Here is a 238,094-nt window from a genome sequence, read left to right on the forward strand (position 1 = left end):
AGAATCAGATCTTCGGCCAGTGCATAGACTTTATAAATGGGCACCACGGGATCCAGGAAGCGGGCGAGTATGAAAAATATATCAACCTATGTCCCTTCTTGTCACTTGCCTTAACAGCACCATAAACTAGCTTATGGCGTTTTAGCTAGGTGACAGATTCCCTTTAAAGAGTACCTGCGCTTTCCCATTTGGAGAACTTTTGCTCCTTCGGCTGTTTTTGGCCCCGTATAACACTTATATAATGCAATATGGGCAGTCTTCAGCTGCAGGTAGGACCCAAAAACAGCCGAAAGAGTGTAAGTGCTCCAAAGGATAAAGTGCAAGTACTCTTTATATGCCTATTTAATTTTTTTTTTAAATTACATTTTTTTTGTGACTGTTTAAAAAGAAAAAAATCTTGAACCGCTGCAGTTTTTACATTAGGCACTACAGCAGAAACAATAAGTTGATGCTTCCAGTTTTCAGCGGCTCACTTTGCATCTCAACAAGAAATGTACTATCAGATAACAAATCTACTGTAGTGTTGGAGGCCTAAATAAACGTCCACTTAGACAACAATTATTGCTCAAAAGAAGTTGCTCAAGCGAGTTTTGAGCGATAATCGTTGCGTGCATTTAAGTGCAAGGTGATCGCTCAAATGTTCAGCGATCACTTTACGCTCCGAGCGAGGGATGCAGAAGACAAGCAGGGCCGCTTGTCTTCTGCATCCAGCTGTTCTCTGCTCAGAGCGCTCGGCTGTTATATACCTGCTGTGTTCTTCATACTCCTGTTGTTCATGGAGTGCTCAGCTGGTATACAGCTGTGAGCTCCGTGCGGAATATGAAGAACACAGCTGGACCGCTCTGTTCTTCATACCCAGCCTGTGTTCAGGCAGCGGGATACAGCTGACACAATAGTATCAGCTGTGTCCCGCTGTGAATCCCTGATAAGGCTCATCGTCGTCTTTCAGCATAAAAGGCAACGATCTGCGACTGGTTAACGAAAACTGCATGCTCTCAGTGCAGTTACATATAATGATTATCGCTCAAAAGATGGCTTCTGAGCAAATTTTGAGCAATAATCATTGTGTCTAAATGGGCCTTTAGGCAGTATTACAACATTAGATTTATAGGCAAAGCACTGTATTATTTTTCTTTTTCGTTCATTGGTTTCTGGCAGAAAGGATGTAATAATCACTGATGTTGATCATATTGGTGGGGGTTTAACAGATAGAACACCCACTGAACAGCTGCGTGAAGAGCCCATAGCACTCAGGTGAGCGTCTGTGTCTCTCCTCATGTCTGTGACGTCACGTTTATCAATCACATGGCCTAAGAGCAGCTCAGTCCCATTCAATTGGATGCAACTGAGCTGCTATACCAGGCACAGCCACTATGAAATGTATGGTGCTGTGTCTAGTATTCAACAGCGCTTGGACCTCCCCTGATCTGATAGGGACGACCTATCGTTAGTGCTAATGCCCACGTACGGATTTCTGCCGTGTTTCACACGGCAGAATTTTGCTGCGTTATTCCGCAGCTATTAGGTTCTATTGAACCTAATGGCTTTCTGCCTTTCAATGTTCACGCTGTGGAATTCTACCTCGGCCGGCTTCCATTGTAGTCACTGGAAGCAGTCTGTGAGCAGAGCGGAAGCATCATGTGATTACGCGTCGCCGCCCACCGTGTCATGCGCCCCACTGCACTACGCATGCATGCTGGCTCGCCAGACGGGACTCGCGAGGCAGCGAGACGCGTATGGGGTCTTTGGAGGGGGGGAGGCATGTCGAATGGAGAAATGAAGAGAAAATAATATAAGGGTTGACTGGATGGACAGCTTGACCTTTTTCTGCGGTCAGACTTTTATGTTTCTAACAATATAGAAGCACACAGTTTACATCAATATGAAGAATATATAAGAGGACATTTCTCCACCATTAACTGCCATAAAGACGACCTCCTCCTGCATTGTCGACACACAGCACGTAATACTGCTAATTGCCGCGCCTGTACCTTGCAGGCGCAGCCCGGCAATCGCTGGGAAAAAGCGAGCACTAGCGCTTGTTTAATAGCAGCCTTAAGAAAAAGCATGTGCATTTCCAAAATGGTTATTCTCATATTCTCAAGAAAGTTTTAAGAATATCTATAAGTTTAGAAGAAAAAAACCCAAACATTTTTCTTATACCCAAATCCTTGCTGGTTAGAAAATTGTAGACTATAGCAGCACCCACGTGATCTGATTATTAGCATTTTTATTCTTAAAGTCACTAACTATGGCAGAGAATGCATATGTTTCTACGTCATTGTGGCCACTCGTCTATATCTCAGCCCTGTAGTTTACGTAGGCTATGTACACGCACAAGTCAGAGCATGTATAGGGATAGTCAGAGCAAAGAGCCGATTACTGATACAGAAAGGATTAAAGTATCAGAATCAATTAAACATGAAGATTCTAACAGAAGGGGTCCTGCTTAATGTGGGTCAAGATCTGAATGCATCTCGTAAGCTTAAAGAAAAGAACGGGGAAAAAAAGCTTCCTTTTCTAAATAACGTTCCATTTTTTGATAATCTTCACTTTTATTACTTCCTAGTGGATTAAAATAAAACTCTAGGAGTCATGGACAATTTCACGGAAATTAATGACTCGCTCCCTGGCTAAAAACACAAGAACCTTTATAGTGACTGATTCTAGCTTATGCAGAAATATCTATTAAGAAGCTGCTTTCTTTAATCAGTCTTCGCAGTTATGACTGTTCCGCTCATTAGTTAGTGCAAACAGCTGAAGGCAAGATGGAAAATGAGCCGTATCCTTACAGGCAGAACTTAGTAAAGGAACAGCATAGTGAGAAGAGCGGGAATCCACTGTGTCACCTGCGGATACTATAATAGACGGGACATATCACTAGCCGTGAAAGGCTGCATTGCTCACACAGATATGGTGACCCAAGGAAAACCGCAGGCATCTGGGATCTGTCAGCAATGATTGTGCACTGCTCAGAAGTCCGGCCCCGAACAGCTGCAGCGTGTGCCTGACCAGATATGAAGAAACATCTAGAGTTGGTTAATGAGAGGTGCACACGGTTCATATAGGCTGTGCAATATGAAGGGGAAGCTTGGCAATGCTGTATGCAGACTACTGGCAGAGGCGCCAAGCTGCACGGGTAAATATAATTATGGAGAGGAAGGGGGGGGGGGGGTAACCACAAGATAACCCTGAAGATGGAAACAGCTCTGTGCTTTACGAGCAGTAGAAATGCCTCAAGTGACTTCATCTTTAAAGCAACGGCTAGAAGAAGTGTTTGTAAAATTTTATCAAGAAGCTGCTTGTAGTTAAAGCAACACCGACTATAAAAGGTAAATTTATAATACTACAATTAACCAGCGAAAGCACGTTAAAAGCGAACGGCGCAGTAATAAATACATTCCCAGTTCTGTATGCTGCTGGACTAATCTGGTCTCGCCTGACTTCAGGGATAATGGTCTATGGTGCACGAACATTTTAATTGAATGTTACAGCATGTATTGTAATGGATGAATATTTTTGTCTGCTGGAAAGAATTGATAAGAAAGGTAAGAAACAGGAATAAAGCACCCAAAATAGCAGTAAATAGATATTGTATTCCCAGGGAAACCGTTCCGCCTGCTGTGGCTTGTCTCTATGGTACAGAGTACCTGAATCCTGCAACAATTGGAAAGTATTTACAAAACAAACAATGCGGGATCAACGGCTCTATTCACGTCTGATGTAGCGTGCCCTTCCATCAACACCACATTGTCCTGAAAGTGAAGGGAGCACCGGAAGAGGGTGCAGGTATAAGGTGTGCCCGCTGGATAATAGAATCATAGAATGGTAGAGTTGGAAGGGACCTCCAGGGTCATCTGGTCCAACCCCCTGCTCAGTGCATGATCACTAAATCATCCCAGACAGATATTTGTCCAGCCTTTGTTTGAAGACTTCCATTGAAGGAGAACTCACCACCTCCCATGGAAACCTGTTCCACTCATTGATCAACCTCACTGTCAGAAAGTGTTTTCTAATATCTTATCTGTGTCTCCTCCCTTTCAGTTTCATCACATTGTTTCTAGTCTTTCCTTGTACAAATGGGAATAGGGCTGATCCCTCTGCACTGTGACAGCCTTTCAGATACTTGTAGACCGCTATTAAGTCTCCTCTCAGCCTTCTTTTATGCAAGCTAAACATTCCCAGATCCTTTAAACTGTTCCTCATCGGACATGATTTTCAGACCGCTTACCATCTTGATAACTCTTCTCTGAACTTGCTCCAGTTTATCGAGGTCTTTTCTTAAATTTGGGTGCCCAAAACTGGACACAGTATTCCAGATGAGGTCTGATTAAGGCTAATTTCACATGAGCGAGTTCTAGATTGGGTTATGAAACTCGATCTAATATCACGCTGTGGAATGTGCAATTTCCCCACGGATGTGAGGCATTTTTGTGTCAAAAACGCTTCACATCACTTCAGGGAAGTAGGATCGTGGAGTGTTTACCATAGTTTCCAAAGGGAAACCTCACATCACATTCGTGTGCACCTTACACGCTGTGCAATACTTTGCCGGCCCCATTACAAATAATGGGCGATGTGTTCCAAGGGAACGCCGAAAGATAGGACATGCCGTGACTTTTTCTTGCACTACGATATGTGGGGGGAAAAAAAATAAATATCGCTCATGGATATAACCCCATTCAAAAAGAATGGTGTTCATATTTGTGAGATTTTCTCGTCCGGGTGAAAGCGGCCTAATGAAGAGTAGAGGGGGATAATTACCTCACGTGATCTTGACTCTATGCTTATCTTAATACGTCCCAGAATTGTATTTGCCTTTTTCTGCCTAGATGTAGGACTTGGAATTTTTCCCTATTAAATACCATTCTGTTAGCTGCCGTCCATTCTTCAAGCTTGTCTAGATCTTCCTGAATCCTCTCTTCCTTCTCTAGTGTTAGCCATCCCTGTTGTGTAGGATTATGTGGACTGCTTAACCTCAGTAAAATAACCACCACAATAATGGCGGTTTGTGGACAAATAGTTATTTTAAAGTGGATTTTAAGTAAAACTGGTTTGCCAGAATGGAAGGCCACTCCAAAGTGCAGCTCCTGCTCCGTAAGGCTCAACACAACCACACTGGATGTTGCTTCTGGTTTTGTGCAACCAATTGTGTTTAGTTGAGTTTTGATACCAATTCATTATTAGGTGGGAATTGTTATTTTTTTGGTTGGCATAATACAAAGGCGAGTCAAAAACCCTCACTTCGCTTATATTAAAACGTCAGTTGGCCACACTGCCTTATCAACGCTTTCCGTGGTAGGTCTCCCCAGTCACTGCTATGCAGGTTTGAAACTGTTACATCAGAAAAGGACTGCCCAGCTTGTGATTTGCACAAAAAAAGAGCAGCATGCAGCGATCAGTTTGTGACCCGAGGTTGTCTCGTGCGATACCTATTGAAGACCTTGTGCACAGTATGGGAAAAGTGTTTTGTCATGAAAAAGCGTGTATGAATGAATAAAGAAGTCCAAGGAAGGTTGCATAAGTGTCAACCAGTAAGGAGGAGCCGGAAGCCGGTCCACGTCCGATACATTGAGCATGCACATGAATGGATTTTAGATCATCTCGTTTTAAGGTGTTAAAGCATCCTCCTTGTAATCTTGTTCTTGCCCCATTGGATTATTGCCTGTTTGGTCCCCTTAAAGAAGCCCTAAAGCTACGAAGATTCACATCTAATGAAGAGGTGAAGATGGTGGTGCATTTGTGGCTCGCAGCTCAGCCTAAAACATTTTTAATGACGGAATATGAAAGCTTGTTGACAGATGGACCAAGTGTATTGAAAAGCAGGGAGATTACGTTGAAAAATAATGTATTTGGTAGAATTTATTTTAATCAACTTTCAGAAAAGAACAAACATTTTCACTCACCCTCATATATTTAGCAGTTGAAGGTTCAGAGACAAAACAGGGTAATGCCAACTAAAATACTCAACAATGTTTCAATGTAAAGGTCTACATATATGCATATATATATATATATATATATATATATATATACATACATACATACATATATATATACACACACACACACACACACACACACACAAGGTGGGCAACAATGGCCCCTCATACAGCAGTCATCTGTGGCAGTGTTGCAACATGCTCCTAGGGTAAAAGCCTTATACAAATATCTCAGATATGTTGACCAGAAAAATGGATCTGTGTGTACGAGCGAATTGAGAGTGACGGAGAGAAAGTACAAAAAGGAGCGGTCGTGTCAGTTTTCATTTAGTTTATAATTGTGATCTGTTGTATTTGGTCACCTGCAGGTGTCACTGTTGATGTTAAATTCTTTAAGACATTTCATGACTGTGAACATAATATACATTGAATAGGCACTTTATTACAGACACGTGCCCTTTCACAATTGCAGCTTCCTTGTATGGAAGACTGAAGCATAAAAGGAAGGGAGCAAGTTTTCTGTGGATCAGTTTCAGTGTGAAAAATAAATTGACTGATCTGAGTGACTTCGAATGAGGTATGGTCATCGGGGCTAGACTAGCCAAGGGCCAGTATTTCAAAAACGGCCTACTTTGTGGCATTTTTCTCATGTAACAATGTCAAGAGCATACTAAAAATGATGTGATAAAGTAATAAGATCATAGAATGGTAGAGTTGGAAGGGACCTGCAGGGTCATCGGGTCCAAGCCTCTGCTCAGTGCAGGATTCATTAAATCATCCCAGACTGATGTCTGTCCAGCCCCTTTTTGAAGACTACCATCGAAGGAGAACTCACAACCTCCTGTTGCAACCTGTTCCCCTCAATGATCACCCACACTATCAAAAAGAATTTTTAATCTGTGTCTCTTCTCTTTCACTTTCATCCCATTGTTCCTAATCATTACTTGTGCAAATGAGAATAGGGCTGATCCCTCTGCAGTGTCCACTTTGCACACAAGTCTACAGCATTCATTGTATGGCTAAGGTTCCTTTCACCCTTCTTTTTTGCAGCTAAACATTCTCAGCTCCTTTTACTGTTACTCATAGGACATGGTTTGTAGACCACACACCACCCTGGTAACTCTTCTCGGAGCTTACTCCAGTCTATCGAGGTTTTTTTTTTTTTTTTTAATTGGGGTGCCCAGAACTGGACACGGTATTCCAGATGAGGTCTGACTAAGGAAAAGTAGAGGGGGATAATGACCTAACGTGATCTAGACTCTATGCTTCTCTTAATACATCACAGAATTGTGCCTGCCTTTTTTTGCTGCTGCATCACACTGTTGACTCATGTTCAGTCTGTGAGCTATTAGTATACTGAGTCTTTTTCACATGTGCTTTAACCCAATTTCTCTCAGTCTGTATTTGTTTTTCACTTTTCTTGCCCAGGTACATACCATTCTCCTTGCTACATACCATTCCATTGCTTGCAGTCTACTGTTCAAGCTTGTCTCGATATTTTTGAATTCTCTCTTCTCTAATGTTAGCCATCTCTAGCTTAGTATTGTCTGCAAATTTGATCCGTTTCTGCTCAATTCCCTCATCTAAAATTATTTATAAAAATGTTGACCACCACTGGGCCTAGAACAGAGCCTTGTGGTACCCCACTTGAGACATTCCTTCCACTTGGATGTGCAGCCATTTATGACCACTCTGAGTATGATCACTGAGCCAGTTGTGAATCCACCTAACAGTTGCCTTGTCCCATATTTGGTCATTTTTTCAATCAGTATAGTATAAGATACTTTGTCAAATGGTTTACTAAAGTCAAGATATACTGTATCCACTGCATTTCTATGATTAATCCAGTCCATGATTCTGTCCTAGAAGGATATTAGATTAGTCTGGCATGACTTGTCTGTTACAAACCCATGCTGGCTCTGACTAATTACCACATTATCATCCAAGTTTTTGTATACATACTGGTAATTTGTTCAAAGGCCTTTCCTGGTATAGAAGTCAGGCTCACAGGCCTGTCGTTGCTGGGATTCACCTTATTCCCTTTTTTTGAAGATAGGGACATTTGCCCTTCTTCAATCTTCTGGGATTTCTCATCTCCAGGAATTTTCAAAGATTATGTTTAGTAGTTCCGCAATTACCTTTGCCATCTCTTTTAATACACTAGGATGTAATTCATCTGGACCTGCAGACTTGAGTTAATTTGTTGGCCAAGTGTAAAGATGCATTCTTTTATTCTTTCAAAAGCACAGGGCAGATCAGTTTGTTAGATTTACTTTCTGAGAGAACAAATAGAAAATAGGAATTTAAAACTTCAACCTTCTTATCATTAATTTTGACCAATTCATCTGTAAAAATCCTATAGCATCTTTGACTTTTCTTTTGCTTTTGACATACTCCCACAATCCTTTCGTATTGCTTTTGGCCTCTCTTGCAAACCTCAATTCATTAGCTTTAGCTATTCTGACACTTGCCCTCCAGTTTCTGCAGACTGCATTATATTCTTCTTCAGATATGCCAACTCTTTCTATTTAATAGACATTTTCCCCTCCTTTTTAGCATGTGTGTAAGTTCTGTGTTCATTCATTCATTCTGGTCTCTTTAAATGCTTCTCATTCTTTCTTCTTTAAGGGATTGTTAGCTATTGTACTTTGAGAAATCCCATTTAGCAAAATATCCCATCCTTCTTGGACATTTCTGTCCTTAACATCCAGCCATTGGATCCTTCTTATGCTCAGAGTCTGTTAAAATCTACCTTTCTGAAATCCCACCTTGAAGTTTGACAAATACCCTTTTGCCTGTCTTCCTCCCCTTGTTATCCAAAATTCAAGGATGGCATGAGCGCTGCCTGCTAAGGTCCCAGCCATCCTTACTTCCTTAACCATTTCCTCCCGTGTTGGTAAGAATTAGGTCTAAGATCACAGATTCCCTTGTTTTCTCTTCTACCTTTTGGAAGATAAAGTTGTCAGTAAGAGCAGATAAGTATTTGTTGGATCCATTACTTTCACCTGAGAGAGATTCACAACAAATGTCTGGATAGGTAAAATCTCCCATGATCACTAAAGGCCCATTTAGACAATGATTATCGCTCAAAAGAGGTCTTTTAAGCAACTTTTGAGCGATAATCGTTGGGTCATTTAAATCGCAAGATGATCGCTCAAACATTGAGCGATCACTTTGAACTCCGGAGGATGCAGAACACAAGCGGGGGGCCGCTTGTTCTCTGCATCCAGCTGTTCTCCGTTGGGAGCGCCTGCCTGTCATGCAGCCGAGCACTCCGGCATGCTGAAAGACAATGATGAGCGACGGCTTAACGAGAACTGCACGATGTCAGTGCAGTTAGACACAACGATTATCGCTCAAAAGACTGCATTTGAGCGAATTTTAAGCGATAATCGTTGTGTCTAAATAGGCCTTAAGACTTTCATTTTTTGAGAACTTAGAAATCTGATGTAGAAACAGTTCATCAATATCTTCTGCTTGTCCAGGCGGCCTATAGTAAATGCCTACAATGGTGTCCTTTCTGTTGTTCTCTCCTTGTATTCTTAGCCAAACAGTTTCTTACATAACTACCATTCTTTGAAGATTCAATCTCTGTGGAGTTGTATGCTTTCCTAAAATATACTGCAACACCTCCTCCAACTTTATTAAGTCTATTTTTTATTTTAAAAAAAAAGTTATATCCTTCAACTTTTGTGTTCCAATCAGGTGTATCATCCCAAGTTTCCGTGATGCCTATGACATCATATTTCTCTTCCTGTGTTAGGAGCTCCAATTCCCCTTGCATGTTTCCCTTGCTTTGTGCATCTGTGTAGAAACATTTGTTTGTGATCTGTGTCTCTTTCTCCTACTTTCCTTCTGAATTTCATGTCTTCGTTCTTTCTTTTCTCTTCCAGCAGCACGGTTCTTCATTGTATTTATTAGCTGTATATTTTTGCCTGGCCTTTCACTTGCCTTCCCATATTGGTTTAGTTTAATGTGAAAGGGACATAAACTCCTCGCCAGGCCCTGCAGATTGCAACCAAATACATCACTGCTGCTTCAACAAACTTGCCTGAATGCACAACTTGTTGTTCCTTAGTACAAATTGACAAAAGCAGACAGCAGTTTGAGTGACATTGCTTCCTAGAAGAAACAGGAAGGCAAGACTTCTGCGGGTCAAAGAGCACAAAAATGTATCAATAACCTGTAAGAAAGACTGCACCTGGTCAGATGAATCTAGATTTATGTTGCACCATACTGATGGGAGAGACAGAATTTAGCCTAAAGACAATGACCCTTGTCAGATATCAACAGTTCAGACTGGTTGAGGTGGAGTAATGGTGTGGGGAAAGTTTAATTGACACACACTGGGTCCTCTGATACTAGTAGACAAACATAATAAATTACGGCATTTTTGAATGTCAAAAGAGGTCCAACGCACTACTAGATAGTAGTCTACAGTAAAATGGACATTAACCCTTTGCAGTCCAATTTTGGATTCAGGGTTTCCTATGAGGCTTTCTCTTTCTGCCATTATACAATGGTGCCATCTGCTGGGACATGTATGGGACATGCTGGAGAGGCCCCCTACAACAGAGTGGCCAGTAATATACAGTAAGAATACCCTGCTGGAGGTCTTTCAACATCGGAGCTGTACAGCCTTCAATCAGAATGTCTTCAGACGTCAGACAGTGGATTGGAAAGGGTTAAGTGTACATTATATAACCGTTTTGCAATATTTCATAACTGTTTAAATAAAGGGTTAAAACATATGGAAACCTTGATTAATCTTTATGTAAAGAGGTAAATTATGTATAATTCTTATATTTAAATCCTGCAATTTGATCCAGTTAAAAGAAAAGGAAATACAAAAGCATTTGGAAAATTAGGAGTGGAAACATTAAAATATACAGTTAATTAAAGAAAATGGTAATTGGATTTATTAATTTAGCAAGGCTCTAGCAAAGATCAGTGCCTGAATTACTAAATTTATCTTATGCAGACAGTCATGGCTTTTAAGAGAGGGTGATCGCTATGGGCTATCTTCAGCTAATGAAAATCTTTAAAATGTGAGGTTTTGCTGAAGAATATTCATAAACTGATCTTGCATAGCCTTGCTGTAGTTGTAATCTTTTGGATTGAAAAACTAATAATGTAAAAATGTTGCAAAATATTTACCATCATGAAGTGAATTTTGTAATTATGCTAATTTTCCCTCTAAAAATGGAATGGAACAGGTACACAGACAAAAGTTGAGCAGGAGGCTCCTAAAGTGAACTATAAACTTCAAAGTTTCAAACAGGTGGATGCCTGGGAAATGCCGGAGTGCGTTGTGCCAACTGTAAAGTATGGCGGAGGTTCTGTTATGGTCTGGGGATTTTTTACGTGACATGGTCTCACAGTCCATTGGTTGTAGTGACAAGAACCATGAACACAAAAATGTACCATGACATTCTAGGCAATGTGCTGCTGACAATGCGGCAATACTTCCATCAAGATTACCCGCCTTGTCACAAATCCAATGTGGTTTTACATAGGTTTGAGAATTTGGGTGTGCCACAATTAGAGTAGCCTGCCAGAGTTCCAGCCTGAACATCTTTGGGATGAACAGGAACATTGGGCCAGGTAATATGAACAGCATTCATCTTCTTTTAAGAAAATGTGCCAGATATTTGCAGGATGAATGGAGGGAAATACCAGCTAAAGTATATTAGTATAGGTATAAAAAAGTATACCATGTGAGTATCTGATGTCATTAGGACCAAAGGAGGCCCACTAAACTATTACTTTTCATTCCTGTTCAGCTGTCTAATAACTTTTGGTAGGATAGTTGTTAGGTTGTGCTGCTTGGACCGGTAGTACTATGGTTTCTAGCAGCACAGCCCCACAGGTGTGTAATGATTTGAGCTGGCTGGGTGTGGTGATCTCCTGCTAGCCAATTCCCCGGGTCTTTGCTCACATATATACCTAGCTCCTGCCAGTTTCTGTTTGGTGTCCAGGGTGAGCAGTCATGTACCCTAGTCCATTGCAGCTTGCTGTGTGTTTGGTGTCTTGCTAGTTCATGTCCGTTTTTACGTCTTTCTGTCAGTTTGCCTCTGCTTTGTCCTGCTGAGTTTGTTGGCCATATCTGGGCTAGTGTGTCCCTTAGGGTCCTCTAGTAGATGTTTCTTGCTAGTGTACGGACCGCAAGACACAGGGAAACTTGTCGTCGCCTTACAGCTTAAGTTCATTGGCCAATGTACGAACCAATACCTCGTACTTTTATAGCTATAACATCTGCTTATGTGCACAGGTATGCAGGGTGAGTTTTGGTAATTTGCTGGTCCCTATCTTATGTCTGCCCGTCAGTCCAGTCTGCAGTATGCAGTTCTCTGTCCAGTTTGTGTTTCCGTCAGCACGTCCAGTCTGAATTCCGTCTTAGGTCCCTGTGATATCCCCGCCTTTTGGGCACGTTCATATGGGCCCTGTGCTTATTTGCCCACATGAACGTAACAATAGTATATGCTGTAAAGTACAGAAATCTGTTCTTGGCACATATTCTACTTAAGGCTCTAGGAAAAATGTTCATTGATAAAAAAAATAAAAAAAATGGACTTTATTTAGCTACACTGGCAGGACCACTTTTAAATGACTATTTTTATTGCATTTTGAATGAACATATAGGAAAGCGTAAAAAATACAACAAAAGAATAGCTGCTTTGCATATAGGCATAAATTGGTACGTCGCAGGAAACTTCATAGCAAAACTTTACTTGTGAACACCAATTTACATATAGAATTAATCTACATACGAAGTTGATTAGGTTTATAAAACAGGGTCCTTTTACACAGGTCAATTTCATACCCATAACACATCCGGACAACAATATAACTAGTTGATCGGCGCTCGTTTAAAAAGGGCCTTCCCACAGGCTGATGAAAACTCTATAGGGAATGAACGATCGTTCAATCCACATACACTTTCATTATTGCCGGCAGCACATCCTGTTTACCCAGACATATGTTGCCATGAATGAGGATTTTTATGGCTGCACTTACTCAACTTGCACTGACATGGATATAAAAGGGCACTATAGTTCCAACAAGCTTTATGTACGTCAATAGCACCAGGAATAAGAATTCGACATACACTACCGTTCAAAAGTTTGGGGTCACATTGAAATGTCCTTATTTTTGAAGGAAAAGCACTGTACTTTTCAATGAAGATAACTTTAAACTAGTCCTAACTTTAAACAAATGCACTCTATACATTGCTAATGTGGTAAATGACTATTCTAGCTGCAAATGCCTGGTTTTTTGTGCAAAATCTACAAAGGTGAATAGAGGCCCATTTCCAGCAACTATCACTCCAGTGTTCTAATGGTACAATGTGTTTGCTCATTGGCTCAGAAGGCTAATTGATGATTAGAAAACCCTTGTGCAATCATGTTCACACATCTGAAAACAGTCTAGCTCGTTACAGAAGCTACAAAACTGACCTTCCTGTGAGCAGATTGAGTTTCTGGAGCATCACATTTGTGGGGTCAATTAAACGCTCAAAATGGCCAGAAAAAGAGAACTTTCATCTGAAACTCGACAGTCTATTTTTGTTCTTAGAAATGAAGGCTATTCCATGCGAGAAATTGCTAAGAAATTGAAGATTTCCTACAACGGTGTGTACTACTCCCTTCAGAGGACAGCACAAACAGGCTCTAACCAGAGTAGAAAAAGAAGTGGGAGGTAGCGTTGCACAACTAAGCAAGAAGATAAGCACATTAGAGTCTCTAGTTTGAGAAACAGACGCCTCACAGGTACCCAACTGGCATCTTCATTAAATAGTACCCGCAAAACACCAGTGTCAACATCTACAGTGAAGAGGCGGCTGCGGGATTTTGGGCTTCAGGGCAGAGTGGCAAAGAAAAAGCCATATCTGAGACTGGCCAATATAAGAAAAAGATTAAGATGGGCAAAAGAACACAGACATTGGGCAGAGGAAGACTGGAAAAAAGTGTTGTGGACGGATGAATCCAAGTTTGAGGTGTTTGGATCACAAAGTAGAACGTTTGTGAGACGCAGAACAAATGAAAAGATGCTGGAAGAATGCCTGACGCCATCTGTTAAGCATGGTGGAGGTAATGTGATGGTCTGGGGTTGCTTTGGTGCTGGTAAGGTGGGAGATTTGTACAGGGTAAAAGGGATTCTGAATAAGGAAGGCTATCATTCCATTTTGCAACGCCATGCCATACCCAGTGGACAGCGCTTGATTGGAACCAATTTCATCCTACAACAGGACAATGACCCTAAACACACCTCCAAATTGTGCAAGAACTATTTACAGCAGAAGCAGGCAGCTGGTATTCTATCGGTAATGGAGTGGCCAGCGCAGTCACCAGATCTGAACCCCATTGAGCTGTTGTGGGAGCAGCTTGACCGTATGGTACGCCAGAAGTGCCCATCCAACCAATCCAACTTGTGGGAGATGCTTCTAGAAGCGTGGGGTGCAATTTCACAAGCTTACCTCAACAAATTAACAGCTAGAATGTCAAAGGTGTGGAATCCTGTAATTGCTGCAAAAGGAGGATTCTTTGACGAGAGCAAAGTTTGATGTAAAAACAATGTTATTTCAAATACAAATCATTATTTCTAACCTTGTCAATGTCTTGACTCTATTTTCTATTCATTTCACAACGCATGGTGGTGAATAAGTGTGACTTTTCATGGAAAACACAAAATTGTTTGGGTGACCCCAAACTTTTGAACGGTAGTGTATCTTACTAGAAAAATAAATGCCTTTTTCTATTTATAAGTCATTTCTTCTCTAATCCCCAGCATCCATCCTTCACTCTGAAATACTGATCAAATTCATATCAAGACACTTCATTTTACTGAGAAATCAGATTACGTGCTGCCCATAGACATCTATGGAGGAAGCAAATGCAGAGTGAGAGAGAAACAAAGAGATACTGCTGCTGAAGGCTCTACTACGTATTCTCTCTCACCCTAGTGCTTGATTGACTCCTAAACTGCTCAGTATTGCTGTATAATGTCTCCCATGCTGCTTCTGGAGGTGTGCTACAGAAAAATATGGGAGAAAGATCTCCTCTTCTTCATGTGTACTTTGTATGGGAGATGATATAGCATCTAGTCTCCATCTACTGGCTGAGGGAAAACGGACAATTAGAGGTGGAGTCTAAGTCACACAATACACAAGTTATAACATGAACAGAAGTAGTGGTACTCCCCATGTACACAGGGCAGCTCATTCTTCAAAAAAAAAAAAAAAAAAAGGCATGCCTGAAAAAAAACACTAAAATCTGCCAACATCCACTTTTGATTCAATACCCATATAAAGTTTGTTCTGATGTAATGCTAAATAATAACATTTTTATTGGGGATGTTAGGACAAACTCTTCTCTTATGTTATTGTGAATGTGTCATGCCCTCTAACTGTGTGGTTACTCATAAGATTTCTGAGTTACTGCAATATTCACTGGCAACGGACATTGTTGTAGTCATTGTATGACCACTGAACAGCACCAATTTAATAGTATATTACTAGAGATGAGCGAGTATACTCGCTAAGGCACATTACTCGAGCGAGTAGTGCCTTAGCCGAGTATCTCCCCGCTCGTCTCTAAAGATTCGGGGGCCGGTGGGGGAGAGCGGGGAGGAACGGAGGGGAGACCTCCCTCTCCCGCTCCCCCCCGCAACTCACCTGTCACCCACCCCAGCCCTTGAATCTTTAGAGACGAGCGGGGAGATACTCGGCTAAGGCACTACTCGCTCGAGTAATGTGTCTTAGCGAGTATACTCGCTCATTTCTATATATTACCAGTCTCAAATTTACAGGACACGTATCAGCAAATTTGTGATTTCCCATTTCTCCATTTTTAATATCTCTCTCCAACACAGGGAAGATTTACTACTCAAAATACAAGAGTCTTACATGGTTTGTGTAAATTTACTGTACTTTCAGACACTTTTCTCTACTCGTCCAAAGTTGTGCTAAACAATTTTGACACCATCTTTGACGTAAACTAAGCCAACTAATAGGTGGTATAAAAACAGTCTTAAAAAAAGTTTTAAATAATGGCACATGAACTCTTTTCTGCAATATGATATTTTCCAAGTCAGGGCTGTAAAACAGGACTATAATTAAAAATTACAGAAAAAAAAGAAAACTGCAAAATAATGGACCATCCATTGCAGTGTGGTCTGTGGATCAGGCATCTCATAAAGAGACTGGCTTCATTTATCATAAAATGCAGCTTTCATTGGCAGGTCACACAGACAAGCCAGCTTCCAGTAGCATATGCTTTGCCCAAAATAACAGTTAGGATCATCTAAATTGAAAGGTGGGTGCAACTATGCAGATTCTAAGATTAAATTCTGCCATTCAACACACAGCTCTCTCTGACAACTATAATCTCTATGCTTGTCAATCACACAAGGCTCAAATCTTTGCTGAAGGTACCCAGCCATGAAAATCCTAAAATCAGCTATCAGTTAAATTGAATCAAGTCAAAAGAGTTCAAACTGATATGTGTATGTGGACTCAGGGCGCAGGATAATAGCCAGGAAGGAGACGAGCAAGAAAGCAGGAACCGTGCACTGGCATCTTCACCGACCCTACGTGACGACTGGAAGGTTGGTACCCACGTACAGGCAACCGCAAGTTGGTCTTAGCGTAAAAAAGCAACAAATACATATTTTGTTTAAAAAAAGGTTTCCTGGTTTTATACATGCCAGTTTTATGTTTCTTGGTTTTCGCCCGGACTGTGGAGGCGGAGTTGGTGGAAATGTACCAACTCCAGCTTATCTTTTATTTATTTTTTAATTTATAATATATAATTAAAGGGGTTGTCTCGCGGCAGCAAGTGGGGTTATACACTTCTGTATGGCCATATTAATGCACTTTGAAATATACATCGTGCATTAAATATGAGCCATACAGAAGTTATTCACTTACCTGCTCCATTGCTGGCGTCCCCGTCGCCATGGATCCGTCTAATTCTGATGTCTTCTGGTGTTTTTAGACGCGCTTGCGCTGTGCGGTCTTCTGCCTGGTGAATGGGGCCGCTCACCGGTCACCGCGTCGTCATCGTAGCTCCGCCCCGTCACGTGTGCCGATTCCAGCCAATCAGGAGGCTGGAATCGGCAATGGAACGCACATTTCCCAGGGTGCACCATGGGAGAAAACCGCGGTGCATCCCTGGGAAAGGACCGGCGGCCATCTTAGGGAGAAGATTTTTATCACTCCATATTTCGTCGGATCGGTGAGTAGCAAGCGGTTTAAAATGCTTTAAATTGCTATTTTATGCCAGGGGGGTAACAGGGGGAATGGGGTAATGTAAAATTTTGATGTTTGCCGCGAGACAACCCCTTTAATTCAATGCAGAATTTGTTGCAGATTTCCTTCCATAGAAATTTAGGAAATTTTTGAAGTGTCCTATATGCTCTATTTAGCTAAACCCAAATTTATCAAAAGCACTGATAACTAGGATGTGAAATGCAAGATGTAGCTTGATTAATATATCATAATGGTGATGAAAAGCCTAATGTTACCATTTTAATACATCAGTTTATCGCTTAACATGGGTCGTAAATGAAGGAGTCAGAATCTGGAAATATTGAGGAGTCTGAGGTTTGGCTTATCGACTCCACAGCCATCGTCTTTGCACAACAGACATTTATCGCCTATCCAAAGGAACACTGGAATGGGGTCCTGAGCCCTCTGTTCCTCCTCACTGCATAATCACAATAGGGTGTTTGGAGGGAGTGATGGTCAAATATTCACTCTGCCAGTCCATTCAAAGTCTATGGGCTGAAGGAAACAGGTGGGTATTGTGCTCGGCTGTCTCAGTCAGTCCCATAGATTATGAATGGAGTGGCAATGTGCTGTATTCAAACACCACCTCACAGCCGTCATGTGAAAAGGAGGAACAGAGCCTGAGAACCCCCACCTCTTCCCGTTCAAGTGGTCAGTGGGCATCCCATCATTTATGTGTCCCCTTGACCAGTGTTAAAAGTAAGTTGTGGGAAAATTCCTTTCATGAAAACAAAACCTGATCCAGAATATAAGATAAGACCGATTAATATTATATATATATATATATATATATATATATATATATACATACATACATACATACACACACACACATACATACACACACATATATACACATATACATACATACATACACACACACACACACACACACACACGCACTCTATATCTATCTATCTATCTACACACATATACACACACACACACACACTTTAAATACTAGATATTTCTGTCAGTTATACATACAAAACTGAATTAGTGCAAAAACATTTTTTCTTGCATTAGAGTGCAATCACATGAAGCCGATTTGGTGGAGATTTTGGTGCAGATTAGCAGCAGATTATACTACATTCAGCCCTGAATGACATTAATTGAATGGCTGTGATTGGACGTATCCAGCGCTGGCTGTGATTGGCTGAGTGGGCCGTCACTCAGTCAATCTTATTTCAAATCCCCTTCACCAAAGAAAAAGTTCCCCTGCAAGCTGACAAGTCCCGAGAGAGCCGCGCGGGGACAGCAAGGTGAGTATTGTTTTTTTTGACTCAGGCAGTGTAGCTAGGGCGTTTCGCACTGCCAAAAGCACAGTACCAAATTGTGCCGTGTTTTTGGCAGCACTGAAACCGCTGCCCATGCATTCCAATGGGCAACACAGGGCTGAAATCTGCCAAAAATAGAACATGCAACGCTGTCGAGGTGCAGCGCTGAAGACACAGCGTTTTCAGCCCTGTGTGAGCAGCCCCATTGAAATGAATGGGAGCGTTGTACAGCGTTTGGCGTAGCGCTAAATGCTGTACAAAAACGCCTGTGTGAGGGAGACCTTAAGAGAGGTGGATACAGTCCTTATAAATGCAGTCAATATGGTGTAGATCGATGCTGCTGAGAAAGATAATCATTGCAATACAAGGAGAAAACTGTTCAAATCAAATAAAGTTCTCAAACAGTCCCTTCTCTCCTGGGAGTGTGTTGTTCACGCCCGCTGTTCCTAGTACCATGTGCACCGGTCATTCCTCTCATGCCAAGTAGAAAGACAGGAACTAGCCAAAACTGATTGTGAATTATCAGAATAGCCCCTCAGTGTGAACGAGACCTTAAAAGCAGCAAAATCCATATCGCTGTATTTGAGGTGTGCCAGCACCCACTTGACATGTATTAGTTCTTTTACAGAAAGCATTCTTTAAACCTTTGTTCAAAACCACTTTTTCTGTGTCAGTAAGTGAATAGGAGCCTTCTTTTTTTTTTTTTTTTTTTAAATCCCCTTTACTTCTGCTTCGTTTTTTGGAACAAGTGCTGCCATTAGTTTCCCCTCTACTGCCCCTGGCAGGAATATTTTTTGTGGGGTTTGTGCTGTAGCGTTCATTACTCCCTGATTTCTGGTTCATCACCGGTTCTTCTGCAGGGTGTAATTGGGGGACCTTTGATTCCCTTATGGGGAAAATTTTCCTTATGTACCATTTCTTGTGATAGAGATGAAAAGCAGTTATCAGCCAGTAAATTACAATTCCTATTGGCCTCTGATCTGGAGTCTGGAGGATTACCAGCAGTGATCCCGCAGATGTCAAACAGAAATAATAAAGGTCAATAATGATTTGAACATAAGTAGTATGTCAGAATGTTAGAGGATTATAAAATGAATACAAGAGAGAGGGAATGATGAAGACATAATGAGGAACCACAGCAGGGTATTTTACTACATAATGGAGAACTGGCCTTAAAGGGTTTCTCGACATACAGAAATTATACTTTTGGAGAGGGGAGGAATAGACCTTATTAAAAGAAGGGAGCCGGGTGGATACATCCTGGACAAAGGAATGCTTCCTAACTATATAATCATTATAATAGGGATTGGTCTTCTAATATAGGTTATGCTAAACCATTCTAACCATTACCAGTTATTTCCCATACAGTTTTAGGAGAGGCCCCTATCCTCCACAGTCCAATAGGAATTAGACCTTACTGGTTGATAACAGATTTCGATCTCCGTCACAAGAAATCATATGTAAGGAAAATTTTCTTTAAATCAGGGAATCAAAGTTTCTTAATTACCATAAAATCTGGTTATAAAATAGACAAAAATCATTAAGGCATAATGTACACTACAGCACATACTCCACAAACAAAGAAACTTACCAGAGGTAGAAGAGGAGAAGAGAAAAGCCCATGCTCCAAAAAGATGAAGTAGAAATAAAAAGGGATTTTCACTTTAAGCTCCTATTCGCTTACAGGACACAAAAAAGTGGTTTGGAACAAAGGATTAATAGTATACAAGGAGTGAGAGAAATCATAAACGTTCAAGTGGGCACTGGCACATCTCAAAGGCGTTGTGATATGAGGTTTTGCTGCTTTTATTATTGCCTGTTGTGAGTATATTACACAAGTGCGGATTGCCCAAGGCTATTGTGACATTTCGCCATGATTGGTTTTGGTTTGGCTCCTGTCTTTCTATTTAGCATAAGGTGAGGAATGACCGGAGCACAAGGTAGTTCCCACTAGAAACAGTAGGCCCGAACACCACTTTGCCGGATGAGAAGGGATCATTTCAGAACTTTACTTCACTTGAATAGTTTTCTCGTATTCTACACGGTTATCTTAGCTGAACACACCGCACCCTCCAGATGTTTCAGAAACCGGGTAGGTATTCAGCACGGGTAATGAAGCAGCTTATTGCCAATAGGTTATATAAACATATACACTTATGGTCCACGGCTCCCACCCCTAAAAGCTTGTTACATTTATATTTGGGAATTTTAACATATTGCAGTATTAGAGGATATGAGCGTGCCTTCCTTGTTATCTGACAAATTGGGACCAAGAGTCAAGTTAATCACTGAAACACTCCTAGTGGGAGGCCAGGACAGACCATGGCTTCTCCATTGGTACCATCCAGTCAAGAGGTATGTAAGGCAGACATGGCTTGTTGGCGCGGTAGTTTGCCCTCTATCTAGGGCAATAACATCACACCAGCCGAGTCCCTTAATTTCACCATACAAATAATATTGACAGGTTCACTGGAGCACTGGCATGTGTGTGTCAGTTCCTGCTATGTCCTGGGGTATTTTCCTGGACAAATTTTTGCTGCATGCAGTGCTATTTTATCCTGGATTTTTATGAAAATCTGTGATAGAGAATTCAAACGGGAGCTGCGATGCAGACGTGGACAAATCCTTGGGCACCAATACAATTCTTAAAATCATCATTTTACATGTATTTTTCACATATCAGCAATTTTCTAAAATACAAAACATTGAGTGAAGAAAATATACAAGGCAGTCTGAACGGAAGAGCGAGAGCAAAGGCAGGAGAGGAAGCAAAGCCTGAATGAAGACAATCTAGGATATTTCAAACAAACAAAAAAAAGGATTACTAAATCTCCCAGGTAATATTCCTGGTAAAGTGTAGAGATGGAGAAGATACAAAGGTTATTGGTGTTTCTTATTACTTCACACCAAGCCTTAGGCCAGTCCTACACAGGCACTTGTAAAAATGCTGCATTTTACAGAGTTCTAGAAAACATTTTTAAACGCACCCCATCTTTGCAACGGGTGATTTAGAGCATCAAAAACGCGCTGAAAGCACAAAAGTAGAACATACAGAGTTAGTTTTCGTGCGCGTTTTTAAACGCTGTAATAGACGCATGTGTGAGGGGGGCCTTAGGGCTCCTGTCCACTGGTATATGCGCAAAAGGCTGAAGGTCTTTCTGCAGCATTTTGCCGATTTTGTACATGTCAGCTCGGCCAGCAGAGACCGCGTATGGCACTGTGTATGGCCGCTTATCAGATGCACATGGACACGTGCACTGTGACTTTTTACTTTTAATTCTCTGTTTCAGCGTGGGGATGCGTATGGAACCGCTGTCCATACCAATGTATAGGGCTCACGTTGGGTGGTACGCAGAGAGATAGAGCATGCTGCGCTCTATTTCCCAGGTGTATCGATACGCAGTGCCTACACACTCATGTGCATGGATCAATGAAAGTCCATTGACTCCATTCATCGCATATCATGCAATGCACACGTAGTGAAAATGCTTATGTGGACAAAGCCTTTAGGGGATGGTTACATCGGGCATAAATGCTGTGGAATTTCAGCATGGAAAATCCACAAACCTGTCCACACAGCACCATATCCTAAGTATTTGTTTTTACTCACCCGTTCCCACGATGCAGCGGTGCGTCCTTTTGAAGTTCACGCTAGTACTGCAAATCTAACTCTTTTTAAAGCCTTGTGCACACACTCTCCTATTCAAGTCTATGGGAGCGTGAATGCGTGGGCTTTATGAAAAAAATAGTCAGATTTGCAGTGCCAACACCGCTGGATCGCGAGAGTCTAATATATACTGTCAGTGTAGAAGTCGTCAACAGAGGCCAAAGTCGGAAGTCTGAGCGCTGGCTACACTCCCATTGATATCAGGTCGAGCGCTCCACTCTTCCAACAATTCCTGTCTCAGGCCTAGATGTGAGGTCCCGAGCAGGACGTGTAGGAGTAGCGTGGCGCTCCCACGGATTTCAACAGGAGTAAAGCCAGCACTTTGATTTCTTCCTAGGACCATTGATGACAATGGGCCAGAGGATCAGCTGATGGACAGAGGGTCAGAGTTGCAGATTCCCGTTTATCAGCTACTGATGATCCATCCAGAGGACAGATCATTGTTTAAAGACTCCCGGAATACCCCTTTAAATATTTTTTGGTGTGAGCAGCTATGGTCAGAGTAAAGCAAGTCCCATCAATGGCCAAATTCTACGGTCATCTGGATAAACCACATCTCAAGGACTCGACAGAACACTAAAAAGTTGTTTTTATTCTTAACTATGCAAGTTCTGGCAAAAGCAAGATATATATCTCATCCCTGCCAGCTTTTTCTAGGTGCCAGCTGTTCTTTCCTATGCCTCCTTGATGTAATTCTTGCTTCATCACTGTGAGAGCGGAAGTTAAGAAATACATCAAGAAATATTTTATGCTAGAATATTTTTTTATAGTTTGAATTTTTTAACACCAGAGTTTATTTTTTTGCTGAAATGCATGGCACAAATATAGCAATAGTCCTGATTAAGCAATATCCTATGGTTCTCTGCATGCCACATATATGTAAGGGCTCCTACCCATTTGCGTTTTTTTTTTTTAAACGCAAATGTCAATGGGACTTTCTAATGTTAAAAACGCAGGGCACAAACTCATGATGCGTTAACATTAAAAAAAGCCCACTGACATTCGAAGAACACAAAAAAAAGCAAAAAAAAACACACAAGTGGGTAGGAGCCCTAAGACCTGTGTGTTAACGGCATGTGTAGTCTGATCTAGCAGTCAGTCATACTTCCTTGCAGGTTTTTTTTCTCCAACCTACCAAATGTAGTTGCTTAATTGTTTTGTTCCGATGCCCTGAAGCAATAAAAATAGTTGTAAAACTGCATATTTTAAAGTGCCTTTCTGATTTTAGCACAAAATTCTATCCCAGGACCGGTGGGGGAAGGGGTCTATTACCTGGAGTAGTTGCTCTCTGCGGCCCTCCAATTTGCCCATTCTGATAGTCCAGCAATTTTCTAACTACATAATGCCCATTGTGCACTGCTCTCTGACTGGCTGATCAAGTAGGCAGCTGTGGCCAATCAGAGAGCTGGTACAACCAATGCATTGTGGTGACTAGGTAGTCTGAAGGTTGTGCTGGCTCATCTTATACGGCTGAAAGAAGAACTAGGAATTGGCAGATCAGATGGATGGCAGTAAAAAGAAAAAACTGAGGTCATATTTGATTTTTTTTCTCCTTTGGTTCATTGCGAATGTTGTATGCAGATAGTGCTGTATCAATATTGGAAGCTGTAACAGAACATCACTTTCCACCAATGAGGAGACGGGAAGGGCAGTACTAAGCGATAATAACTACAAAGATAAACAGTGGGAAAAGATAGAAAATTGTGGCTTAAAATATTTACCGACAGAATTAAGGTGATTGTAACATCTTGTAGATGTTCATTTTAGACATTAAATCTAGGATTAATGTACTGTATATAAAAAGTTGAGTCACTTTCTAAAAACACTTTTTCTTCTCTTATACTTGTTCTGGGTAACATCCTGGACTTCTACTTCAGAGCTATATTCAGAACTCTGCTAGAGAGATGTATATGAAGGCAGTGTAGGGGTATGTCCACACCATTTGCTGAAAATTTTGACACTGAATTCACCCCCTCGCTTGAAAAGATGGAATCCACACCGACAATCTAATCTATTGCTACAATAATTGACATGCTATGGATTTAAACGTCACTCACCGGCCGCCGCTTCCGGTCTGTGCATGCGCCGCTGCCCGGCAGCCTGCACATGAAAGATCCGGAGCTGCGGGGCGCGGGTGAGTACGCGCTGCTCTCTGCAGGCGCTCGGGTCGGGTCTCGCGGCGAGAATTCTCGCTGCCGGATCCGACCCGGCCGTCTGCAGACGGCCTTACCTGGAAGCAGCACATACCTCCCTTATCCTGTTATAAAATGCTCGCTCAGACAACCCCAGACAGGGTGTTTGAACAGAGGTGTGTCGGGAAGGGTATGGGTTCTCCTTAGACCTCCCGCAGACAGGTGGAAATTCCGCGGCACAATTTCCCGCAGAATTTCCGCCCGTGCACGCTGCCATAGGATTGTATTACATAATGCAATCCTATACAGACGCTGCGATTTGTCTGCGTAAAAAACACGCGGAAAACAAATCGCGGCATGTTTTATTTCTGTATGGGTCTCGCAGAGTCCTGCACGGAAATGTCACTGGTGACACACCGGCTCCGCTCATTTGCCGGCTGGGAGGCAGCCGACACAGAGCAGAGCGAGACGCCGGGAGCGGGTGAGCACCGGGTTGGATTCCACTGTGAGAATTCTTGCAGCGGGATCGGACCCAGCCACCTGCAGGCGGCCTTAAGGAGAGCACCTAGAAGGGGAGTGAGGAGATTTATAAGGTCATCCAAGCTCCCCTGGGAAATATGCAAATAGGGAAGATGGAATAACTCTGCAGTGCCACCAATAGGATGACAGCATTCCTACATGTAAATGTCAGACTCTTTAGACAAGCCTTATAACAATGACTGGGAATTAAAAATAAAGCCAGAAGACAGAAACCTACTGTCCATTACTAAGGGGCAAAAAATTCCAAAACAGGAGTCTGTGTATAGATTCTGGCATTGTTTTCAATTCCCAATCATGGTTAAAAAGATCTATATAAAGAGTTTGACATTGACTTGCAGGAATGCTGCCTTCCAATAGGTGGCACTGCAGAGGTATTGTTTCATCTTCCCTATGAAGAAAGGTCTAACTTCACCATTATCTGTTCAAAAATTTGTTTGACAGCTATCCCAGCCAGATTACTGTATAATTAATTGTATGAAAACTATGGTTCTCAGAATGCAAATCACCAAATCAAGCTATGTAAAAGCACAGAGCTTGGACACTTTAGCTCTGAAGCCTGTATAGTGTGAATGCAGCTCTAGCATACAGCACAGAAAGTAATTTAGGATGATCAGCACAAGGTAAGTCATGTATTGAGTTTTGAAAAGAACGCTTACATGGGCATGCAACCTGTAAAACAGTACACCAAGGCTATATACTGCTCCTTAGTACTGAGCCACGTGGCTTTTGTGCACTCCAGAAAGACTTTGTATGTACTAAGGCATTCTTCCAGAGAAGACCGCCAGCATCTTTAGGAACATGCTACATGTCTGCTGCACTCAGACCAGAGGTACTGCAGAGATCAGTGAATGGTCGCAGCAATGCCAGGCTTAGAGGGCAGGTGATCGTGCTACTCAGGAGTAGGCTGGAGGGGACCAGAGGTACTGCAGAGATCAGTGAATGGTTGCAGCAATGCCCGGCTTAGAGGGCAGGTGATCGTGCTACTCAGGAGTAGGCTGGAGGGGACCAGAGGTACTGCGGAGATCAGTGAATGGTCGCAGCAATGCCCTGCTTAGAGGGCAGGTGATCGTGCTACTCAGGAGTAGGCTGGAGGGTACCAGAGGTACTGCAGAGATCAGTGAATGGTCGCAGCAATGCCAGGCTTAGAGGGCAGGTGATCGTGCTACTCAGGAGTAGGCTGGAGGGGACCAGAGGTACTGCAGAGATCAGTGAATGGTCGCAGCAATGCCAGGCTTAGAGGGCAGGTGATCGTGCTACTCAGGAGTAGGCTGGAGGGGACCAGAGGTACTGCAGAGATCAGTGAATGGTTGCAGCAATGCCCGGCTTAGAGGGCAGGTGATCGTGCTACTCAGGAGTAGGCTGGAGGGGACCAGAGGTACTGCGGAGATCAGTGAATGGTCGCAGCAATGCCCTGCTTAGAGGGCAGGTGATCGTGCTACTCAGGAGTAGGCTGGAGGGTACCAGAGGTACTGCAGAGATCAGTGAATGGTCGCAGCAATGCCAGGCTTAGAGGGCAGGTGATCGTGCTACTCAGGAGTAGGCTGGAGGGGACCAGAGGTACTGCGGAGATCAGTGAATGGTCGCAGCAATGCCAGGCTTAGAGGGCAGGTGATCGTGCTACTCAGGAGTAGGCTGGAGGGGACCAGAGGTACTGCGGAGATCAGTGAATGGTCACAGCAATGCCAGGCTTAGAGGGCAGGTGATCGTGCTACTCAGGAGTAGGCTGGAGGGGACCAGAGGTACTGCGGAGATCAGTGAATGGTCACAGGAATGCCAGGCTTAGAGGGCAGGTGATCGTGCTACTCAGGAGTAGGCTGGAGGGGACCAGAGGTACTGCGGAGATCAGTGAATGGTCGCAGCAATGCCCTGCTTAGAGGGCAGGTGATCGTGCTACTCAGGAGTAGGCTGGAGGGGACCAGAGGTACTGCAGAGATCAGTGAATGGTCACAGCAATGCCAGGCTTAGAGGGCAGGTGATCGTGCTACTCAGGAGTAGGCTGGAGGGGACCAGAGGTACTGCGGAGATCAGTGAATGGTCACAGGAATGCCAGGCTTAGAGGGCAGGTGATCGTGCTACTCAGGAGTAGGCTGGAGGGGACCAGAGGTACTGCGGAGATCAGTGAATGGTCGCAGCAATGCCCTGCTTAGAGGGCAGGTGATCGTGCTACTCAGGAGTAGGCTGGAGGGGACCAGAGGTACTGCAGAGATCAGTGAATGGTCACAGCAATGCCAGGCTTAGAGGGCAGGTGATCGTGCTACTCAGGAGTAGGCTGGAGGGGACCAGAGGTACTGCAGAGATCAGTGAATGGTGCAGCAATGCCAGGCTTAGAGGGCAGGTGATCGTGCTACTCAGGAGTAGGCTGGAGGGGACCAGAGGTACTGCGGAGATCAGTGAATGGTCACAGCAATGCCAGGCTTAGAGGGCAGGTGATCGTGCTACTCAGGAGTAGGCTGGAGGGGACCAGAGGTACTGCAGAGATCAGTGAATGGTCGCAGCAATGCCCTGCTTAGAGGGCAGGTGATCGTGCTACTCAGGAGTAGGCTGGAGGGGACCAGAGGTACTGCGGAGATCAGTGAATGGTCGCAGCAATGCCCTGCTTAGAGGGCAGGTGATCGTGCTACTCAGGAGTAGGCTGGAGGGGACCAGAGGTACTGCAGAGATCAGTGAATGGTCGCAGCAATGCCCTGCTTAGAGGGCAGGTGATCGTGCTACTCAGGAGTAGGCTGGAGGGGACCAGAGGTACTGCAGAGATCAGTGAATGGTCGCAGCAATGCCCTGCTTAGAGGGCAGGTGATCGTGCTACTCAGGAGTAGGCTGGAGGGGACCAGAGGTACTGCAGAGATCAGTGAATGGTCACAGCAATGCCAGGCTTAGAGGGCAGGTGATCGTGCTACTCAGGAGTAGGCTGGAGGGGACCAGAGGTACTGCAGAGATCAGTGAATGGTGCAGCAATGCCAGGCTTAGAGGGCAGGTGATCGTGCTACTCAGGAGTAGGCTGGAGGGGACCAGAGGTACTGCGGAGATCAGTGAATGGTCACAGCAATGCCAGGCTTAGAGGGCAGGTGATCGTGCTACTCAGGAGTAGGCTGGAGGGGACCAGAGGTACTGCGGAGATCAGTGAATGGTCGCAGCAATGCCCTGCTTAGAGGGCAGGTGATCGTGCTACTCAGGAGTAGGCTGGAGGGGACCAGAGGTACTGCGGAGATCAGTGAATGGTCACAGCAATGCCAGGCTTAGAGGGCAGGTGATCGTGCTACTCAGGAGTAGGCTGGAGGGGACCAGAGGTACTGCGGAGATCAGTGAATGGTCACAGCAATGCCAGGCTTAGAGGGCAGGTGATCGTGCTACTCAGGAGTAGGCTGGAGGGGACCAGAGGTACTGCGGAGATCAGTGAATGGTCGCAGCAATGCCCTGCTTAGAGGGCAGGTGATCGTGCTACTCAGGAGTAGGCTGGAGGGGACCAGAGGTACTGCAGAGATCAGTGAATGGTCGCAGCAATGCCCTGCTTAGAGGGCAGGTGATCGTGCTACTCAGGAGTAGGCTGGAGGGGACCAGAGGTACTGCAGAGATCAGTGAATGGTCGCAGCAATGCCCTGCTTAGAGGGCAGGTGATCGTGCTACTCAGGAGTAGGCTGGAGGGGACCAGAGGTACTGCAGAGATCAGTGAATGGTCACAGCAATGCCAGGCTTAGAGGGCAGGTGATCGTGCTACTCAGGAGTAGGCTGGAGGGGACCAGAGGTACTGCAGAGATCAGTGAATGGTGCAGCAATGCCAGGCTTAGAGGGCAGGTGATCGTGCTACTCAGGAGTAGGCTGGAGGGGACCAGAGGTACTGCGGAGATCAGTGAATGGTCACAGCAATGCCAGGCTTAGAGGGCAGGTGATCGTGCTACTCAGGAGTAGGCTGGAGGGGACCAGAGGTACTGCAGAGATCAGTGAATGGTGCAGCAATGCCAGGCTTAGAGGGCAGGTGATCGTGCTACTCAGGAGTAGGCTGGAGGGGACCAGAGGTACTGCGGAGATCAGTGAATGGTCGCAGCAATGCCCTGCTTAGAGGGCAGGTGATCGTGCTACTCAGGAGTAGGCTGGAGGGGACCAGAGGTACTGCGGAGATCAGTGAATGGTCGCAGCAATGCCAGGCTTAGAGGGCAGGTGATCGTGCTACTCAGGAGTAGGCTGGAGGGGACCAGAGTGCCCGGGTCATCAATAAGGTATGTAGAAGTTATTTTAATGCAGTCCACTCTTTGTATATTTTTCCCTAGACAACCCCTTTAAGAAAAACATTTCCACTAACGGCCTCATAGATTTTAACAGGATTTTCCTGATAAATATTAGGCGGCATCAGCTTCTGTTCAGTAAGGAAACTGTTCCAAAGCTACTTTGTCTCTACTTTGTTACTAAACAATTGGTTGCATTTGAAAGCAAGTAATGACCAAGTAATGTATAGGTCTATAAATATATAATGTCCAATACACTAACAAAGCCTGAACAAGCAGCTCATTGGTCCTACAGATAACACCAGGCATCCTGATAACATACAATGCTTGTCAACATCAACTAGACTGGACATTAGTAGAAGGAGACAGACAGCGCTGCATTATTTATAACAGTCTCCCTCGTCTCTTCTCATACTGGCTCACAATCTCCTTGGACAGCTGCTATCGATGCCAACCGTCTCCGTTTTCATAGAAGAACTATACACCCGGTGCCAGGCTTGCAATGTACTGCGAATAAAACATTTAGTTTTACATGTCAGACAGTTCTTCCTTTCCATGGAACTTGTCCGCAGCGTTGATTAAAACGTAGAAATTTGCACAATCAGGAACAGTCACAGCCGTCGGCAGCAACAGCCTACAGAACAAGAGAACTCACAAACATAGGTGTAAAATAATTCACATACCTCAGGAAGGAGATACACCAGTGATATCAGAAGGGGATTTCTACAGGCATCATGCCCAGTTACCCTCAGAATACTAACACATGCATTTCATCGAAGGGCCGCGCTTCCCAGGGTTTGGAAGCATCCATTTACTTGCACGCCCGAGAGTCTTATTTCAGAGCTTTTGGCCCAAAGTTATTGTTCATTTCATGGACAATAAAATACATTGTAATGAACGTAGTTGTCAAGCAGCACGAAAACAGCAATCTATACTAAACCCAACTTCTTGTAAGATGCTACACATCCAGTCAGCATATGCACATAGGTAACAAGAGGTTTAAATGCTGCTGAAAAGCATGCTATAGAATTGTATATATTGTAATGTTATAATAATAATAATCTTTATTTGTATAGCGCCAACTTATTCCGCAGCGCTTTCAGGCATGGATAAATGCAAAACAATACAACAATTACAATGTGAGGTACATTCAGTTTGAAACTAATGGGTTGGGGGTGGTATAGGAGGTGCAAGGGGGGAGGGGGGAGGAGAGAGACATAGGGAACACAGGCAATCGGAGATTTCATGTGGAAATCAGTTATTAGAAGGCAAACGGGGTGGGGTGCCATTGGGGGGGGGACACGGGACTAGGTCAGGAGATTTGGTATGCTTCCCTGAAGAGCTGCGTTTTTAAGGCACGTCTGAAATTTCGTGCATCGGGAATTGTCCGGATGCCTTGGGGTAGAGCATGCCAGAGGATGGGTGCTGCTCTGGTGAAGTCCTGTAGGCGAGCATGAGAGGTTCGTATTACAGGTGTGCTTAGTCTGAGTGTGTTAGCCGATCGGAGTGAGCGGGCTGGGTGGTGTACTGACAGGAGGGAGGCGATGTATGGTGGTGCAGCGCCTTTGTGGGTGAGGTAGAGAAGTTTAAATTTAGTTCTGCAGTGGATGGGCAGCCAATGCAGCGACTGGCATAATGCAGAGGTGTCTGAGTAACAGCTAGATAGAAAAATGAGTCTAGCTGCTGCATTTAGTATGGATTGGAGTGGAGCGAGTCTAGTGCGGGGGAGGCCGATGAGTAGCGGCTTGCAGTAGTCAAGCCGGGAGTGGATGAGGGCAACCACGAGCGTCTTTAGCGTGTCCGTGGTTAGGAACGTCCATATTTTAGCAATATTTCTGAGGTACATGTGGCATGTTTGGGCCAAAGACTGGATATGGGGGGCAAAGGAGAGGTCAGAGACCCGTGTGACCCCAAGGCAGCGAGCATGCCGTCTGGGGGTTATGATGGTGCCAGACACTGGAATGGAGATGTTGAGAGAGGTCGGTTGGAAGGTGGAAAGACAAGGTGGTCGGTTTAGTGTGAGAAAAAGGGAGGACATCGTGTTAGAGACAGCAGACAGTCAGTGATATTTTGGAGGAATAGTCCAGAGATCTCACGAGAGGAGGTGTATAGTTGAGTGTTGTCAGCATAGAGATGGTATTGGAAGCCGAATATGTGGATGGTTTATCCAATTGGGGCCTTATAGGTAGTTACAATATCAGAGCAAAATTATTATTTATTGTGAAAAACTGATCCCTTGAAGGGAGGCTCTAGTATCCTGTTGTACTGCCTCTAGCTTGGATACAAGATGTGATACAGACGGGCATGGAGGCTCTAGTACCCAGTTGTACCGCCTCTAGCTTGGATACAAGATGTGATATGGGGGGCATGGAGGCTCTAGTACCCAGTTGTACCGCCTCTAGCTTGGATACAAGATGTCATACAGGCGAGCATTAACGCTCTAGTACCCTGTTGTACTGCCTCTAGCTTGGATAAAAGATGTGATACTGGCGAGCATTGAGGCTCTAGTGCCCTGTTGTATCGCCTCTAGCTTGGATACAAGATGTGATACGGGCGGGGATGGAGGCTCTAGTACCATGTTATACCGCCCCTAGCTTGGATACAAGATGTGATATGGGTAGGCATGGAGGCTCTAGTACCATGTTGTACCGCCCCTAGCTTGGACACAAGATGTGATACAGGCAGGCATGGAGGCTCTAGTACCATGTTGTACCGCCTCTAGCTTGGATACAAGATGTGATACGGGTAGGCATAGAGGCTCTAGTAGCCTGTTGTACCTCCTCTAGCTTGGATACAAGATGTGATACTGGTGAGAATAAAGGCAAACTCCTAGACTGTCAAAATTGGTGTCCCAGATGGTCCTATACATGTTGTACCGCCTCTAGCTTGGAAAATGTCTCTTAGAAGGCCCTGCCATGAAAGGAACACATGTGGCTGTAGGATGTCCTTAACATATCGCTGAGCTGTCATTCTCCCTCGTACCACTACTGGGGGTGACCGACTGTTGTATACGGTGGGCCTCCCAGACCATCACACCAGCAGTGGGGGCAGTGTGCTGCTCCACAGCATTGGCAGCATTGAGGCGCTCATAACTAGGTCTCCAGACACCAACACGTTTTTTTTGTTTGTTTTTTTAAACAAAAAAAAGTGTATTAATTATGCCACATTATCTTTTCCATTTTCCCTCGTTTAAAACTTGTTACATTTACAATCTCCTCTTTGTAATGGTGACAGCACCCAGTCACTAAAAGACGTCTTGTACCAGACTGTACAGAGCTATAGCGAGATGACATCTGGAATACTGTGTTCAGATCTGGAGACCTCCACTACAAAAATACATTTCTTGTAAAATCCGGCAGTCTGGCTGACTGTCCTGCTTTGATCCTAATGACAATGGGGACGGGGTGGCCTCCTGATTGGTTGGAATCGGCACATGTGATGGGGGCGGAGCTATGCGATGACGCGTACAGGGGGCGGGGCCAGAATGCCGCTCGTGCCGGGCCGAAGAGATGGGAGAAGACCCTTCTGCGCAAGCGCGTCTAATCAGGAGATTAGACGCTGAAATTAGACGGAGCCATGGAGACGGGGACGCCAGCGCAGGGAAGGTAAGTGAATAACTTCTGTATGGCTCATATTTAATGCACGATGTATATTACAAAGTGCATTAATATGGCCATACAGAAGTACTTAAAGGGGTTGTCCCGCGCCGAAACGGGTTTTTTTTTTTTTCAAACCCCTCCCCCCCACCCCACCCCGTTCGGCGCGAGACAACCCCGATGCAGGGACTTAAAAAAAAAAAACGCACAGCGCTTACCTGAATCCCCGCGCTCCGGTGACTTCTTACTTACCGGTTGAAGATGGCCGCCGGATTCTTCTCCCTCGGTGGACCGCAGGGCTTCTGTGCGGTCCATTGCCGATTCCAGCCTTCTGATTGGCTGGAATCGGCACGTGACGGGGCGGAGCTACACGGAGCCGGCATCCTGCACGAGCGGCTCCATTGAGAAAAGAAGAAGACCGGGACTGCGCAAGCGCGGCTAATTTGGCCATTAGACGCCGAAAATTAGTCGGCTCCATCGAAACGAGGACGCTAGCAACGGAGCAGGTAAGTGAAAAACTTCTTATAACTTCTGTATGGCTCATAATTAATGCACAATGTACATTACAAAGTGCATTAATATGGCCATACAGAAGTGTATAGACCCACTTGCTGCCGCGGGACAACCCCTTTAACCCCACTTGATTTCGCGAGACAACCCCTTTAAGTAAGGCCAGGTTCACATGGGCACAATTTAATTGCGTATTATGCACGCATAATATGCGGTGGGTGGAGTCAATGAAAGTACATCACTTTTCATTGATCCATTCACACTTGCGTATATTCATTCTGTATAACACTCGTGTAAAAAAAAAAAACAAGCATGTTCCATTTTACCGCATATTATGTGCGACAGAGCCCTATTGTTCTCTATGGGTACGTATAAAATGGCTGTACATATGCAACTACATTGCATATGTATGAAAGATTTTACCCGTGTGGACATGAGTTAAAAGTTAAAAAAATAAAAATGAAACCAGGAAGCCAGTGCATGACAACGTGTATGAGTTACACAGTCATACGTAGGCATAAGTGATCACAAACGTGGTGATACGCAGCACCACATGCTAGTATAAAGCACAGCGTTTTACCATACGGACATGTGAGCCTTAGTAATTGTGATCATGTCATCTGAAATTAGACGAGTGATGTAGGTTACGCATCTCCTGCCCCCTGCTGTACATCTCAATCCCATCCCTTCCACCTGCTTCTCCTACTAATTCTTCAGTAAAACGGTCAGTGCGCCAGACAGATGGATTTTGTAGGAAATCTAGTCCTCCAGCTTATAGAATACGCTGCAAGAACAGAAAAAGAACAGTATTGAATTTCTAAACCTACTACTACAAACAAAAACACATCATAAATGAAGGTGTCCAAAGTTTTTAAAATATGTTAGAAGGTCCAAATAAGATTCAGAGGGTTGTGAGAGGAGTAATTAGAGACAATGGCCCAATATCCACGTGCGGATCTGATTTGTTGAATCTGCATATCAAGCCACCCACAGGGATACATGGGCGTCCGCAAGTGAAATAAAGCATGCAGATTTGATTTGCGGACCTTTTGGTCTGGGAGGGGGAATTCGCAGCATGCTCCATTTCACTGCGAATCCTGCACAGACTGCTTCCGTTGAAGTCAATGGTGCCACCTGTCCGAAATTGAATTGCGGACAGGCCGCGGATTCTGTGGGAAAGCAGAGGTTTTTTTAAAAAAAAACTCAACTGTGCATGTGCGGCAGTGAGCTGGCTGGCGCTTTTGCACACATCCACAGTGAAGAGAGAAGACCTGGACGGGTAGTAGAAGTGCTGCAGTGTCCTCGGCCACAGGCAGGGTTGGATTCCACTGCAAACTCTCGCATGCAGAATTCGATCTCCCATTGAACATGAGGCCTAAAACACAAGCACAAGGAGGAACAGTCTACAACTGGAGAGAGGTGTAGAAGGTGCTTGTAACAAATTTCCAATAGATTGTGGTTGAAAAATCTACAGTGAATGAATGCAAAAATGTCTGGAATAAGCGTATATCTATCCTAAGAGGAAAATAAACGATAAAATGGGGTAGAATACATAGGCCACGTCGTCTTTTTCTATTGTCAATCTTCTTTATTTCTGTGCTTCTACTAAAGGTCATTCTCACACAGCGGGATTGTGGTTAGTATTATATATCAGCATTTGTAAGCTAAAACCAGGAGTGGAAACTACACAGCAAAAAAAAAAAATGATTTGCACCCCTTCCATGTTTTGGGGTACAACACTGCTGATCGAACACTGCTGTGTGCAAGTGGCCTCAAAGAGCAGCTGCATGAAAGCACCTTGCAGATCTCAGGTCAAATACATATTATGCAGGCCAATGAGTATTCACGGCGTACCCCTTTAAGAGATTACCCTCAACAGCATATATTTATTTTTTGGACTGTAATATAGCAGCGCAGTGAAAATGGCAATGACAGCTAAAATACCAATAGAGGGAAATGCGGTAGTCTTAGCACTGATATAGAAGTGACATTCAGGGCACCTTGAGCAAGAATAACTAGCCGCAGCAGCTGGGTCAGGCCCAAGCAGCTAAAACAATTGAAGGACAATGAAGGACTCGCTATGCATTGAGAAATGCCTCTTTACGCTTCATTTACCATACTTCCTGCTGTCAAAACTCCGGATTCTCGCTCAGCACCTTGTCTAAGCCGCATAGTGCATGCAGCTTGGCATCCTGACAGCAGATCTGAAAACAACGCCTTAGTCCGCTCACCCTCCCTCGCACAAATGGCTTTAAGAAATTTTCTAGGGAAAAAAACTAAAAAATACTGAAATCCTGAATAATATAGAATATAGAAAATCGCAGTGAAAAAAGTAAAACCATGAAAACACGTAACGCTGCAATTATAAACATCACCGTTCTGCTTTGGAGCAACTTTAATAAGTAAATCAGGGATGGCGGCATGTGGAATTCATTGATGATAATCCTTCAGGACCCTGGAAATTTTACATTGCTTGCAAACAGTCATACATCACTATCTCAATATGAATGCCACAAAGGTGACATCCAAGATGGCACTTTATGCAACCAAGTAGAAAGATGTCAATGTCATTAAAATAAGCGCAATGATGTTTACACACACACAAACATTTGTGTTTTATCTGGAGTGTAAAATGCGCGGGACTATATTTTTTATTAAGAAAGCACTTTTTGGGGTGGTATTTTTCCTCCCATGGGATATTTTTATTCCACTTTTTTTTTTTTATATGGAAACCCGTGAAAACGATACAATGTAACCTCCTTCTATGGTAAAACCACATTCCAAAAAAGTATCAGGTACTTCCAAAGAATAAAACTAACCCCAACATACAGTGATGTAAAAGTGTAAAGGGGCTTTCAGATGGAATGATTTCATTCAAAAAAAAAAAAAAATTGGTTCCAACAAGCGAAAGTGAATGATCATTCAATCTAAATGTGAACCGATGATTGAATGATAATAGTTAGCTTTTCATTCGTCCATTTTATGCAGGCATAAAAATCATTGTCGGCTCATTCACTTATTGGTTAGTTTAAAGAGTCCTCGTTCAGTCCTCCTCATTCACTTTACAGCGAATGTGAAAGACTGAATGATTCTCGTTTGAACGAGCCAACAATGTATCTGCCTGTCTAATCAGGCTGCATGAGAGAACGAGCCAACGGCGACGTCATTCGCTCATTCAAACGATAAATCGCCTCATCTAAAAGTGCTTGAAGTACACAAGAAAACATGTCAAGTTAAAAATCTCAGTTGAACTATGAATACTTAGATTAGGTTATCTTCGTATTATCAGCTACTTCGCTCAAACCCCAGTAACACTTCTGACAGCGCCACCAATAGAAAACCATTTACTGATTATTTCAAAGAAAACAACAAGGAAAAGGTTCGATTTTACAAAGTGATAGCTTACCTTTAAAGGGGTTGTCCAGTTATAAACTACTGGTGGCTTAACTTTAGGCCTCTCACATGGGCTACAAAATCATCACTACAATGTGAAGCCCATGGTTTCCAGAAAGTTCTTTCACATGAGAGAGTTTTTGTAGCCCGAGCGGATGCAGCCTTCGCATAACCTTTAGTTGGGTGGGGGTTTGTCTCCCAGGACCCCTGACAATTAGCTGTTCACTGGGCTGGTGAGCTCACACATGGAGCAGATATATGCAGGAAACAGAAAGCTCCATTCCCACTGTAATGGCCATGGTTGCTATTGCAGACCATTCACATATACATGAGCTTTGGCTGCAATACGAAGCCTGGCCACTGCAATAGGAATGGAGTTGTCTGCTTTCTAGGGAAATCCGTTCACTGCACAAGCATAATGGCCTGTTTAACAGCTGTATGCCTTGGTTCCTTTGGTGGCAGGCCCATGTTGATCTACTATTGCTGTCCTATCCTGTTGATAGGACATTGATAGTTATAAGACTGGACAACCCCTTTAATACTGACCAAGCAATCTGCAGAGACGGTCATTTCCCATTTTCCAAAACCAGTCTCCGTACAATTTCCACCGGCGCACGATGGGGCTAATATATGAAGAGGCACACGCCTCTTCATTTATTATGCGCATCTTGGCTGCCCTGTGCGCTGGCAAAAATCTATGCCAGCTAGGAACTAGTGTAGATTTCTAGTATAATTTACGGCATTTTGTATTATACATTAAGGTGCAGGTCTGAGTTAGCCATTCACGCCTCTAAGAAGTCTCGCCCACTTTAAAAAAAACAAAAAAAAAAAAACACTTTTTTTTCCTTCTTTTTTAAAGTAAGAGACGAGGCAGACACAAAGATGCAAACATTTTTGCATCAATTAGGAGCCACATGGCAACCCACATGGTGCCTATGTGTTTGTGGCTTCTGTTCTACCATACACGTGGCATTACCATGGACATGAATACTTAAAGTACAGTTCTACATGATCTAGATCAGTGGTTCTCAACGTGGGCGTTATTGCCCCCTAGGGGCGAGTTTACTTCTCAAAAGGGGCAGTGGAAACAAAAAGGGGCGGCAGGGGGCATTGAAACATAAAGGGGGCAGTAGGGGGGTGTTCTGAGTTTGCTTTGTTGATTTTTCTTTTTTTTAACTCTTTTATTACCATTTTAAGAAAGCATATATATGTGGATTACAATTATTACATTAAATCTTGACAGTTCCTGTATATAGCACAGTATTCATCTCACACATATATCTTCCCTTTGGCTTTTATTCGTTCCCTTTTATTCCCCCTCCCCTAAAGTCCCAAAATCGTATATTTAGAGATGAGCGTACGTACTCGGTAAAGATAGATACTCGCCCGCAAAGATTCGGGTGCCGACGGGGGTGAGAGCTGTGTTGCGGGAGTGAGCAGGAGGGTGTGTGTGTGGGAGTGAGTGAGAGAGAGATTTCTCTCTTCCCCCCCCCCCCGGCACCCAAATCTTTGCAGGCAAGTACTCGGTAAGGACGATACTCACTGGCCTCTACTTATATTTTGTTATTGGAACAAAAATGAAACATATAGCTAATAACTTGCTAAGCTAAACTAACCCACAGGGCGTACCCCAGTAATCACCTCCCCTCCGTGACTTGTCATGTGATCTTTAGAATTCCCAGCTCGTTCATATCATATTGTTTGTCGTACCATGTCATATCAGTGAATTGTTGCATACATTCCTTAATCTCGTTAGAGTCAAGAAATTTTACTATAAACTCTCTACACTTTTTGAAGAAAATTTTGGGCTTGGGTCTCCGCACATCTCTCTATCTCCACTCTCTCCATTTTCATCAGGGATTTTAATTGTTGGATAATATCTTTTACTTCCGGAGGTTTGGCTAGCAACCAGTTGATTAATCCCTTGAGTGGCACGCCCGGAAAATTTCCGGGGACGAGCTCCACTGCTCATAGCAACATAGCCCGGAAGATTTCCGGGCTATGTATCACTATGGGAGCTGCAGAGCACAATGCCACAAGCTGTGACAGTGTGCTCTGCCTGCACAGACCCACACAGAGCAGTGCAAGGGCTTTGAAAAACCAGCAGAAGATATTGCCGATATGTCGGCAATGTCCTGCTTTGTTTACAAGTTGCCATAGAGACCATCGGCTTGTCAGAAGCAAGCCGATGGTCTCTGTGGCAGGGAGAGCCTGGTGCTTGGCTGTCAGAGGACAGCTAGGTACCAGCTCTTACAGCAGAGATCAGAGAAAACCTCCGATCTCTGCTGTGTTAACCCTTTACATGCTGCAGTCTATGTGACTGCAGCATGTAAAGGGTTGTCACTGCAGCATGTAAAGGGCTGTCACCATCGGACCCCCGGAATGTGATCAGGGGTCCTGATGGGTCCCTGTGGAAGTCCCCTAAAGGGACAAAAAAAAAATAATTTTTTTTAATTAAAAAAAAAAAAAGTAAAAAAATTATTAAAAAAATTAAAAAACCACTTGTCTCCCTTTACTTTGTAAAAAAATCTAAAATACAATCACACATGTGGTATCCATGTGCGTCGTAATGACCCAGAGAAGGAAGTTAATACATTATTTAACCCCTTAATGACATGGCCCCTTTTTTTCTTTTTTCCCCATTTCTTTTTTTCCTCCCCCCTGTTTGAAAAAATCACAAACAAGCCCTCATATGGCCATGTCAATGGAAAAATGAAAAAGTTATGGCTCTTGAGACGCAACTGCAAAACTAGTTGAAATTCAATGATTAGACCATTTTAAAAAACCTGCCCTGGTGGGCACGACAGGGTGGTAGGAAACCTGCCACTCAAGGGGTTAAAAGACACCTATTGCTAATTAGTAGAATAGTATGGATCATTTTGGCCTTTCTTGTGTTATCTGGTATTTGGTGGAGTATGAAATTTTGCGGGGTCAGTTGCAAGGCCTGGTCCTCTATATCCTGAATCAGTTTATGGGTCCCTTCCCAGTATTTCTTAATTTTTGGGCATTGCCACATGCCATGGAGAAAGTCAGAGTTTGGTAAAGAGCATCTGGGTCAAGCTTGAAGTCTAACTGGGCCATTAGGGTTCTGGGGTTTATTGAACCCATATACTGCCCTGTGGATTATTTTGAAATATGTTTCTCGCCAACTGATTTTTCTTTTTTGTCTAGTAAGTACATTTTTCTAAAAATTAGTAGCGACACCTTGGTTTTCATTGAGAATACGTCCGAAAATAATCAGTGAAATCCGAAATCGACAAAAACCAAGACAATTGTTTCCATATGAATCACTTGCATGTAATGGTAGTTGTGTGCAGCCGGCGCGCCTCTATCATATAATGTATGAATTTTATAACTCCATGACTGTGTTACAGACCCATCACACTTCATAACACTAGATAACCTACAGCATAACCTAACCCGCTCTATTACATAATGCCGCTGATTGGCTTGAACCGCTTCAAACTGTCACTTGTGTGGGTCTATGGGAGTTGTAGTCTTCGTGGACACAAAGTGTCTTTTCAGAACACCAATATAAACTACAACTTCCAGAGACCCACACAATTGAAAGCTCCAGCCAATCGGTGGCATTATGGAATACAGCGAGTTAGGTTGTTCTTTAGGCTATCCAGTGTGATTGATCTGTAGTCATGGAGTTATAAAAGTCATACATCATTATATGATAGAGCGACATAAGCAGTGCATTCTTGCAGCATACTTTATAAAAATGGCTGAGAAGAAACATCGTCAATATTCAACTGAATACTTGAAATACGGATTCATCCCTTCTCCTACGATGGGACAGCTTCCCTTATGCCTCGTTTTTGTGAAAAGGCATTTTCGAATGAAGCTGTGAAGCCTTTGAGAGTGATCATTTTGCAAAAATGCATTCAGACACAGTGGGTAAGCCCATTTCATTTTTCCAAGGTTTAAAGTCAAAGTTTTAAAACCGCGATGCTGTAGGCAAGCTATTTGGAAAATCTGCTCTCAACAAAGGCCTCCCTGCTTCCTATAAAGTCTCTTTATTAATAGTGCAATGTGGCAAATCACATACTATTGGGGAAACACTTGTGTTACCTGCAGTTAAAGAGATCGTCAGTACTATGCTGGGGCCCGACGATGTGTCATGGTGAAATTGATTCCTTTGAGTAATGACCGTTTCAAGAAGAATTGACGACATGGCTGCTGATGTCAAAGCAATGCTTTTGGACGTGTTAAGGCCGCCTGCAGATGGGCGGAAATTCCGCCGCTGGAAGCCTGCATAGGATTGCGTTAACAAACGCAATCCTATGCAGACGGCCGCGGTATGGCCGCACGAAATCTCGCGCGGCAAACAAACCGCAGCATGCTCTAGTTGCCCCGCACAGAAACGCCACTCACCCGCCGCCAGCTCCGGTCTGCGCATGCGCCGGCTGCCCGGCAGCCGGCACATGAAAGAGCCGGGGCCACGGGTGAGAACGCGCTGCTCTCTGCAGGCGCTCGGGTCGGTTCCCGCGGCGAGAATTCTCGCTGTCGGATCCGAGCCGGCCGTCTGCAGGTGGCCTAAAGAACACATTTGTAATGCCAATTGACAAGTCAACGGATAGAGAAAATGAAGCACTGCTGCTAGCTTACGTTTGTTTCATTAAATCGGAATAAAGAGGTAGTGGAGGAACTGTTTACCAGAAATTTAACCTCCGACACGAAAGGCTCCTCTATATACAAAAGAGTGGAAGAATTTTTCCAAGAAAAAAAAACCCATCCCTTTAACAAATGTACTTGCTTGTGCAACCAACGGAGTTGCATCCATGATTGGTCGATATCGCGGATTAATAGCCCATTTAAAAACCGTTATACCTGGCATAATGGCAGTCCACTGTATGATCCATCGGCAGCACCTTGTTGCTAAACCTTTATGTGGGAGATTGCATGATTCTCTGCACTATGTAATTAATGCTGTTAACAAGATAAAAGCGCACTCTTTGAACGAACGTCTTTTCTTTGACGAAGAATTCAAACGTCTACTCATACACACTGGTTGTCAAGAGGAAAGTGCTAACGACGCTTCTACAAGCTTTTTGACACAATAGTCGAGTTTCTTCGGCCGATTGACCCAAGCCTTTGTGATGCAATTGAACTACGACGTCTTGACATTTCCTATCTCGCAGACATAATTGACAAACTCAACGAGGTCAACACAAAGCTACAAGGAGACAAAATGAATTTCATTAAAGGCTAAAGATATAATCTCTTCCTTCATTGCCAAGCTGGACTTTCATACCAATAACCTGAGTCGGCGTGTGCTCCGTCAGTTTCGGAGTCTTCAAGAAATTGCACGTGAAGACTGAGACAAACGTCAAGATGCAGACTTAGACGTTTTTTGCTCACACCTCAAACAAGCCAAAGACAACATGCAAACTAGGTTTCATGATCTATGTACCCTTGAAATACCAAAGTGGGTACTCAATGCATTTTCAGCAGACGCAAAAGAATTTCATCCCAGATTAAAAGACTAGTTGATAGACTTGAAATACGATAGTGAAGCCTAAGCACTTTTCCAACAATATGGCTATGAATGTTTTTGGGTTAAAGTAAAGAATTTCTATCCTATCCTGTGGTAGGAAGTTACGTTGCTCGTTTTAGCTTTTTCATTTATGTACTTAGTGGAGAGGGGCTTCAGTGCAATTCAGCAGCTCCTGACAAAAGCGAGAAACAAACTTCAGATATGTGTAACGGGTGACGTGAGACTGCGTTGACGATAGAACCAGATATCACAAAATTGGTGTCCACTCATCAGGCTCAAGGCAGCCATTAATGACACAGATTGATTGTCGCCTTTAAGGGGTATTCCCATCTACGCTTTACATAGCCAAGATGGAAAACCGCTGCCGTGGCTACGGGCCACAGTGACTATGGAAGGAGACCAGTGCTAAGCACAGTGCTGTTTCCAAAGCCCTCATTGAAGTAAATTGGAGCTATGGAAACACTGTGCTAAGCACTCTGCTCTTTTTAAAAGGGAGTTGGAACCTGGTCCTGGTTTCACAGAGTTTTATGCAGCAAACATCGAAATGAAGCACGTGATGCAATTTTTTTTTTGCACGCCTCTAATTTCCACCCCCATCAGTCTTTTATACTGGATAGAAAAGTAGGTCTTGTATATTCTCCCCTATGGTGCTGTCTGGGCCGTGTCCTGGTTTCGTCCCTAAGCAGTTTTCAACATGAAGGATTGCTGCTTTCACAAAACAGTGTGAAGCCGGCCCTCAAAAAGTGTTTGTATAAAGGTTTTAGCACACAAAGCATTTCAATCAGCATTGTATAGCTAGTAATGTGTACCGCACTGCTTTCTAAGGGTGCATTTACTTACAGAGGCGAGTAGTGTGCTACTTAGTTAATAACACCAGTTCTACCAATATAAAAAAATATAAAAATATTTCGCCCAAAACTGTGCCAGAATTGGCAGAGTTTTGACAATGTCTGCTCTTATAACTATACCCTTTGTCCACAATTATTTCCAGTTTTACAACACTTCAACATACACACAATACATACCATGACATTACATACAACGAGTACGTGGAGGGAGATAGCAAGCACACGGGCCTGTCCTGCACTTTTGTAATCTTTGCACTGAAACTAAGCAGATGTTCTGCACTAAACAGAAGAGCAAAACACAAAGCTGATCTTTTATGAAACCTTAAATTTCGGCAATGTCATTAAACACCCTACTGATAAAAGACAGGAGGACCCTACTGTAAATGCATTGGGCGCCAGAGTCTTCTAAACAAAACATTTAATCTGGAAATAAAAGAGGGATTTGTACAATGGCATGTAATACACTGGAGAAACATTACATGCTTAAAGGGGTTGTCCAGGATTAGAAAAACATGGCTGTTTTCTCTCAAGCACAGTGCCCCTCTTGTCTATTGGGTTGTGTGTGGTATTTGAGCTCAGCCTAATTGAAGCAAATGGGAGCTGAGCTGCAATACGTTACCCAACCCACAGACAGACAGATCCCGTGGGATAGCAGGAGGACTTAAAAAAAGAAACCCCACTATGCCGGCGCTTCCACCCACATGCGCAGTGGAGAAGATGGGAAGGTTGGGTGACAACCTTCACAAATATCCCATACATCTATGCTATTACTTGCGAGTTACCGTAACCAACACCATAAGGCCTTATTCACACAAACGTTTTATTGCGGCTATTTTACCATCTGTGACCATCTGAAGCAATGGATTTCAATGCATCTGTTCAGATGGGAGATGTTTAGCCACGTAAAATGGGCCGGCTGGAAAAGTTAGCACATACGCTGCTGATTCCGGCGGCTGATTTAACATGCAGTCGGAAAAGAGAGGTCTTAACGTATCTTTTGGCTGCAAATCAGCCAGCAGCTTTCATAGAAGCCTATGGAAGCTGACAGGAAAGAGGGGGCGGGGGGGAGTTTAGCAGCGGCTCCCCCTCCCACCACCTTCCTTTGCCAGCAACTCTCATAGGCTTCTATGGGAGCTTCTATTGCCGGGAGCTGCCAGCAAACGGAGGGTGAGGGAGTTTAGCAGCCCTACCGCTAGCGCTGCTTAACTAATGTTAGCTGGCTTAATAGAGCCGGTTGAAGGATTACTCTCTGGCCAACGAATATGGGCATGAAAATGCGAGACTTATCCGCGACTTGGTCGCGGCTTCCTACCCTCCATGAGTTTTTCGGGCGCGATGCATCTGGCCGAAAAAACGCAACATTGGTGTGAAAAAGGTCTTAAGATGTTAAAACACATTCAACAACTGTCGGATAAACAATTGGCATTGGGCGTTGAAATTCAGTCTCTCTTCCCCAAATATTATTTGCTGGGGAATAGTTGAGTCACTTCCCACCCCTTCCATGTTAGAGTCATTCGACCCAGTTATCAGCAAGTTCAGACAACTTGTGGTCCTTTTAGATAGTACGAGTTATCCAGCAAACAATGCCCAACACTTGTCCCTGTACCATCGTCATAGCACTGCCGAAATGGAGATGGAGCGGGCCAGAGAGCACTCTTCCCTTGACCGCCTCTATTCACAGTAAGCAGACAATCGTTCAAAAGTGAGCAACTGCTGTTTACACTGAAGGATAGTCGTTCAGTTTTCTACATGCATTTACACGGGATGATTATCGTTCAGAATACCGTTGGAGCGTGGGTACTTTTAATAATAAGTGTCCCGTGTAAAGGGCCAATAAGTCTAATGTGTATGGGAAACTTTAGTTCATCCTGCATATAGATGGTGCTGAATGCCCTGGAAAAAAAGCCAAAAAGCTCAAACATGTACCGTATATACCGGCGTATAAGGCGACGGGGCGTATAAGACGACCCCCCAACTGTCACCTTATACGCCGGTATACAGTGGAGAAAAAAAAATAAATTCATTACTCACCTCCCATGGCGTTCTGTCGCGCTCCGGCAGGATGTCGCTCGCTCCGGCAGGCTGTCGCTCGCTCCTCGTCCCCGGCGCAGCATAGCTTTCTGAATGCGGGGCTTGAAATCCCCGCTTCCAGAAAGCTAATACACACGCCGGCAGCCATGACATCATTGAATGGCTGTGATTGGCTAAAGCACACGTGGCTTCAGCCAATCACACTATTCAATGACATCATTGAATGGGTGTGATTGCTAACACGTGCGCCTTCAGCCAATCACAGCCATTCAATGATGTCATTGAATAGTGTGATTGGCTGAAGCCACGTGTGCTTTAGCCAATCACAGCCATTCAATGCTGTCATGGCTGCCGGCGTGTGTATTAGCTTTCTGGAAGCGGGGATTTCAAGCCCCGCATTCAGAAAGCTATGCTGCGCCGGGGACGAGGAGCGAGCGACATCCTGCCGGAGCGCGACAGAACGCCGGGGAAGGTGAGTAATAAATTTTTTTTTTTTTACACTTTTTTTTTTTTGTATTACCGGCGCATAAGACGACCCCCGACTGCAGAGCAGATTTTTCGGGGTTCAAAAGTCGTCTTATACGCCGGTATATACGGTACTCAAATGTTGGACACTAAGGACTCCTGCAAATTGGCGAGCGCGATATCGGACCGTAATTCATGGCCCGATATCGCTCTCACGCTGCATAGGGAATCCCTGGATGTGAGGAGTTTTCATGCGAAAACAGCCTCGCATCACTGCAGGGGTTCCTTTCATCAAAATGCTTTCAATGGGGCAGCAGCAGCACCAGCACCATTGAAAGCAATAGGAGAACATTGCGATCTCCTGTCTCTGCTGTGACAACAGCGGCAGGGAATTCCTTTATCCCAACGGGGAGTCCCCTTATCACTTAACACCCTGCCGTGGCTGTCAGTGTTTAGTGATGAGGGGAGTCCCTGCGGGGATGAAGGAATCCCCTACTTCTGCTGTCACAGCAGAGGTAGCAGATCACGATGTTCTGTTATTGCTTTCAATGGGGTCAGCGCTGCTGCCTCGGGTGCCATTAAAAACCAGGTGAAACCCCTGGATGAGGGAATTGCCTGCTGCAGCTGTCACAGCTCCAGCAGGGGATCGTGATCTTCTCCCATTGCTTTCGATCGTGCTGCTGCTGCCGCCAGCTTCTTTTGAGAGTAATGGGCGATATTGCAGAAAGAAAGGAGATGCTGCACTTTTTTTTTGTTTATTAATAGGTTGCTTGTTTGCATGGTGCACTACATGTATCAGAATGGTCTGATACTTTGTATCTACTCTGTGCAGGAGTATACACCAAGCAGCCACCCCCTATATATGGGAGGTTGTGTGAGTGGCTGTCTCATCGTTATCCTCCACAGGTGTAATTGGCTCCCTCATTTGGCAGTATGGCTGCCTGCATGCTGAGGTTAGTGCACGTTTGCCCTTCTGTGTCAGTAAGTATATGACCGTTTTCGGTGATTGTTCTCGCCAATGTGAAGGAGCCCTGAATGTAATTATAGATTCCTATTAAATGGCACAGCTGGGGGGAGGATTGAAGAGGTTAAATCGTGTATTCCATGACTAACATCAATTATCACATTATTAAAATTACCAACATACTTGGCAGAGCAACTAAAAGAACAAGTGAGATTACCCAAGTAAAACACTGCTAACAAACGCATTCCAAAGGAAAAAACACGAGATTATGCAATACCTTTATTGGAAAAATACTGCTGATTAAAAAAAGCTAACAGATATTAAGGCTGAATGCTCATGGCCGGGTTAGATTCTGCACGCGTGATCCCATAGCAGAATCCGACCAGGTGCCTGCCAGTGACCCCCACTTACCTCTCCGGATATTTTCTCCTCTGTGCTGCGGACATGCCAGCCAGCGCGCGGCGCACTGCAAAGCATGCAATGCCGGCGATGGTGCAAATCCGCCACAATTTTAAAACAGACATTTCGGAATCGCCATGGGTCGGATGGCTTCCATTGACTGCAATGGAAGCTGACCATGTGAGTCCCACATGAAAATAGAGCATGTTGCGATTTTTCCTTTGCGAACGGAAAGCACAAGTAATTTTCACTGGTGTGTGTGTAAGAATCATTTTACATTGCATGCTATGGACGGACGTTGCTGCAGAATCCGCGGCCAGATGCCTGCCACGGATTCTGCAGCAAAAATCTATCAGTGTGGATTAGGTCTTAGTAACACAGGTCTGCCTCTAGAAAGCAATTATTCAAGTATAGTAAAATGTAGTTTAATAGAACTCATACCACTTTAACCCTTGAGTGGCACGCCCGGAAATTTTCCAGGACGAGCTCCACTGCCAAAGCGATATAGCCCGGAAGATTTCCGGGCTATGTTTCACTATGGGAGCTGCATAGCACAATGCCACAAGCTATGGCAGTGTGCTCTGCCTGCACAGACCCACACAGAGCAGTGCAGGACATAATAATAATAATCTTTATTTGTATAGCGCCAACTTATTCTGCAGCGCTTACAGGACTTTGAAAAATAGAAGCAGGAAGATATTGCCAATCTGCCAGCAATCTCCTGCTTCTATTTTCAAAGTCCTGCACTGCTTTGTTTACAGGTTGCCACAGAGACCATCAGCTTGTCAGAATCCAGTCGATGGTCTCTGCAGCAGGGAGAGCTGGTGCTTGGCTGTCAGAGGATAGCCAGGCACCAGTTATTACAACAGAGAAGGGAGAAAACCTCCGATCTCTGCTGTGTTAACCCTTTACATGCCGTGGTCTATAGGACCACAGCATGTAAAGGGCTGACAGAAGGAGGGGGCTCCTCCTGTCAGAAAATAGCTGGGCACCAGCTCTTACACAGCAGAGAATGGTGAAAACCTCTGATCTCTGCTGTGTTAACCCTTTAAATGCTGCGGTCTATGCGACTGCAGCATGTAAAGGGCTGTCACCATTGGAACCCCGGAATGTGATCAGGGGGTCCTGATGGGTCTCTGTGGGAGTCCCCTAAAGGGACAAAAATAAAAAAATAAAGTTAAAAAATAATTTTTTTCCCCTTTTCTTTTTTTCCTCCCCCTGTTTAAAAAATCATAACTCCTTTATTTATCCATCGACGTCGCTGTATGAGAGCTTGTTTTTTGCGGGACAAGTTGTATTTTTTAATGGTGCTATTTAGAATACCATAAAATGTACTGAAAAACTTTTACAAAATTCTAAGTGGAGTAAAATGAAAAAAAAAAAAAAAAGACATTCCGCCATCTTTGAGTGCGTTTTGTTTCTACAGCACACAAACTGCAACAAAAACGACCTGATAACTTTATTCTATGGGTCAGTATGATTACTACGATACCAAACGTGCATGGTTTTTTGTTTTGTTTTTTTTGCTGTAGTACTTGTATTTTTTTTTTCAAAGACATTTAATTTTTTTAAAATAAATTTTCTGCTGCATCTTCTGCGCGCGATAACTTTATTTTTCTGTCGACGTACTTGAGCAAGGCCTTATTTTTTGCGAGATGTCCTGTAGTTTACGTTAGTGCTAATTCGGAATACACACGACTTTTTGACCGCTTTTTATAGCATTTTTTCTGGGAGAAAGGGTGACTGAAAAAGTGCATTTGTGGCATTCTTTATTTTTTTTTCGGACTACGTTCCCCATGTGGTGTAAATAATGCACTGCTTTGATAGACCAGACATTTACGGACGCAGCGATACCAATTATGTATTTTCCTTTTAGGATTTGGATTTTTTATTATAGATATGGCAAAAGGAGGGTGATTTAAACTAAGCCCCTCGGGCTGTGGACGTGACAGCTCCATGCTGTCGGTGTCCGCAGGTAGCCGACAGCATGGAGCTGTCATCCCGGGCTGTGGGGACCCCACCCCCCCCCACCCCGGCATTGCGATCGCAAAAAAGTAAATAGAAGTGCCCAAAAAGTTAAAGTTTCAGCTGCTCTGATGGATCGGATCCACCAGGGCAGCTGAAAATTCTTACCTGGCTTGTCGGCGGTGTCCCCCGGAGATCTGGTCCTCCCGGACCCGCCGCCGCTCTTCTGCGCATGCGCGCCAGATGATGACGTCACGCGCACACGCAGAAGCCCGGGAGCCCCCGGCAACTTCTAAAACTTCTGGCTCCCGGCTCCTGAAGGTAGCCGGGAACCAGGAGGTGTCCCCGGGCCCGCGATCGCCGCTATCGCGAAAAGTTTAAAAAGTTTTTAAAAAGTGCTAGTTTCACCTCGGGTCCTCTGCGATGTCCCGGGACCCAAAGTGCCCGTCTGCGCATGCCAATCATCGGGCGCGTGCACAGAGGGGCTCGAGCCCCAGGAAATTCAAAATCCCTTTGCTCCTGGCTGCCATGTGTAGCCAAGAGCAGAGGGATGTCACTGGGGACATGATCACTGTCATCCAATGGATGACAGTGATCATGTAAAGTTAAAAAAAAAGTGTAAAAAAAAAAAAGTTAAAAAAAGTTTTAAAAAAAAGTTCTAAAAAAGTTTAAAAAGCGTACGTTTCATCTTCCCTCATGGATCATATCCGTAAGGGAGGATGAAAGAACGTACATAAGGCCCCCAGATTTATTTGCGGACCTTACCCCAGCTTCTGTGCACACGCCCGTCGCCAAAATGGCGGACGCATGCGCAAAAGCTGTGGATTGCCAGGATAATTGAAATTCTCCCTGCTCCTGGCTACAAAACGTAGCCTAGAGCCTGGAGATTTCACGGGGGGCCGCGTTGAGCGGTTCCTGATCATGGGTTCGCCATTATACAATGGATAATGGCGATCACGTAAAAAAGTTCTTTAAAAAAATTGAAGTTTCATCTCCCCTCACCGATGCGATCGGTGAGAGGAGATGAAACTTTTTACCGGAGGCCTGCGTATTTGCACCCCGACGCGATCCTCATCCGTGAACTTACCCGGATTCTGCATATGTGACCGCCGGCAAAATACCGGACACATGCGCAGAAGTCGGGGAGCTCAGGAAATTTAAAATCTCCTTGCTCCCATGCGACCGACGGTCGCCGAGAGCCTGGAGCAGTGACGGGTGGCCTCGTTCAGCGGTCCCTGGTCACGTGATAAAAAGGTAACGATCTACCTTAGGTCGGTCTCACATGACCGGATAGGAATTCCGGATTCCGCATGCGTCTGATCCGCGGTAATACGCAGATCAATCGCATTCGATTACATAATTCCGCTCACATTTGCGGGTTTGAATTGTGTAATCCACTCGCAGAAAAGAGAACGCAGTAGGTTCTATTTTACCGCGGATATCGGCAACATAGAGCCCATTGTGCTCCATGGTCGTGGATATACCCGCTGCCCATACGCAACTACGTTGTATACGGGCTACGGGTACCCACGTCATCGCTAAGCGACGGTGCAGGAAATACAAACAAAAAAAAAGGTGTACTGCGCATGACCGCCCGTGTAAGTACGCAGTTATGCGCAGTACATTACGCGGCCGTACGCAGGGTCACAGCCGGGCTCACAGCTGGGATCCGCTGCGGGCCTCCACAAGCGGATTCCGCCTACGGCTGCGAGAGCACGGCGTTATTCAGACCGCTACCTGTAATACGTATTTTACAAGAAGCCCCAGGAACATTCGCCTTCATGCAATTCCAGGAGAAGCTTGTTGAGCGCCTTCTGTGCGAGACCGCCGCACCTCATCAAGCTTATGGAGACTCACGGAACGCCACTTCACACCCCGTCCCTGCCACTAAGGTCACGAAATACCCCCAAAAAGCATGAGAGGAGGGGGGGGGGGATACCGGTTTTATTGCCCCATGGGCCCATTCCAACCAGCCTCCGTAATTACCCCTGTCTTCAGAAATACCACACAGTTCACATTATTACTTTTATCTAAGATTTGCGAACACCAAAAAGGGCGCGGAGTGTGTGTAGGGCGGGGAATTTTAAGGGAGTTCATTTTTATTCCGTACAAATAAGCAATGGGGCCTGGGATTTTTTCAGTTGTGCCCCGAAATCCAACGGTTGTTCCCTCCTTTATAGGCCTAGCCATGGGTCCTGTAAGTAAATTAGGGCCACAATGGGTATGTTTCTGAACTCGGGACAAACGGGGGTATCCATTTTGGGGTGAACGTCTTCATTCCTATGTGCACTGTACAAAAAAACTGTTTTTAATTTTAAAAAATTGCCCAAAAAATTGAAAATCGTAACTTTTTCCTTCTGCTTTGCTTAGATTCATTCAAATACTGTGGGGTCAAAATACGCAGTACACCCCTAGATGAAATTGTTAAGGGGTCTAGTTTTCAAAATGGGGTCCTTTATAGTTTTGGCCGCTCAATGGCTCTATAAGTGGACAATTGGGCCTGGAATTTATTCAGTTGTACCCTGAAATCCAACGAGTATTCCTTTCATTGTAGGCCTAGCCATGTGTCCTGTAAGTCTATTAGGGCCACAATGGGTATGTTTCTGAACACGGGAAAACCAGGGGTATCCATTTTGGGGTGAAAGTCTTCATGTATATGTGTGCTGTACAAAAAAACCTGTTTTTAAAGTCACGCAATAGCCCAAAAAATGAAAATCGTAAATTTTTTCTTACTGCTTCGCTTAGATCTATTCAAAAATTGTAGGGTTAACCCATTCCCGCTGCAGGGCGTAAGTTTACGTCCTGGGAGCGGGGTACTTCCCGCAACAGGGCGTAAACTTACGTCCTGGAGATAGCGCTGGATCATATGTGATCCAGCGCTATCCCGCAGCGGGAGCCGGCTGTCAGTCACAGCCGGCGTTTCGCTGCAGCAGCGGGGGGACATCGGAGATGCGCCCGCCACTTTTAACCCCTTCCCTGCCGCGATCTAAGTAGATCGCGGCAGGGGGAGAGTTCACAGCGGGAGCGCGGCTCCCTCTGTGCCTCCGGCCGGAACTCGCGATGTCATCGCGAGAGCCCGGCCTGTCACCATGGCAACAGGACGCCAGACACTGGCGTCCTGTATTGCCTATGCCTGAGATCGCTGTATGAGCGATAAGGCATGGGAGAGCAGTAGCTCTGCCATGCCTTATGACAGCGATCATCAGGGCAGTGATTAAAGTCCCTCAGAGGGACACAAACAGTGTAAAAAAAAGAAAGATTTAAAAAATGAATTTAAAAAAATGTAAAAAAAAAAAAGAGTAAAAAAACCATTTTTTATGCTTTTTCTCAGATTAGCATAAAAAAAGGTAAAAAAAAAATAAAACCCCACATATTTGGTATTGTCGCGTCCGTAACGATGCGTACAATAAGTTGCACATGCTTTTGACTGTGCACCGAAAAAAACGCTAAAAAAAAATAAAATCTACAGCTCGTCTCGCAAAAAATAAGCCCTCATAGAGCTCTGTACATCAAAAAATAAAAAAAAGTTACGTGACTTTGAATGCAGCAATTTAGAATAGAAAAAAGATTTCCAAAAAAAAGGGTTTTTATTGCAGAAAAGTGGGAAAACCTAAAAAAAAATGTTAGAATTTTGGTATCGTTGTAACCGTACCGGTCTGCAGAAAAAATGGAAAGTCTCATTTATGCTGCATGATTAACGGTGTAAAAAAAAAAATAAAAAAATCTATGGCAGAATTGATGCGTTTTCTCTCTCTGCTATCATTAAAAAAATTAAAAAAAATTTACAATATAGTCTATGTACCCAAAATTGGCATCAATAAAAACTACAGTTCGCCACGCAAAAAACAAGCCCTTATACGGCCGCGTCCACGGAAAAATAAAAAAGTTATGGCTTTTGAAAAATGGAGATGGAAAAATACCAAAAAAATCGCTTGGTCCTCAACGCCAAAATAGGCCATGTCATGAAGGGGTTAAAATACACAGTACACCCCTAGATAAATTCGTTAAGGGGTCTAGTTTTCAAAATGGGGTAATTTGTGGGGGTTCTCTATAGTTTTGGGCGCTCAACAACTCTACAAGTGGGCAATGGGGCCTAAAAGGACTTCAAGCAAAATCTATGTTCTGAAAGCCACCGACTACTCCTTTCATTTTGGGCCCCGTTGTGCATGCGAACATAAGATTAGAACCACAATGGGTATATTTCTGAAAACAGCACAAATAGGGGTATCCATTTTGGGGTGCAAGTCTTCCTTCATATGTGTGCTGTACAAAAAAAGCTGTTTTAAAATGACAGAATTGCCAAAAAAACTAAAATCCTAATTTATTCCTTTTGCTTTGCTTGAATTTATTCAAAAACTGTGGGGTCAAAATACACAGTACACCCCTAGATAAATTCGTTAAGGAGTCTAGTTTTCAAAATGGGGTCATTTGTGGGAGTTTCTCTATGGTTTTGGGCGCTCAAGAACTCTACAAGTGGGCAATGGGTCCTAAAAGGACCTCAAGCAAAATCTATGTTCTGAAAGCCACTGACTACTCCTTTCATTTTGGGCCCCGTTGTGCATCCAGACATAAGATTAGGGCCACAATGGGTATGTCTCTGAACACGGGACAAACAGGGGTAACCATTTTTGGGTGCAAGTCTTCATTCATATGTGTGCTGTACAAAAAAAGCTGTTTTTAAAATGACAGAATTGCCAAAAAAAAAACGAAAATCACAATTTTTTCCTTCTGATTGGCTTGAATTCATTCAAAAACTGTGGGGTCAAAATATGCAGTACACCCCTAGATAAATTCCTTAAGGGGTCTAGTTTTTCAAAATGGGGTCATTTGTGGGGGTTTTCTATGGTTTTGGGCGCTCAAGAACTCTACATGTGTGCTATGGGGCCTAAAACGCCTTCAAGCAAAATTTCTGTTTTGAAAGACACTGACTACTCCTTTCATTTTGGGCTCCGTTGTGGACTCAGATATAATATGAGGGCCACAATGGGTATATTTCTGAACACGGGAGAAACAGGGGTATCCATTTTGGGGTGTAAATCCTCATTTTCATGTAAACTATAGGAAAAAAATATGTCTTTAAAATGACAGATTTGCAAAAATATGAAATTTTACTTTTTCTCCTCTAAATTGAATTAATTCCTGAAAAAAAAGCGGTGGGGTCAAAATACTCATGACACCCCTCAGTGGATACATTAAGGGGTGTAGTTTTTAAAATGGGGTCATTTGTGGGCGTATCTATTATTCTGACACTCATGAGCCTTTCCAATCTTGGCTTGGTGTAGGAAAATCAAAGTGTTCCTCAAAATGCTAAAAAGTTATGTTAACTTTGTACGTCTCCTAAATGGTTTAAAAAAAAACGAAAGTTTTTCCAATGTGCGCCCAAAATAAAGTAAACGTGTGGAAATATAAATCTTAGCAAAAAATTTTATATTATGTTTGCACATATTTAAGATATTGCAGTTGGAGATGTGAAAAAATGACGATTTTTTCAAAATTTTCCCAATTTTGGCGCTTTTAAAAAATATACACAAATTCTATCGGTCTAATTTTTCCGCCTAAATGAAGTACAACATGTGGCGAAAAAACAATGTCAGAATCGCTTGGATATGCAAAATCTTTCTGGTGTTTTTCCATGTTAACCACTTAGTGACAGCCCTATCGTAAAACTACGTCCTGCTGTTGCAGGACGTGTATGGAGGGAGGTAGCAGCGCCATCTCCCTCCATACAGCGCGGGCATCAGCTGTTTATTACAGCTGACACCCGCGGGCAATAGCTGCGCTCGGCCGTTCGCGGCTATTAACCCTTTAAATGCCGGTCACTTCTGACAGCGGCATTTAAATCCCCCGAATGCTGTTCGGGGGTCCCGCACGGCCCCCCCGCGGTGAGATCGGGGGATCCGTGCAGGTGTCATGGCAGCCGGGGGCCTAATGAATTGCCCCAGGGCTGCCTTAGCAGACTGCCTATCAAGCCATCCACACAGGGTGGCTTGAAGGACTGCCTGTAAAAAAGCAGTATGACATAATGCTATAGCATTACATCATACTGCAGGAGCGATCAAAGCATCGCATGTTAAAGTTCCCCAGGGGGACTTCAAAGTAATGTAAAAAAAATAATCAATAAAGTTTTTTTAATTGTTAAAAAAAAAAAAAATAAGTTAAAAAAAAGGTTAAATCACCCCCCTTTTGCCATATCCATTATTAAAAAAATCAAAATCATAAAATAAAAATATGTATTTGATATCGCCACATCCGTAAAAGTCCGATCTATCAAAGTAGTGCATTATTTTTCCCGCACGGTGAAAAATAAAGAACGCCAGAAATACACTTTTTTTTAGTTACCCTGTCTCCCAGAAAAAACGCAATAAAAAGCGATCAAAAAGTCGTATGTATTCCAAATTGATACTACCAGAAACTTCAGGACATCCCGCAAAAAATGAGTCCTTGCTCAACTACGTCGACGAAAAAATTAAAAAGGTATTGCGCGCACAAAATGACCGCAGAAAATAATTGAAAAAAATTAAATATCTTTAAAAAATAAAATTTAAGTACTACAGCAAAAAAAATACTATACAAGTTTGGTATCGTAGCAATCGTACTGACCCATAGAATAAAAATATCAGGTCGTTTTTGTTGCAATTTGTGTGCTGTAGAAACAGAACGCACCGAAAGATGGTGGAATGTCGTTTTTTTTCCATTTCTCTCCGCTAAGAATTTTTTAAAATGTTTTTCAGTAAATTATATGGTACAATAAATAGTGCCATTGAAAAATACAACTCATCCTGCAAAAAACAAGCCCTCATACAGCGACGCCGATGGATAAATTAAGGAGCTACGATTTATTAAAAGGGAGTAGGAAAAAACAAAAATGGAAAAAAGCAAAAAAGCTCCGTCACTAAGGGGTTAAAGTGACACATGTCAGATTTGCAAAATTAATAATAAGGTAATAAATAATTTACCTTCACTCTACTGTACGCAGTCATCCAGCCTTGTCCGAAAGGCTCCATTTCCATTATCCTATTTAAGGGCACATTCACATGTAGTGGAACTAGTGTGGATTCACATCAGACTTCACCTCTTCTATTGAAAGGATGAAGTCAGCTGTGGTTCGGAACCAAAATTCGTGTCAAAATCTGCTGATTTGGGTGTTTGTGCGGTCCGTGTTCATTCACGGATAGAACATGGACCCACTATAGCTTATGGGGCTATACACACTACCGTTTCTTCTTTCACGCGGACAGATGGTCCACGTGAAAAAAAACTCATTGTGTGTCCTATTCTTGTCTGCATCACGGATGAGAATTAGGAAATGCAAATCTCAATGTGTGGGCTGTCTGTGCATCGGAAAGCGCGTGGACCGGTGGTTCTTTTTCTCCTATTGTGCACTTTTAGAACATGCAGGGTTTTGTTTTTTTACAAACTACTCTGGTTAATGTGTTTGAGTCCCTCATTGCCCTCACTGCTGTTATTGGACCACACCATTACTGATCTGATGCCCTCATTGTCAGGTGACAAATTGGTAGATATGGAAGTCTGTGATGAGAAGATTTTGCTAGCAATCATCCGTCAATAGCATGAAATCACTCCATGTTATGTCAAGACACTTCTCCATGAGAACTCAATGAATTCTGTTTAAGAACATTGCCAACTCTTATACACCAAGGAAGAAGGTGTTCTTATACATAGGTTACTGTTACATAGGTTATAAAGCTTATTGATCATAAGGCTTACTGACATCTACCAAATAGTCTCAAAGCTCTTAAGGCTTGTCTAGTAGATGGAAATCATTGCAGTCAGGGTATTGTTAACGCATTATACACTATTTCTGCTAGTTTTGTGTGTCTATGTTAACAAAGCTCAACTTTTTTCTGTTGACTCCTTATCTTAGAATCCAAGTTAGTGGAACTACAAAGCATAGGTTTTAGTCTTCTATTTAAGGGCCAATAGCCACTTGTACAGTTTGTAAATGTAATACTGCACACTGCGTACCGTCAGACGGCACTAGGAACATTTACTACCACGCTCTGTCTTTCTTTGGCCTGTGTGCAAGTGAGCTGTTATATGATAACCCAGTATTGCTTACCTGATGCACTTTACGAGTCAGAAAAAAAACGCAAACCTTTGTTTCTTTACACTTGAATGACTTGATAATTTGGAACTTATTATCTTTGTTGAAGCAAGGATCTTTTACATCAGCAATGAAACCTACCAATAGTAGATGGAGTAGCTCTGTCCAGTGCATGCATAATGCAGACCAGGCATCGGCCTTTCCTACTCCTGCACCCAGTGATCAGCTGTTTGACAGTAATTGATTGCCAATTTTCCTCTAATGAATTACAGATTTACTGCACCGCTGAAGCAAGATTAATTTCAGATAGGGATAAAACAAGAAGGATGTGGCAGGAGGAAGGAGAGGACCACTGAGCAGCAAAGTGTGGAAAGCCTACGTTCCTATGATAATATTTAAAGGTTGCTATGACAACTGAGCACTGAAGACCCCCGGAGAGTAGTGAGTCATGCTCCTACACTACAACCAATACACTACATACCTCCTGAATCAACTCCTCGCCTCTGAAAGCCCAAATATCTTGTTAAATCCCTCTTCTCACTCATACTGTCAGTTTTATTCTGGTGGGATTTGGGGAAAGTTATGACTAATTGCTTTATTCAGTCAATGGCATCAGTCAAAGTGAAAATTGCCCTCAAGGTGTACTTTTCCAGACAAGAAATATTATAGATGTTGTCTGCACTTCTCAGCATCTCTGAAATGGTACAGAAACATTTCCGATAGACGGTCTGTAGGGAAGCATGTAGTGATCTGCGGAGTCCGTTTAATGCAGCTTCCCATATGTACTCTACGTATTAAATAACATTGTTAGTCCAAATAAAATCCAGCACCTAGGAGGAGTTGTCGCTTTGTTGCAAAACTTGGCACGCAGTTACATCTCAGGCACATATGCAAATTATTAGAGTTGTGGCGGGATTAGATCAACGGTCTTGCCATCTGAGGCTTTAAAAATGGTTCCGCCCTTGTCCTATAGAAAGGCTCTCAGAAACTCCTTGTGGGTGGCGGAACTCTTTTTTTCCGCTTGCATAGAGCTGGTTGTCCACTAGACGCCTCTAAAATACAATCTAAGGCCTCATGTCCACGGGCAAAAGAAGAATTAAAATCCACAGCGGATTTTAACTCTTCTCCTGCCCGCGGATCCGCACCCCATAGGGATGCATTGACCACCCGCGGGTAGATAAATACCCGCGGATGGTCAATAAAAGGGATTTTTTTTTAAATGGAGCATGAAAAAATCTGGACCATGCTCCATTTTCGTGCGGGTCTCCCGCGGGGACGGCTCCCGCAGGCTTCTATTGAAGCCTATGGAAGCCGTCCGGATCCGCGGGAGACCTAAAATAGGAATTTAAAAGAATTAACTCACCCGCGGCGGACCGGGAAGGTCTTCTCTTCCTCACGGCCGGATCTTTCTTGCTTCAGCTCGGCGGATGTGCCCGGCGCTTGCGCGCGGCACGCCGGCGTGACGAGTTCATCCGCCGGCCGAAAAAGAAGATGCGGCCGTGAGGAAGAGAAGACCTTCCCGGTCCGCTGCGGGTGAGTTAATTCTTTTAAATTCCTATTTTAAGCGCTCATGTCCGCGGGGCAGGAGGGACCCGCTGCAGATTCTACATGGAGAATCCGTAGCGGGCCTGATTTTCCCCGTGGACATGAGGCCTTAGACAGTGGCTTTCTTACTGATTCTATATCTGTGAAAATGATAGTGGATACATGGGAATACGGACACATCAGATGATTTTTCTTTGCTTTATTCTTTCCTTATGCTTGTACAATCAGGCCTGATTTTCCCCGTGGACATGAGGCCTAAGAGATTTCAACCAAATTGACAGAGTCTTATTAGAATGTGAGACACTGGATGGTCGCATTGATGAAATTTCCCATCCACCGTTCTGACCAGGAGGTGTTGGGACCAGTGGATGTGTGAGGCCACACAAGGTGACCGGGCTCAGGACGCCCTCGACAGACAACCGGTAGAGTGGATCGTGTAATGGTCTGACAAACAAGAGCAGCTCCTGTTTCATCGCCCGCCATCCGAATAGCACCATTGTTGAAAGACATTTGGTCTCACAGCGCCCATTACATGTACTGCCTTTGACACTTGCCCACCGTCGCCTCCGTTTGCAGTGGTGTCATGAACGATGAAACTAGACTGCTACAGAGTGGAACTGGATTGTCTCCAGCAACAAATCCAGATTTAAGTTTGGGCACCAACGACTACTGTTTGTATCTGGAGACCTAGAAGCAAGCATCTCAATCCTGACATTTTGTGGAGTAAATCTGTAATTCATACAATAGTCGGGGTCACCCCCAGTAGTGGTACGAGGGACAATGACAGCTCAGAGATATGCTCAGGACATCCTGCAGCCACATGTGTTCCTCTCATGGCAGCTTCCAAGAGGCATTTTCCAGTAGGATAATGCGCGGCCGAACACAACAAAGGTGTCAAAGAAATGCCTCCACAACATTGTTCCACTTCTATGGCCTGCCTAGTCGCCATATTTATTGCCAATAGAACATATGAGATCATCTGGGACATCAACTTCGACAGCCTACAAGCCATCATGATCTAGAGACTCCGTTACAACAAATGTGGAGTGAAGTTGTTTTCTTCCATGCTCGCCCATATCATGTCTTTTATCCAAACTCTGTTATAATTGACTGTAGTTCCTTCTTATGGCTGAAGAGTCTGGCTAACGAGTCTGGCTCAAGCTCTCAGTTCAGATTTGCCACTAGCACATACATTGTGTGGGCACAGTGATGCCCCCATAACTACGTTGACAGTCAGCTTATATAGCCATATACTTTTGCAGAGCCCGTACAGGCCAAATAGAACTTGTGAGCAGCCAATACCAAGACACACTGCAATACTACAGCCTTTTATATTATTTATAAGCCCCTTCTACTAACAGGAAGCTGAGCCTGATAAATTCTACCTATACAATCCTGAACACAATTTATCAAGCTCATGCTGAAATTCTGACCTGCCATGGCTCCTGCCAATTGGTATTCACGGCACCTCAAGGATAAAAGACAAGAAATGCAAAGACATAAGAGGTAAACTGCACAAATTCCAGAAAGCTGCTACACAAGAGAACCACCAGAACCTTTCCAAGCCTTAAGCCTGATTCCAAGCAGACTATCAACGAGAGCCTGCAACTCACCTTCATATAGCCAACCCATAGTGGAGAGCTGTAGGTATCTCAGGTGCTACGGACAAGGTTAACGTAGACATCTAATCAGACAGGACATGCAGGAACTCAGAGACAGGTGTATGCAGTTTTCGGTCTGTGACAGACACTGTATATTCCCTGTATATCTAGCCCTGCTTGCTTTGTTTTTTTTTTGGCGTGCAATAACAGCGTTTTAACACGCGCGGAAAGAAAAAAGTACGTATATTCACTGCATATTTGCGCAATGACTTCAATGGTCTATTTAAATTCATAATATGGACCAAAATAGGACAAGCTGCGATTTTTTTTTAAATGTAAATCTACGCAGATCTAAGTACCGCAAGGCAAATCAATGGGAATTGACCACTCTTACCCATGTAAAAAATGCACACGTAAAAAGGCACACATATAGGCCCGTGTGAATGAGCTTGTAAGGTCACAGTCTAAAACATGCGTGTCATCGAGGATACAATCTCTCCACTATCACAAGACTGTGTTCTATTTTGCGCTTATGGATTACGCAATTCTGACATGCTAATGTGAGCGGAACTGTGTATGGCAACGTAATTGATTGCCCGCAAGCTTTAGAGGTAGAGGTTGTTTAATATGCAATTCCTATACAGTTGGGAGAGCCCAGCCTTCGGCCGCCTACGCACGGCAGAGCCAGATTCAGATTCAGCTTACGGAAGCCCGCAGTGGAATCGGACCCTGACAGTAGCGGCGCCCACGCGTACCTGTCATTTCTGTTCCTTATTTGTACTGCGGATGGACACGGCAGCTCGCCGTCGGACATGCACAGGATAGATTTTTTTCCCAGCGTTGTTGCTCGGCAATGACGCAGAATTCATTACCTGTCCGCAATGTGAATTGCGGATGGGCCGCGGGTCAGAAGGCTTCCACTGACTTCAAGGAAGCAGTCTGTGCAAAAATGGAGCATGCTGAGATTTTTTCCTCTGCTAGTGTGCTGGAAGAATCAATTTCCTATAGCATGCTATGGACGTAATTTGCTGTGGATGCCTACTGTGGATTTCACAGCAAAAATTTGCTTGTGTGCAGGCGGCCTTTGCAAAAAAAAAATCTCAGTAGTGTTAAAGAGAATCTGTCACTATCTTTTTACAGCCCTCACTAAGAGCTAGTGCCTGTTACATTGATATGTCTGCATCTGTGCAGTAGTTTGGGAGAAACTTGCATTTGTTGATAGAAGCCAGATACAGAACTGCATATTCAGGAGTTGCATGTTAGCCACACCCACCCATGTCCTCCAGCCAATGATTCGCAGCTCTCCATCTATGCACAGTAATAGGCAGATAGCAGTCAATCAATGGCTGGGAGGCAGGGTGGGAGTAGCTAACCGGCAGCTCATGAATATCCAGGACTACTTCAAGTAGTCCTCTATGCATGTGCCACTACTGATAAAATGCAAGTTTCTTCAAAACTACTGCACAGATACATACAGCAGACATATCACTGCAATCAGTGTGACAGGCACTACATTATGCTGGCCTCAGAAAGGGGTGAAAAAAGATGGTGACCGGGTCTCTTTAAATACTCTTGTATTAAAAAAAGAAGAAAAAAAGAAAAAGCATTATAAAAGGTGATACCTTTACTGGCTATCCAGAAAAATGATACAAGCAAGATTTCGGGGCTACTTAATGCCTATTCATCAGGCTGTAGTCCGATTATAACTTTAAACCATGCAGGTAGGCAATAATGGTATAACCTCTAATATTTTTGTAATTTTTTTTTTTTTTAATACAAAATCATTTAACATTACTGAAATGACAGAAAAATAAATTTTCAACTTCTTGCTAAAATAGATGACTCAAAGAATCACAAATGGGATGCAAAACCAGGCTTTGTGGAACTTCCAGGAGTGGAAGGGCGCTTTCTTAAGTATTCCTAGAAAACTGGCTTGGACACTTTTGCACATGTCAAGTTTTCCACATCTGCTGTGAAATGCAGCCCCCAAAACTTTACTGCACTTTATTGTCAAACGCCTCAACTACAGAGATCACAATACTGCAGGAAACTTGACCATGCAAACCTGCCTGTGTACTCAGACTTATCAGTCACCATCCAAAAGGAGAGGGCAAAAATATACAGTAACCAAAAGCAAGCCTTGAGATACCAATATAAAGTGCACCGCTCTCTTCCCTCCAAGCGGAGTGCCTCATGACAATACGGTACACCTCTTCCCCAAACACCTGGAGAGCTCTTTTCACTGGATTGACCTACAAGACCTCGATGGAACTGCTTAACTAACTGGTCGGCACCAAGCCCACCCATGAACTGTGCCGATGCTGGTGAGAGACTTGCCTTACCACCGATTACGGAAATGTCTGTATCCTGTTCATACCACATGATCAAAATGTTGCTGTATTCTTTTAATGCTCCTGCCCAAAGTGGGGATTCTTCTCACACTGCTACGTGTCATACCCATTAATAGTTACCGCACTAGTGCAGGTAATATTTTACCTCGTATTACAGACCATGCTGAAGGTTGTTACATAAGGGGGTTGTTCTACTTTGGTTTGTGAAGCTCCTATGTCCTGGCCTACTAGACAGGTAGCACTGTGGTGAGGAGTTAAAATGCCTTAATGCACGTGTCAAACACAAGGCCCGCTGCCTCATGTTATGTGGCCCGCGGCGTGCCGACACCGCTCACCACTGCAGCGATTACCAGCTGTGGTGCCGCAGCTCCCCACTGGTAATCGCGCTATTACCGCTGATCCCGGCGCACACTAATGTCAGTGTGCAGCCGGGATCCTCCTCCCCTGAGTCCCATGCTCTTCAGTTCTGTAGGAGAGGACTCGGGAAGGAAGCGTGCCGGGCTACACACTGATGTCAGTGTGCATCCGGGCTTAGCGCGAGCAGAGAGGGAGTGGCGCTGACAGCAAGAAAGAGGTAAGTATATGGGTTGGGGGGGGGGGAGAACTATTATTACTGTGAGGGGGGCTTATTATTACTACTGAAGGGGGCTTATTACTATTACTGAGGGAGGGCTTACTATTACTGGAGGGGGCGTATTACTATTACTGAGGGGGGGTTAATATTGCTATGGGGGTATTGCTACTGAGGGGGTTAATATTACTAGTTGGGCCACTGTGGGGGTCGTTATTTTTTACTGGGCCCACTATCAGGGTCACTATTAGGGCTCGTTCAGGTGAGTGCCGCGCTGGTCCCTGCAGGGGCTCAGGTCGGGATCCGACCCGGCCGTTTGCAGGCGGCCTTACAATCGGCCCTTTGAAGGTCACCATAAGCCTGATGTGGCCCTCGGTGAAAATTAGTTTGACACCCCTGCCTTAATGCTTTGCTTATTTTTTGCTCACAACGTAGCTGTACTGTATAGATATTTTCATTCCACTGCCTACAAATATTTATTATGCCTTCAATATGATAGGACACATAGTATGATGCATGATGTGGAAGATTAAGGGCCAGGGTTGACCAAGATAGACAGGCTGTAGTCTTCCAACTTCTCAAACACCATTCCCCAAGATGCAGTAGGTCTTAAGAAACCCAAACCATGTTGATATAGTTCATATGCCTCTCCCCTTGTTAGATATCCTTATCCACAAGGTTCACATGCTGGTCTCAAAAGATCTTGTGCCTTATTGGTCATTACATCATAGGTCTTCAGATTTCATCTTGAATATCTCCGTGGGGTTTGTGGCTAAATCCATTCTGGCTTAACACAGTCAATTTAATCAGACTTTAAACATTAGCGTCAATATCGTTGATGGCGATTTTGAAGAGGTTTACAGCATTTATATATGGATGTGTAAACTTCTGCAGTTAATACCCTTAAGAGATACTCCATCAGAGTGATCACTGAGTTGGAGGAAACATCAGCAGAAAACATGTACAGAAATGCCACTAGTGATGAAAAGCGAACTCGTCAGCTATGAGCGTAATCTGCTTGAGAAGCAGGGTAACACAATTTTCAACAATCACACAATCGCTCAAAATTCATTCTAACTTGTCTTTTGAGTGATAATCGTTGCATGTAAATGCTACCATCGTTAGCTTGTCGGCCAAATTCAGACGGCCAGCTGATAGCAAGGACCTCAGGCTGTGATTCTTTGTGGGAGCGCTGATAACATTGTTTTCAGCTGCTGTATGCAGATACAGACCACCTACTGTTATTTGCATACAGTAAAGGGAGCCTAATTTAAAAGCAAATGAAGCTAATAGGCTACTAATAGGCATTTGATTTGTTCAAAATGGTCACTCAACCTGTCTTTTGAGCGAATTTTGAGCAATCATCTTTGCGTGTAAATAGGGCTTTACTCTCTCCACTGTTTCAGTGCAAATCCACATTAAAATGGGGGAAGCAGATATCAAAGGGTAAAGGAGAATAAATGTGGATAATGAGGATATAGGTATTAGTGTATCTTGACGCCACCAGGAAGTCCTGGTGGAGTCAAGATTGAGAGGGGGTGACTCCCCCTCATGCTGATTGGTTTGAAAACATAGGTTGGCTGCAGGTCCTGCGAGTCCAGAAAAAGTATGATCTCCCATATGCCAGTGCGTAATCTTTGCTGGCCGGTCCTCTGCTCCCAGTTTCATTACTTTGGGCCCCGCCGATGTGTTCCATAGCTCTGCTGTTGCGTTGCCTGCCCTCTGCTCCCATTTAGTATATTTTAGTCCACAGCCGCTGTGGTGAGCCCTGTTGCTGTAGCGTCCCCGGGGCCGCTGTTCGCTGGTGTTGTAGCTGTATTGTCCCCCTGCTGTGCTCCCTGCTCCTGTACTTGTGTCCCAGGCTCTCTGGTCTGAGGTGGTGTACCATACTTTCCGCTGATCTGTGCTGCTCCCTGCTGCTGCAGCATTGTCTAACCCAGCGCTAAAATACGCCCTGCTGTCTACTCACCTGATGTTCAGCGCTGCAGCTCGTCCTCTCAGCTGGCAGGCAAGTAGACACATCTGCTCCCTGCTCCTCTCACCACACGACGCCACTGCGGAATGGCATACCCGGACACAGTGTCCCCTATGCCATGTGTGCCGCCGACAGCAGCTCCACGGCACTGATACATCTCACCCTGCTTAGTGTCTATTGACTGTTGGCTACCGTGTACGCTTATGGATATTTCACTGGTTTGCCTTACATTGCTAACTGTAAATGCTTCCATATGACACTTTGAACACGCAAGCATGTACAACTTACAATCTAAGACAAACAGGGGAAACATCCCTATCCCTAAGCGTCCACAGCAACCAACAGTGTCAACACTCCGTCTTGCAAGGACCGTGGAGTCCTCAACCTATCAATAGCTAGGGGTGTGACAGGGGCTTTTCTCCTGTCAAACCCCTAGCTTCATGGTGGCGTCAAGATACACTAATACCGAGGATATATGCATGCAAATGATGACCTCTCTCTACAGACCTCCACATGCCTCTAGTTCTCACTAGACTCCACAGATATGGGGTCCCCACAGGTATTCAAGCGAGCTCTCCAGATATCTTGGCTCGCTCTGCAAACCACTTTATAAAACGTAACGCAATCATTTTCTTACTGGGAGATTTTTCCTACTCTCTCATTGATTCAGAGCACATCCACATTAGAATGGGAGGAATGAAAATATCACGTAAACTGAACAACTCTAAACAAGGCATGATCATTGGTGCCAGAATACACCAGGTCAGTATTTTAACAACAGACAATAGTGCGGGTTTATCCTTACAACGGTGTTGAGTATACCGAGAAAAGTTTGACTGAGGAAAACCGTTCAGCTAAAAAGGCTCTTGTGGATGTAAACAACTTGTTACCAAAAAGGGTCAGAGGAAAATATGAAGAATCATTCTGATGAACGGGCAATCAAATTGCATCGAATATAGTGCTGATGGTCTACCGATCACGGATGGCCTATAACAGAAGACAACTAGTTCAAGGGCTATTGCAGTCTAAGAGAAAAAGTAAGCCAAGACTCCAACAGGTGAGGGAGCAAGAATGGGATCATTGAGTAGTGGGAAAATATCAACGGTTAGATGAATCCAGATCTATGGTGCATCATGCTGATGGAAAGGCCAAAATTTGGGAAAAGCAAAATGAATTGATGAACCCTTCCCCATCAGCTGTTCATTACATATTAGTAGTGCCATCTAATTTGCAGTAACTGCAAAAAGCTATCCCGTCTGTATGGGCCAATATTCCTGCAAAATTCAACACCTTGTGGAATCGATAAATTGCTGCAGTTCTTGTGCCACTAGATGGCGGTCTAGTGGTCATTCAGCATGGTTCGATCAATCTATTGCAAAAGGAAGAAATACTCGATATGGTGACTTTATTCAAAATTAGAAAAGACATGGACCTGGAAGGCCTCCTAATACAATTTACACAAACACTGGACTCTTGTAATTTCCCAGTTACGCAACATATTCACAGAGTCGGGTAAAGACTCAAGATACTGGCACTCATACAAACCACCTGCCTTTTGTAAACCAATATTAAAATCCTGCCCAAGATCCTCATCAAGTAAGGACCTAAAAGGCCCCCATCCATATACATTAAAGGGGTTGTCTCGCGGCAGCAAGTGGGGTTATACACTTCTGTATGGCCATTAGAGATGAGCGAACGTGCTCGGCCCCGCCCCTTTTTCGCCCGAATACCGCGATTTTCGAGTACTTCACTACTCGGGTGAAAAGTACTCGGGTGCGCCGGGGGGCGGGGAGAGGCGTGGCGGCGTGGGGGGTAGCAGCGGGGAACAGGGGGGAGCCCTCTCTCTCTCCCTCTCCCCCCCACTCCCCGCTGCAACCCCCCGCGCCGCCACGGCGACCCCCGAATTTTTTCGCCCGAGTACGGAAGTACTCGAAAATCGCGGTATTCGGCCGAAAAAGGGGCGTGGCCGAGCACGTTCGCTCATCTCTACTGGCCATATTAATGCACTTTGTAATATACATCGTGCATTAATTATGAGCCATACAGAAGTTATTTACTTACCTGCTCCGTTGCTAGCGTCCCCGTCGCCATGGATCCGTCTAATTCTGATGTCTTCTTGCTTTTTTAGACGCGCTTGCGCTGTGCGGTCTTCTCCCCTTCTGCTCGGTCCAGGCACTAGCGGCGTTCTGGCTCCACCCCCTTCTACGCGTCATCGCGTAGCTCCGCCCCGTCACCTGTGCCAATTCCAGCCAATCAGGAGGCTAGAATCGGCAATGGAACGCACAGAGCCCATGGTGCACCATGGGAGAAGACCCGCGGTGCACCATGGGAGAAAACCGCAGTGCATCCCTGGGAAAGGACCGGCGGCCATCTTGGGAGAAGATTTTTTAAAGTCCTTATTTCGTCGGATCGGTAAGTAGCAAGCGGCTTAAAAACCGCTTTACTTTGCTATTTTATGCCAGGGGGGTGACGGGGAATGGGGTAAGGTAAAATTTTGAGGTTTGCCGTGAGACAACCCCTTTAAGGAAAAGTTGCCCCAACTCTCCAAGAGAAAATCTTTGACTGACCACCTACATGGGATTAAAACTTTTTTCCAAAACTGTTCAATCATCACCCATTCCATCAAGAGTTCGTTTTCCAGGACCCAGAACATGCAGCATGCTAAATGTATGCATCTTGTAAAACACGACCCAAAATGGACTTAAAAAACTAATACTACAATCTAAAACCTTTATCTACATCAATTCTCTGGCCAGTCCAACTGGAATGCTCTTCTGCTGACTACGAAATAACAGTTTAAAAGTAAGTAACAGAATTTACAGGGCCCAATGCTCCAAAATATATCCTGTGCAGGAGAGGTAGAAAGACACCACTAACTCAAAAAGTTAAATGCATTCCAGTAGGTTACACCCTCATACAAGGTCTTTTGATTAGTAGGTCGTGTTGCCCCAGCCGTGTGCATTCCTGTCTATGCTGATAAGCTTCAAAACACTCTCCGGGCATCGTGACAGCACACACAATCTATGATTATGCTGCAGACCACCAAGCTATGACAGTCAGCAAATATATAGATTAATTCAGAAAACCGCAGGATGAGCGTATGCCCCCACCATTCTATACATCGTCACACGCTCAGCTTCCTTTGCCAACTGAGGGTCTTTGAGAAGGTGCTTACATGCAGCTGACTTGGTGCAGATTTTAGTGCAGATTTGCAGCCGATTTCATTTTTTCTTTTAAACAGAATTGTATTAATTTTTTTTAACAAAATATAATGCAGAGAACATTACGAAGAATATAAATTGTATGATATAGATAACGAAATGTCACAATTAGACGGGACGACCGTTGTCTAAACGCCTGCATGAAAGCTGACATCACCGCTAAGGTCATTGGCGATCGTGCAGTGGGTTTAGACAGGCAGAGATCACCGCTAGATGTGAAGCTCTGAGTGGGGAGCGTTTACACCCAACGACAAGTCCGCAATCCAGCAATGGTTTTTATGCTGCCTGAAAGTCAGTGGTAACGAGTAGTAAACAATTTTTTGGCATTTACACTGGATGATCGCTTACATTGTTTCGCTTGAATGAAGCAGAAAACACAACGAACAGGAGATCTGATCATAAAACAATAAGTTACAGATAATCTAACTGCAGTGTTATAGCCCAAAAATATAATTAAAAAAAAAAAAGTTCACCACTGAATGGCCGCTGTTTGAATGATGATCTCATCGCTGAGCTTTTATGCTGCATAAACGATGAGCTCATCGCTCACATTGTTCAGTTTAAACAGCGGCTGTTCAGTAGTGAACCGCCGCTGTGTATCTCAATGGGGAGGGGTGGGGGAGTGAGAGGAGGAAATCTCCTGCAGTGCCCCGCCCCCCAGCCAATCCATGAGCGAGACAGGGCCCGGTGTTCTTACTGTAGATTACTGACTGCTCTGAGGGGGCCTCTCCAGCATGTCACATACCGCAGTACTGGCTCTAGCCAGCAGATGGCGCCATTGTATGATGGCAGAAAGAGAAAGCCCCCTAGAAAACCCTGAATCTAAAATTGGATTGCAAAGGGTTAAACATGTTTTCTGGATGCTCGATTTTTGTCTTTTCCTTCCCCTCAAGATTCACACCAGAATTTTCTATATTTTAGGATTGCAGTAATTGTAAAAATACGCTTAATATTGTATCTGTTTCATGTATTATACTCATTGTAAACATAATATATTGTAACGGCATTTGTTTTTCTTTGTGGAATAGGTTATTAAAATGAGTTAAATAAAAAAAATAATTTCTGTTCTCTGCTTTTTTTTTTTTTTTTTTTTTTTATGTATGGCTAAACGACTGGACCAATCTGCACCAAATTTGTCATGTAGCCTTTAGGATCTACTGATCAACAGATTTGCAAAAACTTGGAATATAAAAAGCAAATATTAAAAGGGGTTGTCCAGTTACTGGACAACCTCGCTTCAACAGTGCAATATGTATTAAATATTAAACTTTAGTATACTTACCCCTCTGTGGGTGCCGGTACCAAGCGCTGCAGCCATCCACTGATTTCAAATGACATCATCTGTCACAGCAATCACTGGGACCACAGTGGGGGACCACAGTAATGGATCCTAGTGGCTGTGCAGGGGTAATAGCTTACTTTACGGATTTTAATAAAGGCGGTCCTATTGAAGCAGGGCTGTCCAGTAACCGGACAACCCCTTTAATTAAAATCTCTTTGAGATCTCCCATTCTCCATGCTGGGTCTGTTCACACGCTACAGTCAGTCTGTATACAGAAGGCCTAAGACATCTGCAGCCACAGTCCTCAGCGGTGCAAGAAAGCAATGTGCAAGACGGAAAGATAGAAGCTTGAAAGAATATCTTGAATAGATCTATTTACAAGTAAGCATATGAGACCAGCTCACCGCTAATGTTTAATGCGCCAGCCCCCTGCTATTACATCTCTCTGGTGCTTGTAGTGTTCTCAAGAATCCCGAACGCCCTAGTGATGCTGCAAGACAGCTCTAATAGGAAGGCTCCTGCACATTAGAGAACGCTGCCAAAGGTGCATTTACACCCAACGATTATCCTTCAGAAAATCATTCAAAAACGAGCAAAACCATAATCATTCAGTTTAATTGCAGGCAACGACTGACTGAAGAACAAAAATCGAGAAGTTGTCACTAGCCTTTCAGTTTCAGCGCCGGCTCGTTCACTTGTCACGGCTCATTTAGTGTGAAAAATAGGAATGTGAAACACGGAACGACAAGTGAGCGAGAGCTGCATGATTCTAAGTGAGAATAGTGCAGTCCAAACCGCAGGCTCGAGCGCGGACAAGCCAGTGATGTCACCCGCTCGTCAAGTAAAAAGGGACATCAGCACGTGTTGCTTACCTCCCTGGCTTGCACCTCAGGAGCAGAGACAAGAGACCCATGAGAGCTGTATGGCGCTTGCACTAATACACATACTCCCAACCTTTTATATACACTTCCCATATCAATTATAGTGTTACGGTAGCTAAAGGAGATGAGGCATATATCACTTAGGAAACATTTGCCTGAGCAAGTTTGGAAAGGCCGTGCATCGTTTGGATTAAATAAGCCCCTCTAAACTCCCTATACGTTTTCTTCATGCAGGGGCCAATATTTCTTCAGTACTATAAGTTACAGTGTGTTTGGACTATTAACTAGGTGCTGCTTCAAACTTGCATTTCTCTATAAATGAAAAACGGATGAATAGTTTTTTGGTTTTTTTTCATGGTTAAACACTGTTGAAGGAATTTTCCATGCAAAAACTGCTGACGACTACCCTCAGGATAGATCATCAATGGTTAAAGCACCAGGATCCCGTAGTTTGGTATCCCCAGTGATGAGCTTATCGCCAGGCCCGCTGTTAGTGCAAAAGGATTGGGACTGCAAGGGCTATAGTCAGTTTCACTGCCATTGAAATCAATGGAAGCTGAAGTGGCTGTTACACTTTCGTATCTGACCCAGGTATCAAAGGCGGACGCGTTATAACCGGCCTCAGCTCCCATTGATTTCAATGGGAGTGAAGCCGACTATGTGCGGCCCGCTCGCGACCCCCTAGGACCGTGTGCGGCCCGCTCGCGACCCCCTAGGACCGTGTGCGGCCCGCTCGCGACCCCCTAGGACCGTGTGCGGCCCAGCCTCGAACCCCTAGGACCGTGTGCGGCCCAGCCTCGAACCCCTAGGACCGTGTGCGGCCCAGCCTCGAACCCCTAGGACCGTGTGCGGCCCAGCCTCGAACCCCTAGGACCGTGTGCGGCCCAGCCTCGAACCCCTAGGACCGTGTGCGGCCCAGCCTCGAACCCCTAGGACCGTGTGCGGCCCAGCCTCGAACCCCTAGGACCGTGTGCGGCCCAGCCTCGAACCCCTAGGACCGTGTGCGGCCCAGCCTCGAACCCCTAGGACCGTGTGCGGCCCAGCCTCGAACCCCTAGGACCGTGTGCGGCCCAGCCTCGAACCCCTATGACCATGTTCGGCCTAGCCTCGAACCCCTATGACCATGTGCGGCCCTGCTTCACTGACAATAGGCCTGGCAATCAGATTATCACCAGGGATCCAGAGCAGCAGGTACCCAGCAATTATTGATGATCTATCCTGAGGATAGGTCATTAGTAGTTTTTGTCTGGCCAACTTCTTTAAGATATTAACAGAAGAGAATGAAATAAGGACAACCATTTGCGGATTCTGTTTAAAGTTTTATTTTCAATTACAGGAACCTTACAGTTTTATATTTCGGTCATCTAAATTCTAAATGCAAAAACAAATCAAAAACTTTAAGAAAAGACTTCTCTAATTGCTCATAGTATGACTTCTAAAGCAACATACCAGCGAGACTCTGAATCATGAAATTCTCATTAGACACTCGTCTACTAAACTGTACATTTTAGATTTGTTCATTTGTGTGGGAGAAAGGCTAATCTGATGATGTACCCAATGGTACAATGACGAATAGGAACTATACATTGCACAAACACGTCTTCAGGAAGGTCAAGAACAAAGAGGAACTAGAACTCAAAATAGGAAGAAAAAAAAAACACCCAAAGGGCTAAATAAGTAATTTCAGATCTTCCAGCAGTGACCAAGTCAACTAATTTGGAATTCCCCCCCCCCCCCCCCCAACCCAAATTGCTCATCATGAGTAAAGCCAGTCATATATATGAAAAACTACAAAATCATTGTTTCCGTTTTGTGGTATATAGTGCTTCAGACTTGGAAAAAAAAAAAATTTACTTACGCTTACGGGCTCACGTGTTTTACAGCGTTTTATAACTGTGAAGTCAACCGTGGCCCTGCGTACTGCTTCGTATAGCAGCAAAATTGTACTGCGCATGACCGTGCACCTCACACATGCTGTCATGTGCAGTACACTTTTTTAAAAAATATTTCCCGCGTGGTTGCTTAGCGATTATGCGTAAACCCAGTGCTCATACGCAATATAATTGCGAATGGGACCTGTGTGCATACACGCGCCCAGAGAGAACAATGGGTTCTATTTGGTGTATATACACGGCAAAATAGAACATGTTGCGCTCGCATATCACGCAATTCTGACACGATCAAGTGATCGGAACTGCACAAGGCAATGTTATTAATTGCCTGCGAGTTACCGCATATCACACAGGCATATAGAGGCTGCGTAATATGTAGAGATGAGCGAACGTACTCGGTAAGGGCGATTTCGCAATCGAGCACCGCGATTTTCGAGTACTGCACTGCTGGGGTGAAAAGTACTTGGTTGCGCTGTGGGTGAGCGGGGGGTTGCAGCGGGGAGTGGGGGGGGGGGGAGAGGGAGAGAGAGAGGGCTCCCCCCTGTTCCCCGCTGCTACCCCCGCCCCACAGCGCACCCGAGTACTTTTCACCCAAGTAGTGAAGTACTCGAAAATTGCGGTGCTCGATTGCGAAATCGCCCTTACCGAGTACGTTCGCTCATCTCTAGTAATATGCTTTAAACATATGGTCGTGTGAGCCAGACCCTAATCTGTGACAGGCAAAGGCTTATGAAGAAAAAGCAGCATGAAGTGTGGATGATCATCTGGGCAGCATGGCCATGCATCCGGGGCAGGTCCTTGATCTCAGCCAGATATGCAAAAAATTAGAGTTGTGCAGTAATTAGATGAATGGTCTTGCCACCCATTACCCTAAAAGTGGTTCCACCCTTGGCCTATAAAAAGACTGTCAGAGGCTCCTTGTGTGTAGTGACCTCTTCTTCTGCTTGTGTAGATCTTGTTGACCACTAGACGCCTCTACGACGTAGAGAAGAGATTTCGAAGAAGAGCGTTTTAGAGGAGGTGAATTATTGGAATGTGAGAAGTTGGATGGTCGTATAGACTAATTGCCCGCTACTTGGGCCGTTCTGACCAGACTGTTAAGGAGATGTTGAAACCAGTGGATGCATGAGGGCAAGCACAAAAGGCAACTGGGCTCAGGATGCCCTTGACGGACCACTAGTAGAATCCGATTGTCTTCCGTGACAGATGCAGGTTTAGTTTGGGCACGGACGACAGCTCTGTAAATGTCTGGAGACCTAGGGGTGAGCGCCTCAATCCTATCTTTACTCTGAAGCCCCGACTGCTGGTGTGATGGTCTGGGGGGCATTGCATACATCAGCTGGTCACACCTAGTAGTACAAGGGACAATGACAGCTCAGCGATATCTTGGGGACATCCTGTAGCCACATCGCAGGGCTTCCAAAAGGCATTTTCCAGCAGGATAATGCTCGGCCGCACACACAAGGGTGTCACAGGAATGTCTCCACAACATTGGCACAATTCCGTAACTGCCCGTTCGCAGATTTATCACCAACAGAGCATGTATGGGACCACCTGGGATGCCAACTTCAAGAGCACACAAGACTATAGACTGCTATGAATATAATCTTTGGAGCAGGTACAGATTTTAAGGGGCAGATCAGGTCACTCCTGGGAAAAATATAATGTAGTGATTAACGAGGACTTCAAAATAACTCAGACTCATAAGACTTGCCCAGCCCTGCTTTATAGCCAATTCAGAACAAAATATTAGAATCCTTCTGGTGTACAGGACATATGAGGAGTCATTAGAGGACATGCTTAAATGGAAAGCTGCAATACTTGTTGTCTGATGGTGCCATGGGCAAAATACATACATAATCAATTCCATATTGATTTGTCCTGTTAAATGACAACAAGAAAAAAAAAATATGTATTTAAAAACCCAGCACTGGGACCGAGAACAAAGCTAAATGGTACAGAGTGTCAGGATACGGCAGCCTGAGAAGCTCCAGGGAAAACTGATCATTACACAGATGCAGGCGTAATAATACCAGTTGGTAAAGTGACCCCAGAGCAAGCTTAGAGAATGCATAGTTAGAAATAGAAGGGTCCTGTTGGCCTGTGTTGAACTGTAAGATTACACGGTCCTTTACATGTAAATATACTTTAGTGCAGTCGGGGATTTAAAAAGTTGGAAATTGTGGGTTTTTAATTGTATCATTTTTAATAAAATAAATGGTGGTAGACTCCTCATGACATGCTCCTCCAATAAAAACAGTGCAGTGATGTAGTCAGATACATTGCGGCAAAACGACAATGTTCTGTTGACATGAGAACACAATACTTTCCTACTGTAAAACAAGCCAATAAATTATAGGAAGTTCTAAAAATACAGAAAATGTAGTGAGGACTCAGCAAGACCTATTTATGATCAGTCTACAAGTGCAGTAGACTCTCCAGTGAAGCTCTAGTCTTCTCATCTCACCCAACCATCCTCAACAGTGGCCAAAATCTAATATAAAAAAAGCCTACCGGCTTTTTCTTGCACCACACTTTGACCCCTTTGCGTGACCTTTGGAAGACGATTTTGGTGTCATTAGATTTGTGGCATCCTCACCGCTGCCGTAAAATCATGAAATGCGAGCTTGTTACATTGAGTGACCCGTCAGGGAAGGTCAAAGTTCCTATGTTAAGGCCCCCAGTCCACGGCCATGGCGGAATATCGCTATCGATATTCCGCCGCAGGGTAGGAGGTGGGAGAGCGGACAGGTCTCAGGCATGAGCCTATCTTACAGACAGGCTCACCGCGGAGAATCGTGGCAACCGCAGAATGCTGCGATTTAAATCCCGCAAGCGGAGAATCGCTATAATTCTCTGCTCATGGACGCAGGTGTTGTGATATCGCTATCGATATTCCGTCACGGGGCAGGAGAGCTGATAGGTTTCCACCCTGGACAGTGAAGAGTTCATGCCGAATCCTCGGCTCGACAGTTCTTAAAACACTTACAACCATTCTTCCAAACATTTTAGGTTTACGTAGCGAACAGCAGGTCAATTTAGTAATAGAATCTAGTCAATCTGTCCGCGGACAGACTCCATTGGCACCAATGTGGGCCGTCCGACCCGGAGCCCAAACGCAATAAAAATTGTGTATGGGCAGCGGAAACCATTGTCATCACTTTGCTACGGCGTGGGAAATGCAAACATTGAAGACATTGAATTTGGACTGAGCTTCGAGTCAGAGGCTGGCTGTGACTGGGAACTCAAGGATACAATTTGATATAAGAGTGAACTCCTCTGAGCCCTGATGTAAATTTTTTATTCGGTTTTCGAATGATCTTACAGACAGGCTCACCGCGGAGAATCGCGGAAATCACAGCATGCTACAATTTAAATCCCGCGAGCGGGGAATCGCTATGATTCTCAGCTCGTGGATGCCGGCGCTGCGCTTTCCACAGCAACGTGATGGAAAGCTTCACAGAGCATGATCGCCCACATCATCGCCCATGGACAAGCAACCCATGTCTAGCGGCGCTGTTGTGCTTCAGCCAACAGTGCTGCTAGGAAGAGTCAAGCGTTGCTGAGCGACGTTCATATCAAGCGCTTACTAGTTGGACTGGAAGACCGAGCCGTGGACGGCGAACAGTTCAAGCCACATCCTCGGCTCGACAGTTCTTAAAACACTTACAACTAGAGATGAGCAAGTATACTCGCTAAGGCACATTACTCGAGCGAGTAGTGCCTTAGCCGATTATCTCCCCGCTCGTCTCTAAAGAGTCGGGGGTGACAGGTGAGTTGCGGCGGGGAGCGGGGGAGAGAGAGGGAGAGAGAGAGATCTCCCCGCTCTCCCCTGCTGCTCCCCGCACCCCGCCGGCCCCCGAATCTTTTTTTTTTTGATTGAAAGTATTTTTTATTTAACTTTTCATCTTTTACATATCTTTATAACATTTTTATATATATAACTGTTTCCCCTATCCCCCCCCCCCCACCCCCCTTGAGGTCTCTCTCTCAACAATCAGTCCTTTAAGTGACAGGTCTCTGTATGTCTTCAGTCCTCTGTCATGAACGGTAGTAACAGTTTCTGGAATCAACGTTTATTCTTCAATCTTCATGTTGTTTGTCTTCCTTTGTTTTCTTTTATTGCCGTCTTATTAGCGCATGGGTGGTTGTTCTTGCTGCTTACAAGGGGCAGCTATATACCTTTGCCCGTTGTCTGATCTCTCTCTCTCCCCTCCATCCTAGCTTATCCTGCCCTCTCAATCCTTTCTGGTTTATTTCTCAACGTACCAATCTTGTAAGTGGCTCTATTTTATTTAATAAACTTTATATATGACAAATACTTGCTTTACTGTGTCTTATTTACTTCTACTCCTCTCCCGGGTCGGGTCCCCAACCCGTTGGTACCAATCCACACGGCTCACCCCCTACATATTGGTTCCGCCATTCCTTGTCTGGCTCTGGGCGTGTATCCATCTCAGCCATATGTCATAATATTTTTGGCTGGTCTTGCGTTTAGTATATATACTTTTTTCCCCATGGTAAAATTTGGTTTACCTTGTTCTTGAATTCCCCTAGCGTGGGCGGTTCTTCATCTAGCCAGTGCTGGGCTATTGTCTTTCTAGCTATATACAAAAGTCTGGATACCGCCAGTTTTTCATTATCATCTAACGCCAGATCATGCGTATATCCTAGAATGCATACGTATGGTGTAAAGTCCATACTTATGCCAAATGCTGCATTTATTGTATCTCGTATTTCCGCCCAGTATCTGTGCAGTTTCGGGCATCTCCATAGCATGTGGATTAGGTCCGCCGTGTGGGTTTTGCACCTTACACATATCGGAGAGGTTCTTATGCCTATGTTATGCAGGAAAGCCGGAGTACGGTACACTCTATGTATTAGGAATATTTGTGATATTCTGTGTGCTTTGCTTAGAGATAGTTTGGGTGTCATTTGTAGGATCTCCTCCCAGTGCGACTCCTCAATGGGCCCTATGTCTGCCTCCCATTTTGCTTTTGTTGGTATCGGGTTGTGTGCATTGATCGTGTCTTGTATATAAGAATATAATCTAGATATTTTCCCGGTTGTGGTGGTAGCATTCCCTATTATATCCGCCACTGTGTTTGCTGATACTGTTATCTCTGCAGTGTTTTTTTCCGCTTGTATAGCATGCATAAGCTGTAGGTATTTGTAAAAGTCACTGTTAGGAATGTCGTAGTTCTGTCTTAATTGTTCGAGGGTTTTCAGCTCTCCCCCCTCCAGTATCTGACCCATCCGTCTGACTCCCCTGTTTTTCCATCCCTGGAAGCCTTGTAGCTTGCTAATTTCTGGTAAGTGCGGGTTATTCCATATGGGGGTGTGCTGTGTGCAGCCTGTTATGACGAGCATATTTCTGGTCCTCCACCATACTCTATGTATTAGTAGTAGTGTGGGGGCGTTCTGGCCATCCCTTTTAAACTCTCCACGTTCCAGAGTTTCAAACAAATGCGACCCGTCAAAGAAGCCTTTAAGGATTCTGAAGCTGGCATCCTGTGTCTCCTCCGTCTCCCATCCCCTGAGGTGTTGCAGCTGAGATGCCATGAAATACAAAAACGGGTTGGGGAGAGCCAGTCCGCCCTTTTCCTTGGGATTATATAACAGTTCCAATTTGATCCTAGGCGTCTTCCCCCCCCCCCCCCCCCCATATGAGTTCCTTAAATAGTCCCCTGGCTTTATGAAAAAATTTTTGTGTTATCCAGTGGGGGGCATTATGTGTTAGATATAGCAGTTGCAGCATCCATATCATTTTTATGAGATTCGCTCTTCCTATAATTGGCATAGGCAGTTTGCGCCATATGTGGAGTTTTTGTTTCCATTTTTCCATGAGCGGTTCTAGATTTATTTTTACGTACTCGCTAACTTTTCTGGTGATTTTGACTCCTAGATATTTAATTGTTGGTGTACATTTCAGGGTTATTTCTCTGTTAGTAATTTGCATCTCAGGGTTATCTATTGGTAGTATTTCCGATTGATTCCAGTTGATGGAAAGTCCCGAGAAAGTTCCAAATTCTTTAATTATTTGCATGGTGGTTTATAGGGACCCCTCACCATCTCCTAGGAACAGCAGCATGTCATCTGCGTACAGGGCAATTTTTTCCTCTGTTTTCCCTTTGAAACCCCGTTATTCCCTGGTGTGTTATTTTACACGCTAGGGGCTCTATTGCTAGTGCAAACAAGAGAGGTGATAGTGGGCACCCCTGTCTTGTCCCTCTGTATAATGGAAATGTCTCTGAGGACCCCCCGTTAATGAGCACATCCGCCTCCACTCCGGTATATAGGAGTTTTACCCGTCTCACAAATATTGGGCCACATCCCATTTTTTCTAATACTTTCCATAAATATTGCCACTCGACGCTATCAAACGCCTTAGCTGCGTCTAATGAACACAGGATTCTATCTCCGGCGTTGTCTACTGGTATTTGTAAGTTTAGGAATACTCTGCGGATATTTGTTGCTGTTGATCTTGCTGGTATGAACCCGCTCTGATCCGGGTGCACCAGAGCGGGGGCCACTCTAGATAGCCGATTAGCTAGGACTTTAGCTATTATTTTAACGTCTGCGTTCAGCAGCGATATCGGCCTGTACGAGTCCATCAACAGGGGGTCCTTCTCTGGTTTTAATATAATTGTTATCTTTTCCTTTCTCATTGTTTATGGTAGTTCCCCTTTCTGTTCTGCCTCGTCCATTGTCTCTAACAGATGTGGCAATAGGATATCTGCATACTGTTTGTAGAATTCTATTGGGAACCCATCCTCCCCTGGGGCCTTGTTGCTTTGCATATCTTTCACTGCCTCCTGTAATTCCTCCAGATCTATTGGTGCATCTAAGAATTCTCTCTGTTCTTCCGTCAGCCTCCGTGTTGCTATCCCCACCAGGTATTCCTCAATTTGTTCTGTCGTTTTGTCCAATCTTGAGGAGTACAGGGAGGAGTAGTATTCCCTTGCAGTCTCTCTTATGGATGCTGTGTCCCTAACAGTCTCGCCTTGTGCATCTTTTAATTCAATAATATATGTGGGGCTAGTTTGTGCTCGTGCTATAACTGCCAGCATGTGTCCCGTTCTTTCTCCTCCTTCATAGTATGCCTGCTTCCTGAACCCATTTTTGGTGGCAGCTGCTTCTAGCGTATACTTATTAAGGGCCTCTTGGGCCTTTTTCCATGAGTTAAGTGTTATTATAGTGTTCTCTTTTATGTGATTTTCTTCCGTTTCCTTCAGTTTTTCCTGTAGTTTCTGCCCTCTTTCTCTATGTCTAGAGATGAGCGAACGTACTCGGATAAGCACTACTCGTCCGAGTAATGTGCTTTATCCGAGTATCTCTCCGCTCGTCCTGAAAGATTCGGGGCGCTCCGCTGCTGACAGGTGAGTCGCAGCGGGGAGCAGGGGAGAGCGGGCGGGAGAGGAGAGAAAGATCTTACCTCCGTTCCTCCCCGCTCTCCCCTGCAGCTCCCCGCTCCGCAGGACGAGCAGAGAGGTACTCGGATAAAGCACATTACTCGGACGAGTAGTGCTTTACCGAGTACGTTCGCTCATCTCTATCCATGTCCCTTTTTTGCCTGAGTGATTTGTTGTATATATACCCCCCTCATATATGCTTTCATGGCCTCCCAGCTGACTGCCACACTTGTAGTGCCTTTATTTAGTTCAAAATATTCCGCTAGGGTTGTTTTCCTGTTTTCTTTGTTTAATAAGTTTAGCCAATGCGGGTTTAATTGCCACCTCCTCTGGGTGTAGTTACTGGCGTTGCTGTGTTGTAGATCTAGGCGTAGTATGCAATGGTCAGAAATAACTCTCGGCAAATATTCTATTGCAGTTATGTCGCTGTATATCTTAGTGTTCCCTATTGCTAGGTCTATTCTGGATAAGGATTGATGCGTGGTCGAGTAGCATGAGTATTGTTTGTTTGTAGGGTGTCGTGTTCGCCATATGTCTATTAGTGATATTTCATTTAATAATCGACCCAGTGATGTCAGGTTCCTTTCCTCACTTATATTTTCTGTCCTTAATCTGTCTTGTGCAGGGTTAATTACCGCGTTAAAGTCGCCTATTATTAGGATTGGGGTGTCCGGAATATCCGTCATAAACCCTACTATTTGCCGCATTACTGTATTGTTATATGGGGGCGGGATGTACACTGAAGCTAAGATACATGTGTAATTGTAGATTCTACAGTGTAAACATATGAATCGGCCTTCTGGGTCAATTCTTCGCGCCAGGCATTTGAACGGTATGTTTTTATGCACCACTATGCTGACCCCTCTGGAGTATCTTGTGTGTGTAGAATGGAAGCTTTGTCCCATTCCCCCCACCTTGAGTGTATCTGTGGTTTCTTTTGTCAAAGGTGTCTCCTGCAGGCATGTAATAGCCGGGCCCTGTTCCTTGATTACCTGTAATATTGCCGAGCGTTTTGTCTGGTCACTCGCATCGCACATTCCATGAAATAATCCTGACCTTTCTACTCATTTTCCTTACTCTTTACCTTTCTCAGGGTTTCTATTTTCTGTAAGTTGTTGTCCTCTTTTATTTTTATGAGTGAGTCGCACTGGGAGGGTCCAGATCTCTGTATCAGCGTCGCACCTGCACCACTCCCTGCATATGTACATACAGTTTTACCCATTCTCCGTCTCAACCACCAGTCTTTACATTTATCTTCCTTTACCTTATATATTTCCATTATTTCCAGTATTCTTATCTTCTGCACATTTATGCTAGCATTCTTTCCCCTTACCCCACCCCCCTTGCACCATGTTTCTACCGCATAACCTTACCTCCTCTACCTGTAAATTATTTAACATTTCCCCAACATACGAGAGAGAGACCAAACAACAGACATCCCCAACATTTAACTCACTGATCCGTTGCCTTCCACTCGGATCAGGGTACCAGTCCTTCATTCTCCCGAACGATGTGTCCTGTCGTCCCAGGAGCTCCTCTCAGAAGTTTTGGGTCCCTTTAATTAAGCATTTCTTTGGATGTTGTCCCTTCATGGTGACTTGCGAGGTGATCTTCCTTTCCGGATTTCCATTTCGTTATGATCTATCCAGGTGACGGCTTCTTTTGGGTTTTCAAAGAAGTGTGTTGCACCCAGCGCCGCCACCCTCAATTTGGCGGGGTATAGCATTGCGTATGGCACTTGCAGGTTTCGCAGCCGTCTTTTTATTTCTATGAATGTTGCGCATTTCTTTTGTATTTCCGTAGAAAAATCTGGAAAAAAAAGAGACTTTAGCGCCATTAAATTGGATTTCACCCTTCTCGCGGGCTTTTTGGAGTATGGTGTCTCGATCGATCTCTGTAGTGCAATAATTTTAATAATCATTGGTCTAGCGGGAGCCCCCGGGTGGAGGGGTCGTCTAGGGACACGATGAGCTCTTTCGATTGCGAACATCGTGGTGAGGGTATTTCTTCCGAATAGTTCTGTCGGCCATGTTTCCATGAATTCTGCTGGGTTTCTTCCTTCTGCTTTTTCTGGGAGGCCCACAATCCGCACGTTATTTCTTCTTGACCTATTTTTTAGGTCGTCTACTTTGTTCTATAGATATTGTATATCATGTAGGTTTTTCTCCACATCTCGTTGTATTGGTTGTATTGCGTCTTCCACGTCGCTTATGCGTTGTTCGGTTTCTGTCAGACGCGCTGATATTTTTTGCACGTCGTGTCGTAGCAGGTTTACATTCGTTTGCATTGCACCTATTTGCGTGTTAAGGTTATTCAGCGATGCATTACATTTGGTGATTTCTCCAAAGATGTCTTTCAGCGTGGGTTCTCTGGTGCCTCTTGCATCTTTTTGTCCTCGATCATTTGTATCAGGGTCACCTGCACTGTTAATAGCATCTCGTGCAGAGCTGTCAGATGTCCTTGCATAATTTGCGCTATTTTGCATGCGGTTGTCAGTAATACTTATATTATTTGTCTTGTACACGGTTACCACATGCTCTTGCGTCTTTTGTGCCTTCTTGTACCGTTTCCAGGTGCGCTTGCAATACGCATGTCGTCCTGTGTGTGATCGTCAGGTTCACTTGTGGTGCTTACGCCATCTTGCAGACAGTAATCATCTGTGTTTGCACTATTTGTATCTGTGCACTTAGGGTTGCTTGTATTAGGCATAACATCTTGCCTTTTATTTTCATATCTTTGTGTAGTGCTGTCTTGTTTGCCTTTGTCTTTGTTAGGGTCTATTGCTTTGTTTGCTTTATCCCTTCTCTCCTCTGCTCTGCTTTCTGGGTATGTGGCTTCTTCCTCCCCTCCTATTCCCGCCATTTTTTGCCCGTTCTGGGTCCCGCTGACAGGATATTATACAGGTTATTTCCGGAGCTGCTCTGAGTTGCGGCCGTCTACATCGCCGGTCAGGCTCCGCCCCCGGCCCCCAAATCTTTAGAGACGAGCGGGGAGATACTCGGCTAAGGCACTACTCGCTCGAGTAATGTTGCTTAGTGAGTATACTTGCTCATCTCTACTTACAACCATTGTTCCAAAAATGTTATGTCCGTGCAGCGAACAGCAGCTCAATCTAGTGATACACAAAGCCAGGATTTGTAAATCTGCCACAATCTGGAGATTCATGTAGTCCTTGGCCAGCATGACATAGCATTGACCAATTTTCAGATTCCATTGCACAGAGACTACTTGTCATCACACATGGTGAAATCACACCACACCTACTTCCCTTTTTTTTTTTACATTTTTTGCTTTAGTCATTGTGGCATGTTACGTGAAGATTTTCCTTAGTATGTAAATGACATCTGTCAATCTAATGTGACCACTGAAAAATATGAGCTGCAGAGCATGTGAATAATTAATGAATGGTTTTGCCCCATTAACCTAATGTAATTTATCGCCCTGATTCCAAATCACAGAAGCTTGACTTTTCACAGAGGCAATTGACCTTCAAACATTGATTGATTTCTTTAAAAAAAAAGAGGGTATCACATTCAGAATAAGGATTCTATTTCTATCATTTAGATCCACCACCGTACAAACTAAGAGTATTCTGCAAGCTATAAAGGAAAGGCAAAGATCAAGTAACGGCTTTCCTGTAGTTACAGCACAAGCTTCCCTCGCAGCTTCTGGGTATTTTGAAGCCAAAGAACAATTCAGCACTTTAAGACGAACGAGAAAAGCATATAGAAAGCAATGAAAATCAGGGAGGTAACTGACTATACTATGGCTGATACCGTGCGGTGTCCAGTTATAAGCAGGGTCTGGTCCAGGAAAGGCATGGATCTTAAGAGGACAGCAATGAATACAACACTTTTACAGCTTGCATGGCAACCATTTATCAGCTTCCATATGAAGCGGCTGCCTCGGCTAAGAAAATTTCTCTTTAATGCGAGTCTTACATGAACGGATTTCAATTGCAGAATCCACAATCGGCATCCAAGAAAGCGCGGGTATTGAAAGGCATGAACTTTTGCTTTTTCCTTCACACTCACAAAAATTGTGTATGCCAGGAGCGGAAGAGGGGAAAAAAATGAATCGCAGCCAGCTCTATTTTTCTGTGGATGGACTCCATTGGCACCAATGGGGGCCGTCCGACCCTGAGCCCAAACGCAATAAAAATTCCGTATGAGCAGCGGATACCATTGTTATTGCTTAGCAACGGCGTGGGCAATACAAACATTGGAAACATTGAATTTGGACGCTGAGCTTCGAGTCAGAGGCGGGCTGTGACTGGGAACTCAAGGATACAATTTCATATTAGTGCACCCCTCTGAGCGCTGTTGTAAATTTTTAATTATGACTTTTTGATCAATTCTTATTGCATTTTTCCTTTGAGACAGAATAACCAAAAAAAGCTCATTTCTGGCGTTTTGCATTACTTTGATAGATTGGACTATTAGACGCAGTAATACTAAACATGACTTTGTTTTAGGATTTTGATTTTTTTTTATTTAGTCTAACCAATGACCTGTAAAAACACAGTTCATTAATTACAATTTACTGCTGGATGATCCGCAGTATTAATGCCATGTGGAAACATACCCTATATGTTACATAAACCTACCCTTATAGCGTTCAATCAGCACGCGGTGTGTAACAGTGATTAGGAAATAGTTGCGCAATCACTTTGTTATTCTTTTTATTAAGCAAGGTTAATGGCGAGCCGACTGGATTAATTGTACAGGCAGATTTCCAAAAAATACAACGGCAATTGGATTACATTATTCTCCATAATTAAGAAACCTTACATGGCAGGAAAAAAATGGGTGTCATATTTGAATTCAGCACACTAAAGTTACTATAAGCCGCCTATCTGCTTATTTGTTACAAAAATTGTGTTGCACAGTGTTATCATTCAGTGTAAATGCCGGCAGCGACTGATCGACAAACCATAATTGGTTCGTTGTTCAGTCTCGTTAAGCATTAAAAAAAAAAATAATTAATTAAAAAAAAAAAAAAAATCAAATGGCGCACGGCATGTACATACAGGCAGTCATTCACCTGTGAACAACTGCCTGTTTACTGTGAATAGAGGCAGATGGAGCGATCTCCAGCCCACTCTGCTTCTACGCACTGAGCGATCCTCACGGCTATGCGATAGCACAGGATCGATTATTGCTGGGAGCAACAATTATCCCGTGTAAAAAAGGCCCCTTAGTGGCCGGTGTGTAAACTGCATTCATTCTTATAGATATAGATTTCGACAGCCAAAATAAAAACCCTGCATGACAAAAATTGTTAAAAGAAAAAAAAAAAATTTAATTTACACAAAAGGTTTTTTTTTCTTCCATCAGTTGATCATAAGCCCATAATCACACATTCTTACCAACTAACATTCCTAAATTCAGTTCACACACTTCTTACACATGTGAAATAGTTAGCTACAAGCCGAGTTCGCTCAGGCTACATTAAGATGTCTCTAGAATTATGATATTTTCCAGCTCCTCGCTTTTCCTCATGTTATAGTTCAATAAGCGTGACCGACTATAAAATACCACTGCGCCTCTTACTGTAACAGAGGGCAAATTACACAAAGAGAGAAAGACAACCGCGCATATTAGGAGATAATTCAGCATTGCCAAGAGGAGGTTTAAAGTAGCTTTAATAGAATTACGGAGTGGTAGCACATAACGCAAGGAGCCGATGCTGAAGTCACAAGTTACTCTAGACCCAGGTTAATGGAAAAAGACCCAAGACAGCAGGCAGAACAATGGATTCAGCGTTCGTGCGAAAAATGAGAAATGACACTTCTTGCAGCACAGGGAAAGATACAGATCTCCGCTTCCCTCTCCCCGAGGAGCGGAGCAATCTCAGATATCTGTATTGTGTACACAGAGAACAAGTAACAGAACCTTACTGCCCTGCGACTCCCAGGAGAGGAAAGCATATCCCAATCACCAGGCTACCAACCCATATTGAATTATAGCAATAAAGTAGATTTTAACGGCCAAGTTCTTTCTAGCGCTGGTCGAATTTCTTGATTACATGCCTTTATTTCCACTTCTACATACTCAACAAAAGATGCACATCGCAAAAATTTTGTGTGTAAATGTAGCCAATCGTATGTTAAACAGAACCTTCCTATTCCTTAAACTAATGGCCCATTTACACGTAACTGTCATCACTCAAAAAAATACATTTGAGTGATAATTGTGCAGTGTAAATGCAAAATCCCTCACTATTCGTTCACTTGTCATCAAATCACTGACCTTTAGTCAGCGAAATAACTAACGAGGAACGCTGGCCTCTCGTTCCGTGTAAATTTTCCTCGCTTCACATAGGTGGTGAAGCGCTGAGTGGGAAGCCAGCAAGAGGCCGGCGATCCAGCTCCGAAGTGGTCAGTGTAAACGCTCTAAATGAGCGCCCACGACCTCAGCGCTTGTGCAGTCCTTTACCCGGCTCTTGTCCCATGTAAAATGGGCATAATTTCACTGCCTAGAAGGGTAATTCGAAAAAACTAATCACTTCCAATGCCTTCTCTCTTTCTAATGAGTTCATGTGACTCCAAAATTTTGGCTCCAAAGTTATCCCGCACCGTATGCAAATCAGCAGCGAATCTCACCGATTCATTCTGCCGAGCTAATGAATGGTCCTTTTACACGGGCCGAGAACCTCACGATTCTTGTTTACCGTACGGAATGAGCCGGTGACGTCATCACCAGCTCGTTCGCGCTCTGGCGGCCCGTTTAGACTGCAGGATTCTCGGGGACTTCACATTGAAACCCTGAACCATCAGTGTTTAAACTGCACGATCAGTGCCGAGCCAGCGTTAGTTGTTATGCCGGCTCAAACTGAAAAACGTGCAAGATATGAAACCTCGGCTCACACAATCTCTTAAAGAGATGATAGAAATCAAGTTTATAATAGAAATAACTTCTGCTTTTTAATTTTCCCACAGTATTAGGCTTTGTCAGAAAATAGATACACTTATCTGGCATCAAGGATTACTTCTACCAGGCGTGCCTATTGTGCAGCAGATCTGCAAGATACAGGGGGAAATTTTATCCTCAAGTTGCAGTACACCAGCGGGCCTGGTTACAAATGGCAACTAGACAAGAGATCCTATTGCCATTTGCCGATTCGAGGTCACATTGGCGACCAATTTGGTTGGTGCCCTGGAGCCCTGGAGTTGGTGCCCTGGAGCCCTGATTTTGATGGCACGAAAAGTCATAGATCTTCTCTTTAGGCCTGTTTCGGAGGATGGTATAATTAAATATGCTTCATGTCAATACACAGTGAATTCAAGGAGTACCCAAATAACAGTTTACTATATGAGAGGCTATATACGTACATGTCTGATAGCAAACTTACAAAGATGGTTTTACAATTTAGAGCATAATTACAGTATACCACTAAATAGCTGGCAGAAACTACTTTGCCAGAAATAATGAACAAGTCTTAAGTTTTATTTTCAACTTTTTTTTTTCTTTTAGACAACTCCTTTTACTGGCAGACCATCCAATGTAACTGATAAAAGGGACTCCAATGAGATCTTATCACCAAGAAAACAGGCCAGTAATTTGGCAGACTTAGCTAGCCTAAAAACCAAGTGGCTGTGGGGGCCATGTAAACAGAAGCGGTTTAATCTTTAAGCATGCCTGTATACTGTGAAGGGAGGTAAGCTGGCTGCTCCCCCTCCATTCACAGCTATTGCTACAGTGTAAAAGCACAGAAGCTAGAGTTGCTGGGACGGCTGTTGGGGGCCAATGCCAACGTGTCATACAGTATAAAAAGGGACCTTGAGTACACATCTGCCCAACAACATCAAGCATTAAAAAGCAATGGAAGTCAAAAGGTGTCTATGTAATACTTGAACAAATGGACGCTTCTATTTTACATCCTTTAGGCCTCCGACACAATTTTTTTTTCATTCGTGTGCCAGATATAAAGAAAAGAGGTAGAGCACACTGCTTAAAAAAAAATAATAGTTATTGTCCGCATCATGGACAAGAATAAGGACATACAAATGCATGTCAGTATACGGGCGGACCATATATTGGACAGCACACGGAAAGGTGTTAATGTGGCGTCTGATGCGAGCTGCTCCCGAACACCTCAGTCACAACTCGCACACACGGCAAGTGTGCACCCGGCCTTGTAGGGGCTGATGGGCTGTCTCACTAGTAAATATTACTCTCTTATCTTAGAATATTTTGGGGAGAGGTAATATTCTTAGTTAGAAAAGTCATCGCACTACGTGTGGGAGGTAACGGGTCGCTGTTACGTATTCCAGCCGTCACCGGGAAAGGCAATACTAATGGAGTGCTTAAACGAAACGCTCATCGTTCACATGAATGAAAGTGAATGACTGATTGATGAACGAGACTCGTGCAGTTCGCGATCAATGTTTAGTTTCAGCCAGCATACAAATCAGCGCTGGCTCGTTCACTTGCTGCACAGTTTAACCCCTTAGTGACGGCCTAATAGTGTTTTTACGTTCTGCCATTGCAGGACGTGTTTGGAGGGAGATAGAGCCTCTATCTCCCTCCATACAGCGTGGGCGCTTTTTATTACAGCTGACACCTGCGGTCAATAGCTGCAATCGGCCGCGCTGCCGATCGTGGCTATTAACCCTTTAAATGCCGCTGTCAGGGGGACTAGTATGGCCCCTCCAGCGGTGGGATCGGGGAAGCCGTGCAGGTGTCATGGCAGCCGGGGGCCTTCTAAAAGGCCCAATGGCTGTCATGGCAGACTGCCCATCAAGCCGTCCCCGTGGGGTGGCTTGGAAGGCTGCCTGTCAGAATGCAGTAGGATGTAATGCTCTGGCATTACATTATACTGCAGGAGCGATCAAATCATCGCTGGTTCTGGTGCACGCTGGGGGCTAAAAGAAAGCGTAAAAATAAAAACAATAAAGTTTAACTAATTATTAAAAAAAAAAAAGTAATAAAAGTAAAAAAAAACATTTTGCCATATTTGCAATATAAGAATGTAAATAATTAAGCAAAAATAGGTATTTGGTATTGCTGTGTCCGTAAAAGTCTGATCTATCAAAGTAATGCATTATTTACCGCGTACGGTGAACGTAGTCCGAAAAAAAAAACATAATAAAGAACGCCAGAAATGTGTTTTTGGTCACCCTATCTCCAAGAAAAAAAATGTAATAAAAAGCGATCAAAAAGTCGCTTGTATTCAAAAATGGTACCAACGGAAATGACGGGACGTACCGCACAAAATGGGCCCTCGTATAACTATGTCGACAGAAAAAGAAAAAAGTTATTCTGCGCAGAAAATGGAGACAGAAAATTATTTGAAAAAATTAAATAACTTAAAAAAAAATAAAAATACAAGTAGTACAGCTCAAAAAAAAAAAAAAGAAAGAAAAAAACTATACAAGTTTAGTATCGTAGTAATCGCACTGACCCATAGAATAAAGTTACGTCATTTTTGTTGCAGTTTGTGTGCCGTAGAAACAGGACGCACAGAAAGATGGCGAAATGTAATTTTTTTTCCCATTTATCTCCACTTAGAATTTTTTTTACGTTTTTCAGTACATTATATGGTACAATAAATAGCACCACTGAAAAATACAACTCGTCCCGCAAAAAAACAAGCCCTCAGACAGCGACGTCGATGGATAAATAAAGGGAGTTACGATTTTTTTAAAGGGAGGAAAAAACGAAAATGGAAAAAAGCTCCGTCAATAAGGAATTAAACACTGATTGATCAGTGTTTCATATAGGAATGTAAAAACAAAAGTTTGGTACGGTGTTAGGCAGTAGAGCAAAATGTGATTGTTCCCAGCAAGAGAAACCAAGTAATCCTGTAGATATGATACCTTTTAATAGCTAACAAAAAAACATGATATTCTAGCGAGCTTTCAAACCAACACCGGGCTCTTCCCCAGGCTTAAATGAGATGGATCTGAAGAGGCATGCGTATTTATTAGGGATGAGCGAGCGTACTCGGAAAAGCACTACTCGCTCGAGTAATTTGCTTTATCCGAGTATCGCTGTGCTCGTCCCTGAAGAATTAGGTGCCGGCACGGAGCGGGGAGCTGCAGGGGAGAGCGGGGAGATCTTTCTCTCCCTCTCTACCGCCCGCTCCCCGCTGCGACTCACCTGTCAGCCGCAGCGGCACCCGAATCTTCAGACCCGAGCACAGCGATACTCGGATAAAGCACATTACTCGAGCGAGTAGTGCTTTTCCGAGTACGCTCGCTCATCTCTAGTATTTATACACTCATACTTATGACAAGTCACAGACATGGATGTGATGGGTTTGCACTTAAAAGAATACCACAACAGAAGCAAACTGGACACTGATAAGGGAGTGAAGGTGTTATGGTCTCTGAATTACTGTTGGGGGGTCACCAGGCCAGACTGTTATTTGTGCACAAGTGAATGAATTATTGTGTGTTGTTCAATGATTACCTGAATGATAATCATTCTGTGTAAAAGGACCCTCACAGTGTGTCGTCATATCAGGCTCTACACTTTGAACAGTTCTATTAACGAGTTCCTGTATGCACTGAAAGGAGGAGAACGGCCAGAAGAGTTCCGAGGCGCGTTCCACCTTCAGCGAGCGATTGTCATTCCTGCGTGAAAGCACAGAACTGATTATCTTCTGAACGATGTCAGGCACTTAAGCGCTCAAGAGTCGTCCTGTGTAAAAGAACCCCAACATGCTCAGATTGGTACTGGACCCCTTTAACATTACAAGAATGACCTGTAAACATGCATGTGAACTTTTGGATAGATAAGCATTTTTTTAATCATTCTAAGGTCAGATATCAGTTTCAGAGCCATATACCGTTACTGATGCATCATGCTAAATTCCTAAAGGGAACTGTTAACTACATCAGATTTCAGATGCTGATCCAGATCCTTCATGTACAGGAACAATTGACAGAAGCGGACAATAAAAATACAGACCAAAATCATCTACTGCTATTCCAAAGCAAACATAATACAAAAGGAATCTTCATGTGAAGACAAAGTTGTGGGAGACAAGCAAGCAAAGTGGAAGTAAAGGCCCTTTTATATGCAAAGATAATCTTTCAAATGACTGAAAGATTGAAAGATGTTGCGATCTATTTACATAAAGTGCTAATGGCCATTAACACTATCCTCTTCATTTGCATGTAAAAGGGGCCTCCAGGAGCTGTTTGCATTGCTCACTGTATGATTAAACATATGCCCAGCTGTGTACACTGCTGCATTGTTCTGCTCACAGTTGATGGCAGATTACAATGTTATCTGCAGAATTCCGTGGAGATAACAGCTTGAGATAAATGTGCTACCTCCCAGTAGATGAACGATGGATTTTAAGTTCACCTTAAAATCATTGTTCAAATTAAAACAGCATGATGCCCAAGTTTACCGGTTACGATTATTTTCGGTTGTTTGAAAGAATTTTGAGCGATAATCATTACGTGTAAATGGGCTTTAGGGTGGATTCAGACGACCATATATCGGCTCGGTTTTCACGACAAAGGACATGAACTTAGTCAATTCCATACCTTTTTTGATAGGGGGTGAACTTTTTGTTTCGACTTCTAAGTTTTGCGTTAAAATTTCCGGGTCAATCTTAGTTGATGCAAAGATATCTGAGGAAAATGATGTCCAGTCCTGCAGAGAGAGAAAAAAGTTTTTTTTTATTTAGACACCTTTTTAAAAATTGAAGACTACAACTTGTTAATGTGTGACAACTACATATTCCAAAGAGTAAGAAGACACCTGCATGTAGTGCTATAAGGGCTCAGTCACAGGGGCGCATCGGCGCCCGTGTTACTGCAGCCAGCAGACGGCCGTTCCTGAAGATGGACGTCTCTCTGCAGCGCTGGGAGGAAGAACATGTGACCGGCTTCGTTGCCGGTCATGTGTTCTTTCATCAGCGCTGGAGAGAGACGGCCATCTTCAGGTACGGCCGTCTTCTAACCGTCAGTCACACGGGCGCATCGGCGCCGGTGTACGGGTGCCGATGCGCCCGTGTGACTGAGCCCTAAGGCACAAACCTGAGCCCACATGTGGCTTCAGCACAAATCTGCACTGCTGCGTGCTTTTGCGCTTGAAACTGCAGATTGCCTACAAAATTGTGCGACCATTCTTAATTACCTTGAAATCTGCACCGGTTTACATTACACCCCATGCCGGAGCAGGTTTTTTTATCATCACCAAAGAATATAAACCGGCTCCTTGCTCTCTGATTTACACCCAACTACATATTTTAGTTCTTCCATGTATAATTGATATAATGTGCCATTTCTGAAGTATGGGAAACCATTTCTGTTAATCCACACAAACCCTGGTTGCCTGTAGCCACCAGTAGGGGGCTCATCCATCGGTGGCTGCTATTCACATCAACAATAGTCATACCCATCAGCTCTCTGGTGGTGGGAACAGGAAGGAGAGAGCGTTACAAGTAAAGGCTCTTTTACACGTAACAATTACTCAAAAATGCATTCAAACAAATTTGGGCGATAATTGTTCAGTGTAAATGTGAAAAAAAAGTTTACTATTCGTTCACAGTTGCTTATCGCTGACTTTCAGTCATCGTAAAAAACTACTGCTGGCTTCTCATTGTGTGTAAACACTTCCTGCTCAGGGTTTGACTTAAAAAAGTGAAGCCAGCAATGTCTTTCAGTGTAAACGCTCTGCACGAGCGCTGGTGACCTTAGCGGTGATGCAGACATTGAAATGACTGTTGGCCCGTGTCAAAGGGCTTTAAGGCTATGTTCTCACCTACATTGGGAGCCTCTGTTAAGAAGTTCCATCGCAGACTCAGCATGAAATGCCAGAATAAAAAGCCCGGCATTAATGACATTTTCGTTTGGTAAAATGCCGGAAGGTTACAAGACTTATAATGCAAATATATATATATATATATATATATATATATATATATATATATTTTAAGTGCTTTCATTGTGGGAAAGTAGTTACACAAACTATATAATTTTGGATTAGGCCCCCTGTCCACGGCCATGACGGAATATCGCTAGCAATATTCCGCCGTAGGGGAGGAGGGGGTGAGCTGTCAGGTCTCTGCGGTGAGCCTATCTGACAGATAGGCTCACCACGGAGAATCACGGCATGCTGCGAATTGATTCCTGTGAGCGAAGAATCGCTATCATTCTCCGCTCGTGCACAGGGGACTGCGCTTTTCAAAGCAACACTATAGAAAACGTTCACTGCGTTACCCGTGGCCCGATTTTCGCTGCGGATAATGCAATGAACTAACGCCTGTGGACAAGCAGCCTTAATCGTAATCATACCGACAAACAAAATAAAGATAACACTTCATTTATATTATACGGTGGACCCGGTTTTAAAGGGGAAAAGGAAGAATTTCAGATTTTTTTTCCTCTGCCCCCCAAAAAATTAAAGGGGTATCTTGGGACTCAGGATAGGTTATCACTAACAGCGGGCCAGACGATCAGCTGATAAGTAGAAACTCCGAGCAGCGGCTTCCCAGCAATCAAGTATTGATGACCCATCTTGAAGATAGTTCGTAAAAGTCCCAGAATACCCATTTAATACAAGTTGAACAATGTATTATATGTACAGAAAAGTGGTACCATTAAAAATAACAACTCATCACACAAAAACACAAGACCTCATACGGCTATGGTTCTTGTAATTGTAATCCCCTGACAGGCGATACGTGTGGGGGTTTTCCAGGGGTATTGTACTTCAGGTTTTACATAGGTGCTATTTTGTATTTTCATTACCCTATCACTCAGATTTATCAGTATTGATTAGGTGTCCCGTCTTATATTACGTTTGGGCACTATATAAGGCCAGACTCACATGACCAGGTCTGACTCCTATGCAGGAGCCCGCAGCGATCACGGTTGTGTAGCCAACTGTCGACCATGTATACCTCAATTTTTCTGTATTGCGGATAACCGCAGTGGCTCACCGTCGGTCATGCGCAGTACAGTTGTTTTTTTAATATGTTTGTTTTTCCCGCGCCGACAGTTAGCGATGATGCGGGTACCTACAGCCCATACACAATATTAATTGCGTATGGGCAGCAGGTCAGGTGGCCTCCATTGACTTGAATGGAGGCCATCCGCGCATAGTCCGTAGCAAAATAGAGCATGTTACGAATTGCGAATTCACAAAAATGTGAGCGAAAAAAAAAACGATTTTCCATGCCTTTCAATGCGTGTGATTTGCTGCGGATCATCCATGCACACGTCGGTCGCGGATTCTACAATATGAATGCGGTTCTGTGAAGCTGGCCTAAGGGTTTGCATGTGGGACTGCATTATATATATGGTGGCTATATTTTACATCGGTGCTCCTGTAGTGACCGGGCATCTCGTTTACATCTGCTCAGTATTATGTAGGTTTTACATGTTGTCATTGTGTCTGATGGTCCTTGGTTTTTTTGTGTCTAAGGGAGAATTCACACGAGCGTATATCTGGTTGCGTAAATATATAAAAGCAGTATACTGTATAAATGTAATTGCTTGCATCTTTGCGCAGGGTATTTACACGCTGCATATACTTAATACAGTATTTCGGTGCATAAACACACAAAACGCAGTGCAAAAATAACCAAAAACGGATCAATGGGTTCTATTCACGAGAATCACGCGACAAAAATAGCATGCGTAAATGTGTAGCATACATACCTTTGTGTGAACGAGCCCTAATAAAGCTTATTTATGACATTTTGGGACGTCCGACACATTACCTGCGCCCGTTTTCTGGATCATATACTGTGTTTAGCTCACGTCTGATTGCACGCCTATCGCGGTTCTTGTAGTGCGACGTTGTGAAAACAAAGGAAACTGCCCCACCATTTAGCGTGCAACAACGGTCGCTATTCTTGCCATTAAAAATGACGAACAGCCTAATAATAGAGCGGCTGCACACAAAGACCCCCGTCTGCCCAGTGAGCTGGTTCTCTATGGAGCCACCTGACATTACATTGCTTATATATGGCAGCGAGTGTGGGAGCAGCACGTCAGCCATAGCCTGTAGAGGCTGCTTGCAGCCATGTTATCCTTACCTTCCCTCCCACAGGTTTGCTCCAGGACGGCGGGACGGACAGCTCGGCCGCGCCGGGGAGCTCATAGTCTGGGCTAATGGGGACATTCTCCGCAGACGAATCAACTTTTACAGCCGCCGCATGCAGCTTCTGCCGGGCACGTTTGATTTTCCCCACCATACTTTCCAGTCCCGGAAGTGATGCGTCGCGTCACCACGGCAACGTCCGTGAGAAATCACCTTCCCCCAGAAGACCGAACACAAACGTTCCGCCGAGCAGCTGATGCCCCGTGTCACGTGACCTGGAAAACCCATACACATATATAGCGATAAGGTATTTACTGATAAATGCCCCCTACTGCTGACTTATTATTTGTTGGCTGAGCTGCAGCTAGCTTGTTCTGCTTCTGTAAACATTAAAGGGGGGTATCATCATCAAGGTTATAGAGGGCGTCTATAGATTGATAGCCTTAAAGGGGACCAAAGTTTTACAAACTTCTGACAGTGTGTGATAGCGACATCTGAAGTTTTGAACGGTGGCTGTCAGCATGCTGGGATGCACACTAGTCGATAGAAGGAATGAGCAGCAGTGATCATATGATCTCGGTACCCGTTTGGCTGTTAATGGCATGGCTTCGAGCATCTATGGAGTCTGTACACTGCCTGCAATGACAGCTGAATAGGCACTATGCTCAAATGAGCGCTTCTATCCAGTCATTATAGCAATCAGTGTGGTCCTTGTCAGCATCTGGATCCCACCGATCAAAACATCTGGCGTCACCCCAACAGATCAGAAATGTTTATGAAGTTTAGGCCGGGTGCGAACTAATGGCGGTTTCACATCTGCGTTGCAGATCTAGCTAAAAATATCAGAAGAAAAAGTGTTGCATTTAGCGTTTTTTCTTCCGTCCAAAAGCCGGGCAGCTGGGCGTAATAGAGGCGGACGTCCAGCGCCATTTGGTTCTGTTCAGAGACAGAGCCTTCGGTCACTGGGATTCCACTTTCCTGCTCCCCGAATATGTGAAACCGCCCTTACTGTGTGAGACGCCAGTCCATGTGCTGTTCGATTCGCCAAGCCATAGTGCGAATCATACGTCACAAGTGTGCCTTTTTTGACCCAAATCTTTCTTTTCCTCTTGAATGTCCCTCTCTTTGACTTTGGAAATAGATTTGGATTAATAAATTTGCCATATTGTTCCAAAAACTATCTATATGCTTTTTATCTGTATACCAGACCCCAATGTGTATATTAATCCACTGTCTGCGGTTATTCCACAGTTTAGTCAATGCACTACTACTAATCAGTCCACAAGCTACTGTAAATACTGCCACCCATAAGTCCGCAGTTTGCCTGCCAGTCAACAGTCTAGTGCAACACTGCCGTCCATCAGTCTACAGTCTAGTCTAAATAATTTCCTTATTTTACATATATTAAAGTTGCTTATTAGAGATGAGCGAACGTACTCGTTTCGAGTACTTACGCACCCGAGTACCGCCATTTTCGAGTACTTCAGTACTCGGGTGAAAAGATTCGGGGGGTGCCGGGGGGCGGGGAGAGGCGTGGCGGTGCGGGGGGTAGCAGCGGGGAACAGGGGGGAGCCCTCTCCCCCCCCACTCCCCACTGCTACCCCCCGTGCCGCCACGGCGCCCCCCGAATTTTTTCGCCCGAGTACGGAAGTACTCGGAAATCGCGGTATTCGGGCAAAAAAGGGGCGTGGCCGAGCACGTTCGCTCATCTCTATTGCTTATATGCCTATAAGTTCTGATTTTCAGATGGTCATTCTCATTTTTCTCTGGCTCTGCAGTTTCCAATCTGCTCTCAGAGAGGAGGTGCCTAGCATTCTGCCAGTAGTTCACTTTCCTAACTTCCTTGCCCTTATTAGCACTGCTTCTGGTCCAATCAGCAAAGAGGGAGTATCTGATTTCTTGCCCTTCTGATTTCCTAGGACAATCAGGCATTTAGAGACATGCGCACACACACAGGCACATACCCACACTCTGTAACAGAAGGGGAGGCAGAGACTATGGAGATCATTATCACAGTGTCTGCAGATCTGTCAGCTTGCAACCTGTGAGTGCAGAGGAGCTACCTGTGAAAACAGCCCACCCTCTGTTGCTAGGGAAACAATCCTGTATCCTTGTTACTATAAAAACTCTGTACCAAAGGACAGAGAGTGGAACGCAGAGACGCTGGAAGGGAAACCCTTAATAACAGTCACTTCAAAACACTATTTACAGTGGTAAAGCAACAACATTTTTAATACAAGTATATTACAGACATAATGAGACTAACACACACAAGTAGATGAGTATAAGTTATCTGAACAGTTATCGTCTAGAAATGAGCGAGCCCCCAAATGCTCAGGTCCGCGTTATTCGAGTCAAGCTTTTCGTAAAATTCGAGAGCTCTACTCGAGTAACGAACCCCATTGACTACAATGGGAGACTCGAGCATTAATGTATGTGGGACGACGGGTGCCGAGCTTTTTATTTTTTTTCTTGGTTTGTGCTCTCTCTCTATCTCTCTCCCCCTGCCAGTCAAAAAATTTGCCAGTGACGCGCGCGCTGCGTCGCGGAGGGGAGGGGCCAAAACAGGCACGTCACAGTGGGGAGGAGCCAAAAACTAGGGCAGGGTCGAACACGGCGTGATGCTCGTTTGAGTAACGAGCACCATCGAGTACGCTAATACTCGAACTAGCATCAAGCTCGGCAGAGTACATTCGCTCAACTCTATTAGCGTCCCTTTAAACAGCGCAGTGTAGTACAGTGACAGTTCCATTTCAACTTCATACTCTTGACTTGGTCAGCTCCAAAAGGGGCCTTTCAGGACTGAAGTACTCATAATCTATTTTTTAAGATAGGTCATCTCATAAATATCAGGTCAGTGGAGGTTGATTCCCAGGACCCTTAGACTTGACGATCAGCGGTTTGACGAGGCTAGCACCTCATGTTAGCGCTGCAATCTCCTCGTTGTATACGAGCACATCACCTTTCATTTTGTAGCGTTGCTGTCTGGTTTTACCGTTGAATCCCACTCACTTGAATGTGGCAGAGCTGCACAAAGGCTATGTGACCAATTAACATGATGTCACAGGCAACGGCTATACAGCTTGCCCAAGCAACGCAACCTCTTTAACAGCTGATATACAAGCGTGCCAGGAGTGGAATCCCCACCAATTTGATATCGATGACCTTTCCTAAGGATAGGTCATCAATAACTGAGTCTTGGAAACCCCCTTAAGTGAACCAGAAATAGTCCTTGGCTATCTATGTTTACACTAGTAGTAAAATACTGTATTGTACTGGCTTAGATGAAGCATGCTCTGCTATTAATTATGTTAAAATCCCCGAAGGTAGGGGTGCTTAACTGTCCTGGGATTTTCTGTTCTGATACAAAAAGGCTTGCATGCGAAACTGAAATCCAGCTATTACCACTGGAAACAGATTGCTCTTTATTTTTGGTCATTTTTGGATATAAAAAAGAGGAAGAAACAGAGAGAACACGTAGCAGAAAATGATTTATGATATACAATCTGTATTATCAACTGCACCAGATCAACAGATAAAAAACCCAGTAAGTTTAAAATACTTTATGCAAAAATAACTTTTATCACATCCATGTAGTGTCACGTCTGTCTGGGTCCGGCAGCACACGATATTAGCATATCTGAAACCTTTATAATCCACTTATTCATGGGGAAAGTCATTGTTAGAAGTACACCGTTGTTATATAGATCTCCATTGATAGCAATGCTGTACTGTTTCTTCAGTGCTCCCACAGGAAAAAATGAGCAATTGTTTCCCAGCAGATAACTAATCACAATGACTCTCCGCAGTCGCCCTTGTCATCATGTTTTCAGAAAACTCAAAACATTTCACAAAGCTTTAAAAACTGTTCCTTGACCCTCTAATATTTGATTCTTCATAAAACATTTATTCAGGCCCAGAAACAGTAGAAGTCCAGCGACTGAAATATCCAAAAGCATGGAAGCATGGCTTTCAGCCATGTTTTCAGTTTTGGAAACATTCCATGCATGTATCATAGTGTTCAGAACTGCCCTTCATTGTACACTTTAGACTTGGCAAGTTGTGAAACTTTCAAATTAGTTATCAATTTTCAGTAAAAGTGGACTTGGATCATTCTTTCTCCAAGCTGTTCATTTGGTACAAAACTGTGAGAATTTTTTTTTGCAGAAATTGAGTTAGAATTCTGGTGTATTTAGCGAGTAAATCTCCCTGGTTGTAGTTACATTGACAGTTGAAAATAAGTAATTCCTGCTGCCAGACCGAGCAACTCTCAGAACGAAGGGTGCACCAAGCAACAACGGGCCCTGTTCAGGCGGCAATATTTGGTCAATAGTTTCTGTTAGGGCTCTTTCGCATGGGCAGATGCTTTTTTGCACATGCCTCACTGCAATGTATTTGCGGTATGAATGAAGCTTTTTTACGGATCTATCAGCACATTTTACAGTACTTTTTACATTCACAGGGCATATTCTTTTGCACATGGCAGACGAACTGTGCTGGATTATGTTTTTCTCCAGCAGGCTTTTGGGGTATTTTGTCGCTTTCCTAATTGTGTGGAAGCAGTATGCGCACACTGACCAAGTCAAACACAAGGTATGAATCTCATGTTAAAAATGGCTCTCCTGGCAGAGACGTCCAGACAGGCCTTTTTATTGAAAAAGGATAACACCTGCCCTTTATGGGCGTTTAACAGATTACATCACTAACATATATATATTCTTATTCGCTAGATTATACAGAGTCTCCCACCTCCCTACCCTCCCATCCTCACGTCCGCCAAGGTATGGACTTTGTATTCTTTAGCATGCAGACAGCCTTAAGGAATTCTGTGTTGACAAATGATTTGTTTAACTAGCTTGTGTTTGAAGAGTGGAAGGGGCCTAGGTAAATACTCAGTATTAAACACAGGATATACACGACACTATGGCCGTTAACTCTTAGAGGTCTCTTGTGCAATCCCTATGTACTTAGAGCAAATACATCACCCATCCATTGGCTAGCAAATACCATGATTAGATTGTGTGTGTCCTTTAAACTCTTGAGCTAAAAGTCATTACAACAACAAAATACATTTGGGTTATATTAATCGATAGACATTTTATACTAAATAATTATCATGTCTATCACAATCCCCCCTTAAAATGTCTATCCTCTAATTCTCTATCTAATTTTCACAGTTTTCTGCGCATGAGCCTATAACTGGAGCGCGTTGAAGGTTCGTTTTAGGGTCTTCAAGGGGGTGTAGGACTTGTCCACTCCTTCTGGGGATGCATCCAGCAAACTCATGATGGGAGCGGCTTTTCCAGCATCAGTTTCACAGGTCTCTCTGACACAGGGGATAACACAGCAGACTAGAACAGAAAAGGTAACCATCAGTTCACATACAACAGCGACGCCCGTCTGTGCCAGGATCCTTTACCACCCGCTCATCCATGGCGAGTGCTGGTCCCAAAAGTTAGCTCTTTTTAGTCAGTGCGGTCAGCTTCTTAATGGCAACTGCGTCTTTACCCGCGGGTCACGTGTCGTCTAGGATGTAGGTACAACAAGTCTCCCCTATCATCTTACAGACACTCCCCTTTTTAGCTAAAGTCATATCTAAGGTCACTCTATTTTTAAAAAAAAGTCATAGTCGAGGTAGGTCCTATTGGTCGACTAGTCCCTATAAGGCGTCTCTAGTATAATTTATAAACCACTGCTAATTATAATAAACATAATTAATCCAGTCAACATTTATTTACCCTAATGATCAGGAAAATGGACTCGAATCTAGTTTTAACTTGATCTCCAATTTTTAAAACTTGTCAGGTACCCCCCTTGGCTATCCTATGACGTCAATGTACACGTGTAGATCAAAACTACCACCAGGGGTCTCTCTTCTCGCTCTAGCATAATGTTACAATACTAGTAGCGTACACAGGTACGCACGGCGTGGGACTCCCTAATCTTCACCCACACCAATGTCCCTCCTGGAGATAGTCCTAATGGTGAACACGTCCAAGTCGCCTCACCCTTGCGTCAGGGCTTTCCCACTGCCCGTAAGTCCCTACTCCTAGGAGGGGGGGGGATCCCTACCTTACCTCAGAGGGAGGCCATGGATTCCCTGGGCTCATTTCCGGGCATCCATACCCTCTATCTGTACAAGTTAACACCCCACAGGGTGTGCCCTCGCCGGAACCTAAGGTCTTCTGCACTATCCCTAGGCAAATGGGAATTCCACTGACAATCCATCTTAGGAGATCGGGGCAGGCACAGTACTAGTACATTTCTCCCTTTCTTTGGTAGCGTATGTGGTTGGCATTATCGGAACTGGCTCTTCATCTTTTTCAAACAAGGGAAACGTTGGTGTCTGACAGGATGTGGAGGAGCATAAGGGCTTTACTAAGGCACACTCCCCTGTCCAATTACCCTCCAGGCGGGTCCTCTACCTCATGTCTCCACAAAGCCAGTAAACGTCTCCTAAGGACTGGACCTGATTCTGCATCTATTCCCCTCCTATCATACTGTAGGAGGAGCAATACCCGTTGGTGAGTTCCCCAAAAATCTCCCTCCACCCTGGCTATTTGCCTGGCAGGTGTAGTTTCCAGGGTAGTCAGTAATACTCTCTCCGGTGCAAAACACTTAAGTAGTTATAGAGTATTCCTTCTTCCATTTCTCACGGACAGTGTAATTAGCGGAAATGTTCGTGAAGAGACTAATAAACCACTCTTCAGCATCTACAGGGAGATTTAGGGGGACCATCCCCGAGTGTGGTCGGGCACTACCGCACACGCAACAGTTAGACTTGTTGCTCCTGTTAGCATTGTACCTCATCAACTCCAACCAGAGATTCTGGTCAGAGTAGCCAGTCGCTACTGTCAAGGTGTCCTCAAAAAGTAGGGTCGGCTATGATCATCATGTTCGTCAAGGTCTTTATCTTACGGCGGAGGGGGTTAATTATGGGCACGGGACTAAGTGAAGGTTTCCATTCGGCTGCATCTACCATATCCCTTATTTTAAACTTCCCTAAGGGATCTATCCTCCCGTACTGGTATGTCCCCAGACTATAAGTCTCCCCGTCCCCCGGGCTTGGATCTTCCATGGTTAGTGTAACAACCGCATTAAAACCAAGCAGCATACTAAGTTCAGCCTTCCAATACCTGCTGTCCTTATTATTCTCAAGGAGGGTTATACGACTAATTAGGGATTTCCCGCTCTTATTTTTCTTATTTAAGGCACTTCGCGGTTTATAGGACTAGTCTGTTCCTGCGTTCCATCCCACTAATCCCCAATAACGGCAGTCTTCTCCCCAGACGTTATCAGTGGCACGAACATATTGTATTCCCCGGGTATATGAGTCATATAACCAGCTGGACTGAGCTAGATCTGGCCTGCGGTGGGATCTTGTGCCTAGACACGGAACCACAGTACAATAGTCGAAGGAATATGCAGCTACTTGAGCATTGGACGAGTTATACTAGAAGGTAACCATACCCCCATATTCTTCCGACTAAGGATTCCAGTTGCTACCTTCCTCTCTCACTAGCCCTAACCAGAGTAACGTCTTTGGCACAACTAAGACTGGTCTCCCGGATCTGAAGCTTTCTTACAGTATGAAGCATGGATCCATGTAAGTCTTTCGGCTAGTTTCACAGCTGTGGCAGTAGTCAGAAGCACCTGGTAGGGGCCATCAAATCGGGGCTCAGGAGGGTGCTTCCTGGGGAACTTCTTGACGCACACCCAATCCCCAGGCTGCAAGATATGTGTCCCAGTGTCTGCCTCTGAGTCTGGAAGAGAACACCTGTGCATAGGCTTTGGTTAGTTCTTTAACAACGGAAATCACATACTCAGTCAACACATCAGATTGTAATTGTAACCACTGAGGATAGTAACGACCTAGCCTTGGGGCTAGCCCAAACAATCTCGTAGGGAGACAATGTATAATCCCCCTGGGTTCATATCTAACACTGTATAAGGCTATTGGATGACAGTCTTTCCAAAGTGGCGTCATTTTTAAGTATCTTACTTTTTAGCGTGCCACTACGTCTCTCCACCTTTCCACTACTCTAAAGATGGTAGAGTATGTAAAAGGCCTGGGATACACCCAGAGCAGACATGACATGTTACATTCACCTGCGAAGTTTATACCTCTGTCTGACTCTGAATCACCTCTGGTACCCCATATTCACAGTTTACCTCGTTCATGAGCTTCTTTGCGGTTACCTACTTGTTTACCTTGGTAACAGGGTCGGCCTCCAACCTGCAAAGACATCAACAACAACAAGCACGTAGTCATACTTCCCAACAAGTGGGAGCTGAACGTAGTCAATTTGCAATCCCTGAAATGGGTAGAGTGGTCCCGGCAAGTGTGATGTGGCAAATTTACTTCTGCCCTGACTTACCCATGGCATAGATCATGCTAAACCGGACAAATGATGCAGCAGCTACAGAGAACCTAGAAGTCGCCCAACCTCTTTCAAGCGTCGTCGTCATTACTGCTTTACTAGGTGGGTCTTTCCGTCCATCAGCTGGGCCATCATGGGATACAGGAACTGTGGTGGGCAAGTGCTGTTGACCGTTCACCACACACTGTCCTGTTTCTGCTTCTCCCATATTAGTCCATTTATTCTTTCCTTCCTTGCTGGCTGGTAACTGTAAAAGTCTTTAGCATATCAAAGTCCAAATTTTTGTCAATGTCCAAAGTTTTTTTACCACTGACTCATGCTGTCATTATCTTTCTTCTTTCTTCCACGGCTTGAGGGCCGCTGCCTTTGCTGCGCTGTCAGCGAGGGTGTCGTCTCTCGCCTCTCCAGTGTAGGAATCGGTGCGAACTCTCAACTTTGTCAGGTAGAAGTAGGGCCTCCATGCGACTCTGTACCGTTGCACCATTCTCAATTGGTTGTCCTGCTAAGGTAAAAAAACTGTCTGGCCTTCCATATTGGGCCGTAATCATGAGCTATGCCAAATGCATACCAGGAGTCAGTGTAAAGGATTGCCGGTCTTACCTCTCGCCACTCTACACGCCTCAGTGAGGGCCTTCCATTCCGCTTCTTGTACTGTGACATGCGGAGGCAGAGCTTCTGCTTCTAGGACATCTTGTTGTGTGACCACTGCATATCCGATGTGGAGTCATCAATCCTCACCCTGATACCATCTGCAAAAAGCTCAACATATGCATTATCAACAGAGGTTCTGATAACTGTTTGCATACCTGCAGTTTCTTACTGAATTAGTACTAAACAATCGTGCTGATGTTTTATTTCACATGGCTCGGAATCTTGTAGCACAAAATCATTTATTTATTTTTTTTTCAAACCCAATAGCTGATCTACAACACCTAGATCATCTATGACCCAGATCACCTATGCCTCCCCCCTTTTGAACCGCAATACTCAATGGAAAAAGAGTCATTGCGTTCAAACTAGTAAACCAAGAGGCACAAAAACAAGCACTTTGTAGGTCAAGGTGACATTGTATGCAGCGAAGTCTGAGCAAAAATCTCCTTACAAAAAAATGTTTTTTGTTTTTTTTTTTTGTTTTTTTTTCCCTTTCAGGTCGCAGTTAGTATTTTTTAACACAAGGGGGCGCCACACAATTCAAATTTTACGTCACCCAGTGTAATAGTATTTCAGGGTATGGCCAGCGTTTAGCTTTTACTCTCCTGTCGGAATATAATTATAGCTTCAGTGTAGACTGACACTAGAATATACAAAAGACTTAAAGAAAAACTAAAGAATACGGATGAATTAACATCCTACTCTGGGCAATTCAGTCCCTCTTTCTTCACATAAAAAGTAAAATTACTTCACCAAATTGCATGAAAAAGTTTGCTGGGTGACTATAGGGAAATTATTCCATCTGTAGGAGCCTTCCATAACATCATCGGTCTGAGCATCCATTGGAGAAGCGGGCAGTGGAAAACAGAGCCCCTGGGAACATGAGAGAGCGTCCCCTGTCATGTATTCCCGGCCTCTGCCCCCCATGCATCAACTCCAATCTTCCATGCACTATAAACCAGCTTAGTCATCTACTATGTCCCAAGCTGCATCTCCACAAAGGTTTGTTTCCCTGAACTTATCACACATCCAAAGTGGCCACATCTTGGAGCGTAACAAAGTCTGGTCAAACAAAACCTTTGTTCAGACAATCATGATGTTAGCACTGGATACAGTGGCATTGGGAAATATAGGCCTCCCAAATGCAGCAAAATGGCCGCCAGAGGCAGAAAGGGGCTACAAATCTCCCAAGTGAGGCAAAATGGCTGCCGGAGGAACGGGCGGGGCCAGGGGCAGCAGCACTCCCAGGTGAGGCAAAATGGCTGCTGAGTAGCAGCACTTCCAGGTGAGGCAAGATGGCTGCTGAGTAGCAGCACTTCCAGGTGAGGCAAGATGGCCGCTGGAGGAGGAAGGGGCGGGGCCAGGTCCTGTCCCGGATGGGGAGGGACCGGAAGTAACATCACACACCCTGAAAGTGAGCACATGGGGGGAAGTAACTTCAGGGTGGGGGCAGGCCTCACTACATTTTCTGCAGAGTCACACTATGTTGGATTGTAAACATTGCAAGCACGGCCGCCATTACAGGGAGGGGCTGTAGTCAACACAAAGACATTACATTGTTCATAAGCAATACACATACCCCCCCCCTACATGCTTTCTCCTTTTTAGCAATCTAAAAACACCTTTCTTTCTGCTAGGCTTCCTGCTCATCTTCTGAAAACTTTCTACAGCCTATCTTATCTGTCCATGACCTAACATTTCTTTCTGCAACTTTTCCTGGTCCTTCTCTTTGTATAACATTTCTACATGTTCAGTAAACTCTGCTGCCTTTAGCAACCAGATCACAAGCTCTATGACCTTTGTCCTTGCTCACTTTGCTCAACTCTATGCTACCTGCTTATTCTATTCTATTCAAAGTTTCTGCACACAGTACTGTTTCTCTTGTAAAATCTGCTTTCTTCAAATCCTTCCCATATAACCTCTTTCCCACTCAGAATTATAATGCACATTAATTCTACAAAACACAGGGAACTACAAAGTAAACAGAAAGGGTTAATTGGAAAAAAGCTTTCAGTTCACTCTTATCAGCAGCCCTCCCCCCAACAATAAACACTGCACATTCTTTCTATAATACCAGACAGACGGGATTACTGGAGAATACCCACAACGGCTCAAGGTATATATATATCTCATCTACCTTTTTTAACAACCCACCGTCTAGTAATCCCCAAGAGCACTTCTTGTACACGATCTAGACAGGACATTTAGCTATACACAGAGACTGACGATTATTTTCAATGACCAAAACCTCAATAATATTCTGGAGAAATCAGCCGTCACAAAGCACGACTATACTTCATACGTACATACCTTTCCACATATGAGAACATAACACGCTCAATCATAAAGTTAAGTATACGTATCATAAATCTTCCTAACCTCACACTAGTATTACCTAGGAGCACGTGTCACTGGCGTGTTCCCTCAGACTTAAACAGCCGAGTCCGCCCTCCCGACACATTAACCCTCACAGAATTTATCTCTTGGTCTTGCATAAACAATTTTTAACCGTCTCAGACACAACAGCATACACAGCGTACAAAATACCCCTAGACAGGTAACGTGGTGGTTTTACCGAGTGGACAGAACTAGAGTTATTACCTGTCTTTCAGTGAAGGTCCAGTCTGGATCAGGAACAGGCAGAAAAGCAGCCAGAACCCAGCTTTGACACAGGTAGATAAAGCAATCTTACCGTGTTCTGTAGATTTTCGGGCCCCTGAGTTCTGCGTGCCATCTGCCGATCTCTGTACGTTCCAGGCTGTGACCTCACAGATCCACTCGCCCACCCAGGGACGCCAATTGTGCTGGATTATGTTTTTCTCCAGCAGGCTTTTGGGGTATTTTGTCGCTTTCCTAATTGTGTGGAAGCAGTATGCGCACACTGACCAAGTCAAACACAAGGTATGAATCTCATGTTAAAAATGGCTCTCCTGGCAGAGACGTCCAGACAGGCCTTTTTATTGAAAAAGGATAACACCTGCCCTTTATGGGCGTTTAACAGATTACATCACTAACATATATATATTCTTATTCGCTAGATTATACAGAGTCTCCCACCTCCCTACCCTCCCGTCCTCACGTCCGCCAAGGTATGGACTTTGTATTCTTTAGCATGCAGACAGCCTTAAGGAATTCTGTGTTGACAAATGATTTGTTTAACTAGCTTGTGTTTGAAGAGTGGAAGGGGCCTAGGTAAATACTCAGTATTAAACACAGGATATACACGACACTATGGCCCTTAACTCTTAGAGGTCTCTTGTGCAATCCCTATGTACTTAGAGCAAATACATCACCCATCCATTGGCTAGCAAATACCATGATTAGATTGTGTGTGTCCTTTAAACTCTTGAGCTAAAAGTCATTACAACAACAAAATACATTTGGGTTATATTAATCGATAGACATTTTATACTAAATAATTATCATGTCTATCACAGAACCTGCCCTAACTTAAATGGCTAATGAGTTCCAGATAAGTTTTTTTCCACATACAAGTACTGCACATCTCCTTGTGTATCGTGCATGCATTTGCGCACCCTTATAGACTTCTATGGGATCTTTGCTGCACAAATGCACCAAAAAAAAAAATAGAGCATGTTTTATTTTTTTGGCACGCACACGAAATGCGAGTGCAAAATCGGCAAATGCGTATGAACCTATTGCCATGAATAGGTTCTATTCTCTGAGCTCTTATACTTTTTCTCTGTAAATTCCTTTCTTGCTTTTGTCTGAATGGGGCCTTACATGGGGAAATATGCAGTGTTTAAATGTGAAAAGCTGATAGACATCTACAGATATAAAGCTCTCGTAATTGCACTGAAAAAAATCTCCCAAATAAGACCAGAAAAATCATCCTTTTTAGCCAAAATAAGAAAATAAATAGATTTACGCTTCATTCTTTTGTTTTAAAGTAATAAAGCTAATAGTTTCATTTTACAAAGTGGCTTGAATGTTATAGATCCATTAATTTCTTGCTGATTTAAATGTTTTCCTACGAACTCATAGAATCATAGAATGGTAGAGTTGGAAGGGACCTCCAGGGTCATCGGGTCCAACCCCCTGCTCAGTGCAGGATCACTAAATCGTCCCAGACAGATATTTGTCCAGCGTTTGTTTGAACACTTCCATTGAAGGAGAACTCATCACCTCCTGTGGTAACCTGTTCCACTCATTGATCACCCTCACTGTCAGAAAGTGTCTTCTAATATCTAATTTGTGTCTCCTCCCTTTCAGTTCCATCCCATTGCTTCTGGTCTTTCCTTGTGCAAATGAGAATAGGGCTGATCCCTATGGACTGTGACAGCCCTTCAGATATTTGTAGACAGCTATTAAGTCTCCTCTCAGCCTTCTTTTTTGCAAGCTAAACATTCCGAGATCCTATAACCGTTCCACATAGCACATGATTTGCAGACCGCTCACCATCTTGGTAACTCTTCTCTGAACTTGCTTCAGTTTGTCTATGTCTTTTTTAAAGTGGGGTGCCCAGAACTGGACACAGTATTACAGATGAGGTCTGACTAAGGAAGAGTAAAGAGGGATAATTACCTCACGTAATCTAGACTCTATGCTTCTCTTAATACATCCCAGAATTGTGTTTGCCTTATTGGCTGCTGCATCACATTATTGACTCATCTTCAGTCTATAATCTAGTAGTATACCCATGTGCACTGACACTCCATTCATCTTTTTGGGACTGCTGGAAATTGCAAAGTGTTTCTATCTCCAGAATCCTATAGAGATGAATAGGGTAGTAGTTTGAATGCTTGACCACCCCTCCATTCACGTGGAAAGAGTAGACATCCTTGTTTTGGTGATTAGTATTGGTCCTAGTGGTCACACTCCACTAGACACTTATTGCCTACACTGTGAATAGGTGATAAGTTGTTTTAGTGGAACAACCCCTTTAAGGAGTTGTTGGGGCTGCACATTAGATACTAGTGTAGTATGTCTCCCCCGTAAGACATGAGTTGGCATGACATGGACAGTGAGAGCAAGGCCAGCAGGGGACAGGGGGTGAGCGGAGATGTGTGAGCTGTCAGGGGGATGGCCCAGTACATGTGTGTATGGGGAGGCATGTACAGGATGTACGGACATGGGCGTGACCTGGGCGTTAACCTGTAGCTCAGCCCAGCCAACCCATGTCTTCCAGTGCAGACATACTACACTAGTACCTGCACCTTATTCTCTACTGCTATCCCTATCAAGGGATGTTTTTTTAAAACCAAATTCTTTACCTTATGAGAGTTACTACAGTTCCTTAAACTCATTAGGCACCAATATATTTTACACAGCAGTGCCTGAGATATTAGCTTGGGGATCACATGGACATAGAGAGCGTTTTACAAAGTTTATGTACTTACTCTAGACATGGGTGAAAGATATGTTGCCTTTGAATAGCTCTGTCAACAAAAATAGTCATGTTAAAGGTGTTCTTCTAGTTCTGCAAAAATAAAGTGTGATAAAAACTTATGCAACTTTGTAATGTACTCTGTGTTTCAATTCCTCATCATTTTTCCAGATTTCTACTTGTCATTAGTGAATGGAAACATTCCTGTTTACTAGAGGCTGAAAACTGTAAATACCTAATTTTCAAAAATCCGAGTTTGATATAACTTTAACCAGTATGAGTAATCCTCTGTAAATTGTAGAGATCACTTTGGATTATCCCTATCTGAAAGGTCTCCCATGTATGTGCAGATCATAGGAGACTTGTTCTGTGGATCACTCACAATCATCTGGTTTCACTAGGTGAGTTCCATAAGGCTCCAGAAAAGATCACAGGGAAGCCTTCACAACCGGGGTGCACAACATGTACCTTGGGGGCCCACATGCCTTTCTGTGTGGCCCCAATCATCTCGACACAGAAATATCTATGTGTGGCTGATCACATGTAGTTTCCATATCAAGGTAAAGGGGAGTGGCACATAGGAAGGCAACAGGAATGGACACCTACTAAGGGTGCACTGTGTAGCCATGTCTAGGTCCCCTATATATTAGGAGAAGTGCTAAGAGTGCACTGTGTAGCCATGGCTGGGCCCAATATATATTAGGACAAGTGCTAAGGGTGCACTGTGCAGTCATGTCTGGTTCCCCTATATATTAGGACAAGTACTAAGGTTGCACTGTGTAGTCATGTCTGGGTCCCCTATATATTAGGACCAGTACTAAGGGTGCACTGTGTTGCCATGTCTGGGACCCTTATATATTAGGACAAGTAATAAGAGTACACTGTGTAGCCATGTCTAGGTACCCTATATATTAGGACAAGTACTAAGGGTGCACTGTGTAGTCATATCTGGGTCCAATATATATTAGGAGAATAAAGTCTCTTGACCTGTTTGGCACTCCCGAAATGAGTGTGAGTTAAGGGCCATTTATACGCAAAGACGATCTGTTAGGTTGTGCTACTGGATTTTGTTGTTCTACAGGTCTCCAGGAGCACACCTGCACAGTTGAGGGATATTTTTTTCTGCTGGGTGTAGTTAGCTCAGTTCAGCCAATCCCCAGGGTCTGGATGTATAAATATATGTACTCCTGCCCCTCCGCACGAGGAAGCTGTATCTCCTCAGTCTTGTCTGTCTGTGTTTGTGTCATGTCTGCTTGCAGCTTGCTATGTGTGTAGTGTCTGGTCAGCTTGCTGTGTGTGTAGCGTCTGGTCAGCTTACTGGGTGTTTTGTGTCTTTCTAGAGTAGGGACTGCAAGACATGAGGAGTCTTGTCGCGGCCTTGCAGCTTAAGTTTATTGGCCAATGTACCAACTAATCCCTCGTACTTATATTCAGCTTTATCATCTGCTTAGTGTGCGAGGTTGAGAGGTAAGTGTGTTTATCATCTGTCAATTACCAGTTTGTGCATTTGGTTTGTCCATACTTGTCCTGGTTCCATGTACGACCTATTCCGGGAGAGCCAGGGCCGAGGTTCCAGCGTGGGGCCACCTTTATTGAAGCGATCACTCTGCTTGTTAGGTAGGGCCTCGCCATCTTCCCTTTAGTACACGGTCAGTTTTTCCTTCCGTATCTGGTGTGACATTTGTGTCGTTTTCCCCTTAGTCTGTCGGTATGTCAGTTATTCCAAATCCATGTCCTTTGGTCACGTTCGTGTGGGCCTGGTGCTTATTTGTCCACACGAACATAACACAATCTTTCAAACGATTGAAAGATTGACAGTTTTAGCGATCGTTTTGCATAAAGTGTTAATGGATACTAATGTCCATTAACACTTTATCAGCTTCATTGACATGCAAAAGGGCCTCCGGAGCTGTTTACAAGGTACAGCATTTGGTCTGAGCTCTGCACACAGCTCCATTGTTCTCGCAGGGCGTGTCGGCAGAATACAATGTAATCTCTGGCGCCCATGCAGAACACAGCGTGCGGTCCCTGTTATCTCTCTCTGGCTGCATGTTAAATTTTAAGCTCACCGAAGAGTGAACGATGTTAGCGTTTACACGCAATGATTATTGCTCATATGCCATTGTTTAAACAAATTTTGAGCAATAATTGTTGTGTGTAAATGGGCCTTTAGAGGCATTGTATATATATATGCAGCTCTGTCCATTGTAGTTTATAGGACGTATGAATGTCAAGCTGTTAACGCGACATCCACCATCTACAATGAGGACAGCCACATGCATTGTCTCCTCCTCTCTGGAGTGCTGTTTGGGGGCAATTTACATAAATGTCTGGAAATACCCTTACGGCCTTTGGAATGTGGCCCAATGTGACCAGAAAAAGTTGTGCACCCCTGTTACAGAGGCAGAGATTCTATGTGAATCTGCTGTCTACACTTGCTTAAAGAGGTGGAAACAGGACAAAGATCTCCCTATTCTATTACAATTGCTTTTATGGGTTATATTGGAGGAGATTGTCTAAGGCCTTCCGCACACGGGCGGGTCGAACCCCTTGTGCGGGATTCCCAAAGCAGAGTTCAACCGATGCCGACCGGTAACCCCTGCGTCCCTGTCCAGCGGCTTCTTTCTGCAATTCGGATGTGCCAGCCGGCACTCCGTCACGCAAGCGCAGCAGCCGCCGGTGCTAGGTGATGACGTGGATCCTGCGATACTTCCGCAGTGCTCACTGCAGAAGTGCTGCAGGACGGATGGCTTCCATTGACTTCAATAGAAAGCCATCTGTGCCTAGCCCATACAGAATCACAGCATGCTGCGATTTCTTCTCCGCAATCGATTTCTATTTGTGGAGATGAAATCACGATTTGCCATAGCATGCTATGGGACGGTATTTGCTGCGAAGTCCGGAGGCGGACATCCCTCGCACAACTATAGTTAGAAAAAAAGAAACTATCGCGTGTAATCTGCATATTTCTTTCCTGTTTTTGTTTTTTTTCAATGCAAATCTTCTCTTGCTGTCCTTGCTGAGTGTGATATAAGAGCTGCGTTGTGTGGTCTGAGCACTGCAAATGCTCCTCTCTGCTTACCTTCTAACATCTCATAGCATGCAGGCTCACGGCCTTTTACACTAGTATTTTCACTTCTGTTTTGCTGTTCCATCAAGCCCATAGAAATGTATTGAAGTAAAAGGTCTTTAAATCCGTTTCTGTATTTTCCGTCTCCATCCGTTTTTTAGGCTTGATAAAAAGCACAGACTGTTGCATTTTTAAGACCAGAATACAGATGAATCCTTTTTTATTGTGCAGCGTCCGAGGAGCGAGCCCTTAGCCTAGGAGATAGCGGGGTAGAGTTTGGGCCTTGTCACGGAGCTCTACCATCTCCCACCCTGAGGGCAGCACAGGACCCGTCCAAGGAACCGAGGGCAGGCTATTCAAAAGATAACTCAATCTGTGGTTTACCTTAAGACCTTGTCACTCGTGACGCCACTGTTCCATCCTCTGCGATGATACTCCATTAAGGCGAATAAAATAGTCCACACACAGGAATATGTTTTAAAAGCAGGACTGGGAATGGTCGGTAAAGCCCATTTACTTGGGAATAACTTGGAACAGTCCAGCACAACAGTTTACATCCACCAGGAATCAGACACTGCAATCCAAGATGTGGTGTGACAGGGAGGCTTCTCAGGTACGCAGGAGAAAACCAGTCTTGTTATCTGTGGGGTCCTGGTCCCGGCGACACTTAACACTCACTCCAACTCTCTACCAGTACACAGTCACAATATCCGTTGCATTCTGGTCTTATCTGGCGGTACTCTATCAACTCTCACTCCTTAGAAATAGTGCTGGCTTCACCTAGGCAACAGGCCCAGGCCAGGCTGTGGTATATCGCTCAGCTTCCTCCATATTTCACGCACAGACTGATCAGGGTCTGTGGGTGTCCAATGGTACTCCTCTCTCCGACTAAAGCAACAGACTCAACTGATGTATACACCTTGCAAACACATATATCAAACAAAGTCACAAGACACACAACAAGGTACATTTTCCAGACATGATCCAGACAGCAATACAAATCAAATCCATGCAACATAGAAGACACTGACAATACATAGGCACAGGACAAATGCATTCATATTTATGGAGAGGCCCCGCTACTATGGGCCACTACAATTGTACTATATTCAGGGGAGATGGATGGCACTTAAAGACAGTCTGTTTTTCCAGCTTTGTCTGATTTATGTGTGGCGGTAGTTCTTTAATCAATGTGGTTCGAACTGTATTCTTGTAATACTGAGGTCCTAGGTTTGGTACTGGTGTATGTTGACGCCACCGGAAGTGGTGGTTGTACACCACTGTTAGGCTGCTTGACAGCTAGGTGACACCCCCATGGCTCATTGGCTGAAAAGCTCTTGATTGCCTGCCTGTCGCAAGGTCGTAGGAGCGTGGAAGGAGTGTTGTCATGGATGGAGGGTTAGGGGTTGTTTCACAGTTAGGAATGCATTATTAGCTGTAAATCCTTCCATGTATGAGCCAGCCGGCATTAACGTGGAAGCATTTACTGTTCATTATTTACGCTTAACTGTGAAACAACCCCTAACCCTCCATCCATGACAAAACTCCTTCCACGCTCTTAGGCCACACTGCTTGGAACTTATGCGGCCGTGTCTGAAGCCCACCCCCCTGCTGCCGGAGCTCCCGATGCTGTGCTGCTGTCCGGCACCTGGAAGTTTGCCATCTTCCCTGCAGATCCGGTGCTCTCCATCCCCTGTTGTGTATGTCCCTACTGCCACAGGAGCCTCCACTGTTTGGCCACTGCTGTGCCTTCTCCCCTACTCTCCGTCCCCCACTGTCAAGGTCCCCGGCACCGCCACTCTCCGTCCCGTCCCCCGCTGTCAATCTGGCCAGCCCTACTGCTAATAGCCAATCAGGAAGTGGGGGCATCACCTGGCTGTCAAGCAGCCTAACACTGGTGTACACCCACCACTTCCGGTGGCATCAAGGTACACCAGTACCCGTAGGTTCAAATCTCATCAAGGGCAACATCACCCTTTGTTCAGATGTAAACCTACAACTCCAGCACAGCAAAGCAATAGTGATAACAACTGAGCCACCACACTTGCTTTTCATTGCCTGAGAAAGAAAAGCAAGAAGAATAAACACAAAGAGAACATAAAAAGCCAGTATAGACATCACCCGTGGTCAGTTCTGAGCCTATAATTCTGGCACTGCAAGGCAAAAGTGCTAATGACTGAGCTAATATGTTTGCAAAGGATAAACACAATGACAACATACAACCTCCATGCAGTTGTTGTCCATAGTCAGACGTGCACCTAGAACCCCAGTATTATAAGGCACCAGTGCTAGCCACTGAGCCATCAAACTTCTTTCTTCTTCCTTCTTCTCTGGAGAAGGAAAAGAAGATATTTTTATTCTCCTTCTCCTCCTTCCCCTTCATCTCCTTCTCTTTCATTTTCTTCTTCTCTAAAGAAAGCGGAAGAAGGAGAAGAAAAAAGAAAAATTAAGGTGGCTTAGTTATTACCACTGTTGCATTGCTTCGCTCGGGTCCTAGGTTCAAATTTGATCAAAGACCGCATCTGCATAGACTTTATATGTATTCTTTGTGTTTCTTGTTCTCCTCCTCCCCCAGAGACAAGAGAGAAAGAAGGAAAAACAGGCATGGTGGCTCAATCCTTAGCACTTTTTCTTTGCAGTCCTGAAGATGAAGGTTCAAATCTGACCAAGGGTGGTGTTTGTATTTGCTTTTTATGTTCTCTTTTCTTTGTGTTTATTCGTCTTGCTCTTCTATTTCTCTGCCAATAAAAGGACAAGTGTGGTGGCTCAGTCATTAGTGCTGGAGATGTAGGTACAAACCTGACCAAGGGTGATGGCTTTGTTGATTCCCAGGCAACAGTGCTAACCACTGAGCAACATTTATTGAAGAACCACTACTAAATGCTGGAAGTGGTAAGCTTACAGAGGCTTTCCATTTTACTTCTGAGTTCCATTTTTCATAAAATTGGATCAGTCAAAAAAACGCTAGTGTGAACGTAGCCTCACAGACGCACTGAGCGGTTCATACTGCAGTTGCACCCTCTTTCCTTCTCTATCTTCATTTTGTTGTATTAATGCAGATGGATTTTTGGTGACTCAGGAAGCTTCTAAACGTTATAGAGACACCAAGACCGGGGAAAAGGGAACTACAAGCTGCTAGAAGACGATGATGCCACTTCACCCTAATAATATATATTACAAAAGCATTAATTCACATATATCACTGATTTATGGAAACGAGAGCTTCCTTATTGTCTAATCTTGATACAAATGCAGCAAACCCTCAGGTGACTATAAGAGGCTAAAGAAATTACGTTTCATAAACAAATAATTTTGAATGGAGATAGATGTAATGGATCGGTATAATAATTTCATACTTTGGGCCCTATATGGTTGTTAGAGTATAAAAAAATAATTCTTTATTGAATTAATGATTAAAAGCAGAGCAAAAAGCATGGCTTAGTAGCCATAGAGTGATTTCTATAGCTGCCGGTCAAGGGGTTATAGGAAGATCCTCTATATAGGACCACAGCTTAACTTACAGGGGGCAACCCAAACAAGAAATAAACCCCTATTTTTGGGCAGATGGTGATTTTTTTATTACTCGGGGTACTAGGACGTATGTTTGCCACATTTATAGTTACAAAGTCACTTGTCATTTTGGAACGCGCTCACATGTAGGTTGATAATAGAACACTCACTTCATACTGACAGTGTATTGATAGTGTACAGCGACATATTATATATGTATTAGTACCGTATATACCGGCGTATAAGACGACTTTTGAACCCCGAAAAATCTGCTCTGCAGTCGGGGGTCGTCTTATGCGCCGGTAATACAAAAAAAAAAAAGTGTAAAAAAAAAAAATTTTATTACTCACCTCCCACGGCGTTCTGTCGCGCTCCGGCAGGCTGTCGCTCGCTCCGGCAGGCTGTCGCTCGCTCCTCGTCCCCGCCGCAGCATAGCTTTCTGAATGTGGGGCTTGAAATCCCCGCTTCCAGAAAGCTAATACACACGCCGGCAGCCATGACAGCATTGAATGGCTGTGATTGGCTAAAGCACACGTGGCTTCAGCCAATCACACTATTCAATGACATCATTGAATGGCTGTGATTGGCTGAAGGCGCACGTGTTAGCAATCACACCCATTCAATGATGTCATTGAATAGTGTGATTGGCTGAAGCCACGTGTGCTTTAGCCAATCACAGCCATTCAATGATGTCATGGCTGCCGGCGTGTGTATTAGCTTTCTGGAAGCGGGGATTTCAAGCCCCACATTCAGAAAGCTATGCTGCGGCGGGGACGAGGAGCGAGCGACAGCCTGCCGGAGCGAGCGACATCCTGCCGGAGCGCGACAGAACGCCGTGGGAGGTGAGTAATAAAATTTTTTTTTTTTTCTCCACTGAATACCGGCGTATAAGGTGACAGTTGGGGGGTCGTCTTATACGCCCCGTCGCCTTATACGCCGGTATATACGGTAATTGCAAGGTCACTTATCATATGTGAACATATGCTTACACCTAGATATGGATTAGAGCACCGTCCTCACAATGATAGTGTACTGATACTTCACAGCAGAGTGTGATGCATACGCTGGTGATTGCAAGATCAGTTGTCAAACATGAATATGGGCCCCCGCCTAGATGCAGATATGACAGTGTACTAGTAGTTCACAGCAATGCATTGCATAAGTGCTGACCTTAAGGCCCTTTTACACACAACGATTATCGCTCAAAATTCGTTCAAAAGCCATCTATGAAGCAATAATCATTGTATGTAAATGTGTGCCCATCGTGCACTTGCTGGGCACTTTTCATACATTGCAGAATTCAGCTCAGCTTAAAATCCATCAGGACTGATGAGACGGACTGCACGCTGAGTTCTCCGCCTGCAGCACTGATAACATTCTTTCAGCAGCTGTCCCACTGGAGAACAATAGCAATGTTTTTGGAGAACAGACCACCCGCTGTTCTCTAAATACATGCAAATGAAGCTAGTTAGCTACTAATGGGCTGATTAGCCCATTAGTAGCTAATGCAAAATGATCACTCAAAACTGTCAGTTTCTGACACATTTTGAGAGATCATCTGTGTGTGTAAGTGCATCTTTAGTCTAATGTAGACGCTGTACTACCAACACCCTGGTCTGATAAGAGAGCTTCAAGTGGGAGCTAGAGTCTATTATTACATCAGATAAATTTGATACTGACCCAACATGACACTCCTAAAGAAGCCCTACTTATTTCTGGATAAGATGGATATTTCTAAGAACACCCTATCTGTTCCTATGTTCACACTCTCAAGCTCAGCGTGTTTCAGTGGTCGATTTGATAGACCTCCCATCAGGAGCCAGATCACAGTACTAGATATTGACATCTAGATAATCGAACTGTTGTGATAACAACAGGAAGGATTATCAAATTGCCATGAGATCAAAATCATAAAAGTTGATATTTAGGTAATCCAACTGTCATGATAACGACAGAGAGGATTTTCAAAGTGCCATGTTGTCTGGCAGCATGTGAGAAAGTTGTTGACTATTAGGGCTCCTGTCCACGGGCGATAGTTCATTGCATTACCCGCTGCGATAATCCGCCCACGGGTAACGCAGTGAACGTTTTCCATAGCATTTCTATGGAAAGTGCCGCTCCCTGTCCACGAGCGGAGGATTCAAATCGCGGCATGCCGCGATTCTCCGTCAGATAGACTCACTGCAGAGACCTCACAGGTCTCCCCACCTCGTCCCCGGCAGCGGAATATTGATATAGTAAATTTTTCATATACATTAGTTTAAAGTGGTTTCACACCTGCATTGGGGATTCTGGTTTTCTGCTACATTCGGTGAGCAGTAAAGGGGATTCCCCGCGGTCAAACGGCTTCATTTCTGGATGGAACCAAACAGCGCCAAACGGAACCCAATTGTTATAATGGGGTCCGTCCACTGTCTGCCCAGCTGCCTGGCTTTTGGACAAAAGAAAAAGCGCTGTGACAGAGCTTTCGACGCAGATGTAAACCAACCTTACATTTATAAATGTGGCCATTTGCTGATATAACAGCTGATTGCCAGGGTATCGGCTACTAGACCCAAGGCTGATATTAAAAGTATAGCGGCTGAGCCCCGGCAGCTGAAGAAAGGTAAGTATGTTTTTTTTTTTATTATTTATAACACTACTTTGCCTTTTTTTCAGGGAAGGGCTTATATTTAAAGCCCTTCCCTGAAAAACAATTACCGGTAGCTGGCGTGCCGGCAGCTGGATCCCTTACCGCAGCTGTCATGTGTGACAGTTGCGGTAAGGAATTCTTTATTCCCTGCGGGGATTTAGAATTTCTTTGCTGCATCTGTCACAGATGTGGCAGGTGCAGCAGGGAATTCTTTATTCCCCACGGGGCAGATGTGTTCCTCAACCCAGCAGGTTTTTTTTACACTAAAATGGTTGTTTTTCACAGAATAGATTATATTTAAAGCTCTTCCCTGAAAAACAATTAAGGGGTGCCAGCAGACAACTGCAGCAGCCGCGGCTCTATTGAAACCAATGGGCACGGACCTGCATTCATGCGTGTTTGTGCACGTACGTAGGTGCGCACCTATGTACGGCACATGCTCGTGTGAAGCCTGCCTTAGGGAAGGTCTTTTCACAGTAACTGCAAGTGTCTCAATCACCCTTAAAATGCTGTACTCGAGACAGTGAGAAGTGGAGAAGCTGTTCTTTCATCATTACTGGCTTAGCATTGGTTTCCTCTTTACCCTTCCTGTTTTCATAGGATGCATTTGAAATAAGTCCACAACTACTCAAAAAGTAGCACGGTAGCCTAGATCCTGAAGTCCATCTAATGAGGTAAAGTAACACTTGTCTTTCCTATTACCCCAGATATTGTAGAGATACTATACATGTGCAGTATTGTTACATTTGTTTTCCTAATGTGACTTGGAAATAGATTAAGAAAATGAACATAATGAATGAATGGATGGATGCAAATGGATATTGTTTAAAACCATTTGTATTTGCTAGTAGTCAGTCATATATGCCAGTAATATCCACCTCCTTTGCCATATCTCTGGTTGTGATACTAGTTTTATGTATTCTTCAATTACATCTGTCTTATTGTCATGCTTGAAAATAAAATAAAAATACATTTTTTACAGCTAATACCAATAGTTGGAAATATTGTGATATAGTTATATATTTAGAGCTATTAAAGGGCACATCTAGAGAAGTGCAGTACGAGAGTCAACAGATCCTGCAAACCTTTATGGGACAAACAGTTGTTAAGGTGCATAAAGTGATCAAAACTTACTCCAAAAGAGGTTAGTGTGAATGTGCCCTTGTAATGGTTGGATCCTGACCTTCCTGCATTCATTCTATGTAAGGAATGGATTCATTCTATGTAAGGAGAGATGCTGTACATCAGTGTAGGTTTCTTATAATGTGACATCGCCCGTGACTGATACCAATCACATACCGGAGTTTCAAAACCGCAACTCAGAGGTAGCCAGTCTGTTATAATATGAGGATAATATTATCCATACTTTAGATTTGTACTTCTAGGATAGATGAGATATACCACTGAGTCTACTAGGTGGGACAAACTTTAACCCTTGCAGGACCAATTCCTTTTTTTTATCCCTGCAATCCGGAAAAAATAACTTTTTTTTTAAACTTTTGTATTAATGCAGCAATATGATGTGTTGTTTTTTTGTAGTTTTTTTGTAGGTTAACTTGTAGTTTCCATGCATATCATTTTGAAGCACTTGTATATACTCTTTACATCGTACTAATTTATTTTTGGGGGACAAGAAAAAAAATATTTCACTATGTTTTTATGATGTTCACATTGATCTACCGTATGTACTGTGTATTTATTGTACAAGTGGTTATAGGGATACCATATATAGGAGTAATGTTACTGTGTAGAGGTTTTATTCTGTTGAAAAATAGGTTTGTGTAATTTGTATGCTTTATTTACTTTTTTTTCTTTTTTTTTTTGGCCCACAAAGGGACTTTAATGTTTTTTACTTACATTGTACTTACTGCCAGTAATCATGGGTACAAGACTCGCATACAGTGCTGCAATCAGATTTGATCACCGCTCTGAATAAGTGAACTGACGGTATCAGGGTTTACTTCGATTTAGGTAATTACAGTGGCAGCGTGTTTGTGTATTACAGCAGTCCTCCCACGGTTGATTACAAGGGCACAGTGGCAGTCATAAGAGTAAGGCTGCCTGTCCACGGGCAGGTTTGAATTGCATTGCCCGCGGCAATAATCCAGCCGCGGGGAACGCAATGCACGCTTTCCATAGCGTTGCTATGGAGAGCACAGCCCCACTGTCCAGGAGCGGAGAATCATTGTGATTTGGAAACTTTAGGGATTGCTGCCTTCCAATAGGTGGCAGAGATATTGTTCCATCTCTCTTATTTGCATATTACCCAGAGGAGCATGAATGGCCTTTTAAGTCTCCACACTCGCCGTCAAAGTGTTCTCCCTAAGGAGAAAAGATAAGTGTTTCTGACCCACATAGGAATGTAAAACACTGAACGAGAAGTGAACGTTTCTCAGCGATGAATCTGCCTGTCTGAACAGGTTGCACGACCGCGAACGAGCTGGTGATGACGTCACCATCTCTTTCTTTCGTGCAATCGAGTCTCATTCAAAATCATACAGTGTAAAAGTTGAAGTGCCGGTTCGGGGTTATTTAATATGTATTGTGTATATTCACTAGCGGGGAGATACTCGGCTAAGGCACTACTCGCTCGAGTAATGTGCCTTAGCGAGTATACTCGCTCATCTCTATTCACTAGGTTACCGAATGTACACGGCCAACTCACTCCCACCCACATGCACTAGCAAATAGCTGCACAATTTACTGGCAAAATTATACAGCCATTGTCCTCCGCTGCGGGTTGGGTGCCTGCATACACACTATGTAGTCTCAACCGGAGTATTTAACCCCTTAGTGACCATTCTATTTTTGGTCTCGATGACTGAGCTCCTTTTTCCATTCTTGTCATCATTGCATTCCCAGAGCAAAAACATTTTCATTTTTTCAATGATATAGTCATGTGAGGGCTTGTTTTCTGCAGGACAAGTTGTATTTTTGAATTGCAGCATTTTGAGGTACATATAATGTACTGCATACCCTTTTTTTGCAAGGGGAGAGTTGGAAAAAAACAGCAATTTCGTCATAGGCTTTTTTTTAATAGTGTTCTTGTACGGTATAGAAAAGCAGGATAAATTTATCATCTGAGTTAATACAATTAGGGTGATTCCAAACTTATATAGTTTCTTTAAAAAGTTTCATTTCTAAAAAGCTAGTTTCTGTCACCACGTTTAAAGACCTATATCATTTTTTTCTTATCATGAACAGAGCTGTAAGAGGGCTTGGTTTGTGTGGGATTAGTTGTAGTTTTCATTGGTACCATTGTGATGTGCATGCCAATTTTTAATCACTTCTTATTCCGTTTTCTGGAAGGCAGAATGAACTGAGAAGAGCAGTGTCACCATTTTTTTTACAGCTTTCACCATGCATAACTAAAATACATTAAAAAAAAATATTTTATGTTGCTGCATTCCAAGACCCAAAAAGGAGCTTTAACGCGGGATAGAATTTGTCCACACAGACATTTCTGCATCACAATTAGAGATGAGCGAGTATACTCGCTAAGGCACATTACTCGAGCGAGTAGTGCATTAGCCAAGTATCTCCCCGCTCGTCTCTAAAGATTTGGGGGCCGGCGCGGGTGACAAGTGAGTTGGGAGGGGTGCGGGGGGGGGGGAGAGAGGGAGAGAGAAATCTCCCCTCCATTCCTCCCCGCCGGCCCTCGAATCTTTAGAGACGAGCGGGGAGATACTCAGCTAAGGCACTACTCGCTCGAGTAATGTGCCTTAGCGAGTATACTCGCTCATCTCTAATCACAATGTTATCTCTATCGGTCTTGAATTCTGCATCTGTTAAATTCTGCACGTCTTTACTTCAAAACCGCAAGATCCAATTTCGAAAAAGGAAAAGGAAAAACGCAGTAAAAAACACAACAAAATCCACACTAATTGAGAAAATCTCCATCTGCTCTGAACAATTCCATACCGTGTAAAATGTCCCTGACAATTTTATTTTCCCCATCGACAAAGCTATTGGAGAGATAACTTTTGAGGGATGATTTCTGGTTAACAATGGTACAATTTTGGGGTACATACTGTACGACTTTATTTTTTATTTGAGTTTTTTTTTCTAAGACAGATGAACAGAAAAACAACAATCTTGCATTTTCTTTTTTAGTATTCACCATGGGGGATAAATAACATGCTAATAATTTCATAGTTTGGGTTGCTACAAATGTAACTATACTGATTATGTTTGGGTATTTTTTTCTGCAAAAAGGCATTTTCAAAGGGAAGAGCATGGATTTTTTTATTTTAATTTTTTGACAATTGTATTGTGATCTATTTTTTCAACATTCCTTAGTATGTGAAGAGCACTCCAATGCTTATATAATGCAGTGTATTATTTCTTTTGCATGGCAAACCTGGAGGCTAGTGTTAGGCAATATGTCAACCATGGCAACCCATCAGCTCCCTAGGAGTTTTCGTTTTGGTGCAAAACTCAGCATACAGTTACATCTCAGGCAGATATGCAAATGATTAGAGTTGTGGGGTCATTAGATGAACGGTCTTGCCATCTGAGGCTGTAAAAATGGATCCACCCTTGGCCTATAAAAAGGCTCTCAGAGGCTCCTTGTGTGTAGTGACCTCTTGTTCCACTTGTGTAGAGCTTCTTAACCACTAGATTGGCCTTCTTCTATGCAATCAAAGAGATTTCACCCAGTTAACAAAATTTGAAAGGAAAAACAAGTACAGATATATGTAGTGCTCCAAAGAATGGAAACAACATTAAATTCAATAATAATAATATGTATATATGTAAGGATTAAGATGCACTCACCTGGTGTGGAATGTTCTTCAGTTGACACATGTCCACACCGCTGGTCCAGAGTCGCCCTCAATATAATACTGGGTCCAATCCACCACCAAATCCCTGATAGGTGCCCTGATCCACAGGGAGAGCGCCACGGGAAATCTTCAGGTAGTGAAATTACCTCAGTCATATAAACAAGTAAGAGTTGAAAGAAAAAATGTCTGCACTCCAGGTGGGTTAGTTGTAGGAGGAGTAACAAACCAACATTAAATAGGAAGCACAACACCAATTACTTCGTGGAGCAGTCCATTCAACCGGAAGGTCCGGGTCAACACTGAATGTCTTCAAGGATAAACGCCTAAATATAGGAACATTAAATTTTAAAATACATATGAAAAATAAAATGCATATATTTTATTTTCATTTTTCACGTGCATTTTAAAACTTTTTGGGTTTGTTACTTCACATACAACTAACCCACCTGGAGCGCAGGAAGAGTTTGAGACAGGGTGCATTATTGCAATGTGAGAAGTTGGATGGTCGTAGCAACGAATTGCCTGCCACCTGATCAGACTGTTAGGAGGTGTTGAGATCAGTGGACGTGTTAGGGCACGCACATGCAACACCCCAGAGGGATGTCCCTGACACTTGACCAACGTGGAGAGCTAGGAGGGTTAAGTGTTGGCTTGTCACAGCGGCACTTACCCGACTCTTTTCCTGGAGGGATGACACATAGCCAAGGTCAGAGCTGGATTGTAGGCCACCTTCGACACCCCTTACATAGGCCATGCCAATAAATGGGATGATGGGGGTAGTAGTTATCACGTGTGATGCCACCGTTCCCACATACCGGTATGCTACACAACGTAGAATAAACGCAGACACTTGTGTACAGTACCTCAGGTCCCCAGGAACGGTTAGGGCCCGCTATAACTTTACTTGGTAAACTTTAGTAAAACAATTATTCACAGTAATGCAGGTACAATTCTTTACAGAGAGAACAAGACAGAGCTCAAAGATCAGGGAGGATACACAGGATGAAACTGGTCCTACAGTCCACGTTATCTGTATGGCACCGTTCCTGGATTGGGCGCACTCCGGAGGAGGAAAGGGGGTAGACGTCACTCCACAGACACTCTGGCAGCAATTATTTACTTAAAGGATTAGCTCTGACACCCCACATGGAAGACGTGTGGGTGTGACTTGTAGCGTACTTCTGCGCAGTGATCCTAACTTTGGACGGCTGCGCAGGAAAAACGTGTAATTTGAATTAGTACCTTTACGCCGTGCCTCTCTATTGAGAATTTGTTACGATCGTGTGGGCAACCTAAGCATGGGAGCCCACACGATCGCACCCAAAAAGGGACAGAGAATGGATGGGATGGACGCACACAGGTAGCACCAGGGTCACACGGGATTCACACAGGTTACAAGCAAACTGACCCTGTTCTACACGGGAGGATGGCATGGCCCTACCTAAGCAGGGAACATTGACTCAATAAGGGCAGCCCAGTGGTCTTCGGATCTGGGCCCTAGCTGATCCTAGGAGCCACGCCACAGAACAAGAGACATACACATGCTAAATGACAGAGACCGAACCACAGGATACACAGCATACCGCAGCCACAATGCAAACACTAGTAACAGATGATAAGCTGAATATAAATACCAGGTATTAGTTGACATGTTGTACAATATGTGGAAGCTAGCAGGCCACTTCACAGCTCCTGGTTATACCGCTAGTCCCTACACTAACCAGGAGTCCAGCAGAACCGGACAGCGTTCACACAGAAAGCTGCAACAGGACAGGACACAGATAGCAGATCACGCAGCAAACTGACACGAAACTGACAGAATTTAAACGTACAAATGGACATGAACCAGCAAGACAGAGATTACTCAGCAAAGCTTGCAACAGGACAGAACAGAACACTGGACACACAGTCAGCTGCATCAGGAACAGGACAGAGTACAGGGCACACAGCAAGACAGACTCCACTCAGATCACAGGCACACAGATGAAACTCACAGCAAGTCTATGTGTCCTCATACCAGGGGGAATAGACAGTCAGCTACACAAGCTGACATAGGGGAGTGTCCAGTTACACCAACTGACACCCAGAGTAAGACATAAGACCTCTGGAGGCTGCACCTGTACGGGAGGGGGGGGGGGGGCGGGAGGAAAAGGGGGCTACATGTACTGCAGCCTAGGACTACAGGTGTCCAGACAATCTTGGGGAAGCAGAGAGACAATAGACTTACTTTCAAACACCGATCAGAATGGGAACAAGCTGAACATGACTGATAAGTTACAGGACACAGAACTAACATGAGTGCTCACCCTAGGGTCCAGCCTGACTGACCAGGAGTTGGGTTTATATGTGAGCACAGATCCAGGAGATTGGCTAGCAGGAAGTACCACACCCAGCCAGCTCAATTAACCCTCAACCGCCTGACTGTGCTGCTAGGAGTACATAGTACAACAGATCCCAGCAGTACACGTAACAGAATTACTTAGGAATGCTCTCCCTTACGGTTTTGGGACTCACTCCATTCACATCCAGACTTCAGTCGCTACAGGATATCTCTCCTTTTCCCCCATCTACACCTACATGGAAGCTGAAGGTGCTTCCATGGGCTCTGTGTTAGGTGGTACAAGTTGGGACTCTCTGAAGATGGAACTCCTTTCCCACCCTCAATCACTCTTATTTATACATTTACTCATACCACATGACATGACAGAATGATACATTTACAAGCAGGCAATGATTTTATTGGAGTTAACCTCTCAAGCGCCACAGCTGTGCAACACACACACGGGATATGACAGGACAAGCTTTGCACAGCGCATCTACATAGGACAAACATGTATGACATTTATGGATGGGACCAGGTTGGTGTTCTGGGCCACTACACACACACAACGATTGGGCTCAGGACGTCTTCGACAGACCACCAGTATAGAGAATCATCTGACAAGCACGAGCAGCTCCAACTGTTTTGTTGTCCATCATCCAGAGACAGGTGGCACCATCATTACAAGTCCATGTGTCTGTTGGAACCATTTCCAGGCACTTGGCTGAAGAGCATTTGGTCTCACGGCACCCATTACATGTACTGCCCTTGACACCCACCCACTGTCACCTGCATTTGCAGTGGTGTTGTGAATAACGAATTGGGACAGCAATGGAGTGAAATCAGGTTGTCTTCAGTGACAAATCCAGGTTTAGTTTGGGCACTGACAACGGTCGTGTTCATGTCTTGGGACCTAGTTATGAGCGCCTCAATGCTGTCTATGATGTGGAGCGGCACACTGCTCCCACTGCTGGTGTGATGATCAGGAGGCCATCGCATATAACAGTTGGTCACCCCTCTTAGTGGTACGAGGGACCATGACAGCTCAGAGATATGCTCAGAACATCCTGCAGTCACATGTGTTCCTCTCATAACGGGCTTCCAAGTGGCATTTTCTAGCAGGATAATGATCGGCTGCACACACAAGGGTGTCACAGGAATGTCACACTTCTGTGGCCTGACCACCAGATTTATCGCCAATACAACATGTATGGGACTACCTGGGACACCAAATTTGACAGCCTACGAGTTTGCACGATCTAGAGGCTCAGTTACAGCAAATGTGAACCAATATACCCTACGGAATCAGTATGCCTCCATGTTCGCCCCTATCACATCTTGCATCTAAGCTAGAGGTGGTACAACAGGGTACTAGAGCTGCCATGCCCGCCCATATCACATCTTGCATCCACAACTCCTGGCTTCCTTCTCCTCAGATGGTCAATTCTGACCAGCTTACATTTACTAGGGGTTATGCGTTCAGTTTGTAAGTCTGTATTATAATATTACATGGACCCTACCACAGAAACTGCTTAGATGGGGACAAAGACACTCGTATCATAGTTACTGATGATTACACAGATCCTGTCACACAGTTATAATAGAGATCACAGCTCATCCTCCTGACTGTATATTTATGGTCTGTAGCTTATTTAGGTGAACACGGGATGTAATGTCAGTGTTACGTCTATGCGGCGCACTAAAGCGCCACGCCTCAGTACGGACGCAAGATGGTGTCCTAATAAAACTGCAAACACCACTCATAGTATTTGCACTGACAAATTACACCTCTTCAGGCAATGATGGAAGGACACCTATCCCTTATTATCAGGGACAGTCCTGATATGGACAGCCCCACTGCCTTCATCTGGTACCTGGCTATCCGTAAACCTAACCATACCATATATCAGCCAATATGCAAACACAAGTAGCAGATGTAAATGCTATAAATGCCAGGTATTTGTTGACATTTTGATCAAAATATGGAAACTAGCGAGGTGATTGTCCCAATAAGGACAGCCCCACTGCCTTCATTTGGTACCTGGCTATCACTGATTAGGAACCTGAAGAGGTGCACCAAACACAGGACATGACACTGTTCACACACACCAAACACAGAACACAACAGTTCACACCTCATGTCTGGCCACCTGTATAGGACCTGCTCACAGCACACACACAGAGAGAATCAGAACAGAGAAAGCAGACCACTCCTACACCTGGGAAGCTTATATGAGCACTGACCTGGAGACATTGGCTGACTGGAGACACACATATGCCCAGCCAGCACAATCCCCAACACCTGAGCAGGAGAACTCCAGCGCACCTGTAGTACAACAGCTCTCAGGAGACAGACGTGACAGTCAGTATTTTACACACAGCATAGATGGTACAGTTTTTAGCTGCTCAGGTAATGCTGTGCTGATGCATTGTGGAATTGATATCCAAGTGAGAGCAAAAATCTCAACATCAAGATGGTACCAAATAAAATAGAGATGACAGCTCATCTCCGTGACTGCATACTTACAGTCTTAGCTTATTTAGGTGAATACAGAAAGCTTATTTAGGTGAATACAGAATGTAATGTCTGTGTTTTACCTGCAGCAGGGATGATACCATCTTTTACTGCTCATGTAATGCTGCACTAATGCATCATGGGATTGAAGTGAAAATAAAAACCTCAACATCAAGATGGCCCTTGATAAGCATCAGACAGGGGGCTGCACTGCATGAAAGTGGCTACAATACAAGTGTTACAGGCAATCAGGTGAGGGGATCCAGGAGTAGAAAAAATTGTTTTTGTCGAAGTAGTCCTTTAGGTTTTGTTGTGTGTTTTTCAGTTTAGGTATGCTGACAATTTTAAACATGGACATGAGAGGCCATTCCACCACCAGGTGGTGCTTTATATGCATGATTTCTGAGTATTCTTTTTTTATATATAAAGGAATTATAAAACATCTCTCAAATTCTACTAACTTGGTCTGTAACTTTTAGATTTACTTTTGATGTGTGACAAAGAACACTAATTCTAGGGATTATTGAGAAAAAATAAAAACAGTGTAGGCAAATGCCTATTGGATAGTCTGTAGCGGCATCTGCAAGCTGGGATTTCTCTATGTTTCAGTTGAAGTTCTGTACCCCTGTTATACACCTTGTATAATCTCAGTGGGAGATAGTGGGGAGGAAATAAAAGGGATGTCTTCAGGAATAAAATTGAGAATACAGGAACCTTTCTTTAACCAGTGAGGTGTAACTTGAATACATGGAATCTAAAGTGGTAATCAAGACTGGATGGACAGTTTATTGATTCCTTCAGTTTTTAGTAGGGCTGCTATGAGTAACGCCGTATGCACGCGGACAGTTGCAGAGTTATACCCAAGATTTTCAGATGCAAGTCGCATTGGACAGCACACAGACAGCCCGTCCGTGTATTGTCTGGTGTGCAAGACATGGCATATTACAAGTCCTATTCTTGTGCAAGACTCACACAAGCATAGGACATGCAGCAATTTTCAAGCTCAGACCATCAGTCCAAGTGAAAAATCACTTGCATGGATGAACCCACTCAAATAAATGAACATTGCGTATGGGCTCGCGGGTACCCGTGCTGCCTCGGGCTCACAACCGGAATCTGCTGCTGGCCTCTTGCATGCAGAATGTGGTCTGCCTGTGTGAGCCTGGCCTAGGTGTGTGCAGGTGTGGCCACTGTGTTAGATAGGAGAGATTACTTTGTGAGTTAGTAGCCAGATGGCTTGGATTTCGTTTGTTAATGCATGTGTGCACTGTGACCAAACAGTGCGAAGAGTTGTTACCTTTGTATCTGTTATTTGCTGCCAAAATAAAATGGGCTTCTTGAATTTCACCACCTACTCTGGTCTGGATATGGATCATTGAAGTGGGCCACCTAGGTGGAGGTAAGGTGGCGATTCTGCGAGATGCCTAATTCCCGAGTTGAAATATATGGTGTCCAATGTGGGCATGGAAAATGGCGCACAACCCAGCTGTGATGTCCTGAGCGGCCAGAAGTCTGTGAGTGGAAAAATATTGGTTGTCCACTGATGCAAGAGATGTTGCAGTAAAGAGCTAGTGTGGCTGAAGATAAAGTTACAAAAGGTGAAATGTGAGTGTTGAAATTGGAGAAATTTAAAGGGCCAGCTGCCCAAAAGTTTAAAATGGCTGTGAGACTGACATTGCTGCTGTGGGAGTGAGCTATGGATGAGCTCCTTAGGCAGATGGTGCAGATGAGTGTTCAAATAAAGAAGGATAATGATCTTTTCCAGGCACGGTGTAAAACGGACTGCGTGGCTATGGGGACACTCTTGGGGGTGTCCCCGTCAAAAGGCTTTGTTGCCAGGGTTCCAAGGTGCTGTTCCTTTGGAGGAGAAGTGGAACAGAGTGCTGTTGCAAGTGGGCTATAACAGACTGTCACTGTTGCTGCAGGTGACAGACATCAACAGCAGGTGGCTGTCACCAGCAAGCAGAGAGACTGTTGCTGGGGGTGCGAAGGTGAAGATTAGTGGGCACCTGGTTGCCAAGTCTTTGGGAGATAAGGAAAAGTCCCTGAGTGGATTGCAGCAGGAGTCTCGCTGTCTACAGGTGTGAACTACGTCCAAAGTCCAGAAAAGCTGCAGTGCCACATGTCAAGTCTGAGGAATGGGGAGATCGTTCAAGGGTGCAGCGTGGACTTAGAGAGACTGATGTTGCAAACGTTGGGCAGGAAATGTCTGATGTAAACGTGTATGATGAAAATTACACAAAAAGAAAAACTGATAATGTCAATACAAGGGCATGTGATGTGCATAATAGATTTGCTATGCAGGATAGTGCAGTGGAAGCTGCATTAGTGTTGAATGAGAACAGTACTGACACAGAAGCGTCATGTGATAAAGTGTATGAAATGACGAGAGTTTATGAAAATATTCCACAATCTGCACAGGTGAATGCAGAGTGTGAACAGGCTGGTACAGAAAGCTCACCCACAGCTCATAAGGGAATTAACTCAAATATGCCCCTAGTGGTAGAGTGTAGAAATAATGTAAAGACTGCATATAGTACTAAGAGTGAAGGCAAACAAGAGTTGTCAGTGTAATTGCCTGTGAAACCAAGGTAGTTGCCAGTAGCAACCAAATGTCTGCAGGAAATACAGATAATAATAAAAGGCTACTGGCAGAAGAAGAAACAGGAAGGATCCTGGATGATACTGTGGCTGCTCTCAATGAAGTTACACGGTTGAAGACAGAAGCTGATGTCATGTTAAAGGAAAATGAGCACCTCAGAAGATTAGCTAAAGCAGAAGCTGATCACAGGTTGTTACTGGAAGAGCAAACCGCTCAGTGTAATCAAGACTTGGAAGAAGTGAGAAAAAGAAATATGAGGGATATCTTTCAAAGGCCCACAGAAAGATGCAAGATCTCAGAATGCAAATGAGAGCCCAGGAATTAGAGGTGACCCAGTTGAAGGAAAGCTTAGATGAGGAAGCTAAAGTACCAATTTAATGGTGAAAAAACACTTCATCAACAGTGATGACCCCTTTACTCCAGCTACTAAGAAGGAACTTATACAAGACACCTTTGAGGATTTAACCCCGAAGGACACAGCTGCCCTTTTGGACTTACATCACCTACATAGGGAGTCAGTTGCAGCTGATGTCCCCACACACAGGATCAATATAAGAACACCCAACCCTGATTTCTATCCAACACAAACCCGCACACAGGTTGTGGAAGATTTCCAAACGATTATGGGAAAAGAACTGAAGTTGTTACAAGCACAAACTAAGGACAATTAATATGGACATTTTGGATTTGATAATATGACGAAGAGGGAGAGAATTGAGCTATCGTGGTTATCCAAAGGTGAAGACATCAGGATTTGTCAGTCAGACAAAGGGGGAAACATCACTATTATGGACACTACCTTATACATCAATTGCATCAATCATATTCTTGAGGATAGGATTACTTATAAAAACTACAGGGAGACCCCACGGCTGCTTTTTCTAAACAACTACATGAATTATTACAATTGGGTTCTAACTTAGGTGTGATTACTACCAAGTTTTTTTTTCTTCCTCCTCATGAATTTTACTTTATTGGAATTTTTGCCTTCCAGATTCTTTTCCCCTTAAAATCTTCACTTATTTATCATTGTATAGATGTATTTAATTACCATTTTCCAAATATCTACATATATACTTGTTCCTCTGTCTGTCTGTTTTAAACCTTTTTGTAACAAATCTCTGTATGCTGGTTACAACATGTGGTGCAATTAAGGCCGCCTGCACACGAGCGTTCCGGATTCCGCTAGCGGATTTTCACGCGCGTATGGTACCTAAATGTGCTTGCGGATAGGTGCGGATGCGTGAAAAATCACGCGCGGATGTGTTGCGGAAAAAAACGCGCAGAAAAACCAGCAGACACCCCTTATTGTAAACCCAACCCCTAGAGAACTGCCCATTCCTTGGAAAACAGCTTAAAAACCAACACCCAGACTCAGTTTTGTCCCTCTTGCTTGTGCGAGCACCGTTAAATTATTCTGGCAACATGCTTTCACCCGGTGAGCAGATGTCTTTGTGGGCATGGTTGATCCATGTAACTTTTTTCGGGCGCTTCTCCAGCGTGACTTTATTTCAGTCACTGCAAAAAAATTCACAAGAGGAATTCATTACTACAGATTTTGCATTCTTAGATCCTGCATTGGCAAGAAATACTACCTATCTCCCTCTACAAATTTGCCTGTGAAGCTCTGTGCTGTGTGTTGGGACGCCTCCTACCATGCCTACTTCCTGTAGTCATAGCAACCAGTGACTCCATCCGCAGCTGCACTGCGGATGTACTGCGTGAAAAAACGCACCCATTCACTTGTATTGGAGGCTTCACGTGCAGAATCCGACCCAAATTAGAACAGGTCGCAGATTTTTTCACGCGCGTGAAAAAACGCGATACAAATCCGTCCGTCTGGGGACAGCTGCGGATCCTCATAGGAGTATATTGGCTGCAGTCTGGGGCAGATAATGTGCCTAAAATAACGCGCTGGAAATTCCGTTCGTGTGCAGGCACCTGAACACACCCACCACACCATTCCTCAGCCATCTCTCCTCCTGACAAGCTAGCACACACAGGTATTGCTTCTTTGATTTTAATTTGTATTTTGTCTATAAGTGTCTTGTGTATCTCATACCTCATAGCTGTTGACAAAGGCTACTGTAGCCGAAACGCATTCACCGTAGACCTGTGAGCTGTATGCTTTTTACTCAATAAAGAATTTAAAAATTTTTTAACGGTAGCAGCTCCTCTCCACTTCTATTTTTCTTTATATGGAATTTAGCCGTCTGCCGTCAGCTGTTTAAGGACGGAGCTCCTGTTGAAACTCAGATCTCCCTGCAACATTGGAAGATACTGCTTGTGAGGTGAGCCCATATTTCTTTTTTGGCTTAAAGTACATGAAGCTCAAGTTCAAGAGCTTAAACAGAAGTATGCTCAAGTTATGAAAGAAAGTGACCGAACACAAACTAAACAGGCTCTAGAAAGTGAGCGTAATGAGTTGACCAATGAGGTAAAAGGTATTACTGCATAAACAAGAGTGACTCTGAACACAAGAGACTCAACTTCAAGAGCTACAAGTAAAAATCAGTGAAGGTGACAGAGTCCAGGCAGAGCTGTCCGAGAAGAGAAACAGACTGCAGGTGGAATTAGAAGCTCAGAATAAAGATTCTCAGAAATTGTTACAAGAAGAAATGGGTCAAAACTTGGCCTTAGTACCAGGTTGAAACAAATGAAAGATGAGAGGAATGTGTTCTGTGAGCAACAAGAGGAAGATGAAGAAACCAAGAAAATCTTATCAAAGCAGATTTCAACTCTTCAAGTTCATGTGTCGGATATGAGAAAGGAAATGGAGGAGACTACTGCCTCCTTGGACTCTGTTGAAGAGCAAAAGAGAAACATTCACAAAGAATTTGAAGTTACCAGTCAACAGTATGAAGAAAAAGCAGTTGCCTATGACAAACTAGAGAAGACTAAAACTAAACTTCAGCGGTAATTAGAAGTTATTAGTGTGGATCTTGGTCACCAACGTCACATTGTGTCCAACATGGAGAAGAAACAGAAGTTTGATCAGTCGCTTGGTGAGGAGAACACCATTTCCACTAAAGATGCCAATGAACGTGACTGTGCTGAAGCAGAGGCTCATGAAAAATTCAAGTGCTCTCCTTAGCACGCACCCTGGAAGAGGCCCTTGAAAGAAAGGCTGAAGTAGAACGGCTTAACAAGCATTTACGCACGGAAATGCAGGACTTGGTTAGCACCAAGAAGGATGCTGAAAAGAGAAGTCTGGTACGAGAAAAGAGTGTGTTTCAACAGCCAGTAGAAGAAATGAAGACCCTGTTGGAGGATCTTAAAAATGAGTTAAAAGCAACAAAGAATGCCAAATTGTGCTTAGAAGGTAGCCTGGGAGCTACAGGTGAACAGTTTATGATGAATGAAAAGTCTTGAAGGAAGAAATCACTTCTGTAAACAATAGTAGAAAAAAAGCTATTCAGAAACTGCAGGAGGTGCAGGAGCAGCTGAAGAGTTGCCAAAGAGATGGTGGGCGCTGAAAAATCTGCTGCTGTGTCAGCAAGCTGAAAAAAAAGGCGTTTAGATCAATTAAGGTACTGGTTTAAGAAAGTGGTCGAGAATCAAATGAGGTCAAATCAATAGATAGCCTTGCCCTAGATAAAGAAATCATGAAAAATTGAATGTGTGTGTTAGATGTCACACAGATAGAGATGAGCGAGCATACTCGCTAAGGTTCGGCTGCCGGCGCGGGTGACAGGTGACAGGTGAGTTTCGGCAGTGAGCAGGGGGGAGTGGGGGGGGGGAAGAGGGAGGGAGAGATCTCCCCTCCGTTCCTCCCCGCTCTCCCTGCCGCCGGCAGCCGAATCTTTTCTCTCGAGCGGGCAGGTACTCGCTAAGGGCAATGCTCGAACGAGTAATTGCCCTTAGCGAGTATGCTCGCTCATCTCTACACATAGACTGAACAAAGAGCAGCTGCATTGGTTGAACTGATGTGCAATCTGAAGTCTCTAATGTGAAACCTGAGAAAGTTACTTTTGCAATTAAGAGACAAGATTATGGAAAAGCCAGTGCTGTGAGAAGCGAGGAACATATTGAAGAGGTTCCGACTGGGAATGAGGTACGCATGTAAGAAAATATCCTGCAGGTAGTTGAAAATGTGCAAGAAAGTGAAAAGGAAAGAGAGTTAGGTCTTCCTTACACAGGCATTTGCAAAAACGCTGCGGTTAATGCGGTTTCAGCAGCGTCGGCATGCGTTTTGCCAGCGTGCTGAAAATGCAGCCGAGGAAGCTAAAGAAATACTCACCTAGCAGGCGCCATCCGTAGCTAAATGGTTACTGTAGCTTTAAGAACAATACTAACATGTGATGTTATGCCGAGTTATTACACATTTAAGTCTGAGAACCCTTCTATGGAGTGAAATTCTGTTTATTCAGTTGCTGCTCAGTAAAGCAATTTTTATAAAACTGTGCCGCCTCCGCCCATCACCGCTGCACCATAACACCTACCATCCACCTGCTTCACATATACTTAACACGTACCACCAAAGTATTACAGCACCATTACTAGGAACTTTGCCGTTTAACACTTTAAATGCCAAATTCAATGCTGTCAGGACACCTAAAAAGTAAACAGGGAAGGAGCGCCTTTATCAGCCAATCCGTCATCTACAATGAGATCGCAGAGGGGCGATGGCTTGCCTTGAATGTCAATGTAAAAGAATAGAGATAATAGAATACAATACAGAAGTACTGCAGTGTATTATTTGGGTGACCACAGGATTGAATGTTCATTTGCCCTACAGGGACATAAAAAATAGGTTAAAAACAATTCATCAGAAAAAAAATTGTTAAAAGTACATATTTGGTATTGCTGCATTCATAATGCATCTAGCAATAACATGAATATATTACTTTTCCCACATGGTGAATACTGTAAGAAACAAACAAAAAAAAAGGCAAAATGCTGTTCTACTGTACACTGTAAAGCACCCTATCTTAGGCCGAATTCCCACGGGCGTATTTGTACTGCAAGATCTGGAGCTCCGGATCTCGCAGCAAATACTGCCCATAGACATGCTATGTGAAATCCCTTTTCCATGCCCAGGAGCGGAAATCAACTGCGATTTTCCGCTCACGGGGGAAAATCGCAACATGTTCTATTTTGGGGTTGAGCCTCGTATGGATGGCTTTCATTGATGTCAATGGAAGCTGTCCATCCTGTGGCCTGTCCGCAGTGTTCAGTGCACAACGGGTCACGGGATCTGCGTCATCAACTAGCGACGGCACATCACAGAATGTATGGCGCATGTGCATCGGCGTAGTGGCCGGCACATCTGCAGTACAGAGGCAGAATGCACACTAAGCCAGTGGACAGGTACGCGGGGGTCACTGCAGGGACACAGGGTTGGATTCCGGCTGCTAGATCAGGCACCTGGAATCCAACCTATTCATGTTCATTCAGCCTTAAGAGCAGCATTTTGCCTTTTTTAGTTTGTTTTTTACAGTCAAGTTTACAAAGTTTGTAAAGTTTATAGTTTGTAAAGTCATGCCAGTAACTGACTATCCAATCCCAGTACTAGCTAGGGTGACTAACAGGTATTAGAGCAGGTTCCTACTGCCTAACCTTGTATGCAAAGTCATACAAGGTTAGACAGTAGAAACACCAGAATTTAACACCTTCCTTACCATTTAAAGTGATACATAATTACACACATTCACAACAATATACACATTTACAATTATATACATATACTTTACATGAGGTAGCAATAGCAGTACTGTGGGACCCCAACTCTTGGGTACTACAGTTCCTATAGCAAGAACACCTGTGGCAATGTCTGAGGCACTAACAATATTTATATCACTTGTGCAATACTGAGGAAATCCAGAAAACATGACCAGTTGGGAGTCATGAGAACTGAAGTCTGGAAAACACTGATTCAGATGAATGACCGCCCTCTTAATACAAGGTCCACAAGAGCGGGAGTCACTCATACAGTACGGTTCTCTTTTCTGGATCATAGAATAGGGGATCACCCTTTATAAAGTCCATATGCTTTAATAGGACATATGGACAGGAATTGTCTTAATGAGCAAACCCCTTTAAATGGGTGATCTGTGATGAGGCAACCTTTTTAAGGTCAGATAATTTGTAACAAGATTTGTCCAGTTTCGAATTATAGCTCCTGTATATATAAAGTGAGTACTTGCTGATGTAGACATTTGAGTTACTCATGTATGCTATGCTGGGACGTCACATCTTTTTAACAGCTTTGATCGACTTAGAGTTTAGATGATAGATTTGAATTTAAAGGGGCTATCCAGGAGAAGAACATGGATGGCAATAAGGCATCAATATCCAGTTGGTGGAAGTCTGACTTTCGGCACCCTTGATGATCAGCTAATTGAGTAGCAGTATATGTGCAAAATAGTGCTGCCATTTAACAATTCAACAGATGTATCAGTGCACGCCTCTGTGGTTTTGGGCAGTCTCGTGGTCATGCCAGTGTTGTCCAGTGTGTCCGTATCCTTTAACACTATGGCTGTGTGGCAGATTTACCCTCTTAGCCCTATAGCAACAGCAATGACTATAGTTAATGCTATGCTTCAGAGAGGAGGAGGATGTTATGCTGTCAGTAGGGTTTTCTTTTTTTCCTGTAAGACTAGTAGATATTTCCTTTGTGTTATAATTGATATCTTTCAGTGTGTAGGTTGTAAGACGTTTTCTGAACCAGAGAGGTTATTGCATCACTCGTGCACCAACCTCAAAAACTGGTATCGGAAACCAGAAAGAGGAAGACTTTACATACTTACAGAGTTTTAGCATTTTGGTTACAAAGTTGAACACACTGAGAGTTAGAAACTTTTCTAAAAGATATTTTAAATGAGCTCAATATACTTTTAAGGACAGACATCAGATGGGAAGTCTCAATGTCTACATAAAGGTAAGGGTATTTCATATATATGTATTAGTCTGACTGAAAGCACTGCGGGAACTAAAGAAAAACTTTTCACTGCTTTGGAAACTGCTGATTTATTTAAAATATTTATTTGGGACTAGATAGATAGCACTTAAACAATAGGAGAAAGCAAGTCAGATAGATAGATAGATAGATAGCAGATAGATCGATAGATAGATGATAGATAGATGAGAGATAGATATATTATAGATAGATAGATAGTAGGGATGAGTGAGTATACTCGCTAAAGCACTACTCGTTCGAGTAATGTGCTTTAGACGAGTATCTCCCTGCTCGTCCCTGAAGATTCGGGGGCCGGCAGCGGGCGGGGAGCTGTGGGGGAGAGCGGGGAGGAACTGAGGGGAGATCTCTCTCTCCCGCCCGCTCTCCCCTGCTCCCCGCCACAACTCACCTGTCAGCTGCGGCGGCTCCCGAATCTTCAGGGACGAGTAGGGAGATACTCGGCTAAGGCACATTACTCGAGCGAGTAGTGCTTTAGCGAGTATACTCGCTCATTCCTAATAGATGGTAGATGGATGGATGGGTAGATAGATAGATGGATAGATGGATAGGAGATGGATGGATAGATAGGTAGATAAATAGATAGATAATTATAATTCATCTCAGAAAATTGAGTAAGCTTTTCTCTTTAACCCCATGCTCCGGAAGCCAATTTTTTTTTCATTGTCTCTTTTTCTTCCCCACCTTCCGAAAGCTATAATTTTTATATTTTTTCACCAGCATTGCTATATCTAATTTTTTACTGTTTAGATCTTTTTCTTAAAAAAAGACTAAAAAGTTTTTTTTAGCTTTTAGTATTTTTTTTAAGTTTTCAAAATGATTATTAAATTTACTTTTAAGTTAATTTTTTTTGTCCAACTAGGGAACTTCAGTGTGTGATCACTTGTATAATATGCTGTAATACATCTGTATTACAGGCAGGTCTTAATAGGCATCCGTACATGGCAGCTCTGGCAGCCTTCACTAACCCATCAGCATTGTGTAATCACAGCAGACGAGTCAAAGGAGGAGGCTTTCCTGCTAATGGCTTTGATGCCACAATAAACATTGACCACTGCATCTGAAAAGTTAAACGGCCACAATCAGAGTAAAGTCCCATTTACACTGAAAGATGGTCGTTCTAAATTCGCTCAAACGGCAGTTGCATAAACTCTTAAGTAGCTAATTAGCTACTTAAAAGTTTATTAGCGTGCAAATGAAGGCTCCTGCAGGAGTGCTGTTATCTGCACACAGCTGCTTTGTTCATGGAGCTGTCTGCGGTATCACGCTGGGAATTCCGAGCAGGATACAAGCTGAAAGAATACTATCAGCAGTATCCCGCCGGGAACTCAGCGTGCGGTGCTGATAAGGCTCATTGCTGACGTCAGAGATGCTTAAAGTCAGAGATGAACGAATAGTGCACGAAAAGCGCACGATGGGCGCTCATTTGCACACAACAATTATCTTTTGAGTGATAATTCTTGTGTCTAAAGGGGCATTTAGTTCTGATTGAGGCCATCGCTAGCTTGCATCAGCTGTTTAACATAGCCAACACCTGCAGAATGTAAAGTGGGTTCCACTGTCAAGCCTGCTCATCCCCTTTATGAAAGAGGTGCGTACATGTATATCCTTGGCTATGGGGAGGAAGGGGAGGGGGGTAAATTCCTTGCCACTATCCTACTAATTCGCCAGCTGAATGCAGGCTGGTCGAGAAATGGACATCTCTTTCCTCTGCCAATGCCCTGCTGTTTGATTGGAATTATCCAAATTTTATTATAGTGATGGGATAACAAGTATTTATCCTAATTCTCTATTTATAAATTCAAGTCATCTCTGAGATTTTTGTCTCTTAATCCTGTGGCTGTTTCTTCAAAATGTTGTGAGCAACAACAGGCAAATATATTTAGTGGCATCGTAAGTGCCATTTTTTAGGATGTTTGCAGAAAATCAAAGTATGACGTTTTTCAGCACACACTGAATTTCCGTTTGTGGCCTATTTTTGCAATTTTTGATATGAATAGTACTTTTTAAAAAGATTTGAGAACATTCCCCACCACCACCTCCATTAAAACTGACAGTACCTACTTAAGTTATTTAGTGTTTTTTGTGCAGTTTTAACACCAATTTTTGATGCTTCTTTTTTTTCAAAAGACCAAAAAATGCCTAAAAGCAGATCAAAGAGACTTAGGAACCCATGTGACCATTTCAGTAGTCTTTTTAGTGTTTATAAATAAAGTGCTTGAAACATGTGCCAGAAAACTTGTTCTAACATGTTTTTAGCCCGTGCTCACACGAACGTGTCAGACTCCACAAGTGGCAGGAGGCCGTCCGCAGCAAAATAGAGCATGCGCCGATTTTTCTTCCACTCACGCAATACTTAATTCATATCCGTGAGTGTGAAGGAAAAATCGAACGTTCATGCTTTTCAATACCTGCATTCTGGTGCAGATGCCAATCACGGATTCCGCAATTAGAATCCGTTGATGTGAGACCCCCCTTATTGTATACTAATTGCCATTTTGTGTAGGGATAATTAATTCATATGTATAAAGCATTAGTAGTTTTTATGCATCTGTGCATTTTATTCCCTGTATGTGACATATAATTGTGTTTGGTCTTTGCCCAGGGTTCCAAGGGGGAGGGAGATAAAACTCTATAACAGCTTCTTATTGTACAATATCCTTATAGTGGAAGGGGTTAATGATATAAATGTACATCCTGGATAGTTTATGAATGACAGTTTAAATATCCCTTAAGGGTTATACAAATAGAAAAACTCACCCCTCAGATCACTCTTCCCAACTTCCTACACTTAACATACCAATGTCCACATGGAAGGCATGGCAGAAACTTTGTAAGACCACCTCTCTACACCCAAACTTCTCACCATATCTAATGCTGACAAACAACCCACACTTTCAGTCATATACATCATGCAATGAATTCTGATCTTGGCACAGGAGGTGAATAACCAACATTAGATGCTTATTACACAAAAACACGCATGAGGTACTACCAATAGGAGAACTACAAGCCAAGTACCCGCGGGTCCCCATTACTTTTTTCCCGCACCTACAGACGAGGAGCTACGTGTACAAAGTATTAATGAAAATACCCCCAAGTGAATGGCTGGAGTAAACCAGTCACAATTAAAGTATCTCACCAATGCATGTAGACACACAACTAAACTCTATCACACCTTAAACGCACAAATAGATCACGAAGCGTCCAAAACAGCACTCACCAAATGGACCATAGACATTCCTAAGCTGACAGTACTACAGCTACTAAAATACAGCCTGTGTTCCCTCCCTTCGAGCAGATATGTCGAGATGAACCTACAACTCTACCACAGAGCATATATAACCCACCCCAGTGAGGCCACAAAATGGGAATATATCCCAATGATAGGTGCCGGGAGGTGAGGGCAGGCCTCAGCCACTGTCTGTGGGATTGCGCCATGGTTCAGAGGTTCTAGGCCAGGGTGCACCTCTTTACCATCACAAACTTAACCTTAGGAGCTCCATTTGATCCTGTATGGGCAGTCTTTGGATATATAGACCCTGGACCAATTGAGATTCTCATCAGGAAGCCGAAAGCTCCTACACATGGTGGCCATGGCCGGGGTCAAAACAATCCTGCAGACATGGATCGACGCAGCCCCCCCTCCCTTCAAATGTTTCTGGAGAAACTCTCCTTCCTTATGCGAATGTGTCAGAACCGGCAACTCTCGGGGCCGCCGTGCCCGCACCACCGGTCCGGCCACCCGGGGTACAGGAGCACGGCGCAGAGGTACCCCGGTTCTTGTGATCTCCCCGGGCCGCTGTAAGACTGGTCGCCGCCGGGTTGCTAGGGAGGCAGCTGGTGCTTCTAGTCGCTTGACTACCAGGCTGGCTTCCCTGGTAACTGTCTGTGCAGTGAGACTGGGGGCGTGCCCCCAGCACCGCCCTGATTAGCCCTGCTGCTGTCAGGCTCCCCGCCCCAATCAGCTTCTGGGGCGGGAGCGCTGACAGCATTTAAATAGGTGTGTTTTCCTCTCAGGCCTTGCCAGTGTTAGTTTGGTCTTCCAGCTGCACCCGCGTATTCTTTTGACTCCTGTTTGTGACCCCGGCTTTCTTGACCTCTGCTTTTGGACCTTGACTACGTTTTTGCCTGACCCCCCTGTACTGCGTACCCTCCTGTTGCCGACCCGGATTGTCTGACCGTTCTACCGTTGTTTGTCTTCAGTGTCTGTTTGTCTTCCCGTGTCCCGCTTCCCTAGTGAGGGTAGGGACCGCCGCCCAGTTGTCGCCCTGGGGGTTAGCCCAGGGGGGCAAGTAGGCAGGGACAGGGGTTGCGGGATATATCAGGGACCCCCATATCCCGGACACTGTCCTGACAGTAACACTGGCCGAAGGTAGGTCAGACTCGTGCATCCGCCCGGCTACTTTGAATCCCTCGATGGAGGCCGTGGCTGCGTTAGCGAACCAGGTCCAGGTCCTTACTAACCTGGTCCAGGACCTAACCGCCCGCATGCAGCTACAGGAACAAGTGGCGGCTGCAGGTCCCATGCAGCCCCCTTCCGCTCCCGGGACTATGTCAGAACCCCGAGCCATGCTGCCGGACTGCTTCTCTGGAGAGAGAGGTCAGTTCTTTGCATTTAGAGAGAGCTGCAAGCTCTACTTTGATCTCCGACCCCACTCCTCTGGTACTGAATATCAGAAAGTGGGAATTGTAATTACCCGCCTGAGGGGGGACCCCCAAAATTGGGCTTTCTCGCTACCAGCAGGCTCTCCAGCCCGACTATCCCTTGACGCTTTTTTTTCCGCCCTGGGTCAAATTTATGACGAACCCGACCGGGCGGGCTACGCAGTCTCCAAACTTCTGGCCCTGCGCCAGGGTTGTAAAATGGCGGAGGACTACTGTTCCCAATTCCGTCAACATTGTACGGAATCCGGGTGGAACGATGCCGCCCTAAAAGACTTATTTTTGACCGGTCTGTCTGAGGGTCTCAAGGACCTACTTGTGGCCCACCCAGAGCCTAGAACCCTGGAGCAAGCCATGACGCTTGCTATTCGGGCCGACCGACGTTTGAGGGGCCGACACGCCGCTCGGGCCACTCCACTCCCCACGCCCACTTCTTCTACTGACCTGACTCTCTCACTTCCCACCACCGAGCCCATGGAACTGGGAGCCATGAACCCCAAGCAGCGACGGGAATATCGCCTGAAGAAGAATCTTTGCTTCTACTGTGGGGAGCCGGGTCACCGCATTGCCACCTGCACTAAGAAGCCACGGCAGGAAAACTCCCGCTCCTAGGCAGTTGTCGGGAGGACTGTCTAGGAGCTAAGGTACTCCCTGTGTTATCCAAAATGTTATTGCCTTGCACCCTAGAATTTCATGCTTTCCACCGTACTGGGCAAGCCTTTGTTGATTCTGGGGCTGCGGCGAATTTCGTTAACTTTAATTTCGTTGCTCAACTGTCCGGGATTTTTTTACGTTTAGAGACCCCGATTCTGGTTTCAGGAGTGGACTCCACCCCATTGCAAGCAGGGGTGGTTCATCTGGTTACCCCTGAAGTAAGGTTTACGATAGGAGCCTTACACGTGGAAACCTGCACCTTTCTAGTGATGAGAGATTTGTCTGTGGACGTCGTCCTAGGCCTCCCCTGGCTCCGGGAGCACAACCCGGTAGTAAATTGGGACACGTTGGAACTGGTAAAGTGGGGTCCCCGCTGTGCCAACCACCTTTGTGCGGTGAAGGTGGGAATCTCCACCTGCGAGGGGACCCCCCTACCAGATTACCTCTCCGAGTTTTCTGACGTGTTCTCCAAACAATTATCTGAAGCTCTGCCCCCTCATAGGGAATGGGACTGTAAAATAGACTTGATTCCTGGGGCCAAACTTCCTAAGGGCCGCATTTATAACGTTACGGTTCCTGAGAGAGAATCCATGAGGGACTATATCCAGGACAGCCTGGCCAAGGGGCACATCCGGCCCTCAGAATCCCCGGTGGGTGCCGGGTTTTTCTTCGTTGAGAAGAAGGATGGGGGCCTCCGGCCCTGTATTGACTATAGAGAGCTAAACAAAATCACAGTACGAAACCAGTATGCCCTTCCACTCATTCCTGACCTCCTCAACCAGGTCGCTGGTGCCCGATGGTTTTCTAAACTTGATCTCAGGGGAGCATACAACCTCATCCGCATTCGGGAGGGGGATGAGTGGAAAACCGCCTTCAATACGCCCCTCGGGCATTTTGAATACCTAGTTATGCCTTTTGGATTGTGTAACGCCCCCGCCATTTTTCAGGGGTACATGAACTCAGTGTTTCAGGATATCATGGGGGTGTTCGTGGTTGTATATCTAGACGACATTTTGATTTTTTCCTCCGACTTGCCAAGTCACCATACTCACGTTCAGACTGTACTAGCTCGACTCAGACATAACAAGCTGTTTGCTAAACTCGAGAAATGTGTGTTCGGGGTACAAAAGATATCATTTTTGGGGTATATCATCACGCCATGCGACTTCCAGATGGATCCTGAAAAGGTGAAAGCCATCACGGAGTGGGCCCAGCCAGGGTCGTTGAAAGCCCTTCAACGCTTCCTCGGCTTCGCCAACTACTATCGCAAATTCATCAAAGACTTCTCCGTGGTGGCTAAACCTCTAACGGACCTCACCAGAAAGGGGGCAGATGTGAGGACCTGGTCTTCTGAGGCTCTGAGGGCCTTCGATACCCTAAAGGCGGCGTTCTCTTCTGCACCTGTCCTAGTACAACCAGATCTGTCCAGCCCTTTTTTGGTGGAAGTAGATGCCTCTGAGTTTGGTGTGGGAGCGGTACTGTCCCAAGGTCCCTCCACTCTCACCAACCTTAGACCGTGTGCCTATTTTTCTAGGAAGTTTTCTTCCACCGAACGGAACTATGATATAGGCAACCGGGAATTGCTGGCGATTAAGTGGGCTTTCGAAGAGTGGAGGCATTTTTTGGAAGGGGCCCATCACCAGATCACGGTACTCACAGACCATAAAAACCTCACCTATCTAGATTCCGCTAAGAGGTTAAATGCTCGGCAAGCCCGCTGGGCCTTGTTCTTCTCTCGGTTCAATTTTGTGGTTACCTATAGACCCGGTTCTAAGAATGTCAAGGCTGATGCCCTGTCTAGGAGCTTTGGTTCTCCGGAACCTGCCGAGCCGGAGCCTGAGAGCATTCTCTCCCCTGGGGTGGTCCTCGCTGCTGTCTCCTCCGACCTTTCACCTCTCATTCACGCCGCTCAACAATCTGCTCCTGAAGCCCTTCCGGAAGGCAAATTATTTGTCCCACCGTCACTGAGATTGAAAGTGTTAGAGGAGACACACGCTTCTGTCCTAGCTGGACACCCCGGCATCAGGGGTACGCTGGAGTTAGTATCCAGACTCTATTGGTGGCCGCACATGGCCAAGGAGGTACGGGTATTTGTGTCCGCGTGCCCGGTTTGCGCAAGGGGGAAGAATCTCAGGAGACGTCCTGAGGGTCCTCTTCTTCCCTTGCCCATTCCGTCCAGGCCATGGTCTCATTTGTCCATGGATTTTATTACTGATCTGCCATCCTCGCTGGGGAATACGGTCATCTGGGTAATAGTAGACCGTTTCTCTAAAATGTCACATTTTGTTCCGCTGTGCAAGTTGCCTAACGCCAAACTTCTGTCTGAAATGTTCATCAAGGAGATTGTTCGGTTACATGGGATCCCCGAGGACATTGTGTCAGACAGAGGGGTTCAGTTCGTCGCTCGCTTCTGGCGAGCCTTCTGTAAAAATCTAAACGTAAATTTGTCCTTCTCCTCCGCTTTCCATCCCGAGAGTAACGGACAAACGGAACGAATGAACCAAGAACTTATCCAGTATCTGCGACTGTTTGTCTCTGATAACCAGTATCAGTGGGCCAACTACTTACCTCTCGCCGAATTTGCTATCAACAACCATGTTAACTCGTCGACCCAATTGTCACCTTTTTTTTGTAACTATGGGTTTCATCCCCGGTTCTCGCTTTCCACTCCTGTGGTCTCGAACAATCCGGCCGCCGACATATCCTCTGAGGAACTGTGCACAGTTTGGGCCCAGGTTCGTAAGAACCTTCAGGGTTCCCAAGAGAAACTGCGTAAATACGCAAATAAAAGATGTACCATCTCTGCACCTTTTGTAGTCGGGGAGCAAGTTTTGTTGTCCTCCAAGAATCTGAGACTCAAGGTTCCCTCCCTGAAGCTTGCTCCTCGGTTCATTGGCCCTTTTACTGTTTCTCAGGTCATCAACCCGGTGTCATATAAGTTGGCACTTCCTGACCCCTGGAAGGTCCACAAGGTGTTTCACAAAAGCTTACTTAAGAAGTATGTGACTCCAGTTCTACCCACCCAGAACCCGCCTCCTCCTTCTCTGGTACAGGGGGAACTGGAGTATGAAGTAGAAAGGCTGGTGGATGCCCGACGGGTTAGAGGTGTGCTGCAGTACCTGGTCCACTGGAGAGGATTTGGCCCTGAGGATAGGACGTGGGTCCCTGCCAGGGACGTTCATGCGCCACGCCTAGTCCAGGCATTCCACAGGGCTTTCCCGCTTAAGCCCGCACCTGGCCATGGGGGTCCGGTGTCCCCCCGTAGAAGGGGGGGTACTGTCAGAACCGGCAACTCTCGGGGCCGCCGTGCCCGCACCACCGGTCCGGCCACCCGGGGTACAGGAGCACGGCGCAGAGGTACCCCGGTTCTTGTGATCTCCCCGGGCCGCTGTAAGACTGGTCGCCGCCGGGTTGCTAGGGAGGCAGCTGGTGCTTCTAGTCGCTTGACTACCAGGCTGGCTTCCCTGGTAACTGTCTGTGCAGTGAGACTGGGGGCGTGCCCCCAGCACCGCCCTGATTAGCCCTGCTGCTGTCAGGCTCCCCGCCCCAATCAGCTTCTGGGGCGGGAGCGCTGACAGCATTTAAATAGGTGTGTTTTCCTCTCAGGCCTTGCCAGTGTTAGTTTGGTCTTCCAGCTGCACCCGCGTATTCTTTTGACTCCTGTTTGTGACCCCGGCTTTCTTGACCTCTGCTTTTGGACCTTGACTACGTTTTTGCCTGACCCCCCTGTACTGCGTACCCTCCTGTTGCCGACCCGGATTGTCTGACCGTTCTACCGTTGTTTGTCTTCAGTGTCTGTTTGTCTTCCCGTGTCCCGCTTCCCTAGTGAGGGTAGGGACCGCCGCCCAGTTGTCGCCCTGGGGGTTAGCCCAGGGGGGCAAGTAGGCAGGGACAGGGGTTGCGGGATATATCAGGGACCCCCATATCCCGGACACTGTCCTGACAGAATGGACTTGGTGGAGGCCTCCCTCCAGAGGGAAACGCAGGTGGAAACGTTCTTTGAAGTATGGGAGAGCTTTATAGACATCCTACCAAATAGAGTAAAGAGGGCCATAGAGGAATGCTTTAAAATGTCCACATGGTATATGGAGAGATCCATGTCCGGGGACCCCCCGATACAGGGGGTATGACGCGACCTGGAGGGTGTGGGGAGGACCCGCGTGTTGGCTAGAGAAGCATGATTTAGAGCAATAACTCAGGCTTACCTGAGAATACGCGATAGAGGAGAGAAGCAAGAAATCGAATTAGCAATAAGTAGGGTGTCAACTTAGTTTATTGTTATTTATACTGTTGAAAAGGGTCAAAAGATTGGACCCAAAGTTTGTTCCCCACCTCCTTCCCTGTCCCCCCCTCACCTTCCCTTCCATGCAAGGCAGACTGAGAAATATGACAAGAGTTCGAGAATTCCAGAAAATGGATGGAAGGACACCAGACATGATTTCCCCCGGGAACATAACCCCTACCATAGTGGATGTGACCGCAGTTATCATTATGTACTTGTTAAAAGGGAAAAATTCTTTCAATAAAAACAATTTGAATTAAATATCCCTTAAAGATTATCAAATGCATATCTTCACCACCGCTATATAAGGCACTTGTCAGGCCTCACATGGAATACTGCGTACAGTTTTGGACACCGGTGCTCAGGAAAGACGTTGCAGTGCTTGAGGGAGTTCAAATAAGGGCAACTAAATTAATAAACGGAATGGGAGGACTGGAATACCCAGAGAGGCTATCAAAATTGGGATTATTTACCCTGGAAAAAAGACTGCTAAGGGGTGATCAAATAACTATGTATAAATACATGAGGGGACAATACAAGGATCTCTCCCATGATCTGTTTATACCCAGGACTGCAATGGTAACAAGAGGGCATCCGCTACGATTAGAAGAAAGCAGGTTTCATCACCAACATAGAAGAGGGTTCTTTACTGTAAGAGCAGTGAGACTGTGGAACTCTCTGCCTGAGGACGTGGTGATGCAAAATCCATAGAGGAGTTTAAGAGGGAACTAGATGTCTTTCTAGAACACTACGATATTACAGGATATAGATATTAAATAACCAGCGGGGTGTTCTGGATCTTGGAGTCAGGTTGGACCTAGTTAAATGTTGATCCAGGGATTCTTTTGACTGCCATTATAGAGTGGAGGAGGAATTTTTCCCTTCAAAATAGTGTAAACTGGCTTCTGCCTTATTGTTTGTTTTTTTTGCCTTCCTCTGGATCAACAAGGGAGGGTGGAAACAGACTTAACTGGATGGACTTTTGTCTTTTTTCAGGCTAGCATACTATGTTACAACTATTAGATGATTCGAATTGCAGTCACTGAAGAAGGATTGGAGCTGGGGAGGGGGCAGTTGGGGTTTGTAACCCGGGTGCTGGGTGCCGAGGGAACACCAACAAGCCATTGTCTTTGATCAGGGAATTCATGTCCAGACCAGGACTTAGGCAACAATGTGAATCTTTTGCTTTGGTGTAGGAAAGCCTAGCTACAACTCTGCCTAAAGAGTTCAGTAACAATGATGATGATGAATTGTGTTTTGTTAACCCTTTCATACAACCTTTTCTAATTAAAGACATTTTTTAACCCATAAAGATAAGTGTAGATTTCCAGTATCCCTTCCTGATGTCATGTTACCCCTCACTGTTGTGTTCTCTTCTGCTCCAATTCTCCAAACACCATGCATACTCAATACGTTGCTTATGGCTGACACAGAAAGTTAGTTTAGAGCTTTGCAAAACAAAACATGCATATTGCCATAACTAATAATCATATTTGCACAGTAAATATTTTCTAATGGATTTATTGTCTACACTATATTTACATGGCGGAATTTGCGTTACACTATTCCACATGAATCCCACCTCAAAATCCGTGGATCTTAACCATAGATTTACACCTCAGACTACTGTGGATACATACACCGATTTTGCCCCTTTTCAATATGCAAATCCATGTGCAAATTTCCTGACATGAAATCCACGTCAAGAGGTGATATGGCTCTGTTTATTCCACATGCAGATTTCAAATCTATACGGTGCAGAGTCCCATTCAGATAAATGGGGCACATGGATGATGTGCATTTGATGTGATATTTGTGTTGATTCCAGAGCAAAGATCTGCCGTGTGAACATACCCAAAGGAATCCATTTCCAGATTACAAGCAATAATAAATTCTGTAATTTTAGCTTGCTATTGGAAGAAATTCTAAAATACATTATGAATATATACATAATATATCTGTAACTGTTTTAATGCATATGTTTCAATTGCTATACTGCCACCTAGTTGTCAAACTGTATTGATATTTGATATGGTGCTGTTGTGTTGTGTGTAAGGACCTGTTAAGCTATGCAGGTCCTAAAGTCAGCAGAGTACTTTGCTACTTAGTTCTGTTATTTTCATTGCTAACTTTACTGTAAAGTGTTTATGGCTCTCCCAGATAGCTTTAGCAGCCCACTTGTCACTACCAACATGATGATGAGGAAGTATGGCCCTCCTGAGCACCATAACCCTTAGGGATGACATACGGAACAGGGGGCTGTAGAAAGCCGGGTCATCTGGGATAGTTGTTGGAGCAGAGGGAGAGATGTGAAGGTGCTGGGGGTGCTTAGTTGGGAAGTTGGATGCCGAGGACCCTGGACTTGGAGAAAAGCTGGAAGATACTTTAAGGCCCTTTTACACACAAAGATAATCTTTCAAACGATTGAAAGATTGAGAGCTCCATTTGCAGAAAGTGTTAATGGCCATTAATTCTTTATTATCTTCATTTGCATGTAAAAGCACCTCCAGGAGTTGTTTGCAGAGCCCAGCTTGTGTTTAAACACACACCCAGCCGTGTAAACAGCTGCCAGCACATTCCTTTGTTCTCCTCAGGGCTAGTGTAAACATGCTGCGGGGAGAACATCCTGCAGTCTTTTGAAAGATAAGCGAAATACATTCAAATGGAATGTATTTGCTCACCCTATCAGTGGCTGAACAGTGAATTTTAAGTTTAACTAAAATCCATCATTCAAACGAAAAGTGTACGATGCCCGTGTTTGCATGTAACAATTATTGCTCATTCTCGTTGCATGTAAAAGGGCCTTCAGACTGAAGAGGTCTTAAAAAGGGCTGCAAAACAATAGCCATTGTTACCCCTGTAGCTGAGAAGCATTACAAAATTGCTGTTTTATAAGGGAAAGTCACCATTACCACTTCTATGAGTGTTCATAATGTCTGCAATGTTAAAGAACTGCAGTACTCCTGTTGGGCACCCACTGCGGTCACTACAGCTACAGTTGCACTGTAGGTAGTTAGGGGTAAAGTTTCACGAGTCTGAGCTTCTCTTATGGAGAAGAGTTGCCTACATTCTGCTGAAGCCGTCTGCTCAGTAAAATGACTGCTCATTGCAGCAAGACTTGACTGTGCGAACAACTTTATTTTTGCAACTCTATCCACACCTGCGGAGGCGTTTTACCACAAAGCCACTGTCATAAGCAGAACTGTACAGAGATGCATGTAGTGAGATTAAAACCATAGCATGGTGTGATTTGTGTTAGGCCCTACATGAGTCACACTCGCTAAACTCCCAGTACTTGAGAAAATATGTCTATGTTTTTCTCATCTTAAAGGGGTTGTCCCGCGAAACAAAGTGGGGGTATACACTTCTGTATGGCCATATTAATGCACTTTGTAATGTACATCGTGCATTAATTATGAGCCATACAGAAGTTATTCACTTACCTGTTGCGTTGCTGGCGTCCTCGTCTCCATGGTGCCGTCTAATCTTCAGCGTCTAATCGCCCGATTAGACGCGCTTGCGCAGTCCTGTCTTCTGTCTTCTGAATGGGGCCGCTCGTGCCAGAGAGCGGCTCCTCGTAGCTCCGCCCCGTCACGTGTGCAGATTCCAGCCAATCAGGAGGCTGGAATCGGCAATAGACCGCACAGAAGACCTGCGGTCCACCGAGGGTGAAGATCCCGGCGGCCATCTTCACAAGGTAAGTAAGAAGTCACCGGAGCGCGGGGATTCGGGTAAGTACTACCCGTTTTTTTTTTTTGTTATCCCTGCATCGGGTTTGTCTCGCGCCGAACGGGGGGGCTATTGGAAAAAAAAAAAACCTGTTTCGGCGCGGGACAACCCCTTTAAATCAAGAGATCAGATAAATTCAGTATTCATGGAAATACATGTGTATATATGTATGTATATATATATATATATATATATATATATATGTGTGTGTATATATATATATATATAATAGAGTCACTGACGTGTTGTTAGTTTTGTGTTGGCGACAACTGCTGAGATTTTATCAGAAATTAAACATATTTACGGAAATAACAAATGGGTGTGAATACGACTTGAGGATATTGGAGTAACCATTTGTTGAGATAAAACATATGAAGTATTGCAAGTAAAGGCAGCAGTTACTTAGAAACTATCAAGTACCTGATCCAGCGAGTAAACCTTACTATGTACTTTACAGAAAACTCAACAGAACCCAATGATTTAGGTGGAATCAGCCAACTGTAAATTATGTATTAGGACATCCTGACTCCTCTCTGGTGGCAGGAAAAAAGGATGATTTGCCCAAACATTTGTTCCTCTGGGAAATAAGTTGCTGCTGAGGGGTGTGGTAGAAGTTTATTCTCCTCTCCTGTCATTACACATATATGCATGCCCGGTATACTCTTTTTTAATGCTGCAAATCGTGCAGTCTAAATTCTTACTCTCTCTCTATCCCCTTCCACAGCTAGCAATCAGAATACATATCTATATATATAAAGCTGAAAGCCCTCACTGACTCACTGACTGACTGACTCACTGATTTGCCAAAAGTTCTCCAACTTCCCGATGTCGTAGAAACATGAATTTTGGCGCAAGCATAGATTATCTCCAAAATAGGAAAAGTAATTGGATCCCAACTCGATTATTCAATTCTAGCGCAAAAGAATTGGCGTCGAAATTTAACGTACATAATCTAAATCTCTCAGTTCCCAATGTCATAAAAACTTCAAATTTGGCACACGCATTGATTATGTCATAAATATTAAAAGCTAATGGGTCCCAACTCCATTATTCAATTCCATGCGCAAAAGAATTAGCGTCGAAATTTTACGTACGGAATCTAATTTTTTCACTTTCCGGTGTCATAGAAACATAAAATTTGGCACAAGCATTGATTATGTCATAAATAGGAAAAGTTAATGGGTCCGAACTCCATTATTCAATTCTATGCACAAAAGAATTAGCGTCCAAATTTTACGTACGGAATCTAATTTTCTCACTTTCCGGTGTCATAGAAACGTGAAATTTGGCACGAGCATTGATTATGTCATTAATAGGAAAAGTTCATAGGTCCCAACTCGATTATTCAATTCTAACGCAAAAGAATTGGCGTCGAAATTTTACGTGCGGAATGTAATTTTTTCACTTTCTGGTGTCATAGAAACGTGAAATTTGGCATGAGCATTGATTATGTCATAAATAGGAAAAGCTAATGGGTCCCAACTCCATTATACAATTCTATGCGCAAAAGAATTAGCGTCCAAATTTTACGTGCGGAATGTAATTTTCTCACTTTCCTGTGTCATAGAAACGGGAAATTTGTCACGAGCATTGATTATGTCATAAATAGGAAAAGCTAATGGGTCCCAACTCCATTATTCAATTCTATGCGCAAAAGAATTAGCGTCCAAATTTTACGTGAGGAATGTAATTTTCTCACTTTCCGGTGTCATAGAAACGGAAAATTTGGCACGAGCATTGATAATGTCATAAATAGGAAAAGCTAATGGGTCCCAACTCGATTATTCAATTCTATGCGCCAAAGAATTAGCGTCGAAATTTTACGTACGGAATGTAATTTTTTCACTTTCCGTGTCATAGAAACGGGAAATTTGGCACGAGCATTGATTATGTCATAAATAGGAAAAGTTTATAAGTCCCAACTCGATTATTCAATTCTAGCGCAAAAGAATTGGCGTCAAAATTTTACGTGCGGAATGTAATTTTTTCACTTTCCGGTGTCATAGAAACGGGAAATTTGACAGGAGCATTGATTATGTCATAAATAGGAAAAGCTAATGGGTCCCAACTCGATTATTCAATTCTATGCGCAAAAGAATTAGCGTCCAAATTTTATGTGCGGAATGTAATTTTCTCACTTTCCGGTGTCATACAAACGGGAAATTTGGCACGAGCATTGATTATGTCATAAGTAGGGAAAGCTAATAGGTCCAACTCGATTATTCAATTCTATGCACAAAAGAATTAGCATCGAAATTTTACGTACGGAATGCAATTTTTTCACTTTCCGGTGTCATAGAAACGTGAAATTTGGCACGAGCATTGATTATGTCATAAATATGAAAAGTTCATAGGTCCCAACTCGATTATTCAATTCTAGCGCAAAAGAATTGGCATCAAAATTTTACGTGCGGAATGTAATTTCTTCACTTTCTGGTGTCATAGAAACGGGAAATTTGGCACGAACATTGATTATGTCATAAATAGGAAACGCTAATGGGTCCCAACTCGATTATTGAATTCTATGCGCAAAAGAATTAGTGTCCAAATTTTATGTATGTAATCTAATTCTCTCACTTCCTGATGTCATTTTATATAAAGGAAGCGTCGCATGGTTACCTCCACGTGGGGTTTTCTGGGTAACGCAGAGAACTATGCAAAATGGTGAACATATCTTTTTCCTCAGTATCTCTAAAGTAACCACGACTTCATAAGATTTTCCATGTGAACACCAGATAAACACCAGTACCAAATTATCTCGGGCGAAGCCGGGTATATCAGCTAGTTCTGTATATTCTGCTTGCTAGTTCTGAGCCATTCCATTACACATGCATTAAGTTCATTAGAGGCCGTCTGTGCGGATTCAACACTGAAATAGAGCATGCCTTGATTTTTCTTCTACTCGTGGAATCCGCAATTCGTATCCACGAGTGTGAACAAAAAAGCAAAGATGCATGCCTTTCAATGCTCGCGTTTTACCGCAGATGGCAATTGCGGAATACAATTCCGCCCGTGTGAGCCCGGCCTTAGTTGGTACACTAAGTGCCCACTATATAAACTAATTAAATGGGTTTTACTAAATTACAAAGAAAGCGGGCAATTTTTTAAGACACAGTGCGGTCGCCTGCAGACGAGCGGAAATTCCGCGGCGGGATTTCCGCTGCTGGAAGCCTGCATAGGATTGCGTTAACAAACGCAATCCTATGCAGACGGCCTCAGCTTCGCCGCACGAAATCTCGCGCGGCAAACAGACCGCGGCATGTTCTATTTCTGTGCGGGGCTCGCAGAGCCCCGCACAGAAACGTCCCTCACCCGCCACCGGCTCCGGTCTGCGCATGCGCTGGCTGCCCGGCAGCCGGCACATGAAAGATCCGGAGCTGCGGGGCGTGGGTCAGTACGCCCTGCTCTCTGCAGGCGCTCGGGTCGGGTCCCGCGGCGAGAATTCTCGCTGCCGGATCCGACCCGGCCATCTGCAGGCGGCCTACCACTTTTGTCCATGGGCTCATGTCATATATTGCAGGTCAGACCTGTTCAACTGAATGGGGCTGAGCTTCAAAACGCTGCCCATAGTTTAGGATGGCACTTTGCAATTTTCTCCTAACCAAGTCATACGCAGTAAAATCTAACCTTCACTGTTTAAACGTGTGTCTCATTTAGATGGGATGACAGTCATCTAAACGACTGCATGAGCGCTGACGCCACCGCTAGGGTCGTTAGTGCTTGTGCAGAGCATTTAGACAGAGTTCACCGCTGGATTATGGGCTTCTTGCTCAGCACTTCACCCTCTATGTGAAGCCGGGGGCATTTAGACGCAGCGAAAAGCCCACAATCCAGCAATGCATTTTATGCATTCACACGGGATTATCGCTCAACTTCATGCATTTGAACGAAGTTTGAGCAATAATCTTGCTGTGTAAATAGCTTTAGGGTGCTTTTAGACTGGATGATTGTCGTTTGTATGAGCGAGTGAGCCAGTGCCGTCATCACTAGCTCGTTCACTCTCATGCAGCCTATATAGGCCGGCAGAGTCATCGTTGACTTGTTCAATAACAATCATTGTAACATAGTATGCTAGGCTGAAAAAAGACAAATGTCCATCCAGTTGAGCCTGTTTCCACCCACCCCTCCTTGTTGATCCAGAGGAAGGCAAAAAATCCCAGTGGGCAGGAGCCAATTTACCCTTATATCATTCAGTATCGTTCAGTGTTTCACATTCCCTATGAATAAAATGAGCGAGAAGTGCACAATTCTCATTCATCATTTAGATGTTGGTTCACCTTTAGGCCTTAGTCACACGGGTGTTTTTTTGCACGATTTGCGCATCGCATGACGGATGCTCATGCGCAAATCACGTGACCGGCGCCGAAAAATCGGCCGAAAAAACGCCCGAAAATCTGCTCCTAGCCGCGTTTCATTAGAAACGGGCCGGAGCTGTCCAGCGCATTGCATTCAATGGAGCCGGCAATACAGCCAGCTCCATTGAAAGCAATGCGCTGCGGGCGAGCTCGGGATGAATTGTCGGGAAGGGCTTAAATATATAAGCCCTTCCCTGCAATTCATCCTAAAATGTGTTAAAATAAAAAAAAATTGTATACTCACCTTTCTGCTGCAGCCGGAGTTCTGCCGTGGCCGCTGACAGTTCTCCTGAACTGCTTCTCGGCACTATTCAGCCGGCGGGGCTTTAAAATCCCCGCCTGCTGAATGAGTTGCCTCTGATTGGTCACAGCCTGACCAATCAGAGGCAGGTTTCACTCACACACCCATTCATTCATGAATGGGTGAGTGACTGCTGCCTCTCATTGGCTCAGCGGGACCAATCAGGGGCAGCTCCCGCTGAGCCAATGAGAGGCAGCAGTCACTCACCCATTCATGAATTCATGAATGGGTGTGTGAGTGAAACCTGCCTCTGATTGGTCAGGCTGTGACCAATCAGAGGCAGATCATTCAGCAGGCGGGGATTTTAAAGCCCCGCCGGCTGAATAGTGCCGAGAAGCAGTTCAGGAGAACTGACAGCGGCCACGGCAGAACTCCGGCTGCAGCGGAAAGGTGAGTATACAATTTTTTTTTATTTTAACACATTTTAGGATGAATTGCAGGGAAGGGCTTATATATTTAAGCCCTTCCCGACAATTCATCCAGCGCTCGCCGGCAGCCCATTGCTTTCAATGGAGACGGTTGTATTGCCGGCTCTATTGAATTCAATGGGCAAACATCGTTCTTCTCTGCCACAGCTGTTACAGCTGTGGCAGAGAAGAATGATTTGTCTTCTGTATGTTCTCAATGGGGTCGGCGCTGCTGCCGCCAGCCCCGTTGAGCGCATATAGAGAAGAGAACAGGAATCGCAGATCGCAGATAGGTGCGATCTGCGATTTCTGTTCTATAATTTATCGGACGAGCGCATAAAAAGCGCTCATGTGTCCGATACCATTGCAAAGCAATGGTTTTATAAAATCGCCGGACGCATGCGCATGCGCAAATCGCGGCTAAAAACGCCCGTCTGACTAAGGCCTTAGACTGAACGATATCATTGACTTTCACACATTTGACCGATAATTGTTCCATCTAAAACAACCTAAGGTCCATTAAAAATCTCTGGTCTGTATGGAAACCTTTTTGCTTGGAGCAGCAGTTTTCAATTTAAGGCTTTTTTTTTTTAAACGTCCACTCAAAGGATCCATCTGGGGTTCTGCCACTTTCGACAGCAAGAATAGCACTACATGCAATGCTATACTGGCCACCTAAGTGACAGAAACCTGAAAGAACCCCTTTATAAGTTAGTTTGATCCATCAGGTTGTATCAGTCTGACAGTTCAGAACATAGCCTTAACTTATCCTTGTACAGAGCAATTTAGTAACATAGTAACAAAAAACACAACTCCATCAAGTTCAATCAATAGTCCTGATTCATTTATTATTTAACTTCTATTGCTGATATAGTGCCAGCATATCCTGCAGCTCTGTGCAGAGACTTGTCACCAGACACATCAGTCCCTGTCTCATATTCTAGTTATCATATCTCAGACGCACACACAGGGGACAATTTTATGGGAATGTAATTATCCTGTCAACATGTGTTTGGAATGTAGGAGGAAATCAGAGAACTCAGAGGAAACCCACATAACCATGGGCCCCACACAAACTCCATGCAGATGTTGTCCTTGGTCAAATTTTATCCCAGAAGCTGCAAGGCTACAGTGCTAACCACTGAGCCACCATGGAACATTGCTGATCCAAAGGAAGGCAAAGAAAACGCCATGGGGGAAATTTATTACAACCAGTGTTTCATTCACTTTTGAACGACTGTCTGTTTATAGTGAATGGAGGCGGGCGGGGTGGGGAAATGCTCACCAGTCCGCTCCGGCTCCATGCCGGCGGCGTTTTGAGCGATACTAGCGATACTTATTCCCGTGCAACAACACAAGAGCGAGCATTACTGGGACATGTAAATGGACCATTAGATGAATCATGCATATTAAAGACACAGTGTACATCAGGTAGTCTAAGGAGCAGCGTGACCATCTCTGTTTGTCCAGGGCCGGAGGACTGCTTTAAGCATTCTGCTGCATAGGCAGGCCCGGATTTAGGCAAGGGGAACATGGGCGACCACCCAGGGTCCCCCACCAAATGAAATGAAAAAAAGGGAAATTCCCTTCAAAATATCCGATTCCAAAAATATAAGTTATTTGTTATAATAATTCTGCATATTTTTCTATTTTTAAATCTCCCGCGCAGTAAAGTTGCATAGTTAGTTACAGGTTGATGGCGTACGCCTGATTTCCAAAGCCGGTGGTGCACAAACCTAAAATACGTCATCAGTGGCGGCAGCACTGCAAGTATTAACTTAATTAATTTGAATATTATTATTATTGTTTAATCATCTTTAAATAGATCAGGCTTAATACCGATATTCTTAAAAAGAAATAAGTTGCGTAAAGTTTACTAGCGGTTTGTATCTGGAGTTAGGATTGTGATTTGTGTATCATGAGTGGCAAGGACAATCCAAACAGATCTGAGGATCACCACAAAGTTCCTCTCGTATACGAAAGTGGAAAAGGAACAGGAGCAACTTTTACGTGAAACTTGCCGTATTAGCGACTTTTTTAAGTACAGGAAGCTCCATTACCCAAGAAATACCTGAGGACAGTCCACAGTCAATTGACTCAGGTCCAGGAGGAATAGAAAAGGATCTGGAATTCTCAGGCAACAAGGAAAATGAAAATGAGGTGAGCCTGAAAGATGGAACTGGTGGGAGGAGACCGATGACCAGGCCGAGACCGAAAGCACCGATCTGACTGAAACTGAAACTAATGTATCAGCTCCTCCAGTGGTCCAGTTTATGGTCTAAGCATCCGTCAGAAAACTTTGTTGATTTTTGAGTCCAAGAAATATACAGAAGAAAGCTTCAACACGGTGAAAACAAATTATTCAATGAGAAATCTTCGAAGCAGCAAAACAGCACTGCAACCAGAAGATGCCCAACGAACATGTTTAACAGAGAAAAACCAAACTGAGAAGTTGTAAGACGGGAATGGTTATGTTTTTCACCAGCAACTGGTCGTGTGTACTGCTATGTGTGCAAACTGATGAATCCAAATATAAACCAGCTTAATGGTGATGGATTCTGCGATAGGAAGCATACGACACACTGTTTGCGTGAACATGAACAGTCGAAGGAACACATGGAATCTATTTTGGCATTCGCACAAAGATTAGCGGAAATAGCGCGTGTTGACATAGAACATGCCAAGAAAGTTAGAGAAATGGGTTGCTATTGGAAAGAAATTCTAAAATGCTCAGTCTCTGTCATTACATTTGGCAGTCCGAGGCAGAGATGAAAAAGTCGGATCCCCTTAAAATGGAAACGATCTTGGATTGTTAGAGCTTCTAGCAAAATCTGATGAAATTTTACATTTACACGTCCAGAAGCACACGAATAGAGGATCCGGAAACACTAACTATGTATCGTCAATTATCTGCAAAGAACTCATCGAAATTATGAGAAACAGGGTATTGCAGGAAATGGTTTGTGATGGTTCCCAGTAAGAGAAACCACGTAATCTTGTAGATATGATACCTTTTAATAGCTAACAAAAATACATGATGTAATAGCGAGCTTGCGAACCTCTCGGGTTCTTCGTCAGGCTAAAATGGAATAGATTTGAAGAGGCATGAATACTTATACACACTTATAACATACATACTTATGACAAGGCACAGACATGGATGTGATTGGTTTACACTTAAAAGGAATACTGCAACAGAGACAAACTTTTTTGACTAGGCACTGATAAGGGAGTGAAAGTTTTATGGTCCTGAATTACTGTTGGGGGGTCGTCAGGCCAGGAATGCTGCAACAGGTACACAAACATTTTTAACTAGACCCTGATAAGGGGGTGAAAGTTTATGGTCCCTGATTTACCATTGGTAGAGGTTTTAACCAGGCCAGCAGTCTTATCTGTGCTATAGATGTCTCATACCTTCCATTCGCCCATAAATCCTCATGAATAATTTAACAGTAATAGTTTTGCGCTCAAACATTCAAGTATTACTCCATATCGCTTGATTCATCATCCGATGAAGGGCACATCGACTAGCTATCATTGGTATTTCACTACATGAAGAACGGGGTGCCAGTAGAACATTTTGTACAGTTTCTGCCAAATCAAGGTCACTGCAAGCATTGACAAAATTTCTTAATGAGCTTGGATTAGATATTAAAGACTATCGAGGTTAGTCATATGACAATGCAGCAGTCATGAGTGGGAAATTCAGTGGTCTTCAAGCCAAGATTAGAGCAGAAAATCCCAAGGCAATCTGGTATCTTTTGCTGCCCACATCTTAAATCTTGTGGGAAAAGAAGCAGCTGTCTGATTTTTCTGCTTTCTTGAGGAGCTCTACATATTCTTCACTGCTTCAGATCGTCGGTGTGAAATATTAACAAAGGCAAAAGGGAAAGTAAAATCAGTTTTCTCTACCTCAAAGAAGTTCCATGAAGTGATGGTCTTGCAGGGCTGATGCCATGGTCTTGTGCACGGGTACATAGCTATTGCAGATTCTCTGAGTAGCGCCGAAAATCCCAATGAAAAGGCTAAAGTCCGTTGCACTGCGAGTGGCCTGTATGATCAGATGTCTATGTTGGGCACTGGAATATACGCCACATTCTAGAACAACATTCTTCAAGCGTCCAACAAAACAAATTTGTGCCTACAAAACCCACATCCAGATTTGAAGACTGCCGTTGCTGCTATACAATATTTACAATCCGTTGTGCAATCAAAGCAAAACTCCTTCGCTGACTATGAACATCTGGAAACCCAGTTATCTGGTACAAATGAGTAATTGTAACTACGCCAGCGTAAAGTAAACATTCGTTTACGAATACTGGATTATGGCAACGCTTCTGGGGTTGAGCTTTTTGGTTTTGATCATTTCCACATAAACTCCTTCCTACAAGTCATCGATTAGTTCTCAGCTTTGCTTCAACGGTGACTTTCCACTTACGAGTTAATTTGCTCACGATTCAATTTTCTTGGCAAACTAGACATCGTTACTCCTGAAGAGATTCACTCTGACGCCAAGAAGCTGGTGAGTGATTATTCTGCGGATATCAAGAATTAGGGTTAATGCAGATGGCCAGGTCGGATCCCGCTGCAAGAATTCTCACAGTGGGATGTAACCTGGCGCACAGCCGCACATGTGCAGAGCAGAGCCAGCGCGTCAGCGGTGACGTTTCTGTGCGGGCCTCTGGGCAAGCTTTCAGAGAGGTAATTTTTGTTGATTCTGGATAGAATTCCAGAGAAGGATGCAAGGTTTGGATCTCTCCAGTATTTGACAATTTTTAGGTAAGATTTTGATGAAACATTAATTCCAAAATCAGTTTTCCGTTTTTGTAAGAAGGGAGATAGAAAAGGTAAGTTAGATTCAACCGCTTTGTGATAAGTTGCCAATATACTTGTAATTTGTGGAGCAGGGCTGTTTAACCCCTTCCCGCTCCATGACGTACCGGTACGTCATGGGAGCCTGGTACTTAGAGCAAAATGACGTACCGGTACGTCATCAGGATAGCGCGAGATCATGACTGACCTCGCGCTATCCCGCAGCGGGAGCCGGCTGTCAGTCACAGCGGGCATCCCGCTGCAACAGCTGGGGGGCATCGGAGATGTGCCCCCCGCTGTTAACCCCTTCCCTGCCGCGATCTAAGTAGATCGCGGCAGGGAAAGAGTTCACAGAGGGACCGCGCTCCCTCTGTGTCTCCGGCCGGCTCTCGCGATGTTATCGCGAGAGCCCGGCCTGTCACCATGGCAACAGGACGCCAGACACTGGCGTCCTGTATTGCCTATGCCTATGATCGCTGTATAAGCGATAAGGCATAGCAGAGCAGTAGCTCTGCCATGCCTTATGACAGCGATCATAGGCATAGTGCTGCAAGTCCCTCAGAGGGACTAAAATTGTGTAAAAAAAGAAAAGAAAAATGTAAAAAAAAGAAAAATGTAAAAAAAATGTTAAAAAACCCCTTTTTTATGCTTTTTCTAATATTAGCATAAAAAAAGGTACAAAAAATTTCAAACCCCACATATTGGGTATTGACGCGTCCGTAACGACGTGTACAAAAAGTTGAACATGCTTTTTATTTTGTACAACAAAAAGCGTTTGTTTTTTTTTAAAACGCTAAAAAACAGAGGCAAAATGCTAATTTTTAGCATTTTGCCTCACAAAAAATGCAATAAAAGTGATCAAAAAAGCCGTACATTCCCCAAAATGGTACCAATAAAAACTACAGCTCGTCTCGCAAAAAATAAGCTCCGTACATAGAAAAATAAAAAAGTTACAGGACTTTGAATGCAGCTATAGAGAAAAAAAAAAGATTTCCAAAAAAAAAGGCTTTTTATTGCAAAAAAGTTTAAAAACTAGAGATCAGCGAACGTACTCGTTTCGAGTACTTACGCACCCGAGTGCCGCCATTTTCAAGTACTTCAGTACTCGGGTGAAAAGATTCGGGGGGCGCCGGGGGGCGGGGAGAGGCGTGGCGGTGCGGGGGGGAGCAGCGGGGAACAGGGGGGAGCCCTCTCTCTCTCCCTCTCCCCCCCCACTCCCCACTGCTACCCCCCGTGCCGCCACGGCGGCCCACGAATTTTTTCGCCCGAGTACGGAAGTACTCGGAATTCGCGGTATTCGGGCGAAAAAGGGGCGTGGCCGAGCACGTTCGCTCATCTCTATTAAAAACCTAAAAAAAAATATTAGAATTTTGGTATCGTTGTAACCGTACCGACCCGCAGAAAAAATTTTGTGTGTCATTTATGCTGCATGATTAACGCTGTAAAAAAATAAATAAATAAATCTATGTCAGAATTGATGCGTTTTCTCTCCCTGTTAAAAAAATAATAAAAGTTTTACGATATAGTCTATGTACCCAAAAGTAGCACCGATAAAAACTACAGCTCGCCACGCAGAAAACAAGCCCTTATACGGCCGCGTCGATGGAAAAATAAAAAAGTTATGGCTTTTGAAAAATGGAGATGGAAAAATACCAAAAATCGCTTGGTCCTCAACACCAAAATAGGCCGTGTCTTAAGGGGTTAACCATTTGGCTAACTGGGACAACAGGGCCGAAGTTGGTACATTCCATTTAGATGATGTTTGTCAAATCTGAAAATATTAAATAAATCACTGAGAGGAATATCATATTTATTCATTAATGTTGTAATGGTAATGTTTTTTATTGATATAAACGATTCTGTAGGTCTAGACTGTCTTTAACATGGATAGAAAAAATCTGTGGCCTACAGAAACTCAAGATATCAGGAACTTTTTAAAACTGTTTTCTATCAATACTCAATGTTTTTAGAATTGTTTATCCATAGATATCACAATTGATCAAAATTGCATGATCTGTAATAGTGTCCAACCGAGGGACAATTTGAACTTCCTTTTGTAATAGGTTGGTATAATACTTCTACCTATAAAAATGATAAAATAATTGTTTGGAACCCATTTAGATATTTCATAGGGAAAGTACTGGTAATAGGTAAATTGCAGAAAGTATATAACATTCTGTGGATTTATCATCTTTATTGTAGCTATACGTCCCAGCCATGAGGTGTCTAGTGGTGCTATGAGGTCATAATTTAATTTTACTAAGCAATTTTTTGAAATTGATTGGCGAAGGATTTTTATTGGGTACATTAAATAAATACCTAAAAATGTTATGGAGGAGTTATCCCACTGGAAGGGATATTTGTTTCATAGTGTGCTATAAACAGGGGGAAAGATTCCTATATTCAAAATTTAGCATTTGGACACATCCAACTTATAATAAGATATTTTGCTACATTTTTCTAGAGCGAGTATAACTTCTAGTAAAGATTGTGTGCTGTTAGCTAGAGCCAGAATTCTGTCATCTGCGAAGAGACCTATTTTATGGTCTGTCTCTCCAGCTTTAATACCAGTGATGAGGGATTGCTTCCTAGTGTGTTCTGCCAAGGGTTCAATTGTTAAGGCAAAGATTAAAAGGGATAAGGGGCATTCCTGTCTTGTTCTATTAATTACAAAAACTTTTGATAGAAATCTTGAGGTGTTAACCCTAGCTGAAGGAAAAGTATAGAAAGCCATTATGGCTTGGATAAGGGCTTCAGAGAATGTAAACTTTGACAAAACAACAGCCCCCATGTATTCGGCTGAACACCTTCATATATAAAGAAAGGAGCAAAGAAGGCATCCAAGCTTTATCAGCAATATGGATGAGTAATCAATAGAGAGGGCAGATATGTAATTTCTAAATTGTCTAGCCTCCACAGTGCCACCTATTGGAATGTGAGTCAATATCCAACCTTTTTACGGGCCTTGAAATATGACCAGGCATGTAAGCCACACCAGAATCTCCATGTACAGCAGTTTTAAGGCTACTGCCTTTCATCAGTGTACAGTAGGATTCTGGTTTGGCTGATGAGAGGCTATCAATATGAGTTGTGGGAGCGTAAGGTTTCTCCTTGTAGAGTGCACTACAATTTGATTCACATCTCTAATCATATTGCATGGCCTGTTAAAAGGTCACTAATTGACCTATAGATTAGCTACAGTTCCAACTGGAGGCACTGAACATAAATTGGATTAAATGAGGATTAGTCTTTGAACATTAAGATTTAGTCGCACCACCCATCAACCATTCTTTGGTTAAGGTTGTGGATTTTTTTTTATGTGATGATCTAGATTCTTCATCCACTGTGTTTTAACAACTATTTTTGGAGTAGCATTGTAGCCTCTTTAGGATAGTTGAAAGTGTGGGAAATTCCATTTTTTGTTTGTATTAGCTTAAATGGGTCACATCTGTAGGTGATATTATGCTTTCTTATAGATTTAGTAGTTGTAACGAACTCTCATCGTCTATTGTGTGTTGTTGCTGAAAGATATGCAAAGATTCTAATGTTTTGGAATCTGGCAGGTGGACCTTTTACTTGTGAGGCTGACCTGACCACTGATTCCTTAAAGTAGTAGAACCAATCACAGCCATTCATTGAGCACTGGCTCTGATTAGCTAAGCATCACAGCGCTCAGCCAATCAGAGGCAACGGTTCCAGGAGGCAGGGTTTTTTCAATGCCTGGCCAAAAGAAGATGCAGCAGAGTTGACAGCGCTTCTAAGGATGGCTTCACAGTAGCGAGTTTTTGTGCGTACATAAGTGCACACCTATGTACGCTCAAAAACACGCGTGAACGCAGGGCTTTACATACAAGCCCTTCCCTGAAAAGCTAAAATTTTAGTGTTAAAAAAAATAATTTTTTAAACTTACCTCTCCGCCGCTACCGTGTCCCCTGCAGGCATGAAGAACACATTTGCCGCATGCGGTAGATGTTTCCTTCATCCCCGCTGGTAAAAAGAATTCCCTGCTGCTCCATCTGCCACATCTGTGGCAGATGCAGCAAAGGAATTCTTCAATTCCCTCATGTGTGACAGCTGTGGTAGAGAATTGAAGAATTCCTTTGCTGCATCTGTCACAGATGTGGCAGATTCAGCAGCAGGGAATTCTTCTTACTAGCGGGGATGAAGGAAACATCTACCGCATGCGGCAGATGCGTTCTTCATCCCCGCAGAGGACACGGCAGCGGCGGACAGGTCATTTTTTTTTTTTTACACTAAAATTTTAGTTTTTCAGGCAAGGGCTTATATGTAAATCCCTTCCCTGAAAAACAATGCAAGGGTGCCACCAGACCGTTGTCTTCAATGGAGCTGATGGCAGCAGCTGTGGCTCCATTGAAAACAATGTGTGCATTCACTATGGTGCACGCATGTCCTATCTTTGCAGGCACATGCCTGTAAAGCATGGACATGTGCACACACCATAGGGAATGCATTGGGGCTAATAGATGCGTGTTTTTGTGCACTCGTATGCACGCACAAAAATACGCTCGTGTGAAGCCACCCTAAGAATGATGTATTCTTCTTTTTTTTTCCTGCCGCTAGGGCTTAGTTTAGGGCTTTGACAGTAGGATTTCCTGCTGTCAAAGTTGCATTGCACCGCTTGAAAACGCGGTGCTACAGGGAGGAAGGCTCCATAGGGAAACATGGGCTACCAAAAATTGCAAATCGCGGCTGTATACAGCATGCCGTGATTTTGTAGTCTTGAAATGTTGTAGGCTACAAAACATCGATTGTTTGGAAGAACCCATAGGAAAGCATGGGCTCTACATACATGCGATTTGTAGTACTGCCGCATAGTGACAAAATCGTGCGATAAAGTCGCCTGTGTGGATGTGGCCTCACATACATCCGTTTTGTAGTGATGATTTTGTAGCCCGTGTGAAACAGGCCTTATAGGGTCCCAAGGGTTACTTGTTACATGGCTATTCCATCAAGGTTTTGTTGTAAATTTACTAAGTTTTCTAACCATTTACTACGGGTGGTGGCGGAACCATTCTATATAAAAGGCGCTATTGTGCTGCAAAAACATTTCTACAAACATTTTCTTAAATCCTGTCATTAATAAATAACACAAACTGTTGTAGAACTGCATGCATTACCCATTACTGCATTATGAGGGTCTACAGGACTTTTCTTTGTGTATGAGGTAGCAGGTTGGTTATTTGTGAAAGGGGAAAAAACTAGATTTTCTCTTAAATGCACAAAATTACATACATGTTCAGTATGTCATCAGTGAGAGGTGATTACTTGGCAGAGCAGCTGTGCCCGCACAATGTGCAGTGGGAAGGAGCTGTGCTTGACAACTATACTCCCACACCAACGGCTGGCATAAGAGAAAGTTAGGATACTGGCTGTAAATGTTATTTATGATACTGGGCATGTACCGTACATTTGCAAATGTAGGAATTTTCACATTAGCCCTAGCGAGGGATATTACTAAAGGTGTTCCTTCATAAAGGCAATCTCAGTCCTTATGCAATATTAGGGTCTCCCTCTATGAGCCAGAACAGGAAGCCGCTCTGTAAGAATGGTTCCTCCAGGGCGGGCTCAGCCCACATGTAACATGGACTGCAGTGTTTTCCGGCTACAGGGCAAATCTCTGGTTAAATGCAGCTTCTCCCAGTATAACCGTACTCTTCCAAAAGGGGCTTCATGAACAAAAAAAACTTTCAGTATAGAATCTGGTTATATAATTTGCTAATAGTATTTTCCTATACTGTGTGGTGTTCAAATTTATTACCCGTTTTGTATTTGTAATCAATAAAGCAGTTGAGGGCTTGGTGATAAATCCTAAATCCTAAAACAATCTGAGGAAAGCCTTTATTGCATCATGATATTATTGTGGAAAAAAACATTTTATCAATATTTGATATTATCCTTTTAGTATAGGCCTTTATTAAAGGGCCACTCTGGTGTAAACACATTTTCCATCCCTGCCCCCGCACCTGATTGCCTGTCACATTCTGGAGGTCTCCTATGTATACTGCAGTCACTTCCATGCAGTGCAGCCCCTCTCAGATGCTTATCTGGTACCATCTTGATGTTTAGATTTTTGCTTTCACTTTTACATCTATCCCATGATGCCTTAGCACAGCATTACCTGGGCAGCTAGAAACTGTATAATTTATACTGCAGGTAAAAACTGACATTGCAACCTGTATTCACCTCAACAAGCTACAGAGCATAAATATACAGTCAAGAGAATGAGCTGTGTTCTCCTCTATTAAAGCTGTTTGACAGGATCTCTGTGATCATCAGTAACTGTGATAGGAGTGTCTGTATCCCTCTCTAAGCAGTTTCTGTGGTAGGGTCCATACAATAGCATCACACAGACTTGGAAACTGACTAGAAACTGAACACATAACCCCAAGTAAATCTGTGCCAGTCAGAATTGAGATCACATGACCATCTAAGGAGAGAGAGGCCAGGAGATTCAAATAGAGAGAAGTAACTAACCAAGATAATAGCTCAGCTATATATACTGGGGGATAGCTGCATTATGAATGAAAAACATTTCATCAGAGTGGCCTTTTAATTGAATGCAATCTCAGCAGTTCTGTCTCTACTGCAGACAATTGTTTAACCCAGTATTTGTTTATTTCAGGAAATGTTCTGGTGTATTGTATTCCTTTTGATATCAGATGAAATCATCGATTCCAAACTTGGTGAGTAATTGTGTTTATTAGGGCAGAAGAGGCCTTTGATGCAGTCACATACTGGAATTAAATTTTGTATATTTTTTTCCACCATTACTGCAAAACCACAGCAAAATAGGGCGGTTTATCAGAAACTGTGGCAATTTGCAGCAATTTCATGGTAATTGCGGCAAAAGAACGGGATTTGTCCAAAATGTGTGACTGCACCTTAAGGGTTCGGTCAGACGAGTGTGGTTTATACGCTGTTACAGCAGCGTGTAAACCACACTTCTATAGCAACCAATAGGTTGCTATGGAAGCGTTCACATGGACCCTTTTTAGAATCTGTGCTTCTGAAAAAGAACCAGCAGCGAGTGCCGACTTACCTGTCAGCTCCCTGGTGACCGCTGTCTAGGGTGCTTACCATAGGTTACTATGGGAGCCATGGAAGCAGGCTGCCCAAATCACGGACGCGTCAACAGGGTGCTCGGTAGAGCTACAGGCAGCCCGTTCACATGCATAATCCTTGCATATCAGCAGCTCGATTGTCTGACCGAGCCCTAAATAACCGTGATGTATTTCACAAATAAAATCAATGAATAATAGGGAGGAATAGCTGACCTCATGTGGCCTCATGTGCACGGGCGGGTCGAATTCTGTGGATGGGAGCCCGCAACGCAATCCCATGCTGCCTGCGGCAAGAGGACATACCCTTTCAGATCCTCTGCGTGGCTGTGCGGGTCTTCCGTCTTCGGCTCTGTGGATGTGGGTGGGCGCTCCGGCATGTGCGGTGGGCCTGCCAGCCAGCGCACCGCCACATATGCGCAGCGGAGTTTGTCTTTTTTAAAGCTCCTGCTTTCCCGTGGGATCCGCAGCACGTCTGCAGTGATAGCTGTGGGTGTACCATAGATCGGACGGCTTCCATTGACTTCAATGGAAGTCGTCCCTGCAGGATCTGCGGCAAAATAAAGCATGCTGCAATTTGTTTTCCAGACCAGAAGGTCCGAAAAAACACCCACATGCTTTAATTAAGCTGCGTACGCCCATGTCTCCCTATGGGCGGCTTGAACTGCAAATCACAAAGGCGGTCATGCGCAGTACACCTTTTTTTGTTTATATTTCCCATACCATCGCTTAGCGATGATGCAGGTGCCCGCATCCCATACACTATGTACAATAATGGTACAACACCTACATTGATTTCAATGAGGCTTCAGAGACTAGAGCTTAGAAATCCTGTGATTTTCAAGCGCTGTCTGCTCTATTTTCACGCATTTTAGCGCTTTTTAATGCACCTTATCACCCATCATAACGATGGGGTGCGTTAATAAAATGCTGTACCATGTGTAGAAAAATGCCGCTGTAAATTGTATGTGTGTGAGCAGCTTTGGGCTATATCCTTGCATGGCTTACAGGGAAACTGTCAACACCCTTGAGCCCCATAAACTACGTTATAGTGCCTAAAGGTGAGGGGGCGAGTTGTCTAGGACACATCTTCAAAACATGGGGGACATTTACTAAGCTTGGCATTTCCTGTAACGCAGAAGCTACCATAATAGGTGATAATCACGGTCATCCCACCTCTCTCCACAATGACCACTGCAAAGGTTACAGAGCATGCTCACAACACTCTCCCACAGAAGTCAATGTGTCAGTTCCTGTCCATTGTGTGAATGGCCTAGGAATCTGCTGCAATACACAATGCACATCTCTAAAACCTGTTAGTTCATAGTTATGTACATAAAATCACTGTAGCAGGACAAACACCTGATGATAAGTTCAAACTATTCACTGTAGGGTTCGAGAAGAAAACTAAAATATAACTTTTAATAAATAATATATTAAAAAGGAACTTGAATCTCAAGTTTCCAAAGGGACACACAAAAAAACATAAACCAGTTGCTTCTTCAGTAGGTAATCCCCACAAGGCTAGTATAATGAGGGATACCGTATCACCTGAAGAGCAGAAAAGAGGGCTCATATCAAGTAAAAGACCATTTTGCGGCTTGGACGATAGTCAGAGGTTACCCTGTAATGAATATAGTGTAACCACTGCCGTTTACTGAAAGGGTCAACCCCACTTATATATTCAAAATTTAGTCAGAGGTTTCCTTGGTCTACTGATGGAGATTTTGATCATGAGTGTGCTTGGGAAGAAAAAAGTTTCACCTCACTAGCACATTTTTTAGAGACCAAACGGAAATTACTCCTAAGAGGAATAACACCCTAGCAGGAGAAAGTGCCTGGGATGTAAATAAATCCCCGTATTGCGCACAATCTAACCAACCAAAAAAGAAAATCGGCAGATCAATACTAGCAAAAAAACAACCTGGGGCTGTAAATAGAGGATAAAGACGTAGCTTTTTTTCAGTAAATTACGCAGTTCAACGCGTTTCTGCCGCAATCAATGCGGCGTCATCAGGAACCTATTTCTTAGCACAGCGTCTAATACAGTAGTAGAAATATCTTCACTTGCTAGATAGTAGCGCTAGCTAAACTATAGCAAAGGATAGCGATAGGAGAGATAGATGATGCTATCACTAAGAAGGATTCAATATTCCCCCAAAGATTCCCCTTTAAAATAAAAAAGATCAGAGTGGTAGCAGCACCAGCCCTTGTGGTAGGCTGGCGGCTATGATTCCCCTTTAAAATAAAAAAGATCAGAGTGGTAGCAGCACCAGCCCTTGTGGTAGGCTGGCGGCTATGATTCCCCTTTAAAATAAAAAAGATCAGAGTGGTAGCAGCACCAGCCCTTGTGGTAGGCTGGCGGCTATGATTAGCCGCCAGCCTACCACAAGGGCTGGTGCTGCTACCACTCTGATCTTTTTTATTTTAAAGGGGAATCTTTGGGGGAATTTACTGAAAAAAAGCTACGTCTTTATCCTCTATGCTAGGGTGTTATTCCTCTTAGGAGTAATTTCCGTTTGGTCTCTAAAAAATGTGCTAGTGAGGTGAAACTTTTTTCTTCCCAAGCACACTCATGATCAAAATCTCCATCAGTAGACCAAGGAAACCTCTGACTAAATCTTGAATATATATAAGGGGTTTTGACCCTTCCAGTAAACGGCAGTGGTTACACTATATTCATTACAGGGTAGCCTCTGACTATCGTCCAAGCCGCAAAATGGTCTTTTACTTGATATGAGCCCTCTTTTCTGCTCTTCAGGTGATACGGTATCCCTCATTATACTAGCCTTGTGGGGATTACCTACTGAAGAAGCAACTGGTTTATGTTTTTTTGTGTGTCCCTTTGGAAACTTGAGATTCAAGTTCCTTTTTAATATATTATTTATTAAAAGTTATATTTTAGTTTTCTTCTCGAACCCTACAGTGAATAATAGTTATGTACATACAATAGAATAGAAAAAAAAGTTGATTGGAAAAATGGAAAATGTTTTCACTATGTGGTTTTAATTAGTAAATATATTGCTTTAAGGCAATTTAATTACATTTCTTTACAGCTACAGCTACTACGGCTGAAGTATGCACTAAGATTAAAGCAAACACCTGTAATGAATGTATCCAGTCAGGCCCATACTGCGCCTGGTGTAAGCAAGTGGTAAGTTAGTAACGCTTAAAGGGGCTGCGCATTTATCATAAATCAACCCAATCAGTAGTAACTAGCAAACTAATTAATATCTGCATCATGCCTTCATTTTTTTCCTCCAGGGTAACTTGCATTTTCTCCCCCATTCACACGACCGTTGAGCGTGTTTTTTTAGCGAAAAAATACGTCGCACCACGGAAAACCCTCCCTTGGCTTTATTCCGCTGAATGACTTCTAATGTCTACATAGAGGCACCTGTAAATGTTTTGCAGCCTCCCCCTGCCTTTTTTCCCCTGCTCTCATAGGAATCTATGGGACCCGCTGGCATATATTGGCCAATACATAGTTCCGAAACTATCTTTTTGTCCAGCGTATATGCGTCGGTATTTTGGTCGCGTATGTTCCATTTTTCATGGTTCGCTGTTTTTGTGAACTGATGCATTGGAAACCAATGCCACAGATGGTCACTCATATTGGTCGTAAATCATCTTTATTTGCTATTGCTGGGCAAGCTTGGTCTAAATCAGGGGTCCCCAACCACCGGTCCGCGGACCGGGGCCGGGCCGTTAGATGCTTAGCGCCGGTCCGCGGAACTTTTCTTCTAAACACAAGGCCCGCAGGCCGAATCCGGCCCGCTGCCTCGTGTTATGTGGCCCGCAGCGTGCCGACGCCGCTCACCACTGAAGCGAGTACTAGCGGGGGCGCCGCAGCTACAGCCTGGTAATCGCGCTCATCCCGGCGCACACTGACATCAGGGCAAGCAGAGAGAGAGCGATGCTGACAGCAGGGAGGAGGTAAGTATATGGGTTGGGGGGGTGCTTATTACTAGGGGGGGCTGCTTACTACTGGGGGGGCTGCTAATTACTGGGGGGGGCTGGTTATTACTGGGGGGGATGCTTACTACTGGGGGGGCTGCTTATTACTGGGGGGGCTGCTTACAACTGGGGGGCTGCTTATTACTGGTGGGGAGCTGCTAACAACTGGGGGGCTGCTTACAACTAGGGGTGCTGCTTACTACTGGGGGGGCTGCTTATTACTGGGGGGGCTGCTTACTACTGAGGGGGGGTTCATATTACTGGGGGGGCTGCTTATTACTAGGGGGCTGCTTACAACTGGGCGGGGCCTGCTTACTAGTGGGTAGGGGTGTTTATTACTGGGGGGCCGCTTATTGCTAGGGGGGCTGCTTATTACTGGGGGGGCTGCTTATTATGGGGGGAGGGCTGCTAATTACTGGGGGGTGGGCTGGTTATTACTGGGGGGGGCTGCCTATTACTGAGGGGTGGGGGCTGCCCATTACTGGGGGGGTGGGAGGCCCATTACTGGGGGGGGCTGCTTACTACTGGGGGGGCTGCTTATTACTGGGGGTCGGGGCTGCTTATTACAGGGGGAGGGGCTGCTAATTACTGGGGGGGCTGGTTATTACTGGGGAGGACTGCCTATTACTGAGGGGTGGGGGCTGCCTGTTACTGGGGGGGCTGCTTACTACTGGGGTGGGCTGCTTACTGGGGGGGGCTGCTTACTACTGGGGGGCTGCTTATTACTGGGGGGGGGCTGCTTACTACTGGGGGGGGGGCTGCTTACAACTGGGGGGGCTGCTTATTGCTAGGGGGGCTGCTCATTACTAGGGGGGCTGCTTACTACTGGCGGAGCTGCTTATTACTGGGGGACTGCTAATTACTGGATGGTCGGCTGGTTATTACTGGGAAGGGGCTGCCTATTACTGGGGGGATGCTTATTACTGATGGGGGGCCTGCTTACTACTGGGGGGGCTGCTTATTACTGGGGGTGGGGGCTAGTTATTACAGGGGGAGGGGCTGCTAATTACTGGTGGGGGATGCTAATTACTGGGGGGGCTGCTAATTACTGGGGGGGCTGGTTATTACTGGGGGGAGACTGGTTATTACTGGGGGGAGGCTGCTTATTTCGGGAGGGGCTGCTTATTACTGCGGAGGAGGAGATAAATTATATGCTGCCCTATGTGTGTGCTAGGGGGGTGGGGGAGATAAATTATATGCTGCCCTATGTGTGTGCTGGGGGTGGGATGGGGGATAAATTATATGCTGCCCCATGCGTGTGCTGGGGTTGGGGGGCAGAAAAATTATATGCTGCCCTATGTGTGTGCTGGGGGGGAGATAAATTATATGCTGCCCTATGTGTGTGCTGGCGGGGGATAAATTATATGCTGCCCTATGTGTGTTCTGGGGGGGGGGGAGAGAAATTATATGCTGCCCTATGTGTGTGCTGGAAGGGTGGGGGGGAATAGATTATATACTGCCCTATGTGTGTGCTGCCAGGCGGGGGGATATATTATACTGCCCTATGTGTGTACTGCCAGGACATTCTAAATGTAATAATTAAATAAGTATGCACTAAACTCCAACCCCCTTCATAACCCCGCCACATATAACCAAAGCCCCGCCCATGTCCCGCCCAACCCTGCCGGGCCTTGTAAAAATGTTCTTGCTTGAAGCCGATCCCTGGTGCCAAAAAGGTTGGGGACCACTGGTCTAAATGACCTATTTATTCTATTGTCATAATGCAGTAGTTTTGAGTTCTACATGGATAGTTCTGCAAAATCATTTTTGTTTTCTCTTCCCCACTTTCAAAAAAATCATAACTTTTATATTTCTCTATCAAGCTGTCTGTGGTTTTGTTTTTTGGGGGACACATTGTATTTTTCAAAAGTACTATTTAAAATACCATGTAATGGACTGAGAACTTTAAAAATTTCCAAGTGGAGTGATATGGAAAAACACAATTTTTTCTTGGGGGGGGGGGTCCTTTTTTTTTTAAAGCATACACGCTGTGGCAAAGATGACATTATAACCATATTTTGTGGGTCATTATGATCATAATAATACATTTATATAGTTTTTTTGCACTATTTTTAGTGAAATTTTTTTTTTATTAAAAGAAACGTTTCTTTTCTCTCACCATAACATTTTTTTCTGTTGATGCAGATGTGTGTAGGCTTGTTTTTGCAGGGCAACCTATAGTTTCTATTGGTACCATTTTGGGGTGCATATGACTTAACGTTATTGAATACACTAGATTTTAAAAGTGTACCACAGTATTTTCACAGTATTACTAAACAATTAGAAAATTCCTATTTTTGAAGTAGCACTTAAAGGGAATTTTTCAGCCCAAACATGATGTCCAACCCGCAGGCATCATGTTGTAGAGTGGGAGAAGCTGAGCAGATTGATATACTGTATAGTTTTATGGGGAAAGATTCAGTATAACTTGTGTTATAGTCATTTTAAACCGCTGCTCATTCTGAGCTGAACAGTTCATTGGACAGTCCTATTAGTGATTGATAGCTATGTGTGTATGACTGTACATACAGGGGTAGCTGTCAATCACTGATAGCTCCGCCCCTTGGACTGTTCATTCTGAGCTGAACAGTCTAATGGACGGTCCTATTAGTGATTGATAGCTATGTGTGTATGACTGTACATACAGGGGTAGCTGTCAATCACTGATAGCTCCGTCCCTTGGACTGTTCAGCTCAGAATGAACAGCCGTTTTAAATGACTATAAGTAGAGATGAGCGAGCATGCTCGGATAAAGCAGTTACTCCAGCGAGCATCGTGGGGGTGAGCAGGTGATAGCGGGGGGGGAGCGTAAGAGAGATCTCTCTCTCTCCCCCCGCTAACCTCCACTGCCCCCGCTCACCCCTGCCGCCCCCTCGAGCCTGTTTAGACCAGTAAGCAGTAATCGATGCTCGCTCAAGTAACTGCTTTATCCGAGCGTGCTCGCTCATCTCTAACTAATAACACAAGTTCTACTGAATCTTTCCCCATAAAACTATATATCAATCTGCTCAGCCCCTCCTGCTCTATAACATGATGCCGGCAGTTTGGACCGCATGTTCTAACTAACAGATTCCATTTAAGTGCCACTTAAAAAATAGGAATTTCTTAATTATTTAATATCATTGTGAAAACACTGGAACACTTTTAAAATCTAGCGTACTCAGTAACATAAACAAATATATACCACTCCTATTCAGTTGCTATTCTAGTGTTTTGTGGACAACACATTTTCGGCTTTAGCTATCCAATTATTTGTAAAGTTTTCTCATTTCTTTAATGTTTCATTTTTAGAACTTCACCAAAGCAGGGGAATCTGACTCAGTACGATGTGACACCACTGGGCAACTTATTAATCTAGGATGTAAGGAAGAGAATATCGTTAACCCTTCCAGTGGAATTCTGTTTCAAAGAGATCAAATCCTAGATGATAAAATACAGATGACGCCCAGAGAAATTGAATTAAATTTGCGACCAGGTAAAACAACAAATAAGAAACCAAAACAGAATGAAACAGTTTTTTGCTTAAAGGGCTTGTCCCATTTTAGCCATTTTGCTGTAGCAAACATACAGCGATGTACATTGCACAGTGGCCCGGGTTGGTACTGCAGGCTGAGTCCCATTCACTTCAATAGGACTCAGCCTGCAGTACCAAATCTGGGCCACTGCACAGTGTACAAAGCTGTCTCCTTTCAGCAACAAAACAAGCTAGAAGTAGGAAAAGCAATTTTAAGGTTTTAAGTAGAGATGAGCAAGCATGCTCGTTTAAGGCTGATGCTCGATCGAGCATCGGTCTTGTCGAGTAACTAATTACTCGACCGAGCACCATGCAGGGGGCAGCGGGGGATAGAGATAGAGATCCCCTACATGGTGCTCGGTCCAATAATCAGTTACTCAACAAGACCAATGCTCAATCAAGCATCAGCCTTAAACGAGCGTGCTCGCTCATCTCTAGTTTTAAGATATCTTTCATTATTGTGCAGGCAAAGATAGTGACACCAGAGGGGATATGCAAGAACAGTAGTGGCACATATGATTTTATAGCTAATTTGCTTGGAATTGCAATTTTTATATGGTTCCAAAAATGAACTTCTGATACTGTTAACTAGTACTTTGTACTAGTGAGCTACAAGGTCTCCATGAGGTGCTATATGGCGCTCCATTGGGCACATGTCAGAGACATTCTCTTATCAATTAATTTGGACTGTATGCTTCTATTTGAAATCTGCACCATATAGTGGTACATTAGGGTCCACCAGATCCAATAGGTGCCCTATTATAGATCCATATGGCTGAGAAGTTATTTGGAGCTGTAATACTGCTATGTATATGAGGTCTAAAGCTGGCCACACATTTTTAGATAGCTGCTAGTCAAACGCTTGTTCGGCTTATAACTACCCTTCTTGACCCCTCTATTCACTTGCAAATAGGGAGAGCGGAGTAGCCAATGCAGAGACTCTTGGCAACTTGGCTTCCCAAGAACAGAAGTATCAGGCCTGCATGATCCATCACAGGTTTGGTCCAAAGAAGCTGAACCATATAGAACATGCTGCACTATTTTGTTCAGTAAAATACCAGGCGGCATGTCAGAAGACAACGGACCCCATTGCAATCAATAGGGTCCATTGGACACTGTTCCTATCTATGATGTGTCAAACCCAGCACTTCCATGATGTATTTGTTCTACTCTGAATAGAACAAAGGAAAGCAATAGTGCAAATGTGAAGAAACCCTAAGGGGGCCTTCACACTTGCCAGAAAATCGATGTGAGCGATGTGAAAGTGAGTGAAATCGCAGAATTATAAAACCAATGATTTTCAGTGGTTTCCTTTACATTTGCGATGTTTTCACTCATACGATGTTGAGAGAGAAAAAAATCGTGGCATGCCCTATCTTTCAGCGTTTTCTGTTTTTTTTTTTATCTCCCATGTTTCCCTATGGAGCCTCCTTTTTATTGTATCGCAAAGCACGAACTTGCGGTTTTCATGCGGTGTTTTTAACATTAGAAACTCCTTTTGACTTTTGCGCTAAAAAATCGTGGCAAAATCGTGTGCGAACATCATAAGTCACAGTGATGTTTTTGTGAGAAAAAGCAGCGCTGACGCTCATAAATCACGAGAAAAAAGTGGCGATTTTGCAATCGCCAATGTGAAGGAGCGCTAGCAGTGTTTCTTGAAAAAATTAGAGCCTTACAGTACTTACATTAATTTTAGGCCGCCTACAGACGAGCGGGTCGGATCCGGCAGCGAGAATTCTCGCCGCGGGACCCGACCCGAGAGCCTGCAGGGACGAGCGCGTACTCACCCGCGCCTGGCGGCCCCGGCCCTTTCATGTGCCGCGGCGGTATTTCCTGCGGGATTTCCGCCACTGAAAGTTTGCATAGGAGTGCATTACAATACGCACTCCTATGCAGACGGCCGCGGTTTGGCCGCGCGAAATCTCGCGCGGCAAACAAACCGCGGCATGTCCTATTTTTGTGCGGGGCTCGCACTCACCCGGCCGCCAGCTCCGGTCTGCGCATGCGCCGGCTGCGCGGCAGCCGGCACATGAAAGAGCCGGGGCCGCCAGGCGCGGGTGAGTACGCGCTCGTCCCTGCAGGCTCTCGGGTCGGGTCCCGCGGCGAGAATTCTCGCTGCCGGATCCGACCCGCTCGTCTGCAGGCGGCCTTACTCTTTCTCACTGGCCAGTAAACACTACTTGGCGCTGCAGAGAGCTGAGTACTTTGCATACGTAAAGTAACATTATTTTGTATCAACAGGTGAAGCCGGAGAGTTTGAAGTGAAATTTAGAAGAGCAGAAGGGTATCCTGTCGACCTCTACTACCTCATGGACCTTTCCTACTCAATGTTTGATGATCTCGAGAATGTGAAGAAGCTGGGAAACCAGTTACTTAATGCCTTGAATGGAATTACCAAGTCAGCCCAGATAGGTAAGAAATATTTGTGCATTAGAGTTACCATTAAAACTACAATTTCGGAACATTGAAGTGACCAAAGAATTATGCTACCAGGGTAAAAAATATATTTATATGTATCAATTAATGGATGCCATTAAGAATTGTTATTCAGTTGTCCTATAATCCTGACGGGCAGATCTGCCTATATCTTCCATGATACGGCACTGTGCCTCTTTTTCTATTATGAACTTATTTAACAGAAGACGAGAACTCAAAAGTCTACAGCTGCAATCTAAATTATTCAACCCCATTGCAAATTAGGTTTATTGATCAAATTTACAAACATTCAGCTGTTTGCAAAAAAACAACCCAAGAAGAATAATTCAAATAGCTCAACACAACTAATATAACAAGTTGTTTCTCCAAATGCGTCATTCTTCCTCCTCCAAACATATAGGCCTTTAACCCCTTAAAGGGGTTCTGACATCAAAAAAAAAAAATTGTACTCACCTTGCCTGGCCTGGCCCGATCGCCAGGCATGTCCCCTCCAGCCGGCATCTTCTTCTGTGCCTTTAAAGCGGAGCAGGAGCGGTCAAAAAGACCGCTTCCTGCTCTGGTCCGTCCGTCAGGCACTTCCGAGGTGAACGGACGGACCGCCCACAGCAAGCACGTCACAAGCAGTGCTTGCTGTGGGCGGCCCGTCCGTCCTGCTGAACTCCGGAGTGCTGCGCATGCGCAGTGGAGACGCAGCCCGTCCTGACTCCTGTCAGAGGGCACCTCTCCACTGCGCATGCGCACGATCCCGGAGCGGCGCGGCTCGTGCAGACAGAAGAGGAGGAACAGCGCCTGCTGGGAGATGACACCTCCCCCCACCCCCGATAACAACAACAGAAGAACAGGTAAGTATTATCTTTTTATGCTTTAGCAGCCATTAAACCTGGGTTCCCTGGGTCCATTAGGCACACCAGGGAACAATGGCTGCTAAAGCATAAAAACATTATTTGTGTCAGAACCCCTTTAAGGACATGGCCTATTTTTGGCGTTGAGGACCAAACGATTTTTGGTATTTTTTCATCTCCATTTTTCAAAAGCCATAACTTTTTTATTTTTCCATTGATGCGGCCGTATAAGGGCTTGTTTTTTGCGTGGCGAGCTGTAGTTTTTATTGGTACCATTTTTTCATACATAGACTTTATTGTAAAACTTTTATTATTTTTTTTATGATCGTAGGGAGAGAAAACGCATCAATTCTGCCATAGATTTTTAATTTTTTTTAAAGCGTTAATTATGCAGCATAAATGACACGCTACATTTTTTCTGCGGGGCGGTACGGTTACAACGATACCAAAATTTTAATATTTTTTTAGGTTTATCCACTTTTCCACAATAAAAACCCTTTTTTTTGGAAATTATTATTTTTCTCTAAATCGCTGCATTCAAAGCCCTATAACTTTTTTTATTTTTACATGGACAGAGCTCTGTGAGGGTTTATTTTTTGAGAGATGAGCTGTAGTTTTTATTGGTACCATTTTGGGGTACATAGGTTTTTTATCACTTTTATTGCGTTTTTTGGAAGGCAAAATGCTTAAAATTTGCATTTTGCCTCAGTTTTTTAGCGTTTTTTTAAACGCTTTTTGACGTGCAGGATAAAAAGCAGGTTCAATTTGTTGTACGCATCGTTATAGAGCGTCGATACCAAATATGTGGGATTTTTTATTTTTATTTTTTTATGCTAATATGAGAAAAAGCTTTAAAAAGGTTTTTTTTAACCTATTTTTTGTACTTTATTTTTCTCTTCTTCTACACAATCTGTGTCCCTCTGAGGGACTTACACTGCAGGACTGAAGATCGCTACGATAAGGCATGGCAGGACGTCTCTCCTGCCATGCCTTATCGCTTATTATAGTCCAAAAAATAGAAATTGTTGCAGCACATCTATAATAGGAGATAAATGTACTCACTAGAGCTATTAGCCAGGCTTCAGATGCAGAGCTGATAATAGACGCAGACCCTTCGTCCAAGTAGAGACATCCAGTAGAAATACATCAGCAGCATCAGGGGTGTAAATCAGATGATAAGATTTCTTGAGTTTAAAACTTCCTCTTTATTTCATCTCGCATAAAATACAGCAACATTTCGACTGTACAATAAACCAATGTATGAGTTTTAAACTCAAGAAATCTAATCATCTGATTTACACCCCTGATGCTGCTGATGTATTTCTACTGGTTATCGCTTATTATAGCGATCTTAGGCAATGGCAATACAGGACGCCGGTATCTGGCGATAACATCACGAGAGCGGCTGAAGTAACAGAGGGAGTGCGCTCCCTCTGTGAACCCTTTCCCTGCTACGATCTACTTAGATCGCGGCAGGGAAGGGGTTAACAGCGGGTGACAGCCGGCTCCCACTGTGGGATAGCGCGAGATCTGCTATGATCTCGCGCTATCTCTATGACGTAAGGGTACGTCAGTTGCGGGAAGTACCCCGCTCCCATGACATACCCTTACGTCATGGGGCGGGAAGGGGTTAAAGGTGTCCAAAGACTTCAAAGGGAGATTCAGTTGAAATGATTTTCTGAATAGTCATAGATGTGGGAAGGTGACACTGGTGATGTCTGGCATCTCGGACTACCTTTGAATTCCATCATGAAAGGCCCTCATAGAGTGTTTAAACTCCTTTGGCACAGCAGATAGATTTCTTTAACTGTAAATCTGACACAACATTATCAACAAAGAGCCATTTAATTCAATGACAATGTGCTTAAATTATTTTGTCATTTTTCCAGAAATACAAATTTTTAATCAAGGGGTTTCAGTATTCTAAAATGCTCTTTCACTGAGGGAATTAATGGTGGTCTGAGAACATAGATTTCAGACAAATATATCTATGACTTAGAAGATCATTATGAATGGATCTCCCCTTTAAAGAGGACCTGTGATCACTAGTATGTGTTCTCCTTATGGTCATTAAAGTTGAACTTACTCTTCAAGTACTGAACATCTTGCGGAAGTGTGCCTATGAATGATGAAGAAGCTTATCTAAAGAGAAGGACATGGTAGTAACTGGCATTAAAGCCTCCAGTAAACTGACACGTAGATAATCTGGAACGTCACAGGCCGCTATCACCAGAGACATACAGTACTGTTGTGACGAACAGAATATTCCAGCTACTCCCTTTACGTAATAATTGTCTCTTCTAAATTAAGACAAAGGGAGAAGAGTAGCTGGTGGGATGATGTGGATATCAAGAAGATCTGGAATACTTTTTAGCAGTGGCCTACATAGTAATTAAGTCAACAGTATTTCTATAGAATATGGCCATTTATACTCCTCTGTTTCCTTAAAAAAGGGATAATAATAATAAACATAATAGTGAATAAAGATACTTTCTTGCATCCATCTTTTCAATGACTCCTGTGATTCAGGTTTTGGCTCCTTTGTGGACAAGACTGTGCTTCCATTCGTAAGCACACATCCAGAGCAATTTCGTCACCCTTGCACAGATAAAAATGCCCCTTGTCAGTCTCCATTCTCCTTCAAGCATATCCTCAACCTCACGGCAAATGGAGACAAGTTTATACAGCAAGTCGGGCTGCAGTTGATATCTGGAAACTTGGATTCTCCAGAAGGCGGACTGGACGCCATGATGCAAGTGGCCGTTTGTGAGGTGAGTTATGTAGTTATTTGCGAGTTTTTATTAAAGTTCACTTAACGTTAGACTCGTCAGCTGTTCAATGTACAAATGGCATCAGGAATATCAAGTCAAAAACAGCACTGGTACTTAACCTCGACTGGCTCAGGTATATTTTGGCCCTTCGTAACAGAGTCATAGTGAGTCCCTGGTGTACCCACCCTTGAGATTAGTTTATTTACCCAGATCATCATGGGCCATTCAACCTCAATGCGCCTTGGCATTGCCTGGTGCTGACAGTTAACAATAGGGTAAAAGCCAAATCACTGGTGCCTTTAATAACAACAAGCAAAATTCCAACTTAAACTCATTTATTAGATTTTGGATGAGTGAGACATATAATGTTGGAAAGAGCACAAGAATACCCCAATGGTTGCCCTATGAAGTCATTGGCAAACACAGGTTGGTGGTTTACAGTAGACTCTAGGCTACACTACATTGACAGACTACAGGTTACAGGAAATAGCCGATCCATCTACGAATAGATTCAAAAGACAACCACAAGTAGGTTGATATTCCACTAGATCCCTGCAGGTTATTATTAGAACACTCCTACATTAAAAGTGATAACTGCAAATAAAGTACAGTTGGGTCGAGGTGTATTTGGACAGTGACACAATTTTCATAATGTAGCCTCTGTACACCTCCACAATGGATTTAAAACAAAGTAATCAAAAAATTAACACAGTGTATACATTCATATTTCATTTAAGAAGTGTGACAAAAATATTGGACTAACCATTTAAGAATTACAGCTGTTTCACAGGCTCAAAAGTAATTGGACAATAGACTGATATACAGAATTGTGGTCTGTTCCCTTATCATTTCATGATAGATTAAGGTGAGAAGAGTCCTGAGTTGATTCCAGATATTGAATTTGCATTTGGCAGTTGTTCATGGCAACTTTATATGTGGTCTAGAGATGAGCGAGCAACAAAATGCTCAGGTGCTCGTTACTCGAGTCGAACTTCCCGCGATGCTCGAGGGTTCGTTTCGAGTAATGAACCCCATTGAAGTCAATGGGCGACCCGAGCATTTTTGTATGGGACCTATGCTCCGCTAAGGTTTTCATTTGTGAAAATCTGGGAAATTCAAGAAAGTGATGGGAACGACACAGAAACGGATAGGGCAGGCGAGGGGCTACATGTTGGGCTGCATCTCAAGTTCCCAGGTCCCACTATTAAGCCACAATAGCGGCAAGAGTGCCACCCCCCCCCAACAACTTTTACTTCTGAAAAACCCTCATTAGCAAGGCATACCTTAGCTAAGCACCACACTACTTCCAACAAAGCACAATCACTGCCTGCATGACACTCCACTGCCACTTCTCCTGGGTTACATGCTGCCCAACCGCCCATTTCAGTAATAGTAGCAGTCAAGACAGGCCCCAGTAACAATTCCAAAGCAGCAGTATAGGGGGAGCACAGTCTTAGTTCCATTTCAGTAGTAGCAGCAGTCTAGACAGGCCCCAGTAACATATCACTAGCAGCAGTATAGGGGGAGCACTGTCTTAGATGACGGCGATCATGTAAGGGACACAGCAGAGCCAGGAAACAATTATTCGCAAGCCTGTAGTCAGACCTAGGTGCGTATGACTGAGCTACTGGAATTCACAGGGCAGAACCAGTCAAGTGGCCAAAGGCCAGTGGTAGGCCTTAAGTATTTTGCTTCAATTTTTTAAAATGGTGAGGTGAAAAACCAGACAGACACCGTATGCAGCGTATATATGTATACTCTTTCCCTCTGGCGGGATGATGGCGATCATGTAACGGACACAGCAGAGCCAGGAAACAATTATGCGCAAGCCTGCTGTAACGCTTAGCTGGGTAATAATGAGCGACTACTACCCCCAGCAGACACGCAGTAAACTGTACACGGTCACAGGCTTGGCTGGGTAATAATGAGCAACTACTACCCCCAGCACACACGCAGTAAACTGAAGACAGTCACAGGCAGCCCAAATATAGTATTTTTTTCCAATTTTTGGGAAAAAGCCCACTGCCTATATAGCCTGTATATGGATTTCCCTGTTGGAGGATGACTGTGGTTATTGAAAGCACAGTGCAGCCAGAAAAAATTATGCGCAAGGCTGCAGTAACACCTAGCTGGGTAATAGTGAGTGACTACTACCCCCAGCAGACACGCAGTAAACTGAACACAGTCACAGGCAGCCCAAAGATTTTTTTTTCCAATTTTTTTGAAAAAGCCCACTGCCTATATAGCCAGTATATCTCTTTCCCTGTACCACTGTCCCTGCCTCAGCAGTACTGCCCCTATACTCAGTAAAATGACTGCAGACTGAGGACGCTATGGTCTGCACGCCCAATATACAAAAAAAAAAAAAATGTGCAAAACTGCTAAAAGCAGCCTCAACAGTACTGCACACGGTCAGATGTGGCCCTAAGAAGGACCGTTGGGGTTCTTGAAGACGAAGATAACAGCCTAACACTCTCCCTATAGCAGCTACAGCAGGACGGCACTTTCCCAAATGTCTCTCAGTGTGCATCTGTGGCGAGCCGCGGCCGGCCCCAGTTTACATACTCGGGTGTCACCTGATCTCCCCAGCCACTCACTGCAGGGGGGTGGGATAGGGCTGGAACTTCACAGGAGGAAGTTGTAATGCCTTCCCTGTGTTACTATTGGCCAGAAAACGGCGCAAAATTTTCTGGGAAGAAAATGGAAGTGACTCGAACACCGCGTGGTGCTCGTCTCGAGTAACAAGCATCTCGAGTACCCTAATACTCGAACGAGCATCAAGCTCGGACGAGTACGTTCGCTCATCTCTAATGTGGTTCAAAGATGTGTCAATGCAAATGAAAGTGGTCATCATTAGGCTGAAAAATCAAAGCAAAAGAAAACAAATCTGTCAGAGAGATGGCAGAACATTTAGGAGTGACCAAATCAATAATTTGGCACATTTTTAGAAAGAAGGAAAGCACTGGAGAGCTTAACACCAAAAGACCTGTAAGAGCATGGAAACCAACTAAAAATGATTACAGAGCTCTTTTCTTGGTTAAGGAAATCTCCTTCATAAGTTCTAGCCAAGTCAAGAACACTCTCAGAGGTAGCATATCATTATCAAAGTTGACAATCAAGAGATACTTCCATGATGTAAATAGAAAGGGTTTATCTGAAGATGGAAATAACTGGTAATACTCAAGAACAGAAAGGCCAGATAAAAGTTTCCTAAGAAATATCTAAAAAAGACGCTGAGTTCTGGAACCAGATTCTTTGCAGAGATGAAACCAAGATTAATTTCTAACAGAATGAAGGGGAGAGAAGAATAAGGAAGAAAAGAAAGGACTCAAGAGTAGACCTGATACATACAGCATCATCTGTCACACATGGTGAAGGCGGTGCTATGGCATGGGCATTGTGGTGGTTTGTCCTCCAGGGGAGGAGCGGCAGCGACACACTGGACTCCACAAACGTATAGAAGTTACTTTAGTCTTTACTGCTATACAGCGCATTCCATGTAAAAATAACAGCAACAGTCCATACAACAGAATAAGGTACACCATGCAAGGTGTTTAGAGGCTTTCTCCTCAGGCTGTCAGCCTGGATGCCTCTCCTCAGGCTGTCAGGCTGTACAGCCACACCAACGGTCAACATGACATAGTCCATTCAAATCTGCACCACGCAGGGTGCTCAGGTCCACCAGGCTGGTGGTAATTCCACTTCAAACTGCTAGACACTGACTCCTGGGAGCTGCAGCCTTTTATGCTCCCTTAATGAGGTCAGTGCCTCCAGCTGAGCTACCTAGGAACTAGGGTGAAGTTGTGGACTGGAGCGCCACCCTGTCCAGACTAAAAGCCTGGGGGGGAGGTATACTCCATCCACAACTTCACCTTTTAAATGCCTACAGCATGTATAGTGCCAATGGAACTGGGTCACTGTTGGTAATTAATGATGTGACTGCAGATAGATGAAGCATGAAAAATTATAAAGTGTATAGAGCTAATATTTCCGCTCAGACTCAGACAGATCCTGCACAGCTGATAGGAAGGTGCTTCATAGAATAGATGAGAATGACCCAAAACATACCGAGAAAGCAACCCAAGAGTTTCTTAAGGCGAAGAAATGGAATATTTTTCAATGACTAAGGGCTCAGTCAGACGGGCGTTTATTGCCGCGATTTGCGCATGCGTCCGGCGATTTTATAAAACCATTGCTTTGCAATGGTATCGGACACATGAGCGCTTTTTATGCGCTCGTCCGATAAATTATAGAACAAAAAATCGCAGATCGCACCTATCTGCGATTCCTGTTCTCTTCTGTATATGCGCTCAATGGGGCCGGCGGCAGCAGCGCTGACCCCATTGAGAACATATAGAAGACAAATCATTCTTCTCTGCCACAGCTGTAACAGCTGTGACAGAGAAGAACGATGTTTGCCCATTGAATTCAATGGAGCGGCAATACAGCCGCTCCATTGAAAGCAATGGGCTGCCGGCGTGCGTGGGGTGAATTGTCGGGAAGGGGTTAAATATATAAACCCTTCCCTGCAATTCATCCTAAAATGTGTTAAAATAAAAAAAAATTGCATACTCACCTTTCCGCTGCAGCCGGAGTCCAGCCGCGGCCGCTGTCAGTTCTCCTGAACTGCTTCTTGGCACTATTCAGCCGGCGGGGATTTAAAATCCCCGCCTGCTGAATGATCTGCCTCTGATTGGTCACAGCCTGACCAATCAGAGGCTGAAAACACTCACACACCCATTCATGAATTCATGAATGGGTGAGTGACTGCTGCCTCTCAGCGCTGAGCCAATCAGGGGCAGGTCTGACTCACATCCATTCATGAATTCATGAATGGGTGTGAGTGAGGCATGCCTCTGATTGGCTCAGCGCTGAGCCAATCAGGGGGCAGGTCTGACTCACACCCCCTTCACACCCACTGCAGGACGGCCGCTCGGAGCTCCGGCTGCAGGCAGGTGAGTTATTTTTACACATTTTAGGATGAATTGCAGGTAAGGGCTTATATATTTAAGCCCTTCCCGACAATTCATCCCGGGCTCGCCCGCAGCGCATTGCTTTCAATGGAGACGGCTGTATTGCTGTCTCCATTGAATGCAATGCGCTGGACAGCTCCGGCCCGTTTCTAATGAAACGCGGCTAGGAGCAGATTTTCGGGCGATTTGCGGGCGACTTGCGCGCACCGGTCACGCGATTTGCGGATGCGCATCCGTCATGCGATCCGCAAATCGCGCAAAAAAACGCCCGTCTGACTAAGGCCTTAGTGTGATCTCAACCTGATTTCACTTACTGAAGACAAAACTGAAGGCGGAAAAACCTTCAAACAAGCAGCAATTGAAAGCAACTACAGTAAAGGCCTGGCAAAGCTTCAGCTTTTGGTCATGTCCATGCCCTGCAGACTTCCAACAGTCATTGACTGCATAATATTTGCACCCATTTATAAAAATAAACCTTATATTTAGAGTTAATTTAATTTGTACAATTCATTTTGTGCCTGTTAAAAAAAATGGAGGGACTAAGTAAAAAATGTTTGCTTATGAGATATGAAGTAGAAGGCCCGCTGGAGGAGGGTGAGAGAGCCAAGTCTCATGAACTTTGGAGACCATGGATAGCCATGAGAGCTTCGGCTGCCTGCGAGATCTGGTAGAACACGGGCCGCCTGGACCCCTAGGGGACCGTGGATTCGAGAGAGCAAGGTCTTCCCCTCCCCCACTCTCCCTCCCTTTTTTCCCATTTTCCCCCTCCCCCCCAGTTAGGTTTGTTTCTTTTCCCCCCTTAATGTAAATTCAATATATTCTGCTACAGCCATAATAGCATTTGCAGAGATGGGATGTGTTCACGGGTTGACTGAAAAATACAGGCAGATCAATGTTGTGAAGTGCTACTCTGTATTAATCGAAAATGTTTAATAAAAACTGATTGAAACTAAAAAATGGTTTTAGTTCCTAAACAGTTACAGTAATACTCTTGTTAAACCCCTTGAATTAAGGCTGAAAGTCTACACTTTGATCAAATAATACTACTTCTATCTGAAATTCATTGTAGTGGTGAACAAAGGTTAAATTATGAAAAACGTGACACTGTTCGAATACTACTGGACCCAGTATTTCTACTGATGGTGTTACCTAATTTCTTTGAATTTGTATAGGAGAAAATTGGATGGAGGAATGTCACAAGGCTTTTGGTATATGCGACAGATGATGGTTTCCATATTGCTGGAGACGGGAAACTTGCAGCTATTCTGACCCCAAATGATGGAAAATGTCACCTAGAAGATGATATGTACAAAAAATCTAATGAGTTTGTAAGTGAATTTACCATAATCTATGATTTGTTCTATTTGCATTATGAATTGTTGTCCATTTAGAAAGTAGATAATTGAAAAGAGTTGATAATAAGAACTGATAACCTTAGGCTTTCTAAAAACAGATGATTTAGGATTAGTGTAGATAATGAGTCCATTAATAGCCCAGATACTTTTTTGAAGATAACGAGGGCATAATTTCACTTTACAATTCTGAATGCATGAATAGATGCATTGAGGGCCTGCGCTCAGTATTTGGCTGGGGTGAAGGGGTGGGGGTTCAGCCTCCGAGAAAGTGAATACCAAGTATGATATCTGTTTCATTGTCTATACAGACATAGGAACTCATATGGCTTCTGTGCCTTTGTAAATTATGAAGGGGATACAATGTTCATGTAAATGCCATGGCCCTTGCCTTACATTATGCTGATAGATGGGAGTCCCAGTCCATTGCTAATCAAATATTACTGACTAACTTATGCTATGAATTGTCTCTTATTGGCAATGTTCCAGGGAACCATTTAAAGGAAACGTAACCCTTTCCAATCCACTGTCTGACGTCTTCCAACATTCTGATTGAAGCCTGTGCAGCTCTGATGTCGGAAGACGTCTGGCAGGGTATTCTTACTGTATATTACTGGCCGCTCTTTCGGGGCCTCTCTAGCATGTCACATACTGCAGTACTGTCTCTAAAAAATTGAAGAAAGGGAAATCCCCCTAGGAAACCCTGAATCCAAAATTGGATTGCAAAGGGTTAAAGGGTTTATCTAATTTAACAAAATCATATGTGAAATACCCTATTCTGAGTTAATAAATGGGGCTTCTTTTTGGGACCATCATCTATTGGCCAGAGTGAAGAATGGCTCCATAGAGAGTCTTACTTTGGATGACCTATGTAACGCTTTATTCCCCCCTGTGGTGGTGCTGCATGAAAACAAAGAGGTTTCCCATAGATCGCTGCTGATGTCTGCGGTTATCCACTTATCATTAAAGGGGTTCTGACATGAAAAAAAAAAATTGTACTCACCTTGCCTGGCCTGGCCCGATCGCCAGGCATGTCCCCTCCAGCCGGCATCTTCTTCTGTGCCTTTAAAGCAGAGCAGGAGCGGTCAAAAAGACCGCTTCCTGCTCTGGTCCGTCCGTCAGGCACTTCCGAGGTCAACGGACGGACCGCTCACAGCAAGCACGTCACAAGCAGTGCTTGCTGTGGGCGGCCCGTCCGTCCGGCTGAACTCCGGAGTGCTGCGCATGCGCAGTGGAGACGCAGCCCGTCCTGACTCCTGTCAGAGGGCACCTCTCCACTGCGCATGCGCGCGATCCCGGAGCGGCGCGGCTGCTGGAGGAAGAAGACTGCCTGCCGGGAGATGACCCCCCGATGTCAACAACAACAGAAGACAAGGTAAGTGTTATCTTTTTATGCTTTAGCAGCCATTAACCCATGGGTTCCCTGGGTCCATTAGGCAGACCAGGGAACAATGGCTGCTAAAGCATAAAAACATTATTCATGTCAGAACCCCTTTAACACTACTAATAAACAGGGATTGTCCAAAGTGGACAGCCCCATTACAAAATAACTTCTGCAATGCCAGCATGTGTCCATATTGGATCCTAGTTGTATAGACCACACCAAATGTCCCTTATCCTGTTCACCACCAGAATACACCGAAGCATCAAAAAAAAAAAAAACACATTGATCCACCCCAGTATCGAAATGGCAAAATAACTTCTGCAATATAAACCTGTCCATGCTGGATACGTTACTGCTTCCCAAACAGCATACAAGCAGAATTACGTTTTGGTTACTGTGAACCTTTTTCAAGGCTATACATTTGGGTACTGAGCAAGAATATATACATTAAGGGTGCACCCAAAACAACTCTTTATCCAATCATCATTCAAAAGTAATCTCCAAGTCCGCAGTCATATTACAGTTCAATGTAATTGAGACTTCCCACATTCAATAACATACTTTCTTATGAAGGAGCCCACAAGTACATGCCTATGTACACATGTGTATATTAACAAATGGTATATGATTAGAGATGAGCGAGCACCAAAATGCTCGGGTGCTCGTTACTCGAGTCAAACTTTCAGTGAAACTCGAGAGTTCGTTTCGAGTAACGAACCCCATTGAAGTCAATGGGCGACTCGAGCATTTTTGTATATGACTGGTGCTCCGCTAAGGTTTTCATTTGTGAAAATCTTAGCAAATCACCAAAGTCATGTAAAAAACACAGAAATGGATAGGGCAGGCGAGGAACAACATGCAGGGCTGCATTTCGGGCTCCGAGGTCTCACTATTAAGCCACAATAGTGGCAAGAGTGAGACCCCCCCCCCCCCCCGCACTGTCAGCATTAAGATCGTTCTCCTCTGCCACAGCTGTAACAGCTGTGGCAGAGAAGAGCGATGTTAGCCCATTGAATTTAATGGAGCCGGCAATACAGCCGGCTCCATTGAAAGCAATGGGCTGCCGGCGAGCGCGGGATGAATTTTCGGGGAGGGCTTAAAAACATAAGCCCTTTCCTGAAAAAGAAAGATTTTAGTGTAAAAAAGAATAAAAATGCAGGCATTCTCTTTAATGGTCCGCTGGCACACCTGAATTCTTTTTCAGGGAAGGACTTTACATATAAGCCATTCCCTGGAAATGAATTAAAAGTGATTTAAAAAACAAAAAAAATAGATACTCACCTCCCTTCAGCTGCCAGGGCACAGCAGCGTCTTCTCCTGCTGTCCCCTGTACTGTGGTGCTGAACTGCTGTCATTCAGCTGAGAGCTGCTCTGAGCCAATCAGAGGCAGCACTCACTCACCCATTCATGAATTCATGAATGGGTGTGAGTGAGACCTGCCTCTGACTGGCTCAGCGCTGAGCCAATCAGGGGCAGGTCTGACTCACACCCCCTTCACACCCACTGCAGGCCAGCCGTGCTGAACTCCGTCTGCCGGGACAAGGTGAGTATATATATATTTTTTATTTTTACACATTTCTGGATGAATTGCAGGGAAGGGCTTATATATTTAAGCCCTTCCCGACAATTCATCCCGCGATCGCTGGCAGCCTATTGCTTTCAATGGAGCCGGCTGTATTGCCGGCTCCATTGAATTCAATGGGCTAACATCGTTCTGCCGGGACAAGGTGAGTATATATTTTTTTTTATTTTTACACATTACTGGATGAATTGCAGGGAAGGGCTTATATATTTAAGCTCTTCCCGACAATTCATCCCGCGATCGCCGGCAGCCCATTGCTTTCAATGGAGCCGGCTGTATTGCCGGCTCCATTGAATTCAATGGTCAGTGCTCGTTTAATCGAGACGAGTACCGCGTGGTGCTCGTCTCGAGTAATGAGCATCTCAAGCACCCTAATACTCGAATGAGCATCAAGCTCGGACGAATATGCTCGCTCATCTCTATATATGATGTCACATTGACCCATGGAGGGTGCGTTTAAATGATGATTGGTTAGATAGTGCTGTTTGGGAAGCAATAAAGTATCCAACATCGACAGGCAAATCATTGTTGGGAATCGTGAACTTCTTGTTGAGAGTTTTACATTCCTATGTGAAACACTGAATGATCAGTGTTTAAAGGCAATGAGAAGCCAACAATGATTTTTATATGTGAATGATATGAGTAGTGCATGATACTCATTCATCATTCAGTCATTAACTCGCATTTAGGCTTCATTTACACAAGCGTAGACATCTTTACACTCGCTCATATGCAACGTAAAATCGCGTGAATGAAGAAAAGACGCAATCAATGTTCCAACTTAATTAGCGTTCTCGTCCATTCACATGGGTAGGTACAATATATTAGCAAAAATACGTTGCAGCCCGGAAATCCCTCTCTCGGCATAATTCATTGGAATGACTTCAAATGCCTACATAGATTCACCTGTAAGTTTTTCCTTGTGTTGGATGCTGCTAACCTGCCTCCCCCTTCCTATTTTTCCAGCTCCCACAAGAGTCTATGGGAGCCGCCAGCGTGTATCGGTCGAAAGATAGAACCAGAACTATTTTTTCCGGCTGGGCGTAAAAGCGCCCGCTGATTTCAGTCACGTATGTTCTATTTTTTCCGGTGTGATGTTTTTACTCACCACAAATTCACCCGTGTGAATGAATGCATTGGAATCTGATGCCTCAGATAGTTGCGTTTTCATCCGGCGTGGAAACGCGGCTACATAGCTAGGTAAAAACATTTGTGTGAATAAAGCATTAGGCATCATGTCCATGGGCGGGTTTGATTTTTTTGGAACCCGCCCGGGACACCGGCTTGGGAGATCCGTAAATCACGCTGCCCATAGGGAATCATGGGCGCCCTCAAAATAATTTAATCATGCAGATTTGTTTTGCGGATCTTTTGGCCCGGAAAACAAATCGCAGAATGCTCCATTTTTCTGCGGATCCCGCACTGACGGCTTCCGTTGAAGTCGATGGAAGCCATCCAACCTGCAGTTGGCAGGATCCCGCGGGAAGGCAGGAGTTTGAAAAAGTCCTACTGCGCATGTGCTGAGTACATGCGTCAAAAATGGCATCTAAAAGAACCAGTGGTTTACTATGGGTTCTTTCAGATGAACGTTTTTTGATGTGTCTAGAAAATAGCTTGTGGCTATTAGTTCACCCGATTTAATGCTCAGATAACCGCGCTGTTTTAGCGTGGCTATCTGGGCGTTAAAACAGCGCTCATGTGAAAGTCTTATTCCTAATCATATGGAAGTAAGCTTGTAAGAAAACACAACTGAGCATTGCAAGGTAGTCTGGAATTCCTTGGCCTGCTTCTACTGATAGATATACCGCAGCTCTACTTATGGGCAGAAAACCTTTAATGGGTTAATGTGCCTCTTGCAGAAAAGGAAATAAAAAATAAAAATCTAAAACTTAATAATGCATTTTGGCTGTATACATGTTAATATTTTATGGTAGCAGGCCTGCTTTAGAACAGCATGAGCCGTCAATCCCTTGCAGTACATGTCACAAGTGCTGAATACATTATTAGATATTTGTATACTGAACATGTGTGTGGTTTCATCAGGATTACCCATCAGTTGGGCAGCTAGCACAGAAGCTTTCAGAAAATAACATCCAAGTTGTGTTTGCAGTCACATCCAATATGGTGAAAACATACCAGGTAAGAAAACATGATAGAATGTCTGTTGGAGATTAAAGAGAGCGAAGGAGATTGTGGATACTGAAGTATAGAGAATGTTCTTTGTAGACATTGTTTATAAACAAATATTAACAGTTAGGTAATGCTACTGGGTATTAGTGTATCTTGACACCACCAGGAAGTCCTGGTGGAAAGAAGAGTCACAGGGGGTTGACGCCCCCTGCAGCTGATTGGTTTAAAAAAGTGGGTTGGCTGCAGGTCCTGCGAGGCCAGAATAAGTATTCAGTCCCGCTCCCAGGCCGTTAAGTGTGTTGGCCGGTGCTCTGCGCCCAGTTGCTGTACTTTGCTTCCTGGTATTGTGTTCCACGGTAGTGCTGTAGCGACGCCTGCCCTCTGCTCCTATTTTAATCCCTGGTGCTGTGCTCACCCAGCCTACTGTAGCGTCCCCGGCTCGCAGGTGCTGTAGCTTTATTGTACCCCCGCTGTGCTGTCCGCTCCTGCACTTGCCTCCCCAGCCCTCTGCTCCGAGGTGGTGTAGCGTACTTCATGCCGCTCTGCTCCCTGCTACTGCTGTATTATCCGCCCCACCGTCGAAATACTCCCTGCTCCTGCCGTGTACTCACCTCACGTTTGCTGCTGCAGCTAGTCATCTCTGCTGGCAGGCAAGGTCAAAAATCGCCTCCCTGTCCCTCTCCCTACGTGACACTGCTGCACTGTCTTCGGCTGCGCTTGCCGCCGCTGAAGGTCATCCTCGGACACACTCTCCCCTCTGCCGTGTGCGCCGCCGGCAGCAGCTCCACACCACTGCTACATCTCAGCCTGTTTACTGTATTTAGACTGTTGGCTGCCGTGGATGCTTAGGGTTAGGGATGTTTCACCTGTTTGCCTTACATTGTTAACTGTAAATCCTTCCATGGTACACATTTAACATGGAAGCATTTAGAACTAACCATGTAAGGCTAACAGGGAAAACATCCCTAACCCTAAGCGTCCACAGCAGCCAACAGTCTAAACACAGCATCCTGCTAGGACCTTGGATTAGTCACCCAATCGGGAGCTAGGGGTGTGACAGGGGCGTTTCTCCTGTCAAACCCCTAGCTTCATGGTGGTGTCAAGGTACACTAATACCATGCTCCTGATTCTTTGATTTAATAATACATATTTAATAAAGACTTCATACAAAGCTGTCTCTGTGGGCCCAATAGGGCATATTCTCCTCCAGAATGAGTGCTCATAATGAGAAATATCTCCATGAGTTTATACAAATGACTGCTGCACACAATAATGTTTCCACCTTTATATTTGGCATATGTTGTATATTATAATTATGTTATTTGGTTATAGAAGTTTTCCACACTGCAGGCAATCGACAAGTATATCCACAATATATCTTTGTTAGCAAAGTCAGGAATCTGAATCCCGTGCCTCCCTGCATCTCCCCTCCTCACCTTCCATGTCTTATTAGATAAAAAGAGGATAGATCAGCATAAAGGAACTGGCAGCAGGTTGCAGTCCCATCAGCTCAGGGCTGCCCCTCGAAGTTACATTTCACGGGCATCTCTGTATTTGGTTTCTCTGTATACATATACTATAGCAATCACTTTGTATATCTCGCCCTACAAGATCATTTCCCTTATTAAAAAATGGTATATTTTTCAGGATCTCAGTAAACTGATTCCAAAATCTGTGGTTGGGAGATTGTCTAATGATTCGAGTAATGTTGTACAGTTGATTACAGAAGCTTATCAGGTAAGATGTTCACTGCTAATAATATTAACCATAACTAAGCAATTTTTACTAAAAGAGTGCCAAATAGCTTTTTTTATGGGCACCCAATGGCTTCTGCTCATGGTACAGCTGAAATTCATATTAAACTAGTAACAATTAAAATTGACACAAAGTTAGGATAAAAAAAGACAATAAATGAAAGTAGGTTGTCTCAAAGGTTTTCACCTAGATTCTCACTAGCCAGAGTATACAAAGCTAGGAGGGATAGCTAACGCTAAGGAAGAGAGAGTATTCAAAAAGATCTAGAAAAGCTTGAATAGTGGGCGGCGACTAACAGAATACAATTTAACAAGGAGAAATGCAAAGTCCTACATCTGGGCAAGAAAAAAAGGAAGAAAGCACATACAGAATGGGAGGAATTGGGCTAAGCAGCAGCACATGTGACAAAGACTTGGGTATACTAATAGATCATAGATTGAACATGAGCCAACGATGTGATGCAGCAGCCAAAAAAGCAAACACAATTCTGGGATGTATTAAGAGACATATAGAGTCTAGATTACATGAGGTCATTATCCCCCTCTACTCTTCCTTAGTCAGACCTCATCTAGAATACTGTGTCCAATTCTGGGCACCCCACTTTAAAAAAGACATAGACAAACTGAAGCAAGTTCAGAGAAGATTGTGAGCGGTCTGCAAATCATGTCCTATGAGGAACGGTTAAAGGATCTGGGAATGTTTAGCTAGCAAAAAAGAAGGCTGAGTGGAGACTTAATAGCGGTCTACAAATATCTGAAGGGCTGTCACACTGCAGAGGGATCAGCCCTAGTCTCATTTGTACAAGGAAAGACTAGAAGCAATGGGATGAAACTGAAAGGGAGGAGACAGATTAGATATTAGAAAAAACTTTCTGACAGCGAGGGTGATCAATGAGTGGAGCAGGTTACCATGGGAGGTGGTGAGTTCTCCTTCAATGGAAGTGTTCAAACAAATGCTGGACAAATATCTGTCTGGGATGATTTAGTGATCCTGCATTGAGCAGAGGGTTGGACCCGATGACCCTGGAGGTCCCTTCCAACTCTACCATTCTATGATATAAAAATATGAGCCTCACCATTGGTTGAAGTCTGTGCCACAGTTAAAATTATTGTTCATTTTATCTTTTATTTGTGTCTTGATTTTACTATAATATTAAATTAAGTCAAATATCTCACTAAGGGCCCCTTCACACGAGCGTAAGTGCAAAAATGCTTGCATAAACGCAATGCATCTGAGCCGTGAATGGTGTACTGTTGCGCATGTTTTTACGCATACTAAGGTACTTTTTGCACTCACATGGGCCCGGGACACACCTCAGCCATGATTTTAAAGGCTATTTATCCTAAAGAGTTAGAGAATAGAGATGTGTTCTTTTTCCTGTGGAATTGAATAACATTACACATTTGCACACGTATTTTGGGGACCTTCGGTGCACAAAATCTCCAATCTAAACACAGAGAATAGAACCCATTGATTTCAAAGGGTTCATTCTCCTGAGCGAATTTTGTGAGTACGGAAAAAAGTAGGACTTGCTTTATCCTTTTGGGTTTTGAGTAGCAAAGGTCCCATAGAAGTCTATGGGAGGTGCGCAGATACAAAAGGGGAAGCATGAAACATAAAGCAGAACACACCTGGACATCATTAGGCTAATAAGCCTTTTAATCCACGGAAGGGGTGTGTCGTGGGTGTGTGTCAACTTGCTCTGTGCACGCAAAAATTTAAGTACTATGCGCAGACACAAGCAGCAAACAAACTCATCAAGCCTCGTTCATGCGCATATACGCTCGTATGAAGCCGCTTTTAGTGAGGAGATTTTTGAAGAGCGGTAAATTCTGCTGTGTCCTGTAAAAAATTCTGTCCTGTGTGAAAGGTCCTGATGCATCTTTGCTGTACATGTAATACCGTCTTAGGATGTACAGCGCCACAGAAGATGGCGGCGCCCTATAAATTAGTATCAAATAATAGTTGTGGTCTGTTGAGATTACTCATGCATACTGCTGAATTGTATTTGTGACCTTCACACTGTTTGACATATTTTAAAGAACACAATAAAGGTCAGCCAAAGCTGTGAAAATTGTGGGCACTTTTGTTTCCGCATTGTGGCACCTCCCTGGGTTGTAGAACGTGTTGGTTACCAACATAATAACCACCGAGGTCAGCGAGTGGAGACTGCAGGCGTGTAGTTGGCAGTAAAGAGGCAAGTGGTGACAAGTGTTTGGCATCTAAACCTCGCATAGTATGACACTTGGCAATGTTCTCGGAGTTCGCCATCTTCCTGCATAAGAGGGTTGGCACACAAAGTCATCTCACGCTCACGCAGTTGGGTTTCTTTTCACATCTGGCTGCAGTCAGCTTTATTTTGCATCACACAGCACAGCTAGAGCACTTCACACACTGCAGTGAAATATACACTTTCCTTGCCATAACCGACTCCCTGAGGCCAGAACTGCCTCATCCTATTTGCTGACTAGATGAGGTCCATTTTTATGCTTTTTAACCCCTTAGGGTGCATTCAGACGAGCATGTTTACACGCTACTACAGCAACATGTAAACCACGCTGCTGACATGCAGGAATTCTGCGGTGAACGAGCTACTCCGTGCTCCACATGTCCATGCTGCGAGCAGAGTGCTGCCACGGCTCCCATAGGAGCCTGTGGTCAGCACCATGGACAGCGCTGCAGCATGGAGCTGACAGGCGAGTCAGATTCTGCGTTGTAAAAAGCTCTCTGTGAGTGCTTCCATAGCAACCTATCAGTTGCTGTAAAAGTGTGGTTTACACGTTGCTGTAGCAGCGTGTAAACCACGCCTGTCTGAATGTACCCTTAGTGAGCAGGCCTGTTTGCGTCTTAATGACCAGGCCAAATTTTGGAAATCTGATATGTCACTTTAACATATAAGAACTCCATAAAGGTTTTGCTTATCCAACTAATTTTAACGTTATTTTTTCGCCACATGTTGTACTTCATTTAGGTGGTAAAAATAGACTGATAGAATTTGTGTATATTTATTAAAAGCGCCAAAATTGGGAACATTTTGAAAACAAATGTCATTTTGTTCACATTTTCAACTGCAATATGTCAAATATGTGCAAACATACTGTACAAATTTTTGATAAGATATATATTTCCATCTGTTTACTTTAATCTGGAAGCACGTTGGAAAAGCTTGAGATTTTTTTAACCATTTAGGAGGCGTACAAATTTAACATTGATTAACATTTTGAGGAAAAATTTGGTTTTCTACAAACAAGCCAAGATTGCAAAGGCTCATAGGTGTCAGAATGATAGATACCCCCACAAATGATCTCATTTTAAAAACTACACCCCTTAGTGTATTCACTGAGGGGGGCAGGCTTATTTTGACCCCACGGTTTCTTTTCAGGAGTTAATGCAATTTAGAGGAGAAAAATTAAATTTCATTTTCTTGCAAATATGTCATTTTAAAGACATGATTTTTTTCTACAGTGCACATGAAAATGAGGATTTACACCCCAGAATGGATACCCCTGTTTGTCCTGTGTTCAGAAACATATCCATTGTGGCCCTAATCTAATGTCTGTATGCACAATGGGGCCCCAAACGAAAGGAGCAGCCGGTGGCTTTCAAAATAGACATTTTGCTTGAAGGTGTTTTAGGCCCCATTGTACAGTTGTATAGGATAATTGTTGCTAACCCCTCTAGTGTACTAAGGTGATCTAATATCCCTATGCTAAACCAATAATTCCTAATTGAAAGCTGTTATAGGAACAGATTCAAACTCTTTTTTTCTGGAACAGCTCCTACCGGGTTCCCCGCAAAAATAAGACCCTGTCTGATATTAATTTTTACCCCAAAAGGGGCACTAGGTCTTATTTTTAGGGCATGTCTTATGTTTAATCTCTTTTTATTAAGTTTTCAGAATATTTTACAAACATTAGGAATTATCAGTAAGAAAAAGAAAAGAAAAACAATAAAAAGGAAAATGGAAATAGGCCTCGCAGGGCCTATGGTTCATATTGTACAACAATTGGGCACATCTTCTTGTAAACAACAAATAAAACAGTCAATTCGTCTAGCCCATAGATGATCCCCGGACCCCTTGCCCCCAATCCACTGTTCTTTTACTATATCAACGCATATTTAACTGACGGTAAAGGTGGGGTCTATGTCGTGATGGATATTATGGTTTATGTGGTGGGGATCCTTTTCATTTGAGGAAAGAAGGAAGAGAAAAAGAGGGGGGGGGGGAAGATATAGAAACGATCTGAGCAAGTTAATTAGATAGCGCAGGAAGACAAGGTACTTTGACTATAGCTCACTGAACACCTCTACACAGACAGAACCACACATACACTCACACATAATAGGGCATGTCTTATAACAGCGGCAGAGAGCCACAATTTTACTTTCGCTTTCGGAGGCAGAGTTCCTGCCTCCAACAGTGGCTTTAGCACACCCCATCATTGATGAGGTGTGTTAAACACAAAACATAGAACAGACAGTGCTCGAAAATTGTGTTTGAGCGCTAGTCTGCGAGGCTCCCATTGAAATTAATGGAAGTGTTATACCACGATTACCGCAGCGTTCAAAACGCCATGGTAATCATGGTAAAAATGTCTGTTTGCTATTTACCTACTCAACCGCAGCACTCAAGAACCAATCAGAGCCATCATTACCTGGAGGCGGGGTTCGCAAACTCCGTTACCAGGAAGCGATGTTCCTTCGGCTGCTAAGGACAAACGGCGCCTGCTAGGTAAGCATTGCTTTTTCTTTTTTATGTAGTGTAGCTAGGGCTTATTTTCGGGGAAACACGGTATATGCATGTATATTGCACAATAAGCCATCATCTTATAACTGGTATATAGGTTAAAGTGGGCCTATTTTAAATCACTCATATACAGTAGGTATCACAAATCACATGATATCTTTGGTAGCCTGTAATGAAGTCTGTATTAGTTAATGACTAGAATTATTGGTGTTATGCTTAAGACCATCTTCATGTACAAATTGACTGTATTCTAGATTGATACAAACATGAGATCCTCTCTAACGGCTCTTTTAGCTGAGCGTAAGTGCAGAAACGCTCACAATACTACGACTACTTTCCCTGTGGGGGACTGTTCACATTGGTGTGGGACACACCTGCACTGCGATTTAAGAGGCTGTGCAGTCTAATAAGTCCCCGGTCTTTTTGATTTCCTCGAGAAATTGCACAGTCCATTTGGTGCAAATGCGCACCAAAATAGAGCATTTTGCGGAAGTGAGGATGAACCCATTGAAAATTAGTTCTATTTCCTACGCAATGCAAACAATAAGACATGTTCTATTTCTGTGAGCATTTTCCTCGCAAGGGCCCTATAAAAGTCTATGGGAGGTGTGCAAGCATATAAACAGGCCATGCTTACACAGAAACATACAGTACTATGCACAGACACGCGCACAAACGCGCCTCATTCACGGCACAAATACGTTGCATTGAAACGCGCATATTTAGGCATATCTAAAGCCGCCCTAAGCTGTGTGTTACAGTGTGTATTGCAGCCAAATTCCGACTGTGAGAGCACCATTAGAGATCATTCACATGGGCGTATTTGCACCCATTTTTACGCTTGTGAAATCTGTACATGCAATACACAGAGAATAGAACCCATTAATGTTAATGGATTTGTACACATTTCCATATATTTCGCACGCACAAAAAAAACACAGCATGCTCTATTTTTGTGTACACCAAAGGTACCCATAGAAGTCTACGGGGATGTGCAAAGGCGCATGCAATTTGCAAGGGAATGCATGAAAACAAACACAACTGGACCTCATCAGACTAAATAGCCATTTAAACCTGGGCGTGTTTGTCTGCCGCACGCAAATGAAGATGGCCTATGGGCGCAAGAAAATACAGTAAAATGCGGCAACGCGAGTGCGAAAAAGCACAAATACGTTGTGCTGAGGTGTGCGCAATTGCACATACACCTGTGTTCAGGAGCCCTTAGGCCAGCTTCACAAGGGTGTAAGTGCATTTATGTGTGCATTTGTGTCGCATATTTGCACCACAAACTTGCATCGGTGTTGTGTTTTTGTGCGTGCGTGCGTTTTACTGTATTTTTTGTGCACACATCGTTCACATTTGTGCACACAAAACTTCTCCAATTGATTTCAATGGGCAATTAATTTAAATTAGTTTAATGTGTGCTATGTTCGTGCACCATACGCACGAAAATAGAACATGTTGCGTAATTGTTTGCTTGAACGACATGCGTGCGCAAAATTTGCCCTTGTGAATGAACCCCTTTAAATCAATTGATTCTTTTCATTGCGTATTGTGTGTGCAATATGCTTCACAAGTGCGTTCGTGTGAATAAGCCCAGGTTGTTAGAGACCAAGTATTCACATTTCTTCTGTCTAATCACAGAACTTGTCATCGGAGGTCATCCTCGACCATGGAATTACTCCAGACTTTTTGGAAATTCTATATGATTCGCATTGCTCCAATGGAGTAAATACTTCAGATGCGGTAAGAGGGGCTTGCAGCAATGTGAAGATCAATGAAGAGGTGAGTGAAATATACAGCAGTAAGGAAGAGCGGCCCAACTTGCTATGCTCTATGCATTTTACTTTATAGCGGCAGTAAACCATGAAGACCACCAATATAAAAAGATATCTGCATGTGTGGGCAGCCACAACACCACTGAACCCTTTCCAATCCACTGTCTGAGGTCTTCCTACATTCTGATTGAAGCTTAGACAGTTCCAAGGTCAGAAGACGTCCGGCGGGGTATTCTCACTGTCTATTACCAGCCACTCCGCTGTCGGAGGCTCTCTGGCGCACACACACTGGCTTTAGCCAGCAGGTGGCGCCGTCGTATAACAGCAAAAAGAGAAAGCCTTTTAGGAAACCCTGAATCCAATATTGAATTGGAAAGGGTTAAGTGAGTTGTCCAACATAATAAAAATAAATTGGTTGCCCTTAATAGAAAACAGTTGTAAACTCACCTTTCCCAACTCCCCACTTCACAGCTCCATCCTCAGCAGCAGGTTTGTGGTTACAGGCTGCAGTCAGCCAATGTACAGGACGTCACAGGCTGCTGCAGCCAATCAGAGTCCAACGCCTCGCATCACTTCAGGGAAGTAGCGATCCTCTGACATGGCTTTCAGCCGCACCAGAGAATTGGCAAGTGTTTCCCATTGTTCGCACGTCGTGCAATGTTTTTGCTGGCCTCATTGAAAACAGTGGATGAGGCGTTCTGAGGAAACGTCCAAAGATATACATCGCGGCACGTCCTATGACCCCATTCAAAAGAATGGGGTTCATATCTGTGCGAAATTTAGGCATCTCGCAACGCACAAATCTTGCGCGATTTTCTCGGCCGTGTGAAATTGGCCTTAAGGGCTCATTCTCACTAGCGTTATTTCCGTTTCTCTGTTCCGATTTTTGGAACAGAGAAACAGAATTAAACGTTTACATGTTTCCCCATTTATTTTGAAGGGTTCTCAAAAGAATGAAATGTTTCCATTTGCTTCCATTCCGTTTCATTTTGTTTTTAAAACTGAACAAATAGCGCTGTTTATTCCATTTTAAAAACAGAAATAGAAAGGAACTGAAACAAATGGAAAGATTTCCGTTTTTTTTGGAAAACCCATTGACATCATTGGGGAAAAATGGAAATGTTTAATTCTGTTTTTTTTCTCCAAAAATGGATAGGGAATAAAAGTCTAAGCGATGGGTCTAACCACCGAGACCCCCACCATTCCAGAGAACGAGGCTGTCTTGCCCCCCCCCCTTTTCTGTCACTGCAGGATTGCCAAACTTACCTACAATATGCTGAACATAGCCGTGGCCACGCAATGGCATTCATTTCAATGGGTTTGACGGAAATAGCCGACCATACCCACATTGAAATAAATGGACGGTGCCATGCATGCGTGGCCATGACTCCTTTCAGTGTGATGTCACTGCGGGTTGGCTCGGGAATCCCGTAGTGAGTGAAGAGGGAATTAACGGACCTCCGTTTTATGATTGGAGAGGGTCTCAGCAGCGAGACCTCCACCGATCAGACTTTTATCCCCTCTTCTATGGAGAAGGAATAAAGGTATGTTGTGAGACAACTAGAGATGAGCGAGCATACTCGCTAAGGACAATTACTCAAGCGAGCATTGTCCTTAGCGAGTACCTGCCCGCTCGGAAGAAAAGGTTCGGGTGCTGGCGGGGGGTGGGGAGCAGCGGGGGAGAGCGGGGGGGGGGGGTAACGGAGGGGAGATCTCTCTCTCCCTCTCCCCACCCCCCCCCCCACCCCCCCCCTGCTCACTCCCGCAACTCACCGCTCACCCGCGCCGGCACCCGAACCTTTTCTTCCGAGCGGGCAGGTACTCGCTAAGGACAATACTCGATCGAGTAATTGTCCTTAGCGAGTATGCTCGCTGATCTCTAGAGACAACCACTTTAACATTTGCCACATTTCTATTAATGTTCTTTATCATAAATTATGTGTCTTTCAGATAACATTTAAAGTTAAAGTGACTGCAAAAAAGTGCCTCTCACCTCAAAGTTTCTCAATCCGTGCACTGGGATTTACAGACACTGTGAGAGTATCTGTGCAAACAGCTTGTACATGTAAATGTGATGATACCTTTGAGCGGACTGAATGTAACACCAATGGAAGGATTGAATGTGGGATCTGCAGGTAAAAATGAAGCACTCCATTTCACCATTAAAGGGATTTTTGAATTAAAGCATAAATGTTCCGATCACTGGGTGCCTTAATACCATGACCGGCGGTGATCCTGAGATCTGCGCACCCTGACTGCCACATGCTAATGATGTAGTGTTGTGCATACAGTATGTGACCACTGCAACTATTCATTTCTATGGGATGGAGGGAGATCTACGCACTCAGCAATCTTCCTCCGTCCCACAGAAGTGAATAAAGCAGTGGTCACATATTAGCATGTGGCATTCAGGGTGCACAGACCTCGGGATCGCTGTGGGTGCCAGCAATCACACCCACAATGATCGGATCTTTATCCTGTATCCCACTGTATGCAGTCAGATGTGTTGCAGTGCTCTGTTAAAGGTATATGTTGGGAGCTTTTTCGAGCACACATGTCAAATGGAAGGCAATAGCGTAATGCGAACTGGGCCTTCATGACAGCTGGAGGCCTAGATAAGGCAAGATAACAACACTATACACATATAAGGTTTTGTATGCATCTCTCCTGTCACTGGAGTGACTGTACTCAAACAGATGATACAAAAAGGAAGTTTGTGTCTACAGTATGGCTGCCTCTGGAGGCTCACTGTTATGTCCGCCGGGTACACCAGGGCACCACGCCACAGCACAGATGCAAGGAAGTGTTCACACAAACGCCACACACACAAAATGCACACTGAACACCAAGGTAGGACTGCGAACTGGTCTCATGGGCAGAAATAACATGTCCCTACCTTAATGGGCCAACCATCACATTAAACCTGCCTACAAGCAGGGTGACCGCCCCGATAAGGACGACCCCGCACTGGAACCTAGGGACCTACCTATCCCTGGATGAAAAACAATCCACAGCAGGACAAGATGCAGCTCACACCAACTCACAGAACAGAACTGTTGACACCTGATGTCTAGAAACCTCCATGGACACTGAACATGTCGCTGTCTACACCAACACCCCAGGGACTTGCACACAAGAGAGAGCAGGACTGTTCATACACTTTGTCTGGCACCTGCCCAGACCCAATGAACACAACACTTTTCACACACATGTCAGGCCACCTGCATAGACACGCATCTACATTATCCATAAACCTAAAACCCTAGGGTGACAGAGAAACCCAACACAGAAACCCCACTCACAGCTCACATGCATACAGATAAACTGTTGTTATCACAAGTGCCCTCACACCAAGGGGAAAGAGTCAGACACCGTACTGACATACAGGTAACAGTGTCAAGCATCAACCACCTGACACACACATAAGACATCAGACGTTTGAAGGCCGTACCTGTTAAAGAGGAAGGGAGAGGGGGGTCTGCATATGATGCAGATGGGGACTACAGGTGTCCAGACCGCCCTCAGGAAAGTGAGAAAAAAATTGCGACATGTCCTATCTTGGCGCTTATTATGTGCCAAGATAATGTATGGGGAATTGGCATGATGCAGCAAGTATGCATTTACTGCGTGCTCACACATGAGAGACACATGCGCGGCGTGCAGCTAGTTACTACCCTGACCTTAGGTTGGCCTCCCACGAGTGTAAGCATATTTACGTGCGCATTTACATTGTGTATTTGCGCAATAGGCATTGTGGTTTTACATGCTTGCATGCATATTTTACTGTGCAAATACACAAGCATGCTCCCATTGATTTCAATTGGCAATTAAAATCACAGAGGTGAGAGAAAAACTGATATCTATGGAGAGAGTGTACAATACAGATGTAACTATACGCTAGTCATATTGTAACAGTACTGAAATGGTGTAACGCTACATACTGCCTTATGTGGCTCTATTCCAGTATTATTAGGCTTCATTTACACTCATCAGTATTTTTCGCCCATTTTTAAGCAAAGATCAGGATTGGATTCAAGAAGAGAAGTAGAAATGTTTCCCTTAAATTTAGGTTAAACTTTTGTAAAACTTTAAGAGAACAAAGTCCAAAGGCATCAGATTTGCCATTCTGGTTTTTGCAGCAGTTGTTGGACTTTTTCAAACATTTCTTGGAAATCATTTTAGAGCTTTTTCCATGTAAAACCACATGTTGTTCTGCAAAGTTTATATTTAGTGTTAAATGTAGTTTTCTATATTGTGGCTTCCCACTAATTATGATAAGGCAGTAATGCACCACAAGAGGGACGTGACTATAGCGTGCTGCAAAAAATGCTCTAATTTTAAAACTATGAGAAAATAATAAAATAGGGAACTTCCCAGTTAGAAAAGTTACATCTCTCTTCTGGTTGTAAAATATCAGAATCGACCGCTAACTGGGAAAGTTAAGTAATCCTCTGGTTTCGGTACAAAATCCTGTCCCAGGACCAGAGGGTGGCGGTGGGGATATTACCTGCTGTTCTTCTCAGCCATCCCTCCGATCCAGCAGTTTTGGGTCCTGTCTTCAGCAGTTGGCGATGGCTGACACAATCTTTAGACTACCTTTTTGCTGTGCTAGATAAATGTATTGCCCTATGTCCCTATACACACACGGGTGTATTTTTAAGGAGGTAATACGGATAGCATAAACTCCACTGATTTGCAGCATCTCTTATTTTGGTCTGCGATTACGAACCGGAATCGCGAAATAAAGCCTATAGGATTGCGTGAGAATGCAGCAAATACACAGTTGTATGCATATTTACCGCAAATTTATGCATGTTATCAGGAGACAATGGGTAAAAAAAGCAGCGACACTAACTTTTGCGTGAGTTTTGCATATATGAAAAATGCTGTGAATACAGATACAATTTGCATGTAAAAAAATGCATCCATATTAAAAATGCACTAAATAAGCACATACACATGCAGTGCAAATGGTGCAATTTTTACACACTGAAATGGCTTATGCTTGTGTGAATGAGGGTCACATTTTTCTGGTTAACTAGAGGGGTAGGTTCACATTAGCGCTAGTGTTTTCCATTGTTTGGCTCCGACATATGAGCCAAACAATGAAAAAAAACTGAAATGCTGGATCCAGTGCATGATGGGCAGGAACAGTATCTGATGGACCCCATTTGGACAAACCATCCACAAATTCGGCCTCCAATACCATCTCTACGCTGATGACACCCAACAACACACCTCCTCTCGTGAGATCTCTAAACCATTCCTCCAAAATATCACTGACTGTCCGCTGTCTCTAATACTATGTCCTCCCTTTTTCTCAAACTCAACCTCTCTAAAACTGACCTCCTCATCTTTCCGCCTTCCAACTGACCTCCCCTCAACATCTTCATTCCAGTGTCTGGCACCATCATAACCCCCAGACACAGGGGCGTACCTACAGGTTTGTGGGCCCGAGTGCAAGAGTTCAGTTTGGGCCCCCCCCAGTAATAATAGGGAAAAAGCTTACAAATATAAACTTATTTTATTTTCATTAAGGGTGCGTTCACACGAGCGTGTTTTTGTGCATACTTAGGTGTGTACATACATTCGCACCTAGGTACGAGCAAAAGCACGAGTTAACACAGCTGCGTACTTGTTGTCACTGGAGCCGTGGCTGCTGCCGGCGGCTCCATTGAAAACAATGCTCTGCTGTCCCCCTGCATGCTTTTTCAGGGAAGGGCTATACATATAAGCCCTTCCCTGAAAAAGAAACATTTTAGTGCAAAACAAGAAAAAAAACAAAAAAAAACTTACCCCTCCGCCACTGCTGTGACCCCAGCGGGCATGAAGAACACATGTGCCGCATGCGGCAGATGTTTCCTTCACCCCCGCTAGTTAAAAGAATTCCCTGCTGCTACATTTGCCACATCTGTGGCAAAAAATTTAAAAAAAACAATTCTCACCTCCCTTCAGTTGCCGGAGCTCAGCCGCGACTTCTGGCGCTGTCCCCGACTCTGTAGTTCTGAGCTATCAGCAGCCGGGGATTTAAAATCCCCGCCTGCTGGTAGCTCTGATTGTGGTTGGCTGAAATGCTTCATAGCCGGCCTCCCGCTGCAGCAGCTGGGGTGCATCGGAGATGCGCCCCCCCCCCCCCCCCCCCGCGCTGTTAACCCCTTCCCTGCCGCGATCTATATAGATCGTAGAGAGCCCGGCCTGTTGCCATGGCATCTTGCGTTGCCAGTGCCTGGGATTGCTGTATAAGCGATAAGGCATGGCAGGACAGAAGTCCTGCCATGCCTTATCACATTGATCATCAGTGCAGTGCTTTAAGTTCCTCAGAGGGACACAGATGGTGTAAAAAAAAGCTAATAAAAATGTGCAAAAAAAAAAAGTTAAACAAAAGTGAAAAAAACTTTTTTTGTGCTTTTTCTAATATTAGTATAAAAAAAGGTAAAAAAACATTAAAACCCCACATATTTGGTATTGACGCGTCTGTAACAACGTGTACAAAAAGTTAAACATGCTTTTTATTTTGTATGGCAAAAAGTGTAGAAAACAAGCTAAAAAACAGAGGCAAAATGCTAATTTTTAGCATTTTGCTTTCCAAAAAATGCAATAAAAGTGATCAAAATAGCCATAAATACCCCAAAATGGTACCAATAAAAGCTACAGCTCGTCTCACAAAAAATAAGCCCTCACAGAGCTCCGTACATAGAAAAATAAAAAAGTTACAGGACTTTGAATGCAGCGATTTAGAAAAAAAAGATTTCCAAAAAAAAGGGGTTTTATTGCAGAAAAGTAGAAAAACCTAAAAACAAATATTAGAATATTGGTATTGGTGTAACCGTACCGACCCGCAGAAAAAATGTGTTATGTCATTTATGCTGCATGATTAACGCTGTAAAAAAAAACCAAAAAAATCTATGGCAGGATTAATGCGTTTTCTCTCCCTGTTTTACAATATAGTCTATGTTCCTAAAAATGGTACCAATAAAAACTACAGTTCGCCACGCAAAAAACAAGCCCTTATACGGCCGCGTCGACGGAAAAATAAAAAAGTTATGGCTTTTGAAAAATGGAGATAAAAATCTGCTAAAAATCGTTGCGTCCTTAAGCCCAAAATAGGCCATGTCCTTAAGGGGTTAAAAAATACAACTTGTCCTGCAAAAGCAAGCCCTCATACGGCCATGTTGACGGAAAAATGTAAAAGTCATGGTTTTTGGATTACGACGATGAAAAGAACTGAAAAAGACGCAAAGAGGCTTTGGTACTAAGGCCGCATGCAGACGGGCGGAAATTCCTCAGCGGGATTTCCGCCCCTGGAAGCTGCCATAGGATTGCGCTAACAAACGCAATCCTCTACAGACGGTCGCGATTTGGCCGCTCGAAATGTCGCGCGGCAAACAAATCGCGGCATGCTGTATTTCTGTGCCGCACTCACCGGCCGCCGGCTCCGCTCTGCGCATGCGCCGGCTGCCCGGCAGCCGCCACATGAAAGATCCGGGGCCGCGGGAGCAGGTGAGTGACGCGCTGCTCTCTGCAGGCGCTCGGGTCGGGTCCCGCTGCGAGAATTCTTGCAGCCGGATCTGACCCCGCCGTCTGCAGGCGGCCTAAGGGGTTAAATTGACTGGCTGCAGCTTCCCCCGACAATAAACATTGATAGTGGTGGGTTTCTGAAGGTGGAAAAGAAATCTTCAGCTGATTAATGGGTCCGTTTCAATTTAAAAGGGGTCCAGGACAAAGTTATATAAAGTTGTATGACTTTTTATGCATTATATATATATAATGATCTGAATTGTACACAGTTGTACCCTTCCCTCCCCCACTAGCCCACTCTGTCCAATAGCAGCATTCAGGTAGCAGAGCAGCAGAACTTTAACCCTTGCTGCCCCTCAGTCCAAAAGCCCTCCCCACTAAGCAAATGATCCACCTAAAAGCGCACATACCAGAATGAATTGCAGTTCGTGACCCCTGTCACTTCTCACCTCTGGGCCCCCTTAAGCTCAAGGGCCGGGTCGCCATTGCGACCCCAGCACCCCCTGACGCTCCGCCCATGCCCAGACAGCACGCCTGCTCTTCTGACCTCTCCTTCACCCCCCAATATACAATCTCTGGCCCAAACATGCCGCATAAACCTCAGAAATATTGTCAAAATACGTCCGTTCCTCACCACGGACACGCTGAAGACACTCGTGGTTGCCCTCATCCACTCCCGACTCAACTACTGCAACTCGCTACTCATCAGCCTCCCCCGCACCAGACTCGCTCCACTCCAATCCATACTAAATGCAGCAGCTAGAGTCATTTTTCTATCCAGTTGTTACTCAGATGCCTCTGCATTATGCCAGTCGCTGCATTGGCTGCCCATCCACTGCAGAACTAAATTTAAACTCCTCAACCTCACCCACAAAGCTCTCCATGGCGCCGCTCCACCGTACATCACTTCCCTTTTGTCCGTACACCACCCACTCCGATCCACTAACACACTCCGATTAAACACCCCTGTAATACGAACCTCACATGCTCGCCTCCAGGACTTCACCAGAGCAGCACCCATCCTCTGGAATGCTCTACCCCAAGGCATCAGGACAATTCCCAATGCACAAAATTTCAGACGTGCCTTAAAAACTCACCTCTAGCATTTTGTCTCACATTGTATGCTGTACCTGTGCCACAGGCTCAGAACGGAGCTTCTGACGCACATGTGAACATAGCCTACACCCCAAACTCTGATGAAAATGCTATTTAATATATTTGTTATGGCCATTAAGAGGGTTTTCTAGGCACAAATATTATAGATGATCTATCCTCAGAATAGATCATCAATAAGTGATCGACCAGGGTCCGCCTCTTGGGAACCCGGCTAATTAGCTGCGCGGGTGCATGCTGTCAGTGCCAGGATATACCGGCTCGGAGCGGTGACCCTGGTACATCCCGGACCCGACAGCATGCACCCACTCAGCATATCGGCCATGTTTTTGAGTGATCATCAGTTATTGATTACCTATTCTGAGGATAGACCATCAATAATGTTTGTGCCTGGAAAACCCCTATAATGTAATGTATTCAATATTTCCAATTTCTCTTCTCCACAGCTGTAATCCCGGTCACCTTGGAAAGAACTGTGAGTGTATAGCAGGAAGTAGAACAAGCCAAGAGCTGGATCAGAACTGTAAAAGAGAGAATACATCGGTAGCGTGCTCCGGAGCCGGGGAATGTATATGTGGACAATGTATCTGTCACCTAAGTGATGACCCTGAGAAAAAAATATTCGGCACGTTTTGTCAGTGTGACAACTGGAACTGTGAAATGTTCAATGGTAAAGTGTGCGCAGGAGAAGGTGAGCGCTAGTGTGTAGTAATCGCGCTCGCTAAGCATGTGCTGCCACCCAGTGGCATGTCAGGGAATCTACTCACTCTTCATATTCATCTGAATCAAATTAGGAAATGCCAACAGAAGTTTAAAGGGGTTGTCTCGCGAAATCAAGTGGGGTTATACACTTCTGTATGGCCATATTAATGCACTTTGTAATATACATCGTGCATTAAATATGAGCCATACAGAAGTTATTCACTTACCTGCTCCGTTGCTAGCGTCCTCGTCTCCATGGTTCCGTCTAAATTCGCTGGCGGCTTGCTTTTTTAGACGCGCTTGCGCAGTCCGCTCTTCTGCTCTGAGCATGAGCCGCTTCAGTGTGCTCGCCGCTACAGCTCTTCTGCGCATGCGCAGATGAGCTGTATCCTCACGGGAGCATGCTGGAGCGGCCATTCTGCTACCATCCTCTCTTAGAGGAAGGTGCAGAGCCGCCCAGCTGCCCAGCAGAGCCGCCCAGCCGCCCAGCCCAGCCGCCCAGGTAAGTGATGGGTGACGGACTGACGGGGGTGACGTGTGACGGACTACCGCTGGGCCCCGGAGCCTACCGCTGGGCCCCGAAGCCTACCGCTGGGGAGCCGGGGCGTAGCGCTGGGGAGCCGGGGCTAGCGCAGGGGAGACGGGGCCTAGCGCGGGGGAGCCGGGGCCTAGCGCCGGTTACCTGCTGCCTGGCGGTGGGTGACTGGTCAGCTGCGTTCAATCCCGGGGTCCGGTCGGCGGCTGCGGGGCGTCTGGTTGTCAGGGAGACACAGCTGGTAGCGTCTCGGGAGCGCGCACGTCGAGCTACAGCAAGCGACGGGAAAAGAGCCGGCGGCCATCTTGGGGAAACTTTTTATAAGTTGCTAAAACGCTGGAACTGTAAGTACAAACCAGCTAGAAAAGTCATTTACAGGGGGGGCTTAGTAATGTATGCTTAATTAGGGGGACTGGGCAAAAAAAAAAATTCACTGCTTCCTCGAGACAACCCCTTTAACTTGAAGCTCTTGACCACCGATGCAGCAGTTCTAATACTGATGTCTATTTATGTGGCAGTGGGACCCGAAGGCACGGGTGCGGCAACGACCTCTGTACCCCTTAGGGTGCATTCACATGTTGCTGGAGATGTTTTCGCAGATTTTGTTATAGATCTGCAGCAGATTTTTACACTTCCAATTTGAATTTAATTTACGGGGAGAAATGTGCTGCAGATCCACAACGAAATCTGCGCCAAAATCCACATTAAATCAGTGATGTATGAACGCCCCCTTATTACTACACCCTGGAGCCAAGTACTGACCCCTCCCTCTCCATTGACGGAACTTCTGTAAACCACTGGATTATAAAATATGGCGCTTTACCAGCTCTTCTTCACATTTTATACTGAAAGGCTGATTCGGATCTCTCCAATACAGGTGTAAGCGAATCTGCGTGCACCTGAGCGCTGCGTTTTTGCGAGCATCAGCGTATTTTACTGTCTTTTTTTTATGCCCACAGGGTATATTCATTTGAGTGCGGCAAACGAGACGCGCTGATGATTAGTTCCAGATGTGTTCTTCTTCCAGCAGAATTATGCAGTGTTGTGTCCTTGCATATTGTGCGCACATCCCCCCCCCCCTCATCCAACCAATTGACTTCTACGCAAATACGCAGGGAAATCGAGAATGTTTTATTTTTTATTTTTTGCACGAAATAAACACACAAAATAGGGAAATGCGAACTAACTAGAGATGAGCGAGCACGCTCGTTTAAGGCTGATGCTCGAGCGAGCATCGGCCTTTTCGAGTAACTGATTACTCGTCTGAGCACCATACGGGGGGGGGGGGGGGGGTAGTGGTGGGGGGGAGAGAGAGATATTTCTCCCTCTTTCTACCCCCGCTCCCCACCACCGCCCCCCGCATGGTGCTTGGACGAGTAATCAGTTACTCGAAAAGGCCGATGCTCGCTCATCTCTTCTTGAAATGAATGGGTTCTATTCTCTGCATATTGTGCACCAAAATACCCCATTTGAAGCCGGCCTAAAGCCGGCTTCTTCACAGAAAGAGAAACGCTTGCCACAGCAGAGCATATTTGCCCATGAACGAGGTTTAATGAGATAGTCGCGCGCGTATCAGCACATAGTATTGTACTTTTAGTGCACGCAGGGCCTGTTCACATGCGCGTGCGGCACACCCCTTCCGTGATTTAAAAGGCTATTTAGCCTAATGAAGTCCACATGTGTTCTATTTCCTGCTGAATTGCACCATATTCTTTTTTTTTTTTTTTTTCACGACCGAAATGCGTGCGCAAAAAATGAAAATGTGAAGTAAACTATTGAAATCAATGGGTGCTATTCTCTCTGCATTGCCTGTGCATATATGTGTGCAGCCGGCCGCAGCATGTCCATTCATGCTGCAGATTTCTGCTGCGGTTTTCAACCCTTCAAGTGCAAAAGGGATGTCCGTGCGCGGTCCGATACATGCAGACGGACTGAAAAAAAGTTGCACCTGAGTTTCATGTTTCTGTAGCCTCACCTGTTACTTGTTATCTTCCAGGAAAGTGTAACTGTGGCATCTGTACTTGTAACTCCGGCTTTGATGGGACAGCATGTCAGTGCAAAAGATCTACAGAAGGGTGTATAGATAACGGAAGCATATGCAGCGGCCGCGGCGAATGTGAATGCAATAAATGCAAATGCAGAGGAGGCTATTTGGAACCATTTTGCAAGACTTGTCCTGGATGCCCCTCCCACTGTCCGCGCTTTGGGTAAGTGAATACCATTACTGCCGTACAGATTTGCGTCTGATCCGTGAAATTAACAAATTGAGGATCTTTGTTTCTGTTTAACAATGCTGTGCAGCCTTTATAGACTATATTCATACAGCGTCAGATTCCTCCATGCAGATTCTGCCTGTAAGGCCACCTTCAAACGAAGCATCACCTATAATGGAATATCCGCGGTAATTACACTGTACCACATCACTGACCAAGGAAGCGGCATCCCACGGGCGTATGCGCAAAAACGGGCACGACTTAATTGTGCTGTGAACATCGTGATATTGCATGTTTTATTGTACTTTTTTGTGCTGACAGGCTAATTTCCTATGGGTGCGGGACACACCTGTTCCCCCCAATTTAAAAGGCTATGTAGCCTAATTAGTTCCAGATGTGTTCTTTTTCCCATAAAATTGGGGCCTTTGGTGCACAAATCCGAACTAAAATAGAGCATGCTGCATTTTTTTCCCACGCTACTGAAATGCATGCGCGAAAATGAGAATGAACCTATTGAAATCAATGCGTTCTATCGTCTGAGTATTGCGCGCACAAATACATTGTGGGAAGCCGCCCTAAAACCGCGGATTTCTGCAGTGTTAAAATCAGCCAGCACTTGCCTGCCTATACAGACTCCGATCCAGCATCATATGAACCCCTCATGCCCAGGATGTCAATGTACGCCCTGGGGCATATAAAGGTTGGCATTGCTAAGGACACCCGGTGTAACTATACCTATCTACATGAAGTTGTTATTTTCAGTATCAAATGTCTAAAAAGTTTGGCTTTCCTACCCACAGGCCCTGTGTTGAATGTCACATAAAGCAAGGAGGGCAGAATTCTGGGAACTGCACACATATCTGTTCCGGAGCGAGAGTCAGAGAAGTGGAGCAGGAGATGGGGCCGTCGGCCTGCAGGGAGAAGGATTCTGACAACTGTTGGATGCAGTATTTGATATATGAGGAGGATGGCATAGATAACTTCTCCATAAGATATACCCTAAAAAGAGGTAACTGTTACTATAATCTATACAAGGGTACAACCTGAATGTAACAGAGAATTACAGAACTAGGTATTCCCTCCCATTGTGTTGTAAATGCTTTGCTGTTTCTGCCACCCCCAATGTTTTGCCCACCTATCTCTGCGCACCAAACCATTTATTACGGAATCAGTAGCAGTCACACCCGGATGTCACCCTGCTGTTTCCAGAATGGGGCTTCACATGGGCTCAGGGTGCAGAGGGTCAGCTTAGGCCCCCCTGCTGCACCTCCAATCTGAAGATTAAAAATATGATCTGATACTTAATACATATATACTGTAGCAGAACCAAGGTTGCTACATAGATACGGTACCAGAATCATGCTTACTATTTAGATACACTACCAGAACCAAACGTAGTGTATTGCTAATGTAACACAATCGAGCTTGTTACATAAATATGAAAACAGAACCAAGCTTGCTACATAGATATGTTAACAGAAGCAAGCTTACAGCATAGATACTGTTCCAGAACAGAGCTTACAACACAGATATGGGGCCAAAACCAAGCTTACTACCAAGGTACAGTCCAAAAACTGAGCTCAATGCAGATACAGATGTAGCAGCGCTAACGCATGCTGCATCAGTGCTACTTAATGAGTAGTGCTGATCCGCGACACGGCGCAGCTACACTAATAGCGTAGCAAGCCGCTGTTCAAAGTGACTGGCGATGTTAGGCAGTTAGCATTACGCAGCTTAAAGGCAATGGGCAGTCTGCACTACAGATGTAGAGTGCCATCCTTCAAGGATGATGATGCTACATCTTTACTTCCAAAGTGGTGGAAAAAAGTGTATTTCTTGGAAATTGCATGCTGTTCTCCTAGTTGTGTCATATTCATCAAAAAGCATGCATTGTGTTGTTATAGACTGTGTAGCTGCATTACAGCAACACCACGTGAGGCAGATCCACAGCATATCTTCAGAAAATCTGCAGCATAAATTGACCACAGGCCAATTTATGATGCGGATTGGTCCCTGTTAATGGTTGAGATGTCTTAAAATCCCATCCACATTGCTTGGACTGTGAATTGCTAAGGATTCTCTGCACATCATTCTGCAGAAAATCTGCAACATGAACCTTACATGTAAAAGTACCCTGAAAGTTACAAACTAAAGCCCAATGTCCATGGGCAAATTTGATTTGTGAAATCCACGCAGGAACCTGCGCGGGAGATCCGCAAATCAAGCCAACCATAGGGAAGCGTGGGCCTCTGCAAATGGATTAAAAACATGTGGATTTGATTTGTGGACCTTTTGATTCGGAAAACAAATCGCAGTATGCCCGATTTTTCTGCGGATCTCGCACGCATGGCTTCTATTGAGGTCAATGGAAGCAGTCCAATCCGCGGCGCACCCGCAGCTGATACTGCTGATGTGCCACAGATCTGCAGGAAAGCAGGAGATTTAAAAAAAAAGAGACTGTACTGCGCATGTCCAACGGCGTGTCATGAGGAACATGTGCAATACAGTGAACCCAGAAGTGAAGGGATCCGCACGGACACTGCTAACAGGGAAATCAGGTGAGCAGGGCTCACTGACCGTGGGCACAGAATCCACACATGCCATGGACATGAGGCCTATGGCTATGGTCACACGGGACGCAAATGCTGCACAACATCCACATGAAAAAATCCCAGCATTCACAGTGATAGTCATGTGGATGAGATTAAAATCTTCTCATTCATATGGTGCAGAAAAATTCCATGTTGGATTGATGTAAACTGTGGATTTAAAAAAGGCAGCACGTCCATTGTTTGCTGTGGATTTTAGTGCAGAATTGACTCTTTTGCAATGCAATGGGTAAAATCCATGGATTTGGCCTCTGTAGATTCGCTACTGAAAATCCACAGCAAACATGGCTCATATAAACGTAACCTAAGCAAACACCTACAGCATCTTAATGGCTAACCACACGCCTGCATTTTGACTGTACGGAAGAATGTCCTGGTAGCATAGTGCCAGCGTCACTTAAAAATGGAGCTTCGCTCCCTGCTGAACTGCACACATGGGTTTCTCCATTCCGCCACTGCTCTGGTCTTTGACCCCTGCGCTCTACTGGCGCCCGCAACATATTATTTAAAATGTGCTGCCTACTTAGTGTGGCAAGGGGGGCTTGCAGGCCCCCCTGGCTAAGGCACCAGGTCACAAGTGCGACCACTGTGAACCCCTATAGCTACACCACTGTTTCACATCCTGCTTTAGCTTGATTGATCCCCATTTATAGTTTTACCCAGTTTCATGTGAATGGGAATAGTGCCTGCAACTCCAATGTGGGCCACTGATGAATGTATGAAGCGATCTGCTTCCAGCAACTCCACGCGCTAGAGTACTGTCCCGATGCATAACTGATCGGCAGGGGTCCTGGATAAGAGACCCCCACTGATTGATAAGTTAACTTGAGGATAGGCCATCAATAGGTCAAAGGTGGACAGCCCTTTTAAAACTTTTTTCCGATCACTCTCGAATTCTGCTTGAGAAATGTTCTCTAGCAACCCATCCAATAACCTACAGTCCTTTTTTTATTCTGTTCCCAGAATGCCCTGAAGCACCCAATGTCTTTGCAATTGTGGGAGGTACCATTGGAGGGGTCATTCTCATCGGACTGATTTTACTTATGATTTGGAAACTTGTCACGGAATTTAAAGATCGAAAAGAATACCAGCGCTTTGAGAAGGAAAGGCAGCAAGTCAAGTGGGACAAGGTAACATAAGAAATCTCCCAAATGTACCCAATAACCATAGATCAAGAATGGAAAGGGGTGTATAATGTACCTCTCAGTATGGATACATAGAGGCTGCCTGCTTTTTGGGAGAGGACGGCTGTTTCCTACCATGTGTTTGCTGGTTGAAATGGTGTGATGTGACAGTGCTACAGATCGCATGTATGTGAAGCCCATGCTTTCCTATGGGTTCCTTCACAATAGTGATGTTTTGTAGGCTGCTACATTGCAAGAAAAAAAATCGCGGCATGCAGAATATTGCTGAATATTGTCGAAATTTGTGATGTTTTGTAGCCCAAGTTTCCCCATGGAGCTTTCCTCTGTGTTGTTTTGCAACTTTTACAGTAGGAAATCCTACTGTTTCCCCTAAAATAAGCACTAGCTACAATAAAAAAAAAAACAGCACAATACATCACCCAACAGGCACTGTCCGTTCCGCCACACGTCTCCTCTGCAGCTCTGGCACACTTGCTTGTAGTTTTCACCCGGCACTTCCTGGTCAGAGGTTCAAAAACACTGCCTCCAGGAAGTGCTGGCTCTGATTTGTTCTCAAGTGCCGTGGCTCAGCCAATCAGAGCCAGCGATTCCTGGAGGCGGGGTTTTTTAACCTCTGACCGGGAAGCGCTGGGTGAAAACTACAAGCAAGTGAGTCAGAGCTGCAGAGAGTACATGTGGCAGAGCTGGACAGCACCTGTTAGGTGATGTATTGTTTTTTTTTTTAATGAAGCCAGGGCTTATCTTCAGGGTAGCACTTATATCTCAAGCCCTACTGAAAATCCCAGGAAAAGATTGCTACAAAGTCACGCAACATTGTAGCGACACAAAAGCACAATATCGCCGCAAGAAAACACAGTGACATCACACAGATGCAATATCACAGTGGTTTTCTTGCGGCGATATTGCTGTCACCCGTGTGAAAGAGGCCTAAGACACAACTCGTCCAAACCTGATGATCTTGTTAAAATCTGCCAGCAATCTAATGTAGAGGGACTCCCAACAGTGTATAGATTTCAAAATGGCTGATCTTTTGTTGCCATTGCAGAAAAGCCAATGCCAAAAGGATCTGGCAGCAGCTTATTCACCCGTCCTCACTAAAACAAACATGCATGCAGTGATTTGACTTTATGAGACATTATGAGTCAGTAAGCACATCAGAAGGGTTGTTTATTCAGGGATTATTCCTTAAATGGAGAAAATTGACTTCTACCTCATTAGGGTTTTTTTTCTTTCCTCTGGATCAACATTGGGGGTAATAAGCTGAACTAGATAGACATATGTCTTCTTTCGGCTTAACCTACTATGTTACTATGTATGTTCATGTATGGACCCAATTAAAAGGGTTTAGCAAAGTTTAAAAGTAATTCCCTATCTACAAGGGTCACCTGTACCTGTGAATGAATGAAGCAACAGTCAAGCATGTGCGCTGCCACTCCATTCATTTCAGTGGGATTGCTGGATATAGTAGAGTTCAAACGCTTGGATATCTCTGGCAGTCCCATTGAAATGAATTGGCAGTGTGGATGCTTGACTGCAGCTCCATTTTTGGGGGGACTTTCGGGATTACAATTTCCGTGATTGGTGAGGGTCCCAGCAGTTGGACCCCTACTGATCAGAAGGTCATTCCCTATCCTGGAGATAGGGAATAACTTTCAAACTTGGCAAAACCCCTTTAAGCACTTAAAGAGTACCTGCACTTTCACAGTTTTTGGATTTTTGACTTCTTGATATCAACTACAGGATAGATGAAAAAAATATCTGATCGCTAGGGGGCTCCACTGCTGGGACCCAGACCTATCATTCCAACTCCAGTCCCGAACCCCTTTTCCTCCTCACTGCACAACCCCAGTGAGAAGAAGTTTGAGAGAAATTTTACACAAGATGAAATTGCACTGCAGGATGCAGCCAAATTGGCAGGTGCAGAATTGCACACCAAAGTCTGCAGCTCTAAGGCCCCCTGTCCACGGACGTGATTTACCGCTGGCGAATCACGCTGTCTGAAGCTTTTCATAGCGCTGCTATGGAAAGCGCCGTACCCCTGTCCACGAGCGGATCATCATTGCGATTCTCCGCTCATGGCCTGCAATTCGCAGCATGCTGTGAATTGCAGCGATTCTCCGCGGTCAACCTCTCTGTCAGATTGGCTCACTGCGGAGATCCATCTATGGTTCCTGCTCCTGGGCGGCGGCTCCCGTGGTGGAGATCCGCCGCAGGATACTGCAACACCCGTGGACTGGGGGCCTAACTGTGGATTTTATGCAGAATTGCAGGCAGGTTTTAAGCCATTTTCAATTCCTCATCAAAATCCGCAGGTAGTCTGGATATTGGTGAGGGATTCAGCACCTTCTCGTGGTGCGTCCTACTCCGTCCTGTGTAAACTGTCCCTGAATGGAGCAATTTATCACTTGTGCGTTTAGGTGAAAAGTGTCCTGGTTGGAAAAACCCCTTTAACAGTTTTAGGGCACATTCAGACGACCGTATATCGTCCAGGTATTCACGCTGGCCGATATACGGCGTCTCTCTCTGCAGGGGGAGGAGGCTGGAAGAGTCGGGAGCAGTGCTCTGACCTCCCGCCCCCTCTGCACTATTTGCAATGAGAGGAGGCCGGATGGGGCGGGACTAAGTTCCAGGAATTAACTCCACCCCGTTCCGCCTCTCCTAATTGAAAATAGTGTAGGGGGGTGGAGAGGAGGCAGAGAGGGGGTGGGAGCTCAGTGCACTGCTCCTGGCTCTTTCAGCCTCCTCCCCCTGCAGAGAGGTACACCGTATATCGGCTGGGCGTGAAAGCCTGGCCGATATACGGTCATCTGAATGCACCCTCAAGGACAGGAATCACGACATTGATTTTAAGACCGGATTCACACAACCGTATGTGATTTCAATGTGTTCGTTCACAAGTGTGTATTTCCCGTGCACATTTCCGTTGCGCAGCATGTTCTGTTTTCCAGCTCACCCGTGCAGGGAAATATAACATATGAAACTAATTAGGCTAATTATCCACTTCAATATACTGGACCGTGGCTGCGAAATTGTCTGCGCACGCAACTACGCACAATCTATGCGCGCAAAAACCACAGTGAAAAATGTAATTGCGTGTGCAAACACAAAACGCCTGATGCGCAAATATGCGTACGCTTGTGTAAATCCGGCCTGGGTGTGAATTCCTTGAGACTGTATGATATATTGTGCCAGTGTCATACCACATTAATTATTTTGCTCTGTTCTCTTTATTTAGACTGTCAATCCTATTTTCACCACTGCCACCACCACTGTGAAGAATCCGAACTTTGATGGAGAATGATTCTGTATCTAACCAGATGCAAGAGGATGATTTGTAGCATTTTGGCTTAAAAAATGTATATATATTTTTTTTTTATTTGCTCTTAGTGAATGTTTATTTTTTAACACCATGTAGCTGTTCGTTTTAACATTCTATGCCAAGTATTCTGTGTATAGGTGTTGGATGTCCATGTTTTTATTACAAAGCTCCAAATCCCCTGCATAGAGATAGGGGGAAAGCTATAAATGGCGTGCGCCAGTATTGTGGTGGGAAAAAGTCACATTTTTTGTGCAAGCTGAACTTGCAAATATTTGCGACTTTTTTCCCCTTTTCCATCACTCTCACCACTTTTTTGAAAAATGTGCCTCCCCCCTCCGGCGGCAGCAGATCTGCTTGTGGCCTGACAGATTCACCATGACTTACATTGGAAATTAGGAGAAATTCTACTGGAAATCTACAGCGGTTCAGCACAGCTAACATTTTTAACTGGCACAGATTTCCGTTTGTGGTCACAGACAACCCAAGATCTGCCAGACTAGACTATGCTATTGTGTCCTCTAAAAAAGAAGGAAACAAAGGAAAACCAGGTCTGAGGAGGCCAAAATAAGCCCTCTTGATCTCAGTCTACCGCTTCAGAGACATCGGTTCCATTCTGGCTTCTGTTGGAATACCAGTGTCACGGGAGAGGACCCCTTTAAAATATAACCTTTATTAAATGCAATTTAAAAACTTTAAATATGTTTTTTTAGGACGAGTAGTAAAAGACAAGCAAACATGTATCAAGTGAGGCTGGTGCAAGAAAGTTGCATCACCCACATGCATATACACTAGTGGTAGGCTATGTTCTATCTTGGGCACCTACAATAAAGGTGCTGACAGTAGCCTACAGAACTCTCCCCTTGCACCTATGTAATAATGACTACGGTGCCAGTGTGAACTTGTTTCTGGCAGCGTAAAAGAGGTGATCAATATATATGTCTCCACCTCTCTAAAAGTGCAAAGTCGTGAGTAACCACCCTGCCGGGAAAAAACGGCAAAGTGGGAGGATATTACTCAGCAATCGTATATAGAGACTGCACGACTCGTCATAGCTGTGAGGTGTTGCAATGCTTAAATAGGGGCATTAGAGGTCTGGTAGATAACCCCCTTTGTATAGGAATATTCAGGACTGGGTATACCGACAAAAGTGTGGGGTCAGCATATAACACGACCTAAAGCGGTTTAACCTCTAGTCTGAGAAGCCAACTCCAAATGGAGATAAGGAAAAAGTTCGAGTGGCAAATCAAATTCTGGTTCAAACTCAACATGGATGATGGGTTCAGCGAGTTGGACCAGCAAGTCGGTTCGCTAAAGGGTTCAGATTTGGTTACAAAATGTAATTCATATTCAGATCTCGGTTTGGTTCGTGGTTCTACGTGTTTCGTTGCGAGAGCGGCTCATCAGGAACCCATGAAAAAAATAGAGCCTTTGGAAAGTTTTACAAACGGCTCAAAAGGATGATATTTGGAGCACTGGCTGTCTAAAAATGAAAAGCGACACTTGTGAGCCTCCAGAACAACTATAAAAAAGGAGAGTAGTATGGAGGAGCTGAAATAAAGTAAAGCACTCAAAAATAAGAGTGTTACAAGAATACTCAAATTAGTAGCTTAGAATACTCTCCACTATGCTGTCCCTGTCTGACTGGGTGCAAAACTGGGTAGTTGAAGCTCAGATATCTAAAGCCCAGTGAACAATCTCGCCAAGGCTAGGAAAAATTCCCTATCCTCCAAGAAAAATAGTAGCCTTTCCAGTCTACCACTAAGGCTGGAGACTATATCTGTTTCCTTGTTTGTTATTTTTCTTGGGGGATGGGGAATTTTTTTTAGATGGGAATGACGCTGGTCAGGTGAGGCCACTACAGGCCGCTGGGAACCCGGAAGACAGGGAGCGCTGACCCAGGGAATTTCTGTTCACTTTATGAGAGGATCATATATTTTTTTATTTGTTATGTCATTACTTTTTGTTAGTGTTGCAAAACACCTTAAAAAAGGCAAAGATGTTCACTAAACTCAGTCTTCTACTGCGTAAAAATGACTGTATAATAGGCATGAAGTATGTGCGCTATATTATCACCATTATAGATAGATATGATATACGTAGACTATGTTTATAGATCACCTTGTATAAATTAATAATTTTATAAAATGCCATATTCTGCCGGCTTCTGTTGTTAAAAAAATGCCTAGCTAAAAAGAATTATTTAGGGAGATACACGTAGCGCATTTTGGTGCTTTTTTTTTTTTTAAAGCCACTTCAGTGGACTTCTCTGCACCCCTCACCTGATTGCCTGTCACACTCTGGATGCTTCCTATATACACTGCACTCACTTCCATGGAGTGTAACATCCTTTCCGATGCTTATCAGGCACCATCTTGATTTTTATATTTTTCCATGACTCTTCCTATATGCTGTGCTAGCAATCCAATAACACATCCGCACATTATCACATGACAAGCTAAAGACAGTACCATCTCTGCCTAATGGGAGGACACAGTGTAATTATCACTACCCTCTATATTCACCTAAATAAGCAAAAGACCATAAGTATACAGTCAGGAAGGATGAACTGCCATCTTTTGCATTATACTGTAACTGTGTGACAGGAGCTTCTGATCATCAGTAACTGTGATAGGAGTTTCCCTCATGTAACTTCTTGAGGGAGCACAAAGCCAAGTAATTCTCAGGCGGTCACAATGAGATCACATGGAGAGAAGGATTCCAGGAATGTTCAGCAAGAAATGACTAACTAAATAATGTAATAGTAGCCGACTTACATATACTGGGGACTAATTACATAATGAATGAAAATACATTTTCAGTGCAGTGGCCCTTTCAACCAGCAATAGATGCTAATAGAAGAAAAAGTACAACCTCCGGCTGTTTGAGCACAGGGAACGCCATATAAAAGGTCTAGAATTTGTCCTGGTTCTACAATACTCAATGAGAAATGGAGAGGGACCAAGAAACTGCCATCTCCTTGAAATCAGATTCTGAGAATAAGTCGTGAATAGAGATGAGCGAGCATACTCGATAAGGCAAACTACTTGAGCGAGTATTGCCTTATTCGAGTACCTGCCCGCTCGTCTCTAAAGATTCGGCTGCCGGCAGGGGGCGGGGAGCCGCGGGGAGGAACGGAGGGGAGATCTCTCTCTCCCTCTCTCCACCCCCGCTCCCCCCTGCTCACCGCCGCAACTCACCTGTCACCCGCGGGCAACTGAATCTTTAGAGACGAGCGGGGAGATACTCGGCTAAGGCACTACTCGCTCGAGTAGTTTGCCTTATCGAGTATGCTCGCTCATCTCTAGTTGTGAACCTTAAGTCATGTGAGCGGACATGTTAATGTTCTATTTTTGCTAATGAATGAGGAATGCCGCAGATCGCCCACGCGGGTGATGATCACGGATTCCACAATCCAAATCCGTTCATGTGCAGCCGGCCTAAGGGATGGTCCTATCAAACAATGGGCCAATATGTACATAGGAGATAAAGCCTTTACACGTCCCAGCTATGATCGCTCCTACGCTTTCACCCAGGATCGGTCAGACAGTGGAGGCGGAGCGGACAAGGGATCATTGCAGCCACCCGCCTCCATTCACAGTAAACAGGCAGTCGTTCATAGATGAATGACTGCCTGTTTGTACAGGCCGATCGTCGTTTGATTTTTATGCCTGCAGGATCTGAGCGACTAACGAATTATTGCTCGTCCTTCAGATGGTGCAGGCATTTATAATGAATGACTATTGTTCAGATTCCTGCGATAATCAGAATGATAATCGTTGAGTGTAAAAGGGCCCATAGGAGATTGTGGGAAAATCTAGTTTAGATGCGGGTGGTGGTATCAAAATTGTGCGTTTTTTTTAGAGGTTTCACTGTATTTAGGTGTTGCATGAGACAACACAAATAATTCCCTTATGGCAGCGATGCTGCAATTTTAGGCCGGCGTCACATTAGTGTATTTGCACGCGCAGAGTTAGGACGCCTTCAGACGAAAATATATCGGCCGGGTTCTGATATACGGCGTCCCTGTCTGCACTGAGCTCCCTCCCCCTCTCCGCTCTTCGGCACTATTTGCAATGGGTGGAGGCAGGATGGGGGCGGAGCCAAGTTCCAGAACTTATCTCCGCCCCTCCCATTGCAAATAGTGGCGAGGGGCGGAAAGGGGGCAGGAGCTCAGTGCACTGCTCCCGACTCCTCCATCCTCCTCCCCCTGCAGAGAGGGACGCCGTATATCGGCACCCGGCCAATGTATGGTCGTCTGAAGACACCCTCAATGTGCGCAAAACGCAAAGCATAGAACTCATTGATTTCAGTTGGTTCGTTCAGCAGTGTACTTTCACAATTTCCTGCGAGTTTTGGTTTCACCAAAAAAAAAAAACCCACTGCATTCTCTATTTTCCTGTGCATTTGTGCACCAAAAGTCCCCATAGAAGTCAATAGGGATGTAGAAACGTGCGTGCAGTACCCTAGGAGATGAATGAAACGCTGCGAAATTCCACAGGACAAAGAACACATCCGTAACTCATTAGACTAATTAACTATTTCAACTGGTAAATATTTATTTGCCACGGCAAATATGCCGATGCGCAAGCAAAAATGCATTATTCGTTCTGTAAATACGCAGCACTCATGTTGGGGGGCCTTAGAATATTTTAGGAATTAAGCGGCAACGTTTTTTTTTTTATATATTGATTAAGTATTGAGTTTCTAACACGCAGATCCTTCCTGGGATAAGTAGTAGTAACTGCTGTTATACATGTTCTGTGCAGCTTTAAATCTCCTATTAAATAGTTCATATTGTTACAATGTTTCTGAATGATCTCCATTGTATTTCCCTGCAAAGTCATTTCCATCTTATAGTGCAGTACCGTGTATCACTATATCATACTCTACAAAATTACTAAGTGCCGAGACATGAGGTGGTTGTTTTTAAATAAACTTTATACAAAACTTAAGACACTCTTTATGCTTCCTTAACACGCAGTCAAATTTATGAAATTGTTTAAAAGGGGAAAAAAATGTACTTGTTGCCCATAGCAACCAATCGCAACGCAGCCTTCATTCTTCAAGAGTGGAATATGAAATGAAAGCCGCACTGTGATTGGTTGCCATGAGCAATTAGGCCAGTTATATAAATTAAGTGCTTCCATTGATTGCAATGGGCACTTAAATTAAGCAGGTAATATGTTATTTTCATTTGCAAATGCGCAGGAAAATAGAGTCATTTTTTTGCAGGAATCAAATGCGTACGTAAAATACACTTATGCGAATGAACCCATTGATATCAGTGGGTTCTATTCACTGCATATTGCATGCACAAAACGTTGCGCGAATGCGTTCATGTGACACAGGCCTTAAAGAAATGAAAGTAGCTACAGGGAATGTATGGCTCCTGTGGCTTCCATGCCATCACTGCGATCAGCGATTGGCTGCAGAAAACATGTGGATGTATGGCAAGTCATCACTGCAGGAAAATGGAAAGCTTGGTTGGGTCTACCAGATCATCACCGCTGGGGATTTAACAGGTGGATAATGTGTGGGTTGTTCTTCCATAACAAGTCCTTTATTTCTATATGTATTTATTACAATTGAGCATCACCATCTGGGTCGTCCTGGTCCACTGCAGTACCATTGGACCCTCTGGGGGCAGCAGAATACAACTTCCTTTGGAGCTGATTTTGGAACCCTTCACTTGTCACTAATTTCTATTTCATAAGAGTTGATTCACAAATGACCAATTACACCTCATTGAAGACATGTCCTGTGGGATTTAAAGGAAACCTCTCAGGAGATACACTATGACAAAACAACGGGTAGCATCAAATACCAACAGGCTCCGTTAGAAATATAGGTAGAGACCTAGCCTTGACATAAGAGGAACCACCCAGATGACTATTCTTCCTGTTCGTGGCTTGCTTTTAAATTGTGTGGTTTTGGGATAACTGAGGTGGCAACACATGGGGAACCCCAATTTTCACGCTTAAGCCCTCCTAGCAAGATACTGGCTTTTCTGCAGGATCCACAGGCCATTAAACACACAGATAGTCCTAGTTGTGTGGCTGCTGATGGTGTACTAGACCGAGGCGCAGTACCTGCAGGTCTGAGTAGGTGCGTAGTGGAGATACTGGCTTGAGTCAGGGCTGGCAACACAAGTGCATAAATGAGGTCCAGGCTGTAGGTTTGGGCAGATAGCAGACAAAGTAGAGGCCAAACTCAAGGAGTACAAAAGTTAGGAGAGTCAAAAGAAGCATGGGTCAAAACCAGGAACACACAAATTGGGGCTTTGTCACAACAGTAGGAGACCAAATGCTTACGCATCAGCCCTAGTGGGTGGATGTCTTATCTAGAAGGTGCAGGAAAGTGATTTGAGGGGGACATGTTTAGAAAACTCGCTGGCCCTTTAAGAGAAGGGGTGGGAGTGCATGCAAGCCCTACGATCTAAGACCTGGAAGCAAACAGAAGAATGAGAGTGGTATGACAGCGGCGCCTTACTGCAGCGTCCGCAACCGGTGGGCAGGATCGGCAGCGGCAGCGTGCTGTGTCAATGTGTTTTCTCTGAAACAATGCAAAATGATATCCCCACTGATTGGACATTTATGGAGTATCCTAAGGAGAGATCATCAATAAGAAAGTCCTGAAAACCCCCTTAAAGAACACCGTGGATGTTTTTTTCTTTCTCATTGTTGTGTGGGCATAAGACACCAGGTAGTCTAATTTACAAGATGTGAGGCCGGCTTCACACTGGCGATAGGCTTCCCTGCTATGTGAGAGTGAGTGAAAATGCATGATGATGAAACCAATGATTTTCAATGGTTTCATTCTCATTTGCGATATCTTCACTGAACCCTCGCAGCGTTAGGAAAAATCTGCGCTATCGCCCATTGTTTTCAATGGTGCCGGCGGCACCCCAGCCCCACTGAAAGCATAGGGAGTACATCGCACTCCCCTGACACAGCTGTGACACCTGTAACAGCTATGGCAGGGGATTCCTTCATTGATGATGTCCTGCGACGTTTTGGTCTTCCAGGACCTGACGCAAGGATCTGCGCATTCGTGCCAGATGTCATACGTCACGCGCACAAGGCCGGGTGGCCTGGGTAATTTAAAATCTCCCTGCTCCCGGCTAGTAAAAGTAGCCAAGAGCAGGGAGATGTCACTGGGAACCGCTGTCCTGTGTAACGGAGATCATGTAAAGCAAAAAAAAAGCTGTAAAAGCAGAAATAAAAGTTCCAAAAGTTCAAGTTTCATCTTCCCTCTCCGATCATATTCGTGAGGAGAGCTGAAATGACGTACCTAAGGCTTCCAGAATTATCCACGGGCGTTGCCACGGCTTCTGCGCACGCGTTAAAAAACAGTTGAAGTGTAATGCTCCATTCGGTTTGGGCCTCGTTGTGCATATGGACATAAGATGAGAGGCACAATGGGTATGTGTCTGAACACAGGACAAACAGGGGTATCCATTTGGGGCTGAAAGTCTTCATTCATATGTGTGTTGTACAAAAAAAAAGTGTTTTTAAAAATGACACAATTGCCAAAATAAATGAAAATCATATTTTTTTCCTTCTGATTTGCTTAGATTCATTCAAAAACTGTGGGATCAAAAACACAGTACACCCCTAGATGAATTCGTCAAGGGGTCTAGTTTTCAAAACGGGGTCATTTGTGGGAGTTCTCTGTCGTTTTGGCCGCTTAAGGGCTCTACAAGTGGGCAATGGGGCCTAAATCACCTTCAAGCAAAATGTCTATTCTGAAAGCCACTGGCTGCTCCTTTCCTTTTGGGCCCCGTTGTGCATATAGATATAACATTAGGGCCACAACGGATATGTTTCTGAACACAGAACAAACAGGGGTATCCATTTTGGGGTGCAAATCCTCATTTTCATGTGCACTGTAGAAAAAAAACAACCTGTCTTTAAAATGACATGTTTGCAAAAATATGAAATTTTATTTTTTTCTCCTCTAAATTGCATTAATTCCATAAAAAGAAAAACTGTGGGGTCAAAATACTCCTTACCCCCCTCAGTGAATACATTAAGGGGTGTAGTTTTTAAAATGGGTATGTATTAGAGATGAGCGAGCATACTTGCTAAGGACAATTACTCGATCGAGCATTGTCCTTAGCAAGTACCTGCCCGCTCGGAAGAAAAGGTTCGGCTGCCGGCGCGGGTGAGAGGTGAGTTGCAGCAGTGAGCAGAATGTGCAAAAATGTGAAAAAATGAGAATTTTTAAAAAAATGTTCCCAATTTTGGCACTTTTAATAAATATACACAAATTCTATTGGTCTATTTTTAACACCTAAATGAAGTACACTATGTGGCGAAAAAACATCGGAATCACTTGGATGTGCAAAACCTGTACGGAGTTATTCTATGTTAAAGTGACACATGTCAGATTTTTTATATTTAGCCTGGTCATTAACCCTTACCAATCTAATTTGTATTCAGGTTTTCTAGGGGCTTACTCTTTTTCTGCTGTTATACAACGGCGCTATATGCTGGCTAAAGCCGGTATTTAATGAGGTGACACGTTGGATAGGCTCCGACAGCAGAGAGGCTGGCAATATACAGTAAGAGAACCCCGACCGACGTCTTCCAACATCGGAGCTGTGCAGCCTTAAATCATAATGTCTTCAGGCTTGGTCACTAAGGGGTTAAAAGCCAGGTGATAAGACAGCAGTAAAATTCCTGCGGACCATACTAGAGGCCTCCAACAAAACGTAGAGCACAGCTAACAGGACTGAAAGGGGCATGACACTTTTCTAGTACTGATGCCACTTATACTTAGTGATCTTCAAAGGTAAAACAGGGAAAGCCCCCAACCAAACACATACAGATGGCATATCTAGGATATGTTTGGCAACACTGGCCAATATATTAGTTAATATCATTATATATTGGATCATTTTTTTCTAACATGCAAGAGCCTCTATAGCCCACTGATGTAATTGCAGATGAAGATCCGTTTAGTCGTATCGGACCTTCGGCACTCCATGGATCAACATTCTCCACTAGGGGTGAGCGAGTATACTCGCTAAGGCACTACTCGCTCGAGTAATGTGCCTTAGCCGAGTATCTCCCTGCTCGTCCCTAAAGATTCGGGGGCCGCCGCAGCTGACAGGTGAGTTGCGGCACGGAGCAGGGGAGAGCGGGCGGGAGAGAGAGATCTCCCCTCCGTTCCTGCCCGCTCTCCCCCGCCCCACGGCAGCACCCGAATCTTTAAGGACGAGCAGGGAGATACTCGTCTAAGGCATATTACTCGAGCGAGTAGTGCCTTAGCGAGTATACTCGCTCATCCCTATTCTCCACGCATTCCTGTTTTCACTTCTTCCAGTTCCGCGTTTGACATGTTGGTGGTAGCTTTGATTGTAGCTAGCTATCTTGTTCTTTGTCGTCCTGGTCTTCTCTTTCCACTGACCTTGCCAGGCATCAGTACTGTTTCCAGTGAGTTAGCACGAATCACGTGGCCAAAACAAGAGAGCCGCTGTCTGATGATTTTGCCCTATAGTGATATTTTCAGTTTAGCGCGATCTAACATTACCTTGTTCGTTATCATGGCGGTCCAAGGTACCCATAGCATTCCCCTCCAGCACCAGAGCTCAAACGCATCAATTTTCCTTCTGTCTGTTTTCCTGAGCGTCCAGCTTCCACAACCCTACACCGTTATGGGAAAGACGATTGCATTGAGCAGTCTGGTTTTTGTTGCAATGCTAATATCCTTGCTTTTCCAGATCTTTTCCATTCCTTGCATTCCTACCAAGTGTAATCCGTCTCTTGATCTCAGGTCCAGATTGCCCGTTGCAATCGATTCTGGATCCAAGGAAGATGAAATCTTGGACCGTCTCAACTTCATTTTATGTTTACTGTACCGTTGCCTACCGCGGTCATGACTTTCGTTTTCTTACTGTTGAGGTACACACCCATGCGTTCGCTTTCCTTTTGCACCTGTTGGATAAGGTATTCCAGGTATAAACAGCAGTCCATTACAGTTGAAGAGACACAAGGGCATGCATAAGGAATCTGATTCACTTGGGGCTTTCATGTTTTCTGTTTGGGTTGTGGCTTGCAGGTGTCTGTAATGCAGTTCCATGCAGGAGCTGTATATTTAGTGCCAAGAATAATTGTATCAAATCAGGACAAAGAAGGGAAACTTTTACCAAACAAAACGTTTTCTTGTTATGGCCCAACAGGATCAGCCCCATGCTGGGAAGAAAATGAATTTTCAGTAAGAATTCCGTTTGGCACCATGATCATTAACTCAGTTCAGTACTGCAATATAATGGAAAACTTCAGAAGACCAACAATAGATGAATAAACAGACAGTTAGGGAATGTCTAAGATTAAGAAGAAAGCTGTAAAGGCATTTTATTTTGTCCTGTCTTCCTCTAGGATCTCTAACCATGCAAGTGTTTAACCCCTTCCCGCCCCATGACGTAAGGGAACGTCATGGCAGGCTGGTATTCGCGCAAAATGACGTACCCTTACGTCATCGGGATAGAGCAAAATCATGACTAACCTCGCGCTATCCTGCTGCGGGAGCCGGCTGTCAGTCACAGCCGGCGTCCCGCTGCAACAGCGGTGCTCCCTCTGTGTCTCCGGCCGGCTCTTGCGATGTTATCGCGAGAGCCCGGCCTGTCGCAATGGCAACAGGATGCCAGACACTGGCGTCCTGTAGTGCCAATGCCTATGATCGCTGTATAAGCCATAAGGCACGGCAGGGCAGTAGCTCTGCCATGCCTTATCACAGCGATCATAGGTACAGTGCTGTAAGTCCCTCAAAGGGTCTCAAATAGTGTAAAAAAAAGAAAAGAAAAATGTAAAAAAAAGAAAAATGTAAAAAAAACCCTTTTTTGTGCTTTTTCTAATATTAGCATAAAAAAGGTAAAAAAAATTAAAACCTCACATATTTGTTATTGATGCGTCCGTAACGACGTGTACAAAAAGTTGAACACGCTTTTTATTTTGTACGGCAAAAATCGTAAAAAAACAGAGGCAAAATGCTAATCCCAGTGATCAAAAAAGCCGTACATTCCCCAAAATGGTACCAATAAAAACTACAGGTCATCTTGCAAAAAATAAGCCCTTATAGAGCTCCGTCCATAGAAAAATAAAAAAGTTACAGGACTTTGAATGCAGCTATAGAGAAAAAAAAAAGATTTCCCAAAAAAAGGGTTTTTATTGCAAAAAAGTGTAAAAACCTAAAAAAAATAAGAATTTTGGTATCATTGTAACCGTACCGACCCGCAGAAAAAATTTAGTGTGTCATTTAGGCCTTAGTCAGACGGGCGTTTTTTGCTGCGATTTGCGCATGCGCATGCGTCCGGCGATTTTATAAAACCATTGCTTTGCAATGGTATCGGACACATGAGCGCTTTTTATGCGCTCGTCTGATAAATTATAGAACAGAAATCGCAGATCGCACCTATCTGCGATCTGCGATTCCTGTTCTCTTCTCTACATGCGCTCAATGGGGCCGGCGGCAGCAGCGCCGACCCCATTGAGAACATATAGAAGACAAATCCTTCTTCTCTGCCACAGCTGTATGTAACAGCTGTGGCAGAGAAGAACGATGTTTGCCCATTGAATTCAATGGAGCCGGCAATACAGCCGACTCCATTGAAAGCAATGGCCTGCCGGCGTGCGCGGGATGAATTGTCAGGAAGGGCTTAAATATATAAGCCCTTCCCTGCAATTCATCCAGAAATGTGTTAAAATAAAAAATATATATATACTCACCTGCTCCCGGCAGCCGGAGTTTCGTGCGGCCGGCCTGCAGTGGGTGTGAAGGGGGTGTGAGTCAGACCTGCCCCCTGATTGGCTCAGCGCTGAGTCTGACTCACACCCCCTTCACACCCACTGCAGGCCGGCCGCACGGAACTCCGGCTGCCGGGAGCAGGTGAGTATATATATATTTTTTATTTTAACACATTTCTGGATGAATTGCAGGGAAGGGCTTATATATTTATGCCCTTCCCGACAATTCATCCCACACTCGCCCGCAGCGCATTGCTTTCAATGGAGCGGGCTGTATTGCCGGCTCCATTGAATGCAATGCGCTGGACAGCTCCGGCCCGTTTCTAATGAAACGTGGCTAGGAGCAGATTTTCGGGCGATTTTCGGGCACCGGTCACGCGATTTGCGGATGCGCATCCGTCATTCGATCCGCAAATCGCGCGAAAAAACGCCCGTCTGACTAAGGCCTTATGCTGCATGATTAACGCTGTAAAAAAAAAAGAAAAACTATGTTAGAATTGATGCGTTTTCTCTCCCTGTTATCATAAAAAAATAATAAAAAGTTTTACGATATAGTCTATGTACCCAAAAGTGGCACCGATAAAAACTACAGCTCGCCAAGCAGAAAACAAGCCCTTATACGGCCGCGTCGACGGAAAAATAAAAAAGTTATGGCTTTTGAAAAATGGAGATGGAAAAATACCAAAAATCGCTTGGTCCTCAACGCCAAAATAGGCCATGTCATTAAGAGGTTAATACATATGTTATGACTGTCCAATAATCCAGAAGGTCTGATAATCAAGTCCCATTGATGTTGGATTAAAAGAATTTCACTATATTAGGCTAACTTCACACAGGTGAGCGTGAGATGGGCCGTGAATCCCGCTTCCATATCGCTCTCCCGAACATGTTCTTTTCATGGGAACCAGCCTTGCATTCCTTCCGGGATGAAGCAATCCTACAGTGCAGCTGTGATATTGGGTATGGATGACAGGGTCGCGGCTTTTTCCCGCTCGCGTGATTTTCGGCCGAAAATCGCAACGCTTGTGTGAAAGAGGCCGTAGCGAGTGTAATTGAGAGGGTTGCAGCAAAGGAACAGCAGCTGGAGGAATATCTGAGAACCTTTGTTTCTGAGGCCCGAGTGGCACTAATCAAGTACCATGTATAGATGAGCTACTAAATGGCAAGATTTCAAATCCGGAATGCCAGTGCCACCTCATTGCCAATACCACCTGGTATATACCTGTCAGTCAGCACATATGGTCATATGATTGCTTCAGATTTAATTCTCCTGCGGTGTATGTACAGGTGAACTAGTTTTTTTCTAATGGAGGTCTTGGAGTACTTGGCGTGTTACCCCAGCCGGCAGCATCTAGCACCCATGTCTGCCCCTTGATATTCCCGATGCCATCACCTAGTCAACAAACGTAGCTATTTAACCCCTAATTTTTAGGATATCCTGAAAATCGGTTATTAAACCAAAAGGCATCTAAAGACTACATGAATATGGCCAAAAGCCAGGAACCCTTGTCCATCTTTTTTAGGGCTATATGGTATTCGTACCACACTAAGTGACGTTTCTGGGATCCATGAGGGGGCATGGCTATATATGTTTCCTGCCATTCACTACTAAGTAGTGCATACACTCATGTTTTATTAGAGAATGGTGTTATGGTTAGAGCCCTTCAGGAAGAGAACGCAAAATAAAATTCCATTATGACTTCCTTTTTTAATCGGAGGAATTTCCTATTTGTCTCTCTCTGCTTTTTCATCTATTGTTGGTCCTGTAAAAGTCTACGTTATATTGCAGTACTGAACTGAAAACAATGGCAGCTTAGCAGACAGTCTGAATTATCATGAATATTGCTAAAATACGTCCGTTCCTAACCACGGACACGCTAAAGACACTCATGGTCGCCCTCATCCACTCCCGGCTTGACTACTGCAACTCGCTACTCATCAGCCTCCCCCGCACTAGACTCGCTCCGCTCCAATCCATACTAAATGCAGCAGCTAGACTCATTTTTCCATCTAGCCGTTACTCAGACACCTCTGCATTATGCCAGTCGCTGCATTGGCTGCCCATCCACTGCAGAACTAAATTTAAACTCCTCTACCTCACTCACAAAGCTCTGTATGGCGCTGCGCCAGCATACATCGCCTCCCTCCTGTCAGTACACCACCCAGCGCGCTTACTCCGATCGGCTAACACACACAGACTAAACACCCCTGTAATACTAACCTCACATGCTCGCCTACAGGACTTCACCAGAGCAGCACCCATCCACTGGAACGCTCTACCCCAAGGCATCCGGACAATTCCCGATGCACGAAATTTCAGACGTGCCTTAAAAACGCACCTCTTCAGGGAAGCATACCAAATCTCCTGACCTAGTCCCCTGCCCCTCCCTATGGTGCTCCACCCTGTTTGCCTTCTAATAAATGATCTATACATGAAATTTCCTATTGCCTGTGTTCCCCACCCCCTGCACCTCCTGTACCACCCTCAACCCATTTGTGTCTAACCCAATGTACCTCACATTGTAATTGTAGTATTGTTTTGCATTTATCCATGCCTGAAAGCGCTGCGGAATAAGTTGGCGCTATACAAATAAAGATTATTATTATTATTATGATGCCAGATGGAATTTCACTGTGAATTCACTTTAACCCTAGCATGGGCCTGATCCTGTTAGGACATAGCAAGACAGCTTTACCCAAAAGTTTTGTTTGGTAAAAGTTTCCTTTCTTTCTCCTAACTGTATAGTTATTTTTGACAGTAAATATACAGTTTCCCACATGGATAAGAAAACTGAAGGCCCATTTACACGCAAAGATAATTTTTCGAAAGATTGAAAGTTTTAGCAATCATTTTGCATAAAGTGTTAATGGACACTAATATCCATTAACACTTTATCATCTTCATTTGCAAGTAAAAGGGCCTCTGGGAGCTGTTTGCAGAGCCCAGCATGTGGGCAGGGCTCTGCACACAGCTGCATTGTTCTCCTCAGGGCTGTCAGCAGAATACAATGTAATCTCCGGCTCCCGTGGAGAACACTGCTTGTGGTCTGTTCAGAGATACGTTATCTCTCTGTGGCTGAACAATTGACTTTAAGCTCACCTTAAAATCATTGTTCAGACAAAAAGTGCGAGATGTGCGTGTTTACACGCAATGATTATCGCTCATCTGTGGTCGTTTGACCGAATTTAGAGCGATAATCATTGCGTGTTCTACACAGTGATAGCGATTACATTACCTTCAGTGGTCACCATTACCTGGCCCAGACTGCCATGACAACTTTTTCCAGCTAACACTCATCCCTGCAGATTTTGTGCTTTTCCATCACATCCCCACACTATTCACAAACCTGCATCCTGCTGTCCCCTTTAGACTGCTCACCTCTCACACAAACTGCTCCCCATCATTTCCTTCTCCTCACACAGATTGCAGTAACTTCTAAAGGACCTTTCACATATGACGGAATATTACACAACAGTGTTGCAGAATATGCTCTGCTGTGGAAAGTGCAGCCCCAAATCCACATTCCTATGTGCAGATTTTGGTGCAGAATTCTGGGGTAGCATATTTTGCAACACTGTTGCAGAATATTTCGTGCTGTTTGAAACGTTCCTTAGGCTGCGCCCACACAGGGCTGATTTCTAGCGAATGTCTGCAGCGGACATCCGACTGCAGATCAGCCGCGGAATGCCTGTCTCCAAACCGGCACCATTTGGCGCAGGTTTTGAAGTGGGTTTTATCGCGAGAATTCCTGTGCAGAATTCCCCCCTCCTTTTTAGAGGTGAATCCCACAGCGGAGACGGCGACATAATTGACATGTCGTGGATTTGAACGCCACGCTGCAAGTCAGTTTCCGCATGGGTTTTGTGTGGGTTATTTCCGCAGCTTGTGGACAAGATTTTCAAAACGTCATCCACTTTGCTGCTACTGGAAATACCACAGAATTTATGTGTGGAAAGTCCGCACAGAAATTCTCTGGCAATTCTGCTCTGTGTGAACCCAACCTGGTACTGGTGTATCTTGTCTCCACCAGAGTTATGGGTGGAGACATGGGCTGGGTGGGTGGAGCTAGAGGGAACGCCCACAGCTTTAGATCGGCTGCCGGAAACACACCTGCACCGAGCTGAGCTGCCTCCCGCTGTGCTAACTTGCGGCAACTATATTTGCAGCTCTACCATCATCCCCTTCCCCCCCGGCTACTGTCACTGTCGCATCCGGTGTCCCTTCTCCCCTCTCGGCTCCTGTGCTGACAGTCACCCCCACGGACTGCCATTGGCTCCATGCTGCAGCAGCAGGGACGCCAGCAATCGCAGTGCTATCAGAGTTGTCGGCGGCCGCCCCAGCGGTGCCAGCGTTAAAAAGCAGCTGACCACAGCACGGACACTCACAGTGGGGACAGCTGATCTGGGGGACGTGAGCAGAGAGAGTGACAGTTAAACGACCATAGGGAGGAGACTCGCCGCAGGGCCGGCTGATGGGGGGAGCGGAGCAGAGCAAGAAGACAGACCTCGGGGCCGGCTGATCGGGCGGACATGAGCGAACATGGCAGTCCGACCGTCATATGTGTTAAAGCTGACCAAAAGAAAATCTGTGTTGCTCATAGCAACCAATTACAGCGCAGTTTTCATGTTACCTCCGCAGTATAAGAAATAGCAACCAATCACAGCGCAGCTTTCATGTTACCTCCGCAGTATAAAAAATGACAACCAATCACAGCGCAGCTTTCATTTTACCTCAGCAGTATAAGAAATGAAAGCTGTGCTGTGATTGGTTGCTATTGGCAACAAAGATAGATTTTCTTTTAGAGATGTTTCACAATAGTGTGGTGGCCGGATACTTTTCCATGGCCGCCTCTGTAGACACTATGGTAGTGATGAGTGAGTGTGAGGCACAACGTGCAGTTACACAATACATACACAGGGGGCAGAGTTGTTTTGATCACCAACCTTACCAATCTCATGTGAGTTTGATATGTTGCGAGTCGCACATGACTCGCGTGACTTTGCACTCCAGTCGTTTGCATGGAGTCATACATACGAGTGATGCTGCCATGCAAAAAAAAATTGCAGTTTGTCCTATTTTGTCGCATCTCAGAACAAATCGCCCTTGTTTTCAATGGGACAGTCAAACACAACGCAGGCCGTACGATATGCGAGGTTACCCATTAAAATCAATTGGAAACACTTCCGGATTCTCCGACACGCGTGAAACAAGCGCCAGAGGAGCGCAACTTCAGAAAAGTAATGTCAGGTGTTTTTGCATGAAAAATGCCTCGCATCTGCGGGTAAAACGCACGCTGACAGGTGCGACATCAGCCCGGGTGTCTAGGCCCACGCCTGCCCGTGTGCATGTAGCCCTAAGGCCAATCTCGCACTTACCGCTTGTTGCCGAGATTAGCACAGCGTCTCGAACACCGCGCTAACCACAGTACGCCGCCATTGATTACAATGGGGCCTCGCGGGCATGCAGTTAAAGCGGGTTTATTTTGGCACATTTTAACGCACCTCATCACAATGACGGGGGGGGCGTTAGGAAACACTGCTCAAAATCACAGTCAAAATGACGCGATTTCTGAAGGCCTGTGTGCGCGGCCTTCAGGTGTGTCCGCACGTCACTGCTCAGTGGTAAGATTTGGGCACGGATTTTGGCGCAAATCTGCAGCGGAGTTCACCCCTTCAATTTGAATTCAATCTAGGGCTGGGTTCCCACAGGGCAGATTTGCCGCGAAAATTCAGTGTGGAATTTCGCCACGGCAAATCCGCATTTGGCCGCTAATCCCGGGATTAGCCAGCCATGTGGACGAGATTTCTCAGAAATCTCGTCCACACGGGACAGCAAATCCGCTGTGGCTAAGCTGGCAGAAGCCGCTGCTGCGGCGCGGATTTGCCGAATGCAGCATGTCTATTTTTTTTCCCGCTGCGGCCGCGCTCTCATCTATGGGAGCACCGGCCGCAGCGAAAGAGCAAGCTGCCGCGGCGGTTCTGTTGCGGTTTTTGCTGTGGCCAAACCGCAACATTTCCGTCGGGAATCCGCCCCGTGTGAACCCAGCCTAAAGGTGAAATCTACTGCATCACAATAGCGCGGTGTGAACGCACCAGCTGTATATATCAATGGCCGCCTGCACACGGCCGGGGCGGATCCCGCAGCAGCATCCACACCCTGTGCCCGGCCGGCGGCCCCACATGCTTGTCCGCTGTCTTCTAAATCTGTGCTGCGGATGGTCCGGCCGGCACACATGTGCAGTACAGATTATGCCGCGCCGTTGCTAGGCAATAACACGGATCGCGCAACCTTTCCACAATGCCGTTTGCGGAGGGACCGCGGGGCGGACAGCTTCTATTGACTTCAATGGAAGCCGTCCGCACGGAGCTGCACATAATCGCAGCATGCTGTGACTTCTCCTCCGCGAGCGAAAACTC

At 44.3% G+C, this 238,094-nt stretch overlaps 2 protein-coding genes across 6 annotated transcripts in view; one reads left to right on the forward strand and one right to left on the reverse strand.

Annotated features, from left to right (window-relative positions):
- SLX9 (SLX9 ribosome biogenesis factor) overlaps nt 1-94,737 on the reverse strand; it is a 170,041-nt gene extending 75,304 nt beyond the window's left edge. The window contains exons 1-2 of the mRNA XM_066575651.1: nt 94,539-94,737; nt 91,036-91,144 (exon numbers count right to left, since the gene is read on the reverse strand). Coding sequence (XP_066431748.1) covers nt 91,036-91,144; nt 94,539-94,697 — 268 coding nt within the window. The 5' untranslated portion in view covers nt 94,698-94,737. The remainder of the gene's footprint in view (nt 1-91,035; nt 91,145-94,538) is intronic.
- An 11,863-nt stretch (nt 94,738-106,600) lies between these two features.
- Nucleotides 106,601-222,991, forward strand: ITGB2 (integrin subunit beta 2). 5 transcript variants are annotated; one of them, XM_066575656.1, is made up of 16 exons: nt 106,601-106,664; nt 167,120-167,180; nt 170,612-170,709; nt 174,804-174,987; nt 177,268-177,438; nt 180,834-181,075; nt 187,221-187,376; nt 192,410-192,505; nt 194,144-194,233; nt 200,643-200,783; nt 202,727-202,911; nt 209,854-210,098; nt 212,641-212,851; nt 213,658-213,866; nt 216,430-216,596; nt 219,847-222,991. In XM_066575656.1, the coding sequence occupies exons 2-16, from the start codon at nt 167,123-167,125 to the stop codon at nt 219,910-219,912; spliced, it is 2,319 nt and encodes a 772-aa protein (XP_066431753.1). In that variant the 5' UTR covers nt 106,601-106,664; nt 167,120-167,122; the 3' UTR covers nt 219,913-222,991. The 5 variants fall into 5 exon arrangements, with proteins under 5 accessions (XP_066431753.1, XP_066431750.1, XP_066431751.1 ...); XM_066575653.1 differs by lacking the exon at nt 106,601-106,664 and adding an exon at nt 118,735-118,808; XM_066575654.1 differs by lacking the exon at nt 106,601-106,664 and adding an exon at nt 132,332-132,358.
- Nucleotides 222,992-238,094: the final 15,103 nt, after the last annotated feature.

The sequence above is a fragment of the Eleutherodactylus coqui genome, chromosome 8 (assembly GCF_035609145.1).
Source record: "Eleutherodactylus coqui strain aEleCoq1 chromosome 8, aEleCoq1.hap1, whole genome shotgun sequence".
In the NCBI taxonomy this organism is placed as follows: Eukaryota; Metazoa; Chordata; class Amphibia; order Anura; family Eleutherodactylidae; genus Eleutherodactylus; species Eleutherodactylus coqui.

Bases quoted from the DNA above. Each gene is read 5' to 3' on its own strand.
- ITGB2 (XM_066575652.1), top strand. From the start codon at position 137,209: ATGGGAAGTCTCAATGTCTACATAAAG. The intron at 167,181-170,611 runs GTGAGTAATTGT...ATTTCTTTACAG, and splicing joins AATCATCGATTCCAAACTTG to CTACAGCTACTACGGCTGAA. The intron at 212,852-213,657 runs GTAAGTGAATAC...TCCTACCCACAG, and splicing joins TCCCACTGTCCGCGCTTTGG to GCCCTGTGTTGAATGTCACA.